This window comes from Prionailurus bengalensis, chromosome B1, assembly GCF_016509475.1.
Source record: "Prionailurus bengalensis isolate Pbe53 chromosome B1, Fcat_Pben_1.1_paternal_pri, whole genome shotgun sequence".
In the NCBI taxonomy this organism is placed as follows: domain Eukaryota; kingdom Metazoa; phylum Chordata; class Mammalia; order Carnivora; family Felidae; genus Prionailurus; species Prionailurus bengalensis.
In genome coordinates this window covers 1,509,864-1,744,483 of record NC_057344.1, presented here as the reverse complement: position 1 = coordinate 1,744,483, position 234,620 = coordinate 1,509,864, and the positions used below count along the sequence as shown (strand labels likewise).

Sequence of the window (234,620 nt, the reverse complement as noted above, 5' to 3'; positions counted from 1 at the left end):
ACTTTTATGCATAAACTCTCAGACTTCTCTTCAATCCTGTGGAAACACAGGTTCCCTGGATCATAGACTGCCACCTCCAGAGGAGTCTGATGACGGCCAGACTGCCAGCAGGCATTTGCCTTTTGTCCCCAGGGTACCTGAGCGCTTCTGGTCCTGGAGGAAAGGAAGGCAGCCTCTGTGGCTTTTTGGGTGTGTGGATTTGTTTTGTTTTGTGTTTATTCCAGAAACGATTCGAGCTTTCTCTGGTCTCATCCTGAGGTTAATTTAGCAGGAACTGTCCTCCTAAAAGAGGAGCCAGCCCAGTCGGCAAGTTACGTCTTATTTATAGTTATTACCACAGATGTGCACTGTGTCTAACAACCAGATAATTGCAGGGTGTCCGTCTTTTCGCACAGCATGTGTCCAAATATAAATAACACATGCCTGGCACGGCCACGGGCTGTAACCTGGCACGAATCGCCAAGAGGAGGGGCCGTGTGGCCGTGGCCCTCGACCTCAGGATCCAGAGGACTGCGGTCAAACCACAGCTCACCACGGAGGCCGTGTGACCTTCGGCCAGCTGGTCTACCTCTCTGTTTTCCCCACTCGGAAAGCTGTCTTTACGTTTCTTACAAACATTGGAGAAAATACTATCCTGGGAAGGGCCTGGGCACTAAAAAAACCCTCTGTGTCCGCACAGCTGGTGTATCAGGAACACAGCCAAGGACCAGCAACGCAGGTCAATGAGTGTGTAAATCTCAGCTGAGAGTCCCTGACGTACTTGGTCAGGGGCTGCACACTTCTATTCGGGGCCTTATTCCCACTTAGTGTTCCAGTGGCCTAGCTTTTAATGTAATAAATGTTAGTTAAATGGGTGTCAAATAAACACAGGTAGTTGGTGTGTTACCTGTTTGGCACCTTCTCGAAGGAGACCAATCCTGCCCTCGTCCGTGAGCCCCGCAAGACGGTCCATGGTGGGCTCTGCCCCCCGCCCACAGGCACGGCCCCACAGTGCGGAAAGGACGATTCCAGGGGCCCGTCTCCCATCAGATGGCATCGCAGCCAACTGAGTCCCAGGAAACTAGCCTCTTCTGAGAAAACAATCTCATTGCAGGGAGAGGCCGTCTCCTGACGGGACCAGAGGTGGACCAGCTTCTCATGCCCCTCACCGTCCATTTCAGAATTGCCCCGGCCCCTCCTATAAGGTAGGGGCTCGCCTCCTAGAATGCTGCCCTAGGAAAGGCGCACCGTCTCAGCCACACTACGTAGGGAAGCCAAACACTCATCTGGACAGAGCAGGCCCCTGACGGGAAGAGAGTCCCCCTCACTGAGGGGTGAGACCCATCTGTCTCGGTGCAGCCATCGCTGTCCTAGAAGATGACGCCACGGGCACTGTGAGGGGCACTTGCGGGCAGGCTGGGACCCCGCCCGTGTGCTCAGACACGCCATACGGCAGTGGCCGCTAGACCTCCCCATCTACAGGACCACCAAAGTCTCTGCTGAAGCTCCCTGGACGCGGGCTCGTATCTTGCGCGACCCAAAGAATCCTGACAGACACATAGGAAAAACGATCAGCGATTTTATTTCCAAACCCACAGCTGGAGTTTGCGCCATGCAAACGATAAGCGAAATCGGCATCAGTGAGAAGTGTCAGATGACGTAAAAAAGGACACGGGACGCTAACAAGTGGCACCCGATATTTTCCATCAGAGGAACCGGGTACGGTGCGTGGTTCACGGGGCAAAGTCAAGTCCTCAGGATTTCATTAAATTCTAGCGCAGGGCCCAAAACTGATATTCAGGTCACAAAATCTATTTGAGTATTTGAAAAAAGGAGCAAAATTGTTCTTAAGGTATTTTGCTAACTTCCATATACTCTTAGGAAGCAACAACCAAAAAAATGGCCTGATGTATTTTAGAAAATGTCTATCCAACAGGCCGGATATTCCTAACTGTTCTACATTACAAAGGATGAGGCCACACAGAAAAGGAGCATCCAGGGGGCCGCGACGTGGGGGGTGGCAGAAACACGGGCCCTGGCACGCCAAGACTTGCGCCCGGCTTGGCCACCTGTGAGCCACGCGGCCCGTGGGACGCTCCTTAGCTTGGATTTCCTCGTCTCTGAAGTGGGTCCCCCAGTGCTGCCCAGAGACAGCATGTGTCTGACACACGTCAAGGCCCTAACGGACAGCAGCTGCGGTGACGGGCTGGGGTGCCGGACCCCCAGCCCCAGGCTTCCCTGACTCCCCCTCGACTGGTCATCTCTCTGGCACAGGGGGTGTTCATTTCATCCCAAAGAACTTGATCCCGGTGGTCTGGCTACAGTAGGACGGAGCTGCCCCCGGCCCGCCCGGCCCGCCCGGCCCTAGGCTTCGGCCGAAACAGGTGTCCTGCCTCAGCTCAGCTCACTGGCTCCATTCAGCTCTCTTCCCAGCAGCTGCCACCTACACAGGCCTCACAGGGCCATGCCCTCCTCGCCACGTCCACGAGGGTCCCGGTACGTTCGCCTCCTGGCCCGTGAGCGTGCGGAGCTCGGGGCTGCCCACGACGGCTGGCTTCACTTCAGATCTGAGCTAGTGAAACTCTAACAGAGACGCTTTTAAGTGCCATACGGCCGTCTCTGCCTCGATCCCATTTTAATCTGCTTAAAATACGAAACTTCTGCGTGAAATCTCTTAAATAACAATCTGATTCTTAAACTGGGCAAAATCTGATTCTTAAAATGGGGGGGGCTCAGTCGGTGGAGCGTCCGGCTTTGGATCTCATGGTTCGTGAGTTCAGGCCCCACCTTGGGCTCTGTGTTGACAGCTCAGAGCCTGCTTTGGATTCTCTGGTCTCCCGCTCTCTGCCCCTCCCCCACTGTTCTCTCTGTCTCTGTCTCTCTCTCTCTCAAAAATAAACATTAAAAAAAGAGGCAAAGGACTTGAATAGACATTTCTCTAAAGACAATGCACAGATGGCCAACAGACACATGAAAAGATGCTCAACATCCCTCCTCATCAGAGACGTGCAAATCCAAACAAGATACCACCTCACGTCTGTCAGAACAGCTAGCATCAGACAACACCCACAAAAACCCAGAAAACAACAGTCGTCGGCGAGGATGCAGAGGAGTTTGAGGCCACGCGCACTCTTGGTGGGTGTCTTTGTATTGTTTCCGCTGTGATCATTTCTGACAGTTTGTTCTCATCGCCCCAACAGGGATGGCCAGCTTGGAACACCTGGTGGAGAGGTTTCCACATCGCTTCCCTGGGCGTCGGGGTGTCAGGCGATCTCCCCGCGAAGGCGAATTACTAGTTCTCCCCTCCTCCAGACGTCTGAAGTAGACCACACTTCTGTACATACAAGTACGTCTATTACCCCTCTATCCGTAACACAACTGCTCCTGTTGGGACAAGACTCTTACCCAGAACAACTACAAATTCAGCTTCAATACAAATAAGGAGGGGCACCTGGGTGGCTCAATTGGGTAAGCGTCCAACTTCTACTCAGGTCACAATCTCACAGTTCATGAATTCAAGCCCCGCATCAGGCTCTGTGCTGACAGCTCAGAGCCTGCTTGGGATTGTCTCTCTCCCATTCTCTCTGCCCGCCTCTCTCTCTCTCTTTCTCAAAAGTAAACATTTAAAAAAAATTTTAATATAAATAAGGAAAGAGATGAGAGAGAAAGAAAGAATAGATGTATGAGAGATCAGATAGCTGATAGATGATAGATAGATAGAAGATAGATAAGGTGGGTCAATCGATCGATCAGCCAGGACGAGAGATGCTAAGGCCCCTAGAGAGAACTGCGTCTTCCCGCACTCTGTTCTTGACCTTTGGACATTTTCCAACTCCTGGCTGGCTGAAAGCTAGGAAGGCAGAGACCCGCTCTAAGAAGCTGAGAGAACAGTGGAGCTTTCTAGCAGTGTCACAGGGCTGGGGAGAGAGAGCCTGAGTCAGAGGACGCGTGCAGGACGTGAAAGGCCAGGATGCAGGAAGAGGGCGAGGCCCAGGGATGTGAGCCCAGGGCGAGGCACTGACTTTCACCACAATGCACCGCGAGAGCAAAAAGCAAACAAAAAGTAGTAAAGAGGCAAAGCAGGGTTTCCAGTGGGCCCATGGTGCTACTGAGACCAGCACTGGGGTTTAGACCCTCCAAAAAGATAGGGCCTTCTTAAACAACCCAGGTTCTCCACGGGGACCCTGAACAGAGTGGGGGCACCCTGGAGACAGAGGGCCTCCTGCTCCTCCAACCGGCTTTGCTTGTCCTCAGGACCCGGTGGATCCAGGTGCCATCTCCCCGCTGCCATTCAGGACAGGTGGCCCCATTCCATGAGACCAGCATCACTCCGAACCCGGACAATATCTCTAAGGCAACTTCAGTCATTCAGGCCAAGTTCACTAAACAGGAAGACTATTGTTTGCTGTGGGTGCTGTAATGACTGTCGCGATCTTGGTGGCTTAAAAAGACAGAAATGTAGCCCCTCCCCGTTCTGGAGGCCAGATGTCAAAACTCGGTATGTCGGGGGCCTGTGCTCGCTGCAGGCTCCAGGAGGGATCCTTTCTCCTCTCTTCCAGCTCCTGATGGCCTCCTGTCATCCACCACCGTGGATGCCTCTGTCTCGGGCACCTCGGTGTCTGTCTCCACGTCTCCTTTCCTGTTTCTGTGTCCTGTTCTGTCCCTCATCAGGGCACTCACATCGGATTTAGGGTCTACCATAATCCCGTATGATCTCAGAACAATCTTTAACTAATTATATCTGCAGGAACCTTACTTCCAAATAAGATCACATGGTGTGTGGCCAGTGGGAGTGAATGGGGTTGGGGGTGGCTATTCAACCCAGTATAAAGGCCTCCAGAATATGCTAATCACAGGGGCAGCTATATCAGTTAAGTGACGGAGTCCTGACTTCGGCTCACAGTCTGTGGGATCGAGCCCTACCTCGGGCTCTGCACTGACTGCACAGAGCCTGCTTGGGATTCTCTCTCTTCCTCTCTCTCTGCCCCTCCTCCCTCCATCTTTCCTGCTCTCAAAGAAATAAATAAAAGCTTTTAAAAAAAGAATAACCCAATCATATAAAAAGAGCCCAGATTTCCAAATCATTGGAATTATCATACACATTTTTTTAATATCTGCAATTACTATGTTCAAGAAAAAAAGGGGATAAGATGGAGAATTTCACCAGAGAACTGTATTTTTTTAAAGAACAGCATGGATATTTTTTGTAATTTACTCCTTATTCTTTTTGAAACAGACTCTATTTTTTAGATCAGTTTTAGGTTCATGGCAAACTTCAATGGAAAGTGCAGAGGTTCCCATACACCTCGTGTCCCCACGCGTGAACAGCCTCCTCCACTATCAAAATCCCCACCAGATGGTACCTTTGTTGCCACTGATGAACCCACACGGACACGACGTCATCATCCAGAGTTTACATCAGGGTCCCTCTTGGCAGGGTGCTTTCTGTGGGCTTAGCCAAATATATAATGGCATGCGTGCACCATTAGAGTGTCACAGAGAATAGTCCCACTGCCCTCAAAATCCTCTGTGCTCCACCTGTCCAGCCCTCCTCCACCCCCACTGATCTTTTCCTGCCTCCATAGTTTTGCCTTTCCCGGAATGTCAGAGTTGGAATCACACAGTACGTTGTTTTTGCACACAGCCTCCTCTCCCTCAGAGTCAACATTCAAGGTTCCTCCGTGTCTTTTCACCGCTTGAAGGCGCATTTCTTTTTAGTGCTGAATAATATTTCATTGTCTGGATGGACCACAGCGTCGCCATCACCTACTGAAGGACATTCCGGCTGCTTCCAAGTTTGGGCAAGGATAAATACAGCTGCTATCAACATACATGTGCAGGCTTTTAGGTGAACATAAAACTTTCAATTCATGAAACTTGTTTTCCTGAGTTTTCAACTCATCAGCACCACTGCTGGATCACATGGTAAGAGAATGTTCGGTTTTACAAGAAACCACCAAACTGTCCTCCAAAGTGTCTGCCCCATTCTGCATTCCCTCCTGTGGTGAGTGAGAGCTCCTGGGGCTCCCCCTTGTCACCAACCCTGGGCGTGGTCAGTGCTCAGGTTCTGAGCCTCTCTAACAGGAGTGAGGTGACACCTCAGCGTTGTTTTACTTTGCATCTCCGTAATGACATGTGCCGCGGAACATCTCATAGGCTTACTTGCCATCTGCCTTTCATCTTTGCTGAGGTGTCTGTTCAAGTCTTTTGCCCATTTTTAAATCGGGTTTTCCATTTTCTTGCCGAACTTTACAAGTTCTTTATATATTTTAGATATCAGCCCCTTATCAGAGATGTCTTCTACAAATATTTGTCCCCAACTGTGACTTTCCGCCCGATCTCTTCACAATGTTCTGCACAGAGCAGAAGTTAGTTTTTCATTTTAATGAAGTCCAGCTGATCAATTATTTCTTTCATGGATCATATCATTGGTGTTGTGTCTAAAAGTCACTGCTGTCCTCGAAGTCATCTAGATTTTCTCCCAGAATTGATTTTTTTAAAGGATAAAAAGAAAATTCTAGAACTGAAAAATACAACCAATGGTAAGAACTTAATAAAGAGCTTTAACAACACTCCGTTGCTCTCCCTCTCCCCCTCTGGCCCACATGCCCTCCCATGCATGGACTCCACGCCCTCATGTGTGGAAACTCCCGGAGCTCACAGAGGGTCTGGAACACTCTGGGTGCCCCTCAGGCAGGAGGGCGATCTCCTGGTTCATGGGATGTTTGCACTGACTCAGCAGTTGGGTCACCATTAGCCCCAGGAGAAAGGCTGCTCTCACATGTCCGTGAGCTCCAGAAGGTGGAACACAGATCGAACTCACTAAGTAACACAGAAAATGTTAAAAAGATCCAAGTCAAACTTTTGTATGTGAAAACGGCCACGTCTGAGATATTTTCAGTGCACTGATGGGGTTAACAGCATATTATTTCAGAAGAAAAGGTCAGTGAATATATTAGAGATATAACAACAGAAAATATGCAAAATAAAACAACCAGGCAAAAAAAGGCAGGAAAATAAAAAGAGCCCCCGCCCCCAGGACAAGCCTGGCCCCCACCGCACACAGCAGTCAGGAGGCAGCAGACCCCTCTTGGGCCAGCACGATGACCTCGAAGTCCCCGTCACACAGGAGTTAAATAGGTTCCAGGGCCCCCTAACATCATGCAAAGTCCCTCCCCCTCACCTTATGCAAATAACTTCTCCTCCCCTGTGGGCCCCGCCCCCCACACCTGCCCTGAGGCTCTTCTCTCGCCCCCACCCTCTACACCATTGCTTCTCAGTGCCTCCCCCCGGATATGTCCCCATAGTCCCCAAATGTCCTCCAACCTCCCAGACCCTTTCCTCGGTCACACATCCTGCTGCAGCTGCTGACCTGTCCTTCCAGCCAGACCTTGGAAAGAGCTGCATACGGTCACATTTTTCCATGCATTCACCAACCCCAAACCCTTTGTCTAGTCCAGCCTGCCTTCCACTCCTGCCACATCACACCCCAAAATAGCTGGACGTCACCATGGCCACCAAATCCAGAGTCTTTGTCCTGCTCTCCCGCTGTCCACCTGTCCCCATCCTCCGAGCCCGCCGACTGTCTTCCCGCTTGGAGTCCATGCTCCCTGGGCCCCTGTCCCTGCCTCCAGCCCCTGCAGGGCATGGCTCATGCCCCCTCCCTGCTCGTCCGCAGCTGGGCCACGGCTTTTGAGGGGCGAGGCTTCGATGTCAAGCAACCTCTCCGCCTTCTTCTGAAGAGTAAATGGAACCTCAAACCCAACAGGTCAAAGACCAAACTCGTGCTCTCCCTGCAGCTCCCCATCTGGCCTCTGTCAGTGTCCCCTACCCCTGAGTGGCACCAGCCGTAAGCCGTGGACACCTTCCTCAGGCCACACATCCCAGGCGTCGTCCCTCCTGGATACCCCGTCCAGCCTGCCACCCGCCTCCATCCACACCGCCCGGGTGCCACCTCGCCCCGCCTCCCGCATCCCACCGCGTGCCCCAGCAGGCTACAAACTGTCCTCCAAACCAAGTCCCACACAAGTGTCTCAGAGTGCACACCTGGAGAGTCACCCCGTGGCACCCTCGCCACCACTCTGTCTCACCCACAGCGCCGCCTGGCCCTGCCTTCCTCCGCACGGTCCCTCCCGCCTCTTCCGGCCCCCGGCCTAACTCCCGTTCAGACTCCCCCTCAAACGCCCATTTCTCAGATGCCTTTTCCCACCCCAGTCTGTCAGGTTCCTTTGTGACACATTCCCGAGAGCCGTGTTTCCTTCTCCCAGGGGCCCTGCCTCGACTGGCAGCCACACATTCCTTACGGCCACTGCCCCGCACGACCGTCTCTCCAAGCCGACCGTGAACACAGGGTGTTTTCCCAATCCCCGGAGGTGCAGAGATACACCTCAAGAAACATTCACTTCCCAAACCAGTAAACCAAATAAATTCGCTAATGTGCCTCCTTTTTTATCAATAAGAAACGGAGTGGTGATAAAACCGATAGCCTTCCCCAAACATCAAAGCAACTAGATTGGTCGGTATTTGGGCGTCGCTCAATGGCTCTGTACTGAGGCCCGAAGTTTTTCCATGTTTTGTAAATCAACACAGCCTAGGAAACCTGGCAGGCAGCCCTCGGCAGGTATCATATGTGCATTCTGCCCGGCGTGACCTCCGTCGTACCCGTCGACGAGGTGGGGTGTTGGGGCCCAGGGCCGTGGACACACGTAGCCCAGCTCACCTAGCAGTTACAAGTTCTTCTCTGACTCACAAGGATCTTCCAGACCAGGTAGGGGGTAAACATTTTCTCGGCAGAGAGAAACCCAAAGGGGGTGCGGAGATCCAGGCGGGAAGAAGAGAGGCCAAGACCGAGGTCGCGTATGGTTTGCGTTAGACCACCGCAGGCTTCTGCATCTCGGTAAAACTCAACACGAGCACCGGGTGATGTACAGAAGTGTGGAGTCATCATATTACACGCCAGAAACTAACAGAACACCACATGTTGACTGTATTTCAATGTAAAAGATGAAAACGTGGCCGTGGATGTGATACGCGTGGTTATATTTAAAACCGTACGAATCGTCCACCTGCCTGAGTCAAAACCATACAACGGGCTCCTTTCTCCCGAACGAACTGTACCCAGTGACCACAGGGTTGTGAGAGACAAAAGTGGGTGCAGATCCCCCGACTTTGACTGAAATGGTGCCTTGTGCATCACAGAAACTCAACAAGTACCTTTTTTTATCCTGTAGATTCTATTTGCAGGTTTCTATTTACAGATACGGCCCTCCATTAATGGGAAGTTTATCTCTGCGATGTCATTAAATAATCACAGCGAGGCTACAGAGGCCGAGATCTGGCCACCGAGCCCCGAGCCGGTCGTCAAGGGCACTGGCTCCGGGCCTGGCTGGTAAGTTTGCTAATCTGTTGTCAAAGCTGCGTGACCCTGGCAGAATCTCCTCGACCGCCCTGGGCCTTGGCTTTCCCGCTGGTAAAGTGAGACTTGGATTACATGATCCCCGTTTAAGCCCCAATACGCTACGATTTCAATCCTGAATGATCATGCCCAGGGAAGGGAGCGTCCCCGCACATGGACACAGTCACCAGCTGCCTGGCTCCAAATAGGATCCAGGAAACGGGAACCAGAGCACAAGCCGGCCACGCCAAGAGGATTCCATTCCGAAAGCACTTAGTGGCTTAGAGATTACCAACAATGCGGCCCAGCCATGTGCTTGGAAGAAGAGTGGTCGTAATAAAATAAAAATGGATGGAAGGCACTCGTGCGCACATTCAGCTGGCAGGGCCGGCCTGTCCTGCCGGAGAGGGAACCAGCCAAGTGCCCCTGGGCTCCAGGAGAGGGTGGGGCGGCTGGAGGCTGGGACAGGAAAAACTGTCCGGGGTCACAGGGCTGTGCAATGACTTTGAGCCAAAATTTAAGTATCTTGATGTCAAGGCCATCGCTACTCAGCCTCCAGGGAGGGGTGGTTCCCAGGTCAAGGTCAAGGTGAAGGGCATGATCCTGTTCTGCACTCGACTCTGGCCAAACCTCCAGGGGTAGTTACTGGGTCACGTCTGCTGAGACCCTAGGCTTGATGCATAACAAAAGCAGGCTCTGGGGGCAAATTCTTCTAAATCCGTGAAAGTCAGAAAGGGTCGCTAGAATCCTGTGTCACTTCCCTGGCATTGCTACTCCCAGCGGGGTGGTCTGTTCCTGCTTCCTAAGGGCAGGCTGTGCTCGGGCGGGGGCCCCTGTGATGAGACTGGGCTTCCGCAGCAGGCGAGGCACGGAGGCATCTCCCCCAGGAAGCTGACGCTGTGATTACTCCAAATCTACCGGCCCACGCAAACCTTAAGACTGTGCCCTTAACAGCTGTCCCCAGTTCCCCCGGGACAGCAGAGAGCATGGCTTTTTCCACCCGCATAACGAGGTGGGATGAAGGAAACTTTCTTCTCGGGGTTAAACGGAGGTCAAGGCAACACTCACCCATCATCCTCAGACAGCTGAGCTTTTGGATGTGCCTGGCTTAGGATGAACCCCGCTCTCCAGCACATTCTCAGGAACTGGGTCCTCACGTGGTCTCCGGCTCTTCGAGTCTGTTTGCCGTGGGGAAGCTGCCATCGCACAGCGGCCTCTTCTCCCGAGGGGCTCAAGCGCCAGCCTCCAGCAAGTCCCTCTGGGGCCACCGCCATCATGCCAAGACACCCATTAGGCCACAGGCAAACTGACTAAAAGGAGAGATAATGACGCCGAATAAGTGGCCGTACACGTGGTCCCGGACTGACACTCCAAGCGTGCATCCTAGAGATGGTCACCGATGAGCCCTGTGACATCAGATCACACAAATATGCAGCCTCCCACTAGACCGCAGGCGGTGAAAAGATAGTAGTCAAACAAAGCAATCACTAAGATCTACCTCACCCCCAAGCGTCCGTGGTTCTGTTACAACGCGGGGACCACACAACCCATGACCCACACGGGGACCCCCTCAGCAGTGGGAGAAGGGACTAATAATCAATACGCTGCGACAACGGGCGTGTATCTGCCATCACCCTGTGAGGGGTCATTTTCATGTCAACTTGACCGCGCCCAGGGAGGCCCGGGGCGCTGGCGATTTCCGGGGCGTCTGTGGGGGTGCCCCCAGAAGAGATCAGCATGCGAGCGGAGAAGCCCTCTGAGATACAAGCGGGCAACATCCAATCCGCTGAGGCCCGAAAGGAGCCCCAATCCCCTCCCTCTGCGGGGCTGGGACAGCCGTCTCCTCCAGGCCTCGGACCTCGCTTCTCTGGCGCCCAGGCCGTCGGGCTTGGATGGAGTTCTACAGCGCCGCTCCCGGCGCCCAGCTCGCAGACGGCACACGGGGGGACTTGCCGGCCCCCCTCATCACGGGAGCCGATGCCCGTAATAAATCTTACTTCCACTGACCCAGCGACCGACCTGTCCATCTACCCGTAGCGGACCGGTTCTTTTCCTCCGCGGACGCTAACACACAGCCTCGTGACAACCAACATGAGATAAGCATCCAAGAACGGGACAGCGCCGGCCACCTCACACTTTGATCGACGGTCACCACCGCAGGAGGCACGCTGCATGAGAGGGAAACACAGGCAGGCTCTCTCTGGGCGAAGGACAATTAAAATGTTTCTCCAAAAGACCAACGTTTGTGCGGGGTCCACGTCGTTCTGCCTACTTTGCCCGTGAGCTCTGTACTTAGTTATTTTCTTTTATAACTACGTGGTGCTTACACGGAGTCATGTCACCGAACCTGGGCTTTCGATTGTCATCCTTCCTTAAGTATTTTTTATTGTTATTATTTTTTATTTTTGAGAGAGACAGAGAGTGCAAGTGGCAGGGGGAGGGCAGAGAGAGAGAGGGAGAGAAATCTCAAGCAGGCTGCACACTCAGCGCAGAGCCCAACGCGGGGCTTGATCCCACGGCCCTGGGATCATGACCTGAGCAGAGACCAAGAGAAAGACGCTGAACCGGCTGAGCCACCCAGGCGCCGCTGTCATCCTTCTTTAAAAGCATTTCTTCCATCAGAACAGACTTTCTTACTTGCAGAAGAGTCTGTGGGGAAAACGTACACACACCACACCAATGGCAGAATATCTTAAGTTAATGGAAAGTTTATGTGCACAAGATTCTCATTACTGCCAATCAGGCATAAAACCACAAGTCCCAATGCCAGGGGCCCAAGAACACTCACTTATTCATAAATTAAAAGATGATCTTTCTGAGTTAAATTTGGGAGTGATGTTAGGAAACTGAGCAAATTATTTTTAGATACGTACATAGATACGTTATCACTGTCTCACCCCGGGAGAGGTAGAAACTAGTCTCATTCTCTTGTTATAGTTCAGCGATGTCCCTGCACATATAATAGATACCCAATAAGTACTTCTTGATTTGGTTGTTTTAAAAAAATAATGAAATAAACTGAGCTAAGACATGTGGTCAAGTCAGGGATGGAACCTGCTTTTAAACTATGAAATGTAAAACTATAATTATCAACTACTAACTGTTCTGATATACCAAGGAGATGATATAAAGTATCAACAAGTAACAAGATATGACTCAAATTATTATAGTGTTTTTCTCATTTTTTAAATATTTATTTTGAGAGAGAGAGCATGCACGAAGAGGGGAGGGGCAGAGAGAGAAGGAGACAGAGAATCCGAAGCAGGCTCCAGGCTCTGAGCTGTCAGCACAGAGCCCGACGTGGGGCCCGAACCCACGCACTGTGAGCTCATGACCTAAGCCGAAGTCAGATGCTCAACCAACTGAGCCACCCAGGCGACCCATTATAGTTTTTGAATTCAGTTTTACATTTTATTTTTAATTCTCTGTAGATTATCAGGTACTATTTCTTCAATCTAAACATTCTCAAACGTTTTGGTCAAATACTCCGGAGCCCTACGCACCCTTAAAAATGACTGATAACCCAAACGGCGTTTCTTTATGTAGGTTGTATCTACCTACATCGACCACACTAGAAATTTAAACGGAGAAATTTTTTATAAAACTCATGTGCTTTTTTCATTTTAAAGTAACAAAAATGAACCCATTATATATTAACACCAACAACATATTTACGAACAATAACGATAATTTTGAAGACAAGAAAACAGCTAGAGCGGCACGTTTTCGTATTTTTGCCAATCTCTTCGACGTCAGGCTTAGGGAAAGACAACTGGGCGTGTGTTTGTGCATTCGGTGTGTTGGGACCCAAGTGCGGGCTGAGATGTGTGGAGGAAACCCAGTCAGGAGCAGGGTCAGCCCCATCAGACGGCTGTAGACGGTCTTCTTCATCGTGCTCTGCCACACGGCAACTTCCGGAGGATGAGCCGTGACGTGGGATCTGAAACCACACCAGCCCCTTCGACAGCTCCCACACGTGGGTGGATCTTCACCCATGCAGAACCTGGTAACGTCACACATTGGCCATTTGGAAAATAATAGTTCACTGAATTATGCAATCCACCCAAATGCCATCACCCGGAAGCAAAAACTCACATTGTTAAAACAATCACTGACCTTATCAGCATTATGCAAATGATTCGGACCCCTTGGCTCCCTAAGAGATATCAGAGATCTCCCGGAGACTCCTGGCCACACCTGGAGAAGTGCCAAGCCAGCCTCTTTTAAAGTTCTGCACCTTCCAGGCTTGGGAAATCTCGCCAAAGGGAGAATTCAACTTACATCCACTAGATGGAGCTCCAAACCCTCAAAACCATCTTTGTCCTTCTAAGGGGGAAAAAAATGTACCCATATCAATAACTTTGAGAAGAAATCCAAAAGCACTTTATGAGAGAGAGAGAAAACATTAAACAAATTTAACTAATTTTATTTCTGGGGCATCTGGGTGGCTCAGGTGGTTGAGCATCTGACTTGATTTCAGCTCAGGTCATGACCTCACGGTTCATGAGATCAAGTCCCACATTGGGCTCTGTGCTGACAGCTCAAAACCTGCCTGGGATTCTCTCTCCCTCTCTCTCTGCCCCTCCCCTGCTTGCACATGCATGCTCTCTCTCTCTCAAATAAATAAACTTTTAAAATTCTATTGCCAACAATCTTTTGCAATTTTGGGAAAAATTATATTAATCCTAACTTGGCTCCAACTAGTCACAGTAATAGTATCTAACCAAAAACATATCAGTGTAAAGAACTCCAAGTTGATTAATGGCAAATTAGTTGTTTATAACAACTCTTACACTGAAAATAAACTTTGGAATATCTGAAGGTGTGTGTGTGTGTGTGTGTGTGTGTGTGTGTGTGTATGCTGTGATGGTTAACTTTAATGTGTCAATTTGGCCATCCCATGGTAACTAGATGCTTGGTCAAACACCAGTCTAGATGTTGCCATGAAGGTATCTCTTAGACAGGATTAATAGTTAAATCAGTAGGCTTGGAGTAAAGCAGATAACCCTGAATGGTACTGGGTGGGCCTCATCCTATCAGTTGAAGGCACCGATAGGAAAAAGACTCACATCCTCAGAAGAGGGAATTCTGCCCATGGATCACCTTCAGACTCAAACTGCAACTTCTCCCTGGGTCTCCAGCCTGCTGCCCAGCTACAGGTTTTGGACTTGCTGAAACCCCATAATTGTGGGATCCAATTCCTTACAATGAATCTCTCTCTAGGTCTGGTTTTTACATTTGATTTTATGTGTTATCTTCTGTTGGTTCTGTTTCTCTGGAGAACCCTCATTTTCTCTCTCTTTCTCTCTCACTCTCTCTCTCTCTCTCTCTCACACACACACACACACACACACACACACACACTCACACACACTCACAGACTCACACACACAGAAGAACTGACCAAGAATTTCACAAGGAATACCAGCCTAAACAGAAAAGAATAATAAAGTCCTACACGATGAGTATGGAAACAATTTTTCCTTGATGGCTTCTGTTAATCACACACACACACACACACACACAAAACCCTTTCATTTGATGGCCTCACTTAGGAAGGCAGAAATAAAACTCCCGTGGCTGAGAGGAGGTGAGGAATCTGGCGGGCGACCCCCTCCCAACCAGGAAATCCAGAGGGGCACAGGTCAGGGTGAACACGGGGCGATGCACAAAACCACAGCCTCAGGTCAACCCCTCAGTACCATCACGAGAACCTTGTGCCTTGAGCTTGGTTGAAGGGAGTCCCAGATTAATGGTTCCCACCCCCGCCCACCCCCGCCCATCCCCGGCAGCCTGGTGGAACTAAATGTAAACAAAAAGGAAAAGGCACCTCATTGGCAGGAACAAATGGTTCCTACAATCTTTCAAACACAGTAACTAGCACATTGTCAAAGAGAAGGAAAGATCCGTGACAACTACCCCATGCATCAGAGACAACAGACAGTGAAAACAGATTCTGAGACTTCTGCCGTGGCCGGCATCAGGCAGACACAATATGCCATAAACCGGAGAACCATACGCTCTTAACAGATGTGCTTATGGCATTCGCCATCAGGGAAATGCACATCAGACCACAATGAAACACTGCATGCCCGCTACATGGCTATGATGTTCAAGGCTGATGGTAACCAGCATCGCAGAGGACCCAAGAAAACAGAACTCACACACACCGCTGGTCAGCAGTTTAAACGGTGCCCCCGCTCTGGAAAACCGTCGACGCCGCTCCCAGATACGCACTCCAGAGAAATGAAACCAGGGGCCCACACAAAACCTGTGCATGAGCGCTCACAGCAGCATGGCTCGTCAGATCCACAAAGTGGAGACAGCTCGACCGTCCAACAGATGATCAACAGGTAAAATAAGACGTCGCGTACCGGTCGTGAAGACCCCCTACTGGGCGATTCCATTTAACGAAGGGTCCAGAAGAGGCCAATTCTTGGGAGCTGAGAGAACTTAGTGGCTGAAAGACTGAGGAAAAAAGGGGAGTGACCATTGGCGGGGACAGGGCTGATTTGGGGATGAGGAAGACATTCTAAAGCTGCCCATGTGATGGGCGCACAGCCCTATGAATGTGCTACACACCACGGGATCATACACTTTAAACGGGAGAAGTGTATGGTACGTGATAGATACAGATATAGATATAGAAAACCTCGGATTACGAGTGCTCCGCAAGACGAGCAAACATTTCTAATAAATCTTAACTTGACAGACGAGTGATGTCTTGCAATTCGAGTCGTACATGACACCAAATGTCACATGATCACAACTGAGCCAATGGTTTTTGAAATTTGCTTGGATGTACGAGTGCTTTAGGTTAAAAGCATGTTTCTGGAACAAATTATGCTCACAAACGAAGGTTTTACTGTGTGTGTGTGTGTGTGTGTGTGTGTGTGTGTGTGTGTGTAGCCATGGGGCTAAAATATATGCTAAACCACTGAAATAAAAGGCAATCCTGAAGGTATCTAAGATAACAGGAAACCATAAAAAGGCACACCTCAGATTTTAAAATAACCAACTAGAGCTCTCAGAAACAAAAATTAAATAGCCAAAGTCAACAACACAATGGGTAAACCTAACTGCAGATTCGTCACATTTCACGAACCGGGATATGAATCAGAATAAATTATCCAGAGACAAAACTGCTAAGAATATACAGAATAATGTGAGAGCTATACAAGGTAGAAAGTAAGACATTCTAAAATCTGCTTTATTAGAGATTGACACAGAGCCAAAATGTGAAGAGACGATAACATCTCTCCAGAACTGATGCAAAATACCAATCCACAGATTCCAGAAAACTCACAAATGCCAAGCAGAAGAAAGACAAAGAAATCCACACCGAAACTGACTGTGACAGAGACAGAGAGGCAGGGCGAGCCGACAAAGAACCAAACAAAAGTGGAAAGGGGTCCAGGGTTACCCGCAGTTTGAGGACAGTGGACCCTCCATAGCGGCCACGGGGAACAGCGACACCGGAGCGGTGTCCTCTGTGGCCACGGGGAAGCGGCTGCCCCCCGGAACCGTGTCTGACAACCAGAGAGCAGATCCCCCGAGAACAACAGCAGTGCGGGCGACGTTCCAGACAAACAGCCACTGAGAGACTTTCCGAGCAGCAGAAAACGCTAAGGGTGTAACGCAGACGAAGGAAAACGGCCCCGGGTGGGAAATGTACGGGACAGAGCTACAGGGCAAAGAAAGCGGTGAACCACCTCAATCCTATAGAAATGCTCGCCCATGAAACTCACGGAAAAAAAATTGCTTTAATCGGGTTGAGTTTTATAAGACCTCGATGACATCCTAACGGGACACGCATCGTGGCCCACATCGCCGGCATTTGCCTCGTTTGCAGGACACGCTCATCTCGGGGAAAGAGGGCACGCGTGTTTTTGTACACGGCCCAAGTCGAACGGCTTTTGCATTTTTAAAAGGTTGTAGAAACAAAACCAAACACAATAAAGAAAAATACGGACAAAGACCAGTAGGTCCACCGAACCTGAAATATCTACTGTCTGGCCCTTTAGGGAAAACGTTTGCTGACCGTTGGTCTGGAGTATTTCGATTACAGGGTGGTGTTCTTTGGATTTGCTTTCTTTTCTTTTCTGTCCTAGATGCAAACATATTTTCAGTGAAAAGAGCAGCTTGTTTTTCTCGGGCAAAGAAAATGTGGTCATAATGGGAGAATGTGGCAAGAGGTGACTGAACAAATTAGACCCCAGGAGCCAAGGATGGGGTGTCACTTGAAACGTGATGTCCTTAACTTTGCTAACAAAGTCACCTGGGAGCTCCTGGCCACATATGACAAGCAGCTTCCCCTTCGTGGGTCTGTCTGCCACGTGGATGGCCACACTTACCTAACAAAAGTGAGTTTCTCCTAAAAACAAAATTTAAACCCCATGAAATTTGAATGACTGGACAGAATTGCTGGCATGTATGAATTTATATTTGAAAATTTCAAATGGAATTAGAGATATACTTCTTTTTTTTAAAGATGGATGAAGTCCTTTTAATATATGATGCTAGAACAGCTGGGTATCTACATGGAAAAATATATACCCGGCACATGCCAGACATGAAATTTAGTACGGGGGCGCCTGGGGGGCTCAGTCAGTTGAGCATTCGACTCTTGATTTTGACTCAGGTCATGATCCCAGGTTGTAGGATCGAGCCCCGTATCAGGTTCTGAGCTGACAGCATGAAGTCTGCTTGGGATTCTCTCTCTCTCTCTCTCTCTCTCTCTCTCTCTCTAAAACAAAACAAGTAAAAGTTAAAAATCTTAGTATAAATTTATATTATACAAAAATTTAGTATACACGCACAAAAATTGTGGAAGCAGAGATATAGCCCTAAATGTAACAGTAAAAGCTATAAAGCTCTTAAAAAAAATATGGAGTATCTTTGCAACTTGGGAGGAGACAAAGACTTCTTAGGTCACAAAAGTAACACCACGAAATAATAAAATTGATACGTTTGGACTTCATCAAACGAAAATACTTCTGCTCATGACACAACATCACGGAGAAAATTTAATGGACAAACCTCAAATTGGGAGCAAATATTTCTTAGAATGTATATCTGACAAAGAATACATATCCAGAACACAGAAGAAGTTCTTACAACCCAGTAGTCACGTGAACAACCTGCTGCGGTTTGAACGTTTCTATCGTTCCCCGCCCCCCCCCCACTGTCCCCCCCACCCCGCCAAAGTCATGGGTTGAAATCCTAATGCCCACTGTGTTGGAATTAGGGGCCTTTAGGACGTCTCAAATCACGTGGGTGGAGCCCTCATGAGTGGGATTAGCCTCTTAAAAAAGAGACCCCTCATAGTTCCCGAACTTTCCACCATGTGAAGTTACAGCAAAGAGACAGCCACTTATGAAGCAGAACGCAGACCCTCACCGGCCAGAACCAGAACAGCTGGTGCCTTGATCTTGGACTTCCCAGTCTCCAGAACTGTGACATTTTTCTGTTCTTTATAAGCTACCCAGTTTATGGTATTTTGTTATAGGAGCCCAAATGCACACAACCCAGTTAAAAATTCAGACAACACTACACAGAGGGAGATAGAGAGACAGACATAGAGATATGTAGATATAATTAGTCATCAAGGAAACGCAAATTAAAACCACAATGATACCACTGTATCCTCATTAAAACTGCTAACATTAAAAAGACTGACAATACTGGGGCGCCTGGGTGGCTCAGTCGGTTAAGCATCCGACTTCGGCTCAGGTCGTGATCTCAGTTTGTGAGTTCAAGCCCCGCGTCGGGATCTGTGCTGATGGCTCTGAGCCTGGAGCCTGCTTTGGATTCTCTCTCTCTCTCTCTCTCTCTCTCTCTGTCCTCCCCCTATCGCACTCTGCCTCTCTCTCTCAAAAACGTTTAAAAAAAATTTTTGTAAAAGACTGACAAATACCAAGTTTGGCAAGGATATGAGGCAGCCAGAACTCTCGGGCATCGCTGATAGAAATGTAAAACTGTACAACCGGGGTGCCTGGGTGACTCGGTCGGTTAAGCGTCGTCTTCGGCTCAGGTCATGATCTCACGGTCCGTGGGTTCGAGCCCCGCGTCGGGCTCTGTGCTGACAGCTCAGAGCCTGGAGCCTGTTTCAGATTCTGTGTCTCCCTCTCTCTCTGCCCCTCCCCTGCTCATGCTCTGTCTCTCTCTGTCTCAAAAATAAATTAACATTGAAAAAAACATTAAAAAAAAATAAATTAACGTTAAAAAAAATTTTTTTTTAAAAACCGTACAACCGCTTTGGAAAAATATTTGGACGTTTCTTACAAAGTTAAACATACACCTTCCCTTTGGTCTAGAAATTCTAGTCTTACAGATTTTAGAGATAAATATTTCGAAAACATTTACAAATATGACATCAGAATGCTACATGCCTATATACACACACCCACTCACACACACTCACACATACATACACGTGTACATACAGACACACAAACACACACATATACACATACAGACACACACACACATATACACACTGTAAACCAAGTTAGGAACACCACCGCTCACGTGATAAATCAGCATTGGCTCCGAGGGCATCTTAGGCTTTGTAAATCAACTGGTCCCACACATTCCCCATCACACATCACTCTTCCTCCACCCGAGGAAACAATACACACCAGGCACTACGAGGGGAGGAAAAGGATCTAGAATATTAATTCTTTGTTCTCTCCAGAATTCCAACTCGCCACTCATTAGTCTATCGATGTCGTCCCCAACGCCCTCAGATGTACATATGCGTCCATATGTCTGTATGTCCCCGTATTTACAGGAAAAACTAGTTTCCAACGGTCTATAATGTTCCCGTTGCTAGTTGGGTTTTCCGGGGAGAACCAGCACCTGGTACAGCCACAAGGCCCAGGGGCCATGTCCCAGCGCTGGTCTATTCCTGCAACAAAGGGAAAAGCCAGCTGGTTCACTAGATTTTTCCCAGCAGCAAAATTCTGTGTTGAAATGGTTGATTCATAGCAGTGAGCGCCACCCAAAATAGTACCTAAACTTTGTATCTACACTCGTGTAAAGCCAGTGACATTTCCAAAACCTACAGGTCTTTCGGGGCACCTGGGTGGCTCACTCAGTTGAGCGTCCAACTTTGGCTCAGGTCATGATCTCACGGTTCATGAGTTCGAGCCCCGCGTCAGGCTCTGTGTTGACAGCTCAGAGCCTGGAGCCTGCTTCCGATTCTGTGTCTCCCTCTGTCTCTGCCCCTCCCCTGCTCATGATTTGTCTCTCTCTGTCTCTCAAAAATAAACATTAAAAAAAAATTTTTTTAAGTCTGAAAAAAAAACCCCAAAACCCTACAGGTCTTTCTACTACAGGCTGCCCTGGGTCCCAGCCAGAGAAAATGCCTGAAGACTCGGCAGGAGCAGGTCCGTGCACAGACCGGGGAGCTGGCGCCCCGGGGACAAGCCCGGCGCACACAGCTCACGGCACCCATGCCACCCTGGCACAGCGTCCAGGAAAGCCACAGGGACCCGGCCCCTGCTGCGTGAGTCTCCCACCCTGACGACCCCCATGTCCTCTGTCAAGTGTTACCCACATTGCAGAAAAATCTCCTGTAGGAGCCAGGGGTGGCCGTGAAGGGATGAGCCCGTGACTGGGGACAGCAAGACAGAGGGCTAAGCTGGGTCTAAGCTGGCCTCGAGATGCCATGCCTTTCCACACCCACACCTGTTCACCCAGCGTGTCCCGGGTGCACCTGCTCTGTACAGGGCTACTCAAGCGCTGAAGATCAGGCTATGTTCCGAACGCCCTCGGAGAGGCCGCAGGACCCAAGGTGGTTCACAGAAGTGAACAGCCACTGGCTGGTGACCCGTACCGAGGTGTGGACAGAGCAGGGAAGGCGCCCAGGAGCCCAGCCGGGGTTGTGACTTAGGCCAGGTGATCCGGGAGGAGCTCATGAGAAGGTGACTCTGGGGTAAAGACCCCCGGTCCTGGCTTACACCGCACACAGTCCTCTCTTCCTTCATATTAAACGATTCTATGGTTGCTAAAAATAACGTTTGATATGTTCTTCCTCTCAGATTGCTGATTTTTTAAATGTTTATTTTTGAGAGGGGGTGAGGAGGGGCAAAGAGGGAGGGAGGGGCAGAGAGAGAGAGAGAGAGAGAAGAGAGAGGATCTCAAGCAGGCTCCATGCCGTCAGCACAGAGCCCGACACGGGGCTCAAACCCATGAACCGTGAGATCATGGCCTGAGCCAAAATCAAGAGTTGGACACTTTGACCGAATGAGCCACCCCGGTGCCGCATCAGATTGCTGATTTTTCACATTGTGAACATTAGGTGTAATTTTTCTGCCTGCTTATAACTCTAGGCTGACATCTGGGTTTCTCCAAAAGGCTGCTGATCAGAGGAATCCCCTATGTCCACTCATTATTGTGACTTCTGGGACATCACGGCAGGCACAGAGAGAGGGACCCACACGCATTATATTCTTAACACAAATACGTGTCACTATAGGACTTAAGTCATGCATTACCTTTGACAAAAAAAAATGCACTTGAACTCTTTAGTTAACCAGCATTTATTACATGAAGCTACTTAACATAATATTAAGTGTATGTAAAAGGGTTTTGAAAATACATTATATGCCTTGACTTGTTTCACAGTTGCTGTAACATGATTTAAAATAGTTTGGTTATTTCCCTAATTCAATGTCCTGAATATTTTCAGTCGTCCCAGAAGTGTAATTCTCCGTGTTCCCCAGCAGATGGCGGAATTGGAGGCACGCAGGCCTCTCGAGGTGGCCTTTCCAGGGCGAGACAGACCCCAGACTCACACCATCTCAGAGCCAGCAGGGCCCGGACCCAGCGTCGCATCTGACCCACGTGTTCTGCGGTGAGAATCCTGACCCCGAAATGCAGCGACAGGTGGCGGCGGGGTCATTTGGACCACGACGGACACAGGGGCAAACGAAACCTCTCGTGCCACTTGAAGTCGGGCAAGGTACCCAGGATGTGCACATCTATATGGGGACTCACGTGGAATTCGAAAGGGAAAGGATACAAACTATTTTTAAAAGTAGAAAAGCCACCAGATGAAGCCCACGGCCGAGGGGGGAGCAGGTGGGCTCGGGGGCTCTGCCTCCCGGGGTCCACTCAGCCGCCCGGGCCGCTCTGGTGCCGGGACAGCTGTCTGCCCCGTGAGGGCTGGTTTCTGTGTCCAGCGACACCTGGATGCCCAGACTGAGCGGTACTTGTGGGTAGTCCGAGGGCGCTTCCCGGAGGAGTGAGCACCGCAGAGGAAGAGCAGTGGCCGTGACGGTCCCCAGCGTGGGCAGGTGTCACCCCCTGCACGGGCCCTCCCTGCTCCAGCTGGACACGCGTCCTCCGCCGACAGCACGCTCGCCTCGTGGCCTGCCGGACAAGGACCGCAGGGCTCCCAGCCCCCGTAACGCAGCAGCCAACACGGCACAGCAAATCCCTCTCTGGAAACGTATGCGTTTCCTCTTGGTTCTTTCTCCGGGGAGCCTGACACAGCCTCCAGGTTCGCTAAGCAGAGATGACGAGTAACACAAGGAGAGCTGGGCTGGGCGGGCGAGCAGACAGGAGGATGGATGGGGATGGCGGGACAGGGGGACGGACGGGGATGGCGGGACAGGCGGACGGATGGGATAGCAGGTTACAGATAACAGATGTGCTTCCACACTCCTGGTAAGAAACACACGCATGTTCCAGGGTGGGCCATGTGCGTGTGTGTGTGTGTGTGTGTGTGTGTGTGAGAGAGAGAGAGAGAGAGAGAGAGAGAGAGAGAGAAAGACAACTGTCTGCCGTGACTGCAGGGGACAAGCTCTGAGAGAGAGAGAGAGAGAGAGAGAGGGACAACTGTCTGCCGTGACTGCAGGGGACAAGCTCTGAGAGAGAGAGAGAGAGAGAGAGAGAGAGAGAGACAACTGTCTGCCGTGACTGCAGGGGACAAGCTCTGAGAGAGAGAGAGAGAGAGAGAGAGAGAGAGAGACAACTGTCTGCCGTGACTGCAGGGGACAAGCTCTGAGAGAGAGAGAGAGAGAGAGAGAGAGAGACAACTGTCTGCCGTGACTGCAGGGGACAAGCTCTGAGAGAGAGAGAGAGAGAGAGAGAGAGAGAGACAACTGTCTGCCGTGACTGCAGGGGACAAGCTCTGATATTTTTTTACTCTTCTACTTTGACTTGTACCTGTTAATTCCTTACAATTGTGTTAACAATGAAAGGGTTTTGCAGGAAGCCTCCCCGCTCGTCCATGCTGGGCCCGGGCCGTCCTCACCCCTGCGCCCTCCCCTCCGCAGCTCGTCCAGGACGCTGTCAGGCTCGGCATCTGTCGAAATGACATCTACTAATGCTTTTAATATCATCTCTTCCTTCCTCGAATCCAAATCTCTGATGCATTCAACCCAAACAGAGAGGCATTTGTATTGCACCAAATAAATGATTAGTGAGCAGGCAGAGAGAGACAGAGACAGAGACCCAGAGACAGAGACACAGAGAGAAACAGAGACCGAAACAGAAAGAGACAGAGACAGCCAGCAGAGACAGAGACACAGAGAGACAGAGACAGAGACACAGAGACACAAAGAGACAGAAACAGAAAGACAGAGACAAAGACAGAGAGAGAGAGAGAGAGACGCAGGAGGGGGTAGGGAGGCATCCATCCTTCAGGGCTGGGATCAAAGAACGACTTTCTGTCTCCACTTACCCATCACTCCTACCTTGACCTCTTTTGAAAAGAACGGAGGCAGCAACATCAAAGAAAACTCTGACTGTTAACAAAATGGTACAGAATTAACAAATAAATGTTCTTTTTCTCCACTGCAGTGACCTCCTTAAGCAGCAGAGGCCACTAAGAGTCTTCCCGTTTGTCCCTGGACCCCGTCCCGCCAGAAGGCGGAAACAGTGAGGAGATTCAGGCCAGGGCCCAGAAGAGAAAGGGCCTTTGTTCTCCCCGGAGCCGAATCGCGCTGGCTTTCACACACACACACAGACACACAGACAACGGACACTTAGCCCTCTGTGTTTCTGGTTCTCAGTATTCACAGACGGTGACCCAGGGCAAGCACGACGGAAGGGGAACAGCATCTTGTGTGCAGAACCCGCCCGGAATTCAGTGCCGTCATTTGTAAAAATCCTTCCAGGAAGAGGAAGTGAGGGCCCCAACAGCAGAAAGGCCCACGGGGGGAACAGGTGGAAACCGCCAAGGCAAACGTCCGTCCGTGCGGCACCCGAGACGCGAGATTCTGTTCAGCCCCGTGCCGGCCGTGTGTGCGTGCCAGGCCGGTCCCCACCAGTGTTCGCAACCCTGCCGTAGGAGGCACCTCCAGGACTCTGCCGTCCTGACCGAAGCTACGCAAACCGGCCTCCCGATGGATCGGCCCCCGGTGAGGCACCCTCTCAGATTCTCGAGCAGACGGTGTGCCCCCGGCCCCGCGGGCTGTAAGTCAGACTGAGTCGCCTGTTGAATCCCAAAAACCACCCAACGTTTTCAAGAGTAAACATTTCCTAAACAGCAACAGCTGTGGGGCAGCATTTAGCTGAAGCAGGACCCGGGTCCTGACCTCACAGTTCCCAGGATCGCCGCCTGAAGGGGAACAGCATTGTTAGCCTCACAGACTTTACGTGGAGTTAGTCCTGCGTTATTCCAGACGCGGTTGTCTAAACCCGGGGGAACGTGGCAGCCTCTTGGGGCCTGTGCATACTATTTGAATGGCTCTACGATGCTGATACCATGGTGGACACGATGTGCATTTTGATAAGCGCAATGGTATCATTACTGCTCAGAGTTTAGAGAGTTTCTGGATTATGCCACTGGAGCAGAAGGAAATGTCTGCGGAATGAACTACCAAGGTGAGCATCGGGTTTGCAGAGACACCAGAGGACCCAGGTCCGGATCTCACTGCTCAATGTGCCCGAGAACTGCAGAACTCCGGGCAGATGGGACTACCCAAACCCGGGCACTGGGACCTGGAGCCTGTGAGGCTGTGTCCCGGGGGAGCGCTGGACCCACCCGCGAGAGTCCCGTGAGAAGCCGGGAGCCTCCAGGAGAATTCACCAGCCAGCCAGCGCATGACCCCGCTTAGAGCATTTACTGGAAAGGACTCGGAGCCCTGACTGCTGTCTCTGGGATGTGTACGCCCCTCCCACCCACAGGAGCATCTTGCCCAAGGACCTGAGAGCCGTTCCTTGGAAACGGAATCATCAGGAGGGACCTCTGTGTCCTGGTCCCTGCAGAGAGGGTGGGGTCCCAACTCAGGTCCCGGCCAGCAGGCAGGCACGCCCGTCTCCTCGCATTAACACTGTGCAGCCCTCTGCAGGTGGTCACTGTGCCCACTTCCCCGTCCTTCCTCCCTCAGTGCCCCTTGAAAACACCATCACCTCACACAAATGCCACTCTGTGCCCTGGCTCCTTCTCTACTGTCAGGAGGGAAAACAAAACCTGGTGTCACCACGGTGATGTCCAGCGGTGACGGCCTGACGTGCCTCGGAGGTCAGCAGTTCAGGCACCCACAGCTGCGCCTTTCCTGTGGCAGGTGACCAGGGGCCCCCGCCATGTCTTCTGGGCTGCGCTGACAACCTGGCTTCACATCCACCCCCCTCACGACAGGGCATCAGCCTCTCTGACTGCTCCTTACGGCACACATCACATCCTTCGTCGTGTTTGTGCAGCTGACTTGAAGGTAGGTTAGACGCTGTATCAAGAGAACGTGTTTCAGTGTGGACTTTCTTAACACAGAATATGCTCGTGGTTCCTTTTATTAAAAGGAACTCGACAACACATTAGCATTTACACATCCTGTACCACTGCTAACAAATATTAGACACGCCGTTTGTGAAACTGCTAAAGGCTCATCCCCAAATAAGAAACCATCAAGAAAAAAATTAATGGATTTAATTTTTCAAGTTAAAGATTAGTTACTACTCCGTAAAAGATCCCCACCCCCAAAAAAATGCTCACAGGTAGAATGTGAGAGAACACATTTAAAACCCCTAAAATAAGCCAAGGGGCAGTGCCTAAAATCTACGAGAGATTGTAACTCAACAAAGAAAAATGTACAGGGGCGCCTGGGTGGCTCGGTCGGTTAAGCGTCCGACTTCGGCTCAGGTCAGGATCTCACGGTCCGTCAGTTCGAGCCCCGCGTCGGGCTCTGTGCTGACGGCTCAGAGCCTGGAGCCTGCTTCGGATTCGGTGTCTCCCTCTCTTTCTGCCTCTCCCCCACCCTCTCTGTCTCCCTCTCTTTCTCAAAAATAAATAAACACTAAAGAAAAATGTAGAGAAGGTAAACAGGTCACAGGTCGCAGAGTGGGCAGGTGACAGGGACACAAAGGGCCCTCAACACCGTAACCGTCAGAGAAATGCAGATTAAAACAAGCGGGAGCCCTCTCCCGCCCGACGGTCAGACATGGGGAGGCCACACGAAGGCGAGTGCCGGTGAGGATGCAGGTGGGCGCTGGGCGCCCCGTGATGGCAGGACGCGAGCGCAGCCGTGCAGAAAGGCCCCTCGCTTGAGCGGTATGTTATCACCGTGCACGTGCCCGCAGAGCTGCTGCCTGGGGTGTGGACCGCTGACGAGCAGTCCTGTATCGCGGGGGCACCCGAGGGGCTCATCCCGGGAGGGCCGCTAGGTGAAGGACAGCACGTGCACAGGCTGGGTGGTGTGCCCGGCTCGGGAGGAGACGACGCGTAGAGAGGCACATCCCAGGAGGCGGAGACCAGGCGTGGTCGGCAGCCTCGTGCATCCTCCTGGCACCGCGGCCGGGGCAGACCCTCGGGATCAGACAGCAGGCCCCGCGCCACCCGGTCACCAGCCGGCCTCGACGCGGCCTCCTCGCTCACGCAGAATCCGTGGACGCACAGGTGCCGCCGGTGGCAGAGCCGGGCTGGCTGCAGGGCGAGGGGGCCACGCCGTCCCCCCCCCACCCCGACCGCCGTGCCTCCCGGGAGGCAAGTCCCTTCACTGCTCCAAGCAGGAGGTGCCGCAGCCTCGGACGTGACAACGGCCACCGCACGCACCACGGAGACGGGCCAGCGGCCAACGGCGGCGGGACAGGTCGACACCAAGCAACTCACGCAGCTTTCTTTTTAAACGCGAGAAGACAGACAAGACCCAGTGTCGGACACGTCTGTGTGCCTGCACACGACAAGGACACGCGTCTGCACGTCAGCGGGCGCTGAGGCCCGTTCACACTCCGAGACCAGCTCATCCCAGGCACAGCAGGACGTGGGACATGTGCCACCAGGACGGCGCATCGGATCCGCCGCTCAGGGCACCCACGCCCCCGGGACAGCCACACGCACACACGCGCCGAGGGGCAAACGGGGAAAGGAAAGGGCAGCCCAGGCAAACGGAAGCCGGGGGCACGTGGGTCTGACCTGATTCGGTTTGGGGGCAGACCCTCCTACAAAAGGACTGGGAGCCCGTCCGCTGAAACAACGAACTCTCGCTGCTCACGGCTTCTTCGGAATTGGCCTGGCGATCGCGCTCCTGGCTGGAAGTTAAGAAACAAAACAAACGAGCAAAGGAAAGGGAAAAAGGAAAAAGGGAGAGCGAGGCGAACCCAGAAACAGACTCTTCACGGAGACCACAGACGGTTCCCAGGGGGAGGGGGGGGATTCAGAGCGCAATTAGCATAAGGAAGAATAAAATAAAATGATGACAAGATAGAAGTTGCCCTGGCACGAATGTTTCTAGAAAGATATAAACGGCCAGTTAAGGGCTGTGTCTCTGATGGCGCGGGGTCTGTGAGCTCCGTCGGGGGAGGGTACTGTGGGCCGTGGCTGTGCTCACGCCTGCCGGTGGGGGAAGGGGGACTCGTGAACGCACCTGCTCCTCGGTGGTCTCGGCAGCCGCACAAACGGGAGCCGGGTGCCCCCCACGGGCCAGGCGCTGGCCGAGGGTCCGGGGACACAGGGGAAGGGCAGCCCACATCTTCGCAGGGCTCGCTCCGGTGGGGACAGCAGACACACAGGTGCTCGGCTGAATAATAACAGTGAAGACGTGACATGCGGGGCATTAATACAGACCAGGCGTCATCCACGTTAGGAGTGAGAACGCGGTGCGAACGGATTAGGAACATGAGGGACGCTGACGGTGAAGTCACGCTTACAGGACAGGACACAGTGGATTATAGTGACACAGATGCCGTCTAACTAGACGCTGATGAAAACCACCCACGAAGGCAAGGCCTTCCCAGCGAAGAGGCAGTGGCCGAGGGGCCCCAGTGCCAGTGCCGCGGGGGGAACAGCCAGGCAGCCAGAACGCCTGGAAAAGAGGAGGGAAAGGCAGGGAGAGGGTGCGGGGGGGGGGGGGGGGGCGTGTAGCGGGATTCTCACACAGAGAGTCGTGACACAGAGGCTTTTTCTTTTCCAGAAGCAACTTTATTCGTGCCGGCCCCGCTCAGGTGGGTTCGTACCCGGAGAACTGAGCCCCGAACACCACGTGGTGTAGTATTTTACGCTTTTTCGATTTCTTTGTCTCCCATACATGGGAACACACAAACATGCAGTGAGTGGTCTCAGTTTACAAGTTCGTGAGGGATGTTGTCACGTAGGCACACAGCCAGGTTACCCTGAAGTTCTCTCCTTTTCTCTCTCCTTAGGGAGGGGACCCCACTACAGTGGGGGTGGACTGAGGAGCCCCTGGGCCGGGGCTGGAGTCTCTACTCCACGCTGAGGCGTCAGCATGCTCCCGGAGAGTCTGAGGGGACGGCGAGGGACGTCCCTCAGACAGACGCTGGGCGTGACAACAGCCGAGGGTGAGGTTCACGTCAGACCCTCTCCACTGATGTTTAAAATCCATGCGAGCCCAGCCTTTCCACTCAGCACCAGTTCGGGTCTGAAGGGGGCAGGAGATCTGGTCCTGGGAGTCGAGCAGGGGGTTCCGAGCCCTCACAAAGGCAGCCAGAGGCCGAGGCCTGAAAGTCTAGGCCCAGTGTCCTCTGTGGAGTCGGGCCAGGTGGAGGCTTGGATGGCACCCCCAGAGAGGAGGTGCCTCCAGGCCACCAGAAAGGGGACGGGGGACAGAAGGGCCTCGGACAGGCCAGAGCAGGGAGCAAGAAGGGAATCCTCAGGGACGGGAGGACAAGGGGGTCCTGTGTGGAGCCAGGCCCGGCCCCCGTGTCCTGTCTGGCTCTGGGACCCACGGTTGGCGGGCACTTTGCTCTGTGTTAACGGACCGGCGGCCAGGGCAGCCCAGAGCTCAGGGCCGACCCTCAGAAGATACACAAGTGGTTGCTGAATGACTCACTGGTCGATGAGGCTCCAAAGAGCCCAACCAAAGCCTCACCCGCCCTCACAGCCCAGACAGGACAGCACGACCCTCCCCCCCGTGCTCCTGACTCTCACTGCTTCTGACACAAACAAAAACTCATCGCAACCGCTCTTTAAATTTTAGCCTCGCGGTCTGTGAACAGAGTCTGAAACCCCAGCGGTGTCTGTGCACTGAGCCTCTGGTCCGTGGTTCTCGAACAATCCCTGCAGTGGGCCGCTCTGGGGGGCACGACTCCAGGCCACATCCACGTGAGGGGTGAGTCACCCCCACCGTGAGGGGCGGGAGGCCGAGAGCACAGGGGGCTGGTGAACGTGCCCATGGCCAGAGGACGGTCGGGCAGCCCTCACGCGCTCTGGCCTCCGCCACACTTACTCAGCCTGTGAGTAATAACCACACGACGGGGGGGGGGGGGGGGGGGGGGGGGGGGGGGGGGGGGGGGGGGGGGGGACTTCCGGTTCACCTGCCGACCCTGCGCGGTGCTGACCGCAGAGAAGGCTTCATAACTGATGCCCGAGGGCATGAGCCCTTGACTGCAGGCGCGGCAGGTCGATGGCCGCTGGGTCACATCCTGGGAAGGAGAGCACGTCTCCCTGTCTGTCTTCAAGACATCGTCAAGGAGGGCTGTGGGGTGCTGGCGGGGTTCACGCTGTGTCCCCACACCTGGAACAGAACCTGGCCCTTACGAGGCGCTCGCTCTTGTTGAGGGAGGGCACCGGTCGGTCGACACTTGGAGAAAGTTTCCGGGCACCGGGAAGGAGAGTCCAACCCCGGGGTCGCCTTGGAACCGGTCACGGGGCCCGCATATGAGTGTGGGTTCGCTCACACCTGGGTGGCAGTCCGGGCCACCCCAAGTCAGGACCCGAATCCGGGAGGGCTCTGCTATGCCGGTGGGCAGGCTGTCCTGAGCTCTGGAAAGACCTCGCCGTGCTGAGTGTCACCTTGGGGACCACGAGATACCTACCCCACAAATGTCTGTGAGGCGTGGAGGTGATAATGTGTGCAAAGTGCCCGATGTGGCCTCTGCCTGTGGATGATCCATCAGTGAAAACCGTTCACTTAAACAGTAAAGTATCTGATAGCTGGGTGCTCTTAAATGCTTTATAACTGGTGGTGACTTGCTTTGCAGAGATGGTTTGGTATAAAACCTAAGTGGCTGCTACGTGACCTGGGGAGCGAGGTCGCCCCAAGTTCATTTACAAGGTGGCTCGTGCCCCCTTTTGGCGCGGAATGATTGCGCGTGCCTTTACGGCTACCGAAAATACGACAAAAGGTCATGACTTCCGCCCAAGCCGACAGAGAGAAAGGACTGGGGGAGAAGGCAGGGTTACTGCCGACCGACCAGCAAAGAGCACCCATCCAACCGTGAATTTCACAGCACGCTGCACAAAGGGAAGTTACACGGCTGACAGCATGTGGGACCCAAAATCTGACAAACTGCCGGGCAGAATTTAGGTATTCGTGGCAGGACACAAGCATCCACGCTGTCATTTACCACGCAATTGACCAGAAATCTGGCTGGGAAAGTGCTGTCCTGCCCCCGAGACAGCCGTTATAATTAATCCAGTGTTCCCTACCATCACCCCTGCTGCCTACAGAGCTTCAAACACTGCATCTGTTTTGAGGAATAACCTTTCAAAAATAACTTGCGCAAAAAAAAAAAAAAAGATCGACACACACAACATCTAGATGGATCTCAGAACATCGTGCTGAATGAGGGAAAAGGGACGACAGACAAAAGCAAATGCTCTATGTCTCCATTTCCATGAAACTGAAAAACGGGCAAACGGATCTATAGGGACAAGGGCAGGACAGTGACTGCCCGGAGCCAGGGCGCTGGGGTGTGGGAGCAAAGAGGCACGAGGGAAGCCACGGGTAAGGGACTATTCTGTGTTTTGCCTGTGCTCTAGATCCGTGGACACCTACGTGCATGTATGTATATGTTTTGTCAGAAGTCCTTGGACTGTGTACTGGAAAGGAGTGTATTTTGTGTATCTTTATCTTAATAAAGTTGATCTTGGAGCACCTGGGTGGCTCAGTCGGTTGGGCGACCGACTTCGGCTCGGGTCATGATCTCGCGGTCCGTGAGTTCGAGCCCCGCATCAGGCTCCGTGCTGAGAGCTCAGAGCCTGGAGCCTCTTTCAGATTCTGTGTCTCCCTCCGTCTCTCTCTTACCCTCCCCTGTTCATGATTTGTCTCTCTCTGTGTCTAAAATGAATAAACGTTAAAAAAAAATAAAAAAAAATAAAGTTGATCTTGGGGCGCCTGGGTGGCTCAGTCAGTTAAGCATCCGACTTCGGCTCAGGTCGTGACCTCACGGCTCATGGGTTCGAGCCCCACATCAGGCTCTGTGCTGACAGCTCAGAGCCTAGAGCCTGCTTCAGATTTGTGTCTCCTCTCTCTCTCTCTCTGCCCCTCCCCTGCTCGCTCGCTGTCTCTCTCAAAAATAAATAAACGTTAAAAAAGAAAAAGCTTACACACACTTTATCCTAATTGCCAAAGCTTAGAGGCAACCAAGGTGTCCTTCAGCAGGCGGATAAATCAGTAAACTGAGGTACGTTCAGATAACGGAATATCGAACGCTAAAAAGAAGTGAGCTATCCAACCATGAAAGCACGCGGGAACCTTAATGTGCATCGCTCAGGGAAAGAAGCCGATCTGGAAAGACTACTTACTGTGTCACTCCAGCTCCAGGACGTCCTGGAAAAGGCAAAACTACGGACACAGTGAGAAGGTGAGAGGCTGACTGCCAGGGGTTGTGGGAGGAGGGAGGACGAACAGGTGGAGCACAGAGGGGCTTGGGGCAGTGAGACTAGGCTGTGTTATTCTATAATGATGGACACGTTTGTCCAGACCCACAGAATGAACACCAAGAGTGACCCCACGTAGACAGACTATGGACTCTGGGCGATGACGACAACGTGTCCGTGCAAGTTCATCAGCATAACAAATGCACCGTCTGGTGGGGGTGCCGGGGGAGCGGGAGGCTGTGCGTGCTGGGGGTGGGGGATTAGGGGCTCCTCGGTTCTGCCAGAGGCGGCACATATTACACCCGCCGGGAAGGTTCACTGGTGTCCCCAGATGCGGCACATTCCCTCTGGTTTCTCAGCCCAGTGTTACTGGACTTTGACATCGCAGGTCTTGGTAGCTGCTTGGGATTCCCTTACTGTAAGCGAGTTATAATAAAAAGCTCTTTCTTGGCTCCTTCCTTTACCCACATGTGGTTTGTGGCCAGCACAGGCTCGCACCCCAACGTAACACCACAGGTGGGGTCTGCCGTGGTCATGAGTGACGAGGGGCAGGCCAGGGAGACGTGCTAGCAGAGAGGACAGCCGGCCCGGCACAGCCCTGGGCTCCACGGGGACCACCTCACCGTTCAGGCCTCACGTGTGCACACGGCCAGGAGCACCGGAGTTACCTGTGCTGTTTGTTAAAATGCGAATTCCTGGCCCCACCTCAGACATCTTGCCTGGGAATCTCTCATGCTGGGACCCAGGAACTCATATTTTTAATTAGTTCCCAGAGGGGGGCGCCTGGGTGGCTCCGTCGGTTAAGCCTCTGACTTCGACTCAGGTCATGATCTCAGATTCGTGAGTCCGAGCCCCGTGTCAGGTTCCGTGCTGATAGCTCGGAGCCTACTTGGGATTCTCTCTCTCCCTCTCCCTCTGCCCCTCCCCTGCTTGCCTCTCTCAAAAGAAACTTACAAAAAAAAAAAATTCCCAGAGCGATTCGCCCAGACTCTGGGGTTTGAGAAGCCCTGCCCTGGTGGGGCCCTGTGGCAAGTTCTGCACACGCCTGAGCTCGTAAGCACTCTGGGGGGGGGGGGGGAGTTACAATCCCGAGTGTGCAAACAAGGACATGTGACGGTTCGCGAAGCAGAGGAGTCTGTCCTGCATGTTCAGCAGGCGGGGGACAGCACTGCAGCTCCAAACGAACTGCAAAGGACCCCCTTTCTGCGTGCTTTTCCCGCCGAGTTGCAACCAGCAGAGAGGACAGCTTCGGGGAGTGAAAGGGCAACCTGCAGTGACCCCTCGCCAACCACGGGTGCCACCCCCCGAAACACTCCCGTGGCGTGCCGCTAGGGGGAATTCCTTGGGTCGTGGCCGAGGGCATCCAACTGCTGCCCTTTGGTTGCTGGGGTGCTTGCAGGCACCTCCCAGGAGCCACCAGACCATTCTAAAGGCCGCGCAGTGCCCAGATCACTGTCGTGTTAGCGCCAAAGGGCAGGGACACCACCACTGGCAAAATGGGTCCCCAAGGAAGGTCCTCAACGGGCCTTTGTGGTCTCTAAAGAGTTGAGTGCAATGGACTCTCCTTTGCAAAAACATTTAATTTGTCAGAAGTGGTTAAAAAAAAAAAAAAAAAAAACCACCACCGTCCCTTCTCACTGAGCGAGAATCTTAGACTAATGTGAACTTTTCCCACATCCTTCATCGGCCCCGACTTAGTTACAAGAGTCATCACCTCAGTCTGAAAAGCCCATGGGTGTTGTGGCATTCCGTCTAATTTAAAAGATGCGAAAGGCCAAGAAAATCATTCCAATCCATTATCAAAATCCCAAAACTCAGGGGGAAAAGTTGCAGCTGTGGAAAAGTTCAGATCTAATTCTATTTTTGCAGGGGGGAAAAAAATGCTATGAAGGAAATTACAGACGGCAAGGGCCGGGCGGGGAGCATCTTAGTGAACCCTTGCCTCAGGATGTGCTTTTAGCAACACCGCCCCCTTCCCGTGAAGAAATGTTTTTTAAGAGGAAAAGACATAATTTTTTAAAGAGCCCTTCCACATTAACAGTAACACAGGTCCGTGCTCATGGGGAGCACAAACTAGAAAGAAACCTTTGGGTCTATAAACCACATTCCCAGGAGGCTACGGGAGCACGGTGACCCAGCGGTGTGGCTGGCATCCGGACCATGATGAGCCACCACCCGTGGCCAAGGGGACAGGGGAGGGGGAGGGGAGGTGTCTGCACACATCCTGTAAGTAGTAAGAGACCCCGGTACCTGAACCTTGGAGCTGCAAACTCCTCCTTCATGAGACCCCAGCCCCAAGCCTCACAGGCAGGGCTAGAATCTTCCCAGCCCAGGTGACCACGTTTCCCACGGGAGGGTGCCTCACCTGCTGCTCTGCTCTGAGGGGGGAGAAGACGGGCAACTCTATCACCTGCTGCTCTGCTCTGAGCGGGGGGAAAAGACGGGCAACTCTATCACCTGCTGCTCTGCTCTGAGGGGGGAGAAGACGGGCAACTCTATCACCTGCTGCTCTGCTCTGAGGGGGGAGAAGACAGGCAACTCTATCACCTGCTGCTCTGCTCTGAGGGGGGAGAAGACGGGCAACTCTATCACCTGCTGCTCTGCTCTGAGCGGGGAAAAGACGGGCAACTCTATCACAGACTTGAGGAGCTGGTTTATTTCATCTCGGCATACGCAGACACATACAAGGTTTTACAGCATTTGTGCCCAGGTGGTGAATACCAAAGCGTTAATAAATACATCAACTGCACGCAAGCATCAGCTGGCCTGAACCGGGCCACGAGCAGGGACGGTGGGTCTCTAATCAACGCCACACTGCAGTTGTTTGCGGCTTGGAAGAGTTTTGGAGGAGCCTCGGTATCACGTGAGAACACATCCAGCCTGCACTTCAGCTCATTGTAAGTGATTCACTGAGCACGCGGAGAGCGGCTGTGCCCGCAGGTGGGGCGTGAGGGCCGGTGGCCGCCGGGCATCTCCCCGTGTGCGGGTCGAGTGCCGACTGCTTACTGACGGGGAGGCGGGCGCCCCCAGACCGGGTGCTCATTGTGAGTGCCACCGTCTTCTTCGTTTCGTTAATGCCCAGATAAAACATTTTGTAAGCCAGGAAAGCATCTGAGATAAGACAACACAACACAGCACCTTTGCTTACACTTCACCCCCACAAGGTGTCACAGCCGGCTGCGTCCAGAAACTACCTTGACTTCAGGAAAAACGGCAAAGGGCCTCCAACACACCCCGTTTCCAAAGCTTGCCCAGGAAGTTACCCGAGAGACCCACAGACGAAGCGGCTGCTACCAGCATTACTAAGGCAACAGCGGACAGCAACAGAAATACAGCAGAGGGCTCCGCTTCTCAGGCGTCTGCGGCAGAACCCACGCTGTAAGATCTTTCACTGGAGCCAAAGCATGTCCACAGCTTCGGCTAGTTCTCTTAGAAAAAAAGAGAGAGGGGCCACCAGAGATGCAGAACTCCAATCAGCAGGTCCCGGACGCAGCTCCAGAAAGCTGCCGAGCCGTCCGCGCCGGTGCTGAGGCTGTTCCCGAGACCAAGAGAAAACCCAGGAAGTGAAGCCCGTGTCTCTGGCTTTCAAATGAACCTCGACGGACAGTACAAAACCATTACTGGTAACCAACCAAAGCATCAAGCTTTCATGTCCACCACAGTTTCCCCTGACGATGCCACCGCTCTCTCAAATCTGTAGAAATGTCAGCGTGCGGGGATGAATTGTATGAGAACTGTGGATGGTTGTCCTCCAGACACTGGCTTCACTTGCCGCTGACAGATCGGTCATCAGGAGCATGTCTGCACCTACGCGGGTAACGAGTAACACCAAGGCATTCCCGCACAGTGCTGGGTGCAGACTCGGAACATCACGTGGTACGCGAATAGACCCCCTCCTGGCGACAACAGCCCTCAGAGGCCAGTCCCCGCAGGGACTGCCCGCCGCCCCCTCCCCACGCAACCCTCCGCATCGGCGACCCCAGAGGGATGGCTTTTTGGCTCGTGTGACTAGTACAAACCCGTGCGGCTGCACCTGCAAATACCGCCCGCCCCCCGAAAGCATAATCAACTGGTCCTCCTGGCATTCCAGGTCCTGCAGTAATTTTTATGAGGTATTCCTATTTAGAAATAAGACACAGAAGATTCTACAGCCCTCACTCACCCTTAGGCCTCCCCAGATGTCCTCGGGCATTCCACCGGGACGAGCCCCCAGGGCTCCACGGCCAGTTCCCCCCGGAAGCGTCGCAAGGTCTAGGACCAGCACTTCGTTATTAAATCAAGTCACAAAACAAAATACAGAGCTGCAGGTGGGTGTGTGATTGCAAGCCTGTCTGCACCGGACACCCGACGCTCCCCAAGTCCCCCGGTACCCCCTGTGCGGGTGACTCTAGTTCGGAAGTCCCCTTCCGTGGCATTTTGTTTTCGAACAGTAAGCATCACAGGAATGGTTTCTCAAGCAAAATCACAGTGATCATATTTCATGAATTCGATATTTAAGGAAAGAAAATATTAGCCTGGTTCCATGTCATATAAAAGCTTTAGCATAAATATAAGAACGTTCTAGAGAAAAATGTGCTGCGATACATTTCTTTCAACGAACCTTGTGTCCTTTTGCTCTAAATTCTCTACTACCATTTCTGCATTCTGCTCCCATAAAAGACCGATAAAGTCAGGCGACAGGACGTCTGTCTGTCTTAAGATGTTTAACCAGGCTGCCAAGCAGTCCTCCTGGTTGGTGAGCAGAGTCACAAGCAAGCACACAGATCACCAGAATGAATAAACTTGTAACCGAAACCATAAACTCCTTTCCTCTGGCACATGCATCAAGATGAAACCGGTCATTTCCAAACATACTTAACCGGTAACTTTCATAACCACAGACTCTAACCGGTTTCCCAATTACCCACTATTGCTACAGAGAGGTCAACCCCCATCACTGGATGAACAAGTAAGGAGCCATAAGGTGTGTATGATTCCATCTAATTACATGCCAGTGACTTTCAATGCAAACTCTTCCCGTCATAATCAAAGAGTGGATTGGGTTCGGAATCCAAATCACTTCGCCTCCATTTGTGAGCATGTATCGTACCCTTAAGTTCTTAGTAAGGAGTAAACTCAGTCTACACCGATCTGGAAAGTAAAATGTTATAACAAATGAGGATCGGCCGATTTGTTTTTAATGCTTGTGATCCCTCAAAGTACTGAGCTCCACGCTAAGTCTACTAGGGTATTTTGGAATTCAATTAGAACTCCCGTAATTACTTACTATTTATGTTTTAAGTAGATGTTATTTTCCCTATGCTAATACGCTTTTTGTCACTCTGCTATGTTTTCTTAGAGTCATGCTTAAAAAATTAATTTCCCTCATCAGAATTACATAACATATATTGGGAACACCGTAAATAACGGGCTCCAAATGTGCCTCCATGTTGGTCTTCAGAAGCATCAAAAGGAGTGGTTTTAACCTTCTTTCTCTGGGAGGGAGAGATAATCAATTCTTTGAGCCCATTATAATACACGAAGGTGGCTGAGAATATTCAGACACTGTCTATCAAAGGCTCCTCTTCCAACAGACAGGCGTCCTTGTCAGTCAGCTTTCCCTACTCACGATCTGCTCTTTGGGAAACACTCATTCACCAAAGATCTAAGATTCAAAAAAGAGCAAATCATTACTATTTCATCAAGCATAATCATTAAGATCCTTTAACTTGAAAACATTTAACCGTCAGGGGATGCCTGGCTGGCTCAGTCGTAGAGCGTGTGACTCCTGATTTCTGGGTTGTGAGCTCCGGCCGGACCTTGGGGGTAGGTACCACTTAAAAATAAAATCTCAAAGTATTTAAGCATCCTAAACTGCTCTTGAGAGAGGGGTGCGAGACCCACCCTCTGTGGCATCTGCGGTAGACACGGGAAACGTCTCTGCTGGGTGCTGGACAAGAGACCCCACCTTCTTGCGAAACCTGGAACAAACCCAACCCACACTTGAGCTTATGATGACATGAGCTTTTTAAGTAATTAGAAAAGGTTTAAGAGTTCTACTTATCAGTTATAAGGGGCCCAACGGCAGGGTGGCCCTCTCTCGGTGGCTCACCGATACAGCTCACGGTGGCCGACTTCAGGGATCTCGCGGCAGCCTGGTGGCCCCCGAGCCAGCTACTGCGCAGGCTCACGTCCGGCCAGCTCTCCACTCCGCCCGGGAGCGCACGTGCCCCCGCCCACCCGGGCACGCTGTGTCCCGCCCACTGTACCCCAGGCCTAATCTTCCCAGCCCTTTTCCTTCTCCCTCAGGTATCCCGTGTCATCCTTGTAAGGCTCCCTATTTGCACACAGCTTACACCGTCGACCCCGTTAAGCAAAGCGACGCGAAAAGGAACGCGGAATGGGGCGGCAGACCTTAAGACAGCGCTGCGAAAAATCTTCAAGGCCGCGCGACAAGCTTCCAACTTATAAGCGTTTCAGTGGTCCCCGCGGACAGCGCCCACTCTCTCTCTCCCCGCCCCCCCTCCCCCTCTCCCCACTTGAATCTCGGCCCACGGGGGGCGTCCCTGAGGGAGATGCCCAGGTGGCCCCAGCCCGCCCTACGCGGCGCCCTCCTCGCCTCGGTCCGGCTTCTCGGGCAGGTTGAGCACGAACGGGAAGAGCGCGCCTCGGGCGTCCAAGGGGGCGCGGAGCGGCGCGGGCTCGAAGCTGCCGCCCTCGCCCGCGCCCACGTCCGCTCCGGGCTCGCTGTCCCGCGGGGGCACGAAGCGCCAGGTGCCCGCGCGGCTCACGCAGTAGATGGCGCCGTCCAGCGCGGCGCAGCGGAAGGGCTGCAGGCCGGACGGCGCGCCCGGGGGCCGCAGGTGCGCGGCGCAGCGGCTCCACTGCTTGGCCAGGCAGTGGTAGCGCAGCACGCTGACGCCCCCCGCCGGCGCGGCGGCCGCCTGCGAGTCGCCGCGGCCCCCGCCCAGGTCGAAGCGGTAGATGAAGCCGTCCAGGGCCACCATGGCGGCGGAGCGCTCCCTACTGCTGCTGCACGGGCACTCCTGCCACTCGTCGCGCCGCGGGTCGTACTTGAGCAGGCGGTAGAAGAGGGAGCCCCCGGACACGTAGATCTCGCCGTTGCAGGTGGCGGCCTCGTGCGCCACGGCGAAGGCGCCCCGGGGCAGCGGGGCCACGGCGGCCCAGCGGTCGGCGCGCGGGTCGTAGCGCTCCACGCTGAGCAGGCACTCGCCGCCCACGGCGTACAGGTGGCCGTCCAGGGCCAGCAGCTGCAGCTGCGAGCGCGCCTGGCGCAGAGGCCGCACGGTGCTCCAGCGGTCGGTGGCCGGGTTGTAGCAGAAGACCTGGTCCGAGGGGCGCGCGCGGCCGTCGGGCCCCGCGGGCCCCACGCCGCCCGCCACGAAGAGGTAGTTGTAGAGCACGCACAGCCCGCAGCCCCGCGCCGGCGCGCCCTCGGGCAGCCGCGTCAGCTCGCGCCACTCGCCGGCCGCCTCGTGCAGGCAGTAGACGGCGGCGTCGCCGCGGGCCTCGGCGTCCCCCGACGGGCTCTGCGGGCGGCTGCCCGCGCGCTCCCCGGCCGGCCCGAGCGCGGCGGCCAGCAGGCGGGCGCGGCCGGCGCGCAGGCGGCGGCGCAGCAGCAGGTCGCGCTCGGAGCCCGACAGGCGCCCGAACACGGCGGGCTCGCGCAGCACGTCCAGGTAGTGGTCGCTCATGAAGCGGTAGGCCGCCTCGCGGAGCTCCGCCAGCCGCTGCCGCTTGGCCGCGCTCAGCACCTCGTAGCAGTTGGCCAGGCTCAGCTGAGGAGCCACGGCGTCGGTGGCGCGCTGCACGGCGCACGGCAGCTGCAGGCGGCGCGCGCCGGCCACCACCTCGGCCACGTTGTCGGGTCGCACGCCCGCCATGCGGCCGCTGTACGCGTAGGCCAGCAGCAGGCGCAGCGCCGCCCAGCCCACGCCCTGCACCCGCAGCACGTCCCGCGACGCGCGCGCGCGGAAGTAGTCGCTGCGCGCCGCCAGCACCGCCTTGTGCGCCCGCAGCCGGCGGCCGGACACCTCGATGACCAGGTCGGGCTCCCCGTGCGCGGGCCCGACGCCGGGGGGCACCGGCGCGGGGTCCCCGGGCTCCTCCGGGGACGCGGGCTCTTCCGGGGTCGCCGGCTCCTCCAGGGACGCGGGCTCCTCCGGGGACGCGGGCTCCTCGGCGGACACCGGCTCCTCCAGGGACGCGGGCTCCTCCGGGGACGCGGGCTCCCCGGGCTCTTCCGGGGACGCGCGCTCCTCGGCGGACGCGGGCTCTTCCGGGGACGCGGAGTCCGCGGGGGACGCGGCGCCCGCGCTGCCGACCTCCCACTGCCTCTCCACCACCCGCTGGCCGCTGCGACGCGAGGGCGGGGGAGTCGCTGCGCCCTCCGCCGCGGAGGCGCGAGACTGCGGCGGGGAGTCGTCCCCGGAGCTGAAGCACAGCGACGCGCTCAGACTGCAGGGTGTCTGCGCGTCCGGTGGCTGCAGGCTGCCCTCTCCCGGAGCCGCGGCAGCGCCGCCCCGGTCCCCGGCCTGGCCGCACGCTCCCTGCGCAAAGGCGTCCCCGGCCTCGGCCCCGCGGCCCTGGTCCTCCCGGGGGTAGAGGGCGCAGGGGGGCACCGGGTTCTCCATGGGCCCGCCTGCGCTCGCCGCCGCCGCGGCCCGACCCCCGCTCAGCAGCCCACCATGACCGCGCCCTGACTCAAGGTCGGCGGTTCCTCTGGGGCTCTAGCTGCGCAGGCTTTTCCTGGCCCGCGATCAGATTTCACTTCTGCGTCCACAGCCCCCGTGGCGCTCACACAGCGCTGCCCTCTCCCGCGTGCAGGAGGGGGTCGGCCCTAGATGCACTCTCAGCTGAGCTGCTGAACCGCAGGCACGCTACCGCTCGCTGGCCAGCCGGGCGTCGGGGTCTCCGTGGCTTGGTCCCCAGGCCGCAGCACCGATGCTTTGATGAGGGTCCCGCGCAGGCACCGGCCGGGTATCCGCGGCTCCGTCCCCAAAGCACTGGGCTACTGGGTACGGCTGACCCACCGGGGCATGCCCCCTCCTTCCGAGTCAGTGTTCATCACTCCGGGGTTCCTCACTGGGTCCGAGGACAAACACTACCCAGGCAGGCTGTCTCTAAACTTCAGAAGGGGGACTTGAACTCGGGTTTCGGTAGAGAGCCCCCCCACGGAGCTTTTATTTGTACGACTCCCATTTATATTAGTCTCGCCTCCCAGCATCAGCAGCAGTCCTGATGCGTCTGCGTGCGCACTGTTCACCCCCGGGGGGTGTCCATAATTCACTTGCCCAGGTGTTAGAAAAACACAATTACTGCCCTGAGAGCTGGCCTTCCTCACGGATCCGTCAGGAGCCTCTTCCTTTGTGGAACATCAGGTGTTTCCATATGTTGTCACCACACTCTTCTTGTTCCTGTTTATGGGAGAGAGAGAGAGAGAGGGCGTTTGAATGTGGACTTTTCATTGGGGTTATTCTGTGTCAGTGGGGTCTACTGCGCTGCCCCTGACTTTCAGGTTAGGGGACTCACGTTTGGTGGGAAAGGGGTTTGTGACTTTGGGCTGCTGGAGAGTTTGATGGAGAAGATATACAGAATAATTTAGGGATTTTTGGAAGTGTTCTCTCCCCTGTTCCTGCCCTGACTGTACGGCCCCCGAAGGAGAACCCAATTCAGGCAGAGGGCTTTAAACACATAGGGTTGATCTGAACAAAACTGCTCATTTTGCGGCTAAAAAGCAGTCAAATATCAACAGCTTATTTTCAAAGTAATGAGATGTATATGTAAAGAACGGTCAGTGAGAGAGCATAATTGACCTTATTAATTGTATTAATATGAGTTTTCCTACAGTCTTTTCCAGTTGATTCAAATTAAGTGGCGAAAGACACTGGGAGGAAGGACCTGCTCTGGAGCTGGCCTCAGAGGCCTAACTCCGAAATCGGTCTGCACTGCTCATTCTTGGAATGGTGTCTTTAAAACCTCAGGGAAGCAATTCCCCACAAACGGTCCATGCACAGCAAAAGAAAAGCCAAAGCAACAACAACAACAACAAAAAAAAAAAAAGAAGAAGAAGAGGAATTAAAAAGGAAGTATGTGGAAGGCAGATGTGAGCACGTGCAGGTGAACCGTAAAGTCATGAAATATCTTTCCCAAGTTGGCAAAGCCTTCTGAGACTCCCCAGCCTGGAAGGATCTTGGCAGTTTTACCACGAACATAAAGGGACGGCCCGACCGTGTCCCAGCTTTCTGAAGAAGAGAACTTACAGGGAAGGAAACCACATGTAGGATGTGTTAGCCTCTCCACTGAGATCCGTGACAATCACCTTCCCTCAACCTCTCCTGGTTTCTACCTCGCCTACCTGGTCCTCATAAACGTTCAGGGTTCAGCATTTACACTTGCCTGCCCTGTTCCTCCTGCTGCTATTACTAAAAAACTATTCCCGGGGCGCCTAGGGGACTCAGTTGATTAAGTGTCCGACTTCGGTTCAGATCATGGTCTCGTGGTTCGTGAGTTCAAGCGCCGTGTCGGGCTCTGTGCTGAAACAGCTCGCGGAGCCTGGAGCCTGCTTTGGATTCCGTGTCTCCCTCTCTCTGCCCCTCCCCTACTCGTTCTCTTTCTCTCTCCCTCAAAAATAAACAAACATTAAGAAAAAAAAACTTTCCCATTATGTTAGCAGTAAATGTCTTCAAGTTGAAAATTCAAGACATTCAATTCTCTCTCTCTCTCTCTCTCTCTCTCCCTCCCTTCCTCTGTCTCTCCTTTCCAGATATCTTTAACAGTAACTTTCAGGGCACGTCCGCTGTGTGCAAAGCAGAGTCCCGGGACACAGGGAAATGCAGAGTAAGCTGAAACCCTGGCCTGCCTGGGGGCGCGGGTGGTGGAGGAGGCTCTCCTGTTTACTCAGCTGTGGCCCAGCCCCGCTGTGGTGCAGGCTCAGTGCTGTCCATCCCGGCCCCGGCGGCCATGCCCCGGCGAGGTGGCCGTGACCGCTGGCCCACAGCGAGGCAGCGTGACAACGAACTGGAAACCTGTACGCACTGTGTAAGCAAAGCTCGTGGTGTCTCCCCAGGGACCCAGTGGTGCTTTCTCATCAGTGAGGTCACTGAAGGGGAGGTCTGAGGTGTACTGACAAATCGTACTCAAACTTCATAGATGCAGAGAACAGACTGGCGGCTGCCAGAGTCAGCGGTGGGGGAAACGGGTAAAAGTATCCACCTGTGAACCTTCACGTCGGGCAGAAAGTCAGAGGGACTGGCTGTGTTCTCTGGCTCGTTCTTCCACACTTCTGCACTCCCCCTAAGACCGTAGACCTCAGAGAACCAAGCTAGTATTTTATTTCTTTTTGTGGCTGAGAAAGGGCCCCAGAACTTCCTGGTTCTTTCTCTGGCTGGACTCGGTTCAAAGAAAACCCTAAGAGTTGTCTTCTTGTAAATCATCACAGACTGAAAGGAACGGCAGAGAACAGGACGCATTTTTAAAGCTTCCACTTGGGGCTCTGTGTTCTGAAAGCCCTACAGGATGAGTGTGAGGCCCAAGAGACTCGGGTTGGGAAGCGTGGGGTATGTTGTAGCTACAATGAAGCACGGGCTCTTGCTCCACGAAGGAACCAACACAATCCAGAGGAGCCTGTGGTGTGGCCCGCCGGGGCCGTCTGCCGGCCGGGGAGAGACAGAACTGGTTCCCGGCCCAGCCACCCAGAGAAAGATGAACAATCCTCTCGAAAATCCTGCCTCTAGAGTTCTAGTGACAATACCACTTCTCCTCGGCACACGTGAAAGTTGTGAAACTGTCCTTTTGAGGGATATTTGCAGCAGAGACAGTTTCATGCTGTTCCGTGGACGCTTGTGCCCGGGCTCCCCGGGCACCCGGCTGGGGTTAGAGCCGGTGGGCAGAGGCCCCCTTGCCTGGATATCAGTGATGCGGCCACGAGAGCCCCTCCCAGCTCAGCCACGTGCCCAGCTGTGCACCCCGGGACCAGGTCAGTCCCTGTTCACGTCCAGCCAGCCAAGGCGATGCCGCACACGGGTGTTACCGGCCGGGCCCCAAGACGGCCTGCCACTCGACGTCAGGCACGGTGATGCCGAGTTAGGAGCCGGGAGGCCAGCCCTCCCCACCCACCCCCCACCGGAAGCTCCTGGCCAGCGCTTCTGGAAGACGGTCCCCAAGCACCACTTCGGGCCTCTTCCGAGTCTCTCCCAAACCTTGAAGAATGGGCGGGTCAGAGTCCACAGGAGAAATGAGGACATTACGCAGAGGGACCACTTCCTTTCCCGAAAGGTGTTAAAGAAGCTCCACAGTAGTAGCTCTGTCTTCCCTCCTCCCTGAATGGCCCGTTGCTGTGATTTTGCCTGAAAATAGATGGGGAGTAGGGACGCTTCGGGGCTGTCGATTAAGCGTCTGACTCCTGATCTCGGCTAGGGTCATGATCTCATGGTTCTGGGATCGAGCCCCATGTCGGGCTCTGTGCTGACAGTGCAGAGCCTGCTTGGGGTTCTCTCCCTCTCTCTGCCCTCCCCTGCTTGTGTGCATGCACGCTCCCCCTCTCCCAAAATGAACTTAAAAAAAAACAAACAGATGGGGAAAAGTCAGCCCGTTTTGCATCTAACAGCCCTGAGGCCTCAGCAATCCTGCTGACGAGGTTATCGCCCAATTTCCGTGGGCTGGGAGTCACAGTTTTTCCTCCATGTGCTGGTTGGTTCTAGAATCAGAATTCCAGTAAGGGAGTCCTGCAGGACTCTGGGCAGGGTGCCCGTCCTGGCCACATGAAGTAACCAAAACCCCGCACCCGGTCGTGGCATCAGGAAGGACTTCTTTCCCGAGTGATCGCCATCAGGTGTTGCCCCGAACACTGCTTCTGGGGGCTGCTGCGGCAGATGGTGAAAAGGGACGTGTCAGGGTAGATACGTAGGTGACAGTGACAGGCTCCCTTCTTGACTGTAGTCAGAAAGTGTTTCAAGAACAAGTCTTATTTAAATGTCATTTATGTAGCGTTTCCCCCTGAAGGAGTTTCTTCTTCACAGAAACCTAAACCAAAGTTTTACAGTTTCTTTCCATGAGTTTCTTCACTATGAACAATGAATATTTTTTAATGATCGTACGATATCCTAATGGGAACATTATTTGTGTCTCTAACGTGGAAATTAGTTGATTTAAAATTAAATATGCTTCATTGTAATATAGGTTGCTAAAAAGAATCCTTTAAATAATTACAGTCAGCTTTTTAAAAAAAAAATGTATTTGTCGGGGCGCCTGGGTGGCTCAGTCGGTTGAACGTCCGACTTCGCCTCAGGTCATGATCTTGCAATCTGTGAGTTCGAGCCCCGTGTTGGGCTCTGTGCTGACAGCTCAGAGCCTGGAGCCTGCTTCGGATTCTGGGTCTCCCTCTCTCTCTGCCCCTCCCCCGCTCATGCTCTATTAAAAATAAGTAAACATTAAAAACATCAAAAAAAAACTGTATTTGTCAATCGACTTAGGAAGCTTATGTGAGTTTCCGTGACACGTACTGCTTGTAAGGAGCTCCTCCTGGGTGCTGTCCACGTCCTGCCCAGCCTGTTGCTCCATAGATGTCTCCATCCACACCCATCAGGTCCCAGAGGCCCTGGGGACAGCGCCCGTGCTGTCCCCACGTGTGCCTCCCTCAACACCAGAAAGACACCATCCTCCTGGTAAGCAGCCAGCACTCGATGTGAGGTTCATCAACAAAGAAAGCCATAAACAGAACTGTCACACAGTCTTACAAATTCATAGGAAGCTCCAGGAATTTTCCATTGGATTAAAGAATGTGTTGGTTTGCCTCGGCTGTTCACACCAATATTGCTTTTCAAGATGATGTCTTCTTTGGGCCTCAATTAAAACAGCTGGCAGTTTTGGAGGGGGCCTAGAGCTGGTGGGTCAGGAGGGAGCCCAGGCTGTAGATGAACCGATGTTCCGCGAGGCTCTGATCTTCACCCCAATGCCTGGTTGATGTTTCCTCTTCGTAGTACAGAGTGGAGTTTTAGGAGGGCCATCACACTATGTGTGCAGAATTACAAAGTCCAAAGCCAGGCGTGAAGAAGCATCTTGGGATAGATCCCAAGATATCCCAAGATATCTTGGGATAGTGGCTGTCTGGCCACCAAGAGCACGGTGCTGCATGGTGTCGGAAGACGGGAGAAGTGGTCCACACCCAGCGTGTCTGGGAGAGAGCTACGAGGTTTCAAGCATGGAGATACTCAGTGAATAAAAGAAAACTAAAACCAACTTAGGTAACATAGTCTGTGTAGTTTAGAAATGGACAGGGTAGGAGTGCCTGGAGGCGGGGGGGGGGGGCTCAGTCAGTTGAGCGACCGACTTCGGCTCAGGTCATGATCTCACAGTTCATGGGTTCAACCCCCACTTGGGGCTCTGTGCTGACAGCTCGGAGCCTGGAGCCTGCTTAGGATTCTGTCTCCCCCTGTCTCTGTGCCCTTCCATGCTCGCTCACTCTCTCTCTTTCTCTCTCTCAAAAATAAACATTAAAAAAAAAAAGAAAAGGAAATGGACAGGGTGGCTGGTGACATACTTTGGTGAATAATTTGATGAGTAAGTGGTGCCCTTCGGTAGGTCCAGTGACATTGGGGTTTATGTGACCACATTACAATGTATGATTTTTATTTTTTATGAAGGAGATTCCTAAAAGCGCAGATGAACTGTAACACAGGCTGAGCACACACTAGTAGCGATAAAAACGATGGCTAACATCTCTTGTGCCAGGCGCGGTTTCTCCTGTGATAAATCATGCAACCGTGCACAACCCTCACCACCGTCCTGTGAGGCCCTTGCTTTCACTAGTCCCATTTTACAGAAGAGGAAAGGAGATGTGAAGCAATCTCACCCACATCATACAACGAACCAACCACGCGGCTGGTAAGTGGCAGAGCCAGAGTGGAACCAGCACCCTGGCTCAAGTGCACCTGCCCCAGAAGCACCACGCCCAATGCTTCCGCACGCGCTACTGACCGCGCGCGAGGGGACTTCCGTCACAGCCGCGAGCTGGGCGGACTGAAGCCCACACCGTCTCCAAACGCTCTGTCCGTTGCCCAGGGCGTCCCGTCCCGGGTCCTAGTAACTCTGGGTGCCCCACCCAGCTCTGAGAATAAAGCAGTCAGCGGCGTGTGCGCACCTGCTCAGAGCGCTTTGGCGGGAGTCATTTAGGGCAGTTACGATCTTTGTAACTTTAGGGGGTGAATCTTTGGCAGGGCTCACTTGCACCAAGTAAAATTTCAGAGAATTTCCTGAATAACGGGTGTAGGTAACAGCTCTTCCTAAAGTCCCGAGGCCAAGGCTGGTGAAGGAGGCTCTGGGCTATTCCCAGGACGCCTGCGCCCTCGTGCAGGTCTGTATCTTAGATCCTGGGCTGACGGGTTCCTCCTGCCCCAAGCCAGCTTGGTCAGCATTTCAACTACGATCCCCCTCCTTCTTGAGCTCCCGCCCCGTGCACCCCATCCGGTAGAAACCGCTCGCCTCCCTTCCCTGTGAGGTGGTGTGGTCTGTGTTCCCAGAATGTCTTAATTTAGCTCCACCTAGTATCGCCCCCCATCTGCCTGTGCACCACCCTTTTCTAGAAGAACGTGAAATTCGGGACAGAAGATTTCATTAGTCATTCTGTCTTTAGCACAGGGATGGGTTCTCCAAGCACAACCAGTAAACGCTGGAGGGATGGATGGGTGGATGGATGGATGGATGGATGGATGGATGGCGCTAACTAGGTAAACAACAAAAAACAAACTCTGAAAACACATGGAAGTTCGGAAGCTGTACCAAGGATGACACACATTACAGTTTTATCAAGGAGCGAGGATACTGCTGACAAAAAGAGTTCTTGAAAGGGATCGGGGGTTGAAATAAAGATGGGCTTTCTAATCTCCTCCACAACTATGCCGGGTTCTCCATTTCCTAGATAAACGATACTGCTCTGTAATCCTAGAAGATGCGGGTGGGTTTTAATTACAGGGCTGCTCCGGGCCCGGCCCGCTCCTCGGTGCCGGGTTCAGCGGAGCACGGCCTCAAGCCAGGTCTTTTGCGGCAGTGACACATCAGCCTTCCAGTTGGTGCAGGAGGAGAAAGGGCCTTGCCTCCGCGGGTCAGGGAGCTGAAATCAAAGGAAAGCTTGTTTTCAGTAGAAGAAAAGGAAGCCAACACACAGAGCAAAACCTAGGAGATGGAAAGAGAGGCCCCTGGACCGAGCCGTGCCCACAGCCAGCCGCACCCCGGGGGCTTCTGACGTACGTGAGCTAATAAGTTCCATCTGTAACCTATGCTGACTTGGGTGGGATTCCCGTCCCTGGAAACCGCAGTCAGACTGGCTGAAGACAAGAACCGCCGTGCTGCATCGCCCAGGGGGTTAAGCGGGACGTTTAGAGAGAACCGGGCACGGCCCAGCTCCTGCCGGGAAAGCATGCACAGCGAGGTTCCCGCCCCGACGGCAGCATGGAAAGCCTCGGGCGGGACAAAGGAGCGCGAGCAGCCCCACCCGTGCACACAGACGAGCCCCCTCGCGATCCATGCGTGAGGACAAGTGTCGCCACCGTCTTGATTCAGTAAAGGAGAAAATGCCTGAAGCCCAGACACTTCGAGTTCCTGGTCTCAGAAAACCAAAAAAATTAGCAACAGACCCAAACCACGGCAGCCTTCTCTTTTCCCATCTCTGGAGTGTTGACTGCGTAGCCTCAGGAAAATGTTCCCCGGGCTCATTCCATGTGTTCACCAGCGGAGCGGGCCACGGGAGCCACGGGAGCCACGGGGGCCATAGGGGTGAGCACCCCTGCCGGTCAGCCCGAGGTGTCCTGCTCCAGTGGCTGTGCTCCCGGCTCTGAGGGCAGCTCAACAGTGCTGCGCTAAAGGCCAAGGCATCGCGGGCCCTCTGGGCCCACGTCCTTGGCCGTGCTGGCAGCTCGGAGCCCGGAGCCCGCTTCGGATTCTGTGTCTCCCTCTCTCTCTGCCCCTCCCCTGCTCACGCCCTGTCTCTCTCTCAAAAATAAATAAACATCAAAAAACTTAATAAAAAAAAAAAAGAATGCAAACTCAAAATCTGTTGAAATAGAAGCATCTCTCTTTCTTCGTGGGTCAAGATTCAAGAATCATGGATTTGGCCCAACATACAAGTGTGAGCACTAAGGTTAGAGAATCACTGACAGTCTGCAAATTGTAGCTATAAAATGCAGTTCTGAGCAGTATTTGGGTGAACCGGGCCCTTTCCGAGTAAATCTGTTCTGGGCATCCACTGAAATAAAGTGGAGTGTCCCACAGTGACAGAAAGCCGGAAAATAAGAGACTCCCCGTGCCAACTCCATCCCGGTTTTTCTCAGTTGTGCTGTTAACTTCCCATGGATCCCTCAGCACTGATAAATAACGAACAATGTGCATTCGTTGGCTCATTCCTCGTTGATCACGTTGCACACCCCCAATGTAGCAGGAAGTGTACGACGTACCAGGAAGCACCGAGGAACACAACAGGTGTGGCCCCAGGCCCCATGGCCCTCACGGGCTCATGAGGAAGGTGAACCTAAAGCCGTCACATGAACTCTAATGGAAATACAAACCGTGGCGGGTGCCATGAAGGAAACACACACTTCTGAGAGTTGATGATGGTGGACGGGATTCCTACTCCGGGATGGGGAAAGAGTCCTCCGAGAGTATGGAAGGTAGGCTGACCTCTGAGAGGGGTAGCAGTTAGCAGGGGAGGCGGGAGAGAGCAGCCACGGGGAGGTCCTGGGGTGAAAACAAGCCTGACCGGTTCTAGAAACAGAAAGCGGCTGGCTGTACTGCGAAGGACCAGCCACGTCCACGTCCACGGGTCTTGGTTACAGTGGGGAGCCACTGATGGTTTGTGAGGAAGTGCAGGGAAGGTGACCTGGCAGCAACCGTGCTCAGTCCTGTGTTTTAGAGAGAATGCTTTGTGTCCTGCTGCACAAATGGAATTCACTAGACTGCTTTTAGACTACTCTCGTGTCTGCCAAAATCACTGTATACGTCAAAATGAGCTAATTTACATGACTGTGAATACATCTCAAAAACACAACTTCGAACTTTTGAGGGTTTGCAGTTGGTACAAAGATACCATGAAATACCGTCCACATCCTGCACATGAAGTAAAATCCTGTAGGTTGTTTACAGGATGTGAAAAGAAGAGGAAGGAATCTGGCATAGAGGTTACTTCCCAAGAAGGAAGGAAGGGGACGTGTTCCCAGTTTGGTATCATTTGGTTTTTCTGGAAATTTAAAGCATCCAAGGCAAAGGATAACTTGTCTATTTCCTTTTACACATCGTTTATGGTGTTTGAGATATTTCACAACTTAAGATGTCAGATGTTCCTCTGTTTGTTTAAATGGCTGTCGGTCCTTATCAACTCATGAATCTGGCTTCACTGAAAATTAATGGAAGCCATACGACCTTAATCATGAGCAAGCGGATTGAATCAACAGATAGTAACTTAAACTTTATTCCTAGTGCTGGAGTGCTTGATTAACTTATTCAGGATGCTTAAAATTGTACTGGAATTGAAATATGGTGACATTAAATAAAAACTCACATTTTGTCATTTTCAAAGTTTTAAGCTCTTGGATTTATAAAAGGGAGCCTTGTCCAAGATCAGACCGGATACCTACAGAGTGTAATTAAAACCTGTGCAGAGTCCTGGGAGGTGGGGGGCACCTGGGCGGCTCAGTTGGTTGAGTGTCTGACTTCGGCTCAGGCCATGATCTCACGGTTAAGTTGGTGGGTTCAAGCCCCGTGTTGGGCTCTGTGCTGACAGAGTGGAGCTTGCTTGGGATTCTCTCTCTCCCTTTCTCTCTCTGCCCCTCCCCTGCTCAAGTTCTCTCCCTCAAAAATAAACATAAAAAAAAATTTTTTTAACCCAACTATGCAGAGTCCTAACCCAGTGCCCTAGCTATCAATGTCATTGTTTATCTACCGTTGTTGATACATATTGAAAATAAGGTAGAAACCGTCCTCTCCAACTTCTGCTCTGGTCTGATTAAGACATAATGCAGTCTTTCCTTCCCACTGCACCTGCATCACCAACACATCCAAAAACATCCTCAAAAAGAGGATGTTATTTAGCTTGTACTTCCTCCTCGGGCATGGCTGTTCCCAAACAGTGAGTGTGGACTGCCGTGGGTCCAGGGAAAACGCCTGCGGTGTGCTTCAGGTTACGGACGGCCACGCAGAACAGGCTTTCTGCCCAGTGTCCAGGCGGACGTGAAGTGCTAATTGCTCTCACTGATATTTTAGCCGCTACCTTTGAAGCAGAAACCAAGACAAAAGGTCTGACGAGTGTGAGTTCACATGTGTGAGCAACCAGATAGACCAGTGGGCGGTCCAGACACAGCCAGGTGAGTGCAGATGCGGATGCTAAAGGTTCATAGTTCTGGCCTGAGATTGAATCTGAGGAGCCTTTGTGCTATTTGCTGTCTTTGCAAACGCTTTGAACATCGGACTGAATGTGGTTTCTAGATGAAAGTCGCCGTCTCGACATGTCTTCATTTTGTCCCTGGGAGCATGAAGCTAACGCGAAGTGCGTTCAGGGCGAGAGAGGAAACCAGTCTCACGAAGGTGATGATTGTAGAAAAAAACAAACAGTCCCACTTTGCAAACGCAAAATACAGTAAGACATCGGAGTGGCTCTGGGGAGGCTGCGACTTCGGTGTGTGACCGTGAGGCACCGGACAGCGTCCCCCGCAGTGTGTCCAGCGTTTGAAATTCCAGGAGGACGTGGACAGTCGCTGTGTGTCAGGCCTGGACAGAGGCGACGAAACCAGTGGCGATGAGCCTCCCCGCACAGAATCGCAGCACAGCTCGTGTCTCCTCGTGGGGAGGGTCAGCGCTTCCTCGGCAGGCGACCTCTCACAAGGAGCCAAGGCCACACGCGGGGCGTTCCTTCCATGGACGCTCGGCCTCTTCTCCCGACACGTAGCCTGTGTTTGCAGCCACCCTTCTATTCGGGGGTCTCTGCAAGCCGCCCGGCCCCTCAGCCCAGCCCCCAGCGACAGGAGCTCCAGAAAAGGGCTTTTGGGTTTTAGAGACGTTTCTGTGGACTCTAGGACAGAGTGTGGACCCCTTCGGAGCAGGAGAACGCAGTGCTTTGTCAAACCGCCTTAACCCAGAGTGCACGACCCACTGAAAGCAGGCGGGGGCGGGGTGCGCCTGGGGGCCATGGTGCTCACACAGGCTCCCTGTGCAAGGACGTGCTGCTCAGAGACCCGATCACCTCGGGAGACCTGCGCCTGGCATGTCCGAAGCACTCACGACACGGACGGAAGCCCCACTCTGGAAAACCAGAGCTCTGAGGACAAGGACTTCCCACAGCATTCCTATCGGCAAAGCCCTGGGATAACAGACCAGGAATTTTACCAACAAACTCCGTCGTGTTCATAGGCCCTTGTTAAAAGCTACGTTCTCGAAGTTTCCAAGCATTTGTGAAAACGCCTCGACCACAGTGACTCTAGAGACCAAGATCACAAGGCGGCACATGCCACTTACAGAGCAGTATGTGTGTGTGTGTGCACATGTGTACGTGTGTGTGCGTGTGTGTGCACATGTGTATGTGGGTGGGTGCACATGTGTGTGCATACATGTGTGCATGTGCACATGCGTGTGCATGTGTGTGCGTGTGCACATGTGTATGTGGGTGGGTGCACACGTGTACGTGCGTGTGCACATGTGTATGTGGGTGGGTGTGTGCACATGTGTACATGTGTGCGCACACATGTGCACATGTGTATGTGTGGTGTGTGCACATGTGTATGTGGGTGGGTGCACGTGTGTGCATGTGTGTGCGTGTGTGCACACGTGTATGTGTGTGCGCACATGTGTATGTGGGTGGGTGTGTGCACATGTGTACGTGTGTGTGCGTGTGCATATGTGTATGTGGGTGGGTGTGTGCGTGTGTGCACCCATGCACGTGCACACACAGGACAAACCACAGAAAAACATTGAGAAAAACACCAAAAAGTCTAAAAAGCTTGTTTGTGGCAAGATGATGTGTAACTTCTCTTTTCATAAATTTTGCTGCCCTCAAATTGTCTATCCTCAACAGGTACTACTTTGGGAATCAGAGACATTATTCTACATGCACACACCTCTATGCACAGATGTGCACATATGCACGCCCGTGTGTGTGCACACGTGTGTGTGTGTGTGTGTGTCCGTGCACAAAATAAAACAACACTGACTCCGGAAGGGCCCCAAAAGGAAGGGCCCTCGGTGAAGAATTCAGTGAGATGGCCAGGCTTTCAGGCTTAGGGTCCTGAAAAGAAAACGTCACTTTCAAAAGTCAGATCCTGCTAAATCCGGGACCTCCTGTGGGCTGCAGGTTTGCAGGGAAAACACTCTCACACAGCCTGCTGGATGTCAAAATGTCCAGCTCCAGATCCCGTCCCCAAGCCCAGGCCTCTGGGGACCCCGACGGCCCCAGTTCTTCAGGTGCCCTGCCTTTCACTTCAACGGGGGAAACTGAGACCAGACGGGTCAAGTGACTGCTCCCGGCTGACCCGGACTCACGAGCCCAGTGTGCCCTGCTTCCTGTGTGGTGCTCTCTCAATTCCGGGAGGCCGGAAGTCTAGGATCCAGCCATTTGTACAGATTCCTACAGAGCCCACGACACCACGGAAGACAGGCCACGCGGCCAGCAGTGCATCACACTGACAGCTCCTAGAGGCTTCGGGGCCGAGGCCGGTGCCTCCAGGAACAGGTGGTAGCGGGACAGCGTGAAAAGACGCTGCCATGCCCCTGGGCCTCGTCCTGTCTGCCGCCGAATGCCACCTGCTGTAGCAGGGGGACCGGCGGGGGTGGGGGAGAGCTCCACGGGGGGTGGGGGGGGCAAGCGCCTCTCAGTTCACACCCCGTGTCAGCACACCCAAGGCACCCACAAACCACCAGCTAGAGCCACGCCTGAGCAGCATGAGATTTGGGACCACGGTCTCCCCGTGGCCTTGGGGCTGCTCGTGGAGACATACCCCAGGTGCCTGGAGTTCACTCAACGTTCCCCCTCGTGGTTCACAACCTTTGGTTCATAAACTGGGCTTCTTTCTCCCATCCCAGTATTTCTCCTTAAAAAACCCAATGGGGTGCCTGGGGGGCTCAGTCGGTGAAGTGTCCGACTTCGGCTCAGGTCGTGATCTCGCAGTCTGTGAGTTCGAGCCCCGTGTCGGGCTCTGTGCTGACAGCTCAGAGCCTGGGGCCTGCTTCCGATTCTGTGTCTCCCTCTCTCTCTCTCTCTGCCCCTCCCCCACTCATGCTCTGTCTCTCTCTCAATGAAAAAAACATTTAAAGAGTTAAAAAAAAAATCCAACCTTCACATAAGGTCTCCTTAATAAATAACAAAAGTGCATATAGCGAATCATGCTGTCTGCCTGCCTTCAGGAAACGAAGAGAACTGTTCTTTACATCTCGGCTCCGTGATCAAAATGACAACACACGTGGCTAAAATTACTGAACCCGATCTCCACGTTCGGCCAAAGCGGGGTTCCCGCCAGCTCCGGGGGCAGTGACCGTGCAGGTGAGCGCCCCATGCAAAGTGCCAGGACTGATGAATGAGAAGCTGTGGCATGAACTAAGGCACAGACTTTGCTTGCCCCGGTCACGTTTCACAGCTGCTATCTTGTCCCGGGACAGATTCCACAGCCGGCATCCGTCCTTCCAGGGCAGAGGGCGGGGGAGACCGGCTCTCCCCTGCACCACGAACTCTCCGCCCGCCGAGAACACAATCCTTCTGGCAGAGACACAGCCCACGCACTGTCCAGAGCCCTGACGGGTGGGCTTCCTTCTAAGTCATGCATTCGTTCGCAAACGCACACTGACCGAAGCCCACGAAATGCCGGGCACAGATGACAGGTAACAGGCCACGAAGAATCCTGGCTCACAGGCTCCCGCTGCAGGGGGGACGCCCAGCCCTCATTCATCAGCCCCCAAGCCCACCTGGTGCCACCCCACACAGGGCGAGTACAGACGGGTTTCCCGGGGCTTCTGGTCCAGGAGGCGAGACAGACCCCCCCCCCGCCACCCGTCCCCAGTGACTGAGTGAATGATCACAGATGGGGGGAGCACAGGGGACAGACCTCCCCGGCACGTCCAGGGATGCTTCCCAGAGGAAGCCAGGTGTACCTGGGGGCGAACAGGATGAGCGGGACTTGAGAGGAGGACAGGAGGCCTGAAGACGCGGTCCCCGCACACAAGCTGTAAGATGGGCATGGGGGGCACCGAGGGAGCCGCCGGCTGCCGTCAGGAGGAACGGGCCCGAGGAACACACGGCTGGCCCGCCGTGGCCCCCACCCCCCCCGCGTCCAGCCCGTCCCATGCTGCCCTCCCCAGGGGATGCTGACCCCCTTAGCATCCTCTGGACCTGAGCGGCCACGGTGCAAACAGCAGCTGCTGGTTCTCGTCCTCGTGACACCCATGCCTGGATTCCCGTGCCCACACGGCGGGGGGGGGGGGGGGGGTGTCACTGGAGCGCCCAGCCGGAGGGGCCACCAGAGACAGCGGCAGTGCTCGCCGGCAGGCGCCCCAGCCTGGGTTTTGGAAGGGCGTGTGCACCTGCGGAGGATCTGTTTGCATTTCCCTCAGCTGAGTGAGGCACAGAGGACCGTCCCTGCAGATCCCTGCAGAGTGTGACCAAAATAAACCCTGCTGTTTCGAGCGGGCCCTCTGGAATGACTGGTTGTGCACTCCCCCCCCCCCCCCGCCACCCTGGGGCTCTCGGCCAGGCAGGGCGCTGGGTCGGAAGGACGTCCAGCAGCTGAGCAGACGCCTGGCAGCCAGCGGGCCCCCGGGAGCCAGGCCCCTGCCCCGAGCCCCCTGTGACGGGGCGGCAGAGGGGCTGAGGGCACGGCCAGCCTCGCCGAACCGACGGCCTCGGGGCGGTCTCCACGCAGGTCTCAGTGATGCTGCTGAGGTTTTCCTTGGTGGCGCGATGGAACAAGAGGAGACAAGGTCCGGGAAGGAAGCAGTCAGTTCTCAAGTGACGCTGGGACCAAGCAAATATCAAGGAACCGGGCCTTGCTGGGGGCTGGGGTCGAAAAGAAAACGGGCCCGTTCCCCAGCCTCTCCAAGAGCGTCAAACTAAGGAGCTTCAAGTAAGGGTCAAACCCAGATCCTTTGTGGAGGCCTCGTAAATGTCGGACGGGGCGCCTCGGCGTCTCTCAGACAGGAGTCCCCTGAGGCGCTCCTGCCTCGTGGACACTAAACTGCAGCTTTTGGGAATTTCAGGGACTTTTTTTCCGCGCAGCCCTGGCCCAGCGGAGGTCCAAGGTAGACGGAGGACTCACGCCAGCGACACTCGTGACCGCTGCTTCTGTCAAACGGCACGAGTCCCAACAGAGCCACAGGCGGCCCCCCGCGTCTGCAGCACAAACAGGAAGAGGCACGACCGGCGTGGACTCCGTGGGACAGAGACAGCACAAGACGGAAACAGGAAGCAGGCGGAGAAAAGCGTCAGCTGCACACACCAGGCATTTCTTCTGGACAAGAAAGGGTGACTTCCAAGGGAGCGCCACGAATCCAGAAGGCAAGGCCAAGAGCAATGGAAAAATCGTCCTCAGGAATTCGAATCGAGCCCTTTCCAGGAACTGCCAGCTTGGGCCGGACTGCAGCGCAGGACGCACGGGCCAGGCTCTGGGGGCCTCCCACATCCGCTCGGGAACAGGCGGGTGTGACGGGGACGTCCACGTGTCTGCGTGGCTGGGCCCCGGTACCCAGACGCTCCCTCAAGCACCCGTCTGCGTGGCTGGGCAGGCACCGTTTAGAGGGAATGATCACTTAAGCTGGTGGACTTGGCTAAGGCAGAACCCCCTCCCTGATGCAGGGGGGCCGCATCCAACAGTCGAAGGCTCGGAGTGGGGGAAGGGCTGAGGTCCCCCAAGAAGAGAGAAGCCTGTCCCCGGACGGCCCTCAGGCTCCAGCGGCGGCCCCTTCCCTCCCCGGTCCCCTGCCCGGCGGCCGCCAGCCTCACCGGCCCCACGGCCACAGGAGCCCGTACCTCAGCAGAAACGAGTCTGTCTCTGTCCAAGTACGAACATCCTGCTGGTTCCAGCCCCAGGGCCCGCGGCATCTGTCCCACACACGTCTGCCACTGCATGTCCGGTGTGGGGCAGGTGGCTTGGGGCGTGGGTCCTCACGTGAAGAGCGTGTTCACGAAGCTGCACTCCTGACCAGCAGCCAGGACGGCTCACGCGCACCTGGGCCTGATTTCGGTGACGGGATGCTGGAGTCTGAGCCCGATGCCACGACAGGATGAGGTTGGGGGACCCGACGGGGGGGTCGTGACACTGCACGCGGGAGGAATAGGAAGTTAGTGGCCAGAGAGTGGGCTGAGGCACAGGGTATTTTCCAAAGATGGCCCCACGGACGTTTCCCGTCCAGCACGATCTTCTCACCACGCGAGAGGACACTCGCCACGGGAGGTGAGGTCCACGTTCCCTGCCTTTGAACCTGGGCAGGCCGGGAGCTCCCGTGAGGTGACACGGGGGGACTTCCACGCCTAGTCTGGGAAAGGAGGCGCGGACTCCCCCCGGCTCTCCCTCCTCAGGACGCGGTCCTTGGGAACCGTGCCTCGACGTGGACGAGGTCCAGCACACTGAAGCGGCCAAGCTGGGAGAGCACCGGGAGGGGCCGCAGAGAGACAGGGACGCTCCAGGGGCCCCGCCTGCCTGAACCAGCCCCACCCGGAGCCCAGACAACAGAGCTCAAGGCTGTGCGGGCTCTAAGCCACCACGTACTGCACCGCCCGCCAAGTGGTACAGAGACGAGCCGTCCTCACGCCGCAGATCTGTAAGCAGATTGTTCCCGTGTAAAGCCACCCTGAGTCTGCTGACGTTGCTATACAAAAACATCAGAGACAACAGATACTTATTTCTCACAGTTCTGGAGGCTGGCAAGTCCCAGATCAGGGAGCCAGCATGGCTGGGTGAGGGTCATCTGGGTGGCCGACTTCCCGTTGTCCTCACACGGTTGAGACAGACTCCTGTCTTCTCGCAAGGGCACGAACCCCATTCATGCGGGTTCCATCCTCCCAACCTGCGCACCCCGAGGCCCCACCTCCAAACACTATCGCAGTGGGGGTTAGGGTTTCGCATACAGCGGCGCATGCGGGCGTTTGTGGGACAACCAGAGCCACTGGGGTCTCAGCGCCCATGTGAAGAATTGTGGGGTGCAGCTTTGACAGTGGGAAGCCACTGACGCCCCAACACGGTAAGATCTGTGTTTGTAAATGACTGCTCTGACCACCATGTGACAAACTGACCAGAGGAGACAAGAGGAATGTGCAGAGCCCAGACGGGGGGCTCAGCCACAGTAAAAACGAGAGAAGGCAGTGACTCAAACGTAGCAGGTTCCTCATTCACACACTCGAGGGACCTCACAGCCCAAGACTTCGTAATACAATAGTAATAACAGCATTAACGCTGGCACTGTGCTTATCAGCTTATGAAACGTTTCGTCTACATCATCTTATTTGGTGATTTCCCTGTATGATTCAGTAGATCTCAGCTCTGCAAAATTAACCCATATCCTACTCCATCAAGCCCTAAAGTATGAAGCCCCATCAATTTGCATAAATGAAATATCACAATAACAAAATTATATGAAGCTACAAATTACGACTCTCTGCTCTGGCCTTCCTTCAGTTTTCCAGTGTGCCCTAGTCCTCACCACAGGGCCTTTGCACACGATTCCCCCGAGACCTCACTATACCATCCTCCTTTGCCACTTCTCACCCTTCAGATCTCAACTCAACACTTCCTTGTTATGTGCTTTCATGGTTTAATCCTTTCCTTCAGAATACTTGTCTCGATCTGTTACTACACAAGAATTCACACGGTCACGTTTACTGACTTTTATCTAGTTAGCGTCTAGGCTGCAAGGGATTGAGGGACTGGGTCTACTTCATTCATCACCGCCTCTAGAATTGTGCCTGACCCACGGAAGGTACTCAGTAAATATTTGTGAAAGGAGGAAATTAATTTTTAATTGGTCAAACATTGCATAAGACAGAGAATGGCTTCAATTTCCAAGGCACTGTTTATTTTAATATCGGTTCCAGCAGGAGCCAGGTTCTTGGCAAAAGATAAACTCCTAGAAGTTTTAATTTTATTACGAAAGTTATTGCTGCTCTTTGTGAACTATTTTGCAAATATGTGCTGGGTACCAACACTGTAATTTCAACATAATTACAATAACTGCAAGAGAAAAACTCCAATCAGGGCCACGGTGGAGACAATAATCCCTTGAACTCCAGAGAAGAGCAGATCTTATCCTGAGTCACCAGGGGAAGATGTGTGAAATGACACGGGGGCTTTCTGCCCTGCAAGCGGACGGCGTCGCAGGCGCCTCTGAAGCCCAATGAAGCCACAGTCCTCTCGGGTCACAAAGCTCAGATGTAGGGAGGCTCGGGGGCATTACAGCTGCCTAAGTGATTCCAGATTCTCTGCAAAGCTATTATTACTGAGTAATTTATGCTGTTGGCATTCAGAAAACAACAGAAATATGATTCCAGATGGAGGCGTTCAGAGCTTGGAGAACCTCTGTTTTTCCGGAACAGGAACAAAGACTCCAAAGGTGTATTTTAAGCTAAAAAGAGACCTTTTCCTTCCCACCGCCGTTTGTACCCGGACTTAAGGAGGTGGAAACGGAAGCAGTGGGGACTGTGTGCGAAGACATTCATTGATGAGGCCAGGGCCTCACCACTCTTCCAGATTCTTCTAGAGTCAAGGCTGGGCCTTCCCTGAAGGGATGCCCAGATAGCAAAAAGGCCAGAGGATCGTATACAAAATCTCCCTGCAAGCATGTAGTCTCGGGCAGACATCCACACTATTTTTTTCTCCCTTCCCAAACCGAGATTGCCTTAAACACAAGCAACATCTTACAATTTTGCTCATTCTGTTCTAATTATATTACCAGCAATATCTGTGCAGTCGACACTAAAAGGTCAAGAGACTTCTTATCTCATTAAAATTTGTGCTTAGTTATCCCCAGAAGAGAGGCTCCCAACGCCAATTACCATAAATTTGCAGGCAAGGTCCATCCCGGGAGCAAATCTGGTGGCAGGGGAAGGCTGGCTTCTGTGGTTTTTGGGGTGTGGAGAGGAGAATTCTAATAATAGGACGCCATTAGCTCAGGATAAAAGGCTCAAGGGCAGCGCTGGCACCCATTAGGAGTTCCTAATTAGAGTCTGAGTAACTGCTATTTAATGAGATGGCGAGAGGTGCCCAGAGAACAGGCCGGGAACAGAGCGAACTCCCCACTCCCTCGGCACTTAAGGGGGAAGGGCAGGGAATTAAGAGTGTTGTGCGTACAAATGCAGGTTATCATATTGTGTTTTCTTTTCCCTTAACATAAATGTGGGGGGTGGAGATAGAGAACACGGTTTCGTAGGAAACTAAGAGGTGCTGGAATGACTCAAAACCCCCCTTGTTTAAATGCTCTGGGAGCCTTGGCTCCCGAGCCAGCCCCTCCCCCAGACCTGCCCGGTCCCGCGCAGGGGGTCCCCAGCACGTGTGGGTGCGGACGGGCCGCGCGGCTGGCATTCAAACTCCCCTCCGGACGTCTTCCAGTCGGCGGCGCAGGCAGAGCTGGTTCCGCGCGCCGGGTATTTCGACGCCGCTCCTTGTCATGCCCCCACCCCATCGTGATGTCGGGCACGTTCGCACAGGCCACCGGCGCTGGCACGGGGCTGCCCGGCCCGGCCGGGGGCACAGGCTCCGCGAGAAGGGAGCGCAACAGCGGGCAGCGGCGGCTGAGGGCGACACCCTCGGGACGGGAGTGCGACCCCGGGGGCGGGGGCCGCGGGGGCGGGGTCTCGAGGTCCCGACCTGCGGCCACAGGGCTCAGAGCGGCCGAGGGAGGAGAGACGGCGGGGCGCGTCCCTCCGCTCTCCCGGGTCCCCAGTCCGGGAGGGACCTCTCGCCTGCTTCCGGGGACCCGCGAGTAGGGCGCCGCGCACAGGCCCTGAGAAAGCGGGGATCCCCGGCCGCGCCGGCAGCAAACGTGGCCACAGCGCACTCCCCCCCTCCACGAGCGCTCCGCGGGGGCGGCGGGCCTCCGGGGAGCCTCGGGCTGGGCCGAGCTGCGTGCGGACACGCGTTGGGCCGCGGCGCTCCCGGGCCTCCGGGGGCCGTCTCCTCGGCGGCGGTCACCGCGGGGACAGCGCGGGGCTCGTCGCCCCCGAGACCCAGCGCGGCCGCCGATTCCCAGCCCACTCCCACCGCACGCCCTGCGGGGAGGCGGCCACCCGCTTCCCGGGGGAGTCCCCGCGGATCGGACACCCGCCTCCACGCGGACGCCCGGGGGCGAGACGGAGGTGCGCCCAGCCCACTGCCCACACCCCCACCGCCATCAGGGCCACCACGGCCACCTCCCCCCTCGCCCACCTCCCCCGCCTCGGCGGCCACCCCCTTCCCGCCCCTGCTGCCCCAGTCCCGCGCCTCCGGGGGCGTCTGGCCACCGCCTTCCTTCGCGGGGCCCACCCCTACCTCGAAGCTCCGCGCCTCGCCCTCCACCCCGGGGCCCACCCGAGCCAGGACGCTGAGCCCCAGTCGGTGGTCTCCGGCGCGCATGCGCGCGGGCCTCTTCCCGCGCACCTGTGAGAGCGCCCGGGGGCGGGGCGGCCGCCTCCCGCGCACCTGTGCGAGCACCCCGCGGGGTCCCAAGCCTCTTCCCGCGCGCCCGGGAGCGCCCGGGGGGTCTTCCGGCTCTTCCTGCGCGCCCGGGGGGGGGGGGTCCTCCGCTCCTTCCCGCGCGCCCGCGAGCGCCCCGGGCCCCTCCGGCTGCTGCCCGCGAGCCCCGGGGCCCTCCGGCGCGGCCGGGCCCGGGCCGGCGAGCCCTCCACCCCCCCGCCCCCCGCCCCCGCCGCTGGTCCCCGGGGAAGCGCGCCCAAGCCCGGCCCCCGCGGGGCGGACAGCGGGGCCCGGCACTCACCCTCGTCCGCGGACGCTCAGCCGCTCCGGGGAGCGCGCCGAGGCTCGGAGCCGCGGGGGCGGGAGCGGCCACAGCCTGGGCCGGGCGCGCGTGCACACGGGCGCGCGGCCTCCGGGCGGGAGCGGGAGCCCGCGCCGCCGCGAGTCCCGGCTCCGGGGAGAGGGTTGCGGCTCGGCGCCGGGGCCTCCTCCGCGCGCCCCGCCCGCCCGCCGCCCGCCGCCCGCTTAACCCTTTCCAGGACCCCGGGACTTCCTGCCGAGATGCGGGCTGCAGGCGTGGAGGGCGGCGCCACCTGTCCCCACGACGGCCCCACGGCCGAGGCTGGGCCCCAGCTGCGCCCCGGTGTGAGTGAATCCCCGCAGCCACCCCGCGAGAAGCGGAGAGCAGGTTCCCGCCGGCGCGCTCGGGGTTTCTGCCCCCGACCACACTCTTTTGTGTCCTGCTTCCCCTCCCCCCGCTCCTCCTCTACAAAACCATGAGATAAAATGTAGTGTTTACATATGTTTGCAAAATTGGGGACGCTGCGTTGTTGGCATATTTAGTGGTTAAAAACCTATTGCCTACCTCCTTACAGATTCCAGGATAAAAGACAAAAACGTTGCGAACGCTCAGAGGAAACTGCTGAACTTTGTTCTTCTGTCTGGAAGTGTGGCCTCAACCATCTCTGGCTCCCTGCAGCTCGGACCTGGCGTAGGGCCACGGCGGGGGGGGGGGGGGGGACCCTCTGGACCTCACCGAGAACTTGAAGTGTTAGCTCCACAAAGCCAGTGGACAAGGGAGACACTTCCTCTGACTTCAGCTGCTTTTTAGTCCTACATACAGCTGCTTCCTGCCCAGGTCAGTTCTAATTAAGACTGGACCCCTGATGGCAAATGCTATTTTTAAAAGTTTTGTGCAAAAATTATGATGATTACATTTCCATAGGCCCAGAGGGCCTCAGACTTGACTTTTTTCAAATTTTGCTTTTGACAGACTTTGCCGGTTTCATACACTGCGAGGCTTTTGGATTTCAGCGCCAGAGCTAACACCCTGAGAACATCCTTAAAAAACGTTTTCATTCTGCCAAGTGGAATACTTTACCTCGGGATTTGGATCAAAGGAAGCAGAAACCAAGCAAACTACTGGGATGTATATTTTTAAATTATCAGTTAACTATACCAGAAGCAGATCTTTTGGGGGCTGAACTCATTCCCATCATGCTCCATTTTTGTTTTGTTCTCTTTACTCCAAAAACATTCCAAAATCTACTGGGATCTCTTTTCGCGGATGTTCTGTTCACCTTCACATGGAGACTGTGTGTCACTAGCTCACCCAGCTCCATTGGCTTGAAGATGCCTGGAGTGGAGTTTTAAACTTATTTCCCAGCAATGCCTCCAGCCCTTACCCCCATTCTTTCAGGGGAAGCTTTAGGCTGACCCACAGCTTTATAGCCTCATCCACGTCCCCCACCCACTTTTGTGGATTAGGATCCAGTGGCCCCTAAGTTTTCCCCAACCAAAGGTGGAGTACTGGCCTGTCTTCTCTACCGCTCTCCAAACTTCCAGAGATCAGGTACGTCGCATTTAACTTTTCTTCCCGCGGGATCTTACTATGCTTGCCATATACTATAGGTTCTTAGTAAATGTTTATTGAATGAGCGAAAAAGTAAATGAATTAACTTAAAATATTCATCCAACCCATATGCCATCTGGTAGATAAGGTGTGTGGGGAACCCCATCCATTTTCAGACTTTACATGTTTTATTTTTAAAAACGTACTGTGGTCCCAATATGGCCAATGGAAATTGCCGGGGAACGATCCATGCATTTAATTAGGAAGTCATTCAAACTACAGGGACATCCAGAGTCCCTGAAGTCAAACATGGGATCCAACAATACCCAGAAGAAGAAGGACTTGTCATAAACATTAAATAACGTCCATTCCAACAGTATTTCAAGAATATTATTATTTTACTGTTTTAAATTTTCCACTGCTCAGAAAGAGCCTAACCACGCATGGCACACTTGAAGAAGTGTATAAACGAGCCGTGCAGAGCTGTATGAGGTATAAATGAAAACGTAAGTGAAACTCAGAATTGCCCTGGGTGAGATGGTGTCCAGCCCCCTAATAAATGCAGGGTCTCCCGGCCTGGGCACCAGGCTTAGGGGACTCTGACCCCCATCTGGAAACTGCATGGGGAGAGCAGAGAGCACAGCTTTGGAATTCAACAGATGGGATTTCAAACACCAATGTCACCATTTCTCCATCTTAAGAAATTTGCACAGAACCCCTGACCTCTCTGTGTTCTTCTGTCCTCTTCTGTCTGACCAAGGTGACACATGCAAGGCATTTAGCGCAGTGAGTCTTAACTCTAGCGGGAGGACAGCCCCACTCGTCACCTGTGACTTTGTCACTGCCCCTCTGGCTGAGTGTCAGCAAATAATTTCTGCGCTCCCAGTTCTGTGCTTCTGCGTGTCGTTTTCATCACACAACACCCAGTACTTACAGAAGATTCAGGCGGCTGGGCAGTCCAACATTGGGCCCTGTTTTGGGTGCTGGACACCGGTTTTCTACTCGTGCTGATGCCAGAGAGCAGATAGTTTCCCCAAAGCTTAATAGCCCCTAAGAGTTGATGCACTCCTGCCTTCCAATAAAAAGCAATTAGATTCCAGTAGCTGCCAGGAATCGATCCCGTTGCTACATAGTACTTTGAGTCTCTTGGCATGAAAAATTAACCAGAATGTCTGTGTGTTGGTGTGGAAACATCAGTCCCTGCGGCCTTGAAAAATTCTGCCCGTGTCGTACGAACACGAAGCCATCTCCTACACAGAGCTCCCCAAAATTCCCCTGGCCCCACCGTGACTACCCCCTTCGGCTCTGATGGCTCTGGGTCCGTTTGCCGTGTCGTGTAAGCCATTTCTTCAACATGGTAAATATTCTCCTCAGGCCTGAGTTTTCCCAAGCATCTAATTAGCCCGTGCCTGAGAATGTTACACCCGAAAAAGAGGAATGTAAGTGCCCTGGAATACTGTTGACGATTGGCCATTAACTGGTTGTGTACTGACCGTGTACTTGTGATGTCACTGCACACATTTTCTGTTACGGACAGTCCCGGGTTTAGGAGAATACCTGAGCGGTCCTGATCTGAATAGGACAGTGGAGACCTTTCTTTTTAGCCTCAAGCCCCAGGGCCAGCACTGTGAGCAGATCAAGCTGTGCTCAGTGCTGGTCCAGTCGGTGAGAGGAGGAAGCCTGATTGTGCTGAGTGTCTCCCTCCTGCCGTCCTTCATCACTGTGGGCAGCAGAAGGAGGGGGTTGGGGGGGGCTGGCAGGCCACCAGGAGGCCAACAGTTCCTGTCAAGTGAGTCAGGACTGCAATCCCTAAAGGCCGTGAAGTTTATTAATGCTGATTCTGGTAAACCTTCTCTTGGAAAAGACATACCAACTGACCAGTTACTTTTAAATACTTTAAAGGCATGGGTTTATCCTGTTAGAGCAAGTTATTTACAATCAAATACGATCTCACATGAATCTTTGCGGTATACCTACACGTAAGCGTGCATGTAACTCCGCAAAATACCCAGGTGTAGATACACGCACTGCCAGAGGGCAGTGTCACAGTTGAGGGAACGAACTCTCTCTCAAAGAGTCCGATGTCACTTTCGTGTCACGTGCGGCCGAGCAGGGATGCTAGTCCTGCCCAACCCCGGGCCCTTCTTCACATTGACAGTGAAACACCTGTCTTTCCAAATGAACGAGTCCGATCTTCCGAGTACAGACCAAGGAGGAGGCACAAAACCATACTTTGTGTAACGGGAATCAATATGTTAAAAATAAAATTGGTTTCCTAGTACATCTCAGCGGCTTCATCCTGCCACACTGATTTCACCCCAAGCCCCAAACACTTTGTGCTGTGAGTGAAGGGTTCGCTTTTCCAGCCGAAGCTGCCCGGTGCGTGAGTCGCCCGAGGCCGGGGCGGGGAGGGAGGGTGTTGGCCTTGCAACCTGGGGGATGGGTCCTTCTCTGCCTTAAAAACCATTCTGCTCAATACTCCTACTTCGCACAGTGGGCCTGCAGGAACTTTCCGGAAGGGAGTCTCCTGCCGCTCGCCCACTGCTCTAGTAGGTTAGGGCCAGGACGGGAGTTCTCTCCTGGACAAGCGGCACTGGGGACGCCCAGTGGTGTGGGTGCAGCAGGAGGGCCTGGTGCCTTTACCGCCACGCCGGGAAGGCGGTCCCCAGAGCGGGGTGCCTGCTGTTCTCAGGTCAGTCTCTTCTACAGCACAGTTCTCTCACTACACAAGGAATGCTCGTGGGGCGTCTGGGTGGCTCGGTCAGTTAAGCAGCAAGGTCAGGATCTTGCAATTCGTGGGTTCGAGCCCCACGTCAGGCTCCTTGCTGATGGCCAGGACCCTGCTTGGGATTCTGTCTCGCTCCTGCTCTCTGCCCCTCCTCTGCTCTCTCTCTCTCAAGATAAATAACTTAAAAAAAAATCCAGTTAAAAAGAAAACAATGTCAGCAATGCCTTAGGTGAGGTGCAAGGTTAAATGAGACAAAAACCAAACTCAAAATGGAAGCACAGTGTTACTGTCTCCCACTGATAACACAGGGACTGCAAAAAAAGTTTTTTTTTTCAAGTTTTCACACAGTAAAGGTCTAATTAGGAAATCTCAAAAGTATAAACTAAATAAGGACACCTTATCCAATTAACCCCAACTTAAAGGTTCTTATGGGTTAAGTTGTGTCCCCCCGACCCCCGATAAAGGCATGTTGGAGTCCCAGCCCCTCAGAGCGTGACCTTATTTGGAGATGGGGCAGCCTACTGAAATGAGCCGGTTAGGGCGGGCCCTAACGCAAGGTGAGCGGGTCCTTCCAGAAGGAGACTCCGTCACAGACGTGGACGGGCACAGAGGGAGGCCGAGTGAAGGCAGAGGCAGAGGCTGGAACGATACGGCCACAGCCGAGGACGCTGGCGAGCTCCGGCCCGCAGACGGGGAGGCCGTGACGCAGGGGTGCCAGCCTGGCCTACGGACTGTGGGAGGGCGCGTGTCCCCTGCCCCGGCCTCCCGCGGCCCTTCCTTACGGCAGCTCTGGGAAAGCAGGACAGGGGTCTGGGGTCTTTGCCTCTCAGACGGTCTGCTGTGGGGGAGCACGTGGCTGTTTTCCTTGTTTTTAGCCCGCTGAGGACTGGCCTTCTCAAAATACGATACAAATGAATGGGTGGACAAAGGAGAGCTTGGCAAGGATACACAATACTTCCTCGGAAAGTATACAGCCACTTCCTCGGGATGCAGTTAAACGGGCACACGGCATTCTGTCAATATGTCACCTGCGTCTCTGCTCCGCACGCGGCCTGGGGACAGTCGGGGACCCGGCTCTGCTGGAGGATGTGGGACTGAGGAGCAGCAGGCTGTCTGTCGGCTGGTCCTCGAGAAGCCCCGGGCCACGGCACCCAGGGCGGCACGGCTGGGCTCTCCCGCTCCGTCTGTCCGGACCTCGACTTCCCGAGGGGTTGGGCAATGGGCTCGCGGAAAAGTAGCCGCGGGGTGGGGGAGGGGTGGTCACAAAGGGGCTCTAAACTATTTCCAATAAACATACACAGAATCCGGGGCGCCCGGGAGGGCTCAGTCAGTAAACACCCGACTCCTGATTTCGGTTCCAGTCAGGAGCTCACGATTGGTGAGCTCGAGCCCCACGTCGGGCTCTGGGCTGACAGCGCAGAGCCTGCCTGGCATTTTCTCTCTCCCTCCCTCTCTGCCCCTCCCCCACCGGCTCTCTCTCAGGATAAACGATTAAAAGTCTGTACGTGGACACGGAACCTGGCGGCCGGCCAGGCGGGCCTCCGCGTCTTCCAGCACACAGCCCCTTTCCCGCCGCTCCGGGGTTCGGCCGGGTGCCCGCCAGAAGAGCGCTCCTGAGGGACATCGAAGCCGGAGGGCCTGTGTGAACCCTGGCCTTTCGGGTGCGCGATGCTCTGGTTTCGTGGTTACAGAGATACTGGACGCTGCTTCCTCGGCCCCGCTCCTGCGCTCAGCCCCCCGGAAGCAGGGGGCGCCTCGGCCAGAGGAAGGGCCGCCAGGCGCAGCTGCAGGGGACGGGACCCCGCAGCTCACAGTCGTTCTGTGCCGCCGCAGGAGGCCCGGGGCCACCAAGCCTTCCCAGCTTCCCCTGCCTTCCTCCCGAGAGGCCTCTGCCTCCTGCTGTGTCTCCCCTCCTCGGGCATCTTTGGGGTCCCACTCGGGAGGAAGCCTCCGTGGGAGGGGACCCCCGGGTAAGCGGATGACAGCACTGAGCTCCTGCGATCATCGGGACCCTTCCAGCAAGGCCGAGCCGGGCGCCTCCGGGAGCCGCCGGACGAGATGGGCGGAAATGTCCACGCAGGAAAGCGGTTGCGTTACGGGAGCCTCCCCGCCGCACCTGTGTTGCACCTGACACAGTGCGCGTCCGGGGGCTGCTCCCAGCTCTGCGTCCAGGCCCGCTCGGGGCCTCTCCGAAGCCTGTCCGCCACCTTTCCCCAGGCCGGGCCCAGACCCCGCTGCCCGGTGGGCGCGAGGTCCCAGAGCCGCTGGCTGAGGGTCCGTCCCGCCCTGCCCGCCAGGTGTCCTGGGCCGGGACCAGCCTGTCATCAGAGACATCCTCGCCTGACGACTTTGTTGTTCGTGCCTTGTATTTCCCCTTGAACGTCTACCGTTTTGCTCTTAGAAAGGAAGAGAAAACATAAATGCGATTACTTTGGACAAGTGTGTTTGGGGAATGAGTTCCACAGAGACTCTGCTGAACCTCCAGTCGCCCCACTGTCCCCTCAGCCCGTCCCCCTCTCACGCCCCCTTCTTTCCCACACGTCACCTCTCTTCTGCCAAGCGAGGGGTCTCCCTGCCCGGCCACAAGGTTGGCCTGGGCCTCAGGCCTCCAAGGGGACGGGAGAGGGTTCGAGGAGGCTGCGTTCAGAAGGGACTGTGCCGGCTGCAGGGATTCACTGCCCTCGCCCCGTGGGGCCGTGAGAGTTCACGGGGTCCCCTGCAGAAAAGATGCCATGGGCAGAGCTCCGGGAAGGCCAGGGGACTCGGGAGACGGCTGTGGCCCCAAACCACACCTCAGCCGCCTTGGAGAACAGTAAGGTGTCATTTTCACACGGCCTGGGGCCGCAGGGCCTGCATCTGACTCCTGCCCTGAGTCCTTGGGCACTGGAGGCCCACCAGGCAGCAGGCGTGCTGTGGGAACACCCGGGGGGCTGCAGGTCTCAGAGACCCCCGACCACCACCTGCTCCATCCAGGCAGAGCACAGTGCAGAAAACAGGAAGTAGGGACGCGGTCCCCACACCTGGAGAGCCCACTGCAAACCACGTAAGCCCTGCTGGGTCAGGCGGCACCCGGTGACTCCTGAACAGAGCGCAGCGTGCGGCAGCCCCGGGGGAGCTGCTGGGACACGGGGCTGATGGTCACTCCGCGGGTTGGTGCCCCTCCACCCGGCTGCAAGAAGACCTTTCAGACGATCCGCTGTCCGGTCCCATCTTGCCCTTCGCCCCGGAAGGTGTCCCGCAGAAGACGAGAAGCCTCCGCAGGATTCCTCCGGGCCGCCAGCGTGGCCGCCATCTGACGGCACCTCTGTGTGGCCCAGTCCTGCACGAATAAGAACTCAGGTTTTCGGGGCGCCTGGGTGGCGCAGTCGGTTAAGCGTCCGACTTCAGCCAGGTCACGATCTCGCGGTCCGTGAGTTCGAGCCCCGCGTCAGGCTCTGGGCTGATGGCTCGGAGCCTGGAGCCTGTTTCCGATTCTGTGTCTCCCTCTCTCTCTGCCCCTCCCCCGTTCATGCTCTGTCTCTCTCTATCCCAAAAATAAATAAAAACGTTAAAAAAAAAAATTAAAAAAAAAATTAAGAACTCAGGTTTTCAATCCACAGGACGGTGTGGGTTCCCTGTGGTCGTTGTGACACGTTGCCATAAAATCGGTGGCTTCAGCTTCAAACAATACGCATTTCTTGCTTACGGTTCTGCAGGTGAGAAACCCAACCTGGGTCTCCCCGGGCTAAAGTCGGGATGGTGGCAGGGCCGGTTCCTTCTGGAAACGCCAGGGGAGGCCCCGTTTGCTCGCTTCTCCGGCGCGCACAAGCCCCTTCCTCGGCTTTGCCCCTGTGGCTCTCTCCCTCACCCGTTTCCTTCTCTGACCCGCCCGCCTCTCCCTTGCAAGGACCCTTGTGATGGTGCCCGGGCCCCCATGATCGAGTCTCGTCCCCTCATCCCAAGATCCTTAATTTAGTCACATCTGCTAGGTCCCTTTTGCTGTGTGAGGCAACAGGGGGTCTGGGCACTAGGATGTGGGCATCTGGGGGCCGTCGTTCGGCCGGGCACACGAACTTGCCGAGATGAGCGAGATCTGCTGAGGCATCTGCACAGCACCGGAGCGGCGTGGCCCCGGGTAGGTGCCCCGGCCTTGGCCCTCCCAACCAGGGCCTGGCCCGCTGCAGGCAAGCAACACATCCTTGTGGAGAGAATGAACGTATCCAATAAGAAGTGAGAAAACCATAGGAAGATGAAAATAATTGTGGCCTGCAGGACGGCGTGGTAGAGACAGGGGTCCAGAGGGAAAGCGCTTTCCGGAGTGACGGCTGCCCGACCACAGGCCAGGCACTGAATCGAGACCTTCATCCGTTATTTTATGTAAATCTTACCAACCTCCTGCATTTTACAGGTGACAGAATTGAGGCTCAAAGAGGTAATTAGCCCGAAGCTGCATGGCCAGCAAACCTAAGTCGCGAAGCCACCGTCTGAATGTCAAAGCTTGTGTTCTCAGCCCCCCCGTCTGTATTTCCTGAAAGCTGAAAGAGGTTTCAGGATGCTGGCACAAACCAGGACAGTGGCTTCAAATAATCTTCTGGTCGCTAACTTTGGCAGAATGAATGCTCCAGCTGCTCCCGGGGCGGGAAACGCAGATACACACAGCAGCCGGCACACGGGTTGCGTATGCTTCCTGGCAATTCAGAGCCCCGATCGCCAACTGTGGCCCCTAGAGATCCACAAACCCCAGGTGGTGGATCCTTGTCTGGAGAAATCCTGTCCTCTGAGGAATTCCGTAGCGGAGTCACTCGTGAATCTTTGTGCGGAGACCAAAATTACCATTTGTGTAAATCTGGACGTGCGCACGTTGAACTTGCCCAGAATAGGGTGCCGAGAATAGCACCAAAGCCAGGCGGACGCAGCGAGACGACGGGGACATCTGGGGACAGAGCAGGAATCCCGTATGTTCACACCAAAAAAAGAAATCGAGCAAGCGACCTTCCCTGGAGATGGAGAACGTGAAGAATTGGTGTGGCCTCAGCTCTGTCGGCCGGGGGCCGTCTGCGCACGGGGCGTCCAGCGTCCTCCCTGGCCTCGGCCCGCCTGCCGCCCTGCCTGGATGAGAACCACTGAACTGGACACAGGACACGAGTCCCACACACTTGGCACCACAGGAAAAAGAAAAGCAATAATTTTTTGATGAGCAGAAAAACATAAGAATAACTCCACTACTTACCGACCTAGAGCAAGGCGCACAGGGCTCTCTCTCTGCGTGCGCGCCATGCACCAGCAGCCCTGCACCTCAGAACCTTCTAGAATTCGCCTGTCAGCGGCTGGGACACACTTTCCTGGGTCCCCCAGCTCTGCTCAGATGCTATACGGGAGCAGACCTACCAGAGCAGGACCCTCGGGGACCCCGCCCCTCCCCCAACCTCAGCTCTGCCCTCCCCCTCGCTCCCCTCCCCCACATTCATCACCGCCTGGCCTTGGGCTCTGCCTCAGCCCTCAAACCGCATTCTAGAACACCACACGCGGCCTATGTCTGATCATCCTCCTAGAAGGCGGCTGGCTCCGTGACGCTCAGCTGATGCGCTCCGTACTGGGTGGTCTGTGTGAACCAGAACTTCTAGAGACCCTGTGCATCGTAACCGGAGACAGACTGGTGGGCACGTTCAGCCAGCAAGCCGCTCGTACGGGTGATCCGTTATCTCTGGTGTTGACAACCCAGCCGAGGGAAAAGCCCCTCAGTCACGCGGGGCCTCGGGCCTCCGTGGGCACCACTGTGCGGGTACGCTGGCCGCCCTTCTGCCTGTCCGCTCCGCGGCCTGGCTGGGCTCCCGGCAGCCCACCCACACGATCCCGGCCAGCAGGGCCCCAGCCAAGGGTCTGCGCCTCCCCCTTTCTCCCCGCGGTTCCCACCCGGTCACCCCAGTGCCGGTAAATTCCGGTCCTGGCCGAAGGCCGACCCAGTCCTGCCGTCTGTCACCAGCGTCCGGCTTCCGCGGCTCTGTGCCCAGTCCCCTCTGGCGGGACGCCCGACCTCTCCCAGCCGCGGCGTCCTCAACCGCCCAACGGGGCACAGACCCCCCACCTCCCACGGCGACTGTCTTTCATAAAACCACAAAGCTGTGCCCACATGGTGTCTGCCGACAGGAGGCGCGGAGAAACGCTGTTTCAAGAGTCAGACTCGAGAAAGTGTCCCGTACGGCAAGATGGCCTGTGACGCACGGACGGCTGCTCAGTACCCGCGCCAAGTAGGCAGGGGCCACAGCCCTCACGGCACAGGTGAGAAAAAGTCACCTGAGCTTCCCAGGCCGCCCGCTTCCTGCCCTGGCTGGGCACTCCCGCGCTGGGGGCCCAGGGCTCGGCACCTTCTCAGGAGGGACAAGGGGTCGTGTCACCGGCTGCAGGTCCGGAGGGCGAGGGACACACCATGCGGACGCCCAGAAGGACCAACGCGGAACTCTCCCCCACCAAGAGGCGGCAGAAGGGTGCCTTCAACCCAACAAAAGCTGTCAGGCACCAAAGAATTCACCAACCTGCTTTTCAAGGGTTAATTCTTTCTGAGGCTCTTTGGAGAGAGCCAGCAGCAGGGAGCAAACTCAAGCCAGACCCAGGCCGAGAGGCTGCCTCTCTCTCTCTCTCCTCTTCCGCCCGAATAAACATTGTGCAGACAGGCTCTCGCAGGCGAGCACAGAGGCGAGTGTGCACGCTGAGTGTGTGTGCGTGCGCGTGCCCAGGGACCGCAGGCGAGGCGTGAAAGAGATGTGGTCTGGAAAGGGGGGAAGCGCTCTGCGCCCCGACGCAGAACCACCACGCTGGGTGTGGGAGGGGTGCTTTCCCACGGTCTCAGGCAGCCGGAAACGGTCCTGAAACTGTGCGGTCGGGGACCCTCCACGGATGGGTGGCTGGCCACCATCAGCAGCACACCTCTCTTCCCTCAATACACCTGCGCCCTGGCGTGGGACAGAACGCGCTTCCCCGCACGTAAACCCGAAAGTCACCCGAAAACCATCTGCTCTCTAGGGCTTAAGCTGTGTCCGTTTTATAGGAGAGAAGACCGGCTAGAAACCACCCCACTTTCCTCAGATTCTAGGACACGCGTATCAGATTGAACCCATAAAACACTGACATACAGCAGCTTTGGGACACGATTTAGGAAATCAAATATGAGGACTCCATTTGCAAAATCCCATCTCTATGCAGCCTGTCAGAAATACCCCGGAAAGGGGGGCCTCCGGGTGGCTCAGTCGGCTGAGCGTCTGACTTCGGCTCAGGTCATGATCTCACGGTTCGTGAGTTCGAGCCCCGCATCGGGCTCTGTGATGACAGCTCGGAGCCTGGAGCCTGCTTTGGATTCTGTGTCTCCCTCTCTCCCTGCTCCTCGCTTGCTCATGCTGTCTCTCTCACTCTCAAAAATAAACAAACATTAAAATATTAAAAAAAAAAAAAAAAAAAAGAAAGAAAGAAAAGAAATACCCCAGAAAGTGAAGTGAGTCGCCCGTTCGTGACCAAGGAAACGCTGCTGGAGAGCAGGCCCCGAGCCGCCTGGAAAGCCAGCCAGCAGGCCCCGAGTTCACCACACCAGGAAAAAGTCACTGGAGTCTTGGAAGGAAGCCTATCGCCCAGCTCTTCCCCTGTGTGTCTGCTGGGTTGGTGGCCGGGGGTTCAGAGGGCGGCAGCAGGCCCTGGCCGAGGCTGTTAGGAGTTTCCTCTCTCTCTGCTGGAAGGAGGGCCTCTCACGGGCCCGGGGTTTTTAGCACTTCTGCAGGGAACAGGGTTATCTCAGAAGCCAGGCGCCCCCAAAGGCTCAAACTGCGGAAAAGGCTGTGCTCCCAGCCAAAGAGGCAGACGCAGGAGGTGGTGCGGGTAGAGTCCAAATGGATGAGGTCAGAGCTGGGTCCCTGCAGGGGACTCTGGGACATCTGCGTGTCAGCTCAGAGAGGGGGGCTGGGAGCCACCAGCCCTGCCCAGCTACCCGGGACGGGGGGTGGGGGTGCAGAGACAGGAGGTGGGGGCGTCCCCCACGGGGTGGGGGAAGGGAGACAGGAGGTGGGGGCAGGAGGAGATGGGGGTTGTCTCCAACCAGGATGGGGGGCAGGAGGTGCCTGTCACAGCCCCTGTCACACCCCTGTGTCCGTCTCTTACCCTAAGTTTTCCTGGCACGCCATTATCTGCTGAGCTTGTGAGCCGGGCTGGGCCCGGGCTGGGCCAGCTCCTGGAGCTGAGTCCCTCATCAGGTCCAGTCCAGGCTTGGGGCACGGAGACCCCGGGGGCTCCCGGCTGTGCAGGTGGCCGAGTGCCAAGGAGCCTGAGGACAGGACCCCTGGCACCACTTAGATTTGCAGACGTACTTGCCCCCCCTCCCAGAACACGGAGCCCCCATCCTGCCTTAACTGTTCACAAGAACCAGATGTCCTCACTTCTTGCCCGAAAGTGCACACCAATCCTGCAGGCACACCGGTCAGAGTCAACCCCACAGGACGAGTCCACACTTCCGGGTTGGCTCCTGGTCCCTTCGGGGGAATGACAGCACCCACCTAACACGGGGGCACCCTGGCCGTGATGGAGGGTCTCGCCCCCGCCCCGCCCCGCCCGCACTGACGTCCCTCCCCCTCGGCCAGCACCTCGGCAGGCTCGGTGGGGGGAGCCGGGCCCCATCCCCCACAGCACAGAGCACGAGGGGCCTCCTGGGTGAGCCCTGAGCTCCCGAGGCCCCTGGGCGGCGGGACGGCCGTGCAGGGGCAAGTCTCCGGGTGCCGGGTCGTGGCCCACAGGGGCCCAGCGTGGGGTCGGCTGTCTGGGGAAGGGCCTCCTCTGGAAACGGGGCCAGTACTTCGGCAGCACGTAAGGCTCCAGAGACAAGCACCACCCTGGGGCGGGGTGGGGGGATACGGGAATGCCGGCGACTTGGGCTACACTTGACCCCTTGGGGCCGCAAGTCCAGAGCGGAGGCCGGGCGGGGCCGGTGTGCGATGGGGGCTCCCTGGCTCACAGATGGTGTCTTCTGGCTGTCCTCACAGTCCTCACCGGCAGAGGGGCTGGGAGCTCTCCGGGGACCCTCTCCCGTGTGCGTTGATCGCGGCACGGGGCGCCACCCTCGCCACCTCAGCATCGCCCTCCTCCTGACGTCACCACCTTGCGGGGTGAGATTCCAACCTAGGAGTTTGGGGGCACCCATCCACGGCACCGGCCCAAACGCACCCACACCTGGGTCTGACCCTGGCGGTCCCAGGGTGCTGCTGGGGGCCAGGCGCCAACCACACGCGGAGCCGCTGAGGCCGCCGGGCCAGGGGGTGCGAGGGGCCCGAGGGAACTGGGCCTCGCCCTGAGGCAGGGAGGCAGGGTGGGGAGCCCCGGTTGGAGGAGCCAGGGCCGTGCCAGGCTCCTCGCGAACCAGGCCCTAACTCTTGGAGCCCAGGAAGAGCTCAGGGGGCCGCAGGTGAATCGGGAGACAACTATGGCCCCAGAGAGAGGCCGCTTAGCGCCCAGAGCCCCTCACAGAGCGGGACCGCTACCACGGGAGCACCCTATGTGGCGTCACACGGGGTTTTTTCTAACGACGTCATCGATGTTACAACCTAAATGCAAACCTCCACCTGTGACCACCTCGTTCTCTCCTTATTTACGCCAGAAGAAAACCTACTGGTTTGGAGTTTTCCGTTCCCCCGGCCCGTGAAAAGACCGAGAACCTTCACGGCTTCTGCCGTACACACGTTACGGAGCTCGGTGGGCTGCAGACGCAGTCTTCGTGTTTTACACGAAATTCATTCAACCTGCGACGTCACTCAAAATGTAAAACAGCAAGTACGTGAGTCTCTTGGAAGTGTCTCAGCTCAGCACCCACCTCAAGTCACAGCGCTGTTTTCCTCTCATGCTGGGACTGTCTCTGGAACTCGTACTAAACTCCCAGGCCGGCAGGTGGCCATCCTGAACTTGAAAGGGCCCCTCAGACCCCCCCCCCCACCCCGCCAACTGCCCCTTTGTGTTTTATGGGGAAAAAAGGCAATTCGAATACTGTATTTTTAAATAAAAAGACTTTATTTGTGACTTCAGGTAGCAGCTAACAGTTTAAGAAAGCTTGGGGAGAGATTACTTTCGCGTGGGGGTATATGTGCACCTTGGGAAATATTTGGCTAAGGCATAAAATTAGCATTTTTTAGTCATCTGTAAAGTGCTGAGAAGTTGATCTCCGGTGATGCCTGCGTTAATGTTCTCAAACCGTTCAGTGAGTACGACACGGAGACGTAAACCCACGCTGCACGGGACGGGGCCCACTGCTCACCCGCACGCCTCGACCGCGCGGGGGCTTTGTGACCTCAGAATGCAAGCCTTCGTGCTTGCAGGAGGCACACTGAGGCAGTGTCCCCGGCCTGTGTCCCACCCCAGCAGGGACACACCCACACTCTCTAGCACCATGAGCAACCTCAGAAGGCATATTCGAAGCAGGCACCGAGGTCCAGGTCAGCAGGCGCGAGAAACACCCTGAAAGAGCTGAGGACACGCTCACTGTGCATCTCCTACGAGAGGGAAACGTGCATTTCTAATGTGGGTATTGATACTCCTTGCGAAGAGGAGGGAAGGATCTTCTGGTGTGGACGCTCGAGTCTAAATGTTGATAAGGTATTGAGCATTTTGGTTCAAAGCCGAACGTTATTTGTGAAACGTTACAGACGATATATTGACTAAAACATTAACTGTTAATCTTTAATAGAAAAAAAAGGCAGTACAAAAATACTACTTTGTTAAAATACACAACACGCACATTATGCCGCTTTGGAAAACCCACTTCACTTCAGAAAGCAAATACCACCACCTGGACAGGGGGCGGGGGGGGGGGGGATGTTAGCTGGCTCTCTTCAGCGTTACGGACTCTGTGCTGGAATTTAAAGATATACAATATAAATAAAAGGAGAGACTCTGAATCGAGTAAGGTTACTCTAGGAATTGTTAATAAGTTTCTCTACGACGGAATAAGCTGTATTTCCCCATAAGTTCTGAGTCCGCGAACTCTCTAAGCAGCAGGGCCCGCAAGTGGGTGCGGAGCGTCTGTGTTTCTGCGTGGTCTGACGCGCTCGCGAAGCACGCAGTCGCCCCCGGACGCCAACACGGCTGCAACCTGGCCTGGTCCTCTGTCCCCTCACGGGCGTCTGTGCTGGCTTCCGCTCCGGAAAACACCACTGCGACGGTATTGCACATTTCTTCCCCCAAGACGTGATTTACCCTCAACCAGTGTAGACACGGCTACAGCCCTCGGGTCGCCCGGCTTGGCCTCAAGGACGCGGCCACCCAGATGGGCCGCGGACTCACGCGTTCAGGAGGGGGATCTGCCAGACCATGATGGAGGCGGCCAGCTCCTCGGGGCGCTGAGGCCGGGCCTTCCTGCTCACCCGCCGGTGGCCCTGGCCCCCACACACCACCAGCACCGAGCTGGCTTTCGCCCTCCTGACCCGCCGCCCTCTGCTCGGCAACATGCTGGGGAGCCGCAGGAGGTCATAGACGACGCTCTCCTCCGCTCTGGGCTCCAGGGAGCCCGAGCCCTGCGATGGGGTCAGGGACCCGGACGACGAGGAGAAATCGCTTCTGTGGGTCACGGAGCCCAGCGAGCCCCCCAGCCAGACGGCGTCTGGGCTGCTCTGACTCAGGCCGGGGCCCGGCCCCTCGCCTGGCAACACATCCTTCTGGTCTCCGTCCTGGGGGTCTGCGCCAGGTGGCGGGCTGCCCGAGGGCTTGTCCTTGTCTGTTTTGAGGGCGGCGGTGGCCATGACCAGGAACTTGACGGGCCCGTTGTGTGCGTGGTAGGAGACCATGCCTCTTCCTGGGGGACGGTGAGGGGGGGGAGGGGTCATTCAGCAATCTTCAGCAATCACCACGTGCGACAGCCCAGAGAGGGTCAACACGCATCTGCCCCCGTCCAAACCACAGAATCCCACACACGACTGGGACACCGACTGACCACTTAACATGAGAACAGCTTCTCGAAACCTCGTGGATTTTTAGTTAAGTCCACGAAATCTTCCAGAATGACGGGCTAGGATACAACCCTGGTTTTCGTCCACAGCAGCTCCACCCCGACACCCACAGGGGACTTTTCACAGCAGCGAAACAGCTGTTTTCCTGTTCTCTGTATAAATGCCTTCTCACTTGCTCTATAGAAACATGTTTAATTTTTCTAAGTCTTGATTGAAAATTTAAAAGCCACGGGGTGCCTGGGTGGCTTAGTCGGTTAACCATCCGACTTTGGCTCAGGTCACAATCTCGTAGTTTGTGGATTTGAGCCCTGTGTTGGGCTCTGTGCTGACAGCCCAGAGCCTGGAACCTCCTTCGGATTCTGTGTCTCCTCCTCTGTGTGCCCCTCCCCCACTCACACTCTGCGTCTTTCAGTAATAAACATTAAAAAAAAAATTTAAAAAAAAAACGAAAATTTAAATGCCAGAAATGTGTCAGTTTTAAGAACAAGATGCCTAAGTAAACGGCCAGTAGCTTCCTGCCATTTTCTGTTACAAAAAGGTTCTAGGAATTACTTCTGTGGTTTTAATTACATTGGGGACTTTTTGATTTAAAAGTGACGTGAATTTAATTTTAAAACATCACCTAAGGGGCGCCTGGGTGGCGCAGTCGGTTAAGCGTCCGACTTCAGCCAGGTCACGATCTTGCGGTCCGTGAGTTCGAGTCCCGCGTCAGGCTCTGGGCTGATGGCTCGGAGCCTGGAGCCTGTTTCCGATTCTGTGTCTCCCTCTCTCTCTGCCCCTCCCCCGTTCATGCTCTGTCTCTCTCTGTCCCAAAAATAAATAAACGTTGAAAAAAAAGAAAAAAAAAAAAACACATCACCTAATCCAAGAGCACGTGTCAGAAACTACCTATAGGTCTTTTTCGAAACAAAGTTTATTTCCCCCCTACGTTGTCAGGTAGGAACAGGGTGTCAGCACTTTTTAAGTGGTTCACAGGTGAGGGGACCAGGATGGGAAGCATGTGTCCCTTTGTCACCAGACGCTTTAAGGCTGACACGAGGCCCTAGCCCTCACCTTCACCCCTCCTTGGCCAAAGCAGATTAAATCACAGGATTCTTTAGCCGGTGTGAGTGGCAGTGGCCAACTAGTAGGTGCTGGAGGGAACCTAGAGGGGGCAGGAAGGCTTGACCCCAGCTGGGGAGGTGTGATCTAAAAGTTACAGAGGGACAGACATGTCATATGTTATGAGGCAATTATAGAAAATGGAAAAAAAAAACCAGCCAAATCACAAGTTTGGTTTTTTCAGGTACAAATTGGCAAAACTATACAGAAAAATCAACAGAACGAGGGTGTACGACTCAGGAGAATAGTCAGGTATGTTGTGAGGGAGGGGCCCCTGTGCCAGGGGCAGGGGCAGGTGCAGCGTGACCGCTTCATCAGCACGGTCCAACCTGTACGTGTTGGTTACGTGCAATTTCGTGTACGTGCAATACAGAGCTCAGAATAAAAACTGAGATTAAGAAATGAATGACCGGGGCGCCTGGGTCGCTCAGTCAATTAAATGTCTGACTCTTGATTTCGGCTCAGGTCACGATCTCACAGTTTCGGGAGTTCAAGCCCCACATCAGGCTCTGCCCTGACGGCACAGAGCCTGCTTGGGATTCTCTCTCTCTCCCTCTGCCCTTCCCTGCTCGTGCTCTCTTTCAAATAAATAAATAAACTTAAAAAAAAAATCAACAAAATTGGAATCCTTAGCACCAACAGGTGGCTCCTGAACTTAGGGAAAGATAAGTCTGTTAAAGCCCGTGGAGAAAAAAAGCTTTTTGTCTGATGTCACGTGAAATACTCTAAAGTTGTCAGTAGGAAAAACCTATAGAAACAGAATCTTTATTGACACTTTGGTGAGTTTCCTACAAATCTTTTTCTTCTGAGAGTTTTTCCCACATCGCTGATGTTACATCATCAACGTAAAATTTGAGATCTTGGTTTTACTTATGGAATTGACGTTTTGTGTGTATCATTTAAAGCTCTCCACAAACACCATTTCTACTGGCTACATCATACACCAAGATGGCAGTGCAACCATTTTCTCAACTGTCTCTTTCCCCCTAAGTTTAAGTTGTTTCCTATTCCGGGCTACTAAAAATTGAATGCTGTATCGAATATCTTTTTTGCATCTTGTTTTTGTTCACGGACTCGGCTGCTTACCAAGGCAGATTTCTGAACTGAAAAATCCTGAATCCAGACACACAAGCCTTTTCAGGCTTGTGATCTAAAATGCCAAATTGCTTCCTGAAAATCCTGTACCCATTTGAACTCCTAGCAACGTTGTGCAAAAAAGCACACCTCACGTTGTCCAGAGGCTGGGCTTCCTTCTTGGCCACATAAAATATAAAAAGCATCCACTCCCACTGAGCAAAACCACACGAAAACGACAGAAACTAACAGGTGGCAGTAAAGGTAACATGAAAACGTGTTTGGGGGGAAAGATTCTCCCTGGGCCACTAACAGAAGCAGCAGAAAAACAAAAGCAGGAATCGATCCCAATTAGCAGACAGTCCAGAGTATGCCAGAAAAGAAGGGAAAAAAGAACCCCAGATAATCTACACGGTTTAAGCAGGCCCTCCCCTCCGGCTGCAAAAGCACGAGGAGGCAGACGGGCTCAGCGAGCTGACGGGATGGGATGGTGCGTGCGTAGGGGTCCACTCACCGGTCACTTTGGGGATCCCCTGCAGACGAGGCACGGGCAGGGCCACCACGAAGCCCAGGCTGGTGCCGACCATGAGCAGGCCATGGCAGACGAGCAGGCTGGTCACTGACAGGCGCTGGTGCCCTGCAGGGGACAGGGGACGGAGTCCGGTGTCTGCAGCAGGTGGGGGGCGGGGCAGGTGCTCACCCCCACCCCCCGGAGCGCCCCCCGCCCAGCCAACCCCCTCCCCACCGGCAAGTGGCTCTCCAGCTACACACTGCACTCAGTCCCTGCCCATCCAGGAAGAGGAAGGCCGCGAGCCGAGCATCGTTTCGGCCCTCCCCACCCCTGCCTCCTAGAAGGAGAGGCCTCGCTTCACAGGTGACACAGAACTAACACGTGATCTGTGTTCTGTGTTCTACATCATGCGCCCAGCACGACTCCCCTACAAGTGCCCCGCGGCACAGCTCATCAGTGACAGCAGGTGACACGGAGCTAACACGCATTCTGTGTTCTATGTTCTACGTCATGCACCCAGCACAACTCCCCTACAAGTGCCCCGCGGCACAGCTCATCAGTGACAGCAGGTGACACGGAGCTAACACGTGATCTGTGTTCTCCGTCATGTGCCCAGCACGACTCCCCTACAAGTGCTCGTCGGCACAGCTCATCAACGACAGCAGGCCACACCCCAGGCTTCTGTCGGGACGGGGAAGGACGTGGGACATGGTTTGGGAAATGTCATATGGAACGGTGGCACCAGGAAGGCCTTCACGGCATGGCCCTTGGATCAGTTTGGGTTACAGCCACGGGCCTGTGGCCCAGAAGTGCACGGGGCCGCCTGGCTGGTCTCCTGTGGGCCTCTGCCCTGAAGGGTGCCGGGGGTGTCTGCGTGATCACCACCACTCCGCGGGTGGCACCACTCTGAGCGAGACACACGGCGACCCCCGGCCTCTCTCTGCCAGCTCGAAAGCCGGCGCGTGGACCAGACGGCGTTCCTTGTGTGTGAGGCCACGGTGGCACCTCAGCTGACATGACCCCATCCTGCACAGACAAGGTTCCTTCCAACATCTCTGCATCGACCTCAAGTTCACCTCCCGTAAGAAACACGGCAACAAGTGGCCTGGTACCAAGGCCAAAGCTACTTTAACACAACCATTTTTACGAATTTTTTTGCAACGGCAAAAAACAAACAAGAAGGGGCGCCTGGGGGGCTCAGTCGGGTAAGATCTGATCCTTGGTTCCGCTCAGGTCATGATCTGGCGGTTTGAGAGTTCAAGCCCCGCGTCGGGCTGTGCGCCAACAGCACAGAGCCTGCTTGAGATTCTCTGTCTCCCTTTCTGCCCCTCCCCACTGGTGCACACTCTCTCTTCCACTCTCTCTGAAAATAAGTAAATAAGCTTAAAAACACAACATCTACAACGAACAAAGATTTGGTTTTGCTTCTCAACACAGACTTACATCCTGTTTTACAAGCTCATGATGGTTTACGTTCCCAGGACTTGCAAACGTCTGACTGAGGGACGTCGTTCTGGAGATGGGTGGGTGCTGCGTGAATTCTGTACACACCACAGAGCACAGGTGCACAGGCACCGTCAGACGTGATGGGGCCAGCGGACGCGGCTGAGGAATGAGATCCTCAGCACCGTTCACAACCGCCATCAACGGGCGACAAGCTGGGGTGTGTCCACATGCTCAGGGTAGATACTCCAACAGACGCAGGGAGCGGGGGCAGCACAGAGCCTCTAAGAGTGGGACGCAACGCTTCAGCAGGGTCCCTCTCTCTGCACCGGCACCCAGAACATCCCACAAGCAGCGGACAAGGCCCAGCCACTGGCTAACCTGGGATTAGCTGCTGGCTAACCTGAGATTAGCTGCTGGCTAACCCGGGATTAGCTGCTGGCTAACCCGGGATTAGCTGCTGGCTAACCCGGGATTAGCTGCTGGTTAACCCGGGATTAGCTGCTGGTTAACCCGGGATTAGCTGCTGGCTAACCCAGGACCACTTAATCCACGATGGCAGCAGGAACCAGGATACCAAACCAGGATACCATCCTCAGTTTTGCTTCCTAATTCACAAATCATCTTCAGTCTGGTTTAATTTGCTGACTTCCCCTAGGATGTGGTCATTGAGTATTTCTTTTTAAATTATACTGATTTTACTTTTTTTTTAATCCTAATTTGGCCATCATACGTGGCCATGTCCCTCCTGGAAGGCAATGCGTTCGCTCCGTGGGGACACAGAAAGGCTGACTTCACGTGACCTCTCAGAACTTCTCCGTCAAAACAGTCTCCCTGGAATATTCTAGACAAAGCAGCAAAACGTGCCGCTTGCATCGTGGGGTAAGTAACTGAGTGGGAGCCCCAAGGAACAAGGCCCCGTTACACGCTTTCACTGTAAATTCTACACCAGCAATCTGCTCTCCAAGGTGTGTGTGCTCATCCGGAGGCTGCGTTATCCCGTGTTCGACCGCGTGAGGGCCGATGTGCTGTATGTCACGGAGCCTGGGTGTGATGGTTTTCAGAACAGAGCTCTACCCAGAGGCAGCAGACGTGGCCCACTCAGCATAGCCATGTCCTCCAGGAAAAGCACGCTGGGGCCTCCAAGAATTATTCGGGTTCCATGAAGTTCTGTTAACTCCCAAGACAGGTGTGAATTACCAGTGTATCAATTTTGTGTTTGATTTTTGTTCTTTCTGGCTTGGGCAGTCTTCATCTCCAGAACCTACTGGAATTTCATCGTCCGGTAAGGGCACAAAAGGGTAACTTCACATATTTCTGCCACGTGTACACAGCGAAACCCATGTGGGCAACCCATGAACACGACTCTCGGACGGAGGCTCTGGGTACGGGCCAGCACTGGACGTGCAGGAGTGCGGGAAAGCCGCCGGCAGTCACAGGCACCAGTGTCCAGAGAACGACACAGCCCAGCGACCTCCAATCGGCGCACCTCCGTGCCTATAGCGTGAACACCGAGTCCCCCGAAGCCGCAGCCAACTAACGCTTGTCTCCAGGAAGCACCGGCCTGAGGGTAAGACCACCGGTAAAAGTTCAAGGGAAGACATGGGGCTTGGGCCTTCTCATTCTCTACATCACAAAATGCAACGAGAATCAGACCAATTTGGGGGCACCTGGGTGGCTCAGTTGATGTGGACTCCGGTCATGTCTCAGGGTCGCGAATTTGAGCCTTTGCATCAGGCTCTGTGCTGATAGCCTGGAGCCTGCCTGGGGTTCGCTCTCTCTCCGCCCCTCCCCTGCTTTAGGGCGCGCCTGCTTGCTCTCTCTCTCTCTCTCTCTCTCACTCTCTCTCTCAAAATAAAGAAATAAACTCAAAAATTTTTTTAAACATCAGACCAATTCTGGACCACGTCTTTCTGAGGACTGTACCCCACAGCCACTGAGGAGACGAGACAAAGACAACAACATTCCGAGCGTAGCGGACTTTGCTCTAACCACCCACCCCCCTCCAAGGCCGCTACACAATCTTCACGGAGAGTCTGAGACGCAGGTCAGGCGTAAGATGCCCCCAGACGTTGGTGAAATTCGGGAGAACACGCGTCACCCGAAGGCTCCTGCCCCGATCTGGCCTGGAGGCTTGCTGGTTCTCCACAGCCTGACAGCGACACGGGAATGAAGACCCACGACCGAGGGGACATGTGCTGTGACCACAAGGACAGAGCTGAGCCCCGTCGGACGCCGGCGTCCGGCCTGCGGAGGGTGGGCTCGGGGAAGCGTCTCACCGCACAGCCTCTCAGTCCCACCAGAGCCCAGGTGGGTCTGTGACAGCACAGGAGAGCCACGCAGAGGGAGGCAAGAGAGTCATTGACTGGAGGGTGAAACCAGTCACGAAAACGCTCGTGAGAAATGAAGGAAACACTCCATGTGTGGGTCTGTAAACGCAGCGTGGACGTGAGGCCAAGTGAGGACAGGGACAGAGCTCAGCCCTACGAGAAGGGGCCCAGCCCGTGGCACTCGTGGGCTAGCCTGTGGGGGGTCTGGAACCGCCTCGACCTTGAGCAACAAGGGCAAGATGGCAGCAGGTCCGGGGCTCCCCTGGGGCTGCTTGGCCAGTGAGGCCAGCAGGGCCGCAGGGTCAGGACTCTGGGGGCACAGAGGGCAGTCCCCCGGACGGGCCGGCCGCTCACGGGCACGATGACAGCCTGCCCGACACACCATCTGATATGACGGATCCAGACTGCACACACCTGCTCCACCAGCTGGCGTGCAAAAGAGAACACACCAGGTCCCCAGGGAAGTGCCCGTAAACCAGCGTTTTCTTATACGCAAGCTCATAAATTGTGTCAATCTGTGCTCCTCGCGAAACAAAAGGGCCCTATGTTACTTAAGAAACAATTTGTACACAGCTCGTCCTATGGATTAAATCTCCCGACCACGACACATGCGTGCACATGTGGAAACCATGAAGTGGAGAATGCATTAGCTTGGTTGTGGCGAGCCCTTCACGATGTGCACACGTGTGCAAGCAACGAGCCACACGGCCGGTGCGGTTTTACGTGCCAGTCACCCCAGTACAGACACGAAACACAACCAGGGAGCAGCTGTCCCTTGCTCGCCGAGCCCCAAACAAACGTGTCTTGTCACCGTCCCCGCTTCCCACTGTCCTCTCTGCCCCCAGCCAGCCCGCCTTCCAACTGCAGTGTACTTCCCCTGGTCAGAGGCCAGCCTTTCTGGAACCCGAGCCCAGACTATTCATTTCTCAATACGTCAACGGTGACCGTTCCTCCAGTACCTTCTGCTCAAGCTACAGACATCTTCAACACTGTCACTGACCCATCTGCCACCAACCCACCAAGTAGCCACCAACCCACCGCCAACCCACCACCAAATCTGCCCTGAGTCTGGAAGATTCTGAGAACTTGTTTCACTACCGACATGAGCAGGGGACCCAGACAACTTCTAAGACCTTTTTTCCACGCGTACATACTTGCAGAATTTAAACGTCACCCGACACGTAATCCCGATTAAGAGGCAACTTGATCGGGGTTCTCTAACCTGCTCAGCCTTTCGTGATGAACTTTTCCAAAGTGAATCCTAAATTCAGTGCCTTTGCTATCCTGGTTCCCCCTGCTCTGAACACCAGCAGCACAGCTCCTCCTTCACACGTACACACACACATGCACGGGTGTGGTGCACACACAACACCCACACTCACCCACACCCACACTCACATGTGCAAGCACGCTCACGTACACACAACAGCGCTCCAGGTACACACACACTCTCACCGCCTGCGAGCACCCATGCACACAACACCCCCAGGTGCATACAATGCGTGCATACGCACGCACGCTGGCACCCGGGCTGTGCGCGTGGCCGTCCCCCGCCCGGTGCTCCTCTCCTGGCCGCTTGGATACGCACTGCAGGGCTCTCTGCGCTCCTGACGCCCCCTCTGACTCTGCACAACCCTCTCACCTCCTGACGGTGGTACCTGACTCTGTCTGCCCTGTCCCCCTGTCCCTCATCGCTCGCCGGGAGGGCAAAGTCCCACACAGGCCCCTTTCCCGACTCGTCGTCTGCATGCCAGCCCCTCCTTCCAATTTCCCACGGGGCTCCTTCGCTCAGCACCACACATGCTAGCTTCCTCCAAGCCGGCTCTGTGGGACCCAGTGTCGCTGATGACTTCACGTTCTTCCCGAAAACCCAGGCCCCAAATCTCAGGCTTTCTGGCCCTTCCTCTCCCCAGTCGGTCCCGCCGCAGGTGACTCTGCTCACTGCCGCTTGCCGGGGTGCGTCCCTCGGGACCACAGGACGGCCCGCCACCCTCCCGTCCTCTCAGCCCACTGCCGGGAAGCCCCTTCCACACTCATGACCGCACAACCTTCCCGGCCTCCTCCTTCCCTCTGCCCCTCTGCCCTTGCACAGCAGCCACCTGCTTACACATGTCCGTCACACGCGGACGTGCCCCAGCTACAAGCCCGCACACACCAGCGATGCGTTCCGCGTACGACCTACATGCATGCAGGCACCAGGGACGCGCTCACACACACCAGCTGCACGTTCATTTATATGTGACACACACACACATTAACTACACGCCTATATGTACCAGATATGGGAATACACTCTAGCTCCATGGGTGTCTGTACCAGCTACACGAAATACAAACGTATACATATTGGCTAGAAACTTATACACACTGGCCACACACCGGCAACATGGTCCTCGCATGTGCTAGGTGTCTGTTTGCACTTATTGGCTACATGCTTATGTACACACTTGCATGCGTGTTTATGCAGACGTGCATGTGCTACGCACAGTAGGTACGCGTTCACACGTGCCAGCCACGTGCACGCACATACCAGCCACGTGAATCTACCCACATGAGCTACATGCACATGCACCCGTGAGCCACACATGTATACACACTCGCCACCCAGACACACACACACACAAGCTACTTGCCGCCCCACAGCCGCACCCCTGCACCTTTGCTGGTTTTGTCCCCCGTCCCACCCCACCCACCCCCGCTAGCGGCATCCTTCCTGCTCTGTGCCTGGTGGCCTCCCAGCCGAGAAGCTGCGTCTCTGGCTTCCCTTGGGAGCTGTCCCCGCCCCAGCAGATCTTTTCCTCCTCTCTGTTCTTCAGCTTGCTCCCAGGGTGGAGTCTTACCAGGCTTAACTGGCACACACGGGCTATGATCAACGGCTCCTGACCTACAAAAGTGGTGCTTGAATACGGTTCCACGCCAGCGCACAGAGTCGCGGTACGCACAGCGCCCTCGCCCGGAAGAGCCGCGCCTGCGCGCCAGCGCCCTCGCCCGGAAGAGCTGCGCCTGCGCACCACGTCCCCCGCCGTGTCCTCCCTCGGGGGACATCTCCCCCCACCCCCCTCCCCCGCCCCCGGGTGCAGTTACCTGGCAGCATATGGTGCACAGGCGTGGCTATGTTGATGTCCTGCAGATGCTTGAGCGTCTCCGTGTGGAAGAGGCGGAGCGTGGACCCAGAGGTGAAGGCGATCCAGATCCCCACGCCAGCGACGACCATGTGAGAGACCACCATGCCTTCTTCCTGGTGGGCGTCCAGCTGATTCTGGAGAGATCAAGGAGAAGCGGTGGACGGGGCAGCGGGTGCGCCTGGAGCCCCGCCCACCGCGGAGGCAGACCCGGCAGTCCCCGGGTGGGGGGCGAGAGCAGGCAGGCGGGAGGGACAGAGGGACGGAGTGGGCAGAGGGACGGAAGCCCCGTGAACAGGGAGACACGATGGCCAAAGGAGGCCGGCCAGCGCCCCCGACTTTGGTGGGGAGTCAGCAGCCCTCCCCCAAATCTCGAGCAGGAACGGAGGTCCACACCCCGGCCTTGGGTGGCCCCGAGATGGCCTGTCTGACCCCACCGCTCCCAGCGCTCCTGGGCTGCCCATGGTGTCTGGCTTTGCAGTCGCCCCTGGCTTGCCCACAAAGGCCACCTGCTACTTCTCTGTGTGACCAGGTCCTTCCTCCCGGGCTTCTGGCCGAGCTCTGCCCCGTCCACATCTCCATCCTGACAACCCTGCTCTATGGGGACCCACGGGGGCAGATTTTGTGACTTGGTCCCAGCGCGGATGGGCCAGCACTGGGCAGCTGGCGGTGTTGTCTGCTAGGTCTGGAGGAGGGGTGTGAGCCTGGAGACTCCGTGTGAAGACACGGGGTCCTCAGGGCAGACCAAACCCCACACGGTCCTCCAGATGGAAACACTGGAGGCTGAGCCACACGGGAAACAGGTGGGCTTACTTCTCTGACTCAAGGGCTGGTCCCAAAAGTCTAAGCGCAGGGGGGGCTGTGTAGAGCCCGCTGAACTGCCCGCCTTCCCTGGCTGCTCCTCTTGGGCTCATGACATGGTGGTCACTATTCCCTGGGGGAGGAAGGCACATCCGGGGGGAGGGTCGTGCATGTTACAGAAGCTTGGGAATCAAGGAGCAAAGCCACGTTCTGTCCTTGCTGCGGACACTCCAGGAAAGACAAGATAGCACAGGTTGCTGGCCCTCAATCCCGGTTTCTAATTCAGCAGGCTGAGGGTGGGGCCCAGAACTAGCATTTCCAGAATGTTCCGAGGGCCCACCGATGCTCCACACCCCCTTTTTTCCACTGCTTTTCGGCAAGTTACTTTATCCATTCACTGCAGTTTGTCCTCCTTTCTGTCCCGAGCCAAGTCACATGCGGCCTTGATGTGGTCCCAAGATGCCGCAGGCACATCTCCGGTGCTGCTGGTGCACGCTGTCCGTGACTGCCCGCTGACGTGTCTCCTGCACTTCGAGGCTGGTGGCCTGTCCTCCCAGAACCTGCTCGTCCTGCAGGCCTGTGGGCCCCCCGCCCACGTGCGTGGTCTCCAGCAGCACCCCCTTCAGAGGGGCCGGCAAACCGGCCTTCAGAGAGCACGGACTTCCTGACATCGGTGGCTCACCATCCACCCAGCGTGGTGGTATCCCTGCCCAGGCCAGACGTGGCTGCTGTCGTGGGACACCTCCCGCCCTGGCGGCCGTCTGCGATGCTCACAGGGACCGAGGAATAGCCCTAAGCTCATCCGTAATGAACGTGAGGTCCCTTCCAACCCCACCTGTGCCGCCCTCTCTTCCCACCAGGCTCTCAGGCTCCCCCGACCTTTCTCGCACATGACAGGCCTCCCTCCTCACAGGCTCTACGTCGTCTCCTTCCAGGAATTCTGCTCGGCTGGGATAGCCGGTGGCATAGGGCTCTCGGGCAGAAATAATCCAGCATTTCTGTCCTGCCCTGTGTGTCCCTGGCATCAAAGCCACGATTCCGCTCTTTCCTGCCAGCTGCGGCCAGAGCCACCGCTGGCTGACTTTCTGCCAGCTGCAGGAGGTGGGGTCTTGCAGGACGCTGGACTGGCACATCAAGGACAAGCCACAGAAAAGCTAGTTGTGGTCCAACGGAAAGTGCACCGACCTCGAGCCCGTCTGGGACCCAGCGCATCCAGGTGTGGCAACTGGTGACTTCCCGAAGGCCTGCTGTCCTATGCCGCCCTCGGGGGTCTCGCGCAGTCTAACACCGTCCACCCAGGCCCGCACGGACTCGGTGTTACTCTGACCGCGGTCAGCCCACACTCTGTGACGTGAAGGAGCTCCTACAACGGGCGGGAGGCTTACGGTCCACCTTCTGACATTACAGAATCTGCCACCAAGCGTGTCCATGAACAGGTTTCACGAACGTCTTGAAATGTGTCTCAATGAGTGCTGGCAAAATGTCTTCAAGCCCCTGTCCTGGCTGAACCGGTGACCCTTCCTAAGGAGAGTCTAGACAAATATTTTTGGAAGTCCATGATGACTAAAGTTGATCACGAGTTTGTGGAGATTGGCAACAGTCATTCCAAAATGCCCTCAGGGCCCTCACGGGGATGACGGGGACCCTCCCCTGAACAGATTCCTTTCTCTACCACCTTGGGTGTGATGCTCAGAGGAATTTTTATCTGTGACAGGATTTGTTTCATTGGCGGAAAAAAAAACCCAAAAAACCTTTGCTATCTGAGTTCATTTAGAGTAGAAGCGAGAAACGGTCACACGTAGACAGAAAACAATTAGGTACGTGCAACTTTTAATAAAAAAAGAAATATATAAAATGGGCAAAAAATTCAAAGGTATAATAAGTAAAATTCTTTCTCTGTCTCATCCCTGCTACCCTGCTTAGGACGGCTTTTTGTGTGTCTCCAAAAGTACACACACGTGCACGTGTTAAGCAACTGCTAACAACAGGTAATACGTAAAGCGCTCTGCGGGCACCCTCTGTACGTGTATGTTCACACAACAACACTCTGCAACCTGCCCCTCCTCCGCTTAACTGAACACCTGCCAGCGCTGCCCGCTCTTTCTCTCCTGCCACTGCCAGGTATGACGTTATTTACCTAGTTCCCCCACTGGTGCTCATTGGCTATTTTCAATTATTCGTGGTATCACACAACGCAGCGATACGTGACCTCACCCACACACGCATGAGCTTATCTAAGGAGCAAACGTCTAGCGGTGGCATTGCCAGGAAAAGGATTGAGCCCTTTGAATGCCAGACGCCAACGCGGGACTGCCTTCCGGAGACGCTGCACAGCGGCCTCCTTCCACTGGCTGAGTCCCGGAGCCCTGGACTTGCCCGGGACCAGTCACCACGCGCCCACAGCTCGCCAACGCTGCAAAGTGAGAACGTTTCACCTTTTGCCCATTTGAAAAACGGCTCCTTGTCACAACAAGCGCTTTCTAGAGATGAGGCTAACGCACGTACGCCTGTACGTATGGGTAAACACGTGTGTGAATACACTGGCCGGGTGTACGAACACATACCTGTGCGCTGCACGATTCTTAGTTTAGTGCTCCGTTCATATTTTTCTCTGAGCTGCCTTATGTCCTCTGAACATTTTTTACTAGCTTGGCTTCTTTCTCTTAAAGTTAGTAAGAATTCTCTTTAATAAGAACATTACCTCTCAGCCACAGATGTGGCATATATTTTCTTCATTTTCATTTACAGAAGTTTCTATACAAACACACACTTATTAAATGTGCACAGAAGATGTTCTAAAACCGCACCAAATTTATTTTATTATGGCAACTTCTAGGCATGTGTCATGCTTGGAAAATCTCTCCCGCTACAAAGTAATGAGAACATTGTACTGCTTTCTATCTAAGTTTATGATTTTGTTTATGTTTTTAAAATTACCTCCATCTGTAAAGTTTACAAGGGAAAAGGCTCGGGGCCAGAGGCACGGCTCCACATTTCCACATGGCCCGTTGTCTCCTGATCCTTTGTTGAATAACCCACGGATTGCACTGATTGGAAAAGGCCACTTCGATCAAATGTCAAGTCGGTCCATGTCCTTGAAGACTCTCTATTATGTTTGTACTGAGCACGTTTTTTTAAAGTAACGTGTTTGTGGTCATTAGCAGATAAACAAGCGACAGTTCTTTCATGGGCGCGTGGCTAGAGGACGGTTAGCTGAGTTATCTACTTAATCTGGTCTTTCCCAGATTTCCCTCCCAAATCTAGGAGGAAATTCTCTCCGTGCAGGGCCACATGCAAGAGGCTGCCAGCATCAGCTACAGGCCAGAGGCCCTCTGACCGCCAGCATCGGAGGCTAACTGGGGCCAGCTCTAAGATGCGTCTCTTCTGTGCCACGCACTCAAGGGGCTTACCTCTATTGTGTGGGTCTCGGCGCTGATCGTAAAAACTTGACCTCCCGAAGCTGCCCATAACGTGTCCTCCGTCATTACGAGACTTCTAACTGGTAGCACGCCTAGTTTTATCACTGTCTGAGGTTCGGGACTCCAGGATCCATCTTGAAAAACAAAAATTTTACTCTCAAATTCAGTTATGTGTACACAAGGAGTAGGGACAGGATCCCAGCTCATTTTAAGTAACAGGCAAAATATCATCGGTAACCGTGACGTTCACACTTGGTGCTGGGCGTCCAGAGTTCCACGAGCACCATTTCCACGAGGCAACTCAGCACGGTGGCAGAGCCCGGAGTGCGCACGACCCCAGCCCGGCCACCTGGCGCGTGTCCCGCACAAACGGCCCGCGAGGTGGCCGTGACAGTGTGAGGCATGACGAGGTGATCGATCAGCTCAGCAAGGCGCCCGGCGCCCGGGTGTCTCATACGCCCTGTCATCTACAACGCCAATACACGAAATGACCCCGTCGTCAGGAGGAGGGTCCACACCCACACGGTGCGGGCCAACGTCCGCACCTCCCGCTGCTGCTCGCTCTTTTGAGCTTTCCCTTGATACGCATCCTGTATCATCAGGATGGACCGTATCTTCCCTGCATTAGAACAGTAAGTCAGAACTGGGAGGAGAGGCTTTCGCTCGCTCTGGTCCTAAAGCACAGGCCCTGATGAAATATGCCGCTTTGCAAATACTTTCAAGGATCTAAGGATGAGGTCTGTCATACTTCACATGAAGTAGAGTCAACAAACAACTTGGAGAGCGGTAAAAAATATGTAAAGCAAGACACACGTTTTCAACGTGACTACATAATTGTCCTGTGAAAGTTTAAAATAAATTTTTCAATTTTCAAAGCAACCACTAATTAAGCCATCATGCCTAAAAACATCTTTAAAAAATTGTTTTTTACATTTATTTATTTTTGAGAGAGAAACAGAGCACAGGAGGGGGAAGGGCAGAGAGAGAGGGAGACACAGAATCCCAAGCAGCTCCAGGCTCCGAGCTGTCAGCACAGAGCCCAACGCGGGGCTCGAAGAACCCACGAACCGTGAGATTGTGACCTGAGCTGAAGTCAGACGCTTAACTGACTGAGCCACCCAGGCGCCCCTATGCCTGAAAGCATTTAATGGTTCATCCACCAGTGCCTCTGACTTCCTAATCAAAACAGAGCTTTGCTCAGGGACGAGGGCACAGTCTTGGTTCCGAACCAAGTTCTGGCTTCTGTGTTCTAGATCTGAAGCACTGAACCTTTTAATCCAATCCCTCTTTATGAATAACTTTAGCTGAGGTTGTGCAGCCACCAGGAGGCAACCAGGCAGGCTCCGAATTCCATGGCACACTTTCAAGTTATAATTTGACTTAAATGGAGATGCTTTTATGCTACAATTAAGCCAAAAGATGTTGCAGGACAATTACTGGTTCCAGTGGACAATGACCTGTAAAATCATTTGTCAAATCCGCACTGGACCCGGAGTATCATTGCGTGGTTACACATGCGTGCACACACAAGCACACGCTCACTAGCAGTCACACGTGCACATACATACACACAGAAGCACACAGGCCTTCTCATCCGGGACTCAGAGCCCTTTGAGACCCCGCAGTCTCCACTTTCGATGGGATCACAGAGGCTCCGAGCTGAGACGCGATTCTCCCCAACACTCGCACGGGACTGAGAGAGCAGGGCTGTGGATCCCTGCTGCCCCTGCCCCTGCCCCACGGGGCCTGCCCCCCCGATGTGGCCACGTCCTCCGAATCAAGACGCCTGCTGCTGTCAAGTTATTTTGGTTTGGGACTAACTTCTAACAATTGAACTTTGTTTTCCGACCACCTAAGTCACTCCTTCTACAGATCCCGTGCACAAAATCCTCTGAGGGCCATGGGGAGGGCACAATGTCGGTCCCTGGGATACGGGCCTCAGCTCCAGCTGACACGCCACCTGTCTGGGGACAGCCTCTTTCTGCAGTCTTCCCTCCAGACCTGGGTCCTCAACCAGGCTGTCCAACCACAGCTGGGTGCAAACCCATGCCAATGACATTTTGAACCCACACTTAAAAATCTGGAAATTTCCTACAGAACATTCCAGATTTCGAACGCCCTGAAAAGTCAGATGCTTGCAGCAGTGCCCGGCTGAGAAGCAGCCTTTCCCCCTCAGGCTAGGCACATCGTCACCCCTCAGAGAACACGACGGTGGGGAAGAGACACCTCTCCAAAGAAGACATTCAGACGGTGGACAGGTACGTGAACTTGCGGTCAGCACCACGCATCATCAGAGAAATGGAGTGAAAGCACAATGGGCCATCGCTCCACACTTGTGAGAATGACATCATCAAAGACACAAGAAACAACAGGTGTTGGCGAGGATGCGGCGCAAGGGGGACCCTCGTGCACAGCTGGTGGGAATGCAAAATGCAGCCGCTCTGGACAACAGTGTGGAGGCTCCTCAGGAGAGTAGAAACAGAACTACTCTACGACCCAGCCGCCCCACTTCTGGGCTCTTACCCGAAGGACACGCGAACAGTAATTTGAAAAGGCCTGTTCGCCCCATGTTCACACGGCATTATTTACAATCGCCAAGACACGGAGAAGATCCAAGTGTCCCCCAACGTGTGAATGGACAGAGATGTGCTATACATACAACAGAATATCATTCGGCCATAGAAAATGAGCAAATCCTACTGCTTGTAACGTAGGAGACAGGTCAGACAAAGACAGACAAACCCGCTAATGGCCCTCGGCCGCCCTCAGGAGGGGCACAGACCCCTGCTCCCCGCCCTTTCTAGCCTGCACCCTTCCCGGGATCCCGCAGCGGCCCGGCCCCCTGGCCGAGCTCCACAGGACGGGCACCTCCAGGCTGGCTCCACGGCCTTCCCGCACACGACTCTGACCCCAGCACCCCCCAGCGCTCTCTGGGTGCCCTGAGAGCTGAGGCTGCCCATCTGCAGCCGCTGGTGACCAGCTCAGGGTCCCCTGAACCAGCCAACACTCAGACTGTCCCTGAGATGGTGACTGACCCCAGTATGGAGCCGGGGGGAGCGGGGTTCCCGAGGTGGACCACAGGCGGGCAGGAGCCAGAGCGGGGGTGGGGGTGAGTTCCCGAGGTGGACCACAGGTGGGCAGGAGCCAGTGGGGGTTCCTGGGGTGGACCACAGGTGGGTAGGAGCTGGGGGGGTATTCCCGGGGTGGACCACAGGCGGGCAGGAGCTGGGCGGGGGTGGAGTTCCTGGGGTAGACCACAGGTGGGCAGGAGCCGGTGGTGGGTTCCCAGGGTGGACCACAGGTGGGCAGGAGCCAGGGTGGGGGTGGGGGTGGGTTCCCGGGGTGGACCACAGGCGGGCAGGTGCCGGTGGGGGGGGCATTCCCAGGGTGGACCACAGGCGGGCAGGAGCCAGGGTGGGGGTTCCCGGGGTGGACCACAGGCAGGCAGGCAGGTATCAGGAACAGAAAGGAGCCGGGGGGGCCAGGCAGCCCCCATTCCTCAAGGGGCCTCAGCCCTTGGCTTCCCTCACTCAACCCTTCCGATAAATTTGCCATTTTACTTTTCCTCGTCGGAGACCCAACTGGACACGGGGCTGCCCAGTTGCCGTGGAAACCAGCCAGGATGTGCAAACCGCCCGGACTGGGCGGAGGAAGGGTAGGTAGGGCGCTGAGCGCTCACACGTACCGTGTCAGGTGGGGCCCTGTGACAGGATCAGCGCCCTTGCAAGAAGGGGACGCCCCAGAGCGCGTGCTCCGTCCGCCGCGTGAGGACCCTGTTCCGCGGTGGGGAGGCGCCCTCCACAGCAGAAAGCGACTCTCCCCAGGGACCCGCTGCCACACCCTGCTCAGGCCCCGCTCTGTGGCATCTGCTATGGCGCCCGAGCCAGCCAAGACACGACGTCTTAGCGCTGAGGCCCCGGGGCGGCAATCCCACACGTCCATGTAACCCCCGGACGAGAGGTGCAGGGAGGCCTGCCAGCCAGGAGTGGGGTGAGAAGGAGCCCCTGAGAGCAAGAGCCTCCGCAAAGGGGCGACAATCCGTCAGATCAGAACTGGCAGGAGCAGGTGTGGACACAAGGCCCCCTGCCTCTGCCTCTGAGAGCTGCAGCCCGGGGGGCCCCAGGGCCCCGGGGGCCCCGGGGAAGAGACGCCCACCGGCCCCTCTGCTGTCACCGGAAGCCACTGGAATGCTCAGCCAAGCCTGTGACAAGAGAAGGAGCCTGAGGAGGAGGGACGATGGCCGGGCTGGTGGGCTGGTGACAACCTCGCGTAGCCGCTCATCCGGGTGGCCTGCAGTGCCCCCCCTCCCCCGGGTAAGAGAGCCTTGCGGGGCCAGGGGACAGAATTGTGGCTGCGGGGAGACAGACGCACACAGAGGAAGGTACTTGGCGGCCTGCTAAGGGGTCACCAGGAGACCGCCCTCTGAAACAGCTTCCCGCCTGTGTGGCTGGGGTGCTCCTTTCGGGGCTGGGAAGTCACGTGCCCGGGACAGGTGGGGGTAGGCGCTGGCGGGGATGTGACCCAGAAGCACACAGCTCACTCCACAGCAAACCCCCGGACACGGCCACGAGACTGGCTGCGCAGACACACGCACAGCACAGACGCAATTACCTTCCGCCTTCTGGTAGACGGCCACGGCCCCGTTGACCAGGCCGGCATACAGGCTCTGGGCCGCGCAGGCAAGGCTCATGACCGTGGACTTGTCCGGGGTAAAGAAGTGCTGCAGACGCACCTTCTTGGAGCCTTGGCTGCTCTTGTAAATGGAGATGCTTCGAGAGAAGAACGCAAACCTTGTCAGCGCATTTGCTCGGGAAGGAAGGGCAGCCTCATCTCATCACAAAGTGCTCGTGACGCCCCAGCCCTTCCCGCCTCCTCCCGCCCTGGGCAGAAACGCTGCTGCCTCTCAGCCCCCTTCGCTTCATTTTAAAGGAGAAAGTTTGGGTTACACAGATTTTAAAAAATTACTTCTTTCAATCTATCTTAAAACTTCATATCCGGAAAACCATGTTAACTTTCCTTTAAAAGGTGTCTGTGTTCAATATGTTTACAGCACAGACTCTGGCCGTGTTTTTTCCAAAACATGAAAAGAAAGGTACTTTTGAAATCAGGGATAAGAAGAAACACGTCAGGGGAAGCGCCAGGCAGCACGGGCGCACTTGCTGGTCGTGTCAAAGGTCAGCGACCCCAGCCACTCTCGCCACGCAGTGTCACCCAACAGGTGGAGCAGGTGACCGTCCGGCTCCTCGTCACGGAGCGGCACTCGGGGCTCACCTCCCCTCCTCAGTGCCCAGGCAGATGGTGGGCACGCCCGGCACCCTCCCGGCCGCGGCCCCGGGCTCCGCAGGGATGAACACCATGCACAGCGTCCGAGACTCCACGTTGAAGCACTCGATGACTTTGGGGCTGGAGCTTTGAAAGGAGACGATGGCGATCTGGCCCATCTGACTGGTGCAGCTTCCAATCTGAGGCAGGGGTGGGGTGGGGGGTGGGGGGAAGAGAGGAGCAGCTAGGAGCTTCCACAGCAGCTTTGGATCTGAGGTGGGGGCAGGGAGGTGCACTGGGAGCTTCCACAGCAGCTTTGGATCTGAGGCAGGGGTGGGGGGGTGAAGAGCCCTGGGAGATTCCAAGGCAGCTTCAGATCTGAGGCAGGGGTTGGGAGGGGAGGAGCACGGGGAGCTTCCACAGCAGCTTCGGATCTGAGGTGGGGGCAGGGAGGTGCACTGGGAGCTTCCACAGCAGCTTTGGATCTGAGGCAGGGGGGTGGGGGGAGGAGCACTGGGCGCTTCCACAGTAGCTTTGGATCTGAGGCAGGGGTGGGGGGGAGGAGCACTGGGAGCTTCCACAGCAGCTTCGGATCTGAGGCAGGGGTGGGGGGGAGGAGCACGGGGAGCTTCCACAGCAGCTTTGGATCTGAGGCGGGGGGGGGGGGGAGGAGCACTCGGAGCTTCCACAGCAGCTTTGGATCTGAGGCGGGGGGGGGGGGGGAGGAGCACTGGGCGCTTCCACAGTAGCTTTGGATCTGAGGCAGGGGTGGGGGGGAGGAGCATGGGGAGCTTCCACAGCAGCTTCAGATCTGAGGCAGGGGTTGGGGGGGGAGGAGCACTGAGAGCTTCCACAGCAGCTTTGGATCTGAGGCAGGGGGGTGGGGGGAGGAGCACTGGGAGCTTCCACAGCAGCTTCGGATCTGAGGCAGGGGTGGGGGAGAGGAGCGGCTGGGAGCTTCCACAGCAGCTTCGGATCTGAGGCAGGGGTGGGGGGGGAGGAGCACTGGGAGCTTCCACAGCAGCTTTGGATCTGAGGCGGGGGGGGGGGGGGGGGAGGAGAACTCGGAGCTTCCACAGCAGCTTCGGATCTGAGGCAGGGGTGGGGGGGAGGAGCACGGGGAGCTTCCACAGCAGCTTCGGATCTGAGGTGGGGGGGGGGTGAGGTGCACTGGGAGCTTCCACAGCAGCTTTGGATCTGAGGCAGGGGTGGGGGAGAGAGGAGCGGCTGGGAGCTTCCACAGCAGCTTTGGATCTGAGGCAGGGGGGGGGGCGGTGAGGTGCACCGAGAGCTTCCACAGCAGCTTTGGATCTGAGGCAGGGGTGGGGGGGAGGAGCACTGGGAGCTTCCACAGCAGCTTCGGATCTGAGGCAGGGGTGGGGGGGAGGAGCACGGGGAGCTTCCACAGCAGCTTTGGATCTGAGGCGGGGGGGGGGGGGAGGAGCACTCGGAGCTTCCACAGCAGCTTCGGATCTGAGGCAGGGGTGGGGGGGAGGAGCACGGGGAGCTTCCACAGCAGCTTCGGATCTGAGGTGGGGGGGGGGGGTGAGGTGCACTGGGAGCTTCCACAGCAGCTTCGGATCTGAGGCAGGGGTGGGGGGGAGGAGCACGGGGAGCTTCCACAGCAGCTTTGGATCTGAGGCGGGGGGGGGGGCGGTGAGGTGCACCGAGAGCTTCCACAGCAGCTTTGGATCTGAGGCAGGGGTGGGGGGGAGGAGCACTGGGAGCTTCCACAGCACGTGGAGACCTGACACTCCATGGCAACGAGAGAACCGACATGCCCCCAAGGGCCGGCGCGATTAAGAGGGTCAGGGGCGCCTAAACAATCTGCCGTCAGAGCACATTTCTCTTCAACTCACGGGGCTACTCTTCCCGTTAATTCTCGTAACAGGAGGGGGGTTTCGGCTTTTTACAATTCGTGTTTCCGTCCCTGAAAACCCGCGTCCCCAGCACCACGCAGGTGACGGCCAGCTCAGGCACCACTTGAGTCCTAAGTACATGAATACCGAGTCTCAGCACTTTAACACTAACGCTCACCTAGAAAACCGTGCGCTTGAGACGAGGCAGCGTCAGAACGCCTCCCCAGCGTTCGCGTGCGAGGCCATGTGCGGGCGCCTGTGACACCTGTGTCACCGCGGGGAGGCCCGCGAACCTATCTGCCGGGTCACTGAACACGCTCGGCAAACTTCGTTTCCAATTTGAAGTTAAACTGTTGGTTTACTTATTATTTTTATTTTTGAGAGAGAGAGACGTGCACAGAGTGTGAGTGGGGGAGAGGCAGACAGAGAGGGAGACACCGAATCTGACACAGATTCCAGGCTCCCGATGCGGGGCTCGAACTCCTGAAGCATGAGATCATGACCCGAGCCAGTCGGACGCTGAACCGACTGAGCCACCCGGACGCCCCCAACTTAAATTGTTGTTTAAGCGGGAAAGAGTGGGATCTTGCTCTCGGAAGAACTGACCCCACAGAGCTCGCGAGGTCCTGGAGGGGAAAGTTGGCCGGGTAGGTGGTGTTTAGGCTTCACAGACCCTTTGTCCTTCGCGCCAGCTCTGCAAATGTTGCCACACTCCCCTGACCCCTCCTGCGGTGTCTCCACGCTCACATAAGCGTCCTGCTCGGACAGCCTTCCAGGCGAACGGTGCCACCAGCTGGCCCTGCTCTGACCGGCAGGGGCGGGGTGCGACCAGGAGAGGGAGTGAGGTACCCATTCCACTGGTGGGAAAACTCTCTTAACGTTCAAAACCCTTAGGGAGATGAGCCCGTCCCACCCTCGGTGGCTGAATGCACAGAACGAGGCGGCCCCTTCTGCGCACTCAGGGAGGCCACTGACCACACAGAGGCGCTGGCTGGGGGCAGGAGAGGTCGCCTGAGTGCTGGGCACCTCGGAGCTGTAAGACAGCAGGGCGCCCGTCGGGGAGGAGGCCGGGGGAGCGTAGGGAGCGGGGCACAGGAGACCTCAAAACACAGTGCATGGGGACGCACTTTGGGTGCAGGAACCAGAAACCCCGCTTCAACTGCAGCGTAGTCCAAATGCAACACTTCATTTGGAACAAATTAACTACTAAGTTTCCAGTGTAAAGAAGCCAGCAACGGCTTGGACAGGGAAAAAAGAAATCTCGTGCGATTTAACTGAAGAAATATTTAAATTCCTACATTCGTTAAGTTGGTTGAATCTACCCTGGTGAAGTTTTAGATGAGAAAGAAAAGCCAGGGACACTCGCACATCTTTCCCGAAAGTGTTCAGTCCCCTCTCCTGGTCCATGACTTCCGTGTTTATAAACACGGCCCAGGACACGCGGGCAGCGAGCACGCGTTCCAAGTCTGAACCTTTCAAACCTACGGCTTCTCGTCACGCGGCCCATGGACCCTGATTCTTCAGGGACCCGCATTAAAGCACGCAGCGCGTCTTACCCACAGGAAACCGTGCGCTGTGGACGACGAATCCGGCTGAACCTCATTATTCACGCAGGGCTCAGGATTGTAGGCGGCACATTCGATCTAGCGGGAATAAAATCAAATGCCCACATTTAACACAGGACCAGGAGGTGTCCAGACGCCACGGTACCTTGAGCGGATGACAGACTTCTGACACTGAGACACAAAAACCGCAGGTGATTACGTATTAGAGATTAGAATGGGAGGAAAAACAGACTAAAATCGGCTTTTTGGAGGCACCCCTCTAAGGAGCCACATGGGTCATGACTTGGTTATCTTCGGACCCCAGGACGCACCGCAAACGTCTCGGGGAGCACAGGCGGCTGCGGCGTCCCGGATGCTGGTGGCGTGGGCACGCGGACGCGCGGTCCTGCCCTCTGCCTGCCAGCCCGCCTCCCTGGGGAGCCGCAGGGGGCCCAGGCTCCAGGCCCAGGTGTTGGCCTGAGACCAGGAAGCAGGAATGTCTTTACTTGTTTCTCACGGGAGGACACATCCACATGTCCCCGAAGACACCCACTGTGGTGCCTCAATAGGCAGCACAGGACCACGAACAAAACAGCCCCTCGACCCAGACTAGCTTCAGCAGTGTGAGACCCTTCAGGCAAACACGAGGCCTCTGATTGTGACCCACTGTCGGAAGTGGATGCCACCCTCTGACTGTGACCCACTGACCGTGACCCACTGTGGGAACTGGGTGCCGCCCTCTGACTATGACCCACTGACCGTGACCCCCTGTGGGAACTGGAGGCCGCCCTCTGACTGTGACCCACTGACCGTGACCCACTGTGGGAAATGGATGCTGCCCTCTGACTGTGACCCACTGACCGTGACCCATGGTGGGAACTGGGTGCCGCCCTCTGACTGTGACCCACTGACCGTGACCCCCTGTGGGAACTGGAGGCCGCCCTCTGACTGTGACCCACTGACCGTGACCCACTGTGGGAAATGGATGCTGCCCTCTGACTGTGACCCACTGACCGTGACCCACGGTGGGACCTGGAGGCTGCCCTCTGACTATGACCCACTGACAGTGACCCATTTTGGGAACTGGGTGCCGCCCTCTGACTGTGACCCATTTTGGGAACTGGATGCTGCCCTCTGATGGTGACCCACTGACCATGACCCACGGTGGGAATTGGATGCTGCCCTCTGACTGTGACCCACTGTGGGAACAGGAGGCCACCCTCTGACTGTGACCCACTGACCATGACCCCCTGTGGGAACTGGGTGCCGCCCTCTGACTGTGACCCACTGACCATGACCCACTGTGGGAAATGGATGCTGCTCTCTGACTGTGACCCACTGTGGGAACGGGAGGCCACCCTCTGTGACCCACTGACAGTGACCCACTGTGGGACCTGGAGGCCACCCTCTGACTGTGACCCACTGACCATGACCCCCTGTGGGAACTGGGTGCCGCCCTCTGACTGTGACCCACTGACCGTGACCCACTGTGGGAAATGGATGCTGCCCTCTGACTGTGACCCACTGTGGGAACTGGAGGCCGCCCTCTGACTGTAATCCACTGACTGTGACCCCCTGTGGGAACTGGATGCCGCCCTCTGACTGTGACCCACTGACCGTGACACACTGTGGGAACTGGGTGCCGCCCTGTGACCCACTGACCGTGACCCACTGTGGGAAATGGATGCTGCCCTCTGACTGTGACCCACTGTGGGAACTGGAGGCCGCCCTCTGACTGTGACCCACTGACCGTGACCCCCTGTGGGAACTGGGTGCCGCCCTCTGACTGTGATCCACTGTGGGAACTGGAGGCTGCCCTCTGACTGTGACCCACTGACCGTGACCCACTGACCGTGACCCACTGTGGGAACTGGGTGCTGCCCTCTGACTGTGACCCACTGACCGTGACCCACTGTGGGAACTGGATGCCGCCCTCTGACTGTGACCCACTGACCGTGACCCACGGCGGGAACTGGATGCCGCCCTCTGACTGTGACCCACTGTGGGAACTGGAGGCCGCCCTCTGACTGTGACCCACTGACCGTGACCCACGGCGGGAACTGGATGCCGCCCTCTGTGACCCACTGTGGGAACTGGAGGCCGCCCTCTGACTGTGACCCACTGACCGTGACCCACGGCGGGAACTGGATGCCGCCCTCTGTGACCCACTGTGGGAACTGGAGGCCGCCCTCTGACTGTGACCCACTGACCGTGACCCACTGTGGGAACTGGAGGCCGCCCTCTGACTGTGACCCACTGACCGTGACCTACAGTGGGACCTGGATGCCGCCAAGCCAAGGGCAGTTGAGCCCACAGGTCTGAGACGTGTGCCCTGGGAGGACTAAGGGTGCCCTGAAGGCATCAGATGCGCAACAAAGCCCCAGCGCAAGGCCGACGGCTGAGCAGAAAGGCAGGTCTCGCCTTCGTGCTCTAATGATCCTAACTGGCTCCCCGCCACACAGCCACGGAGAAGGGGAAACCGTAGTTGACTTGGGGCGACAACATGGGGCGCTGTCCCCATCCAGACCAAGAGGGCACATAGACAGCGGGCCCTGTCTCCCGGTCCACCCTCCTGTCACCTTGAACTCCTGCTGCTTGGCCACCGTCACTGCCATGTGTCCCACGAGGAGGGGGTGTCTCTCCTTCTTAATCTGATTCCCGTCATCCTCCACGCAGAACCAGCCCATGTGGTTCTCCTCCTCTGTGGTCAGGTCAGAGAGAACGGGGAAGGACAGCTGAGCCATCGGCAGCTTCCTGGGGGCCCTGTGGAGCCCAGGCTCGGGCCACCCTTCCTCCCCAACTTGTGTGCATGGACCCCAGGCTCGCCACCCCCCTGCCCTACGTGCATTACCCAGGCTCAGCCCCCCCACCCCACCCTGCGCATGCAGACCCCAGGCTCGGGCCTGCTATCCTGCGTGCAGACCCCAGACTCGGGCCCCCTGCCCTGTGTGCGTGGACCCCAGACTCGGGCCTCCTCTCTTGAGCACGGACTCCAGGCTTGGGCCCCCCACCCTGCATGCACGCAACCCATGCTCAGCACCCCCCTACACACTGAGTGCGCAGACCCAAGGCTCAGACCTCCTGTCTTGTGCACGCACCCCATGCTCAGCCCCCCACCCCCCGCCCTGCACACACGTACCCCATGCTCAGCCCCACACCCCCCGCCCTGCACACACGTACCCCATGCTCAGCCCCCCCTCCCCTGCGCGCACGCACCCCATGCTCAGCCCCCCCTCCCCTGCGCACACGCACCCCATGCTCAGCCCCCCACCCCCCTCCCTGCGCACACGCACCCCATGCTCAGCGCCCCCCCCGCCCTGAGCGCACGCACCCCATGCTCAGCCCCCCCTCCCCTGCCCTGCGCGCACGCACCCCATGCTCAGCCCCCCCCGCCCTGTGCGCACGCACCCCGTGCTCAGCCCCCCACCCCCCTCCCTGCGCACACGCACCCCATGCTCAGCGCCCCCCCCGCCCTGAGCGCACGCACCCCATGCTCAGCACCCCCTCCCCTGCCCTGCTCGCACGCACCCCATGCTCAGCACCCCCCCCGCCCTGTGCGCACGCACCCCATGCTCAGCCCCCCTCCCCTGCCCTGCGCGCACGCACCCCTATGCTCAGCCACCCCCCCCCCCACACATTGAGCACGCGGATCCAGCCTCAGGCTCCTGCCCTGGGCGCGTGGACCCCAGACTCGGGCCTCCTCTCTTGAGCGTGGACCCCAGGCTTGGGCCTTCTGCCCTGGGCGCATGGACCCCAGACTCGGGCCTCCTGCCCTGCAGGGGATAGCAGAACTAAACATTCATCTCTGGAAAACAGCACAATCTTTCCTCAAGGGAAAAGCAGTATGTTCGCTGCTTTATCTGAGAAAGCACGTCCGTCCCGCGTTCCGGTGTGCTCCCCGTGACTGCGCTGGCGCAAAGGGCTGAGAGACGTCACTTGTAAAGCACCTAAGGCTGGTTTTCTTGATCCCCTTTTTTTTTAAGCAACGGAAATGTCCAGATTCAAATACCACAGATACAGTGAGAGGGCTTTTGACAACGGGACAACGGTATGGGACCAAAAAAAAGTGGAAACGAGGACATATTTTGCTATAGAGCTAGTTGCCCATCTCAGCTCTGGGCTCTTAATGAAAGCTCTTAAAGACACAGAGAGCTCGTTTCCAGGTTCAGCTCACTCCTCAGGGAGCGGGCCATTTCCTGGGTTGTGGACTTGCTGAGGAGCCTGGCCTGATGAAGCGTTAGATTATTCAGGAAGGAGGGGGGCTCACGTGGGACGAGGGCGCTTCACTCATCACAGCTCCAGGGGCGAGAGCACCACAAGGGCCCAGTTCCCTTCTGTGTCTAATTTTCATGTAACGACCACATCTCAAAGAGAACTGCACGCACATGTGCACACGCACGCAATATCCAGCGTGAGCTGAGCAACAGACCCGTGTGTGTGAGTCACACACATCTCCCTACGCAGGTCCAGAGAGAGAGGTCTGCCCGATACGTGGATGGAAAGACAGCAAGGCTTTGGACAAAGGAGCAGGAAAGTAACCATGAGGTCAACTTGTCTCAGATCAAACTACAGGACTTCCTTTTCCTGCTGCAGGATCATTGAGTGACTACTCGGTGCCACCCTATACTTTCTCCCAGGTTGGGGAGGGGGAACCACGGCTAGACCCAGACCCGACTCCCGACTCCCGGGCCACAGACTCACGGGCCTTTATCGCGAGTGCTGGCAGTCTCAGCTGATGTCAATGTTTTGTTACAATAAAAGGGATGCCTTACTTTTTTCTAGGATCCCTAAATTATAACATTGAGGTCTTAAAAAATCACTCATCCTGGAGCCAATTTTTCCCGTTTAAAAACATTCTTTCAGGGACACCTGTGTGGCTCGGTCGGTTAAGCACCTGACTTCAACTCAGGTCATGATCTCACGGTTCTGTTCGTGAGTTCGAGCCCCATGTCAGGCTCTGTGCTGACAGCTCAGAGCCTGGAACCCGGTTCAGATTCTGTGTCTCTCTCTCTCTGCCCCTCCGCCGCTCGTGCTCTGCCTCTCTCTCTCTCTCAAAAGTAGATAAACATTAAAAAAAATAAATAAATAAAAACATTCTTTCAGGTGAACGGATGAATCTATCGTCGAGGTCATTCTCGACCTGGTTTTATCCTCTTAGGCACATATTTCACCGTCACGGAGAAAACCAGGGGACCAGCGGACGCAGCCTGGTCGTGCGACCATCCCTCACTTAGCGCCCATCAGCCCAGTCTTACCCAGGGCGAGCTTGGCCATCTTCAAGTTGTTGGTCCAGGACTCTTTGATGGCAGGCGTGAACGTATTGAACACAGCCGTGAAGAACGTGGGCCGCCCGGACCTGCCAGGGACAGAGGAAAGGCATTCGTGTCCCGCAGTGTGCCCCATCCGGGACGCTGCACCCTGCCTGCCCGGCGCCATCACCAGACCACGAGGGCTGGCGTCACGGCAGAGCGGGCTCCCCGGCCGGCCAAGGAGGCCCCTGGCAGGGTCACTACTAACTTGTCCTGCTTCCCGGGAAGCTGTAACTGGAGTCTGCAGCAGTCCGCGGCCCTGATCTCCTCTTCTGTCTTCAAGATGAGCCTCTGTAAACCTGACGTCCAGTCGTGGGCTACTGACTGGTTTAGGTTCTGCCAACGAAACACGTACGCGCGCGTTTTACGTGCGTGAACAAGGTGGGGCCGGCGCAAGGAGGACAGCAAGGCGGGACCGGGAAAGTTCAGAGGGGACAGTAACGCTCTGTTGGATTCCAACAACACGAACCCCGGGGCTCGGGCCGCGTGCCGGTCTGGCTCAGACATGTCTGAGAGGGAAGTGCTACTCGAGGCCACGCGCGGACGGAGGACGGCGACCCTGAAATAGTCCCGCCCCACCCGAAACGGGAGAAAACACGCGGTCGGACTGGTTCTTAAAACCACCGTAATCGTCACGTCTGGTGGGACCCGGAGGCACGGCCATGCTCTGACAAGGACTCACAAGTGACAAAAGAATTCCGAGTCACGCGGCTTTGACCGTTACCTGATAGTTCCCCTTGAGGTTACCGATCAGCTGAGAAATCTGACCGATGACGTTCAGGTCATGTAGGAGGTTCTGCAGATCCTGGTACAGCTGTCCCGGCCCCACGTACACCTGGTCTGCAAAACAAGCAAGCAGCACGCACCTGAAGCGCCGTCTGCACCTACGCTGGCGGGGGGAGAAAGCACTAAAATTAAGATTCCGGTCGACTTGGAATGTTTTTAAAAAGTAGGTACTTCCAAGCACTTGGTGGTTTTTCCTTTTCTAAGTTTTAACTGTGGAATGATTTCAGACATAGAAGAAAGACGCACAGAGGTCCCCCGCATACGCCCTTCGCCCTGCGTCCCGGGACGCCGCGATCTCACGGAGCCACGCGGACACAGCACTGCTAAGTAACCTGCAGCCTCCCCACTCACGTCATCTCGGTGCGCGGTCCCACATGCGCTTAGCTGCTGTGGTCTCCTTAACTCTCCTCCAGTCTAGGCCCGTTCCTTGGGCGTCTGTCTTTCATGACCTCAACTTTGTGACCCGAGCCAGTGAGCTGTTTCACGGAGCATCTCACGCTCTGGCTCTGACGGACGGTTTACCGCTCTGGGTGTTCTCTAAGCCTTGTAGATGTCATTGCGGTAAGCGGTGTCTACACATGGCACCGGACCCAAACCAAATTTCCTGTAACCAGGGTCATCTGACACCAGAGTGGGCTCCCCAGTGCGCGGTCTCTAATGTGAACAACAGGAACACAGGCAGGACTCTCGTGTCCGGGGGGAGGGTGGAGGGGGGCAGCGTCCCTCCAGGGCCCGCCCCCCCGCTGCCCTGGACTCAGGGCGGCCTGCAGGTCACAGGACGCAGTTCCAAGTATTCTGTCACTTCCCCCCACGGTCACACAGGCAGGATTCGCACACAGAACCACACTCACAGCCCACACTTCGAAGGACGTGCAGTGGTAGCCACACTTCTCTCCCACATCCACGGAAATATACCGCCTCGCGTCCCCTCGACGGTAACCGGCAACAGGCGGAGCAGGAGCTCCGACCCAGGGACGAGGGGAGGCTCCGCCGGGTGAGCAAGAGGTGTCTCTCGGGGTTCGTGTTTCCGCGGCACCAGCTTCACGGCGTCAGCTCGGGAGCCAGTGGTCAGAGCTGCCCTCAGAGTTCAGCACGAGGCTGTGCCAGGTTGGGCATCGACATTCAGTAAATGAAATTGAGTACGTGTGTTGTTAGCCAAAATTATCTTAAATGACAAACGTACTGTTAGGGAAGAACAGGATGTAAAGTTGACCCATGTGACCACGGGGACGGTTTTTCAGGCGTGGCCCAGAAGAAACCAGGTCTCCTGGTTGGTTCCAGGCTCCACTGACCGTGACTCAGAATCCTTAAGAGTTGTGAACAAGGTGCCCTGTGTTTTCACGGTGCGCGTGGCCCGGCACATGGGGTGGTGGGGGGAACAGAGATCTGAGGCAGGTTCCGAGCTGTCCGTGCAGAGCCCGCCATGGGGCCCCACGAAAATCTGCCACACTCTGGGCAGGTGCCGGTCCCGCCCGCCCTGTGTGCCCCCGAGGACGGACAAGTACAGCCATGCCGGTGACTTTCACACTCCTCTTCAGGGACGGCGACAGGACGTAATCCTACACAGTCACACGCACTCCCCCACAACATGCTCAGCCTGCACCCATTTCTCCAGACGTCTGAAGACCTTCTCCTCGGGACGTGTTCAAAGAGGCGACGGTGGGTCTCCTCCAGTGAAGACCCCGTCCCCTCCCCGGCCCCCCTTAGCACAGTTCCCTGAAAACTGGGGGTGCCCCAGACGTGCCGGTGACGGACGGAGGCTGTAAGGACCCTGCATGAGGAAAACCCTGGGGCGCCTGGGGGCTGAGTCGGGTAACCTTCTGACTCCTGATCTCAGCTCAGCTCACGACCTCACGGTTCATGAGTTCGAGCCCCGCATCAGGCTCTGCGCTGACAGTGTGGAGCCTGCTCGGGATTCTCTCTCTCCCTCTCTGCCCCTCGCCTGCTGGCGCACGTGAGCTCTCTCTGTCTCTCTCAAAATAAATAAATGAATGTTAAAAAAGAAAGAGAAAACACCTTGTCTCTGGCGCCAGGTGAATTCATTCTCCCGTGAACGCACTCCCAGACAGGCTGTGGCCCCGTGCACGTAACCCCACCGCTGGGGCGGAGGCGGCAACGGGGGCTCTGAGGTCGCCAGCTCCGACTCACAGTGTCCGTGAAAACTTTTCAGTCACCCCGGAACAAAGCACGGAATTTTGCGAAATAACTTCAAGAGGCCTGTTTTCTGCAACGAAGCCGTGGGGTCGCAGAGGACCCGGCACGTACCTGGGGGCACCGGCCCCCAGCGCAGACGTTAGCGCCAATGAAACGTCACGGGTTGGGGAGGCGAACCCGGCAGCTCTTCTGGGGACGAGGCGTGTGTGCGGCTCCTGGGGCCCACGCGCGGCGGCCACGCCGGCAGCTCCCGACAGTGGTTCCTATGCAGTGACGCCCACACTCCGTCTCCAGCACTGAATAACACACCGAATTTTCCGGGCTGGCTTTCAGAGCACAGCCATCCCAACAGCAGGAGAGTCATGCGGCTATCCACAGAGCACAATCGTTCCTACTTCGCGGCTCGAAATAATCGAGGCATGACAAATCAAGAGAATCAGAAGGAACACAAGCAGTGTGGGTGCATCTGAAGCCGTTCTATAAAAACCCTGAGCCGCTGGGCACAGGCCTGCTGCACCGTGACTCGTGGATGGGCACGGTTCTATCTGCACGAAAACTAAGCCGCTTGCTGGCCGCAGGCCAGTGCGAAGGAGATCAATACTATGGATCGGCTACACAGACTGGGTCACTTTCTGGCCCCAACAGCAGACTGTCCCTCGTTCCTGATGAGTCTGGACCGGGCGGGATGACCCCTGCTGCAGAACTCGCCAGTGACCACGTTCCCAGCCGGCGCCTCTGGAGCACAGGAGCCCAGACCCCCTGCCCGGAAGCCTGAAATTGCCCCGGAGAAGCCCGACTTGAGTTCAGTCTTCTAACGCACACGGAATCCACACGTTTTAATTTGTTAAAAAAAAAGATCTTTAACCTGGAAGGCATTTAAACCACCAAACACATTTACTCCACACTGGTCTTTTCGGAGCCCAGAGCTAAAATTGCAATCCACCCTGTGGACAGGGAAACCACGGGACTGACGGCCACACAGCAAAGCTGCACCCCTAAACCTGGAACCCAGCAAACAGACGTCCCACAGACGTCCGTGTGCGGGGACCTCCTGAACTGTAGTCTCGGTGCCCACTGGCCCCCCAGCTCTGGGCAGTGTCTGTCCACCGGTCACCGCCAAGGTAACGCCCACTGTCCACGTAAGGTGGGTGAGCCGTACCGTAGGAACACCATGATAAAAACGTTAACGCTGAAACAAGTAACACGTCCAACATAGAACTGACACCGTTAAATGACTGTGTCAGGAAACCGGGACATCAGGGTGGGCAGTGACCCTGCCAAGTGCCCTTCCCAGGACTCCAGGGCCACGAACACTGCTTCCTAGAGCTTCCTTGAGGCCTTTCCATCTGGAAAGCTGCATCCAGAAAATTCCCAATCAAACCCTTCCATGGCCACAGTCTATTAACGAGGGGCGATTCCTCCATGGATGGACAAGCACGTTAACTCTTTCTCCTGGAGAAGCTGGTATCACCTGAACATCACCAGCCACCTTCATTCTGCTCTTTGTTGTTCTGAGAAACAGACAGTTTACCAAGTAACCAGCAGTGATTCAGTTTTCCTTCTCTGACCCAATGCTTCATTCTCCCGGCGTCTGACCACACGTGTAACAGAAGCCACGAGAGCAAGAGGAACATAGGATGAAACATGGGACAAGGGCCCCTAGGCTCCAAAGCAGCATCTCAGGTCCCCAAGTCCACGCAGCTCCACACTGACCTTAGAGCCCTTCCTTTCAGACGCGACAATCCCTAGGTTGCCTGGGTGGCTCAGTTGGTTGAGCGTCCGACTTCAGCTCAGGTCATGATCTCACAGTTCGTGGGTTCGAGCCCCACGTTGGGCTCTGTGCTGACACCCAGGAGCCTGGAGACGGCTTCAGATTCTGTGTCTCCCTCTCTCTGCCCCTCCCCCGCTCATGTTCTCTCTTTCAAAATAAATACTTCAAAAGCATTAACGGTTAATATAAAGGCTCATTCCATGCATAAAAAGGCTTACTAGAAGTTCCCATTCATAACTCGGGCAGAGGCCAGCAAGTGAGTGAAACTCAGCCAGGTTTTATTTGGATTAAAAGAGAGAGAGGGAAGGAGAAAGTCATGAATACTATGCTATGTCCAAAATCCACAGTCCAAAGACCACAGTAATATTTAGTAAGAAATATTACACAACTGTCGAAGCATTGCCAAAGTTATCAGGACACCCTTGGCTCATCTCACCCCGTCAGGCGCACAGCCCAGCACCCCCTCCACGAGGAGCCTGGGGAAGAGAGAAAGGGCTTCCCGGGCTGGTCCATGCAGAGCTGAACCTACAACCCAGATCCACACACTCAAGGATGTCCTGTGTGGCAACTCAGTGCACACTCAGGAGACAGGAGCCAGAGCCCTAACTGCTTATATGGGAAATGCAGAACAGAACAGAAATCAAACCTGGGGAGACTGAATGCACCCATGTGATGGGGCTTCCCCATAAACCCACAGGATCCACACCAGTGGAGACAAGCTCAAAGATGAGGGTTCAGTCTACACTTGTCAGCCAACATAAAACACAGGCGCCAAAGACGACATCATCCAATGGCTTGACTATCTACCTGGGTCCTTGGATTCATGTTGAGGCCACGGAAACAGGGTCTATCAGGTCAGTGCAGATGCCAGCCCCACGACGCACAAGCACGTTAGTAAAAGTGTCACTTACTTGGCTTAGCGTTGGCAACGACCGCCAGGCTCTCAGGTGGGTACACCGGGGGACACCTGTTTTCTCCAGCACCTTCATTATTGCCGTACTCTATTACTTCTACGTGTCCGAGAGGAACACTCCACTTTAACAAATACCTTTGGCTGGTGGACATCGTGCTGCTGTCCGCGGTGCTGAAACATCGTTAGTGCATGGTTAATTAATTACGTGCGCAAGTCTTGATACTTTTTATATCCCTTAGTCAGGTGAGTAACATCCACCTATTGAAACATCCTGCTCATGACCTTCTTACTAACAGTTACCACTTGGTTCCATAATGAGGCCTCCCCTTAGATGAGAGGGTAGGAATTCTTCACTGTCTAATCCAGGAAAACGGGAGAACACGAATACTGATCTCCCAGAAAGCTCTCAGTTTCCCACAAGAGCTGAGAGGGAATGAACTGGAAGACCCCTGATGACTCTTTGAGCAAAGATGCTCGTGGATTCTGGCAAATGCTGTTAACAGGGAAACTCTCCTATGTGCACAGAGATATTCTCTGGTCATTTCATTTGAATGAACCTTAAAGTTCCTCGTACTGTCGGTTGTGGTATAAGCATTTTAATTAAGATTCAATCAGGTCATCACACTCCATGTTTAAAATACTTATTGACTGTGGGGGCAGCTGGGTGGCTCAGTTAGTGGAGCATCCGACTTTGGCTCAGGTCATGATCTCGTGGTTCGTGGGTTCAAGCCCCGTATCGGACCCTGTGCTGACAGTTCAGAGCCTGGAGCCTGCTTCGGATTCTGTGTCTCCCCCTCTCTCTGCCCCTCCCCTGCTTGTGCTCTGTGTGTCTCTTTCTCTCAAAAGTAAACAAATATTAAAAATATTTTTTACTTATTGACTATGTAGAAATTACACACACACAAAATCCCATGACCTACATAGACTATTTTCTTCTTTAATGATAAAATGAAGCACGCAGAGAAACATACCAAGCATACTGGTTCAGGTAGGTGGAAAGTGCCAGAGCAGACACCTGTGTGACCACCCCCCAGTCCAGGCTATAGGGCTGCCAGCACCCTGAGGCCCTCCACGTGACCAGGAAAACCCCACCCCTCTGAAGCAATCAGTGTTCTTACTCCTACTGATAATCAGTTTGCTTTCTTTGAGATTTTTTTTTTTTCCAATCAAAATGTATTTGGGAATAACCAAAATGTCAGACAGCATGCTTTAAACTGAAATCCTTGACCTCACAGGAGTCAGCTGGGACCAAAGCTCCTGGACTCCTCTCTGCTATGAAAGGGTTTGCTTTTCAGCTTGTAGCCCACACGGGAAGGGGGAGAAGGCAGAGTTCAGACGCTGGTAGGAAATGAAAGACTGAGTTCTATGAATTAGATGTGCTTTAAATTTAAAAATGAAGAGGTTTGTGAACTTGACCTTAAATTTCTACCCATCCTATTTGAATCAAAAATCTTTGCTTCTGCAGAGGTGTGGGATCTCGATGTTCTGAGGTTATCAGGGGGTCTCCTGGGGCTATTTTAACATCTCAGCCAGAGCAAAGGGGGTCCTCCCTTCACCACCTTCCAGGAGAGTCGCTGATAACACATCAGTGGGAACTGAACTGTTCCTCTTTACTCACTTTGTAAAAAGGTGTCAAAACTCAGGATCTATGCCACAGCCCGGGCATTATTTTAAAAAATAGACCTGGCAGCTAACACAGCTACATCCATTTTTAAGGATTCATTCGTTTCTTATTCGGCTTGAAATTTTTAAAATTACATACAAATTTCAAAAGAACCAAATGGACGCGGCTCCTTTGGTGGATCACGCACCTGGGCTGCCCACGAGACGCTGCATGATGCCACATGCAGGGAGGGTGGCCCTCCCACTACATTCAGACAAAGGTTGCTCACGAACAGCAAATACGTTGGGCAAGACACACCCACATCTGCTCTGTGCTGAGCTGTCTACAAAGTCGTCTCACTGTGTGACCTCATCTTTCATGGCGGCACCTCCCGGGCAGGCAGGGGGGGTCTGGGGCAGCCTCGCCCAGAGCCAGTGTGGGGAAAAGGCACTGGCTTCACCTGGAAATGGGGGGTGGAGGCGCTTCCTGGGCAGTTAAGCCTGGGAGCCATGCTGCTAACCACGTGCCATTAACTTCCGTGTTGCAGGAAGCAGCACATGGGCTGGGAAGCCAAGAGCAGAAAGGTCTTGCTAGGGAGACACACCCCGCAAGCCTCCCCGGGCGTCCAGACTCGGCACACACCTCACAACACACGGATGCCACTGGCCGCCAAACGTGGCTGCTTCCAGAGGTCAAAGTGTGGCCACGGCAAATCGAACGATAAAGGCTGAGCCACTGACAGGGACCAAACAAACAGGATTCTTGCCAAAGGGGGTGGTCGTTTAAAATCGGTAGATTTCCCAGGGGCTCCTGGGCGGCTCGGTCAGTTAAGCCCCCGACTCTTGGTTTCGGCTCAGGTCACGATCTCACGGTTTCGTGAGTTCAAGCCCCACATCAGCTCTGTGCTGGCAGCACAGAGCCTGCTTGGGATTCTCTCTCTCTCTCTCTCTCTCTCTCTCTCTCTCTCTCTCTGCCCCTCCCCCACTCATACTGTCTCTCTCTCAAAATAAATAAATAAACTTTAAAAGAAATAATCGGGGCACCTGGGTGGCGCAGTCGGTTAAGCGCCCGACTTCAGCCAGGTCACGATCTTGCGGTCCGTGAGTTCGAGCCCCGCGTCGGGCTCTGGGCTGATGGCTCAGAGCCTGGAGCCTGTTTCCGATTCTGTGTCTCCCTCTCTCTCTGCCCCTCCCCCGTTCATGCTCTGTCTCTCTCTGTCCCAAAAATAAATAAACGTTGAAAAAAAAAATTTTTTTTAAATAAAAAAAAAAAAAGAAATAATCAATATAAAATAAAATTGGTAGATTTTCCAGCCTTATCTCGTAGCTGCCTCAGATCAAGTGTGGCCGAGGAGGAGCCCTAACAGAGGTGATGGTTACTGGGCAGGACCGTGCCAGGCGCTGAGCTGAAAGTCTGATGATGGTCCTGGGCTGGACCCTCACAGAGGTCCCAGGGGTGGCTGGCTTCCTCACCATATGAGCACGGGTGTGAGGCTCAGCGAGATGGGGTGGTGCCCAATGTCCTGAGAAGGCCGGGCTGGAACCCAGGCTGTGCGGCGTAAGCCCATAGAGACTCTCCCACCCGGCTGCCCGCTGGGGCCCCACTCAGCCTGTGCTGGGGAGGGCCTAATGCCTGGCTTCCGCTGGGAGGGGAAGGCCTCACTGTCTCCCTGGCCAGTCTCCAGGCTGGAAACACACACGGTGGGCGATTTCGAGCAGGCAGTGGTTTGGAAACCGTCTCCCAAGCTCCTGAGCGTGAACAGCAATCCCTCTCAAGCCATGACGAGCTGACTCGGGATGTCAGCGTGTGTGACTTTATAAAGCACCCGGAGCATTCAATTCAGAACGTGCCATTTTACCTCAGTTCCCTTACAATCCACCTCTACGTGTAACTTCTCAGATTTCGTCAACCAGCTACAATATTCTAGGTGTTGGGGAGGTTTTTTTGTAGTCTTTATTTATTTTTCAGAGAAAGAGAGGGCGAGCGAGCGCAGGGGAGGGGCAGAGAGAGAGCGACACACACACAGAATCTGAAGCAGGCTCCAGGCTCTGAGCTGTCAGCAGAGCCCAACACAGGGCTCGAACTCTCAAGCGGTGAAATCGTGACCTGAGCCGAAGTTGGATACTTAACCGACTGAGCTCCCAGGCGCCCTGGGGAGCAGTTCTAATGATAAACAAATTGAAGCGTAGGAGATGCTGAAGCACTATACCCTCGTTTCTTCGGTTTCACAGTGAACATAAATGCCTCCAATATAATTATATAAGATGCACTCGTCAAAAATGTATTCACAGAGAGGCAGCTAAGGGGAAGAATCTGAGTGAGCAATGATAAAACAAGACTGCAGGATGATTTAGGAGGCAAATAAAAGAAACTCAGTGTAGCTTCTGGTTCCAACGTTGGCCTTACGCTCAAAGAGAAATAGACCAAACGTCCCTAATCTCCTCCAGCAGTGACCTGGCGACGTAACAATGGACCCCTTTATTATTTTTTTAATTTTTCAAGTGTTTATTCATGCTTTTTAAGAGAGTGACAGAGTGTGAGCAGGGGAGGGGCAGAGAGAGAGAGAAGGAGACAGAATCCAAGGCAGGCTCCAGGCTGTGAGCTGTCAGCACAGAGCCCGACATGGGGCTTGAACCCATTGTCCCTGAGACCATAACCTGAGCTGACGTCGGACGCTTAACGAGCTGAGCCCCCCAGGTACCCCAACACTGCACCCATTTAGCCCTCAGCTTCTTGGAGACCCGACTCTCCGCAAACCCTTGGCTTGATTGGGACCTGGCCCCCCGCAATCCCAGGAGAGGGGACGAAGACGTGCACACAGACCAGCGCAGCACGGACGGGAGCGATCACGGAGTCACCCGCTCAGCCGGGACGTGCCCTGCACGCGAACGTGAAGATACCCCGGTGGCCGCGGCGGACACTCACCGTGTGCTGACCGTGGCACACACCAACACATCACTCAGCATGAAGATCCGACGCTCCTTGGTTTTCATGATCTCCCCTCTGTCGTTGTACACGGTTTCGATCATATCGTCAGACCGCACGAGGTACCGATTCCCACTGCTGAGAAGCTGAACATTCAAGGTCACGCTCGACACGGTTCCCACAATCAAGTTCATCAAAAGAAGAAAACAGGTGAGCAAAAGTCTTGCAACATATAGGCATATAGAGTGTCAACGTTTACAGATTTTTCCTCACAGAGAGTCCATGTACTTTCAAGGCAAGCACGCTTCATATGTATGCTATTAAGAATTCAGAAAGTGGCTTTTTTTTTTTAAGCTAAATAGTTGTATGGCCAGCGTCTGCAGTTATCCTGAACAGCGAGAGGAGACTAACCCTGTCCTCGTAAACACAATGCCTCCGGCAAGGAGGGCTCATTCATTTCCACCCGGCGCTCATATTCCCTTCTCCTTAGATGACGTGCCCGAGTGCCTGCTCCATTCCTCACACACCGCCGTCCACACCTGGCCACCACTCTGTTCTTTACAACACCGCACAGCCGAAGAGTACATGTGAGTGCAATGCTACTTGGTCTTACTCTTCCCAGGGTAACAATTATGGAAACATCTTTGCTTCTTGTGATTCCCCACATTTTATTTCATTGAGCCAAACACGACACCCTTGGTCTTCGGAGACATGCTTTGTATTAATTAGTAAACTGAAGTAAGTCACATAGAAGTCGGACTTCTTGCAACAATTCAGCCCAAAAGGACATCTGGAACCCTCAGCCCAGATGATCAGTAGCATGTCTGGATTGTAAATCTGCAGCGGCCGAGCTCACCGCCTACCTATTCTTGATGTGCTCACAGGGTAACGGGGCTGTGCGCACAGGTACGGAATCGGTAGTGAGCGACAAGGCTCTGCCTCCTCGTCTGCCTGGGCTCACTCTGTGCCGCACAGGTTTGCAAACGCTGTGACCACAAGCGGGCATGACTCTGAACCACGCAAACTGTCATTTAATGCAATTTTTGGCTCATAGAAATTCCCATACGAATCACTTAGAAAATCAGGAAAACCCGTTCCTTAAAACGTAATACAGTAAAGTTCTCGTAGTTAAAATACTGTCACTTTGTGCTCAGAAATTACCCCTAATGACAAAAACGAAAGGTGACATTAGCAACGATACATGCGATAGATAACTATCTATCTAACTATCTATCTATTGACAGCTCCTGTCAATAACTTCTTCCGGGGGCCAGAGCCATGCACAGCTATGGAAAAGCCCACCTAAAACCAGCTTAGTGTCGCAGGAAAAGGACTTGTGAACGTAAAGAGGAAACAGAGCCCTGCCCAGGAGCTGCTTTCCTGCCATATTTTGGCCCATTTCCATGATGAACACAGCTTAGGACACGAACAGACGGGTGCAGGTGAGAACGTAAGCAACACTTCCTGATTTTATCGTGACCATCCAAAAGGAAATACTGCATTCTGGCAACAGATTCAGCTACGAGAGCTGATGGGAACCGCCATGGCGGTCCCGGACCCGTCTGCGGGCCTAATGACCGTGGGAGCCCCTTCCCCGAGAAAATGTGTCACGACCCGCCTGACGCTCCCCACCGGCTTCCAGACCAGGGCTCTGGGTCACGGCGTCACTGCAAAGCGTCCACGAGATTAGTAGCAAGCAGGTGACATACGGGTGGCTCATTAGTACAAAGCAAACCGAACACCAGCCCAGACCGGGACGCCTCGGGCAACCTTGTTCAGGTATCGCTCATTTATGGCTTTGGCCACGTGCTTGATCTCACAGCGCTGGTCAGCGTCCCTCTTCCTCTCGTTGAGCTTCTCCGCCAACGTCTCCAGCTCCGTCAGCGCCATCTGAAGGGGCAGCCGGTCAGGGTGCCCTTTGGACGTGTTCTTCAGCATGTCCTTGGGGAGAAGAAACACGGTGAACAGGGGGCACGTGCTTGCTGGTGCGGAGGCGCACACGGCTGCACAGGCACGCGTCCGGCCAACACCCGCGTGGCGCACGAGCCGGCAGCGCTCGGGCTACTTGTGGGGAGGAATAGAATGAGCACGGCGGCCAGGATGGTAAGCTAGCTGACTCACGGTTTGGCTGAACACCAGAACGGCTCCTTGTGCAAAAACAAACTCACTCAGTGGCTTTGCTGATGGAGGAAGCCAGCGTTTTCCAATAACAGGCACCATAATCACAGGCACGCCACATCTCAGAAACGTCCCGTGCCCGGCAGCGGTGTTCAAGGTCACGCCTAGACCGTTTCCCTCTGGCGGAGCCGGACCAACGGAGCCCGGCCCCACGCACGGCTCCAGCTGCTGTGTTTCAACAGGTCCGCTCCCGGACGCCAAGTGGGCACGGCTGCTGGGGCACCTCGGGCCGCAGCCCCAGCTTCCCCGCACACGGCAGGGCCTCGCCCCACCCCGGGCAACCCACCCCTGCCAGAAACCTCTGTCCACGCCTGCAGGGCCGCAAAGGGATGAGCAGGCTGCAGGAAGGATGTGCGGCAGGGAGTGACAACGTGGTCACCAACAGAATGACGTCACGTGGGTCAAACACAGGGGAGGCTCTCAAGAGTGACATCTAAGTGACAGTCCTGACGTCACCACCTCGATTCCACACAGGCCCTACCGTATTCCAGCTGCCACAGATGACGTGCTGACCTCTGCCGCGGGAGGCAGACGCGTGCAGACGCGCCTGGCCCTCCGCCCGGCCTCCCCACGCTAACACCTGCTTAACCCGAGCTCGAACTCAACGGCACCCTCGTCTTCTAAACCTGCTTTTCGTTCTTTATCGGGAAAAAACAAAGCACCGCACAAATGATGAAATACTTCTGGTCTGAACGAACACTGTATGCTGAGCTGCGATACATCTGCGCCCCCGTGAGTCACATCAAATCCTGGCAAGGGAAGGTGACAGTCTCACGATGGGTTCTGGCTCCACCGTCACCTGCTGGCAGCATCTACCTGCTATCTGGGCGCCATCAGGACAAGCGGGACCCGCCAGATGCCGGGACAGAACCACGTGAGGGAAGAGGGGAGTCCATCGTTCTCTCCGGACTGTTACTTATTTGGGGACAATGCAGGACAGGAGACAGGAGCGGGATACAGCGAGACGAATTCCAGGAGGACCACGTGTCGGAACCCGCAGGCCCAGGAGAGCCGGGGATCAGCACACAGACAAGGAGGGCAGGGTGCTGACGGCTCACAGGAGGGGAAGGAAGCACGCCAGTCCCCAGGCCGTCCCTCCCCGCCCACTGACAGTTCAGGAGGGAGGGAGGGCACTGTCCTCCAGCTCCTGGGAGCCGGGTCTCCGGGCGCCCCCACGCAGCCCTCTCAGGTGCACAAACTTCACCCCGTCCGACTCCTGCTGTGTGTCTTCCTAAGTAACCCGGACCCTCCCTGAGCCGCCCCCAGAGTGAACCCTGAGGGGCAGAGGGCGGGCCACCAGGGAGCCCACTCACGCATCTGGAGACATCTCGGGTGAGTCTCCCGGGTGCCCAGGTAGGACGGGGAGGGGTGGGGGAGGAACACCACAGCCCCAGGAAACAAGGGCAGGGGGGACAGCAACGTGCCGCCTTTTGGTAAGGGGACTGCTCTTAGACAAAAATCAGAGAAACGTCACCCAGGACCATGTCCTTGCTCTCAAGCAGTACGAGGCTCAGAGCTTGTCCTGAGATGCTTTTGTTCTGTTGCCCACGGCCTTCTCACCCTTCTGGAAAAACTGATTTTGGTAAAGCCCTGGGCCAAAGGTTTGCCGTCGTTTATTAACGGCTAACCAAAAGCCGGAAAGCCAGACTGCAGACTACGTCCGACTTTAATTAACTAAGGACGAAACGCTACTCACGAGCGAGGTGTGACGACCCGACAGTACCTCAGCGCACGCGGTAAACGCGGGCGACCGGCGATCACTTAGCAGCACGTCACTAAGCGCGGTCTGCCCAAGCACTCAAACATACACCACACAGGTTACAAGTGCTTCCGTCTTTGCTCTTGGCGCCTGGGTCGTGACCTACCGACCGCCAGCACCTGTGGCCCGGGAGGCTGGTGTCCGTCTAGCTAAACAAGGAGCTAGCTGGTTTCTGGATGTGACACCTTTCTTCCTCACCACCCTCTGCCACCCTCCGCGGTGGACCGACGCAGGCCTGGAGCCTCACGTTCGGAGAGCCTGGCAAATACTTGCCAACTGGAGGAATAAAACGCGTTTCCCGGATATTCTGATCTCAGGGGCAAATCATCGGGCTTTTGTTACTAACATCCTGACCCAGGCGTTTGGAAACCAGACACCTGATCTAACGCGTTCGTGTGACTGGACACGCACCGGGAAACACAAGTGGAAAAGGGAGAAAGACGAGAGTAACCACAGAAGCAGCCGATGTTCACGCTCCACGCCTGTACCTTTTTCTCCCTATTTTCGTGACTCCTCTGCGTAAAAGGAGTCGGTGAGCCGGGCAAAGCCGCCCGACGCCCTCGGGAGGGCGAGCTGAGGGATCTAAGAGACCCAACGCCGCAGGGGCCAGCGGGACCGTCCTCAGAAATGCCATTTTCAGGCAGTTCCGGGAGGTGGGTGCAGAGCGCCCCCGGTCGCGGGGTCACGGGCTTTGGAGTGGACAAGGGGTACACACGGACAGCGCGGCACACGGGAGCGGGCCGGGCTTCCTGGGAGGGTATTTCGTACCCCTGCTCGGAACCAGTCCTGTCGGAAACAACACGCGTACTAGTCTGAATAGCGTTAGTCTGAACAAACGCGGGGTCCGCTGGGAAACCTCTTTTCCGGGGAACCTCCCGCTCCCTGGACCGTCTGTGCACCAAGCTCACAGCCAGCACGGTCAGTCTGAGTCTCCACTCAGTCTCCTGAGCCTGCGCCCGCCCCCAGGGCACAGAGGATGGGACGTTTTCCCCGCAACCCTGGACCCGACCCTGACTTGGCAGAGGGAGCGCGTTCCTCTCCGCCCCGGGGAGCCCGGCCACCTCCACCCGCGCACAAGAGCGCGGGTGGGGCCTGGGGCCGTGTCCACGCTCGCTCGGGGTCCCTGCCCACGACCCCGCGTGCCCTCACCTGCAGCAGGAGGATGAACTGCGGGAACCTCTGTATGGGCTTCATCATCAGGCTGTAGAGTGTGATGCGGTCGGGGCTGCTTTCCTGGCACTGCTGTGAGGAGAGGCCTCGATGACCCAAGCTGCTCCCGACACGGGGGCCGCCCTCCCACCCGACACAGACGCCTCGGCAGGGCGCACGCCCCAACCTCACGACCCCCCAACGCCTCGCACGCCAGCACAGGCGAGCCCCTGTGCTTTAGGTCTGAGCCGGCCGGCGCTGGATTCCCGGCTGAAATCTCCCGTTTTGTCATCCGGTGTTTTCAGGGCCACCTCTGGGGGTGCCCGGGGGGCTCAGTCGGTTAAGCTCAGGTCATGATGTCACCGTTTTGTGAGTTCGAGCCCTGCATCTTTGCTGAGCATACAGCCTGCTTGGGATCCTCTCTCTCTCTCTTCCTGCCCCTCCCCCTCCAAAATAAATAAACTTTAAAAGAATTAAAAAAAAAAAAAAGAGCCACCTCTGATGCCAGGCAGCATTTATCCGTTTACCAATTCATTTAATCCTCTAAGTGCTGAGTTAGTTTCTGGGACCCTACAATCACCGGAAAAGTGCACTTACAAAAAAAAGAAGAAAAGAAAACCACAGAGTCCCAAACGGGAGTCGTGAGGACCCTTAACGGTAGCCCGCCACGGGCGCTGGAGCCAGATCTCCGTGGTGGCCATGGACCCCCTGCATTCAGGCCCAACCTCCAAACTCCCTACTTCAGGCTCTAGGTGTGAGAGTCTCAGGGGTGGGGGTGACCCTGGGTCTGTCCTGTCTGAGCTGCCCCAGCTGCGGGCCGCCTGGTCCCTCGACCCGCCTCTCAGCCTGGGATGGACACCCCACCGGGCTGGACCATTGGCAAACCGGGGTGGGGTATCCTGCTCTCTCCAGCTGAGGGAGTTGTGCGGTCTGACGGCAGAGGGAGGGCTCAGCCCCCTCCCCCAACACCGGTTCCCGGGCTTGACCAGGAGGTCATGGGACAGTGGGGGCTGTGGCCGGCTCCCCTGCTGACATCTCAGATACGGTCCCCAAGACAGTTCGGCCTCCTGCAAGGAAGGAACTGTCTGAATGGCCTGTATTTTCTTCCCTAGGAGAAGAAACGCCGTGGTATAGAAAGACCACCGGGCACCGAGGCCACCAAGGCTGGGGGCTGATTTAATCCCTTGGCAAGCCTTGACTGGAGGAGGAGGGGAATAACGCAGCCTTGATCACACTGTGGTCAGCGAAAATAGTTTCCTGTTCGCTCACTGCCAGACAGCCTGAGCTTCAAGAATATGGTTCAAGTAACAGGACCAAACTCTGGCTGGCTCCAGTGTTACAACGGGAACCGGAGCCTCGTGCAACTGAGGTCTGGGCTCGGTGGCTGGCCGCCGTGAGCGTCTACAGGGATCCCGTCGGTTCTATGCACAGCAGCCCCCGTGGCCGTGAGCTAAATATCCCAGGTCAACGTCCCCCAGCAGGAACCCCATGACGTCCAAGTCAGACAAGCCTGGGGAGGGTAGCCCTCTCCGCCTGACATCAGAGCCCCACTGGGGGCCACATCCTTGCGGGTCAGCTCACTGCTCTGACTTGAAGGGGGCCAGAGAGCTCTACCCAGATCCCAAATGTTTGGTCTGCTACTCCTGATACTATGCTCAAGGACAGGAAGCCAATGGCAGATCCTTGGGGGCCCGACCCTCACATTCTGTCCATCCACGTCTACACACATCCGAGGACCCGATCCTCACTTTCTGTCTATTCACGTCCACCCAAGTCCAAGGATGTGCAAATCAAGGTTGTTTTCAAAGAGCCAAGCCACTGCTGAAAATTCATCTTTATTTCCAGCACTGACCCCACACCTTGGTGCCAAAATCTTTGTAGAGGACGTTACACGTTTAGAGGCAGGGTTTGGTAAAATCTGTGTCAAGTGTTTTCACATGGAACCTGTTATCAAAAGGTGTTAAAACCTAAACGAAAAAGCAGCAAGTTCTTACCTTTAGAAATTCAAGGAAAGCAGGTTTCGTGGCACACGTTTTCTTGAGGATTGCCACGGCTGTGCTGAAATTATTCACATACTCACTGTAGGCGTCCAGCACCATGGATTTGGAAAACTGAAAGACCAGAGAACATTGGGAAGCATCAATGATGCACAGAGCCCAGACCCTCCCCCTTCCAGGACGGGATAAAAGGTTTGAAACCTGCCCTAAAAGCCACCTTTCGGGCCCCACGATGTCTGTGCAGGACGCACTTCATTATGCCTGGGTGTGATTCCTTTTCCGTCTTTAAACAAACTCGTCAGGAACTGTTTGGACAGCTGATCTTACTCTGCTCCCCCTGGTGCCCGTGCAGGCAACCCGGTTCACATCCCCGGCGAGCTGGCTCTCAGGGAATAAGAGTTCCTGACTACAGGCGTGTGGACATGATCATTTCCGACCCCCTTCTGTAATCTGCGGCCGATCCTCACTGCGGATTTCCCCTGCGGGAAAGACTGGCACACAGGCCCCAATGTCCCAACGAGCCGGCACTGACTGTCCCCTGGAAACGCCCCCAGGGCAAGAAGAAAATCAATCCCCTCCAGCCCTTGTGGCTGAGGTCAGTGTCCTATCCATCTGTCTGTCCGCCTACTGTCCTGTTTTCCTAGAAACACCAGGAGGCACAACCACCACCCTCCTGCTGGTATTCTTCTAAGATCCGGCAAGTTCTCACGATGAATAGAAATATTCATAGCGGGTATCTGGTGTGACCATCACTTACGGCAAAATGCTTTCACCTAAATTTTATATATATCTTTTTTTTTTAAGTTTTTTTCCTTTTAAAAAAAAGTTTCCAAAGTAAATAAATATTTTAAGAAGAGGAATAGAGTAAACGTTTATGCTAAACTCAGAAAATAGCCAGAAAATGCAAGAACAAAGTAAATATCCACGGTTGCTTTGTTTTGTTTTTCGTAAAGGTCCCCGAAAGGGATCCTACAAATATCTCAGGAAGAGCTCTTGTTTCTGTGTTCAAGGCATCCTGTAATTTATATACATCATTAAGGACACACAGTCGTAGAGAAAAAAGGAAAAGGTTTCTTTATCGTTACTACAGCGTTCACGTAGCGTTCGAGCACTTGAACCTCCAGCTTTGATGGCATTCTTGTTTTCACGCAGCTAGGGAACCCGTTCTCCTGAACTACAACCTCCCGCATCCAGAGAGACCGCTCCCTCACGCACGACACACGGTCACAAACGACCGAAGATAAAACCGCTGGGTGAGACCTGAGGTTGGGCTTCCCGGGCAGCGCATGGCTCCCCCTGCCAGGAAAGGCTCATCCTGTGTCAGCGGCCGCCCGGCCACCGCATCCGCACCCCACACCCGGGTCACAGAGGACAAGCTTCAGGGAAACGGGTCGGTATTTTCCCACAGGGCGTTTTCCGCCGCCCCCTGACAGGGACAGGGCTCAGGGCGAGACCCACCTGACGAGGGCGTGAGCGGGACGAGGCGACAACCCTGTCAACAGAGCCGTTGCGTTGGCCACAGGCCACAGAAAGCACGCTCAAATCGCCTGCTGGTGCACAGTCCGCCCAGACCTCCCCCGGTCCGCCCTTGGCCTTCGTGACCCTTCCCCCTCCTGTGCGCTGGGCAGAGCTCCCTGTCCTCACGGTGGCCTCGAGGGGCCCTGCAGGGCACCGGGGCTCTCCGCCGACACCGACACCCCGTGTGACGCAGCCGCGTTCACTGGGACGGGACGCGGCTCCGGAGCCCAGGACAGCGTGGGGCGGCTGGGCCGCCGAGAATTACCGAAGCCACGAAGACGTCCCCGATGGTCTCCACGGAGTCCCACTCGGCCACGCGGCTGGCCAGCGCGATCTGGAACATGCCGTGGCACTGCAGCAGCTCTTTGACCCGGTAGAACACCGTCTTCAGCTTCCTCTCACTCAGGATCTTCGGTTCCATCTCCGACAGTGGCTTCTCGTAGCGCTAAGAAACACACGGGGAGGCGGCGTGCGCCACACACGGGGGGAAAGCCACTCACGACAGCGTTCACCACAAATCGCCGGACTTCACGTCAACATGCAGACACGGCACTTAGGGTCTTCTGAGGGTTCTGCAAGTTTGATTATGTCATGGCTCATACACACGCACACACACGCGTGCAAGAAAGGTGAGTAAAACCTGCGTGTACTGTGTGACACGGTGTTTCGGTACCTCCAGAATCCTCTTGAGAGCATCCACGTAGTTCTTCTCACTGTCCACAACTGAACCCAGGATGTATCTTCTTACCACCTGTTGGCAATTTGAAAATACGATGGTAACAGAGCAAGTTTACTTCTTGTTGATTCAAGGAATTGCTTGTTCTGTTTTCTGTCTTCAGAATAGTAGGTAAATGAAACCTTCAAAGGCCTCTGAAATACTTTAAATTGTGCAGTAACTAACGTCACAGGCACGAAACATACTTGCTCCGTGGCTATGATTTTGAAATGTTTTATTTTTTTAATTAAAAAAAATTTTTTTAACCTATATTCATTTTAGAGAGAGACACACACAGAGCATGAGTGGGGGAGGGGCAGAGAGAGAGGGAGACACAGAATCCGAAGCAGGTCCAGGCTCCGAGCTGTCGGCACAGAGCCCGACACGGGGCTCGAACTCACAACCATGATATCATGACCCGAGCCGAAGTCGGATGCTTAACCGACTCAGCCCCCCCAGGTGCCCCCCATTATGAAATATTTTAAACCGCAAATTATAAACTGTAAGTACAGCAAGACAAGTGAAATTAGAGCGGTAACAACAAATGCATGCACTTATGCAACAATTGTAAGCTAAATTAATTGCACTTGACGTGTCCTAGGCTGACTTACATGACACTTCACGTATAAATTGAGTATAAGAAAGCAGTTCTAGTCTTGACTCAAAGAATGCTATTAGCAACATTTATCTCATAAAATTATTATTCCGAAGTCGGAGAAGAAGAAGAAGCTTTTGAAAGATGGAAGAATAGATTTTTCTTTTTGGCCAAGAGATTCTGACCAAAGACGCACCCACGAGGCGGAGTGCACAGTGGGTGAAGTAACCCTCCACAGTCTGGGACGAGCCACTTCAGACAAGGACGTCACTGTTCTCACTACGCAGGTACATACACGGACAAACGTCTGGCCGCACGATTCTTGGTAACGGCCAACGTTGATGCCTGGCCCTTGCATCAAGCCTACACGTATTCTGGCAAGTTATTTTCTCCAATAAACGGAAAACAGAGCACCAAATTTCAGGAAGGCTGCCTCTCGACCACACACACCCGGAAGAGGGGGGGAGCCACCAGCAGGGAGTCAACACTCACCGCAGGAACCACACCGCCACCCAGTGGGTGGACACGGCACCTGCCACAGGGGAAAGCCCTCAGTCCAGAACATTCCAGGGCCACCAAGTCTTCCAAAACATGACTGACGCGGGAGCAATCCTCTGCTCCACAAGAAGGACCGTTCAATTCACAAAATTAAGATGCAGATCAGTGCTCCCAGAACACGTAGAGAACAGAGTGATTACTTCAAGAGCCCAGATGTGTCTGGGATTAAAGCCAACTCCCACGAGGGCGCCCACCCGCCCAGCCTGGTTGCCCAAATTTCAGATTCCCACACACTTCAAGTCTCCCGAGGCAGAATATTCAGGGTCAAACCCAGGAATTACAGACATTTTTACAAGTCCTGAGAGGATCCTAATGTGTCAGGTCAAAGAATCGGGAGTCGGGCATAAGCTTGGAAATACAAAAATAGAATAAAAAATTCCAGCAGCTTTTGTGGCTCCTACAGGTTGGGTTGGCCCTTCTAGGAAGTTAAATCTAACGAAGTGAACAGCGTGCCCCACGTGGACACGGGTGGTGAGGCTGCAGGGTCGTCGGAGATCCAGGCCCAAGTGGGCATCTTCACCACGGCCGGGTGGACAGATCAGGAGAAGTGCTGGCCAGGAGGGCGGACAGCACGAGGGCCCAGCTGCTGGGCCCAGGAGACACTCAGTCGGGGCGGGGGGGGCAGAGCCCCATCCCCAGGCAGGGCCCCAGCCCGCAGCATCGATGGCACTTTTCGAGAAACAGCAAGCAACCCATGAAATAAGAGAACTTCTTGTGTTTTTCTTCCCAAACAGGGCGTGAAGAGAATGCTGGATACGTAACATTTTAGTTACGTTACCTCATTTCGATTTGGGGAGAAAACGATGTGATAAAGAACACGTGCGCCCCGGTCTGACGTCTCTCGGGACAAGTCCCACGGAGAGCACGCCCGGTCGCCAGAGGGGAAGGGGAGGGGTCCCCGTGAACCACGACCACAGGGAAAGCTGGGGGGACAGAGAGATCCTGAAGACAAACCCTTCCGTAGCCCCCGTCCCGGTGGCCTGTCCCCTGGTGCTGACCTCACTGTGTCCACGTGCACCATGCCCACGTCTGCGTCACTGTCCCAGGAAGAAACGCGCACAGACACGGCATCCCTGTCTCAGAGAGGAGAACGGGCCCGGGTGGAGAGGGGCGACCTCACAGGACTGCCCAGCGAATCCCAGTGCAGGGGCTGGGGCCAGGCCCACGGGACACCGTCGTGGAGGCCCTTCCTCAGCACAGACCCCCCGTGGCCAGCACGCTCGTGGCCAGCACGCAGCCTCTACGAGCGCCTGAAACAGACCGGCGGGAGCGTGCATCTAAGACCCTCCCGGCTCAAAACGCCTTTCCACTCCTGTCTCCTGACAGACGCTCACAACACCCAGCCTCCACCACCGAGTCCCGGCCTGGACAGTGACGCCCTGTGGCCAATTTCCCCCCCCCGCCCCCGCCCGTCCTCTGTCCTCTGCAGGGCCGTCCCCCTGTTCCATCACAATGTCCCATGCGTGACTGCCACGTTGTCTGGGAGTGCTCTGCGTCACACGTCCCCGACACCACAGCCTCGGACAGGAGGGTCCAAGGCCCAGTCGCCCCACGGCCCCCCAGGACTAGAGAGCACAGGAGCGGGGCAGGAGGCACCCAGGCACAGAGACCCCAGAGGAGCGTCAAGGCTGTTTTCCAACCATCAAGTCCCTTTCTCACACTTCTCTCAGTCTCGTGAGGCTGGAGAACGGGGGGCACGGGTACACGGGGCTACGGCAGAAAGGGCCCAGCCGCACCCCACGGGGTCACGGCCACATCCCCCCAGGAGCACCACACAGCAGAGGATTTATGGCTAATCTAACTGACTTAGATTGGAGAATTTTAGGTTTGGGGATCAGAGACGTGGCTGGAACGTCAGGCCCTTCCCGCCCGTGGCAGGTGCCGCCCAGGCCTCCTCGGAGCCACGGTGTCCTCCCACGGGACGCGTGCACTCACGGAGGGACGTGCGAGGCTTTCCTGACGTCCAGAGCGCTCGTGGGGGTGCCGCGGGGAGCAGACGCAGTGGTGGCCACAGGGCGTCTCTGTCACCTGGTCGAGCGCTCTTTCGCTCCCGACGTGCTCGCGGGCCAACCCCTCGGCCCCGACGCGTTTCCTCATCACCGCAGCCCCCGCTGCTTGGCTCCCCCTTCACCTCGAAGCTCGAAGTTTCCCAGTCTGGCCCGACGATGATGAACAGCCCCGGGCCTCCTCCCGGCTCGGCTCCCATTCCCCAGACTCTAACCTTACCACCCGCACCGGCCGCGTGGGCCCCTCCGTCCCGGCCTCCGCTCTGCCCCCCGTACGTGTCCACCTGCCCGCGCCCACAACGTGAGTCACACTGCGCACGCACGCAGCGCCCCCCAGGAGCCCCTGCCCCACTCCCCAGTGTTCTGAGGCTCGTTTCCTTTCACCCAAAGATAACCGAGAGGACACCACCAAATCTCTCTTCCCTCTGCTGCCTACTTCCAGACACCGAGAGACTGCTTTATGCGCGATAGTGACGCTATCAGTTGTTGGAAATCCGTGTTTTCATCTCTGTCAGAGGCACAGTTGACACAAACGCTCGCGGTGTCTCTGTCAGTAAGAACGGGCGTAGACGGCGCCCGCACAGAGGGCAGCTCCACACCCTTCTCACGCTTACTCTGGGGTGGGGACTCGAAGTGCTCGAGGACCAGAGAGCCCGCGTCCAGGCCACAGCCGCCGACCGGGGCCGCTGAGACCCACTGCTGTGCCCGAGGACACGGAGGGGCCGGGAGCGCGCAGGGGGCAGTCACCGGCCGCGCACGCGTTCGGGCACGTCTCCAGCCAGCATGGCCGTGCCGGCCAACAGCCCCGGCCTACCTGCTGCTGAGACAGACCCTCAGGCATCGGCGTCAGGATGGCCTCCGGGTGCCTGCAGTCCACGTCGATAAACAGATTCTGCTCCTCTTCGAGACAAGATCTGTGATCTGAAAAAAGGATGCACTCGCTTGACACCGAGACGGCACGCCCGGAACACTGCAGCGCGGTGAAATAGGCCGTCGAACCGATGCGTCGGGCAGACACCTCCGTTTCCTGTGTTCTCTTCCCGCCTGGCAACGACTAGGTCAAAATTTTAACAAACCCAAGACGATATGCTCTCCACCAGAGGAATACCGTGTCCGTCAAAGTTTGAAAATTCCAATACCTTGGAAGTTTCATTTCAAAAGGCAGAGGGGCGTCATTTGAGTACCCAGTCGGTGAAGCGGAAATAAATACCTCAATTTCCTCGCCTATAAAATACGACACCCGGAGTCAGAGAAGGGTAGGTGAAAACAGCCAAGAACCCACAGTCAGTAATCGACGAAAGCTAAGTAGAGACTCCGTGTATTTCTTGACCTTCTGTGTGTCTTTCTCACTGGAAAAACACAGCTTCCGCCAGATCAAAACATTTAGACCAAATCTGAATTTATTTTTAAAAACTCAGCCGTAGCTAAATAAATGAAAGAATCTGGGGCGCCTGGGTGGTTCAGTCGGTCGGGCCTCTGACTTCAGCTCAGGTCATGATCTCACAGCTTGGGAGTTCGAGCCCCGAGTCGGGCCTGTTTCGGATTTTGTGTTTCCCCCTCTTCTGCTCCTCCCCCCCGCCCACTCACAATCTGTCTCTCTCAAAAACAAATAAGCATTTAAAAAATTTTAAAAAAGACGTTAAGAAAAAAAGAAAAAAGAATACACAAAACGGCTGGAAAACAGAAAAGCAAAGGAATTCTTAGGTAATAGGACCCCAGGGATTATCGAATTTAAATATCCCAAACGCTGGCTGCATAGAAAAATTCCTGAGGAGCTTTTAAAAACCCCCCAGTGTCCGCACACCTATGAGGATGGCCAAAACCCAGAGCACCGACCATGCCAAGTGCGCCAAGTGCTAGAGAAAACGTGGAGCAGCAGGGACTCGCGGCCGGTGGTCGTGCACACTGTGCGGCTAGTGTGGTGGTTTCTCTCAAAATGAAACCTGCTCTTTCCCCACAATTCAGCGACGACACTCCTCGACATTTACAAGGAGTTGAGAGCCCGCGTCCACGTATAAGCTGTGACGGACGTTTACGGCACTCTGTTCCCACCTGCCCAACCTTGGAGGCCACCACAGCACCCTCCAGTAGGTGACGGATAACTGAACCGGTGCGTCCAGACGGCGCAAGATCATTCAGCGCTAAGAAGAAACGAGCCCTCAAGCCATGAACAGACACAGAGGTCTGTTCTTAAACACGTTACTCAGTGAAAGAAACCAGCTGAAGAGTCTACACCATGGATGATTCCAACTCTGACCTTCTGGGGAAGGCAACACCATGGACACAGCAAGGCGAGAGGCCGCCGGGGCTGGGAGGGATGAACGGTGGGGCCCAGGGGGGTTGACGGCAGTGAAGCTCTTCTGTGTGACGATGGAGCCCCGTGGTTGTACTTTTGTCCCAACCCACGGAATGGGCCACATCAAGACGTGCACTGCGGACCCTGGGTGGTGACAACATGCCCGGGTGGGTGCGTCAGCTGTCTGTGACAACGTGACAACGGGTGCAGGGGCAGATCTCCTGGTCAGTTTTGTTGTGAATCTAAAATCTATCTTAAATAATAAAGTCTTACAGAGAAATAGGAACAGAACCTTCTGGTGTCCAGACCCCTCCCTCGAGTGTCGCTGACTGGTCCCGGGGTGCTGGGCCCGGGCAAGTGCGTGCACATCCAGGCTGAGAAACCGCGAATTCAGCGTTATCTTCCCATATCACAGCTTAGGACACAAAGGTCGTTGGGCTCAGGGACGTGCCTGACGACCTGCTGTGCCCCCAGGGGACCCCCGTGGGCCTCCTCCCTGCCTAGCTTGGGGCTTCTGGCCCGCCCTGCGTGCTGGGTCACTGGCCTGCAGATCCTAGTTCAAGGCCTGGGGTGGGCCAGAGTCGGCGTTTCTGCCCAGCGTCTGGCATCCAGGGCCCCAAATCCCAGGCTCGGCCCCTCTCATACCCTGCCTCTGCTCTCCAGGGGCAGGTCCCCCACCGTGAAGGTGTTCCTTCTCGGGGTGCCCAGCATACTGCCAGCACCTCATCGGGGCCGTCCCCTTCCCAAGTAACCCACTGGGGCTCCGGACAACCTTTCCTCTGTCTTGTTTCAAGGTGAAGATGTTGCTAGCACTAAAATGTATTTAAAAAATCTAGTTTTGACTCCAATGACTTCCCCTTCCAGAAGCGTGGCCTCACTGTCCTTTCCAGGCACCGGGATCAGCAAATGCTACACTCACACCGGCACTGGGTTTGCCTCTTAGAACGTCTGTGCAAACAACAAAGTCCCGTTTTTACAAGAACCGGTCAACGCCCCCTGGGAGCGTGTGCTCTCGTCCACACTGCACGTACTAGCCAGGCTGCAAGGACACGCCAGTGCGTAGACATTTTCTCCGACGTCTGAGAATCCTTGGCCCACCGCCGGGCGTCAGCAGGAATACAGCAGACACAGCCCATCTTCCTGACAGACGGATGGACAGCACAGGCTACACCCCCCCTTGGTGAGAGTCTCAGAAAACCTGAAATTTCTGGAATCATCTCAGAGCTTCCCACGCCAGCAAGAGCGTTCCTAACATCTCTGCTTAGAGCGAGACCTTCTTATAGCTTCGTCCTGGTGGGAAGCACACATCTGTATGAGGATACACCACACGCGAGATCACCCGTTACCACGCCTTACTGAGAACAGACTTGTTGAGAATCATGCCTGACTTGAGGTCCCAGGGTACCCGAGGGGGTTTCAGGAGACACAGCAGAGAGTGAAGCCCCCCGGGGCAGTCGGGGGGGAGGGGGTTTCACTAAGGGCCCACGACGTGCTGGGAGGAAACAATAGACAGAGAAGTGATGTCTGCTACCTACACGAATTCTCTTAACTTTCCGCTGCTTGTCGTGTCTGTGTGTGTGTGTGTGTGTGTCCCCGAGCTACTGCACAGGTCCATGCAGGCCCTCAGCGGAGAGTGCACCCTCGCCCCCATTTGGGAGCTGACACCTAGGTGGCCCGCTGAGTCAAACACCAGCTGAGTCAAACACCACTGTGCTGAGGTTGTGTGTGACATGCCCGTGGCCGCGCTCCCCACCCCAAAGTGCTGTGTCGGGGGGACCACAGGCTTGGAGCACCTGTCTGCAGGCCGGGCCACTGACCTGGAGCCATGAAGGACTTGGTCCTAATGAGAGAGCGGCCTCTCTTCACGGCAGCCTTGGTCTTCTCAAGCCCGTCTTTAGTGCCCTCCTTCGCAGCCTTCATGAGTTTCTGCATCTGTAAAAAAAAAAAAAAAAAAAAAAAGGGAGAACCGTGAGAAGCGGACCGTCGGTAAAAATCCACTAGCTGCTTTTATTTTGTTTTAAAAGAATACTGTCAAGTAGCTTGGTCTTAAGACGTCGCCTGAAACTGGCTTTTTGATGTGGGAGCACTTGCTTGCTCGGTGTGTGTGTGTGTGTATGTAACTTGGGCCACGTTTTGTTTGTTTAAAAGAAAAAACGAGGACGAAAAGCAAACTTGAAAGCCAGCCCTTCTTTGACCTGGTTTCCTGCTGCGTGTAAACGGCAGCCTCCACTTTTCTTACGATCACTTACAAACACAGAGCCTGGCGGACATCAGAGGGAGCAAGTTAAACACACACACGCACACGCACGCACACACACGCACACACTCAGGCAGCCGGCCCCAGGTCACAAGGCAAACGCAGGAAACCAGGAAACACAGAGCCCCGGCTGCCTTCCTGAGCTCCCCGGGGGGCCAGGCCAGAGGCTCACGGGGGCCCCACTGCAGGTTAACAGACGAGGAGGCAGACGGGCGGGAGTCAGGAACACCACTCCGCACCGTCACGCCGTGTAGGGAACCTGGCTCACCCACCCCGGAGTCCTGTGGGCACTGCCGTGGGCCATCAGAGCCCAGAGCAGCACGGACCCGCTCTGGCACACCCCTTACGCTGGAAAATTCTAAGGTCTGAGGTGTGGGCTATTGGGCTCCAAGCGATTAGAGAAAACCCAAATGGCCTCCTACAGACAAAGCAGGATCCCGCCAAGGGGACGTCCACGCTGCCTGCTGCCCTGGCCTTCCTGTCCTGGATCCCGCCAAGGGGACGTCCACGCTGCCTGCTGCCCTGCTCCTCCTGCAGACTCCCTCTGGCACGCTCATCTGTCTCTACCTCCCTCCTCAGCCCGCCTTCCCTGCCAGCGTGCCTCAGGATGGGACCAGCAGGGCTACCGCCGGCACCGTGCTGCCCGGTTACAGCGGGGGATGCGGCCGTCCACGCTGCACTGTGTCCCCGCGGAGCACACTGGTATCAGACACGTACCGCGGCCCAGCTGTTTCTGTACGTCCTCTGTCTCCCGCCATCCAGCGGGTGACCCCGAACCACGTTCACGCCGCCCAGACGGGGCCCCGCCCCAGCCCCCACGGGCCACGGCCACTGCAGTCTCCCGGGAGACACAGCCACTCCGGGATTCTCTTGCGTCCCTTCCTCCCCATCCCGGGGACGTGCCCTCCACCACACTCGCCACCTCCCCGGCCACGCCTGTGGCCTCCACCCTGCCCCACGCGCCCAGTGCTTGTCTGCCTGCAAGGCGTCTCGGCTTTGTCTCCTGACCCACACGGCCCTTTCAGACCCCTCCCTTTCTTACCCCACGCCAGACCCCTAAGCCTCGGCGTCAGCCTGACCCCCGTCAGGGCCCCCGTCCTCGAGCTGCGATAAAGACCCAGGTTCCGGGGAGCTGAGACGCCCATCCAGGTCACACGGCAGCCAGGGAACAGCCGGGACTCCCGACCCTCCCTAACGTCTGCTTCTCACTGGGTGAAGGGTGTCCGTCTGGCCCGGCCCTCACCCACTCACCCCATCTTACTGCTCGCTGCCCCCCAACGCACACTGTTCGCCCTGCCACGCCTTACTATCTGCACTTGATTCCAGACTCCTCCATGGAGCTGGCCTCCTTCACGCTTCCCCCACGGCCAATGACTGAGCTCGGGGCTCCCCAGAAGACCCCATCAGGCCCCAGACGCTCCCGCATGGGAACCAGCCAGAGCCTCCATGGAAAGAAGTGACTGCCAGCATTTTGCTCCCACTTTGGGGAGCCCGGGGCCCAAGAACACTCTGGAATTGAGCAGGCGACCATAACGGGAGACACTTATTTCTAAGTGAACGTCTGCTTGCAGGTAGACGCCGTTCAACACACACGAACAAACAACAGAACATCAGACGGACAGGTGTAACGGGAGTGACAATTACTCGACAGTGTCCTTGTAAAACACATCTCCGAGAACTGCCTGCCACCACATTCAAACCTCGCGGTTCTCCGACCTCCGGTCTCCGGAGCCCTTTGTACCCGGAAAGATGCCAAGGGCCCCAACGAGGTCCGTTTCTCTGGCTTTCACTCATCTACCCTTACTGGATGAAGAATGGAGATTGACAAAAAAAATCGAACTTTTACGAATATTCATTTAAAAATACTACTAAGCCCATGCCGTGTTATCTAAGTAACGCATTCGTGAAAAATTACCGTGTTTTCCCAAACCACAACATAGGCGGTGCTGTTCTGCACGGCTGGCCATCTCTCGCGGCCGGGGCAGCACACGCGCAGTGGAGCCGCGGGGAAACTCCCGTCCGTGCATACGAGGACAAGAGAGAGGAACGCAAACGGTGTCTCGGGATTAATCTGAGCTCGGTGACATCTGGGAGCCCAGGACCACACGCTGAGAACCAGTGTTCACCCAAAAAGGGCCAAACCTAGTTTCCTTGCGCTTCTGTTTAAAGTACGGTCTGTTTCTGAACAAGCATTTTCCACGCGGCTGGTCGAGAAGTGAGCCACACTACCTTCAGTTCATGTTTCTGCTTTAGTTGCTGAATCTCTGTGGCTGCCACCGTGCTTGCCATCAAAGCTCTCATCGTTCTCTCATAGTGCTCCTTGAGACGGGTTAGGTCATGGGAAAGCTACAGCATAAAGAGACACAATCTTCTCACAAAAACGCTCCCTCTGGTACTTTGAGACGATCGTACGTTGCGAGGCCCGGGGGGCGGCGTCTGGGGAAGCCCACGCACCACGGGGAGCCCCCAGCTCTGGCCCACCGACTCCTGAGAGAGAAAAATGGGGCGGCTTCTCAGGAGACGGACTGGAGACTTTTCTGTGCCAGCCCAGGACAAGAAAGTGAATGAAGGGCTGAGGGTTGTCATTCACGTCCACGTGGACGACGTCACAAGGATCAGACGTGTAAATACAATACGTAAAAACTATTCCTTATGTCAGCACCAAGGCACAGGACACCGGGGTTCACGACTGTACTACAGGGCATCAGAATTTGGAAATGGGCGGCACCGATTTTTAAGTCTCCAAACTGACGTGCCTCGGCTGACGGGGAAGGGGCGAAATCTCATAAGACGCCGTCCCCCGTGATCACGCACGCCTCAGACGTGGAAACCCAGCCCTCAAGGCTTCTTGAGACAGCGTCTCCCATGTCAACACAGGCAAAGACACTGTGCGCTGTGAGCAAATTCTGACTAGAGAATGGACCCTTCTTGAGTTGACCTCAACCACTTAGGGTGCTCAGTGGACCGTTCTAACACAAGACTTCAAGGAGACTGCTAGGTCCTTCCTCCACTCCCCCCGCCCTCCCTCATGCCGGCCGTGCTCCCAGCGCCCCCAGGGTGTGGCCAAGCTGGGGCCAGGGCGGTGGGAAGACCCCGCCTGATTATCCCGCACCTTGAGCCACGGTGTGGCACTTCACCTGCTGCCGAGCGGCCTCTCGTGTGGCACTTCAAGGGCCTGCCTGGTAACCCGGGTCCATTCGGAGGGCGAGGAAAGCACAGTTCGTTCAGTGAGCGTGCGAGCGGCTCGTCAGCGGGCACCTGACACCCTACCCGCCCAAGGAAGGACACCCTACCCGCCCACGGAAGGACACCGGCGTGGCCTTGCCTGATACCCTACCCACCCATGGAAGGACACCCTACCCGCCCATGGGAAGGACACCGGCGTGGCCTCACCTGATACCCTATCCGCCCACGGAAGGACACCCGCGTGGCCTCACCTGATACCCTATCCGCCCACGGAAGGACACCCGCGTGGCCTCACCTGATACCCTACCCACCCACGGAAGGACACTCTACCCGCCCACGGAAGGACACCGGCGTGGCCTCACCTAATACCCTACCCACCCACGGGAAGGACACCAGCGTGGCCTCACCTGACGCCCTACCCGCCCACAGAAGGACACCGGCGTGGCCTCACCTGATACCCTACCCACCCACGGAAGGACACCCTACCCGCCCATGGAAGGACACCGGCGTGGCCTTGCCTGATACCCTACCCACCCATGGAAGGACACTCTACCCGCCCACGGAAGGACACCGGCGTGGCCTCACCACTCTTCCCGGCACCTGTGCTCGACTCTGCAATCTCAAGCCCAGAGTGTCGGGTGCATAGAGTCAAGCATGACCACAGGATTAAGTGTCTGCTGTGCCAATGCCACTGGCAGAGGGGGTCTAGGACGGCTGTAGGACGGGAGGTGCTCGGGCCACCTTCCCAAAGCGGGAGGCTCGTCCTGAGCATCACAAAGCAAGCTCATGGAGTGCGGGAACTAGACCCCTGTAACCACCCGCCAGCCGGAGGTTCGTGGGGGCTTCAGCCAAGAACCCGCGCGTCCACGTACTGGGGGCCCACGGCATCTACCCACGCTGTCATGGTGGCGAGGCAGCAAGTACAGCCCAGCCTGCACCAACACAGAGTCACACGGGCCAGGCTCCGTGCGCCTGTGGCCTGATGCTCGGCCTCACACAGAAAGCACGTGACATCTGCAGACACGCGTGGGGATGTCGGTGCACAACAGCCCTTTCACTAGCAGCCGGAGCCCACGGCCAACAGCACGGGCACAGCCACTCGACACTGAAAACCAGAATCTCATTAAGATCATGTGCCTCAACAAAAGCGCTTGTAGGTCCCACGTCTGACAACCACCCAATTCTAGAATTCACACTCCCGATCTGTGAAGTTCCTCCTCCGACCTTCACTTCCGGAGACCCCTCCCCGCCACACACACACCTTCCACTCAGGACAGAGAACGTGGGGCAGCTTAGGAACCCCGGCCCTCAACATCATTTTGTAACATATTCTATCTTTAGACCTTCCTTTTTGTGTAGAAAATGCGGAAGTTCAAAACGCCCCTTAAAGGGAAGCAGGCTTGTGCCGCGTCTCAGAGAGACCCGATTCGGTCCAGTGAGCACAGAAAGCATGCTGTCTACACAACACAAAGAACGAGGGAACAGTCACATAGGACCCCCTGAGGGATTTCATTTATAAGAAGGTAACTTCCCATCCTGCTACGATTACACGTACAACGTGAAATAAAGGAGCCTCCCCTGCGGCCAGCGTCTCACACCCTCCCCACACCCGGTACCAACGTCTTTAAGGGCGCTTCGGTATTACGGGACGAAAATTCTGCAGTCCGTGCCAGCGCTAACACGAGACGTGTGTCTCTCACGCGGGCTGAACACATACTTGCTTCCTGTGGTTGCTGCGCAGGAAGGACCTGGGGACCCCATTCTTGCACTCGGAGTCACTCTGCTCCTCGTAACTCTCAAATTCACTGGAGCTCCATCCGTATTCCAAAGAGCTGTTTCCACCTTCATCTCCATTCTCGACGTCGTCATAAATCATTTCATCTGAAGGCCAAAGGGCCAAAAGGAAATAAAAAGAACACAGAAGTCTCTAGTTATGTTTTACCGATCACCGAGAGCTGGGGTCTGGAAGCGTGTCGGAAACCCGCAGGGGCAGCGTGGAGCCTCGGGGTCGGCTTCCTATACAGGTGGTGGGGAGCCCCTCCAGGGTGCGGGCAGAGACGTGCGGGGCCGACAGCGCTCCGGTGAACCCCCAGCCCCAGGTGCATCCCGAGGGCTGCTGGTCTAGAAGAATCCACCATGACAATACAAAAGAAGTTGCCGGCCATACAAAGATAAACCCACGGAATATGAACGAGTTATGCAAGTGGGTGATAGAGATGCTCAAATACGAACACACGTGAGGCTCACGGGAAACAGTTCTAAGTTTTGCCTTTGTGCGAAAAACCGTCTCATAAATCTCATCTATTACTGTTTTTAAAATATTTTCATCACATGAGTCATGCAGAATTAGTGAAAAACACGTTTATGCCACCAAATACGATGACAGGGGCTCTTTATTTAAAAATTCTGCAGTCTTTAATTCCCGTCTTTTGTCTCACAATCTCTGTTCTGCAAAAGTGAATTCCTGGAGCAAAGCGGCCTTGTGGGCGCCCCCAGGGCAAGGCACACGTCTTACCAGCTAGCCCGCTTCCTTTTTGACACACGCAAAGGCCTCAGGTCCCAAGAAAGTAGTTCTGTGAGACTCCCTGACAATTACAGAACACTACTCAGTGGAAGTAGAAAACACACATGGAGTTTTGTGCGCTGGGACTTTCCGAGAACAAAAACATCGTTCCACAAACTTCTAGAACATCAGTGTCTCTCTAAGTTCTCCTGCTTATTAAACACATGAGCATGAAGGGTTATTTCAGCTGGAGTTTCTCAGGTATAAATGATGTGCTAAGAGTGATTTCTGCTTAAACTATCACTGAAGACGAGTACCATGTGAGATAAAGACATTTCCACACCTGGGAATACATTTTTGTTTCTCAATTAAATTTATTCTCTGGGCACCTGGGTGGTCTAGTCAGCTAAGTGTCCTACTTTTATTTGGCTCAGGTCATGATCTCATGGTTCATGAGTTCAAACCCCACGCCAGGCTCTGTGCTGACAGCGTGGAGGCTGCTTGGGATTCCCTCTCTCCCTCTCTCCCTCCCTCTCTCTCTCCCTCTCTCCCTCTCTCCCTCTCCCTCTCTCTCTCTCTCTCTCTCTGCCCTTACCCTACTCATGCGTGCACACACGTGCACACTCTTTCTCTTTCAAAATGAACACTTAAAGAATTTATTCCATATGCATCTTCAGTCATCCTCTGTAATAAAACTTACCCTTAAAAAGTTTTCAGTAATTAAACCTCGATTAATAGATTCTCTAGGGCCAAGAGCAAGCTTTGTAGGTATAGTGACATTTAGAGGCAAATATTTGCTTTCACTGGAAATGAAAAGTAAATACAAGGTTGTCACTGAGGATCTCAGATTACTTGGCCTCAAGTTCTCTCTCCACCGAATTCAGATTAATTTTGAATATAAAACAGAAATCCAAACTTCTGGTTAAAGGCTCTGAGAGTAAATGTCATCTGGGTAAGAACATGCAACATTTGAAAACGAGCTCATTTTCCAGAAGCCACAGGAGCGTGGGTCAGCCACAGGTCAGTGTATCTGCCCTAGATGACCACCAACTGGGCAACTGGGTCAACAGGGCAGGTGGATTCCAGGGATGTGGCCAGACCCTGACTCAGCTGCCACGCAGGTCGGGGCAGAGAGCCATCCTGATAAAGGCAGGTTGCCATGGGAAGGACCTGGTGACCTCCATGGCCTGGTCGGCAGGAGGCATGCAAATGCAGAAATGTGCCTGTGCACTGTCTCCCGGTGCGGCTCATGAATCCTGAAGCTGCCCGACTAGCACTCCCTCCTCCCTCCATGAACCCCTGTGGACATCAGGCTACTCTTTGTGCGGGAAACGAGTCCAGACGCATAGCCGGGCGGGTGTTGCCCACACCTGCAGAGGGACGTCCAGCCTGTGGGGGCAGAGGCGAGCTGCAGGTACACCCAGGTCAACTGGGCGGCTGGTCCTGGCTCCGGGGAAGACGGCCGAGGGTCCTGCTCTACTGTGAGCCCTGCTCTCAGGCGGGCTGGATGGCTTGTCCATCTTGGGGAGGCAGGAGCTACCAATGCCAGGCACCATGGACCACCTCTAACTCAGGTACATCTCCACTCAGCAGTCAGAACGTGGGAAAATAATGCTTCTCCAAGTTCTGGAAAAGGCAGTAGTATCTGGGCCTCACCCGCACACTGAAACTTTCAAGGACTCTGAAGAGCCTTGTTAAGGACAGATGACTGATGCTTTGTGAATTACAATGCCCTCCTGAGCTCCCAGATGCACAGACTGGTGCTTTCTGAGACCAGACCGAAAAGCAAGCACAGCCCCAGGGCCTGTGTTTCTCCCACAAGGCCAGCGAAGGGAGAACTGGTCTACGTGGCTGGATTTTACTTGGCAGCAACCTTGCTACCTGCCCTGGGCCAGGACGGACCTAAGAAGTGCCACTGCAGTGGCAGTGGCCACACAGTCCTGTGAGTGTGCTTAATGCCACTGAACTGTGCACTCTAAACTGGTTAAAATGCTCAATTTTATGCAGTGGGCACTTTACCACAATGAAAAAAAAACCAAAAACAAAAACAGAAAAAAGTAACCCTGGATGGTCATCATCGTATCTCATAAGAAATTCTTCAGTATCCTGCCAGTATCGTGACAGAACTTAACCCAAAACGACCATATTTTGCACAAAGCACACAGGCCTCCACTCTCCCTCAGACACCTCTGTCTCCCCAAGTTCACCAGCTGCACAGCTGAAGTCCTGAACAGCTGGAGGAACCTCAAAGACCTAGTGCCACCTACTTCACTAAAGAATATAGTTACTTATCAAATATGGAAATGCACCAAAAAGCATACAATAGCAGGCCTGTCTGTAGACCCCGCCCAAACCCCGCTTCAGTGCCCACTCCTGTAAAGGTAGCAGCACAAGGCAACATGCATACAGCCAGAGCTCTGGCCCCTCCGCCAGGCCAGCAAGAATCGTTCTTGGCTTGTGGCTGTCCACTTACCTCTGAGGTGTGGGTTTACCCGAAGGCCACATGCAGCCTACCTCTGTGTCTTGCTTTTTGCTCAACATTGCCTTTGGCTGTATACACACACACAAACACACCATTTATTCATTTTTAACTGCAATATAATGGTCTGTTGTATAAATTCATTGCCATATGCTGATCCCTTCCCCGAGTGTGGGGCCACTATGTTCCCCTTCATCTTTGGCTCTTTACAAACGGTGCTGCAGATAAGCATCCCTGCACATGTCTCCCGGATAGTGGGCATGAATTTCTCCAGGAAACACACCTGCAAGGGAACCACTGGTTTGTATCACCATTTACACGTTAGCTAACTCTTACTAAAGTGTTTCTCAAAACAACTGCAGCACCAAGATGCTTAATGAGACAAAGAGCAAAGGGCCACAGAGGGAGCCAGAACCCTTTGTGATCCTAACCAGGGAGGGTCCTGGCTGACGTGGGACTGAAAGCAACTGTGGATGCCCATCAGGGTCAATATACCAAGGGAACTGCGTAAAAGAAACACATTAAGACATCTTTTATGGCCACAAGAGTTTTGAAAGTATTTGTGGGAACCTTGAGCAGACTCTTAATGTATTTAACAAATAGAGTACGAGGGAGGTATTCTTTCAGCTGACAGTTCAGTGACTCTTGGCTGAGTCCACACACATCAGGGCCCTGCCGCGCACTGTCCTTACAGGGACGTGGCTGGCTCTATGCAGAACAGCTGTCACCTTTAGTAGGTAAACTACTGGCAGACCTTTTGCCAGTGTTTTGGATTTAGAGGGGCCAGATCAACGTTCTGTGTTGGCAAAGGCCTACCTGGTAGCATAAATTACCCAAAAATAAAAATTTCAAGCTTGTTTTTACAGAAACCAGTCTTTAAGCCCCACTTTATTTGCAGCATGTATTTAAATAACTACCTAGGAGCACATTTATTGATAAGAACTTCCAGTTCTGTTTATAAAGGGACCCAAATGTCAAGTGTTTGTCTCCCTCAACGTAGGAATCTCAAGGGCAGGGGTGACTCTGTTAGCTGAAACTAAACCGGTGCTCGGTATGTAACAGCGTCCAAAAGCATTTTGGAATGAATAAACTACCGTGTGCTTTTAACTCTTCATCAGTTAGTACGCTGGATGTGGATTATAAGAATGTATCCTTTTTAGGTCGAAAATGCTTCCTTCTATTATGAGTTTTTAACATTGAATGGCCACTGAACCTTGTCAAGTGCACTTTACGGAAATACTAAGATGAGCCTATGGTTTATGTCCAGAAGTCTGTTCCTGTGGAAAAGGTGGTAAAGGAACCTGCTCATGTTGAAGGGTCTGTCACCCCCTGAGACCAATCTGAAGGGTTCAGGTCGGCTTTTGCTGATTTGTCGGGATATTACCAGATTTGATTTCTTTACATTTTCATCAGGATGCTCAGCGTCACCCCTTTAAGCGAAGGGGGCTCTAAGTTTACACCAACACCCTAAGATGGGTTCCCTGCTCCTGGGTAGCTGGGGTCCGCTGGGACTACACGCAGAGCCGAGGAACTCTGTCCCCTGACGGTTTAGCAATTCTCAGACGAGGACACTGGTCCTAGTGGGCTGCCGGGCAGATGAAACAGTTCATTCTAGATTGTGAATCGTTAGACATTAGCATGTTCTACTTCAGGTGCAGTCCACGTTTCAACTAGTTGATATCCAGGTGCTTCTAGAATCCCTTCCTGGCGTTTGTCTCTACCACACTTTCTTGTTCCTGATCCATCCTTCGGTTCCCTCTCCTCCTGACAAGATCTTTCCTTCCTAACACTCCCAGGGGCTCGTCTGTTTTTGTATTATTTTTGGAGAACTGCTCTTGGGTTCTGTTGATACTTTCTGTTGTTTCTTTGTCTTCTAACACTTTTGCTATTATCATTTTTTTGTCCTTCTACTTTTGCTGAGTTTGCTCCGCTCTTCTCTTACATCACGGAGCAGAGGCTCGGCTCACTGCTCCCCCACCGTCTTTTCTTTCTTTTTTTTTTTTTTTTTCAACTTTTATTTATTTTTGGGACAGAGAGAGAGAGAGCATGAACGGGGAAGGGGCAGAGAGAGAGGGAGACACAGAATCGGAAGCAGGCTCCAGGCTCTGAGCCATCAGCCCAGAGCCTGACGCGGGGCTCGAACTCACAGACCGCGAGATCGTGACCTGGCTGAAGTCGGACGCTTAACCGACTGTGCCACCCAGGCGCCCCATCCCACCGTCTTTTCTTAACAGGCGCCATCGTGACTGCAACTCTTCATTATTTTAAATCTTCCCCATAATATTTTATGCCATATTTCCATTATTATTCAAGTCATAATATTTCTACTTTCCATTCTGTTTTCACCATTGTCTGTGAGCTAAGTACTAGTATTATTTTTAACTTTCAAGTGTTTCTTCCCATTGATTTTTTCAACTTAGGGAATGAGGCCTAAATGCCAATTGTTAGGCATTTCTTAATATTTGCTTTGAGGAATGCTATATGGTTTTTATAAATATTCCATGTGCTTGAAAAGAAATTTCAATCTTTAGGTTAATCATATACTATATTCTTCCGCAGTTTACTAATTTTGTATCCAGTATCCAAGACAGTGGAGGGAACGGTCTTAAAATCTCCCACTCTAATTATGTACTTAACTGTTGCTGATTATTTCTCAGTCATATTTTGCTTTCTGTATTTAGAGGCTGTCTTGTTAGGTACACACAAGTTTAGAACTGTTATAATTCTCTCCGGTGAAGGACTCTAAACCTAATGTTTTATGGCCTAAAATTCAATATGTTATAGTAATACTGGCTATATTTTGGTTGGAATGGGCCTTATATTTCTTTTTCCATCCATTTACCTACGAATGTTTTATATCCTTATACAGCTGTCACAAAAATATGTGGCTAGCTTTGCTACTTCATCCAACCTGAGAATTTTTTTTTATGGGCCACTGGATTCAATTTATATTTATCATAAGTAGCAATATATTTGGACTAATTTTGCCATCTTTTTTCATACCATTTGCCATAGTTTCTTACTTTCCATTTTCTTGCTTTCTACCAGACTGAGGTTTTCTCTACTGGTTTGGGAGTTAAATAATCCATTTCTGTTCTTTTAGTGGTTACCCAGAAGATGCAGACCTGACCTATCACAGCCAAAAACACACATCATTATCTACGCTCTTCCTGGAAAACGCACAGACTTTAGATGTTCAGGGTCAGTCCACCCTCCAGCTGACAGTTACCACAGCCTGGGGCTTTGGTCCCACCCTGCAAATGAAACAACACTATTACTGCTATCCTGGTCAATACTCCTTTCGATTCATTCACAAAGTTATTATTTGCTCACTGTCGTGTCTGCTTCTCATTAGGTTCGGTAACCTTTTCCTTGAAATGCAACGTGACAGTTTTTAGAGTCTGAGTGGTAAATCTCCCCAATCTTTATCTAATACTGCCTTTGCTTCCCTCTTTTTAAACACCTGTGTTTTGGTATGAATGGACTGATTTGTGCCCAGCAGTTGTTAAGTGTATGTGCCTAGGTATGGATTCAGGCTGAACCCTGCTTTGAACTTGTATTCCTACAATCTGAGAACTTAGATCCTTCCTGAATTCTAGAAAAGTATTGGTACTTCCTTCTTCTACCCTCTCATTCGTATCATTTATCAAATATGTGCTAGTACTTAGCCTCCATATTTCTTACCTTTCCACTTATACACTCCACATCTTTAATTCCCTCTGCTTTACGTGTATCAACTATCCTATTTACAGTTGTAACACAGGGGCGCCTGGGTGACTCAGTCGGTTAAGCATTCAACTTTGGCTCAAGTCATGACCTTCCTGAGATTGAGCCCCACATCGGGCTCTGTACTGACAGCTCAGAGCCTGGAGCCGGCTTCCGATTCTGTGTCTCCCTCTCTCTCTGCCCCTCCCCTGCTCATGCTCTGTCTCTGTGTCTCAAAAATGAATAAATTAAAAAAAAAAATAAAATAAGGTTGTAATACAGCCACCCACATCTATGTGCTCAAATATTCTACCCCATGGTATCAATGAGGCACTATAAGACATAATAAAATCCATAGGAGCTGTGTACCTAGGGTCTGTGTGCACAGTGACTAGTCATTTTTTACACCCAGTGGGAAAGACTGATAAACTGAACCTTCTAAAACTCAATTGCAGACAATTCAAACCTGGTTCAGAGTCTGAATTTTCTCTTGGCACGTCGTCATAAATGGCTTCTTCTGGATCTGGAATAAAAAGTAGGAAACTTTCAAAACCGACCAACACCAAGTACAATGTCCACTGTTCAGGGCCACAGTCTCACACGACGCTATAATGATGCAGAAAGCTAGTTCCAAAGGGCAGACACATGCACCTTCCCAAAGCAGAAGTTTTCTGGGGACTGAAGGATGACGCTCTACGTGAGCCAGGTATGAGTGGGGAATTTTATGGCTTCTAGGCCACTTTAGTCCATTATTTTGTGTTCACCTGCACGTCTCTATGTGGCTCTTTATAAATATTTTTCAGTTTACGAAGTTAACGTGTTCCAATGTACAAACAATACAGAGGTGCCATACACGGTTTCAGAAACAACAGGACAGCCCAAGAGGTGCTATGGTAACAGGAAACCTAAAATAAGTCTATCATCTATAACATCTTGAACTACTGGATATAAAAACCGGGCACACACAAGGATGAGAATGTTCACCTGTTAGGATAAAGTCTCTCCGACTACACTATGTGGAACGTTCGTGTCCTCTGAGACTGTAACATGTTTTCTTAAGAAAAGGTCGGGATCCTTCCGGGCCAGACTACTGAGCGAATACGGTATGAGAAGGTTGTGTGCGAGAGCAGCAGTGAAGCTAGAAATGCATTTCGGTATTTGTAAGTTTGGGCCTTCGTGGAAATCAACCACGTTATGAGGTCGGTCTTACACACTGAAAACCGTGAAGGTCACCACGACTAAGCAACAACAAGAAGATGAAGTAAGTACTCCCAACTCTGCCTCTGCTCTCGAGCCAGTTACATTCTGGGGAGGGGGAAGGGGGAGGCAGCAAACTCGGGAAAGCCCCTCGTTCTCCTGCCGTCAGGCCCCCGTGTGACAGACACCCCCTTCCTTGCAATAAGATTAACTGCAACCGTGATATGCATTTCCACTCCCGACAACGTGTGGGCTGCTCGAATACGCACCCGTGAAAACCACGGCCGTGAAGCCCACGAGTCCGCTTACGTGCAGATCTGATTGTGACACCTGCACGAACCTGTTTGTGATACTTTATTGTAAGAATGCGGTACGTGACACATACACACAATATAATCGACGGTGTATGTGATTGGTAAAGCTTCCAGTCACCAGCAGGCACCGGTAGGAGTCAAAAGTTATACCCAGATTTTTTACTGTGGGGGTGTCAGCACCCCTAACCTGTGTGTTATCCTAATTAACTGCCACTTGTGCAATAAAACAAGTAATGGGAGAAAGTCACACAAATTTTACTCTGGAAATAAAATTGCTAGCGAACAGGAGGAAAATAATTTCATCCCTTAATGATCCCCATTTAGCGGCCCCCTAGCAGAATCCTCTACTTATGCTAGGTTCTTTGTTTGACAATGTCATAATTAAAACCAGAACACGACACATTCCAGGAGATAACTGAACAATCAGGAGACAGTTAAGATGGTTCTTCCTTGTAAGTCAATCATAGAAAATTACACAGAAATTAGTGAGCCAGTAGATAATAAAGGGATAATTGGAAAAGCCATCTTTACTTTTTTAAAAAAATTGAAAGTCAAATCTAGTTAAAAATAGCTCAGCTTTCTAAGCCACATGTGGAACAGAAGGTCTGGTATGCCATCTGGACAGTGGGCTGGCTTAACCAGCCATCCACCCCCTTTCCAAAATGGTAGCCTGAAAAAGCATCTCCGTGAGAATCACAAGAAAATGCCTGGTAACGTCTCCGTGGTAACTTGCTGAGTGTGGGCCCGTGTAAGAGCATCGGTTCCCCGAACACGGGACCATCGTGACAGGACCCAAGGACTGTACTGGGAAGAAACAATCAGGAGGAAACCCGTGTGGGACAGGGGGAGCAGAGATGTTCTGACTGGAAACAAAATAAGGGCTTCAGAGAGCCTGGGGACAGCAGCGACAGGCAGCTCTGGTTGGTCCTTCAGGGAAACGAATGCGGTTCTGAAGGGACGTGGGAATAACCAGCGGAACCCGGCAAACACACATCGACCCCTGGGGCGGCGTCCACGCGGGGCCTGGCGAGGATGAGGGCACGGCAGGAAGGTCAGTGTACTTACTCTCCATCCACGCGGTGTTGGCCGGGTCCGCCGCCCACCGGGCGAGGGCACTGTCCTCCTTAGGCGCTCGCTCGTCACTGGGAGAAAACAAACCAGGAGACCACAAGGGTGAGCGTGCTTCCGGTCAGGACGCTGACGAATGTCCCCAAAGGGTACGTGAGCTCCAACGTGTGCACGCTGTCCCCAGATGTTACTCCGGGCGTCCTGTGCTGAGAACGTCTCCTGAGTCGCTGCCTATGCATTTTATGTATGACCCCGCCTCACACCCACAACGCGGACGTGTATGGAAGGATCCACGCCTGTGGTCCCACCACACCTTCCCACTTGGCTTTTTCGGGGCCCCTTTTACAATAAACACTTAGACTTAAGCCCTTGAAAAGTCAGTGACCTCCGCCCTAACCATCTCATTAGGAACCAGTGCCTGACCTCGCTCTGTATCTACGGGGACAGGGGACGCCCTCCCCCGGCCCCCTGCATGCACCCCATTTCTGGGATACGTGAGTAATACACCTGGGGCCTTCCCTTCCCTTGTGCATGGGGGCGGGTGTACCGAGGCCGTGCCTTCAATCCAAACGCCCCGGGGGCTTCACCCCCCAGTGGTCTCTGGGACGCTGAGGGGGCCACCGGCTGACACAGGCAGGGGCTTCCGCCCCCTCACCCAGCAGGTCAGAATCTGCATGTGCTCGTTTTATCGGACCAGCCGGCTTCTCAACACAGATGCCAGGTTCAAGCTTTAATTCCCAGCGGTTTGTATGTGCTTCCGAACACCCGCCACGTGCCCGGCACAGGTGCTCGCACAACAGAAACAGGAGAAACAAGGTCTCTGCTCCAGGGGGCCTGAAGCGTCTTCCAGTTGTTCGCCAGAACTTCTTGCGGGCCTGTTGTGTGCCACACACGGTACCGGCTGCAGAGACACGCCCGAGTGACAGAGGGGCCTTCTCGCCTCCGGGAAGGGACCTCACGCAGCCAGAAATAAAAAGTGCTCACGACTCAACTGGTGCTGTGCTCTAGTGCGATGGTCCCGGGGGCCAAGTCACAGGGTCACACACAGGGATAGGAATGCTGTCCCGCGGGCTGTGGCAAGCCTCTGGAATGCTTTATTCAGAAGAACGACAAGGTCGGCTTCATTCAACACAGCTGGGACAAGACCAACCTCAGGGGCCCGCGGTCTAGGGGAGCTCTGCAAGGAAGAGCCGAGCGCAGTGTGGAGCACTTCACGGGAAGGGAAAGAGGCTGGAACTAGGGTGAGTGCTCAGAGACAACCATGGGCAGCTCGGAAAAACGCACACGGGCAAAGGAGAATCATTCATACGGAGTTAATGCCACACTTCACGGTAAGTGACAGAGATGGCGGGGGTCACTGCAGCGTGGTCTCTTCTATCATCATTTTTGTTAGTTTTCTGAAAGTTCTGATGGTTGAATGCAAGATTTAAAGGCCAGGGAAGATGGCAAAGGTCTTAAAAACGTCCAGGTCACAGACACTTTAGCTACGCAAGCATGTGCGACACAATACGCTACACTGTGGATGCGTGTAAGAAAAGAAGCTGAGTCGGTCCCCACACTTAGTTGAGGAACGTGTCACATAAAAAAAAGTATTCTCGGGGCGCCTGGGTGGCGCAGTTGGTTAAGCGTCCAACTTCGGCTCAGGTCATGATCTCACGGTCCGTGAGTTCGAGCCCCGCGTCAGGCTCTGGGATGATGGCTCGGAGCCTGGAGCCTGTTTCCGATTCTGTGTCTCCCTCTCTCTCTGCCCCTCCCCCGTTCATGCTCTGTCTCTCTCTGTCCCAAAAATAAATAAACGTTGAAAAAAAAAAATTAAAAAAAAAAAAAGTATTCTCACATTTTTCAAGTCTAAAATTACATCAAAATGAAGTTAAGCAAAAAACCAGAAAATCTAAAGCAAACGTGGATGACATTTAAACTGCTCCTGAGTGTTTCCGTAGGTTTAAAAAAGGTCGCTTTCCGTAGATTTAAAAAAGGTCGCGCTTTGGAAGAGAATCTGAGCTTGCCCTCTCACGCCACTTCACGTTCTTTTTGTTCTAAGAAACGATCCTTTCAGCAGACGTGTTTTCCACCGTACGTCTCAGATCACCAGCGATAATGTGCCACCCGCTCGTGTCTCGTCACACACACACTGTGATTCTACTGCGGGGTCTTGGTGGACCTGCTCTGCCACATGTAATGTAAACCAGGTGGAAAGAGCTTGCACATCCCTTTCTGCAAAGACACCAGTCTTTTAGGGACGAGTATGTCTTTCTACGTTCAGAGGCCAGCCTACCACCCCAAAGAAAAAGCCAGGTGAGCGTGAGAACAGCAGGCCAAGGACCCGACACCCGAGTCAGGAGTCCATTCTCGCTCTCCGTCTCCTCTGCTGGTGCCTGCGCGGACGAAAGGAAACACCGCAAGCTGCCATATGGGAGGGAGGGAAGTCCTCGCTGGCGTGCTGAGACCGGTTTACTTCCTCTCGGTCTCTGATGCCGATCACAGGCCAGGCACTCGGTAAAGGCTTGGCGAACTGAGACATAAAAACTAAAAGTGGGTAAACAAACAGAGCCAGCACGCACCAAACACAGGACCAGGCAAGGTGGTGGATATTCTAACGCTGGGTAAAGCCTGATCCTACAAAATGGCCTTTAACTCATAAAAGGTCACAGAAGGCAAAGACGGAGATCATATATTGAATAAAGGTCCAATAGAACAAGAAGATATAACCATTACAAACATACAACTAACAAAGAAGCCCCAAAATAGATGAAGTGAAAATACACGGTACTGAACACAGAAATGGACCATCTCACAGTGACAGCCGGACACGCCAATGTAGCACTGTCAACAGCAGAACCGCCAGGCAGAAGACGCTAAGAGCGCCACAAATCAACTAGACCTAAGAGACATGGCAGAACGTGGCCCCCACCCACCCTCACGAGTCAAACTACAAAACTCTTAGAAGAAAACAGTGAGAGAGCTTCACAACACTGGATGTGCCAACAACTGACTGGACAGGACACCGAAAGCACAGGCAATATAAAAGAAACAAAACACATAAACTGGATCTCATCAAAATTAAAAACTTTTGTGCAAAGGACACCATCGAGAGAGTGAAAGGACAACCCACAGCATGGGAAGAAATGCTCACAAATCATGCATCTGATGAGAGATTAATATTCAGATTATATAAAGAACACCTACAACTCAACAACAACAAATAAGCCCAACTCAAACATGGGGAAGGAACGTGAATGACATTTCTCCGAAGAAGACATACAAATGGGCGATGGGACATGATGAGGTGCTCAGCATCATTAGTCATCAAGGAAGTGCAAATCAAAACCACCGGGAGGTATCATTTCACACTCCCTAGAATGACCACAATCTTTAAACACTGGAAAATAAATTTGGTGACCGTATTGGAAGGAGTTCATTGCAGGTGGGAATGTGAAATGGCACTGTCTCTGTGGTAAAGAGATGGCTGGGGGGCGCCTGGGTGGCGCAGTCGGTTAGGCGGCCGACTTCAGCCAGGTCACAATCTCGCAGTCTGTGAGTTCGAGCCCCGCGTCGGGCTCTGGGCTGATGGCTCAGAGCCTGGAGCCTGTTTCCGATTCTGTGTCTCCCTCTCTCTCTGCCCCTCTGCCGTTCATGCTCTGTCTCTCTCTGTCCCCAAAATAAATAAACGTTGAAAAAAAAAAATTAAAAAAAAAAAAAAGAGATGGCTGGTCCTCAAAAAGGGAAATATAGACTCACCATAAGATCCAGTGCTCCGCTCACAGGTACAGAGCCAAAGGGATAGGGAGCAAGGACTTAGATCCTCATACACCTGTGTTCCCAGCAGTGCAATTCACGACAGCCAAGAGGTGGAAACAAAGCAAGTGTCCTTCGAGTGGTGAGTGAGTGAAAAGGTCATATGTGCTTACAAAGGAATATTATGCAGGCTTGAAAAGGAAGGAGATCCGGACGCATCCTACAACACGGGAGAACCTCGCAAACATGATGCAGAGTGAAACAAGCCAGACACAGAAGGACACGAGTTACCTAGATCGGGCCAATCCACGGAGACAGGATGCAGAGTAGGGGTTGTTGGGGGCTGGGGGCGGGGGGCGGTAGATTACCACAGGAGAGTTAGAGCTCCTATCTCAGATGATGAAATATTCTGAAAGGGGAGAGTGGTGACACAGTATATGCACGCGATGCCACTATATGTTACACTGAAAAGGGCTCAAATGGCAAATTTTATGTTGTATATATTTTAACACAGTTTTAATACGGACAACGCAGTGTACCAAAAGCCACAGGACGGTCCATCTTGAACAGGTGTGGATAATGCGTCAGTATGGCTGTACAGCCGCCAAGCAACAAGCATGACGGCATGCTAAGCCTTGGTCAAACCTGCTCTCCCCCTTCACAGGATTCTCAGTCCAGCAGCAGAAAGGGACAGGGGAAGTCACAGTGAGGGTGCACTGTTTTAATCAGTTTTAAAGCCGGTGTGCCCACACAGCTCTGGATGGACACGAGGGAACTTTATAAAACGAGACACTAAGGCAGGGTTTTGAAATGCATGCAGGAGTTTGCCTGGAGGACGGGCTTTTCCTGGGCATCTCAAGGAGGAGAAATAGTGTTTTTGAAGGCAAGCGGCATGAAAGAAAGGTCTACAATCAAATCAGTTTGAAGTACTCTCGCTGAAAGCTGGGTCAGACACACTGAAAAATCCCCTCCGGCCCCACAGGGTTCTGAGACCCTTCCCAAGGCTGAAGTACACACAGAATCTCCAGGGTGGAGGCCGAGGAGGGCCACCTCTCCGGGGCCTATCTGCATGTGCGTTTGTACGGTCTGTCCTTCTACACAGACAGTATGAACCTCTAGCCGAGTCCTCGTACTCTGACACCCGTCCTGGGAGCGCCTGGGCGAGAGAGCAGACGGATGCAGGACTGGGAGCGGAGGGTCTGGGGCGGGGAGCAGGCGTGCTCGGTCACCACCTCACAGCACTGAGGGCAGGCAGGACAGGTGTCCCACACTCCACGTTACAGGGAACGGTCATGGACCCAGGGCACGTGTGTAAAATGAAAAAATTTACCTGTTTGCTGGATCCTCAGAACTTAAAGAATTAAATGGGCTGTCTTCTGCTATTTCCTGCGTCTCTGTGAGGAAAGAAAAAAAAAGCATATGGTTTCATGCTTAGGGTAAAATTGCAGGAAACGGATTTTTACATTTAAAATGGTTCCCTATTTTCCATTCTTATGAAGGATAGGCTTATCTTAGCATAAAAATGATTAACTGATAGATTTAAGGCTTTTTAGGTTAGATTCAAAATAAGATGTTTTCAAAACAGGATTACAGTAAAAAGTGATATCCAAAGGCTCCTGAAACAGCGGGAATTAAACCCAAAGAAAGTAGGCTACAGTAAGAAACAAATTTTCTCCTGTGTCTTAACTTTTTATATACTCACACGCACGTGCACACACGCACACACAGTCTGTCACACATGTCCAGCTGACTGCTGTTCTCCCACCTCTGGGTTTGATTTACCAAGGGGTGATGAGCTCAGGCTTAGCCACGTGCTCAACCAACAACTGGTTAATTGCTACACTGGGAAACTGTCCATAAACACCGTTTTAGAAGGAATTTACTGTGTGCTAGGCAAACGTTCATGACCACTTTCAAAGCGCTCAGCAGTTAACTCAAGGTCCAGGAAGGCTGGGCTTAATGCAATAAGCTTGGAGATCTCACTCATAAAACTGGTCCCCTGATCCCGCTAAACAGTAACAAATACCCCTTACCCGGCGGTGGGATTTGCCTGGCGGTGCACCAGGAATTGTAGAGGCATGAACTCAACAAGTTCTCGAGGCCATGGAAAACCTCGCTGTCTGCCAAGGAGCACATGCCAGGTCAGAGGCAGGGCCACGATCTGAACTCAGACCTGCCCGTTCCAAAGACTTCCCACCACACCACACTCCCCCCAAAAATGGCCCACATGACTTCCTAAAAGACAAAGATACTCGACAAAGTCAACGAAGAAAGGATGTGGACTGGCAGCGAGCACACTTCACACAGTGACTACCTTCCCTGCGGCTGTGTCACGGGCCCCTCTCACCACCCCTGAATGCACACCGCGTGTGCCTCAATGCACCCCCCCCCCAACACCTTCCTTCCCGGCGCTCCCCCTTCTGAGAAAGCAGATGCACCCGGAGGTGATGTCTGCTAAAACGAGAACTCTGATGACGGTATGGTGAGCACACTTGAGAGGAAGTTCTCCCGCTGGCCACACACACTGCTCATCTCTCACTGTTCTGGAAGGATCTGGAAGCCCGTGCCACGAGGCAGAGCACCATGAGTCTCTGGCCACTGGAGGACCACTAACAAATGAAAGTGGAGGCTCAGTGTTGGTTCTGGGCAGTGGGGAAGATGACAGGTTCCAGCTGTCCCCGACTCTGAGGCTCGGGTCCCAGGGGAGCCTCTATGCGAGTGAGGGAGCCTCAGCGAGGATGTGCATGCTGACCGAGCCCACAGAGCCAGGCCGCCCTGTGTCCACGAGGGAACCACACGGTGCAAATGGTCCCGTGTGCTCCGGGAAGCCGGCCAGGGCACCACAGGACGTATGTGCACATGCGTGTGCTCATGCAAGAGTGGGGGGTGGGGCAGAGAGAGAGAATCCCAGACAGGCTCTGCACTGTCAGCACTGAGCCTGACGTGGGGCTCGACCTCACGAGCCTCGAGAGCATGACCTAAGCCGACATCGAGAGTCGGATGCTCAACCGACTGAGCCCCCCGGGCGCCCCCCCTTCTCCTCTCAATTCCATAATCTACTTCCTTATTTTCACATTGTTCTTACTTGTCAGAGGCCACAAACCACGAATAGCACTGTTGACCACGGTTAATTTCCAAGATTCCTACCAACTACAAGAAAACATGTGAAAAACCTCAACCCTAAAAACCTGTGGTTTCCAAACAAATTCAAGAGCTTCTCTAACGAAGACTTTTTTTTCCCCTCAACGGTCACAACTGGGAAGGAGAGAATGTGTTTACTGAAATCTCGCACAAGCTCTGATTCCGTGTCCGAGCGGCCTCGCGTCCCTGGGACAGCGCCCGTGCTGTGTCCTCGGATAGGGAGCACACGCAGATCTCGGCGAGAGAACAAACGCTCGGCTGGGCTGCCCCACTGGCCGCACTCGGAACGGAACGGGCCGCCCTCTGCTCAGGGAGGGCCGCACTCGAACGTCCCGCTGCCCTCATGCACGCGGACCCACAGGCACCTGCCAGGGGAAGGTGACCCGGGTCGGCTCCGGCGGCTCGGCCAGAACATGGAGGACTGCGGGACTCACGGACGACAGGCGGTCAGGGCCCGCAGTGCGCAGTGAGGAGGAGGACACTACCTTCCTCTTCCAGGGACGCGGCGCGGATGACGACGGGGCTGGAGTAGGCCGGCACGAGCAGCGGGAGGTTGCAGGGCACAGCGTAGCCGCAGGGCACGGGCACCGAGTACCCGCTGGGCACCGGCGGGCTGGCGCTCTCCTCCTCGGCATCCGGGTCGGCGGGCGGGGGCTGCTCCTCCTGGAAGGGCGTGATGTCGATGACGGAGTAGGGGTTCACCCGTGTCGGGACCTCAAGCGTCGGGCCTTCCACCGGGGCCTCCGCGTCCGTTCCCCTCCCGATTTCACCTCCTGGAGGCAAACACACAGTGTGGAGGAGGTGAGGACAAGTGGAGCCACGCCCCCCCAAAGGGCACGCAATACCAGGGCACCCGGGAGACGCCCAGATCTGGGAGTACAGGGCGGAGCATTGCTGGGGTCAGCGTGGGACACCCCAGGGCCTGGCAGCTCCCGGGGCGGCTTCTCTGCTGACAGGCATCAGGTAGAAGCTGCCGGACCAGGGGAGCCACTGACTGTGCGGGGAGCCCTCGCTGTGGACAAGAAACCAGCCCTTGTGGTCGGGACAAAAGCAGCCACCTCCAGGACCCAACACGGACTCCATGCATCTCAAAGAGCGTTAGTTTCAGAAACGTTTCCCACCACGCAGCGACACGGTGCTGAGATGTGGCCGATACCCACCCCCTCCGAGAGGCCGCCAGGGGCCGCCGAGCAGCCTGATGCCCGTGGGAAATGCCAGGAACCAAAGGAGCGCGGCCAAACAGCTCACGTCCCGCTCCAGGACACCGACTTCCCCCCACGTCACTCACCCGCGGTCGGGACGAGCTGGCTGCTGGGCCACGGGCGCTGGGGGCGGCCCGGGGACTCACCTGAGCCAGACGCGGCATCCGCGCCCCCCCCACCGGCCGGGGCGCCCGCGGCTGGCCGATCCGCTTCTGGAATCTCGTCTCCGCTGTCGAAATCGAACTGCTCCCCCTCGTCCTCTTCGTTGTTGTTCCTGTCGTATTTCACCTCGTTTTCTAACGGTGAAAAGAACACAGACTCAGCCGCCGCAGGAGCAGAGACGCGCTAGCATTCAGTGCCAGGGACTGTGCGGGTGGCGGAAGCGACGGGCAGAGGATGAGGGAAAGGAAGCGCCAGGAAACGAGGGAGGCCACAGACTTCAACGCTAGTGGATTCCGCTCAAGCCCCACGGGGCCCCAGGCCCCTTCGGTTCTGTCCACGCCGATCACCCACAACGTACACGCCACCCAAGGAAGGGGACCTCGCAACCCCTGCCCAGGCCAGGCCCACCCTGCGGTCCCCGTCCTGCAGGCGTCCCCGCGTGTGGATGTGTACGGGGCAGGATGGAGGCCACTCAGACCCACAGATGCCGTCCACCATTCCGTGAGAGACCACAGCACCCTGGTGACCACGCCCAGGCTAGGGGGCTGGGGCAGGGGACAGCCCAGTGGAGAGGGAGCTTCTGCTGCTCCACGGCACCCCAACACTGGGGCCGGAAGTCAGAACACAGAAAACTCCCAAACCTGACGGCCTTCTCCGCTGGTACACAACTCACTCCTCTGTACCCAGACGGTCTGCGGGCATCTGGTGCTCACACAGATCACGGGAAGTTGGTCATGGGGACCCGTCTCCCAGGACGAGGACCCTGCACACCCACACGGGGACCCTCTCCCAGGATGGGGACCCTGCACCCTTGGGGTGTCCAGGGCGGTTCCGTCGCGAAGGAACCAGTAGGTGAGCACTATGGAGAGGGAGAAATGACACCGAGATGGAACCCAAACCGCTCACTCTGCAAGCAAACCGGGGTGCTGCAGGGTGGGCCAGGGCATCAGGCGTCCCCACGGAGAGAGAGCTCCGGTCCCACTGGGCTGCAGAGGGATCTGCTGAGAGAGGCGCCCAGGGCCCGGAGCGGGTTCCCTCCTCCCTTCCAGAGGGTTCCACCCAGCGGTCACACAGGCCTGAGCGTGGGAATGTGGGATCTGAACCAGTCATCTTAGAGCCAAAGACGCGTGAACACGGGCTGGGAAGCCGGCCACGGGGCGGTGGGGTGACAGAGCCAGCACCCCTGAGCCAGAGCCAGGTGGGTTCTGGGGATGGTGGGGACGGGGGGTGCAGAGAGGCTGGGGAGGAGTCACCTCCCCTGGGTCGGGGTGGGGGTGGGGTGAGTCGGGGCACGGACTGTCCCAGCATGATGGGGGGCGGGGAGGGGGCCTCGGCCCCTCCAGTTCCACTCCCAGCGCCTCTCGCTCCTGGTGCAGGGCCCCGGTCAGCATCGCCCCAGCAGACGCAGATGCTGTGCAGGGGGCGACGTGTGCTCTCCAGGAAGGAAATGTTCCACAGCCACCTGGCGGCTGGGGGGCGGGGCCGGGGTGGGGGGAGTGGAGCCGGGGGAGAGGGGACGGGGGACTGGGGGGTAGGACGTGAGACTCAGGCTTTCAGAGGTGGCCTGGTTTCTAGGGAGAGAAGGTGACAGAGCTGGGGCTACCTGAGCCAGTCTAGGACGGTCTTTCCAGCTGTGGCCTTGTGGGTCCAGATGAACCTTCGATGGTCCAGAAACAACGGTCTTAAATACCAGGTGCTCGTTTTTCCCTTCGGTCTTTGGAACCGGCAACACGTCCTAACAGGTGTTTTGAAGGAAACACCTTACCACAGAGGTCAGGTGGACAGGCTCTGTCGGGGCAGGAGGGAGGGGCCCCTCAGCGGGGACCTGGGGGGGGGGGACTGCCGGGTCCACAAGCAGCATTCTAGGGCAATTTCTCCCCAGCTGACACATGCTAAAAGCATAATAGGGGCAAACACCGAAATGGAATCCAGAAAAGGCTTCAGAAAACTGTTCTGGTGAGAGTACGCATTGGCGACTTTGTGGAAGAGAACTCGCCAGCACGTACCAATGCCGGACAATTCTGTACATCCCTTGTCGCAGAAATCCTACTGCGAAACACTTATCTTAAGGAAATAATCAGAGACCGTCACGATACTCACCTGAATGTCCTTTAGTAGGAAAGAGACGTTACATATTACGCATTTATACAGCCAGACACTCACGAAGCCATTAAAGTTATCTGGTCGAAGCTTATTCGAGAATTTGGAAAGAGGTCTTGACGTATTAAGTTAATAGTCTTTCTAATCGGTCTTTCCGCACCCATTTAACAGAAAATAACACACACGGATGAGGGTCTGGAGAAACTGGAACCCCCTGCAGCGCTGGCAGGACCAGAAAACAGAGCGGTCGCCGTGGCAACTGTAAGGAGGCCCCTCACGAAGGAAGCACAGAACCAGAACCACCGAACGACCCCAGGATCCTGCTTCCGAGCCTCACCTGGAGGAATTAAAGCAGGCACACAGATCCCAGCGTGCCCATACAGGTGTGCAACCACACGAGTGTGCCACTGTGTGAGTGTGCAACCATTCAAGCAGGATAATTCACAACAGCCAAGAGACGGAAACAAGGCAAGAGTCCACGGCCGGATGAATGGCCAGATGGACTGTGGTCGACGCACACAACGGGGAGCATTCAGTCCTAGAAAGGACAAATTCTGACACCTGTCACCACACGGACGGACCCTGGGGACATTCTGCAGAGTGAAGGGAGCCAGTCACCACGGGACACAGTGTGACAGCACCCGCGGAAGACAGGACGGCAGGTGCCGGGGGCCGGGCAGGGGATGGGGGTCAGTATCTCGTGGGGACAGAGCTTCAGTCTGGGAAGATGGAAAGTTCTGGAGGCAGAGGGCACTGCTGGTGGTTTTCGTGCTCCCGAGGGGCACTGAAGAATGGTAAATATTACGTATATTTTACCACAATAAAGGGAATCATCTAAAGACTGTTGGTTTTACTAATTTCATCCCCTTCACACACAGACCCAAATATTAACCGTGGCCTCTGCAAACGACTGGTACTTTCTCCACAGTGATTCCCTGCATTCGGCAAACTCCCTACAACACATACGTTTCCTGCCTGCCGTGAGGCTGTGTTCGGGTTCAGACCACATTTCCACTTGGGCTAAACTCCAGGAGCAGGCTAATCCCCTGAGGTCCGTACTTAATAAATACAGATGCACAGCTCACCACCGCCACCGAGTGAGGACAGCGTCACAAGAAAAAGCAGCAGACACGGTCCGGACCTGGGGGTGGACGCAGCCTGTGTCCGCGGATCAGTCACGCGACGTGCGCTCTCCCACCAAGTCGGGTCTCGGGCCCAACGACAGGGAGGTCGGCGTGTGGGTTCTCGGCGTTACCGTTAGGGAGTCAGTCAGCTTACTCACAGGAGTAACCTGGGGAACACGTTCCAGGGCAATAAATCTCTTCAACAGAGAAAAACCAAAACGCACAGGATGCTTTCCAAATACAACCGTTCCCACGACTGGATTTGTGTCTGCCGGGTCAACGTGACAGGGAAACAATACGAGTTAAACACCCAGCCGAAGGTGATGACGGGAGAGCTCGCGTTGTGACCGGGCGACGTGACACATGGAGATCCCGCCACCCACACGTTCCACTGGGCGCAGCAGAGACTCAGAACCACCTGCCTGCTCTCCCTCCATCAACCCTCCTCTCGGAAGTCACAGTTCATCACTGCCGGACTTTAAGAAGTAGATAAAATACACCTGAAAGTGATTTTATGAACATTGCTTCAAACAACAAAGCCTAGAGCGCCTGGGTGGTTCAGTTGGTTAAGCATCTGACTCTGGCTCAGGTTGTGATCTGGTGGTTTGTGGGTTCGAGCCCCACGTCAGGCTCTGTGCTGACAGCTCGGAGCCTGGAGCCTGCTTTGGATTCTGTGTCTTCCTCGGTCTCTGCCCCTCCCCTGTTCACACTCTGTCTCTCTCTCTCAAAACTAAATGAATATTTTTAAAAATTTAAATAACAAAGCCTGACAGGGTCCTCCCCTTAAAGGAAGAAGGTAATTCTTGTTCAGTGCCTTCAGCAAGGAAGATGGGCAGCACGGGGCCAGGCCCTCACGGACAGGCTGCCGTCACCCAGAGTCCACGGTTTCCATCCAGTGATGCGCACCGCACGGGTGTGGACAAAGGCACCGTGATGTGTGGCCACCATCACAGCGTCACACACACCAGCCCAGAAACGTCCCCTGCACTCGGCCAGGTCACCTCCCCTGCCACCCCCGGAATGCCTGATGCCTCCCGACCAGCTAGTGATCTGGCTTCATGCGCTATTGGGTGCCTTGTCCCCAGAGCCAATGGCCGTGGTCCTTCCCCGCTGTCCCCTACGGTGACCTCACCGCCCCGTTTAACATGACCATCCTTTGGCATCAATGACACTACAGTCTCCCGGCTCCCTCCCACACACCCAGCTGCTTGTTTCAGTCCCTCTCGAGGACAGAGCCGTGTCCCCCTACACCCTAGGCTGAAGGTCTAACCCCAGGACCTCAGAACCCAGCTACGTGTGGAGACGGGGCCTCAAAGGTGATTCAGGTAGAATGAGGTCGCTAGGGAGGCCCCACTCCAGTACGACGGGTGTCCTCATCAGAAGAGGTCAGGACACACACGCACCGAGGCACGACCACGTGGGGACACGGGGAGGGACGGTGTCTGCACGCCAAGGAGAGAGGCCTCTGAAGGAGGCTGGGGTCCCGGATGTCTGCCTCCAGCCTGTGACAGGTGCAGGCCTGTGGCACCGCCCACCGCACTCAGAACAGCTCCCCAAGCTGACTCTGCTTCCCTCCACGGACCCCCTTGCTTCTGCCCCCCAACAGAGAGTTCCAGCGCACCTGACACTCTCCCTACGGGGAGGCCGGGCCTGCTGGAGGCCCTGGTGTCCGTCTGCACAAAACCCCAAGTCCACACCCAGACCCCCTGCTAGAGCCCCAGACCCCCATCCAAGGAGCTCTGCTGGGGTTTCCGTGAGGCCCTCCCACCCAGCCCTGCCCCCACCCCCCTGTGTCCCCGCCCACTCCCAACCTGCCCTGCCCCCGCCCCCCTGCGTCAGTCAGTCCCCACCCACTCCCAACTTGCCCTGCCTCCCATATCCCTCTCTGTCCCCGCCCACAAAGCCCTGTGGGTGCCCATCGCTAAGGGTCACAAGAGTCAACTGCCCACAAGGCTGTGCGGATCAGGATCTCGGTTCTTGAACTATGATGTTCTCTGTTGTCAAATAGCGGCCTTCAGTCCACACCAAAGCCAGAAGGCACACCCACAGGCTACCAGCCAGGAAGAAGCCATCCACCCACAGAAATGGGGACACTCTCCCCCCACCCCGTAAGGACGCTGGCCACACTCCCAGAGCTGCCCGGAGGAAATCTTCCAGGGGAACCGAGAACAGGGGTCCATGGGGGGATCCTTTCCACCTCCCGGCTGCCTGCCTCCCAGGGTCAGTTCCCAGCTCGCAGGGCCTGGGGCCTGGCCCACAGACGGCTTGACCGGACGGGCTGCGCCCCACAGTGACAGGCCTCGAGGTCAGCCTGCTTGTCACTCTGAACGTGGAGAACAGGGTGGGTGTGGGCTTGCAGGGAACGCGGGGTGGTTCTGCCCGACGCCCTCGGCAGCCCCCCACCATCCCTGCTCCTGCCTGGCCCTCTTTCACTCCTCCACTGAGACAGAAGTCACAAATAAAAATGTGCACGTTTCAGGAGCACACGGGAGGACTCTGAAATAACCACCCAAATGGGGCTGGTTACCATGCACCCCACGTTCAAGCACCATTTCTCTCCTGGGGAGCACACGTCCGAGCTGCCCCCTCAGCACACTCCCAGAAGACAGCCTTACTGCCCCCCCCTCCCCCCAGCCCCCGGTCACATCACTGCTCTCCGCGTATCGGACGTGCTCCCGCCCACCGAAGCCTCGCAGAGCCTGCCCGCGGCCCCCCGATGCCCTGGGCTTCACAGGCCGTGACTCCCCTTCCCAGGTCCCCGGCCCGGCCCACTAGCACAGCCACCCACACCCCGGCCGTGTGGTCAGGGCCCCCCTCCCGTCCCAGACCAAGTGCAGAGGTGCATCTGGGGGTGAAGCCCGTGGGTGGACAGGCGTTCCTGCAGATCCACTCAGTATCAATGCCAAGGCTCCGTCACGCACGGGACCAGCCCCAGCCGGCTGCTGCCAGATGTTGGGACACACGGGACGAGAGAAGGGCGGCTTCCGGTTCCTTTGAAAACAGCGGACAAAGCGTGGTGGGAAAAGGCACGTACCGCCATCAGATTTTCAAGTCACAAGTCCCACACACTCTTAACAACTGGTGCGGAAAGGGCTTCTGGGCCTTTTATTTTCTAGTTTTTCCCCAACAAGTGTGGTGAGCCCACTCTGGGAGCACCACTCTGCTCTGCCCTGACCACGCTCCAGACGCGGCCCGGCCCAGCCGCCCGGTGTGCACACCACGGGTATCCCGGGGAGAGCAGTCAGCACGGCCCATGCAGGCCACGGAAACCGTTGACACAGGATACAGGGACCGTCCCACGGAAGGCAGCCCACAGGCTCCCTGAAGCTGGGTGTGCCAGCCCCGGGGACACGCCCGGCCATGTGTGTGTAGGCTACACCCAGCTGGTAGGGGAGGAAGCAGTGAGCGGTTCTGGGACCTTCCCAATTATGACAATCGAGTACGATCCAGCCTGGAGGAGCCTCAGTGCCACCCCAACACACGGCGGACACCTGCACGGGGGCCATCCAGGACCCCCCCCCCCAAAGCCCGCCGGCCGCAGCCCAAGGAAGGAGCCAGCCCCCCCCGGAAAGCGCCCCGCAGAAGGAGCAGGTGCACGGCCTGGCCCGCGGGATTCCTGGGGTGCCCTCCAGCGAGCCACCCTCACCCCGGGGCTCAGGAAACTCTCCAAGGTCGACAGCTGGCTCTTAGGTCACACCCGAGTGCAGACTCTGGCTGAAGGTGTGCAGGGGCCCCTCTGGCCACATAGCCCAGCATCACTGGCTCCTTCTGGACCAGCCTTCCCCACAGGGCTCTCCAGTCGAGCTGAGCCTTCCTGGGGGGCCCAGCGCCCAGCAGCCCAGGCACCCCTCGGCCCGAGCCCTGCTTCCCCACTGGAGCGGCTCCACCTGTGGGCTGCCTTCCTTCTGTTCCAACTGGGAGCCCGAGGCCCAGAGCCACCTGCAGCGCAGAGCCGGGCGGGGGCACTTCCCAAGGGCCCACGCCTGCCGGGAGCGGGAGGGCACGGAAGAGCCACGGGCCCCGCGTGGGTTCCTCCCACACTCTCGCAGCTTCACATGCTGAGGGTTCTGCCCTTCAGGCCCTATAGCCTCCAGGTGTGCCAAGGACATGTGAGTCTGTCCACGGGGGCACGTCTGGGGAAGCCTTGGGAACGGGGAGCCCGGAAGGAGGCCCTGCCCCATGAGCGGGGAGTGACACCAAGCCCCCGACGCCCCACCGTGACGAGGGGACAGGACAGGGAAACGTTAACTTGCACCCCTCCCTCACGGTCCTCACAGTGGTGGAGGGAGGCAGATAAGGAACGTGCCCCAGAGCTGGATGGGACGTCTCCCTTCCTCATCATCCTCCAGGCCACCCTCCATGCCGGAGGGCACTGATGGGTCCCCACAGGTAGGGCTCACAGCAGGCTGTGCTGGCCCGTGCCCCGCGGGGGTGCCCAGGGCCGGGGAGGCGCTCAGCCAGGTTACCCCAAAGTGAGGATGGGCCCTGGTGGCCAGGGGATGGGGGGGGGGGGGCGGCTGAGCTCCACCTCGTCAGTACCTGTGGTCACCCCTCCCCGTCCCCGAGGGGGAAAGGGCCCCCGAAGGACACCCCGTTACCTTCGGGCGCAGGGGCAGGTGGCTCTGGCTGGTCCATCGTGTAGCTGGGACGCTCACTCCTGGGAGCCCTGGGGAAGGAAAGACACCACGGTCACCACAGGCAGAGGCTGCCCTGGGCTGCAGGGGGCTCTCCAGGCCAGGCCAGTGGTCATCCACGGCGGCAGCTACGGGACCAGCCCCTCCCCCACAAGGCCTGCCAAGTGTCTTCTGAGACCACGCCCAAAGCACAGAGCACACAGTCCGGGTGGCCTCACTCCACCCCCCACCCCGGGTCCCCGCCGGGAGCTGCGTCCGTGCCCACGCTTCGGGGACGGCCCCTCCCGCCCTGCAAACGTCTCCCCCTCCCGTTCCCTCTGCTGCAGCCTCGAGTGAAGCCCTCGCCGCCCGGGACCGTGGGCCACGCTCACGATCTCCTCAGCCTTCAGTCTCTGAACCCTGGGTCTAGGCCACATCTCCGCACACGTTTTCCTCTCTTTTTTGCAGATCCCGTTCCCCTACATGCGATCAGAGGAAACCCAAGTCTGAGAATGAGCGTGAAACCAGCCTAACGGTGAGGAGGTCAGTCCCCGGGCCGCGAGGCGGCCGTCCCGTAAGCCCCCGCCCTGTTTACGGGGGTTTAGGGTATCAAACACCTGCCCGGCTTCCACCAGAACGAGCCGGTGAAAATGTCCAGGCTCCGGTGCAGCAAGGACAGCAGCAAGGGACAGTGACGACGGTGACAGTGCTCTGGCCGCCATCCGCCCACAGCGCGGAACATGCTGGAGGAACCAGGATGCAGCCCGCTGTCAACCCACGTGGCAGAAGGGACTGCTCGTGTGGGCTCTGGCAGGGCACCACTGGCACTGCCCGCCCAGCCACGCGCTGAGCACACACAGGCCACACACCGGCCCCCACAGCAGCCATGAACCGGCCCCCACACAGGACCCACCTGGGCCACGCCCTAGCCACACACAGGCCCCACACCAGCCCCGCACGGGCCCCACACCGGCCCCCACAGCAGCCACGAACTGGCCCCCGCACAGGTCCCACCTGGGCCACACCCTAGCCACGCACAGGGCCCCACACCAGCCCCGCACAGGCCACACACCAGCCCCCACAGCAGCCACGAACCGGCTCCCGCACAGGTCCCACCTGGGCCATGTCCTAGCCATGCACAGGCCCCACACCAGCCCCGCACGGGCCCCACACCGGCCCCCACAGCAGCCACGAACTGGCCCCTGCACAGGTCCCACCTGGGCCACGCCCTAGCCACGCACAGGCCCCACACCAGCCCCGGACATCCCCACACCGGGCCCCACAGCAGCCACGAACTGGCCCCCACACGGGTCCCACCTGGGCCATGCCCTAGCCACGCACAGGGCCCCACACTGGTCATGCACGGGCCATGCACCGGTCACACACCAGCCACACATCAGCCACACATCAGCCCTGCACAGGCCACACCCCAGCCCCCGAAGTGGCCCCCACACGGGCCCAAGTGGGCCACGCACCTGCCATGTGCTGGCCTCTCTCGCTTAGCATCTCCCTGCTGTGCACTTGGAAACACCACACCTCCGGAAAACAGGTTCCCTTTATTTTCAAAATGAGAAAACCAAGGCTTGGGGGTCCTGGAGAAACCCACCCACAGGGAGACCCAGGACAGACATGGACGCACACGCTGGGGCTGTGATCTCTGCTCCCTGCGGGCCACCAGGAGCCCCAGAGTGTCCGTTTCTCTGAGCCCAAGCTTCCACCTGGAACGGAGGGACGGTACGGGCCTTGGCGGCTGTGGGGATCAGAACAGGGCCCAGCACGCAGGGGACACTCGGTGAATGGCAGCAGGTGGTGGTCCAGCTACACTGCCATCTGTGCTCTGTGAGACCATGCCCACCCCAGGCCCTCTCCAGAGATCTGATACGACACACACTCAGTGGTGTCAACAGAGGCCACAGCAAAATTTGGCCACAAACCGGAGTCAGGTCTCCAAACAACTCAGACAGACGTGCACGGGCCACAGCGAACCCTCGGGAAAATAACGCGGGAGGAAGCACGTCTGGCCAAGAAGCTGCGGCGACCTCAGGTGACCAGCTCCCCAGGGACGGGGACACAGGAACCCAGACGCTAACAGGAACACCACGCCTGCCACGTCAGCAAATGTCCCTGCCACGTCCACCGTGGTCAAGGCACCGAAGTTGAGTCTGCAGGAGGTCACGGCCCAGGCGCACACACGCTCTGCTGGCCCAGCTGGCACGGACACCAGAGGGTCCACCTGCTCTGGGGCAGCGGTGCCAGGAGAGGCAGGGTACGTGACAGGCTGCAGGAATCACGCAGGCCTCCGCAGCACGAGGCGGGGGAGGGCCTTCACCCTCAAATGCAGACACATTCCAGAGGTGAGCCTGCAAATCTCCCTGGAGTGCGCCAGCCGCGACCCGTCGTGACGTACACGAGGCCGTCGAGGGCGCGGGGGGCTCTCACCGGTGCTGCTCACACAGGGAAACGCCAGGCTGGTCCCAACACTGGACCCGGCCCCTCCCGGTGCACCAAGACCCCGCGGGCACCGGGGGGAACAGGAAAGAAGAGACATCCGCGGGAAGAGGGGCCAACGGATGCCACAGTCATGGGAGGAAGCGAGGAAAAGAAAGGAAGCTGGTATTTTTAGCCATCTGAGAGGTGAGTGGACCAGGGCTTCCGGCTCCTAGGCATTCTGTCCACAGACCAGGGACGCACATCCTGCACTCTTAGCTGCAGAGGACGACATTCCCACGTGGCAGAGCCCACGGGAGCCAGAGGGGCTCTTGGGCTTTAGAGCAAAGCACAGCTTTCTACGCGGTATGATCTCTGCACACGCTCTCCTCCCGCGTGAGACGTGCTGGGGGCCGGCCATAAAAAGGTATCCTTCCCGGTGGGGACAGAGTGGTGGCGTGGCTGCTGGGGTCCCTCCTGGGGGAGCTCAGCCACATCGACCAGCCACACCCTCTTCGTCTTAACTCGATTCTCTTCTCTCCATCACACGCCCTACTTGGCTTCCAGACTCTTTAAACCTCGTGCGCAAATCTCATTAACGAATCGTTTGTCCTTAAAATACATCAGAACAGAGTCCAGTTGGGCTTGTCCCCACGGGTAACCGCGGCATAACACGAGAACTGCCTGGACGCCCGGCCCGCCGACCAGCACGGCTCACGCCCACAGGGTACCTGCTGCACACAGGACCCGTTCCAAGCAAGCCCGGGGCTCGCTCACCGTGCGCCCGAGCTGGGGCTGGAGCCCGGGCCCCCCGTGATCTGTGCTCCGGTAGCCGGTGAGGGCCAGGCAGATCACAGAGTGCCCGGTGACGGTTTGCCTCCAAGATCAGCGTCCGCAGGAAGCCGTGCTCCTGAGAAGGAAATGTTCTAGGCAGCAAACGCACACGTCGGCTTCCGGAAGTCACAGAGGCACTGACCGTGCCTGCAGCCTGCCCGGGCACCGTGTCTGCACCCCCGGGCCCTCCAGGCCCCCCGCAGCCAAGCAGGTTCTGAAGCCACTTCTCTGCACCATCGGGTGCCTTGCAGTGGACACCCTCCCCGGGTGCCCTCTGGGCTGCCAGACGGCGTTCTGGGGGCTGAGCCGGGCTGCAGCCCACTCTGCCCGAGACCGACCCGGGGACACGGGACAAGAGTCACTTACACGATGCCGTCCTCCGACGGACAGAGCGTGAGATAATTCCAGTCCGGGCTGTGTTACTGCTGTCACTCTCCAATTTCGGCATCCTAATGAGAGATTGCATCGTGCACCCAGATTGCGGTTTTCGACCAAACGATGACGCATCCAGTCACGGCAGCGGCCAGAGGTCATGCGCTGCAGGAGGATTTTGTGCCACGGGTCTGGAGGCCACGTGGCTCCACGTCACAAGATGGTTTCCCAGGCCAGGGAACACCCCAGATCGCTTCCCTTGCCTTCTGCGACATCACGGAAATAGACTTGAACTTTTACTCCCGTGGCATTTTTGTGTGTGTGTCCTGCACGATCCGCGGAGACACGCAAAGTAGCATCTGGGGCCGGTGGGCAGCAGGATGCTGAGGCACAGGGGGCCGGTGCTTCCTGCGGCTCGTACCCTGTGACCGCGGCAACGCTGAGGTCTAGAATCTGAGGACTGCGGCACTCCCGCAACCTAGGCCCCTTCCCCCGAGAAGCAGGTGAATCAGCAGCAGAGGGCTGGGGGCCGGACTCTGCCGACACCCTGCCGTCCTGACCCCTCCCGGCTGGACCAGGCTCTGCTGTTTGCGCCTCGGTGTCCTCAGCTGCGCCGCCCGCCCGAGGGCCACTGGGGGTGAGACGACCCCGTGTCCGCGAGGCTGGGGCAGTGCCCCGGAGGGGACAGGCTCTCGGCACATCGGGCTCAGCTCTGCTAGCGCACGGCACCCCACGCACAGTGCGCTCCGGGCTCGGCTCCCCGACATCCACCCCACGGTCTCCCCACTCTCTGGGTGGGCCTCCACCCGAGCCCGCCGCCACCAATCGTGCCGGAATCAGAGCACCTGTCAGCGTCCCAGACTGAGGGGCTGGCTCGGAACGTCGGCGCAGAGCCCGGCTGGGGCAGGGAGCCCCGGGGCCCCGTCCCTCAGGCCTAGGGGGAGGCGGCCCTGAGGACAGAGCCTGGAGCTGAGGGGCCAGGGGGCTGGACGCTGAGCCATCGGCGTGAGCCAGGAAATCCCGGGGGCTCACAGCAGGTGCGCTCAGTTTGGTACTGGAACCAGGAGCCTCTGGGTCGGCGTCACGTCCGTAAGGCTGTCCCTCAACAGAGACCACGAGGGGAGAAGGGAGAGCACCCGAGAGCTCAGCGAGCACGTCCTGCTGGAATGGCAGGGTCTACATTTAACCAGATTCCACAGCAGACCAAACACGTCAGCCCCCTGTCCTCACGTTTCCAGACTTTTAAGTAGAGATAATGCTCACAAAAAAGGGGAGGGGTGGGGAGGAAAGAGGGTCTTCTCTGACACCTGCAGGGAACATCGCTGCCACCTGGCACTTCCGTCCCGTGATCGCCTGGATTTTACCGCCGGGGGGACAGCGAGGCATCATCTCGTCAAGGCTACGCGGGGGGCGGGTGTCTGCGCATTTCTGACCGTAAGAAATGTGCCCGTGTCACACTGTCGCCAGCCCTGAGATCTCTTCCCTCCTGCACCCACTGGCCCAAATAGAAGTAAAAGAGAAGCAAATGTACCGGGATCAACGGCTATCAGAGAACCTGAGGCACCAACCGCTCACCGGCTCTTTCCCACTCGCCCCTGCTCCAGGGAAGGGATGTGAGGTCTCCCCGGAGGGCGTGCGCCCCTAGCCAGAGGCTGGGACCCTGCATCCCATCTGCCGTCCCCAGTTCACGCCAGCCATCTCCACGCAGGCCACCTCCATGCAGCCTCCCCCGGCACTCCCCCTACAAACTCTGATCCCTCTCTCTGCCCTCCCTCCCACGGCTGCGCCCCTCCTGCGTGGCCTCAGCTCCCAGCCACAAGGAGAGAACACATCTTCTCCCGTGGAAAAAGACAACGCCCAGCCTCAGCACAACGAAGCATCACCACAAGGAAATCCTAATAGGAGCAGCCCACTTGGGGGCCCAAGGACACAGAATCCGGGGCGTCCTAGGAAGGAACGAAGGACAGGGTGGGGACCAGAGGCTGGAGAAGCAGGGCAGACAGCCCAGCCAGGACTGCACTTTGACTGAAAGTGTCCAGGAATGGAGCGCAGCCCACACCCGCGCTGCCCCTCTGCCTGCCCTCCAGGCCCTCCTGCCCTTCCCCCTGGCCCCTGCAGCTCACCAGTTTGTTCGCCTCCCAGGACCTCTGCACCCCTGCCTCCTTCCCCCTCCCAAGACCTCTGCACCCCTGCCTCCTTCCCCCTCCCAGGACCTCTGCACCCCTGCCTCCTTCCCCCTCCCAGGACCTCTGCACCCCTGCCTCCTCCCACCCACCCAGGACCTCTGCACCCCTGCCTCCTTCCCCCTCCCAGGACCTCTGCACTCCTGCCTCCTTCTCCCTCCCAAGACCTCTGCACCCCTGCCTCCTTCCCCCTCCCAAGACCTCTGCACCCCTGCCTCCTTCCCCCTCCCAGGACCTCTGCACCCCTGCCTCCTTCCCCCTCCCAGGACCTCTGCACCCCTGCCTCCTCCCACCCACCCAGGACCTCTGCACCCCTGCCTCCTTCCCCCTCCCAGGACCTCTGCACTCCTGCCTCCTTCTCCCTCCCAAGACCTCTGCACCCCTGCCTCCTTCCCCCTCCCAGGACCTCTGCACCCCTGCCTCCTTCCCCTTCCCAGGACCTCTGCAGCCCTGCCTGCTTCCCCCACCCAAGACCTCTGCACCTCTGCCTCCTTCCACCCACCCAGAACCTCTGCACCCCTGCCTCCTTCCCCCTCCCAGGACCTCTGCACCCCTGCCTCCTTCCCCCTCCCAGGACCTCTGCACCCCTGCCTCCTTCCCCCTCCCAGGACCTCTGCACCCCTGCCTCCTTCCCCCTCCCAGGACCTCTGCACCCCTGCCTCCTTCCCCTTCCCAGGACCTCTGCAGCCCTGCCTGCTTCCCCACCCAAGACCTCTGCACCTCTGCCTCCTTCCACCCACTCAGAACCTCTGCACCCCTGCCTCCTTCCCCCTCCCAGGACCTCTGCACCCCTGCCTCCTTCCCCTTCCCAGGACCTCTGCACCCCTGCCTCCTCCCACCCACCCAGGACCTCTGCACCCCTGCCTCCTTTCCCCTCCCAGGACCTCTGCACCCCTGCCTCCTTCCCCCTCCCAGGACCTCTGCACCCCTGCCTCCTTCCCCCTCCCAAGACCTCTGCACTCCTGCCTCCTTCCCCCTCCCAGGACCTCTGCACCCCTGCCTCTTTCCCCCTCCCAGGATCTCTGCACCCCTGCCTCCTTCCCCCTCCCAGGACCTCTGCACCCCTGCCTCCTTCCTCCTCCCAAGACCTCTGCACCCCTGCCTCCTTCCCCCTCCCAGGACCTCTGCACCCCTGCCTCTTTCCCCCTCCCAGGATCTCTGCACCCCTGCCTCCTTCCCCCTCCCAGGATCTCTGCACCCCTGCCTCCTTCCCCCACCCAGGACTTCTGCACCCCTGCCTCCCCCCACCCAAGGCCTCTGCCGTGGCTGAGATGAATTCATGTGCATGTCAACCTTCTTGTTGTTCTCTGAGCCCAGCTCAGGCCCCCAATCTGGAGTCCAGGAGGAAGCACCATCCCCCTCCCCTAGAGAGAGAGAGAGGAGGGAAGGAGCCTTGTCCAGCCCCACCCCACAGGGAGTGCGTGTGGCTCGGGGTGGGACACATCCAGGAGCCTGTCCAGGCAGGCTCCCTCTGGAAGGGCGCAGGCTGCTGAACGCTGGCTCAGAACAAGGAACACACGTAACCTTGGCTGATGCCCAGGCCGTAAGTGCACGTTTGTAGAGCTGGGAAAATACTTCCTTATTTAGGACCTGCTAGTAAGGAACAAACTCCAGAAAGGGGTTTTGTGAGGAGGGAGGAAGTGGAGGGGAAGGGACACAGGAGCTCCTGGTGGGTCACACTGTGGGCAGCTGGAGGCCCAGGTCGAGGGGAACCCCCTCCCCCGGGGGTGGGGTCCACACGGGCTCTGACCATGTCAGTGACATGGCTGTGCCCTCCTGTCCTCTGACGGTCAGTTTACCAAGAGGAGACTCACCACCCAACCGCACGTCCCCCGGAAAGCTCTGGAAGGCCCGTCTGCACTGAATGCACAGACTCGAGTCATCTGAGTCAGAGCAATCCAGACTTTTCTCTAAACCTCAACTTCACCTGCACAAAATCACAACTGCCTCACATGATCAAGACTTACCAAGGAGTAAGTGAGATCTGTCTTTATCAGGCCAAGTCTTTGAGAAATGCTTTCTTTAAATATCAAGCTCGGAAAACAAAATAGCAGAAAGTTGCTCATGGAAGCGAACGGTCTCTAGAGCTGCCTCTGCTCCCAGAGCCCACACCCTGTGCTCCCACCAGCCCTCCTCCCGGAGCCCACACCCTGTGCCCCATCAGCCCACCAGCGGGGGCGCCGCTCTCTCTGATTAATTCTGGGGCCGGGCACCCTCCGCAGCCTCTCCAGGCCTCCCTGTTCTTTCCCACGCCACACTGTGCCCGACCCAAGGACAGGGCAGAGCATCCCAGGAAAGGGTCAGCTCACAACGTGACCCAGAGTAAAACCACAAGCCCCTCCACTAAGACCCACGTGCCCAGAAGTCTCATGCATAAAGTGAACTCCAACTGTAAGAATCATCCTCAGAGACCAGGACAGGCGGCCTCAGAACGGGGGTCACCTGGGACCCGGGCCAGAGTCTGAGCCCTGCACCCCCAGCAGGACAACCTCCGTGCCCAGGGTGCAGGGCCTCCAAGGGGTGGGGGCCGCCCAGGAAGGGAGTTACTTACGGGAAGCGTAATCGGATGCTCCCACAGAGAAATGTTATCACGTTGGTCAGACCCAGGATAAGAGGCATCCCCCCCAGGGCACAGCAAGCCTCCTTCCTCACACACGTGGGGAGGGGAGTCCGTGAACCTGCTCCGTCCCCCGGGACACGGCCCCCAGGGTGCTGGGGTGCCCACACACCCAACACCAGCAGAGCCACACCGTGGACCCTGGGAAGAGGAAGGAGAGGGTGTCCAGAGGGCGCAATCACTGTGCCCACACAGCAGTCCTGGGCAGGGAGGCAGGAGAGCGGGCTAGGACTCTGCCAGCACGGCTGAGGCAGGGCTGCGAAGAGAGTGCTTCCCGGAGGAAGACAGAGGAGGGCAGCACGAGGGGAGGGAGGCCCCCCACCTGCAGGGGACCCCCCCCCCTCCAGGGCAGGGCCTTGTGCTTGGCTCTGAGGGGATCCACGGACGTGTTTGAGCAGGGAACTGATGTGGCCAGAGAGGCCTTTTTAGAAGGTTACTCAGGTATCGGGGTCCACAGGGCACCGGGGAGGAGGGCCAGGTGGATGGAGGGTATCGCCGAGACCACGGGGCAGGAGCAGAGGCTCATGACCATGAGACGATGCTAATTAGGCAAGTGAAGACTCCTTAGCCTGCAGCCCTCCAAAATGGTGGGCATTTCTTTTTTTTAATTTTTTTTAAATGTTTATTTATTTTTGAGAGAGAGAGAGAAAGATTCAGAGCACAAGCAGGAGAGGGACAGAGAGAGAGAGAGGGAGACACACAGGGAGGGAGACACACAGGGAGGGAGACAGCACAGAGAACGACGCGGGGCTTGAACTCATGAACCGCGAGATCATGATCTGAACCGAAGTCGGACACCTAACCACTGAGCCAACAAGGCGCCCCCAAAGTGGTGGGCATTTCTCCTTGAACCCCACCAAGTCTTAAAGTACGTGTGACAGGTGGCCAGACAAAATCAAACAGGAAACCCCAGCCTCAAACGGCACATCAGACAAAACGGACTTCACATACAGAGCATTCGTTTCCAAAGCAGAATACACACTCTTCTCAAGTGCATACAGCACATTCTCCAGGACCGATCACGTGTTAGGTGACAAATCAAATCTCGACAAACTTAACAAGACTGAAACCATATCAAACGTCTCTTGCGATCACACTGGAATGAAACTAGAAACCAATCACAGGAAAATGGGGAAAAACACAAATATGTGGAGACTGAACGACATCCTAGTGAACAACCAGTGAGTCAAACAAGAAACCCAAAGGAAATAAAAAAAAAAAAAAATACCTTGTTTCGTTTGAGACAAACGAAAATGGAAACACAACACTCCAAAATCTATGGAATGTGGCAAAGCTACTCTGAGAGAGAAATCTGTAACCATAAATGTCTATGTTAAGAAACAAGAGGCTCCTGGGAGCTTGGTCGGTTGGGCGTCCGACCTTGGCTCAGGTCATGATCTCACAGTTCTTGAGTTCGAGCCCTGCATCAGACTCTGTGCTGACAGCTTGGAGCCTGGAGCCTGCTTCGGATTCTGTGTCTCCCTCTCTCTCTCTGCCCCTCCCCTCCTTCTCTCTCTCTTTCTCTCTCTCAAAAATAAATAAACATTAAAAAAAAAAAAAGAAAACAAAGAAACAAGAATGGGGTGCCTGGGTGGTTCTGTCAGTTAAGCATGAAACTCTTTTTTTTTTTTTTTTTAATTTTTTTTTTCAACGTTTATTTATTTTGGGGACAGCGAGAGACAGAGCATGAACGGGGGAGGGGCAGAGAGAGAGGGAGACACAGAATCGGAAACAGGCTCCAGGCTCTGAGCCGTCAGCCCAGAGCCCGACGCGGGGCTCGAACTCACGGACTGCGAGATCGTGACCTGGCTGAAGTCGGACGCTTAACCGACTGCGCCACCCAGGCGCCCCTAAGCATGAAACTCTTGATTTCAGATCAGGTTGTGAGATTGAGTCCCCTGTCGGGCTCCATGCTGGGCATGAAGCTCGAGTAAGACTCTCTTTTTTTCATTTTTTTTTTTTTTTCTTAATTTGAGAGAGAGAGGGAGCACACACACGAGTGGGGGAGAGGGGCAGATGGGGAAGGAGGGAGGGGGACAGAGAGAGAATCATAACCAGGCTGTCCGCTCAGTGTGGAGCCTGATGAGGGGCTCAATCCCACTCTCCCTCTCTTTCCGCCCCTCTCCCACTCATATATGCTGTCTCTCTGTACATAAAAAATAAAAAAGAAACAAGAAAAATCTCAAAGGAACCACCCCACTCTACATCTCAAGGAAGAAAACAACAAAGATCAGAATGGAAATAAATCGGACAAAAAGCAATAGAAAAAAAATCAACGAAACTACGAGGTTCTGAAAAGATACAGCTGACAAACCTCTCACCAGACCTACTGGGGAAAAAAACCAGAGAGGACTCAAATAAAACCACACGTAGCAGACGAGCCATTTCATCAGGCACCAAAGAAACACAAAGGATCATAAGAAACGTAGTACGAACAATTTTAAGCCAACAAACTGTACAACCTACAAGGAATGGAAAATTCCTACAAACACCTGACAAAGACTGAATCAGGAAGAAACAGAAAATCTGAACAGACCCGTTGCTAGTAAGGAGATAGAATCAATCACCAAAAACCTCCCAACAAACAAATATCCGGGGCCAGACAGCTTCACGGACCAGACCTACCAAACATTAAAGTTAGAATTAATACCAATCCTTCCCCATCCTCTTCAAGAAAAACAGAGGAATGGGAAACACTTCCAACTGCATTTTAGGAGGCCAGCATTACCCTGATGCTAAAACAAGACAAAGACAATATAATTAAGGAAAATTACAGTCCCGATGAACAAAGACGTAAAAATCCTCAGTGACATAGTGCTGAACCATAATGAACGCCACACTGAAAGGATCGAACGCCGTGACCAAGTGCGGCTCACCCCAGGAATGCCAGGCTCAACATCGACAAGTCAACGAGAATCACCTACCGACAAAAAGAAAGACAGAGATCACAGGGTTATCACCATCAGTGCGGAAAAACCATTTGACAAAATTCGACATCTGTGTATCGCTTAAGAAAAAAAAACCCTCGGGGCGCCTGGGTGGCGCAGTCGGTTAAGCGTCCGACTTCAGCCAGGTCACGATCTCGCGGTCCGCGAGTTCGAGCCCCGCGTCGGGCTCTGGGCTGATGGCTCGGAGCCTGGAGCCTGTTTCTGATTCTGTGTCTCCCTCTCTCTCTGCCCCTCCCCCGTTCATGCTCTGTCTCTCTCTGTCCCAAAAATAAATAAACGTTGAAAAAAAAAAAATTAAAAAAAAAAAAAAAAAAAAAAAAAAAAAGAAAAAAAAACCCTCAACAAGTGGGTATAGAGACAACGTACTTTGACCTAACAAAGGCCCCACGGGGCAAGCCCACAGCTGACATCACACTCAGGGAGGAAAGCAGAAAGCGTCTCCTCTAAGATCAGGAACAAGACAGGGATGTCCTGTACCACCACCTTTCTTCATCATGGTGCTGCAAGTCCCAGCCTCAGCAATTAGGCAAGGAAAGAGACAAAAGGCATCCACACTGGGAAGGCAGAGGCAAAACTGATACTCTCTGCAGACAACATGACACTGCCCATAGAGAACCCCAGAGACTGCACCAAAAGACCGTTAGAAACAAATTCAGCAAAGCCGAAGGACACACAACCAAAGCGGGCACAAATCGGCTGTACTTCTACACAAAGTAACAAGTTACCAGAAACATTAAGAAAATGGGCGCCCGGGTGGCTCGGTCAGTTAAGTGTGCGACTTCGGCTCGGGTCGGGATCTCACGGTTCGTCGGTTCGAGCCCCGCATCGGGCTCTGTGCGGACAGCTCGGAGCCTGGAGCCTGCTTCGGATTCTGTGTCTCCCTCTCTCTCTGCCCCTCCCTCACTTGCACTTGGTCTCTCTCTCTCTCTCTCTCTCTCTCTCTCTCTCAAAAATAAATAAGCATTTAAAAAAAGTGAGGGAGAGGGGCGCCTGGGTGGCTCAGTTCGTTGAGCATCCAACTTCAGCTCAGGTTATATATCCTGGTTCATGAGTTCTAGCCCCGCGTCGGGCTCTGTGCCGACAGCTCGGAGCCTGGAGCCTGCTTTGGATTCTGTGTCTCCCTCTCTCTCCGCTCCTCCCCCACTTGTACCTTTTTTCTTAAAAATAAATAAATATACATTTTTTAAAAACCGGGCAGAGGATCTGAAAAGATATCTTTCCAAAGAAAACATACAGGTGGCACAAAGGCACATGGAAAGGTGCTCTCACCATCGGGGACCATCAGGGAAATGCAAATCAAAAGCACATTGAGAGATCGCCTCCCGCCTGTCAGAATGGTTAAAATGGAAAAGACGAAAGGTAAGCAGCGCTGACAAGGATGTGGAGAAAGGGGCCCTGGAGAAGGCACGCAGGTTCCTCGAAACATTAACCCTAGAACTCGCCCACGGTTCGGCAATCCCACTTCTGGACAGTCATCCTAAGACGCGTGTAAGCCACCGAAGTGTCCACGGAAGGAAGAACGGGAAGAAACTACGGTGTGATACACACGCCACGCGGAGTACTACCCTGCCGTGGGGACAGAGGTTCTGCTCTCCGCAGCGACACGGACCGGCTGGCCGCGTCACAGTGGCTGAAACAAATGGAGAGAGACAAGTATCAAGTGACCTCGTCTTACGTGGACTGAAAACAAGCTCATAAGCACAAAGAACGGATTGGTGGTTGCCGGACGCAGGGGTGGGGGTGGGAGAAGTGAGGGGAGGGTGTGAGAGATCCAAGATCCCGCCGACAAGATCAGTCGGTCCTGGAACGTTCCACAGGCAGGGACACTAGCGCTAAGAGCACACTATGGCACGCGGGTCCCCTGCTGTCCGAAAGTACAGCGTTCCGACAAAATCCCTCAGAGCAGAGATAGAAGGAATTATCGTTCATTTCTATGGGAAAATCTGTGACCGTGAACAGACCCCAAAAACTATTCTCTCAGGCTTTTCTTGGGCCACAGGGACACATGCCACTAACAGACGCCCGAAAGAAACGGAGAAGGCACAGACGGGGACAGGCGGCTGCACGCGGAGCGTCCCTCGGACAGAGCCGGGCCGTGCCCCTCTGGCTGGAGGACACACGTCTATTTTCACGGATCGACTGTTTTCACAGAAGCGAAATTCTCCTCGGGCTCTTTGGGCAAGGGAAACCAGGTCCTCACGTGGGTCTTTCCAAGAAGCCAAGTGGCTTAGCGTGACCTTTCAGAAAGCGGGAGACGCTCGTATCTGAAAGTTGCTAAGGGGGTATGCAAAATGTTCTCCCAGAGACATCGCCGGCCCCAGCGGGAGGCACCTTGCTCAGCATATCGAATTGTGAGCACTCCCACCCCCAGAAACCTCCTTCTCGCCCTCGCTCAGGACAGAACTTCAACAGCTGGGAGTTACCCCGACCCCCCTTTCTCCTGTTCCCAGCATATAACCCATTGGGAATCGGGGCACTTCCGTCTTGAAATCATGACCGGAATACGACCAACCACTCCCTCCAAGGCCACCTGTCTGGCCCACACTGGCTCCTGTCTCTTGCCTGAGTTACTGGAAAAGCCTCACAAGTGATCTCCCTTCCCCATCCTCAATCCTCTGTAAACTGTTTTCAAGACTGCAGCCAGGATGGCCCAGTTAAACAGGGGTCACGTGTGGTCGCAGCCCTGCCATGGCTTTCTGTCACCCTCTGTCACTTCCCTGAGGCCAAGTCCTACCTCTGTCTTCCGCAGCCACGGGCCGAACTGCTGTTCCTGGACATGCCTGGTACGCTCCTGCCTCAGGACCTTTGCACGTGCGATTCCTTCTGCTTGGAAAGGTCTCGTGGCCTTATCACTCACCTTCTTTAGATCTTTACTCAAGTATCGCCCTCCTAGCGGTCCTACCTGCTCCCGTGTGAACCGCAACACCCTCTCCTCACCTTCACACCCCCAGCCCTGCCTCCACCTTTACTCTTCCAGAGCATTTATCGTAGTCTCTAGTCCATTTCAGCAGGCCTATCATGTCGGCTTAGTGGTTGAACCCATTCGATTCCTGGTGCAAAGCCCGGGGGGAAAAGGTACCTGGGGCCCTTCCGCAGCCCAGAGCCAGAGAGCAGGCTCCCCGGCCAACTGCGCCCCCGAGCACCATCAGGAGAATGGGCCTTACTAGGAACACACCTGCGTGTGAAGCCACAGCCGCCTCGGTTACAGGTGAGCACGTGCACGTCCTGTCCCAGCCCGAACGCTGAGCAGGGACCCGTCCCAGGGTGCACGTCTCCCTCTGGCCAGGTCCTGCCTAACAGGGCCATCTCCTCGCTGCCGCGAACACCTGTGCCCGGTTCCCGAATACCCCTGCGGCCGGGCAGAATGGGACACCTGTCACTCCCTCCTGGTAAGTCGCGCAGGAGGGACAGCAGACCGCCCGGGCTCTGCCTCACTCTCACACATCAGGCCCAGACCGAGGCCCTCACGGAACGCCACTGGCCCCTGCGGTCCTGGGCACCTGGCGGCAGGAGCGGGATCTCAGCTGCAAATGACAAGTGACCCCCTCCCTGCAGCACAGCAGTGGTGGACAGGACACCCTGGCGTGGCCCCGTCAGAAACACTTGTGCCGCCAGACTCCCCGACACACCCACGACATTCCCGCAGCTCCCGGGAGGCAGGGAGCACGCAGGGCATGAGTAAGCCCAACCCCCGCCCCCCCCCCCCCCCCCCCCGGCCCCGCGACTGGGCCGCTGCCCCCCGCCCCGCCGAGTCCGTGCTCCAGAGCGGTCTTATCACTGCTGCAGCACAGGGCCGGGGGGGCGGAGCCCAGTCCCTGTCCTTGGGGAGAGCCGAGCGACAGCCCACAGCCTCCCGGCCGCCCGATCCACCCGGCCCGCAGGCCCAGACCTGCTGGCACAAGTGACGAAGAGACACGCGGGATTCTTTCCGCCGGAGCTCAGCACCAGCCTCGGGAGCGCAATCCTCCTGCTCTCCGGGACTCCCCGGGCTGTGTCTACACTGGCCCCTGCAGGCCTCCCATCCAGAAGGCTCAGCAAATGCCCTCGGGGTTCAAGCCACTTCCCAGCCGCTGTTAAAAAGGCAGAGCAGCCAACAACCACGGCTGTGCTGGAAACTCGGACGACAGCCCTCCTGAACACAGCCCTTCCAAGCCCTGGCTTCAAACTTCGCCCGCTGGCCACGGAGGACCACGTCAGCATCAACACCTCTTCCAACGCACTCGCCTCCCAGTCCTTAAAGCCAGGAACCAAGCACAAGTCACTGCTCTCTTCTCCACTCAGAGAAATGACAATAACAGAATGAAACCCTCAGTGTGCCCAGCACGCTTGTGTCAAGATGTAATGCCCGGGCCTTTCTCACACGGGCACCATTTCTTACTTCAACGTTTATTTATTTTTGAGAGAGAGACAGACAGAGCACAAGAGGGGGAGGGACAGAGAGAGAGAGGGAGACCCAGAATCCGAAGCAGGCTCCAGGCTCTGAGCTGTCAGCACAGAGCCCGACGTGGGGCTCGAACCCATGACCCTGAGATCAGGACCTGAGCCAAAGTCAGATGCTTAACCGACTGAGCCACCCAGGCACCCTAATGTTTTTGTTTTTATTTATTTTTGAGACAGAGACAGAGAGTGGGTGGGTAGGGGGCAGAGAAAGAGGGAGACACAGAATCCGAAGCAGGCTCCAGGCTCTGAGCTGTCAGCACAGAGCCTGACGCGGGGCTCGAACTCATGAACCATGAAATCACGCCCTGAGCCGAAGTTGGGGGCTTAACAGACTGAGTCACCCAGGCGCCCCGTCCCATGGGCAGCTCTTAATGACCCACACTAACAAGAGAAGCCAGAAGTTCAGAGCTCACGTATATATCTGACATCGTGGTTTTCCTTGTAACATCTGTATCTCAAAGTAAATGTCTACGTTGCCTTCTTAAAATAGTAACGATGATCATGGCACTGTCACGTAAGGGTCTGGAGCTCCACAGCCAAACCATGTGGCCGTGGCCCGGATAAGAATGAAGACACACCCTCAGCCCACAAAGCAAAGCCCACATCCTCAGGGACCCCGACACGCCTCACGCTGGAAGATCCCTTGCTTCGCGAGGTTGTCCGTGTACAGAATACCCAGGCACCCTCCCCCATTCCTTCTGCTTTCTTCATGAATTCTCCAGTTTGGGACTTGTGAGTGGTCACTGGGTCAAGCTTCCGGAGTCTAGGATGGGCCAGCAGGTAAGCAGACCCCTCGGAGCGCCCGCAGAGAGCTAAGAGCCGCTCGATTCCCTCCGGACGTGCAATGCACCACCGCCCCCCGGCTCCTACACAACGTACCCCCCCTTCTCCGTGTCTCCCTGTCACAGAGGCCACCCCACACAGTTTTAGCTGAGGCTGTGTTTTACTGTAACCAATTTCTGATACTGGAAGGCGGTTCATGGGAGAGAAAAACATGAACACTACAAAAGATTCAATATTTCAAAACATCTTTTTCACGTGAAAATATGAAATAAAGACACACACAGCCCCTCCCACGAGCAGGCATAGATCACTTCAGTGACTCAAAGAAAAGCAGGGGGAAAGAGTACCAGTTGTTGGGACAACCATTCCTTTTCACGATCGGAGCTGTGACGATTCACGAACAAGCAGCGAGAAGAGTGAGCTGTGTGTGTCAGGGAGGCTGGGGGCGGAGAAGGTCCCGGGTCTGTCACCTGCTGTCAGCCAGGGCCGTCCCTGTCACAGGCGAGGCCCCGCCACAGCCTCCCACAGAGGCACTCAGCTCTCATCTGGGACCCCGGGTCAGACTCCACCCAGACCTGGAGCTCCCGTGCCTACCGCACAGCTCCGGGATCTCCCCTGTCCTTCCAAAATTACACTTGCAGGAGGCTTGGGTGAGAAAGGTGTGACGCCACCTAACCGAAGCTTCACACCTACTCTCCCCTTCCGTCTTCTTTCTCTCCACTCCCCTCCTACCCGTGCAGACTAGGAGTAACGTATCAGCTGAACACCAACACGCTCTGAGACCTTTCTACCACACCCTGTGCAACACAGCAACATCCTACAACTCGGGTTTTTAAACTATTATTTACGGAACAATACAGCCAAAATCCCCCCAGTTTCATTTCACTCTGCAGACCATTTTCTGTGTGAAAAGCCTTTCCATAGAAACTGTGTTCCTGCAACTTTGTAAGTGAGTAGACTTGAAACTCTGTGGCATGACCTGACTCACCCCGGGTCAGGTGAGCGCTTCCAGACCTCGACCCGGGGCTCCTGACATCAAGCCCCTTGCTGCAACCGGCCTGCCTCTATCCAGAATTCCCAAACACTTTCCTCTTACCTTCACTGCAAAGAAACTACATAGAAAACACAGCAGATCAAAATATCGAGATGATAAATTCAGTAAAAGTAGAAAGGTCAAAGGTAACAAGTGGGGCGCCTGGGGGGCTCAGTCGCTTAAGCAGCCGACTTCAGCTCAGGTCATGATCTCACAGTCCGTGAGTTCGAGCCCCGCGTCGGGCTCTGTGCTGACAGCTCGGAGCCTGGAGCCTGCTTCGGATTCTGTCTCCTTCTCTCTCTGCCCTTTCCCTGCTCGTGCTCTCTCTCTCTCTCAAGAATAAACATAAAAAAACAAACAAAAAAAAATTTTTTAAGGTAAAAAGCTACTTTAAATAACTCTCAATTTCCCTCTTCCCTGATTGTAACCCCTGGTGGAAGGTTAATCAGTTATGACACAACACCTCAGACAAATGACAAGGAACCAGGAAATTCTGTATCTGACTACAAACGGACCCCCGTCCCTAACCGTAGACGTTAGCCACTCAGTCATATGCTAGGGCCAATCAAATAAACACTGTTAGTTGTGAAGCAAATTATATTTCAAAAATACAAACACCAAATCTTATCTTTCCTTTCTAATAAAAGTTATTTCCTACGAAACAGATATGCGAAATAGATTTAGTAAGCAGTAAGTGAACAGTGAAAACCTCACCCCTGCAATGTTCCACCTGGCGGGGCACTCAGGCACGCCTGCACCGAATCCGCAATACTGACTGTTTCTTAGGTTGTACTTTCCGGCTCAACCAGAGAGGAGAGAACAGCCCGCGAGGTTTGGAGTTAATGAGAAGTTTCACCTCTAGCAAAAGTGAGTCACTGACATGAATACTGCATTGCACCAATCTGCTGCTTTCTCTGAACACGGATGCAGGGGTGCCTGGGTGGCGCAGTCGGTTAAGCGTCCGACTTCAGCCAGGTCACGATCTCGCGGTCCGGGAGTTCGAGCCCCGCGTCAGGCTCTGGGCTGATGGCTCAGAGCCTGGAGCCTGTTTCCGATTCTGTGTCTCCCTCTCTCTCTGCCCCTCCCCCGTTCATGCTCTGTCTCTCTCTGTCCCAAAAATAAATAAACGTTGAACACGGATGCATCGTTTACCCAGATGTTGATGCTCAAAACTGAGGGTCTCACAGAGGCGAAGTGTCGCCAGCTGGGGGTGAGTAGGTGCCTCCTGAGTATGGCCTGCACCCCTGCTTCAGTTTCTGGAGCCGTGATACTCTGAGAGAACGGGGACACATACTTGCTTCCAAGATGTAATTACGTTCATCCTAAAGTGGACCAATGACTTTGTCTTTACAGGAAAAGGGAAATTACTGTCCCAGATCAACACCTCAGTTCCTGCCGTGACTGGAGTGGGGTCTGGTAGACTCCAGCCTCCAGGCCCTGCCTGGAGGACCCTCCCACACAATCCTGACAGCCCATTACCACTATCCCGCGGGGGAGGACCCCAGGCACCCTGCCGAAGTTGGGGGGCTGCTCGTGGGCTTGCTCCCTCCACATCCGTGCGCGGGGTAACAGGAGAAATTCCACCCAACTTGGCGGCCACTCGTGGTCTGTCACCTGTACCCAGGAGTGACAGGGAGCTGGGGGCTGCTCATGGACCCCCTTACACATGAGCTGTATTGTCTGTGCCAGGGGACAGGGGACACCCCACTGGGTGGGGTGCTGCTCACGGTCCATCACCTGCACTGTGGGTGCTCAAGGGTGCAGGGGACACCCCTCTAAAGTTGGGGGGGTTGCATATGAACCACTCCTTGATATCTGTGCTCAGAGGAGACAGAACACTCGTCTGAAGTTGGGTGGCTGCTCATGGGCCTGTTACCTGCACTGTGTGCTGGGCTGAGGGCACAGGGGCACCCCACTAAAGTTGGGAGGCTGCGTTCAGTCCTTTACGTCCACTGTCTGTGCCCAGGGGGAAGGGCATACCCCGAAGTTGTTCAGGGCAAGGGCAAGGGCAGGGGCGGGGGCGGGGGCGGGGGGGGGGGGAAGGGGTGCTCATGGGCTGGTTAGCTCCACAGTGGTGCTCGGGGTGCCAGGAAGCATCCCGCAGAAGCTGGGTGCTGCCCGTGGTCCATTACTTGCACTGTGTGCTGGGGTGAGGGCACAGCACGCACCCCACTGAAGCTGGGGGCTGCGTGCGGTCCGTTACCTGCACTGTTCCTGGGGAACAAGGCCCCCACCACCAGGGGTCTGCGCCTCCTGTAAGACTCCGGGTGGGCGGGCAGCCCAGAGTTCACGGATCTGTGGGATTTAGCGAGTTTAGGGGGCACTGGACGGAAGAGAGACTTTCAAAGGAAAAAGCAAACTCGTCCGAGACCCGCGATTCACTCGCTGGACGCGCCCTTCAAGGACCCCCGCCTCCCATTCCTGGGCCCGCGCCCTCCCCACCGGAACCCGCCTCTCCCCGCAGGACCCCCAGACTCCTTGCGACCGTCAGTCATCCCTGCCCCCCCCCCCCACAGACCCCCGGACCCTGCCCTTGGGCCTGCACCGTCCCCCAGGGATCCTCACGTCCCGGCCCGAACTCACCCCCCCAAGGACTCTGGCCCTCTAGCTAGCACTCACCCAGACGGGACCACCGCCAGCCGGCCCTCCGAGCGCCCCTCACCCTGCCCCGCTGCTGCCGCCCTGGGATGCGCCCCGGCCCCGCCCACAGGGAGGCAGCTCCACCCCCACAGTCTGATTGGGCGGCTTCGACGGTGCCGGGAGCCCATTGGATCCTACGCCTGCCCGTCCTCGGCCACGCTCCGCCCACACGCCCGCGCATTCCTGCGGGGCCACGTGGCCGCCCGCGGCCCCTCCTAGGCCCAACGCCCCGCCTGGCTGCGCACGCGTGGGCGGGGGGCGGGGGCACGGTCCCCCAGACTCCCGGCCCTTCCTGAGGACGCTTAGGCTGTGCACATGTGGGCGGGGGGCATGGGGACGCCACCCCCCACCCAAACGCCAGCACTTGCCGAGGACCCTTAGACCGTGCACGCGTGGGCGGGGGGGAGGCATGGGGACGCCCCATCCAAACGTCAGCTCTTCCCGAGGACCCTTAGACTGTGCACGCGTGGGTGGGGGCAGGACCACCCCCCACTCCCAACCTGCCCCAGATACAGGCCTTTCCCCAAGCACCCATAGACTGTGCACACGTGGGCGGGGTCGTGGGTAGGACCCCCTCCCCCCACCCCCCGACGCCCGACGCTTCCCGAGGACTCTTGGGCTGTGCACGCGTGGGAAGGAATCCCCCTTCCGCCCACTCCCACCCCGCCCCAGACACTTGTCCTCCCCCAAGCACCCATAGACAGTGCACGCGTGGGCCGGGACGTGGGCAGGACCCCTCAAATCACCTGGCCCTTCACGAGGACCCTTGGGCTGTGCACGCAGGTGCGGGGGCAGGACCCCCCCACCCCCGCCCCCATACAGACACCTGTCCTTCTTGAGGACCCTTGAGCTGTGCCTGGGCAGGGCCCCTGGGCCACAGACCACCCCCCAGAGCACCGCCCCTTCCTTCCAGTACTGGTCCAGCCTGCAGGGCGGTCCTGGCCCCTCAGGAGGTCAGCTGCTCTCAGACCCGCCAGGGCTTGGGCCTTAGGAAATGCAGCGAGTTCACACGTTTCCCAGCCAATTTTCAGAGGCAAGGAGTAGCGCTCTGAGAGACACAGTGCGCCTTCGGCTTCCGCCCCCCAATGCACAGCGCGTCCTAGGCTTTCCAGCCTTCGCAGACTTTGAGTCCATCTGTGGTGGAAAACGGGCGCACGCTGGGTTCCGCGGGGAAGCGTCCAGCCTGGACAGGAAGGTCGCCCCCGTGCTGTTGGGCTTGTTAACCAGCGGCGCCTGTCTCATCATTTACAAAGAAACGCACTATTGTTACCATGACCACGGAAGGGAGGAACCGGGGACCCGGGTGTCTTTAACCAGACTACGAAGAAACCGAACTCACGGCTGGAGGATGTTCCCTGGTACACGGGCCTCACAGGTAGCACGGGTGTTCTTGTTTTTCCAAGACGTGGGCCCCTCCCCTCTCCTGCCCAAATCTCTGAACCCCAGAAGCGATTTAAGGTCGGGATTTTACAGCTGCCAGACATCTCAGAGATCTCTGGCCCCACTCACTTGGCTTAGACAATAAAACCAAGCAGCTAATTGTCATAATTAATTGAAACATTAAGTGCCCCTACAGCTTGGCTGCTCTGTGTAAGTTCATTCGCTGACAGTTTTGACTAATGTAAATCATGGTCCTAACACACAGAGACTGTGGTGATTAGGAAGTAAACAATAGTAGGTCAGGCAATATTTTAGCAATATTTACTTTTTTAATGTTTCTTTATATTTGAGAGAGAGACAGGCTAGGGTGTGAGCGGGAGAGGGGCAGGGAGAGAGGGAGACACAGAATCCCAAGCAGGCTCCAGGCTCCCAGTTGTCAGCACAGAGCCTGACGTGGGGCTCGAACCCACGAACTGTGAGATCATGACCTGAGCTGAAGTCGGAAGCTTAACCGACTGAGCCACCCAGGCGCCCCTAGCAATATTTATTATTAGCATTTGCTGGTTTTGTAGAATAGGCTGAGCTATTTTTAAATCCTATTTCAGACCTATCTTACTGCACGCTCTGAAGATACTGGTGCCTGAATCAATGAAAAAACCTATTTCCTGTCAGTGAATTAATAACAGAAAAATATTATAATGTCTGTATTCCTAGGGTTCTTTCAGGACCTTACTCAAAGGTCTTCTACCCAGACAATTACCTTATTGGTCATGGTGAACAGACGTTAAAAGATGAACTAAATTAGTTCTAGTTTGCCACACAGCAAGAAAATCCTGATGCTTGTTACATTTCCGGATCAAGAAGGCCAGCAGTAAGAGGGAAATAGTAGCATGTATAGAATAAACAAAGGATTTGGAGTCCATTTGGGGGATGCTGTTCTGGTTTCTGACACTGAGAAAATCCTGTGACTTACACAGTCTCTAACCATATAAAAATGTGACTAATAATATCTACATCACAGCTCAGAAGCTTAAAGGGAGACCTTGGGGTGCCAGCGTGGCTCAGTCGGTGAAGTGTCTCTTGATTTCGGCTCGGGTCATGATCCCAGGTGGTGGGATGGAGCCCCGCATTGGGCTCTGTGCTGAGCATGGGGCCAACTTGGGATTCTCTCTCTCTCTCCCTCTGCCCCCCCCTTTCCTTCTCAAAATAAATAAACATTTAAAAGGGGGAACTCTACAAAAAGGCACTGGGATGTCTGGCAAGAGCAGGTGCTCAGTAAGTCATAATAATTGTTTGGGTCTATTTTTTTCCCCAGAAGAATGAAAACATATTGAATCAACATTTCTAATAGATGGCTCACAAGCTTACTTTCAAAAACTTAAGGACAATCACAAAGCTACAATTGTGTCATATTTCGCTCAGAAATTGTGTTCGGGGACCTATGAGGACAATGTAGTAGTCCCGTCGTAACTAGCAGTACGGATTGGAGTTTCCCATTTCCAAATGGTGGTGTTGACACCGTAGCTCGGGGCCGCCAGAAAGGGCATGTGGGGGGGACCACAGGGCAATGTGCCCGGCGGGGCTGGGTCAGGCGGAACTCTGATTTAAGGCTCCAATCCTTCTAGCTCATTCCAGTGTTCCTCACAGATGTATTGCCATTTTCTGTGAGCCCTGATATGGAAAAGGTTGCGAATTTCCACTGAGATTCCTTCTTTGACCTTTAGTATATTTAGAAAACTTCGGTTTAATTTTTAAACATTGAGAGACTTTTTGGTTTTCTTTTCATTATGACTAAGGCTTAACTCCCCTGTGGTCTAATAAGCATATAATCTATATAATTTCAGTGTTTTCAAGCTTGTAGACTCGCTTCATGGCTCAGCATATATAGTCTATTTTGGTAAATGTTCTATGAGCACTTGAAAAGAATGTATTCTGCGTGTATTATGTAATGTTCTGTACGTGTCAGGTCATGTTTGTTACCAATTTCCGGTCTGCTTTTTCTATCAGATATTAAGAAAGGTGTATTGAAATCTTCAAACATGCTATTCTATTCAACATTATATTGGAGAATCTACCCAGTGTTATAAGGTAAGAAAAACAAAAAGTACGAAGAGAGGAAAAACTTGATTATTGACAGATAATATGATTGTTTCCATAGAAAATCCAAAGTAATGTGCAAATAAACTGTTAGAATTAAAAGTGGAATGTAGACATTTGAGTTGGATCATAGCCTTAAAGTATAAAGTTTCCGGGGAAAAATGTAGAAAATACCCATCTTAGGGTAGAACACAAAATGCACTTACCATTTAAAAGGATTCAATGGGACTTCATACAAATGTGACATTTATCTCATGATCATTTTTTTTTTAATTTTTTTTTCAACGTTTATTTATTTTTTGGGGGACAGAGAGAGACAGAGCATGAACGGGGGAGGGGCAGAGAGAGAGGGAGACACAGAATCGGAAACAGGCTCCAGGCTCCGAGCCATCAGCCCAGAGCCTGAGGCGGGGCTCGAACTCACGGACCGCGAGATCGTGACCTGGCTGAAGTCGGACGCTTAACCGACTGCACCACCCAGGCGCCCCTCATGATCATTAAGAAAATGGAAAGGCAATGGGGCGCCTGGGTGGCTCAGTCGGTTGGGCGTCCAGCTTCGTTTCAGGTCATGATGTCACGGTCTGTGAGTTCGAGCCCCGCGTCGGGCTCTGTGCTGACAGCTCAGAGCCTGGAGCCGGCTTCAGAATGTGTGTCTCCCTCTCTCTCTGCCCCTCCGCCACTTGTACTGTGTCTCTCCAAAAAATAAGTAAACAAATAAATATTAGGATCAATTTTAATAAAAAAGAAAATGGAAAGCCACAGCCTGGAAGCTAAGATGTGCAATATACATACTGAATTCCTACACATCAGCAATAAAAAGACAGTCTATTCAAAAATGAATATTTCACAGAAGATTTACTGACGGCCAAGAAGACCCAGAAAGGGTACTCAACATGTGTAACTTTCAGGAAAATCCAAATTAAAACCACAATGAGATACCATCACACCCATGCAAGGACAGCGAAAATCAGACTGACCATAGCAAGTGTCAGTGAGGACAGTGAGCAGTGGGGACAATCGTGTCTGCCGAGTTCTCCAGGGACAGAATAGACGAGAGACACATCTGCAGAGTCAGAGGCTGTCCTCAGGCCAGGGGGCCCCGACAGCTGCCTCACAGCCTGCCCTCGGGACTGCTGACTCCCGGCCATCCTGACACCCCGCCAGCCAAGTGCCTACAGCCAGTCTCTTGGTGTGTCCCCTAGTGCCTGTCCCTGCCCCTGCCTATGGACGGGGTTCCTGGGCATGTTCCTCAACTGAAGTTGGAGGCCACTGCTCTGGGCGGGAGGACAGAGCAGGCTTTGGAACCAGACCGCCCAGGCTCAATCTCTGCTACCTCCCAGCTGGGTGACCTTGACATGTTCTGGACTTCACTAAGCCTCAGTGTTCTCCGTGTACGCAGGCTTATTCTCGGTCCCCAGCGTGGGAGGCCCTTGGGAGTGAAGATTAACTGTGGCCGTGGGCACAGACCTGCCCACACTGCCCAGAGCTAGGAGTTCTAGTGTTTGCTAACGGTTATGTCAGTGGTCAGGGGACAACGTGGTGTGATGGGAGAGTAGTCAACCAGGGGGATCAGAGCCGGTGCCACCAGCAAGGACCGGGAGAAGCCTGGGGGTGGCCGATGTCGCTGCAGGGAGCTTGCTGGGGCAACGCCAGGGTCTGAAGTGGAACAGACGCAGAGGACACACTGCTGGTTTAAGGACAGCTCCCTCCGGCGCCCGGGCTGTGCTCAGCTAACTGAAGTCTTGGGCCACCAGTGCTCCTGTGTGTCTGCTTCTTCCCCTGCAGGCTCTGAGCCACGGGGGTGCTCCCGCTTCTTCTGGGCCTCCCGACACCAAATACAGGGCCAGACAGACGCCACTTGTTCAGTCAGCGTGCGTGCAACAGTATACGGATACCCTATGTGTTTCACGTTCTGTCCACGGCCCCACCTCCTTCCATCCCCTCCAGCCACCCCTCCTCCCAGGCCGGCCCCTCCCAAGCTGTGTCCCAGGGACACTGCTCCCCACTGTGTTTGTGCCCAGTCCCCCACATGCACTCCGACCCTTGTTAGCCGTGCCTGGCACGTGGTGGGTACGCAGGACCCACTGGGGGACAGTCCGGCCCGTGTGGGCCACCAGAGGAGGCACCGGGCTGATAAGAAGGGGCTGCAGATGAACTTGGGGCAGCCACTCCTGGTGAAGCACATCCCGATCCCTGAGGACAGAGTTGAAGACACATAGTGAGGCGGACCGCTTTGCAAACCATGCACGGTTCCTTTCCAGTCAACTGATGGCTGTGTCTTTATAAAGTTCTGAAAGTTAAACGAAAACAAGCGACTAGGTTAAGACACAGACCCTTCAAGAATCGGCCAGGATTGGCTTCTGGGCGGTCGTAGTGGGGGAGGGAGGTTGTGCTCACTTTCCTGACTGTGGTGATGGTTTCACCAGTGCGCACAGACATCCAAACTCACTAACTTGTAACTTTGGTTACACACGGTTTATCGTACGTCAGCTATCCCTCGACAAAGCTGTTAGACACAGATCAGCGAGAGCCGGGAGCAGCCTGGCCTGAGACCCCTTGGCTTAGGTCTCACACACAGCAGGTGTGCCCTCTCTTGATTTTCCTGGCTGTACTCATGGGGACTCCAGTTCCTGTGCCCACACGTTGGACGGAGTTGGGTTTTAGGGTCAGATGGTCATAAACGTTTTCCCACTGATGCGGTGGCCCAGAACACCGGGGGGCCGGCCGTGTGGGGTGTCCACAAGCCCTGCCTCAGGACTACACCATGATTGCACAGATGGCAGGATGGCAGGCGTCCCTGGCCTCCACCTGCTGAACGCCCCACACTCACAACAGGACATTGCCCGCCTAGCTCCAAGGTTCTCTCTAGCGGCCGTTCTCTCCTTGAGTTGGTGTTGGGGAACTTTCTGCTGTTTTTGCTCCGGGAAGCTGCCTCAAGGGCATTTGGAGGTCACTGGTCTTTGCAAATTGGCATTGCATATGTCCATGGCCCACAGAATGTGTTTGCAAAACTTAATTGGAGGAGACAGTGAGGAGACAGAGCCAGATGCAAAAGATGGGCCAATGGCTAGGTGGCAGGTCTCCCGACGAGGTCCCCAGTGAGGCTGGAGGGGAAATGCCTGGCACCTGTTTCCCACAGGACAGGGTCTGCCCTCCTAGCTGCAGACCTAGAAGACCTAGAACAAATTCTTTTGCTCAAAACCGTCTGTCCTCCCGTGCACAGATGACCCACGGGGCGCGTGTGTGGACGGGCTAACTGGGCCCGGATCCCGTCAGCTGCGCCACCCATGCACGTTGGCCAGTGGAAGACGGCCGTCAGGAGAGCAGGAGAAGGGAGAGGGTCACGTGGACCCCCCAGCAGGGACATGGCCTTCTCTCCGCATGCCCTTCGCAGTGCTGACCCGACACAGCGGCACTTCCCACCCCGCCCACCGGTGCCCCCTTGGACGGATGGGGAGCCAAGTGGATGACCTGTGGGGGGAGGGGAGGAGAAAAGGGACAAGAAGGCCAGCGGAGGGTGGAGGGGCCTGGCGAAGCTGGGGGTAACACTGCCCCTCTGTTTCAGATGGGTCGCTAGAATCTCGTGGGGAGAAGGAAGCATTGTTCCAGGCGGGGAACAGGAACGTTTTTGTTCCCAGAGAACTTGCAACAACGACTAAGCTGTTTTCTTGCTTTGCGCTACGTCCAGTGGAGGAGAGGCCAGGGGTGGGGGGTGGGGGGGGCTCTCAGGACAGCAGGCGGCTCCATGTCCAGACCCCTGCAGCACCGGGGAGGGGCCGGTCACATGCCACGCGTCCATCTAAACACTCCAGGTGGCTCCTGGCTCCTGCGGGGCTGACGCTCGCAGTCCTGAAGCCCATCCGCAGGGCCATGCCCCTCCTCACGCGGTGCGCAGGGACCGCACAAGCTCTTTTCCTCCCTCACGCCCTTCCTCGGCCTCCCTCCCCCACCTCCAGACCAAGCCTCTGGCAGGACAGTTCCAAGCTGGAGGGGCTGGAGCTGGGAAGGAATGTTGAAGAAGGGAAAGAAGAAGAAGACTCCTGTGGATGATCTAGAAGGTTCTTTTCTGTTCCGGGGGCCATGGTTCTGCCCACAGCAAGCTGCGGTTCTCAGTGCTGCCGAGCGTAGGAGTCATCCGTGCCTAGCGAGACACACGGCCGGGACGGGCCTGCGCCCCAAAGCCGTCCCCTTGGCCTGAGGCCCTCCATTAGTGGGAAGCAGGGCATCTTGTGCCCCGACCATGCGCACTCATACTGATTCTGTGGTCACCCTGGTCCCCGCTGCCGTCTGAGGGCCGTCCGGAGAAGCACAGGGAGAGCGTGGTGCTGTGTGAGCCGGGGCAGAGGAGGCCAGGCCGTGGTGCCCGCCATGGGCTCCGGGAATTCGGTGCCAGGAGGCCGCTGAGCACAGAGGAGAGACAGCCGGACCCACGGCAGAGGCTACGGGAAGTGTGGCTGGAGCGATCCCACGCCTCGCAAGAGTGTGCTCCCCGGGTCCCTCGGGTGCAAGCTGCACCGCCCATGGATGCAGAGTTTCCTTCCACCAGGTTCACGGATACTCCCTCCACGGTGACTCCTTCTTCCAGCAACCCCATGGGGCTGACCGGCACCTTCCCTCTCCTCCCATCTTACCCAGGAGTCCTGAGGCTGGGGGGGGCGGTGACCTCGCTCTGCCCCTTCCTATCCACACGCAGGACATGTAGTCCTTGGCTCTGACCCAGGACAAGGTGCCCCTGCTCCTGCCCAACCCCATCTTGGCGACTCTGTTCCCCAGAGTTCAGCCTTGTAGTCTGGCTTTATTTCAACACACCAAACAGGCCAATCCTCCTGACCCCACTTACCCTCACTCAAACTTGCAGACGCACAGCGAGGGCGGGCGGGGCTGCAGCCCAGCTCCCCAGGGCCCTTCTGGAAGGCAGAACCCAACGTAGGATGTGTTCTCATTCCCAGCTGCCCTGTCTGCTCCCCCACCTTTTCCAACGTGGTTTTTGTTACACTTCTGCGATGTAATTTTTAAAAAGCGTTCATGGGGCGCCTGGGTGGCGCAGTCGGTTAAGCGTCCGACTTCAGCCAGGTCACGATCTCGCGGTCCGTGAGTTCGAGCCCCGCGTCGGGCTCTGGGCTGATGGCTCAGAGCCTGGAGCCTGTTTCCGATTCTGTGTCTCCCTCTCTCTCTCTGCCCCTCCCCCGTTCATGCTCTGTCTCTCTCTGTCCCAAAAATAAATAAATGTTGAAAAAAAAAATTAAAAAAAAAAAAAAGCGTTCATGTATCTGCTCCCAATTCCTGACACAGAGCTCCAAAATTCCTTGCACTCTCCTGGGTGGTAGGAACACATTTGTTCCAATGAGGTGACCCGGCATAGCATCGGGGCAGGGGCTGGTCAGCAGCAACACGGGGCCACAATCTGGGCCCTCCAGCCCCACCCCCACATCCCGAGGAGGGGACAGGGGCCCGACACTGGGCTAACGACCATCAAGTCTATGTGAGGAAGCCCCCATAAAATAGTGTCTCCCACTAGTGGGGGGCTCAGGGAGTTTCCGGGTAGGTGTACGTGTTACGTGCTGAGAGGGTGATGCCCTCCCCACCCCCACCCCGGCCACGAGGACAGGAGCTCCCAGGGGCCCTCCCGGACCTCAGCCCACGTGCCTCTTCATCTGGCCATTGGTCAGCACCCTTTGCCATCCAGGTAAGTAGTATCTTTATGACAGAACAAACCAGTGCACACAAGGGGTTCCCTGAGTTCTCGAGCCACTGGGGCAAGTCACTGAAAGCTGAGGCAGGGGGGTGTGAGAACCACGCGGGTCAGAAGCACAGGACAGGATGGAGCCCTTTAGCCTGGGGATGTGACACTGAAAGCCAACAGGCTGTAGGACCCCGGGCTGATGCTGGGAGAACTGGCTGGTACAGGGACTCCACGCGTGTGGTGTCCAAGTTCTGGAGTAGAACATTGTCCTTTGACATCCCTCTGCCGAAGCATCCCCCAGGGACACCTCGGGGTCCCACGCTCCCCCTCACGGCTTGTCTTCCTCTCTCTACTACAAAGCAATTCTCCCTCTGCCACGGCCACGGCCCTGCGCCCTCCTGAGTCAGGCTTCCCCAGACCTGCCCTCCCTGCCGCGTGTCCCCCGACCTGGGCGGAGCCTCCGAGATCGCCAGCCCGGGGGTTCCAGGAGCGCCTTCCTTCTGAGCGCGCCCCAGTCCATCCGCACGCGGCCAGCCTTCATGCAGAGCATGCGTGATCTGACCCGACTCCCAGCTACCCACGGGGCTCCCCCTGCTTCCAGCACATTCAAGCCGGGTTCTGCCTCGTAGAGATGCGAGGTTACGGGATTAACAGAGGCTTAGGCAGGAGGGAGGTGGTCTGTTGCTGTTCCCATCTCCAGTTTTTATCCGCAGGCTGGAGACCAAGGGAGATTTGGCTGGGGTAGCGCCTCACACTGCGTTTTAGGTATCGCCATTATTCAAAAGCTTGTCCCTAAAAGAGGTATTTCTCGCAGATTTCTGGGATGCGGGTCATTACAAGGCAGCAAGGCGGCGGTTGATGAGACTTTGATCAAACCGACCCAAGGGAGGTTGTGTTCGAGGTGGCCGAACAATCTCACCTGGACCGATGGCTGCCCCTCATCCCACCTGCTCCAGAAGGTTCAGCTCCTGGGCCAACCCTCCAGCCTGCAGGTGGACAACCCCAACCCACCACCTTCCCAGGACGGCTTCTGCTCCCCCAGAGGGACCCCTGTGGCTGAGGAGTCATTTCCCCAATGACCTGAGGACTCCCTCATTCCCGTGCTCCTCTCTTCACTCTGCTTGTGACCCTCCGGCCCTATTCTAACTTAATTAAAACGAGGTGGGGGCTCCCGGCTGGCTCAGTCCATAGAGCATGCGGCTCTTGACTTGTGAGTTCAAGCCCCACATTGGATGTAGAGATTACTTAAATAAATCTTTAAAAAAAAAGAAATACAATGAGGTGCTCACGCTCCAGATTGAGAATGCGGTGAAGTCTCCAATACTAAGTGCCGACAAGTCCGTGGAGAAGGTAGGATGGTCACACGTGATTACAGGAGCCCAAACAGTCCGTTTAACCCGCAGCACTGGGTGCGGTCTGTCACACATCATGCCTACACTCACCACCGACCCAGGACTGCCACTCTTGGTGCTTACCCCAGCTAAATAAAAATGTGTGTGCACAAAAGTCTTATAGAAGAATTAGCCTGGAAGCTTTCTTCCAGAGCCCCCGGGTAGAGACAACCCATCCATAGGTGAGCAGATAAACAGGTCTATCTGGTTATATTCAGACAACGGCACGATACTCAGTAATAAAAAAGAACAGTATTGATAAATCTCCAAACATTATGCCAGATGAAAGAGGTCAGACATGCGGGAATGTGTCTTCCCACTGACACGAAGCTCTAAACGGCTGACGTGGCCCGGGGGAGCCGGTGAGTTGTCTGGGGAGACATAAGAAAATCTGGGGTGAAGGCGGTGTTGTCTGTCGTGGTTGGGAGGGCGCATACATGGCATATGCGTTTTTCTCAACTCATCTGGCTGTTAAGTGAAAATGGGTACGTTAATTTTATAGCAGGTAAATTGTACCTCAAGATGGTTCATTTTTTTTTAAATTTTTTTTAACGTTTATTTATTTTTGAGACAGAGAGAGACAGAGCATGAACGGGGGGGGGGGGTCAGAGAGAGGGAGACACAGAATCCGAAACAGGCTCCAGGCTCTGAGCTGTCAGCACAGAGCCCGACGCGGGGCTCGAACTCACGGACCGCGAGATCATGACCTGAGCCGAAGTCGGCCACTTAACCGACTGAGCCACCCAGGCACCCCAAGATGGTTCATTTTTAAGTTGAGTGGATGACACGGAAAAGAGGTACAGTTGGAAGAGTTTTACATAAACACTGAGTTTTAAATTGTCTTTCTTTTTCCTGCTTTCAGATTCTCCAAGCATGATCCTTTGTTCCTCTCTAGTTAAACCTACATCTTTTGGGGCATCAACATTTAATGTAAATTTTAAATAATTTTACAGTCAGTTCTATTATTTTCTATCACTTTTTAAAGTATTTTTTTAAATGTTTATTTATTTTGAGAGAGAGAGAGAGAGGCAGAGAGGGAGAGGGAGAGAATCCCAAGCAGGCTCCTCCCTGTCAGCAAGGAGCCCAACTGGGGGCTCGAACTCACAAACTGCGAGATCATGACCTAAGCCGAAATCAAGAGGCGGGCGCTTAACCGACTGAGCCACCAACGTAAAAAGTGAGCCGATGCGTCACAAGCCACCTCCACAACAGGGCAGCCAGCGCCCTGGTGACTGCCCACGATCGCCGTGCTGCCACCAGGACCATCAGCTTCCCTGCCTTGACCCCGAGTCAGACCTTTCAGTTAACTCTGATCACTTTGGGTTTTTTTTTTCAGTTTTCATCTAATTATCCCCCAGATTATTTCTGGCTGTGTTGTTTCACAAGCGGACTACCGGGAAGCTTCTCTGAGACACAAACAGCCCCGCCCTTCCTGGCGCTGAGAGCTGGGCCCTGCAGGGTTAGGTCCGGCCAACATGTGGAGCATTTGTAGATATGACTCAGCGTATGGTCACGACTTTGTTGTTTTAATCCCTTTTCTTCCTTCCTTCCCAAGTGATACTTAGACAAGACGGCTATGTTGGGGAAGATAAGCAACAATGACGTCTGAGGGGAAAACGGTACCGTTTTCTAAAATCTCCTAAGCAGTTCTTCTTCTGAAGACAGACATTATTAATTGAAATAACAGGCCAATTAAACAGCATTCGTAAGAAGCAACATCCCGCGGTAATAAAACATGCATTTGGCTGCAAAGGTGTTCGCCTTTGTCTTAGCCATGCTTCAACTCGCTGGATGACTGTGTAAAACGTTTAACTCCCGGGGTCTGTGGGCTGGGTTACATTACCTCCAAGTCCCCACCCGTCTACAGTAATGGGCAGATCACAGGTTTGATTACACAGAATTCTGCTGTTTTGACCGTCTGCCATTCGTTCCACATTAGGCACCGCGTAGGTTTATTTCTACTAAGAAACAGAACAGATCAGTACCTCCTTTGGGACCCCTTCCCTCCCAGTGGTAACTGAAGTAACCTAATTTTGTATTTGTCATTCCTTTGCTTTAGTTTATTGCTTTTTTTTTTAAACTTTTTAAAATGTTTATTTACTTTTGAAGGTGGGGGGGGGGGGGTAGGCAGAGAGAGAGGGAGACACAGAATCTGAAACAGGATCCAGGCTCCTAGCAGTCAGCACAGAGCCCGACACGGGGCTCAAACTCATGAGCCGTGAGATCATGACCCAAGCTGAAGTCAGACGCTTAACCCACTGAGCCACCCAGGTGCCCCTGAACTCTGTCATACAGTTTAAACACACTGAGATGTTTTCATCACATGGCCGGGCTCAGGATTGCGCAGTATCGTGCTTTTTACATCATTTAATATTGGAAAGAAAGGATAAAACGGTATCTTTCCCATCACAAAGTTGACCGACGCGTTGGTGCTGAGATTTCACAGGGATCAGAGCTGATCCCCAGTCTGGCCTCCCTCACCCCCCACGACTGGGTTTTCCTCGAAGCGCCATCAAGTTCTGATGAGAGGCAAATCACTTAGCCGACATCCTCAATGCGTCCACAACCACAGTATCTGTTATCTTATGAATTATCTGTCAGAAAACAGGGCCTGAGGAACCGAAATACTGGAGGAGAAAGTGAGATTGCCTTGAGCAGAACAGCTCAGTCCTCCAGGCGCTAAGCAGGCCTGCTTTCGGTATAAGGCTGGCAAGAAAGCAGTACGAAGGAAGCAGGCATTTTTTTTAATGTTTCTTTATTTTTGAGAGAGACAGAGACAGAGAGAGAGGGAGACCCAGAATCCGAAGCAGGCTCCAGGCTCTGAGCTGTCAGCACAGACCCTGACGTGGGGCCCGAACCCACGAACCGTGAGATCATGACCCGAGCCGAAGTGGGCCGCTTAACCAACTGAGCCCCCCAGGCGCCCCGTCTTTATTGTTTTAATTACCAGTCCTTCGGGCCCTCTCTCAATCTCTCATTTACTGCTTAGATTTGCGTGTTCTAGGTATTGTACACAAACATGTATTTTCCTGAGACTTTCTTTGTTATCCTACACGCAGTTCACTCATTTTCACTACTTTGAAAAAATTAAGTTCTGAATACATCTTACGTGACCCCCAGGGGGCGGGCGTTCTGGACACGCTTCCGCAGACGTTCACGTGCGTGTCTGCCTTCCCTCCGAGGATGGACGCCCAGGGCCGGAGATGCTGGCTCACAGGGCACACACGTCTTCAGTGTCACTAGGTGACCCAATTCCTTCGCAAACAGATGCACCAACAGAAACTCCCGCCAGCTGTGCTTAGCCTCCTGGGGTAATTTTTTTTTTTTTTTCCTATTTCATACAAGTGTAAATGCCTTTTAGCAGATTAAGGAAGTTCACTTTCACCCCCACATGCCGGGCGTTTTTACTATTAATGGGGTTTGAATTTTACGAAGTGTCTTCCCTGTAGTTATTGAACGAACATGCGGTTTTTCTAGTGGGGATTCAAAAGTAATAGATTTTCGGGGTGCCTGGGTGGCTCAGTCGGTTAAGCGTCTGACTCTTGATTTGGGGTCAGGTCGTGATCTCATGGTTCATGCGTTCCAGCCCCGCGTGGGGCTCCCTGCTGATGGCGCAGAGCCTGATTGGGATTCTCTCCCTCCCTTTCTCTGCCCCTCCCTTGCTCATGCACTCTCTCTCAAAAATAAATAAATAAACTTTAAAAAAAGTAATAGATTTTCTAAATTTTAACAATCTTGGCTTCCTAGGATAAAGGATTGCTAGATTCATTTGCCTGATTGTCTCAGGGATTTTTTTAAATCTAAGTTCATGAGATTGGAATTTCGTTTCTCACACGGTTCTTATCAAGTCTAACCTCATAAAATACATGGATTCTGTCCACTCTCTGGGACAGTTTAAAATTTGAATTCTCCCCAGGGCACCTGGGTGGCTCAGTGGGTTAAGCATCTGACTTCAGCTCAGGTCATGTGAGTTCGAGCCCTGCGTGGGGCTCTGTGCTGACAGCTCAGAGCCTGGAGCCTGCTTCGGATTCTGTGTCTCCCTCTCTCTCTGCTCCTCCTCTGCTTGTGCTCTGTCTCTCAAAAATAAATACATGTAAAAAAAAAAATTGAATTCTCTCTTCCTTGAATATTTGGTAGAACCAGTCCACGAAACCGACTGGAGCTTCTATTTTCTTGCCGAAAATTTTTACTTACTCAACTTTTTAAATGCCATTTGGACTTTCAGGGCTTGTCAATTTCCTTCAGTCGGTATTGGCAAGTTAGATTTTTTTTTTTTTTTTTTTTGAGGAATGTATCCACTGATTCTAGGACTGTAGAGCTACTTATGATGTGGTCCTGTTATGGTTTTAATCTCTGCCACCTGCACAGGCTTAGCCCCGCTTGTCATGCCCGCGTTGGTCTTCTACTGCTCCTGTGATACAGGATCACACAGTGAGTCTGAAAACAACACAAATTTAGTGCCTTATACCTCTGTGGGTCAGAGTGCAATACAGCTCTCGCAGAGACACGATCAAGATGGTGGAGGGCTGTGTCCCTTCCCGGGGACTCCGGGGACAAGATCTCCCCCTCGCTGTGTACAGCTTTAGAGGTCATCCGCATTCCCCGGCCCGATGCCCTCCCTCCAGCCTCAGAGCCAACGGCAGTGAGCAGGGTCCCCATCACACTGCCTAACTCCAAACACTTCTCCTCCCTCGGCCAAGACTAAGGACGCTGGAGAATACTTTGGGCCAGGATAACATCTCCATCTCAAGGTCCTTGCCTTAATCACACCTGCAAAGTCCCTATTGCCGTGTGACGTCACGGAGTCCCTAGCTCTGGGGATTAGGACATGGACACTTCGGGAGACCCTAATTGTGCTACCACAATGTCTGAGATTATTTATTTATGCCTCCTCCCTGGCTCCCTGGCCCACCTCTCTCTCTCTTTTCCTATGATCAGTTTTGCTGGGGACTTTCATTTTTTTAGTCTCTTTGTGTTCCGTCTCTGTGGTGTTATTATTTTTCACTTTATTAATTTCCACCCTCTCATTTTTCTTTTCTCCCTTCTCTTTACTTTTGGGATGTTCTGTCATTCTATTTCTAATTAGCTAACGTTGTAGAGACAATAATCTTGCCCGCCCCCCTTTCTTTCTAGTTAAAGCACATAAAGGTACACACATCCCTGGAATTACTGTTTTAACTGCATTTCACGCTTTTTAAAACAACTTTTTTTCGATGTTTATTTTTGAGAGACAGAGACAGAGTGTGAATGGAAAAAGGGCACAGGGAGAGGGAGACACAAAATCCGAAGCAGGCTCCAGGCTCTGGGCTGTCAGCAGAGCCCAACACGGGGCTCAAACTCACGAACCACAAAATCATGACCTGAGCTGAAGTCAGACGCTGAGCCCACTGACCCACCGAGGAGGCCTTGTTTTGGTTTGTTTTTTAAGAGAGAGAGAGCGCTCAAGAAGGGGAGGGGCAGGGGTGCCTGGGTGGCTCAGTCGGTTAGGCGTCCAGCTTCAGCTCAGGTCATGATCTCACAGTTCGTGAGTTCGAGCCCTGCGTCAGGCTCTTTGCTGACAGCTCAGAGCCTGGAGCTTGTTTCAGATTCTGTGTCTCCCTCTCTCTCTGACCCTCCCCCATTCATGCTCTGTCTCTGTCTCAAAAATAAACGTTAAAAAAAAATTTTTTTTTTTTAAAGAAGGGGAGGGGCAGAGGGAGAGAGACAGAATCCCAAGCAGGCTCCAAGCTGTCTGTGCAGAGCCCGACTCAGGGCTCGATCCCAGGAGCGGTGAGATCCTGACCTGCTGACATCAAGAGTCAGATGCTCAACCAACCAGCCCCCCAGGCCGCATGCAGGCAGGTGCATGTTCTCACACCATCTCCTCACCCTGCACATTGTTCTCTTGCACACACAGACCTCATGCCCGGTAGACAACACTCAAAAACAGCTCCTGCTCAAGTTGGGGGGCAGGGGCAGCCCCACCCGCAAACACACCCACAGAAGTCACAGCTCAGCCACATGTGGCTCCTGGTGAAGCCAGCACAGGGCGCACCCCTGCAGTACCTGGTCCTGAGGGCCAGGGGGCAGCACACTCCGCCTGCACAGGAGCTCTGCACAGGACTTCAGGCTTCCAGGCCAGAAGACAGCTAACTCCCTGCGGTACACAAAGAGTAGGACAAAATCTCAGAAACTCAGAACTAATCTACACGATAAAGAGTTCAGTTTCTGGAGCAGTGATACTCCGGGAGAAGGGGAAACACGTACGTTTTTAGGTAGTAATGATCTTCATCCTAAAGCAGATCAATTACTTCGTCTTTATAAGAAAGGAGAAATTATTGTTCCAAACACTTCAAAACATCAATGGCACGTGGCTTGAGCGGGGTCTGGGTGACTCAGGCCTCCAGGCCCTCACCTGGAGGCCCCTCCTGCACAATCCTGACAACACTTACCACTGTCCCCGGGCACCCTGCTCAATTGGGCGGGGGGGGGGGGGGGTTGCTGCTCAGGGTCCTATACTTGCACTGTCTGTAGCCAGGGGACAGGGGCGGGATGGGGTGCTGGTCACGGTGCATCACCTGCACTGTGGGTGCCCAAGAGCGCAGGGGACACCCCTCCAATGTTGGGGGGCTGCCTGTGGTCCTTTTCCTGGGTTGTCTGTGCCAGGGGACACCAGCACTTCGCTCCAATGGGGGCCTGCGTGCGGTCCTCTAACTGCGCCATTCCTGGGGAACAAGCGACACCTGGAGCTCTACACGCCCCGTCCCGCAAATCTTCCGGGGGGCGGGCCGCCCGGAGTTCACGGATCGGTGGGAGTTCTGGGGGCCCGCCCTTCAAGGACCCCGGCCTCCCACCCTGGCCTGCAGTCAGCATGCCGCCTCTCCCCTGGAGCCACAGCATCCCTCTCCCCAGGTACCCCGCCCGCTCCCCCAGCCCGCACTGGCCACCAAACTCGGACCCCGCCCCCTCCGCCTGGGGACCCCAGCCTCCCCACCCCGGGCCCGCATTCATGTCCCCGCCCCAGGACCCCCGCCCCAGTATCCCCCCTTTCCTGGCCCGGAGCCGCACTCACCTGGCAGGTGCCAGAACTTGCCTTCGGTCTGAGAGCCTCTCCCACTGCCCAGCCTCAGCGAGCTAATTGCGCGCCCCGGCCCCGCCCCCAGGGCGGGACCACCTCCACGCCGCGATTGGCCGGCCCAGCCGGGGCCGGGTACCCATTGGCTGACCGCTCTCGCCGCGCCCCGCCCCCGCCTCGGCACCGCCCAGTGGCGGCCTGCTCTGCCCGCGACTACCAGCCCAACGACCTGCCGGCTGCGCACGCGTGAGCGGGGGGACGCGCCGAGGCTCCCCCGAAACCACACCTGTCCTTCCTGAGGGTCCTTGTGCTGCGCAAGCCCAGGCGGGGGCCATGAACGGGACGTCACCCCCCCGGGACACTGGCCCTTCCTGAGGACCCTTGGGCTGTGCACGCGGGGGAAGGACCCCCCCCCTTCCTCACTCACCCTCACCCCGCCCTACACACCTGTCCTTCCCCAAGCACCCAAAGACAGTGCACGCATGGGCCGGGTCGTGGGCAGGACCCCTCAAATCACCTGGCCCTTCACGAGGACCCTTGGGCTGTGCACGCAGGTGCGGGGGCAGGACCCCTCCCCCCCCCCCCGCCCCCATACAGACACCTGTCCTTCTTGAGGACCCTTGAGCTGTGCCTGGGCAGGGCCCCTGGGCCACAGACCACCCCCCAGAGCACCGCCCCTTCCTTCCAGTACTGGTCCAGCCTGCAGGGCGGTCCTGGCCCCTCAGGAGGTCAGCTGCTCTCAGACCCGCCAGGGCTTGGGCCTTAGGAAATGCAGCGAGTTCACACGTTTCCCAGCCAATTTTCAGAGGCAAGGAGTAGCGCTCTGAGAGACACAGTGCGCCTTCGGCTTCCGCTCCCCAATGCACAGCGCGTCCTAGGCTTTCCAGCCTTCGCAGACTTTGAGTCCATCTGTGGTGGAAAACGGGCGCACGCTGGGTTCCGCGGGGAAGCGTCCAGCCTGGACAGGAAGGTCGCCCCCGCGCTGTTGGGCTTGTTAACCAGCGGCGCCTGTCTCATCATTTACAAAGAAACGCACTATTGTTACCATGACCACGGAAGGGAGGAACCGGGGACCCGGGTGTCTTTAACCAGACTACGAAGAAACCGAACTCACGGCTGGAGGATGTTCCCTGGTACACGGGCCTACACAGGTAGCACGGGTGTTCTTGTTTTTCCAAGACGTGGGCCCCTCCCCTCTCCTGCCCAAATCTCTGAACCCCAGAAGCGATTTAAGGTCGGGATTTTACAGCTGCCAGACATCTCAGAGATCTCTGGCCCCACTCACTTGGCTTAGACAATAAAACCAAGCAGCTAATTGTCATAATTAATTGAAACATTAAGTGCCCCTACAGCTTGGCTGCTCTGTGTAAGTTCATTCGCTGACAGTTTTGACTAATGTAAATCACGGTCCTAACACACAGAGACTGTGATGTAAATAATAGTTTGAGGTTATCTTTTAGCAAAGTTTGCTGTTAGCATTTGCTGGTGGAATTGGCTGATCTATTTTTAAATACTATTTCAGACCTTACAGCACACTGACTAGAGTCTGAATCAAAAAAGACAGTTCCTTCCAATTGTTTTTAATACAGAAAAATATTGTGGGTGTATTCCTAGGGTTCTTCCAGGACCCTACTCAAAGGACTTCCACTGAGATAATTACCTTAATGGCCACCGTTTAAAAAAAAAAAAAAAAAAAGCCGGCTGAATTAGTTCCAGTTTGCCACACCAGAAAATTCTGATCTTTGCTATGCTTCCGGATCAAGAAGACCAGAAATAAGACGGAAATAGTACCAAAGGATAGACTAAACAAGGGATTTGGAATCCATTTGGGGATGCTACTTTGGTTTCTGAGACTTTGAAATCCTGCGTGACTTACACAGTCTGAGCTCCGGTCTAAACGTCTGGAAAACGGGACTACTAATATGCACATCACAGCTTAGGAGTTTACAAGGGAGAACTCTCCAAAGAGCCTGCGTGATGTCTGGCAAGAGCATGGGGAGCTTGGGCCCAGAGCAGCCATGCGGGAATATTCTAATATTGTCTGCAGTGGCTGATGCACGTGATGGAAGCCTGCGGTGAACGCTCTGGCCCTCCCAGTGGATACCCCGGGGAGCAAAGTACAGGTGGCCGGCTCTCCCACACCTGTGGGCATCTGCCTCCAGCCCTAACGCTGTTTTGCGGGAACTGCCCCAGGACTTGCAAGTCGCTGGAAACACGTCTTAGTCCTGTGGAGTCCCCTACATGCTGCTAAAAGGACTAGTCTGCTCGGAACAGGACCCAGCAGGGCTGCTGGAGGTGAGTGCTCGAACCCCGTTCCTCCCTGGGCTGTGCAGCACGACGGAGCGGGGGAGTGGGTGGGGCAGCCCGATGAAGAATGAGATTCAACAGTGAATTGTCTTTCAGGCCTGGAATCAAATTTGTCTTTTAAGACTGTGATTTTTGTGGTTTTAAACTTGCCTGTTTCAGACACGTAAACATCATCAGTGCATAGAAACACTGGTCTCTGGGTACAACGGCCCGCTCAGGGGAAGGGAGGGGATCCACCTCATGAAAGGAAGCTAAATAACCAGAAGCCCCTGTCTAGACACGTCCAGGTACTGCATGATCCGGCACATGGTACTTTTAGGCTACTCAGAAACAGTAATCATAAAAGCTTCTCCTACTGGCCCCAAGATCTCTTGAAAAAATTTCCAAGGAAATCACACTGTACCTTTCCTGCCTCTTCTAGTTTTAAAAACTGACATAGTGTTGTGAAATAAAATATATAGAAAATGCATGAATCGTAAATCGAATGCAAATATAACCAGATAAGAAATTGGAACGTTGGTGGCAGGCAGCACAGACGCATCGGCTCCCACTCTGATCCCAACCTTCTCCCGACTGGGGCATTACTTTCATTTGCAAGCTAACTAACCACAGCCTTGCCTCATGTTCTGACAAAGTCCCAGAGCCAGAGAACACAGATCCGCTCAACTGATTTTATTCATTTATTTTTTTTTAAGTTTATTTTGAGAGAGGGATAGAGTGTGGGGGAAGGGCAGAAAGAGAGAATCCCAAGCAGGCTCCACACTGTCAGCACGGAGCCCGACAGGGGGCTCCATCCCATGAACCGTGAGATCACATGACCTCAGTCCAAATCAAGAGTTGGACTCTTAACCGACTGAGCCGCCCAGGCGCCCCCCCAGAGGTGACTTTTAAAGCTCATTTGTGTGGTGTTTGGAAAGAAATGTAAAATTAAGTAAAAAGAAAGTGTCAGTTGCCTGACACTAAAAAATATAAAACAGGCAACAGTAAAGGTGAATTCAAGGTACTTCAGAAAAGTTTCCCAATGAATTCAAAGTCATCTTGCCAAGGCCAACCCACAGATGGGTACACCTGTTATATATATAATATTTCATATAATACATAAATAATATATCCATTCAGATTTGCATATGCAATAATGAAATGCGTTTTCTCTTTTTGCTCTATACGGACCTCCTCCGCAAGAGATGATGAAAGGTTAGAGCTGCACTTTTAGAATATAGTAAGAATGTCATGTTCTCTTTTTAAGTTTTTAAAAAATTTTCTTTATTTTGAGTCAGACAGAAAGCATGAGTGGGGGAGGGGCAGAGAGAGAGGGAGACACAGAACCTGAAGCAGGCTCCAGGTTTTGAGCTGTCAGCACAGAGCCCGACGCAGGGCTCGAACCGGCGGACTGTGAGAGCGTGACCTGAGCCAAAGTCGGACGCTTAACCGACTGAGCCCCCCGGGCGTCCTGTCTTATTATCTCATTAGAGTCAAAAGACAATCCCCATTTTAAAAGTAAATGCAAACAGCAAAGCCAGAAAGTTAGATGGAGGGGGTTGCCATTGTTTTCCGGCCTCTGGGGGGGAATCTCTCATGTAAGGTTACTTTCTCCCGTGACTTTCTAATAGAATTCCATTAAACCCTCTAAAAACACGTTCGTGACTTTGGTTGTGTGGATTTTCAGGCCACTGCATTCCTGACATTCTGATTCTGTGAAGTGCTGGCTGTCACCTTAAACTAAGAGCTAATTTGGGGGAGGGGAGTGGACGTAAAACACTGTCCTCAATGGCCACACTCTGACCTCGCACACTCATGGCGGGCAATCAGCGTGTCTGGGCTGATGTATTCCTGTAGCCACTTTCATTTCTAGAACCTAGTTCTGAGTCAAAGGGTGGCAGCACCTTCCTCTTGAATTCTGAACTGCCAGAAACTCTCCACGGGATGGGATGCGTCACCGCACGACGGGCCCCCGAATGCTCCGTCCTCAGAAAGCCACTGGCAGGAAGGCCAGTCCAGCAGTGTGACCTGCGTCCTGATGCGCTGGGGCTTCCCAGGTGGTCCTCGAGCGCCGCCCAGAACTCAGAGGCAGCTCGGGCTGGCCATCCTCCTTCCTCCCCCTTCCTTCTGGTCCACAGCCCTTCCCGAGTGGGAGGAGGCCGTGGGCGCCCAGGGCACCAGACTAGGCCACTGGCACCGCATGTGGGGATCCAGACCCCTCCTTGGACGGCGAGGAGACAGTGACCCAGACGGGGACCGTGCAGATACGGGCCAAGTGAGGAGCAGGGTGAAGCCCGCTGGTGCAGGAGAGCATACAGAGGGCAGTCCCAGGGGGCACAGTGAACCCACGACCTGCACCTGACATCACCCGGCCTGAGGGCCCCTCCCTGACACCTGCCACCCGCCCTTCGCTGAGCTTCCTCCTTTGTCTGTCTGTCCCTGCTGGACCACGCAGGTGTCCTCCGGGGCGTGCTCTCTGCTGGGTGCGGAGGGCAGAGGCCACAGAGTTTCTACACCACAGCCACAGTGCTAGGGCCGCTGTTCCCTTTCCTGATTCAGATGCTGCTTACAAGAGAGCATCTGCTTTGTAAAAATTCACTATTAGGTCACAATTATTGTCCTTATCGTCCCTGTTTAATGAGAAAGGAAACCAGGGCTTGGGGAGGTTGAATAATTTGCCTGAGGGGGGAAAAAGAAAAAAAACGATGTCACTATTAGAATCATTGCTGTTTACACATGAAGAGGAGAAGCCTCAGTAAGTCCACGGCCTGGGGCCATGCAGCCAGGAGGGGCCTGAGACCCACACCCAGGCCTCTGCTGAGGTCTGTGCACAACGCCTGACAGGCTCCTAATCTAGGAACAGAGGGTCACGTTCATCCCGGGCTTTCCATACTAAAGAGAGCGTTCGTGGGCTTGACTGGATGGTGAGCGTCTGAGACACGGGACTCCCTTTCCCTAATTGTACACTTTTGAAGAAAGCTGTGGATTTCATATTGAAATGCGTATGCCTGTGGTTTCTATTGTTTTCCAAGCTCTGAGAAAACGGGGCAGCCCTAACATCGGCATAATTGAGTCACCTGTGATGCCTGGCGATTGGGAAGGATGTGCAGACACTACAGAGGTGAGGCCCGATACTGAACGAGGACCCCGCCCTCCCCAGTCCTCGAGTGTGATGACATCTAAAGCTCACGGGACGCTATCCAGCACATGTTGTTTTCACATCCTGGGTAGTGCTGGGCACGGGCTGCCCCTGTGATTGGCGGGATGGGAAAGTAGAGCTTACACTGCAGTCTGGGCCACCACAGCACGGGGCCACACTGTTCTGAAAGGAGGAACAGCAGACAGCACCTGTGAGCACCAGCGCCAGCGTCCCTCGAGGTCGGAGCAGCTGGCTCCTGCTTCATCTGCGGGCAGGCTGACGGCCTTACATGGGCCCCTGGTGTCCCCGGGGCCCTGGGAAGTCGGCAGGCAGGGCAAGCAACTGTCAGGCCAGAGGGCAGGCTGCAAACCTGAACGGGAAGGGCCGGCTCCCCGAGCGACCTGGCCCAGGGGAAGGCAATGTTGACAGGGCCTCTGCGAAGGAGCCCCCAGGGTGCAGAGGGCAACCTGGCCTGTGGCACAGGAGGACCCTCCACCAGGGCAGAGGTTTGTGGGGGGAGCAGGGCACGGGATACTGATGCCCAGGGCCGAGGAGGGTGCTGGCTGCGGCGTGGACTTGCTTTTTTTCTTTTCTTTTTTTTTTTTTTAAGGTTTATGTATTTATTTTGAGAGAGCAAGAGCGGGGGAGGGGCAGAGAGAGAGGGAGAGAGCGAATCCCAGGCAGGTTCCACACTCAGCACAGAGCCCGGTGTGGGGCTTGAATTCATGAACCGTGAGATCATGACCTGAGCCGAAACCAGGAGTTGGGCGCTTAATGGACCACGCCACCCAGGCGCCCCTACATTTTACATTTTAAGCATGATTTCATTTATCAGAACTCCTTGGCACACGGGCACCATGGGAGACAAGAAGGAAGATGGTCACCATGGGGTTATACGCACAGCCACAGTTACCCCCAAAGCCCTCTTAAAATTTGAACTCGAGTTTTCTCCTTTGAGTCACTTAAGAAACTTGCCAAGACCTCTATGCAAATGAAGTTGGAAGCTTAGATGAAATGAATACTTTTCTGGAAAAAAAATTTACCAAAATCAACCCCGAAAGAGCTACAAGACTTAAAGGGACCAATTCCATAGAAGAAACTCAGATATTCATCGGGGAGCTACCCCCCAAAAAAGCACCAAGATGGCTTCATGAGAGAGCTCTACCGAACGGTCAGAGGCCAGCTCACCTAACACCTCTCACGGTACAACAACATACATGCCCGTGGTTCTTCATTGACACGTCATCTATCATTGCCAGCACACCGGAAAGTATCTAAGGCCCGAGCATGGGTGATGACAGAACGAAGGATAATTAACATGTAGGTCGTGTGGAGAAGTGATGCAGGGCTTTCTGGATGTAACGTATCCAGGAAAAGAGTAAGTGTCTGTGCAGTAGAAAAGAAGGGACAATAAGAAAACATATGCATGTGCCTACCTCTGAAAAACACCTAAGTGGAGACATTCCTAGGTCATATGTAGAAACATTTCCAATTGTACAACATACTGAAAAGCTACAGTAACGAAGACACTGTGATATTGGTGCATGGGTAGATGTACAGATAAACAACATCCCGGGGACACAGGGTGCCTACTGATGAGTGCGGTCTCTTCTGGGTGATGACAGTGTTGTAAAGTGGACTGTGGTGATGGCTTCACAGCCCTGTGAATACCAAAACCCACCAAACTGTACGCTTTAAGATTTTATTTGCTTACGTATTTATTTTGAGAGAGAGTGTGTGCGTATGTGCAAATGGGGGAGGGATAGAGAGAGAGAGAATCCCAAACAGGCTCTGAGCTGTCACCACAGAGCCCGACGCAGGGCTCAAACCCATGAACCGTGAGATCATGACCTGAGCTGAAGTCAGACGCTTAACTGACCGAGCCCCCGAGGCGCCCCATCACATCTTGATTTCTAAGTACCAAGCCCAGTGAAGAAAACCAGGGTCCTTGGAGAGATGGCTGAATCCAATACAGGGACGATACGGAGAAGGGACGTCCTGTTGCAACAGAAAATAAGGACGCACTCAAAAGCAATGATGGGGCAAAGGAAAGGACCCTGGGACCAGTGCGAGGGGCTCCCCCTCACAATCTGGGGCGATCTGAGCATCAGAATGTACACGGAGAACAGTGCATTGTAAATTACTGTGAATAAACTCATAGCACAAAGAAGCCATGAGCCCATGTTGATCCTGAACACGAGATGGGAAGAAGGTTAGTCTCTTCTTCGAGACGGATTTCTGGCAAACGACTACAGAAGGAACAATGGCGTCAGGACATTAACAGTCTGCAACCATCACGGTAAAAGTGGACTCGGGAGAGCAAGCATCGCATTGGCATCAGTGGACGGTAAAGCCAGAGCGAGAGGCGGTGCCGTGGAGATACAGGACACACACGGCCCCGACCCATCCCCGCACGTCACCTGAGACAAGGAGGGCGAGATACGACGTGTGTGGCGCAGCCCAGACAACACCGTGACCGGGTGACCAAAGTTAACGCTACCAACAAGGGGCCGACCGGTGCCTCCGGACCCGATACGCCAGAAGGACAGCAACATGTAAGTGTTTTCCAGCCAGAAAGGTCTGGTCCAATCCTGACATCAGACCAACCGGCACGGAGGCGTGTCCTGTAACATAAATGCCTGCCGGTCCTCACAAATACCAATGTCGTTAAGGACGGGAGCAGGCTGAGTGGCCAGCAGAGCCGTGTCCTGGGCGTGTCCCCAGCCAGGAGGGGTGGTGGGAGAGGGCATGTGGGGGCAGCTGGCAGGGCCAGGATGCGAACGGCAGATCCCTCAAATGCGTTCACTGTGCTGAGCGTCCTGGGGCCTCTACGGCGGTCACTTCAGGCCAGACCCCTATTCTGAGGAATATTGCACCCTGCGGCGTGGGGCCGAGGGGTGTGTGGTGAGGCAGGGAGGAGGGACAGCACACAGTGTTTCCCCATCTTGTCTGCAAGTCTGAAATTCGTTCGAATTAGAAAGTTAAAAATAAACACGAACTGAGTAACACACGTGAAACAAAAAAGCTTCTTTCTGGGGCCGTGGCGTCGGGACGAGGGGCTCAGGCCCAGGGCGCCTGCCGTCTCTCCTCCTGTCAACAGGGATGATTTTGAGAAAGGTCTACGGTCTCACACTGGAAATGTCTTCCCGCGAGGGCTGATTACACCTGTTCGCTTGAGCCCCAGATGAAGTCCAGACACACGGGTATGGACACTCTGAAGGTTAACGCGTGAGCAGTGTCCCCTGGCTGACCCGCTCTATCGGGACGGCAGCTCTGGGGCTGACACAGCGTGTCTGTCTCACCTGACATGTGATCCGGACGCAGGTGGCCCGGGGCCGTACAGCAGCGAGAGGCCACAGGGCTGTCTGTCCTGCCGTCCCTGGCCCGCGTGCCTGTCCCCTCTGTGACAAGGGCAGGTGCACCTGTGGGATCATGACTGCACTTGAGGCCAGCAGGAGGCAGGAAAGGGGCGAAGGGCCTCTGCTCTTGGGGCTCGTGTTCACCTGGGAAGGAAATGCCCAGACTGAGGTTCACGGGGACAGAGACAACCCACAGTCTCCATGGCGGACTCTGAAATCAGAATGTAGAAAATCGCTTTTGATGAGTGAGGTATGTTTCTGAGCTTTATTTTTTTTAGGGGACTCCATGTTTTAGATCTGACATACTCAAGCAATCACCAGAAGACGTAAAATGGGGGTCCTAGCGTGGTGGGCCTCCAAGTTTCTAACCTTGGCTGTCTACACACAAAGCGCCCCTGGCCCCAACGTTGTGCACTCTGGGTTTGCTCGGCATGGAAATAAAATCTCTGGGGTGGACCAAACGGGCTCAGGAATTTCTTGGGCAAGAACCGAGGGTTATCTTAATATAAACAAGTGAAACTGTGGCCGAAACGGGCCATCTGACGATGCTGGTTTTGCTTTTCATAGGTTTTTGCAAGTGGGCGAGGTAAATACTGAGAAAGTTACAAGGTGCTGTAAACGTTTTCCATGTTATGGGTCAGCAGGCAATTCTGAGATTGAAGGCGTTGACATGGAATAACTGAGGACTCTAACTCTGGCTTAATTTTTTACGTCTCTCGGCTGCTTCGGGGCTGCAGACACGAACCACTAATGTTGACGGGAGGCCCAAGCGTCTAGGTCAGGTCTGGCTGCTGTGACCGATCACTGGGGACCAGGAGGCTGCAGTCCAAGGTCACGGTGCTGGCAGACTCCGTGCCTGCTGGGACCACTGCCTGTCTTCCCCTGTACCCTCACCTGAGGAGAGCGGGGGAGGGTGTCGGAAGGTCTACGGAAAGACGTAACCACTGCCGGGTGACCTGTGAGCTGGGTGCTCGGAGGCTCCTCGCCCCCACCCTTGCCCTTGGATGTGGGTTCTGCTTCCCTCCTGCTCCAGGGACACAGCCTGAGAGAACGACGCGGTGTGGTAACAGCTGCATGGTAGGCATACGTGACCGGACCCACTCAAGGCCCCTCTCGATAGAAACTTAAGACCTGGCTGGAGGGAGCCCGAGTGGCCTGCCTCTGTCCTTGGTCTCTCTCGCGCTCCTCGTACGGGTGGCGGACTTGGGTGGCACCCGGGAGGGTCCCGAGGGAGGCTGGTCTCTTGACTCTTCAATAAGTGTCCTACTCCCATCATGGAGGCTCTGCCCCAGTCACCTCCAAATGCCATCGCATTGGGGGTTCGGGCTTCACGCAGACACGCTCCACAACACGAAGGCTTCCACGGCACGGAGTGAACACCACCCGGTACAAAGCAGCACAGTGCTAATGCGGAGAGCTACACAGTGAGCAGAGGCCTGCACTCCCCTGGCGGGGCTCCCAGGGCGGAGGTGAGGCTCCCACCTCGTCCGACGGTGTCTCCGTGAGGCCAGGCGCCTGTGTTTGGGGCTCCGCGCCGTCCTCAGAAGGAATGGAGCGGCGTCTTTCACCTCCACGCTGGCACTCAGGCAACGCGAAATGAAGGCTACCAGACCCTGGAGACCTGGGAGTCGGTTCCAGAACATTCTGTGTTCTGAGTCAATAGGAGGAAGAAAACAGAGATTCCCCAATTCCTCCCATCGTTGTATTCTAGTCAAGCTGAAAAGACAGCACACATCACCGTGTGTTTTAGTTCCTGACAAAGGGGAGACTTATTTAAAAGGAGAAATACTGAACCAGCAAGCTTTCCCATTAGAGCAAAACAGATTGAGCAAAGACAGAGGTGAGGTGATTCACCAGAGTCTGGGGACGCTTAACGTGTACTCACTCTTAGGTGGGCGGCACCCTCACTGTTAGAAACCAGTCTGCGGGCGGCAGGCATCGGCCCGCATGTGCCCCCTCCGTGTGCACAGCCGCACCCCCCCTGCCAGCACAGGAGCTCCAGGAGTTCGGTGTGGCAGGGACAGAGTAGGGTGAGCGCGCAGTGGGCACCGAGTTCAGGAGCCCTGAGGACGGAGGTGTTCGGATCCCCGACACCAGGGGCGGCCCTCCGACTGGGGGCCAGCCCCACTCACCCCTGCAACCTCCTCCTGGGAGGCCGGGGGGTCACGTGCATCTGAAAGCAGTTCTAACAGGTGCCGCGACCCTGCCTCACTGGGAACGGGAGGCTACGGGGTCAGGAAGGGACCCAGAAGTCCCCAGCACACGTGACGGTGACCTGTAGGTCAGGGCCATCCTGACATCTGACCGCATGAAGGGAGGATGACACAGCTTTCTCCGTTTTGCTGTTGTCTGTTCAAGGGCTCAATGGAATAGGGAAGGTTTTTATCTGCTCGAGGGCTCACACGATGGAATAAGGGAAAGTTTTTCGCCTTGCAAAACACTTAGATTTAACACGATTTCCGTGTGCCGTGAAGCAAGCTGACACAGACACACTGAAACCAACACCCACGAGGCAGAGAGAAGGCTCGGGGACCCTGACAGGTGCCGCCCCCGGGGCCTCCACAAGCTCCGGGAAGCAGGAGACCCTCTCGCAGCTGAGCCAGCTTTCATGACGGGTTCCCCACCAAGAATGTCCCCTACGGCCACCGGCCTTGCCAGGTACCTCCGAGCTACCTCCCAACCCTGCCTTTCCCACGAAGATCCGCCACGACCCGTCCCGCAAGCTGGTGAGCCCTTCTCATTCACATCGGGCTTTGTCCCCTCCCTGGCTCCCTGTGGCCGAGCGGCTGGCCCACGCCAGGCACCGCGGGAACGTGCAGTCAGCCGTGGACGGACACACACAAGGACAGCGTGAACACGGGACGGGGCTCCATCAGGGGCTGTCCTTTGCTCTGAGCGGACCGCACGTCGACGAGCCTCGGCTCTGACACCAGGGGAGTGAGCCCCAGTACGGGGAAGGCTGCGTCCCAGCCCGTCACCTACCAGCAAGAAGGCAGCCTCCGGGACTCAGGTGCGTGGTGTAAATAGGACCGCCGGCACAGGGTCGTTCGCGCAGGGACAGTGAGAAGCTGCAGGTGACTCGGCACAGCACCCAGCACAGGGCAATGGTTGCTGGCTGCGGGGAGACCCCGGGGTCTGAGGAGAGAGGAAGGGGGCGGGGGCTCGGCCTCCCGGCCTGCGGGGTCCTGGGAACACACACGAGCCGGGCTGGGGCCGTCTTCCTTCCACAGAGAAGACGCTCGCTGGCCCACTGTCCTTCCCTCCCGCCACCCCTCGGCCAAGGCCGTTCTGAAGAACACGGCCTGTGCACAGAGAAGTGTGTCTATGCCAAAGCACGGAGTGCGGTGACAGGCGATGATCGATGGTATCTGACCTCCCCCCGGCTGGCTCCTGCCTCCGACACCTGCGGCAGGTGAGTCCAGGCTGCTGCGGCCAGATCTTCCCCATTTCTCGAGATTCCAGGATTTCTTTTTTAAGGTTGTTATTTTTTTTATTAAAAAATTTTTTTTAATGTTTATTCATTTTGAGAGAGAGAGAGAGAGAGAGAGAGAGAGAGAGAGAGAGACAGAGCGTGAGCAGGGGAGGGGAAGAGAGAGAGGGAGACACAGAATCCAAAGCAAGCTCCGGGCTCTGAGATACCAACACAGAGCCTGATGCGGGGCCTAAACTCACAAACTGTGAATCGTGACCTGGGCCCAAACTGGAATCACCCAGGTGCCCCAGTTTTTTATTATTTTTAAAGAATCTTTTACTTATTTTTGAGACACAGGGAGAGAGGGGATGGGGGGGGGCACAGAGGGGGGGAGGACAGAGGGTCTGAAGCAGGCTCTGTGCTGACAGCAGAGAGCCCGACGTGGGGCTCGAGCTCACTGACCATGAGATCGTGACCGGAGCTGAAGCCAGACAGTCAATCGACAGAGCCACCCAGGCGCCCTGAGATTCCAGAATTTCTGGCTGCTACGTGCACTCCCCCTGTCCAGCGCCCACCCGCCCTCTCTGCAGACAGCGTGGGAGTCACACGGGGCTCCCCCGCTGCACGTCCAGCTGCAGATGCCTGTGTCCTGGCAGCCTTGAGCCACGCCACAGCCGGTGCCGGGTGGCCTGGCCTGGCGCGGAGCCCGGAAAGCTCCCTACAGAAGGCCCTACCAGCCCCTGGGCAATAAAGGTGTGTGGGTCCTGGATCAACAGAGTTCAAAAAGCCTCTTCTACGCACACGCCTGCCTTGCTGCTCATTGTGGGAAGTCCCTGGTCAGAGGGAGCACGAAAGTGTGCACGGGCCAAGCTCTCGTGCTATCTGGTCCTTCCCTCTCCACACACGACAACTGCATCGTTATAAAGACGTGGGGTGTAAGGGGGGAGCCCTGGGAAGGTCAAATCCTGATGTGGGTCACGTAAAAAGCTAAATATTTCATACGTTAACCTGAAGTGTGAACAGACATGGGTCATCACCCAGTGTCTCCAAGACAAATGACTCACACCGACCAAACAGTATGGAGAGACAAGAACGGACATCCTTTTGGGTCCATAAACATAAGTTACTTTATTAAGCTTCTGTGCCATCGGAAGACACCAGCTACGTCTGTTCCACAAGAAGGGCGGGGGCCGCAGGATCGTGAGTTAGTCGTCTTTGCGGGGACGCGGTTTGCGGGGTACCTTTGAGGCTTCAATCACTCCTTACGAGGAGATAAACGGGTGTTACGGATCTTGACCTAAGCATAAAGCTGAAGCAGCAGTAACCAAGATCGCCGCCGTGAGCGCCCTGTCACTTAAACACGAGTCGGACGTTTCCGTGACCAATAAACACGTGTTTTTTGCAAAGACATCAAAGAGGCTTTCAAAAAAAAAATAAACCTAATTTTAATTGCACACCCCAGGCCAGAATCAAATGTCTGTACGTGTGTCCCCCACTGCCCACAGTAGGGCGGTCCCCTGAAACCTCTCGTGAGCTGGAATGACCCCCTTTGCAGCACTTTGCTGTTACACAACACCTACTGGGTGCCTGTTCTCGCGGACTAAAGGAAGTCGGGGTGGGGGGACCCTCACTTTCACAGGAGAGGCCGTTACTCGGCGGACACATCTCTGCTAACAGTGGAGGCACGCACCTAAGTGAGCTTTGGAACCGGGGGGCCCCGGACCTCCCTGCACACGTGCTAGGCTGGTGCCCGCCTTCCCGAGGAGGGGGCAAGTGAAGGCGGCATGCCTGCCTCCCGCAGCTCGCAGGGCAGAGCGCCCAGTGCCCGGCCCTGAAACCCTCAGGAACGCCAGCCACGGAACGAGGGTCTGGTTGGGAAGCACACCGGCAACTCGGTCCGTTGAAAACGGCTCTAAAATCCAGACAGGTCTGATTACCGAACATCTACCTTATTTTACCAAGTGACCAAGAGAGTGTGAATACACGCTTCTGGTTTTACTGGAGAGCCCCTGCTGCGCGACCCCACAGCCTGCACTGGAGCACACGCACCCACCAGGCTGGCTCCGTCCCCCAAGGGGGGGAGGGTCACTCCTGCAGGGGCCTGCCCGCGGCTTCGCCACCACATGGCGCGACCACAGCCAGGCTGGCCTCTCCATCCACGGAGATTCTAACGAGGGGCCCAAACAGGACCCCTTCTGTCCGAGGACAGTGCCCTGCGGCTAAGAAGGTCACCACCGCCAGATAGGACACACAAACTGCTGACCGTGTGACCGGACAGACCGGATGCTGACGGCCACGGCGGCGGGGGAGGGAGGGCGGGGGAGGGTTGCTGATGCCAAGTCACGCCCGGCACCGGGAGCGCTCCCTCCTCCTGGACAGGTGGCCCGGCCGCCACCGTGACGCCCTCCCTGATGGTCAACAGGGCCGCACACGGTTAGGCGCGCAGGAGCAAACCACAGCAGGCGACAGGGTCGCGACGGCAAAAATGTGTCCCCAGAGGCAAAGCCGGGCTTTGCACATCCTTTGTGGCCACCGGGCAATCAGCACAGTCAGTGTGACTCGGAAAGAGCGCCAGGGACGGCGCGGTCCCTGCCTCACTCCGCGGGAGTCTGCGGCGGAGCCCGTGGACAGCAGCCGCTGCGCCCCGGGGCCCTGGGCTCCGAGCGGCTACTGCCCCTTCTTCTGCGGCACCTGGCCATTGGCCCCCGCGGGCCGCCCGCCTCCGGGCTCCGGCTGCGCGAAGTTCCAGTCCACCGGGGTCAGGAGCTGCTGCGTCTTCTTATGGGTCCAGTAGGGGTTGAGGACGAGCGTGAGCAGACCCAGCCCCACGAGGAACAGCGCCAGGTGCGGAAGGTGGAGGCTGCTGCGCAGGCCGTCCCAGTGCCAGAAGCACACCCACCACATGTGGTAGGTGAGCACCATGCGGCAGTGGAACATGTGGATCATCAGCCACTGGTTCAGCTTCCAGAACAGGGAGTCGGAGCAGCCAGCCTGCGGGACAGAGCACACGCGTCAGGACGCGGCCGCCCAGACGTCACGCCCACCACGAATTCACCACCTGGGTGCGCCCAGCCCCTGTGCCCGCAACAGCCGTGTGCCCCCCCCCTCCCCCGCTCCCCCTCCCGGGGGCATCGCCCCGGAGCAAGGCCACCCGTCTGCGGCCCGTCCGCTCCCGGATTTGTGCTCCCAGGAGCCAAGGCCAGACCTGTTTCCAGTCTCACTTCAGTCTCCTTTCTAACCCTGATTCACACACACTGGCCGCCAGCAAGCCCTGGGAGAAGGGCCTCTGGGGACAGGGAGGCTGAGGATGATATACACTTACCTCCTGGTTTGATCGTGGGTCCTTTACCCCCGGAGCCCACGGACGCAGGCACAAGTGGACTTTCGTTAAAATTACTCTAACTTTACACTAAAACCAGTTTCTAAGACTTGTAGCCAAAACCGAACAGAGAACTTGAAGATGGCCCATCAGATCCTGGACGCGAAGGCGGGACCTGGCCAGCACCAGGCCACTCCGGTGCCAGGACGGTGGGCGCCCAGCCAGGTGACAGAGGACATCCAGCACCCCCGCATCCCTCAGACCTCCCACACACCAGCTTCTCCGACCTCGTCTCCGTTGAGCCCAAGCTGCACAATTTCCCTCGGGAGCTCCGGGCCACAGGTGGCCCCTCCCCGGGTGGGGACACTGTGTTGCTTCTGCACAAGGAAAGTCAGCAGTTTGAGGCAGAGAGGCCCCGAGAGCAGGCAGCAGAAACGACCTCAGGAGAGGGATCAGGCTTTACTTGAGCCACGCCTGCCAAACCCTGAGGAGGATGCAAACCAAGTTCCAAGAGTGAGTCTGTTTTTAAAAAACAGGAAAGCAACCCTAACTCTGAGGTCATGAAAGTGTCATCACGGCTCGGACAAAGGAAAAGGAGACTCCCTGGAAGCGACGACTTAGGACAAAGAAAGTGAGAAAGACAAGAAATTTCCTTGCTGTCTGAAACACGGTGAGCTTGGCCCAAAACTAACGCCACAAGAAATGCGAATGGTCTCCTACTTTCAGATCGGACACACCCAGGCACGTTTTCTAGTGCTGCTGAGAGTTAAGTTAGGTGTAAACGGCGCCCAGAGGAACGTTCTATTTATTCCGGCAGAGTTTAAATTTCCTCTAGGTGTAGAGGAAAGCACCTACGGGAAGAGGAGGAGAGAAGAGAATCCGACAGACCGGGAGCCCCGTGGAGGCTCTAACAGACTGTCTGTCTGCAGGCACGCGGGTTCTTGAGGCCGGAGCCTCGGGCCTCCCGCAGACAGCCTCCCTGCCTCAGTCTCTAAGTGGTGAGTCCTCCCTCGCCACTAAAAGCGGTCTTCTTAAATCATGAATAGTCGTATCCCAAACACGAACTCTTCCCCATGGAATAACTAGGTTGTGTTTGGAAAGCTCGAAGCTGGCGGACCGAGCGTTCTTTGGCATTCCTCGGTGTCACGAGGTGACGGAGCTCCGAGAAAAGCCGGGGACAGGAACGACACACACAGAGAGGGCTTTGCGCGGCCCCGGCTCCCGGCGGTGAGCACCGCACAGGACACACGCACGACAGCGACGGTTTCTACCTCGCCCACTTCGCGTCATGGGCCGGTGTGTCCTCGATGAACCGTATCACCCAGTGTGCGAGTCCCGTGTGAGTCCAAACCACACTGCGGAATCCCAGCCGAGGGGGAGACGCTAAGAACGGGCCACTGCTTTTGAGATAGAAACCCGTCTTACACGACGGTGATGTTTTCGGTCTTGATTCCCACCCTTCAGTGTGTCATCAAATCAGACCTGGATGGTGGGCAGATTCTTGAACAGGACGCCCAACCGTGCGTGAATTTGGCGACTTTATTAAAAGCTAAAAGGATTTCCACACGTCAGGCGGCACATACATACAGCAGCGTGTGAACTGCAAGGAAACAGCTAGAGTTTCTGACCTAAGCTACCGCGTTTTAGGGCACGGTTCTGTCGCTGGGACCTGCTTGCTCCGTAGAGTCGACACAGTGAATGGTGTTGAGAAGCGACCACACCAAGACCCCCTTCTCCATCCTGCGTACACAGCGCCCGGCAAACCGCAGAGACCGCAGAAAACGGCCCAAACCAGGCCTGTCGCCCGCGCCCCCCCACGGCTGGAGTCTGCCTTCTTCGTGGGGATGCTGGGGACCGGAGGCCAGGCCTCCCGGCACACCTGAGGAGGGAGACACCTGGAACCCCCAGCAGCCCTGCTCCAGGTGGGGCACAAACAGGTCTGGAAAGACACCGTGAAGCCATTCGACACCGACCGCCCGAGCACAGGAAAGAGAAAGATTTCATTTCTTCTTTTTAAGAGCATCCTCCAAAAAATGACAAAAATTTGACGTAACTAATAATCTATCTTCTCGGAACACGCGAATCACAGCCCAAGCTCGCGCATCTTGTGGGTTGTGGTGCCGGTCACCACGGGGCACGGTGTCCCAGCGCACGGACGGACGCGGCTCCTTTTGGGGACGTCCCTTCCCGCCGCAGCCACGTCTGCTGTGAAGCCTGGTGTTCTCACGTGTGAGGGGGCAGAGAAGACAGGACGGCTGGGCCACTGCCTGTCTGACCCGCACACCCTCCGTCCACACCCGGCCACGACGCCACCGGTGCCGTGCTCACAGCCAGAGGGCACAGGGAAGCGTCCGCCCTGCCTTCCATCCTCAGGAGGCCCCGCTCCGTGGGGAGGACACCCACGAGGGCAGCGCCGAAAAGCCACGTGGCATGAGTGGGCGGGTCCCAAGTCACAGCACCTTACCTAAAATGACCCACACCCGGACCAGCGGCTTCCTTGACGGTTCAGAGCTCGGCTGAGTTGAAACGCTCCTTCACTCCATTAACGGTTTCCAGCCTCCCCCCAGATCACTCCTATCCGAGGACCTCACGCCATCCCCAAGCCCCCCATCCACGAGCAGCCGTCCAGGTGCTTAAACCGCCCGGCTGCTGTAGCGCCCCGCGCACCCACCCCGGTTCACCTGCCAGCCCGGCCCTCTGTCCCCCTGCACGGCACCTGCCCCTCTATTGCCACGTCCTCCTGTGGCACCGGGTGGGGCGGCCCTGGGGGACGACGGGACTGCTGGGCACGTGGCCAGGTACGTATGAAAGTCTGCACACTTACACTGCTAATTCACTTCCGGTGTGCGTACAGCATCGACCCCCAAGGACCCTGAAGGCAGTGTGGTGTTTCCTACTTCTCTGTTTTCTCCCAAAGCTTACCACAGTGTGCAGGAGTGACACAACCCATGTGTGCTGACTGCAGACGTTTACAAAACAAAAAGCTATATCTCAAGTTTCACGTACAACAGGCTGTGAACGTGTCATACGAGATGGCCAGAATCTGTGCTACGGTATAATTCTAAGAGTTTAACGTGAACATCTTGATCTCAGAATAAGAATCAAGATGTAGACAGACGACACACATCTTTTAAAAACACGCTTTTAAAAACATAAAGGAAACAAATACACAGATAACAATTCCAGGTCCTAAACAACCTTATTCAGAAACAAAAACACGAGAAAACCATCCCGATGTGTGACAGCCGCCAGTGAGACGGCGGGCAGGAAGCCTGGATCCGCCCTCCCCACAGACACTGATTTAGCAACCGTTCACACACACAGTCCCTCCGTGAGAAATGCGACACTGATGGAGAGGCCCCTGTGCAGGAGAGCCCACGCTCGCCGCGGCCGGGAGGGGCACTCAGGGCACCCTCCCGCACCACACGATCGGGAAGAGACCCCAGAGGAGGAAGGAGCTGCGGCATGCGCCCAGCACCCCAACTTTTTCAAGGGGCTCCCAGAGGACTGGCCTTGAGCTCGCCGGTCCTGGAGTTCTGACAGTCCAGCAGAGCCCGGCTGCCCATGGGGAGCAGCGGCAATGGCTTGGCTGGTCGACCCCACAGCAGCCTGCTTTGCCCCAGAGCCTGCGGCCAGGCTGACCAGCGGGGTCGTGTCCCGTGTGAGGAGTGTGTGCAGACCTGGAGAGGTGCCCTCCTGGTCTAATGCACAGACAGCAACGGAGCCGGGAGCGGGACCCGGCAAGGGAGCTCTGAACCAAGGAACAAGGAGAACCCTCCAAAAGCACCCCCTGGTGAGACGGGACTGAAGGGTTTACGTGACAGAGAATTACACACAACTGTCACGAAGATGCTCACTGAAGTCACGAGAACAACATGCACGACCACAAGCGAGAATTTCAAGCCAGACAGAAGAATGTTTAAAAACAAGTACCAGACAGAAATCAAGGAGCTGAGAACACGGTGAAGAACAGAAAAGTTCACTAGAAAGTTGACCAAAGTGATCTACAGATGTAACGCCATCCCTACCAGAATCGCGATGCTTTTTTACAGAAACAGAGAAAACAATTCTCAAATTCACAGGAAACCACAAAAGACCGCAAATAGTCATGTCACTCTTGAGAAAGAAGAACAACGATGAAGGCATCACACTTCCTGATTTCAAACTCTATCTCACAGCTAATCAAAGTTGCCGGCACTGACACGCAGTCCGATGGAACAGAACGCAGAGCCCAGAGAGAAATTCACCAGGTATGGTCAGTCCATTTCTGACAACGGGGCAAGGACAGTACCTTCGACAGGTGCTGCTGGGGAGACCGGACAGCCACGTGCAAAGGAACGAAATGGGACCACGTTCCCACACGAGACACAAAAGGCAAGTCAGAATGGACTCAAGTCTTAAAAATAAGACCCAAAGCTGAGACTCCTGGAAGAAAACATGGGGGAAAAACCTGCATGACGTTGGTCTTGGCAATGATTTCATGGATAGACACCAAGGGCAGGCAACAGATATAAAAACAAACAACTGGGGCTGCAAGAAACGAATATCCTGCTTTAAGCAAAGGAAACGCTCACTGGGGTGAAAACACAACCTACAGAGTGGGAGAAAATATCCGTGAACCACATAACTGATAACAGATTAGTCTTCAACATACATAAAGAACCACAACTCGATCGTAAGAAACAAAAAAAATCAGATTCGAAAAATGGCCTAAGGACTTGAACCGTTTTCCAGAGAGGCCAACAGCTGTATGAAAAGATGCTCAGCATCACTCGGAACCTGGACCCACAGGGAGGAGCCGCCTCGCACCTGTCAGGACTGTCGTGTGCTGTCGTCAAGCACACGAGACGAGTGTTGGCGAGGGTGTGGAGAGACAGGGAGCCTGGCAGTGTGGGGAGAGTGAAGATGGGGCAGCCGCTGCGGAAAATGGTTCGGAGGTTTTACTTTCTAACACCAAGCTACCTTATGATCCAGCAAACCCACTGGTATGATCCAGCAAACCCAAACTACTCAGAGTTTTCCAAAATGACCGAAATCACGATCTCAAAGAGCTGTTAGCTCCTTCCCTGTGACGCACAACAGCGAAGACACGCAGACAACCGCACCCCCGCGGCAGGTGCACAGACATGGAAAGTGTGCTGTACACACAGAACGGAAAACTGTTCAGCCTGAAATAAGGAGATTCTTTGATATGCGACGTGGATGAGCCTTGAGGACATGATGCTCAGAGCGGCGAGCCTGTCACAGAGGGACAAACACCACACGGTTCCACAATAGGAGTTACCTACAATGGTCAAACTCACAGATCAGTGTGGAATGCCGGGCCCCCGGGGCTGGAGGAGGGCGGCAGGGAGCTACTTATCACCAGACATGAAGTGTCGGCCACGCAACGGGAGACAAGCTCAAAAGAGCTGCAATAATACCGTTACCTAAAAACTGGTTAAAAGGGTAGATCTCAAGTGTTAACATAAGATGAGATAAACATTTCAGAAAGATGTGTGTGTTCATATATACACTTTTGGACCTTGTTTCAAAAACATTTGAAAGAAAGAAAAACAAAATCACCTTTTCTGGGGCTTACAGAATACGATCAGCTCAGATCCACTGTTTTGTCATGGAGCCAGAAGCTTAAAACGTTTGTTTAAAATTAGCAGGGGCACCTGGTGACTCAGTCGGTTAAGCATCCGACTTCAGCTTAGGTCATGTCAGAGTTCGTGGGTTCAAGCCCCATGTCGGGCTCTGTGCTGACAGCTCGGAGCCCAGAGCCTGCTTTGGATTCTGGATTCTGAGTCTCCCTCTCTCTCTGCCCCTCTCCCACTTGTGCTGTCTCTCTCTCCCTCTCTCAAAAATAAATGGCATTAAAAACATTTTTTTAATAAAATAAAATAAAATTAGTAACACGGAGGGGCGCCCGGTGGCTCAGTTGGTTAAGCGTCTGACTCTTGGTTTCTGCTCAGGTTGTGATCTCACGGTTCGTCGGGCTCTGCTCTGACAGCATGGAGCCTGCTTGGGATTCTCTCTCCCTCTCTCTCAAAATAAATAAACGTTAAAAAAATTAGTAACACGGAATTCAACAAAATGAGAGGTTACTGTGGACGCCATGACCTGGTCTGGCAGGGACCCCGAGCGTGGCGCACAGGGAAGCCGTGGCATGGACGCGAGACGGGAAGGGGGCCCTGCCCGGCTCCCCAGGTCATGCTGACGAGGGCAGAGAGGACAGGTGAGCCCCACGCCCGCGGAAACACTCACCTTCAAGAGCATCCAGGAAACGCAGGTGAAGGGGGTGCTGACCTCCAGGAGCAGCGTGATCATGGCCAGGTAGTGGCCGGCTCTGAGGTTGACCACCGAGCCGAGAAAGCCCAGGAAGGCAAAGAGGTGGTGGACGACCAGAAACCAGTCAAACGTCCGGAAGAGCACGTTGGACACGTGAACCGCGACGTTTTCAAAGAGAAAGAATCCCGTTGCCGTCGCCACGTGAAACCAGCACCAGTTCTGCTGGCCGCGTGCCTTATCGGCCTGGAGCACGGGGTCCGCCAGCAAGGCCCACAGGCCCGCGGCCGTGCTCTGAACGCCAAAGACCGCGCGGGTGGCCGCCAGGTTCCAGAAGACCTTCTCTCTGGCCACCAGGGAGCGGTAGGTGGCATTTAGGGAGGATGACAGCTGGTGGCAGACGACGAAGACGCCCACGTAGAAGACGAAGCCGGCGACCACGAGCGTTGAGCGGATCTTCCAGGACGTGTAGTCCAGGTCGAAAATGCTCCCTGCTGTGCCGCCATCGCTCACATGAGTCATCGTCCTAGGTGCGGAGGATTAAAGGCGTCCCAGGACCAATGCAGGGCTCGGGCGCCCACGCCGCGTCTCGTCCCACGAGGCACCCTCCGTGCAGGTGCGTCTGGGCTCGTCATGTATTCGTCTCCAACCTAAAGAAGGAAGACAGGCTCACATGTGTGGACGGGATGGGGGCCCCCCCACTTCTCTGCTCCTGCAGGACACACACAGTGCTGGGAGAGGGAGTGTCACAAGCCCTCTGTCCTCATGTGCTTGCAGACAGGCAGGCAGGCATGCGCATGTGCGCGCGCGCACACACACACACACACACACACACACACACACACAGCAGGGAAGCGCCACCGGCAGCACCTGAGGAGGAAAGGAGAGGGCATGGGAGCCGGGAGGTGGGACGGCAGCAGTGGTGAGGCTGATGGCACACACCATCCGGGACTCTGCCGCGGGGACGCCCCGCTCACAGCCTGGGTCACACTCCACAGGGTGAGACACTTAGGCAACCACACGGGGATATGCTTTGTGAAAGCTTCTCACACCCCTGAGGGAGAGCCCTGCCCTGCCCTCTACAGGCTGCACACAGTACTGTGCAGGGTACACGCCCCGGCCGGGCTGCGTGCAGACTTCACACTGTCTGCGCTCGCTCTCCGCACGCAGAAATCACTGTCGGGAGCACAGGAGCAGGGGCGGCTGTGTAGACGGGCTGCAGTGATGTCTGGCACACAGAAGGTGTTTGCAGGACTCAGCACAAGGATTATCATCACCCGTCACGTCAGGGTCCTTATAAACCGGAGGAAAACCCAAGTCCCCAGTTCTAGTCTGTTAACCTGCCTACGGCGTGAAGCCCGTCCACACTCCCATCTGAAGCCGGTGCAGGGCCTGGATGGGAAAGGGACGAGGCCACCCGTGTGTGCCTATCCCCGCCCTGGACACCGGGAAGGACAGCGTGTCCCGCCCAGGCAGGGGGCTATGCCGAGTCCTTGCCGGAGGAAACCCACCTCCCGCCCTGGACCACATCAGCTCTCAAACTCAAGGTGGGAATTCTGATTCCAACCGTGAAAAACATCCCCTACGCTCAGTACGTCAAGACACAAAGGAGGGTGTGGGTATCGCTTACCACCGCCCCGTTTCCAAATCCTTTTCTCCTACACCAGCGGCTGCTACACGCAGAGAAGATATTACGAACATACTTACCCACTCAAACAGTAAGTGCAATTGAAATAACCCAATAATTTCTCCGTAACGATGTAAAAACAAAACTTCATTCTTTGCCCAGAAATAAAAAACAAAAAAATATTTCTTCTTTTCACCACCGGCCCATTTGCTGTTGCTGACCTCAAGTCCGGCAGAGTTTGGAGACTAAGAGGAACTTCTGGCTGGATTTCCAATACATTTAAGGACCTTCCCGCCTCCACGTTAGAAGACGGCTGTCGTACGTTTTATACTAGTTAGCGCGACAGACTGCACTGTGGTGACCGCTAGAGGAAGGTCACCAAAACCCATGCTCCTGCCCTTCACACGCGTCCCCGCAGAGTCTGAGCACCGTGCTCCCAGGACGGGGTCGGGTGGTGGCTCTTGACCTGCCCCCTGCCCCACCCGACGGCCCTCCTGCACAGGCAGCTGTTTGAAAGCCCGTGTCCCTCACCTCTGGGCTCCTGCTGGCGCTGGGTCCTCTAAGAGTCCTTTCCCCACCCGGCCCCACCTGTCAGCCCTTATCCTTCCGATCTCAGCATCAATGCCTTTTCCTCCAGAAGCCCCCTCTGGAAGCCCGGCCTCCACGAGACAAGCAGCTCTCTGTGGGCGGGGCCGGGCCACCTGCCCACCGCTGTGCCCCCACGGCCTGATACGGCGCCCGGCACAGAGGACGTGCCCAGGAAACACTTGTTGAATATACGTTCCCATGGTCACATTTACGTAAGTTTGGTCGCGTTGTCTGTGAAACTGCCAAGGCCAGGTTCCTGAGTCCTCAGAACAGGAGGAAGGGACCTCTGAAGCGTTCTGTGTCGGCCTCGCAGCGCAGGACCCCAATGTGCAGGAGGGAACCCCAGGGTCAGGCGCTAGCAAAGTGGCCAGAGTCCCCCCTGGGTCCCCTCCTGCCCACACCCTCCACATCTCACAGCCCTGCAGGGGGCTCACCAGACAGGGCACCTCCTCAGGAGCGGAGGGCTCTCCCACCCACATCTGGGCAGCAAGGAGCAGGGCTGGGCAGGGGCCACGGTGCGTTCCAGCTGTCCATCCTTGCGGAGGTCACCATGTCTGGCTGAACTGCGGGCTGTGAGCCCAGAGCCACAGCTGTCCCTCTGTGATGAGTCGGCGAAAAGAGCTACTCTGCGCAAACAGTCACGGTGACCACTGTTGGGACGTAGGAAGTGCTAGCTCCTTTAACCCAAACCACAGAGGCACCTTGTCTAACTACTGAACTCGTGGATTCGATGACGGTCCTGTAATCAAAGGCAAAGATCATAGAAGCATTTGTCTTCCTACTTCTGAGTGAACCAAGCTCTGTGGCGGGCTGGCTCTTTGTGGGTATGAATCGATTCAGGGAGGAAAGACAAAAGCACACACGTACACACACGTCCCCCCGGGAGTCCCGAGTCTGTGCCATCGCCCGTGCCCATGCCCAGGAGTGCTCTGTATCGGACAGGACTGAAGGCGCTGCGGGGGCTGCGCTGGCCGCTTCACAGACTTGTTCTCTGCTCCTGCGATTCACACGCCCCCAAACACACGTACAAGTGCACGTGCACACAGGTCAGTCTGATAGGTGACAGGCTGGCGAGAGCGCCTGGGCGTCTGTGCGCTGGTGCGTCGCGTTTATTCCCCCGCACACCCCGACATCATAAAAACCTTCCTGGCTGGGCAGCCCGCCCCTCCCGGGCCAGCCCATTCTTGAGAGAGCGAGGCAGGGACCTAACCCGTCAGAGCCCTGCCTCCCCATCCAGCCCCTGCACCTGGAGGCACTACTGCTCTGCCTTGACCGTCCCAGGGTCCACCAAAGCCCACCGAAATCGTTCAAGCGAGCCAGTCCTCGTGTTCACGCTGACCTGCTTGCCTTTCCCATGGAAACCCCAACAAAGGCTGCAGCCTAAACCTTGTCCTGTCTCCCGACCGGTACTTCCCCATGGGGCCCAGCATGGGGCAGGCAGGGGCTGTCTCCAGGGCCCACGAGTGTGATAACCCTGGTTCTCCTGAGCCTCTGCTCCGTGTCCGCTGGTGCCCACACCTGTCTCATAAAAGCACACAGAACAATCTGGTTCTGGAGAGTCACCTCCTGAGCCCACAAGGGTGGGGGAGGCTGAAGTTTACAGGTGCAGGTCAACTTCCTGCAGAGATTTCCAGGGTTAGGTAGAAAGGAGGCCTCACCTCCAAGCCTCACCCCTGCACAAAACTGTAAACTCTGCTAAACTATGGACTCCCCCGAAGATTTCTTGTACTCTTCCACGAGCCAGTCACGAGGTCCGGGTGACAGTTCCCATTCTGCCACGATTGCGTGAATATGCTCTTAGCCAAGGCTCCCAGCTTCTGTGGCTCCTCTGCTCGGGCCTCTAAGCCTCAGGCTCGCCCACTGGTGAGCCAGGACAGGTGCTGTATCAGGAAGTTTGGGCTCAGGATGGAGGGACCCCAGGGTGACACGGCCAAAGGAATAAGAACGGTGGAATCCGACCGTGGTTCCACTATTTAGGGCCATGCTGGGCCCGTTTCTGACTGTGAGAATAAAAAATCTACATAAATGCGGGAGAGTGGGCATTGGGTACTAACAGTAGGCACCTACCACGTGCCAGGCATGTTCGACTAGGCCGTCTGCAGGAGAGCCCAGGCGTGGTCACCGATTCAGACTGCACTGGCATGTGACCAGACGGCCCTCAGAGCCCCGGCCCGTGGTGCACAACCGATCGCCTGCGGTGTCTCTTCCACACGCGTGGAAGATGCCTGTGTCTGGGCCCACCTCCAGATTCTGCCTTTACGGCCCCGGAGGGACGGCCACGCTTGGGCATTTCCTAAGCACGCGGGTGCCCCGAGGCAGGTGCGGAGCCACTGAACTGGCATGACCTCCGCTCCCCATCTGGTTGTGAAAACCCAGGAAATCTCAGCTGGGGTGGCCCAGTCTCTTCCTTCTTGCAAACAAGGTCAGCGGAACTCAAAGGCAGCACACAGCGGCAGTGGCTTTAAATGTGAGCCACACACAATCAAAGAAAAGCTGATTATCCTGCTGGAAAGAAACGCTCAAAGCAAGCCACTGTGAGTCTCTCTTTTCTACTGCCCCTCCCTTGACGCTCCTGCCCCCCACCAAGCAGCATAGGGACCAGGGGGTCCTGAGGGCCTGGGAGGGGACGGCCTCGGTGTGCCTCCAGGGTGGAGACGTGCACGGTCCCCGGTAAAGGGAACGGAAAAGCGGAGGTTCTGAGACAGGGATCCGCTCACCAAACTCACAGTCCTCTGGAGGATGCTAGAACACAGGCCCGTTCCTGGGTCCACATGTTTCAGAACCACATGCTTGAGTCGCTGACAGTAAGACCACGTGAGGCAAGGACGGAGGCACAGGGCTCCTGAGGAGGCCCAAGTAAGGCGGCCGGGGGCGGGCCAGCTCTTCACATGGGTGATGGGAAACTGGCTGCCAGGGCTCAGAAATCCGAGAAAAAACACTGTCCTTTAAGGTACACCACAGAGGGGTGCCTGGGGGGGCTCAGTTGGCTAAGCATCGGACACTTGATTTCGGCTCAGGTCACGATCTCATGGTTCACAGGATCGAGCCCCGCGTCTGGCTCTGTGCCGACAGTGCAGAGCCTGCTTGGGATTCTCTCTCTTTGCCCCTCCTCCCCTCACTCTCTTTCTCTCAAAATAAATAAACTTAAAAATTATTTTAAAGTACACCACGGAAAACGTGAGGAGCCTTCTAGACCTTTTTGAGGACAGTATCATATATATACATATAAATATATATCAAAAAATAAAAGCAGCTCCAGACAGTAGAGTCAGACATTGAAACAAAACAGGAGAGCAGAGCTGAGACAGATGGGTGCCAGCAAGGCAGTGCAGACAGGGTGGGGCCGACCTCCAGTTCTCCTGTCTTTCCCTGGCCTGTCACCCTGATCATATCCCTCTGAGACGGCATCGAGGACACTAGGGTCACCACTGTCCCACTGCCACGTGCCCGCCTCCCAGACTGGAGAGCTCCTTTCTGGGGCCTGAAGTCTAGCGGGTGGTCACAGCTGGAAGTCCCTGTTCCCTCTCGGGGACAGCGGAGGCCCAACAGCTCACCTCAGGCTTTGTTTCCATCTGGAAGGCGTCCAAGTCCAGGTGGCTGAGGAGCTGTGGGGGTCGGGGGGGAGGCACTGGTTCCTAGAGAGGGGCCCAGGGTCCCCCACCCAACTCTCTGCAGCTGTTTTCTTTTGGAAAAAAAATCTATCTACAAATCTCGTCTTTCTAAGATTCGCTGGTTTCAGTGGATGCATTGCACTGAACCAGCCATTTTTTAAAAATTTAACAAGCATTAGTTTCAGGGCCACAGTGTGACGTGTCAGCCCTGTCTCCAGGGATGGGACTCCGTGGCCACCAGGACGCTGAGAACTCCATCTGACGCCTACTGAAGAGTTCACCGGGGGCTAAATTGCTAAACTGCCAAATACTAGCAGTTCTGTATTTGGCTACGATAATTGATCCAAAACTTGGAAATGAGGAAGGGTGTATGCTTTCTACATCATGCTGGATGACTGCTTAACAAACCTCGTGAGGATCACTTGACTTGGGAGGTAACTGTCACCCTTTTCTGGGGACCGGCCATTTCAGTCAGAGAAGTTAGAGGTTAAACCATGACACTGATAAGGGGCTATCCTCCCCTTTCGGCCCCAGGAAGAGATAGTGCGCGGTTGTGGTTTCAGTGGGCCGAGACACTCACCACTGCCCTGCCTCACCCGGCATGCCTCTCGGACCCTTTCATTCACTCGTTTTTGAACCGGCTTTTCATCCTGCCGGGTCCATAGTCAAGGAGACCAAAGTCACCTGACACGTGTTCACTGTCTGTGTGAGACCCATGTGTGTATCACTTTGAGAATGATGGTTTGGTCGTGTGTAAAAATGTTTCTTCCAAAATCAAAAGAAATTCAGACTCCAGGAACAGAACAAAATTCAGGAAATCTGACCAAGCATGTAAATACAAAAATAAAACCCTGTAATCCTCCAAGCCAGCTCCAGGCCGCATTACTATTTTCGATTCAATCGATTCACTAAATATAAGCTCTTACTAATTTTTCCCCTAAAAAAGGACCGGGGATACATACTGCCTGGCGCCTGCTCCTTTCCCGTCCACAATTCTGCCTGCAAAGCTATGTCTCCCCGGCACGGAGACCACCCCGCAGGGTGCACCGGCCCATCCAGCGCCCCATCAGGCTCCCCGTTTCTCACAGCTCCCCACTGCCAGACAGTGCACGTGGTCCAGGCCACCCGGAGACCCCAGCACAGGCGCAGCTCCAGTGTTTAGGGACAGGAAGCGCTCGGCGATAACGCACAGCGAGCGGGCCCTGGGAGCTGCCTGAGGAAGGCTCACAGCCGCGCCCTGCTGCTTCCCGAGCTCCGCGGCTCCCCGGCACAGGGCTCCCCTGCACAAACACAGGGCTCCCCTGCACAAGCACAGGGCTGCCCCGCACACGGCTCCCCCGCACAAACACCGGGCTCCCCCGCACAGGGCTCCCCCGCACAAGGCTCCCCTGCACAAGCACAGGGCTCACCTGCAAGCCGGGCGGCCGGAGCCCTGTGCAGCGCATCCCCGCCCCCGTCCAAGCCGGGACCTCGCTCCCGGCCACGCCGTAGGGGAGCGCAGGCCCCGCCCCGACGGAGAGGACGCCCACCCCGTCCACGCGGCCCCCGCCCCTGCCCGTGCGCCCACCCGCCCACCGTCCTCCCTCATCCCGGCACTCACCGCACGGCCGCCGTCACGACCTCGCCGCAAACACGGCTGCGCATGCGCACGTCCGGTGGGCGGGGCCTATCGCGGGGCCGAACGGAACCACGGGCGCGGGGGCGGGGCCTAGCGCGGGACCGAACGGAACCAGGGGCGCGGGGCAGGGCCTAACGCGGACCTAGCGGAACCGCGGAGGCGGGGCCACGGGGGCGCGGACCTGGTTCCGACTTGCGGCCCCTGCCCTACCTGCCCTGTACTCTCGGTTGTGCGCAGACCCTCGCCGCCCTCGTCACGCCCCAGGCTGACCCCGGGAGAGCAGCGGCTGTCCGAGGAAAGGGGCCGTCTGACAGACCCCACCGTCGCGGGGGTGCTGGGTCCCCGCAACGTCTTTGTGCCCACCGCCCACGGTAGGGCCCCGGGGATCGCGCACTGCAGGGACAAGCCCGCGGAGCCCCCCCCCCCACACACACACCGGGACCTCACGGAGACCCCACGGAGCCCCCCCCGAGAATTCACGGAGACCCCACGGAGACCCCATGGAGCTCCCCCCCACCCCGGGGACCCACCGAGTCCCCTCGGACCCCCCACTGAGTCCCCGCGGAGCCACACCCCCCCCCCGGGACCCCACCGTGACCCCAAGGAGCCCCCCCCCCCCGGGATTTCACGGAGACCCCACACAACCCCCACTGGGACCCCTCCCCCGGAGGCCCCCTCCCCTCACCCGGAAGCCCAGGGATGCAGCTCACAGCTGGGCCGCAGCTGGAGGCCCCAGCTCCACACGCCAGCCACACCGGGGTGACTCAGCAATCAGAGGCTTGGAAATGGGGAACATTCAGATAGTTTCACTTCCCAACCGTGGCCTTTGGCAAACAGGGACTTCTCTCGACCCTAGTTTCTGGTCTGCAAAGTCCGTAAGACTGCCCCACTGAGTGGCCTGTCCCGACTGTCACTCCTCCTCTGTGTGTGGTTTTGTGAACCCCTGGAGGCAAAGCTTGGGCACACGGTGTTAATGTCATCCCCTGGGAACTCCTTATCTTCCGGAGAAAGCAGTTGTTTTAGTCTCCCCAGGACCCTGGTTGCTTATGGTGGCTTGTGGTTTCCAGAGCCCCTCTGGGCATGTGATGGATATCCAGCAGGCCCCCTCTCCTGGCGGTGTGCCCCCCACATCACCTCATCACCTGGGCTCCTGGCCCTCAGAATCTGCTTCTGTGAAACGGAAACTAGGACAGCATCCACTCGGAATACTGCCCAGGGAATTAGATGTTATGATGGGAACAGTGGCTGGCATTATATTGGCATTCAGTGCCTGCTGCTTAGTCATACAAAGTCATTAACTGTAGGAACTGCCAACTGGGTGTCAAACTCCCCTGTCCTTATCTTCACCGTCCAGGTGAGGCAGCCTCCAGAACGAAGACTTCCATGGGAAAGGCAAAGCTTGCCGGCCTTGCCTGTGCCCCTAGTTTCTCCTGTAGTTCAAGAACCAGCCCACAGAAGACAGAGCCCAGGGGCTTAGAATTGGGGGTTTGGTTTTTGAGTGAAGATGGCCAGGCAGCCTGCCCTTGCGTAAACCCCCTGGCTTTGGACCCAGACAGCCCTGGCCTCCGGGACCACCAGCTTCGAGAAGTTGGCGTGCAGCCTCTCAACCCCTGAGCTCTGTTGGGAAATGTGGGAACAGCACCTGGTAGGGGGCTCTGAGGTCTCCAGGGGCGCTGACTCATCCGGGCACAGCTCCAGGTCAGCACGCAGTAGGGCCCTTGCCCCTGAATATTCCCCTGAAGCCTTTTCTTCCTTAACCACATCTACCACCGCCGGACACTTTGTGTTTTTATGTGTTTGTTTCAATAATTTTTTGTTTTCTGTGTCTTTCAACTAAAATGTGCCCTGCATGAAGAGGAACTTGGCCCTGCTCCCTCTTTTTTTTTTTTTAAAAACCATTTATTTTGAGAGAGTGAGAGTGGGGGAGGGACAGAGAGAGGGAGAGAGAATCCCAAGCAAGCTTTGTGCTGTCAGCAGGAAGCCGGACGTGGGGCTCAGTCTCATGAACCCTGAGATCATGACCTGAGCCCAAATGAAGAGTCAGACGCTTAACCCACTGAGCCAGGCGCCACCCCACCCCCCACTCCCTAGAACGTCCTCAGTGACCAGTGACTGTCTGCTGACTTGTGAAAAGCCATTTAACCCGCACCCACATGCCTGCACCCATCCAGCCTCCTACATGAGAGGCCCTCAAAAACTTTATTGAACTAAGAATATGACAGATCCTGAGTCACACGCTTTTGTTTTGTTTATTTTCCCTTCCCTGAGATGTGTTGAAGGTAACCACTGCCCATGGACATCTGGGGCCAATGTGGGGATAAAGTAAGGCGTTTTAACTGTGAATGTTCTTTGAAAGTAAGGTATCAGAAAATCAGTCTATACCTTCAGCACATCAGGAAGAAGGTTTCCATTCCCATTCAGGTTTTCAAGTTCAGTGTTTTTTTCTGGTGTGTGCCACCTTGCTTTAGGTGAAATCCTGGTCCTGAGTGTCACATAAAAATGTAGCTATAGGGGCACCTGGTGGCTCAGTGGGTTGAGCATCTGACTTCGGCTCAGGTCATGATCTCATGGTTCGTGTGGTCCAGCCCCGCATCGGGCCCTGTGCTGACAGCTCGGAGCCTGGAGCTGCTTCGCATTCTGTGTCTCCCTCGCTCTCTGCCCCTCCCCTGCCTGTGCTTTGTCTCTCTCTCCCTCAAAAATAATTAAAGATTAAAAAACTTGTTTTAAATGTAGTTGTAGTGGTGACTGTGCGCTGGTGCGGTGTGCGGCCTCTCGGGGTGCCTCCCTTTCCTCGCCCTCAGTGCCACCTTATGAATGCGGAGCTGAGGCTCATAGAAACCAAGCGACAACTTGCTCAGTCAGTCTCATAGGCAGAAACCGCCTCAGCTAGAATTTAAATGTTCAAGGACTGTGCCTTTCCACTCTGCCCTCTTTGATGCATCGTGGTAAGATCAGTCATTTGGAAAACAATCCAGGGACAACCAGTAATAACCTGGTGCAACTCAGAAGACAGACGGCACTGCAGCCTTATTTCTGCTCACAGGGGACCCGCGGGACTGTCCTCCCCGTGAGGCCACAGGGATCCACGGACTGTCTTCCTACTGAGGCCCCTGTGGGTCCAAGCGGGTCACCGGCCCCTCCCTCCAGCAGATGCCACAACATATCTGCTGTGTGTGACACAGCCTGGCAGGTGCTTTCCGGAAATGGTTCATTCACAACCATTTGGCTGGCCTGGCACTTCCTGGGATGCACGTAGGCATATTCTCACACTTCCTAGGTGAGAAAGCCAGGGCTCCGGTGTGGTAAGGTCAAGGAACCTGTCCCCTCCCCTCAGCTGCTGAAAGATGAGGCTGACTTTTGAAATTCAAGGCCATGAGGTGTTTGGAGGCAATTGAAACTGATTTTTTAGAGGCGGTGGGTAGGACAGTTTTAATATTACCTTTCCTTTCTGATCGTGTAAGCAATAAGGCTCATTGCTTGCTTAAGAACAAGACAAATTTTT

The 234,620-nt window shown here is 55.4% G+C and overlaps 3 protein-coding genes, 2 long non-coding RNA genes and 1 other non-coding gene across 19 annotated transcripts in view; 2 read left to right on the top strand and 4 right to left on the bottom strand.

Annotated features, from left to right (window-relative positions):
* Positions 1–35,011: 35,011 nt before the first annotated feature.
* KBTBD11 (kelch repeat and BTB domain containing 11) lies at positions 35,012–62,398 on the bottom strand. Of its 8 annotated transcripts, none has more exons than XM_043557316.1 (3): positions 62,301–62,398; positions 48,206–48,486; positions 35,012–41,794 (listed from the first exon to the last, which is right to left on the bottom strand). In XM_043557316.1, exon 3 carries the CDS (start codon positions 41,009–41,011, stop codon positions 38,957–38,959), a length of 2,055 nt encoding a protein of 684 aa, XP_043413251.1. In that variant the 5' UTR covers positions 41,012–41,794; positions 48,206–48,486; positions 62,301–62,398; the 3' UTR covers positions 35,012–38,956. The 8 variants fall into 8 exon arrangements, with proteins under 8 accessions (XP_043413251.1, XP_043413289.1, XP_043413267.1 ...); XM_043557354.1 differs by having other exon boundaries at positions 48,346–48,486; XM_043557332.1 differs by lacking the exon at positions 62,301–62,398 and adding an exon at positions 61,856–61,951.
* Positions 62,399–62,431: 33 nt separating this feature from the next.
* LOC122470146 lies at positions 62,432–66,139 on the top strand. Its single transcript, XR_006293849.1, has 3 exons — positions 62,432–62,644; positions 62,875–63,137; positions 63,273–66,139. It is a non-coding gene; the product is annotated as an uncharacterized LOC122470146 (long non-coding RNA).
* An 11,106-nt stretch (positions 66,140–77,245) lies between these two features.
* Positions 77,246–184,373, bottom strand: ARHGEF10 (Rho guanine nucleotide exchange factor 10). Of its 5 annotated transcripts, XM_043557307.1 has the most exons (30): positions 184,264–184,282; positions 163,993–164,060; positions 157,774–157,905; positions 156,155–156,304; positions 155,292–155,579; positions 152,996–153,059; positions 147,928–148,004; positions 145,818–145,874; positions 138,382–138,545; positions 135,708–135,824; positions 133,039–133,153; positions 129,740–129,846; positions 125,725–125,802; positions 125,317–125,496; positions 123,531–123,647; positions 121,537–121,629; positions 118,221–118,391; positions 116,451–116,596; positions 111,921–112,093; positions 107,023–107,138; positions 106,507–106,634; positions 106,245–106,345; positions 103,569–103,690; positions 101,002–101,088; positions 97,596–97,786; positions 96,936–97,093; positions 92,316–92,458; positions 88,067–88,241; positions 81,214–81,336; positions 77,246–78,370 (listed from the first exon to the last, which is right to left on the bottom strand). In XM_043557307.1, exons 7-30 carry the CDS (start codon positions 147,932–147,934, stop codon positions 77,859–77,861), a joined length of 3,381 nt encoding a protein of 1,126 aa, XP_043413242.1. In that variant the 5' UTR covers positions 147,935–148,004; positions 152,996–153,059; positions 155,292–155,579; positions 156,155–156,304; positions 157,774–157,905; positions 163,993–164,060; positions 184,264–184,282; the 3' UTR covers positions 77,246–77,858. The 5 variants fall into 5 exon arrangements, with proteins under 5 accessions (XP_043413242.1, XP_043413211.1, XP_043413215.1 ...); XM_043557276.1 differs by lacking the exon at positions 157,774–157,905 and having other exon boundaries at positions 184,264–184,373; XM_043557280.1 differs by lacking the exon at positions 157,774–157,905 and having other exon boundaries at positions 121,537–121,626; positions 184,264–184,373.
* On the bottom strand, positions 179,885–179,968 carry TRNAQ-UUG. The gene has a single exon. It is a non-coding gene; the product is annotated as a tRNA-Gln (tRNA).
* A 30,814-nt stretch (positions 184,374–215,187) lies between the features above and the next one.
* The window catches only part of CLN8 (CLN8 transmembrane ER and ERGIC protein), a 21,796-nt gene continuing 2,363 nt past the window's right edge, over positions 215,188–234,620 (bottom strand). Inside the window, exons 1-3 of one of the 3 annotated variants that reach the window (XM_043557220.1) lie at positions 231,101–231,178; positions 223,654–224,324; positions 215,188–217,076 (exon numbers count right to left, since the gene is read on the bottom strand). In XM_043557220.1, the coding sequence (XP_043413155.1) occupies positions 216,753–217,076; positions 223,654–224,196 (867 nt within the window). In that variant the 5' untranslated portion in view covers positions 224,197–224,324; positions 231,101–231,178 and the 3' untranslated portion in view covers positions 215,188–216,752. The other 2 variants (XM_043557228.1, XM_043557209.1) reach the window with 2 other exon arrangements.
* LOC122470097 overlaps positions 231,252–234,620 on the top strand; it is a 20,423-nt gene continuing 17,054 nt past the window's right edge. Inside the window, exon 1 of the long non-coding RNA XR_006293822.1 lies at positions 231,252–231,489. This is a non-coding gene — a long non-coding RNA (uncharacterized LOC122470097). The remainder of the gene's footprint in view (positions 231,490–234,620) is intronic.

What these genes read in the sequence shown, in the direction of transcription:
- KBTBD11 (XM_043557316.1), bottom strand. Translation starts at nt 41,011, where the DNA reads ATGGAGAACCCGGTGCCCCCCTGCGCCCTCTACCCCCGGGAGGACCAG.
- ARHGEF10 (XM_043557276.1), bottom strand. Translation starts at nt 164,029, where the DNA reads ATGGACCAGCCAGAGCCACCTGCCCCTGCGCCCGAAG. An exon ending in AGCAGAAACATGAACTGAAG is followed by an intron (nt 133,154 to 135,707) that starts GTAGTGTGGCTC and finishes TTTTTTTTACAG; the next exon opens with ATGCAGAAACTCATGAAGGC. An exon ending in CAGCGCACGGTTTCCTGTGG is followed by an intron (nt 97,787 to 101,001) that starts GTAAGACGCGCT and finishes CCCCTGCCTCAG; the next exon opens with ATTGGAAGCTGCACCAGTCA.